This window comes from Pelodiscus sinensis, chromosome 12 (genome assembly GCF_052426305.1).
Source record: "Pelodiscus sinensis isolate ZL-2025 chromosome 12, ASM5242630v1, whole genome shotgun sequence".
NCBI classification, from domain to species: domain Eukaryota; kingdom Metazoa; phylum Chordata; order Testudines; family Trionychidae; genus Pelodiscus; species Pelodiscus sinensis.
Window position 1 is genome coordinate 25,954,236 of NC_143063.1, and position 288,358 is coordinate 26,242,593.

General features: G+C 43.8%; 6 protein-coding genes and 1 pseudogene across 14 annotated transcripts; 4 read left to right on the forward strand and 3 right to left on the reverse strand.

The window, feature by feature from the left end:
• The first annotated feature begins 11,145 nt into the window (after positions 1–11,145).
• Positions 11,146–25,571, forward strand: PLEKHF1 (pleckstrin homology and FYVE domain containing 1). 3 transcript variants are annotated; one of them, XM_075940182.2, is made up of 3 exons: positions 11,146–11,351; positions 16,833–16,959; positions 23,048–25,571. In XM_075940182.2, exon 3 carries the CDS (start codon positions 23,062–23,064, stop codon positions 23,881–23,883), a length of 822 nt encoding a protein of 273 aa, XP_075796297.1. In that variant the 5' UTR covers positions 11,146–11,351; positions 16,833–16,959; positions 23,048–23,061; the 3' UTR covers positions 23,884–25,571. The 3 variants fall into 3 exon arrangements, with proteins under 3 accessions (XP_075796297.1, XP_075796295.1, XP_075796296.1); XM_075940180.2 differs by lacking the exon at positions 16,833–16,959 and having other exon boundaries at positions 11,149–11,566; XM_075940181.2 differs by lacking the exon at positions 16,833–16,959 and having other exon boundaries at positions 11,149–11,351.
• A 23,667-nt stretch (positions 25,572–49,238) lies between these two features.
• Positions 49,239–128,513, reverse strand: C12H19orf12 (chromosome 12 C19orf12 homolog). 3 transcript variants are annotated; one of them, XM_025183694.3, is made up of 3 exons: positions 128,386–128,513; positions 59,060–59,236; positions 49,239–50,962 (listed from the first exon to the last, which is right to left on the reverse strand). In XM_025183694.3, the coding sequence occupies exons 2-3, from the start codon at positions 59,217–59,219 to the stop codon at positions 50,697–50,699; spliced, it is 426 nt and encodes a 141-aa protein (XP_025039479.1). In that variant the 5' UTR covers positions 59,220–59,236; positions 128,386–128,513; the 3' UTR covers positions 49,239–50,696. The 3 variants fall into 3 exon arrangements, with proteins under 3 accessions (XP_025039479.1, XP_006121265.1, XP_075796293.1); XM_006121203.5 differs by lacking the exon at positions 128,386–128,513 and adding an exon at positions 83,496–83,516; XM_075940178.2 differs by lacking the exon at positions 128,386–128,513 and adding an exon at positions 67,895–68,096.
• On the forward strand, positions 54,563–55,261 carry LOC149523730 (zinc finger protein with KRAB and SCAN domains 1-like). Its single transcript, XM_089781603.1, is given in 2 exon segments — positions 54,563–55,185; positions 55,188–55,261. Coding segments are annotated over 2 exon segments (672 nt in total). The 5' UTR covers positions 54,563–54,587.
• On the reverse strand, positions 92,522–165,423 carry LOC102461223 (uncharacterized protein F13E9.13, mitochondrial). 5 transcript variants are annotated; one of them, XM_089781473.1, is made up of 8 exons: positions 164,932–164,987; positions 163,180–163,262; positions 162,005–162,130; positions 156,344–156,429; positions 148,440–148,620; positions 131,594–131,744; positions 128,386–128,513; positions 92,522–120,994 (listed from the first exon to the last, which is right to left on the reverse strand). In XM_089781473.1, exons 5-8 carry the CDS (start codon positions 148,597–148,599, stop codon positions 120,804–120,806), a joined length of 630 nt encoding a protein of 209 aa, XP_089637599.1. In that variant the 5' UTR covers positions 148,600–148,620; positions 156,344–156,429; positions 162,005–162,130; positions 163,180–163,262; positions 164,932–164,987; the 3' UTR covers positions 92,522–120,803. The 5 variants fall into 5 exon arrangements, with proteins under 5 accessions (XP_089637599.1, XP_089637597.1, XP_089637601.1 ...); XM_089781471.1 differs by lacking the exons at positions 156,344–156,429; positions 162,005–162,130 and adding an exon at positions 165,268–165,423 and having other exon boundaries at positions 164,932–165,007; XM_089781475.1 differs by lacking the exon at positions 162,005–162,130.
• Positions 165,424–166,113: 690 nt separating this feature from the next.
• On the forward strand, positions 166,114–183,563 carry CCNE1 (cyclin E1). The gene is made up of 11 exons (XM_075940176.2): positions 166,114–166,127; positions 166,256–166,346; positions 166,644–166,712; positions 176,335–176,477; positions 176,560–176,695; positions 179,062–179,208; positions 179,817–179,912; positions 180,301–180,435; positions 180,543–180,654; positions 180,736–180,893; positions 182,921–183,563. Exons 1-11 carry the CDS (start codon positions 166,114–166,116, stop codon positions 183,032–183,034), a joined length of 1,215 nt encoding a protein of 404 aa, XP_075796291.2. The 3' UTR covers positions 183,035–183,563.
• A 25,515-nt stretch (positions 183,564–209,078) lies between these two features.
• On the forward strand, positions 209,079–211,454 carry LOC142820506 (endogenous retroviral envelope protein HEMO-like). The gene has a single exon (XM_075909631.2). It carries the CDS (start codon positions 209,079–209,081, stop codon positions 210,732–210,734), a length of 1,656 nt encoding a protein of 551 aa, XP_075765746.2. The 3' UTR covers positions 210,735–211,454.
• Positions 211,455–279,460: 68,006 nt separating this feature from the next.
• On the reverse strand, positions 279,461–281,447 carry LOC149523731 (zinc finger MYM-type protein 1-like; annotated as a pseudogene).
• Positions 281,448–288,358: the final 6,911 nt, after the last annotated feature.

A 288,358-nucleotide genomic window follows, 5' to 3' on the forward strand; every position in this document is an offset into this window, starting at 1 on the left:
GTGATTGACAGACACACACGGTACTGTTTTTAATCTATTTCATGAAATGCAACATTAGACATTTTGTCTAATGTTGCATTTCATGAAATAGATTAAAAAAACAGTGGCCACTGCAGTTCTTAGGACCTTATCAGCTTTGCAGCCCTGTGTTAGTTGAGACTTTTCGCTCGACCGTGTTCAGAATAGTTTTCTAAAATGCCTGTTGTTTTTTTAAATGCTCAGTTAAATGTACATTTAGCTCAAGATTTAACAGATGTTTTGTTAACATTATAGGCTAATCCTTTTCCTGAAGGCTGTTGTAATAACTTTGCCACTAGAAGATAATAAAGAGCCATTTTCTCCCCTACAGAGTTTACCTTTGGCTGACTCAGCCTGCACAGCTGCAATTTCCTTTATTTGCTTTGAAATTATTGCAGCCCACTTGGGCTGAAGATATTTCTGCTCTTGAGAAACCAGAGTTTTTGGAGAAAAAAATGAGATGGGCAGTAGATTAGATAGCTACAATTACAAACAGGTAAATGGATTTTAAAGGCTGGCATTTCAAGTTGTAGTTTTTCTGACTGGTCTCACAAGTGCTTAGCTTTCAGGGCCTGAAAAAATACAACTCTATATCCCTTTAACAAGTGACTCTTAAGATTCTTTGTAAAACTGTGGATTTATTTTTTACTTAGGCTAAGTTGAACTAAGGAAAAGAAGCCCAATTTTCAAGTGTGATTGGCTACCAGGCCAGGAATATGTACTTTCAGAGACAGTGGCCTTCCTAACATTGTACAGAAGTTGACCAAACTGTTCCACTTTTGATTGAAGATGGAGAAAACAAAGATAATCATAAGTCACAGAATGTTCAACTAACCCAAGTAGTAGATCAGCCCAACAGTATAGTGTTTAAAAAAATTAACAAAACAAAAATGATTAGGGATATGGAACAGCTTCCATGTGAGGAGAGATTAGTAAGAGCGATGAATAAGAGAGGATATGATAGTGGTCTATAAAATGATTACTGGTGTGTAGAAAGAAAATAAGGAAGTTCTATTTAATCCTTCTCATAGCACAAGAACTAGAGGTCACCACATGACATTAATAGGCAGCAGGTTTAAAACAAACAGAAGGAAGTACTTCTTCACACACAACCTGTGGATCTCTTTGCTAGAGCATGTTGTGAAGGCCAAGACTACAACAGGATTCAAAAACAGCTAGATACACTTGTATGTGTCTACATTGGAACCCTTTTCCGGAGAAGGGATGCTAATGAGACCAGTCGGAATTGCAAATGCCCCAGGGATTTAAATTTTCCCCGCAGCATTTGCATGAACATGGCTGCCGCTTTTTTCCGGCTCGGGGCTTTGCCGGAGAAAAGCGCCAGTCTAGTCAGGTATCTTTCGGAAATTAACCATTTTCCAGAAGATCCCTTATTCCTACTTAAAATCAAGAATAAGGGATCTTCCAGAAAAGGGTTTATTTTTTTTCCAAAAGATACCTGTCTAGACTGGCGCTTTTCTCCGGCAAAGCCCCGAGCCGGAAAAAAGCGGCAGCCATGTAAATACAAATGCCGCGGGGAAAATTTAAATCCCCGCGGATTTGCAATTGCGACTCGTCTCATTAGCATCCCTTTTCCGGAAAGGGATACCAATGTAGACACAGCCTGAGGGTATGTCTACACTACAGTGCTATTTCGAATTAACTTAATTCGAAATAGTTAATTAGAATTAAGCTAATTAGAAATAACTCATCTAGACACAAAGACTAAATCGAAATAGCATTTTTCTAATTCAAAATAGCGCGTCCACGTTGAGTGGACCTGAATCGAAGGTAAGGCTGGCCGGAACCAGTGCCTGCAGGGCATCCGGGTCAGACTTAGTGTGTGGGGCTGCTGCCTCAGGCTATCCGAGGTCTGTGCTTAAAGGGACCCAACCTCCCATCCCAGACAGACAGTTCTCAGGTTTCTCTGCTTGCTGGTCTACCTCGCTGAGGGACAGCAAAACATGTGTGTCTCGGCGTGCTCTGCTTGCCCTCACTCAGGACGCCCTAGCACTACAACATGGAGACAGAGCTGCCCCTGGGCACTCTGGTGTGTCTTGTGGACGTCTTGCCATCAGCCTAGCTTCACTTTCTGCAGGCTGCCATCCGGGAGGTCCATCGGGGGGCTGTCAGTATCCATGGGGCTCTGCGGGAGAGCTTGCAACCTGAGGAGCACTAACAGTCTCTGTGGTCTGCCCCACTGTGGGCTTGTGCCTCATTCCTCCTTCGTGTCCTTCCATTTACCCCTCCCTAACCCCTCTTCCTGATGTCAAATAAAATACACTTATTTTCAAAAATATAAACTGTTTTTATTTTACACAGCTGGGGAGGGTGGGGAATGAACCTCTGGGGAGACTGGGGCAAGGAGGCGGGAGAGGGCAGGAGAGAGGGAGGGAGAAGGGAGAGGGAAACCTGGGAGGAGGGAGCTGGAAGGGGGAAGCAAGGAGAAGAAGGGGGAGGGGAAACTCAGGGCTCAGAGGTGGGGGTCTCGCCGAGCCACATGTCTTCCAAGACGGTGGGTGCAGGGGCCTTGGTGTCCCCGGGGGGTGGGGAGGAGGGTGTGGAGGTTGAGGAGGGAGAGGCACGAGGGGGAGAAAGAGTGGGAGGAGGAGCGGGAGCTGGGGGAGCAGCAGGCATGGGAGCGGCACGGAGCAGCATGCTCTGCACCAAGACCTGCAGATGGTGACAGATGGCATGACCCTGGGCAATCAGCTCCCGCCAGAGCTCCCGTTCTTCCTGCACCTGCTGCTCCATGATGTGGTCTGGTCTCGCAGGGCTGCCAGGTGCTGCTCGTGGTACCCCTGCAGTGTTGCTGTGGCCCTGTGGAGCCCTCGAGTGCGGGAGCATGTCCCGGGTGGGGTGGTGCGCCCTGCACGCACAGCTGGTGCAGCTGTGGAGAAAGAAGAGATGTGGTCAGTTCTCCCTGGGGACGCAGTGGGTAAAGCCCAGCCCCCCCTCTGCAAGGTGAGGATGACTGTGCCCTGCACCGTGGGAGCCGTTGTGCTTGCCCAGAGGCCATGTTTGGAATGTCCAGCTATACCTGGGAGTGGCAGGTGCCCCAAGACCCAGGAGCAGCCCGAGGCCAGCTGCAGCAGCTGGCACCCCAAGCAGAAAGCGCGCTCGGCACCCCTGCCTGCATGTCCGTCAATGGCTGTGACGTCATCATCGGGCGCCCGGGCCAGCTGTACTCTAGGCAACTTCCTAGTTTGCCTAGCCTCATGGGCCACCCCTGCTGAGACCGCACCCATGTCCCTGTGCCGTGTATAGTGCGGCTGAAGTGGGGGGGGGGATGTCCCCTGCCTCTGTGTAGAGGGGGTATGTGAAGGGAGGGCATCCTGCTGTGTCCTGCCCCGGGATCAGGAGCGTGTCAGGTCTCTTCACACACACGTGTGCCTATCAGGCCACGGCCCCTGTGTGGCACGCAACTGGAGCCACCTGCCCAAAAGTGGTACGGCACGTGCCCGCACATGCACAGGTGGCTGCGTGATCTGTGGGAGGGGATCCTTCCCACCCAGGTAGGGGACGGTGCTGGCACTTACCTAGTATGGCCTCACTGGATGACCAGGGCCAGACCAAGCCATTCCAGTGCCCCCGGCAGACAGTTTAATTGCGCCCCGGGTTAGGGGAGGGTGCATGTGTGGCCCCGCCCCCGCACTGGTGCATGGGGGAGGGCGCATGCACGGCCGTGCCTCCGGCTGACACGTGGGAGAGGGCACGTGGAGCTGGTGGTGGCAGGACGCACGTGCCTGGCCTGGCCCAGCACGGCTACCACTGCTGGCGCGCAGCCCGGGGCCACCCGGGGTCGTCCGTGGCAGGCCAAGCCTGGCCGTGCAAGGCCCTGTGACCGTGGGGGGAAGGGCGCTGCTGGCCGGCGCTGCGGAGGTTAACGCAGCCCCCGCCCTGGGCGGCCGCTGGGAGCTGCTGCAGCTCATGATACGGGAGCTGGGCGCGCGGCGCCTGATGGCAGCTGTAAGGGGTGCTGTGCACCCCTTACAGCTGCCATCAGGCGCCCCCCATAGGTTGGCGTCCCAGGAAGCTGCCTGGCTAGCCCATGCCTTAGTCCGGCACTGCAGACGACCCTGCCGACTCCGGTGCCGGGACAGCTAGTGGTGGCCCCTCTGCTTCTCCCGGGTCAGGGCCCTCAGCTCCCAGTTCGCTGCCTCTCAGGCTGGCACGGACCACCCCACCACCCAGGATTCAGTCGAGGGCGGGGAAGTAGGGGCAGATGTCAGCTCCTGCTGAAGCACCACCCCTGGTGGCCCTGGCATATGCCTGCCACAACTCCTTGACTTTGAGGCACACCTGCTCCTGGGTACGCCTGTGTCCCTTTCAGGCCATGGTGGCTGCTATGCAGCCATAGACGGCCGTGTTCCTCTACCTAGTGCGGAGATCATGGACATTGGGGTCTCCCCCCAAACCTGAAGGAGGTCCATGATCTCCGCACTAATCCATGAGGTCCTAGCTGGCCCCTGGGTGCCGGGGGACTGGGCGGGGGATGGCTGGCTGCCATTGTCTGCCATTGTGTGGCCACTGGGTGAGGGGCTGCAGCAGCTGGGACAAGTTAACAATGGATTCAAAGTGAGCTTTCGAATTGAAAAAAGAAAGGGTTAAGCATTATAAGCTGTTACTGGTCAGCCATGACTTACATAGAGACCTAGGACTGCTTTTAATATTATTGGCAGTGCACCCATTTCTGTCTGCTGCAACCTTTTGTCATATAACAAGCCATATGTGGGGCCTGCGGCTAAGCAGGCTGGGTTGGAAGTTTCCATCCTTGCTGTACACAGCCTAGTACAGTCTTGAAGTCTGTAAATTGAAATACCAGCTGACCTTTATGCACTTGAGCTGGGAAACTATTAAGCGGGAAACAGGTTTGACCTCAGTCTGAGCTCATAAGAGTCATAAGAATTGCATTGAGCCAGTACGCGCACACCCAGTAAACAACTGTAATACAACTAGTATACAGAGTCCCGTGCCTGGTGAGTTTCACCAGGGACCTAGACCTTTCAGGGTACCCTGGATTCCCCCAGCTGGAGCCACATTGACCGCAGCCCTTGACGTGAGGATCAGGAACAGGACTTCCCGCGGTAGAAGTGTTATACCAAATAAAAGCAAGCAGGATCTTATGAGGGGGATAAGGCAAAAAGCCACATTTATTGTAAAGATAATAATAAAAAATAAAGAAAAGATAGAAGCAAACAACGTTGTTTAACTACTTATTCCTAACACTGCTTAACCCTTATACACTTTTATATATATGTATATATAACCATTCATTCATACATCCATTCATTCAAGTTCTGTGTATAGTTACCAGCCTGGAAGTTGCTTGTGACAGAATACTGGCCAGGTACTCTGTACACAAGTGATGGTAGTGGGGAGCGAAGTCCTGATCAGATGCGCATCTGAAGCTCCTGGTGGGCTGGCAGCAGAACCTTGGACTCTGATTCCACAGTTTTTTAGTCCAGTTCTTATAGGAATTTTTTCCTATGCCAGTCTATGGAAATTGCTGCATCATGCTGATGTCTCCAGGGTGGCTGCCAGGTGCTCGTCAGTGATCTCATCGGGTGGACCTCCAGTACTTGGTTTTCTCCACTTGACACCTTTTGGTTGCACTGGCCCCTGGCGCCTTCTTCAGCCCTTTGTTGCTGTATTCTCAGGCTGGCACCTCTCAGAACCATTCACTCATCATCCAAGCACTCTCTCTCTTACATACATTCCCTAATTAATGTTTCCCATACAATATTTTTGTATAATAATAACTTTACATATATCAGAGTTGTAGTTACAAAAAGTTTCTGGGTGGTATTGCTTAAAACATTCTCTGAGTGCTGAGTAAAGTTACAATGTTTTAAAGAGAACAGGCGTCAATTAAGTAACAATGCCCTTAGTCAATTACAGGGCTTGGCTCCCATAGCAGAGTTAGTGGTTTGACAATGCATTGTTACAATGTATCTCTGTGATGTCAATTTCAAGCAGCCCCTTGCACAAACTTGAGCATGCCCTGGAGCACGGGGGGGGGGGGGGGGGGCTGTTTCTGGTTACATAGGATTATATTCTTTTAAAGAGTTTTAATTTGGGGGGAAGAGGGTTTTATGTGTAAGCACACGTGTCTCTCTCACTAACAGAAGTTGGTCCGATAGAAGATATGACTTCACCTACCTCATCTCTCTAATATCCTGTGATCAACACAGCTACATCAAAGCTGCATACAAGAAATCTTGCAGTAATTTAAAAACACTGCTTTCATAAGCACTTTCAGTGCATGTATGTGAAAATATTAACAATCAAAGCTGCATTATACAAAATAACTCATGCGTCTCAACATTTTAAAAACAGTAACAGTTTCACAACCTATCTTATGTAAAGCACTTTAAAAACTTCGGTTCCATGTCAGGAATACACAATGCACTTAAGTTATCTTGCAAGAGGTCTTCGAAGTGCCCCAGTAAATTAGCTCTTAAAGCTGTTACATGCATTGCTTGAAATCTGCTCCTGGTCACGTTTAAACTAAGTGGCTGTCCCTATTGATTACAGACCAATGTACCATTGATTAATGCAATGCTTCATTATGAATCCATTCTTGAAAACCTATTTTTGTGCATTATAATGTGTTTTGTTTGCAGTCTGGACTTCTCATCAATGAGACACCCTAATATATGCGAATTGAGTAGTGACCCCCAATGCATACAGAGGCAAAAACAGAGCAAGTTTTCTATTTGTAAAATTCCTAAAACCTGCACTTCTCCAGTTTTGATTGTTTTATGGTTTATGAGGGAATCATATGGGATAGTCCTGCAGTGAAGCAAGTTGCCATGTGGTAGTGTTGCTCACAAAGGGCATGTCTACACTGCAGGACAAAGTTGAAACAAGATACACAACTTCAGCATATCTGAAGTCAAAATAGCTTAACTCAGCTTTTGGCGCTGTCTACACAGCAGGAAGCCAAAAGAAGAACGCTCTTCCTTCAACTTCCCTTACTCCTCATGAAGTCTTAAATCAACCGCTAATTCGAACCCTGGAAACTCGACAGCGGCAGCTTCAACCTTCCTCTGCTGTGTAGATGTACCCAAAGACACTGCCCAGAGATTCCACTTTTATAGTGCTCCCCAGATGCACCCTGTTCTCAGGGACAGATCTAGGAGTTCTCCTGCCCTGGAGAATCTGGCAAAGGTTGACTCCTACCATCTCAGCATCACTCAACCCTGGCTGTTAAGAACTTGCTGTATCCAAAACCACAAGCTCCATTCAGAGGAGCATGTCTGAAAACTTTCTCATGAGGAATAGAGATATGACCAGGTAACTGGTTAACTGGTACCTGGGAGCAGTCTCTTACCCATGGCCCACCATGGGAGGAGGGCTGCTCCAGCCCAGCAGGACTCAGGAGCTGCCCCAGAGTACCATCCTACATGTTGGGGGAAACAAGGAGCAGAAGCCATGCCCCACCCTTCCCCACGTGGCTGCTAGCTCCTGCTGCCACATACACCCCTGCATGGGGGGAGGGAGGAGAGGAACAGTGGCAGCCCTGGGGGAGAGGGGGAGATTGAGATCCTACTTAACTGGTTAAACTTAAAGTTTTAATGGTTAACTGATTAACTGGGATTTTACATCCCTGAAGAGTGGCTTTCTGAACAACACTGAACTCCCATCTATCCAGTGTTTTCCCCAGAAATTAAAATAGGGGATGTTCACAAATACGTTGGGGAGAGGAGAGTGAGGACCAGGGATAAGACTGTTAAGGCAAAGGTGAGCTGTATGGCACCATAGTAAAAACTGAAAAATGTTTCACAACCATTTAATTAGATTTAACTCATGATTTTATATTGGCAGAGAAATTCAAGTTGGCTACACAAGCCCACTCTGGAGCACTATGTCTACCACCTTCTTGGCTTCTTGTTGTAATTCGGCACAGCTCTTTCAATGAGTTCCTCAATGTAGTGCATTCATTTTTGGTGGCTTCTCCGGTACTACCAGACCTTCATGATATGATCGTGATTACACAGAAGGCAATTTCTTTCAGAATACAAAATTCTATTGAATGAAGAAAAAGAATGCTCAACTGTCTGTAGCTGTTGTGGCCGAGACTAAAAAGACATTAGTGCCTGCTTCTTTCATTCCAGGAAACAGAGCACAAAACCTGGGTTTGACCCAGGCCCACTGACAGGGAGGCAAAAAGGGCAATTACTCCAGGGCCCAGTGATTCAAAGGATCCTGCAGCTCTTGGCTTCTGCTGCCACCCTGGGCCCTTTAAATCACTGCCAGAGTGCTACATTGCATGACTGGACAACTGTGATGGCTTTGGGAGGGAGGGGTTTTCCGTGCTCCAGGAGGTGTGGTGGGCTGGCTGAACCTGGCCCCACCCCTTCCAGGAATGTGGAGTGACCCCCTCCGTCATCCCTAGGGACCTGTGGAGGTTGTCAGCTCCCCTGGTTTAAGTACTAGTGATGATAAAGAAGCTGAAGGCAAACCTTCATTTATTGGTCATATTATACTCCACTCTGTGTTCAAATTCTCTAGTCTGTCCTGATCACATGGCAGCCTCATTGCAGGTAGTGCCTCACTTCACTCAACTGTTCTGTTTACAAGCATTTACTTTTTCTAAGCCATGGGTTGTCAGCTGGTGTGTTCTCTATACTCTGAATATCTAGAAATTCATCCACTGGCCTACCACTATCATCAAGATAACGTACACAGTGACTTAATACTCGACACCTATTTGCTCTGGTTCTTTCATCAGCCATGTATTCACATTTTCTGAATGTGGTGAGGGAATTCTTCACTTTTACAACCGCAGAATCTTTTGCTGTTCCTCTACACACTACTAATAAATCCGTCAGACTGCCCTGCAGAATGATAGTGAGTATTTACTGGTCTCAGCCAAAACCAGTGTCCAACTTCAGGATTAACATAAGACAAGGCACTTCACATTGGCCTCTAGTTTGTAGTACGTGGTAGCTATTAAAGAGACAATATTATGTGAATAAACTGTGTCTCCAGCATTTTAACTGCCTCATTAAGGACTTCTAAAATTGTCCGTGACAATGACTAGCTTACAAGGTTTTCTGCATGTCAGTGCAGTCCAGAAGATTGGTGTTTTGTAGCCTTTTCACATCGTTTGTCAGCATTGGCTTTGCTGACCTGTTTGCCAAACTAAGCTCTTCCACTTTTATTATATAAATCCATGGTATGCTCATGGTCACCCCATCTCAAAAAAGATGTATCGGAGAGGAAAAGGTACAGAGATGGGCAACTAAAATGATTAGGGGTATGGAAAAGTTTCCATGTGAAGAAAGGGGTGAGTCAAATAGTGGCTGTGACTTTTAGTCACAGCCTATACCACCAAGAAAATCCCCTGTCTTTTCTCCTCGCTTCCCGGATCTGCCATCCAGCCTCCTCTTGCTTAGTTTAGCAAGTACAGTTCAGTTGCCAGAGTTCAAACATATTTTTTACATTCATAACTGATGTGGCAAGCCCATAGATCCTGGGGCTACGAACTGCCAAACCTAAAGGTGCCAGCGCTGAGCCCTGGCAAAGATCAAGCATTGAGGGTGAGCCCTTCAATCAGGACAAACTAAGAATAGTTTAGCTGCCCTCTGCTCAAACAATAAAGATAACGTTTAATGATCCCTACATTCAATACTAAAATTATTTGTAACACAACACCAGCCACAACTGATCATGTGGGCAGCAGAGCTCTGCCTATTGTATATGTAGGCAGAGCAAGAGTGTTCATGTAAATAAAGTCTGTTCCAGAAGCCTTCCCCTCTCCCCTAGCTCATCACTACCTGTCAGGGGGGAAATCATTCAGACCCTGCTTACAAATCATCATTTGAAATGATAAGGTTGGCCAACATTCCTGAATGAATGTGCCAACATTGTCAGAAAAAAAACATTAGGGTTGTGAGAGAGCTAGTTTTTGTTCATACTTCCCAAACCTCTTACACTCTTTTGGGTAGAATTAGTTTATCATACACTGTATATGCTTTTACAGTGTGTATTAATGTTTCAATATCAATTCAAATTTCCAACCAATAACTAAGTTTTCAACACTGCATATAACTAGACCATTTGGAGGGTTTGGGAGGAAGGGTTACAACACCATTGGGAGAGTGTAGGGCAAGTTCCCTCTAATTTTCCCCCATGTGCAGAGTAAATTTTGTTATGTGCCATCAGAGATGTGTGGATGTGCAGTAGAAACACATGCTGCCAGCTGTGGGTGATCAGATTACAAGGAATCTCTCCTGGGTGGCTGCCCAAGTGCTCATCTTACAGGGAACGCTGATGTAGGGAAATACCTGCATCTATCTGTGTCCCCGGAATGTAAGCAGGAGAAGCTAGTGGTGTGTTGGAGAAGAGATCTGGTCAGACTGTAGCAAGGGGAATAATTGAAACAAGGAGAAAGAAGAAGGATGAAATTCTTAATCTTGCCATAAAGCAAAATTCCCGTTGACTGTGGGGTCAGGATTCCATTTTTCAGGGTGAATACAAACCGGAAAAGAGATGAGACATTTATTTTTATTGAATGCAAATTTCTGCAAGCCTTTGGCACTTACGAAGTTCCAGATCTTCTCCTTCACGTACTGAACCATTTCTCACCCACTCTAAACCTCACCAATTCAGTCTGCCCCATTTCTCATGCACCCTGTGCGCTCCAGCCAGGATCTGCACTGACAACTTTCCCACAACCTGTGCATTTCTACTCGCTGGGGACCGCCGGGTGTCCCGCTTCCCTTTTCGGCGCAGCTAGGTGGCCTCCTTGCTACCCGGTCGGCTACCTTCTGTGACTCCTCCTGCCGCCCCTACCCACAGCGGCTGCCCTCCCTCACGGCCAGCCGCCGGATGTTTTCCTCAGCCCCACCCGGCTAGCCCAAGTCTCTTCTCCTCCCCCGTCCCGGCAGCGGAACCCCATCTTCGAGGGGGATCTGAACTTCTCCCCAGCTCGGGACCCTACGGCCCTTCTGCACCCCCTCATACCCTTTAAACTTTGATTCTCCCCCCTCCCCCCCATTCAGCCCTTTGGCCGTGCTCTCACTCTGGCTTTGCGATTGGTCGAGATGCTCCAGAGGGGCGTGGTTAGAGCGGAATGCTGAGTCTGAGCGTTCCAGAACCGGACGGTCCTGTTCCGGCTGCGCTCGCTCATAGGCTGAGCGCTTTCCCCTCCTCCCGTGAGCGCGTGTAGAGGGGCCGGGAGTGGGAGGTCCGGAGTGGAATGTTGCGGTGCGTTCCAGAGCAGGGCGGCGCGGACTGCGGGCAGCCGGAGCGCAGCAGCGCTGGCATCGCTGTCCTGCGCCGGGACGCGTGGAGAGGCAGGGGCCGGCTGGGGAAGGTACAAGGTAAAATTTGCGGGGGCCGGAGTGCAGGGCAGCAGCCCCAGATCGTGGGCGTTCGGACCCCAGCCTGTCTCTGCTCCCCCTGAGCCAGGGGGACGCTGAGTCACCAACAGCGCGGACTTTACCCCATCCAGCTCACTTCCTACGTTCAGTCCAGCGCTGGCAGCACCCACCGTGGCTGCATTTCTCGTGGGAGCGCGGAAAATAGATAGCGGGCGGTAAGTCTATAGAGCTGCCTTGGGTTGTACTGGGTATGGGGTCGGATCTGTTTATACAAGTACTCCTCGAGTTCCAGACACTCACCCGAGAATCTGAGCCCCTAGTACATTTTAATACATTTTCCCAAAGCCCTTGTGAGGTAAGTATACCCAACGTACAGCTAGGGAACTGAATCACAGGGAGGGTGAGCCTCATCCTGCCAATGATACTCAAATCTTGTACCACAAAAAGTTTTGCTAAAATCAGTGGGACTCCTTGCAGTTGTAAGATATTACTCACTGTAAGGGTGACAGTATGGGCCCTATGGACATGGTACAAGGTCACACAGAAAGCTTCCCAGTCCAGGGTAAGCCTTCCTTTGGGTTGTTTAGAAGTGTTTGGATTGAGCAACATGTTTGGAAAATATGAATGTTGACCACTGAACACATTAGTCATTTTAACACTGGTTAGCAAGGAAAATTTATAACAGCTAATGCTCCAGAATCCTTCAGGGTATGATTTACTCCAGCAGCCTTTGTCTCTTCTGACTATCCTTTAGCCTGTACACTCTTTGTATTTGTGTCTTCTACAACACTGAGCATGTTATTGGTGCTTTACAATACTGAATCATAATAACAGTAATAATAAGCCTTCTGTAATGTGATTGCAGTTTCTAATTTCTTTTCTTAATGTATATGATTAGCAGTCATGTACTCATCTGTAAAATGGTACAGTCATATTCACCTAATTAACATATTTATAAGGCATTTCAAGATCCCTGGCTAACCAGTGTGTACCTCTTTATGCCAAGTGTTTACTATCTTTTTTTTTTTTTTTTTTTTGCTTTTGGAAACATAGGTTTAGTCTCTCTAAAATACATGACCATGTTTCAATATAAATTTCAAATTTCATAACTTTTTGCAATTTAAGTAACAGCACCAGTGTTAATATTCATGATGTATTTTGTGGTATTCTGCCCTGTACAGACATCTTTCAGGTGCTGGGAGAACACAGTCTGTGTGGAACTCAGGAAATCAATATTATAACTGAACCAATATTGTTTGAAATGTTCTTGTGTGAAAACAGGAAACTGTTTAATTACAACATTTTAAAAAATAGCCATGTGCTTGATTTGCCTGCGCAGTTATTGGATTTACACAAATAAACTGTGTATTTGTTCATTCAAATGGACTCCAGCTTTCTATTTCTATTTCTATTCATAAACAACTGACTTCTGTCAACAATTCACATTTACTTTTTCATTTGTAGTTATGGTCTTGCATATCTCTACTCTTGCAGAAAATATACCTCTAGCAGTTTAGTGGTTTGTAATACCATGCTGGGGCATTTGTTTAATACCAAAAATGAAAGAGAAGAGTGTTAACTACTGATTACTAGCAGCACTTCCTGCACCACCTCAGTGTTACATAAAGAAGATGCCTCAACTGATAAGATGAATATAGCTTTTTTAAGGACACTGGACCATTAGATTGTCTAGTCAAACCTCCTGTGTACCACAAGCCATAACTTCACTCAGTTACTCCTGTATTAAGGCCAGTTCTTTCAGAAAGAGATCCAGGTTTGATTGAAGATTTCAAGAAATGGAGAATCCCCCCTTTCCTTTTCTGCTTTGTTCCACTGGTTAATCACCTCACTGTTAAAAAAATCTGCACCTTATTTCTTATTTAAGAAGCCTTTGTCGACAGGGGAAGCCTTTGTCAACCACTCCCTTATGCCTCTTGATGCTGGCTTAAAAGCTAGCTCCGTGCATGTACAGGCTTCCTGCCTCTCCCCCCACCACCACCATGCACACACTGCTGCCTCTGATACAGAAGCAGCGTCAGGGGGAAGGAGACCACATGTAACCATTTACACGATCACATCCCTATTCATCAGCTGCAGTTATATAAGCGAGTGACAAGATCACAGACCAATGTGGTCTGATTCCAGCTAGCGCTTGATTGAAGGGTCCCAGAGGGATACCTATCCAGGCCTCTTTTCCTGGAAGGCTATCAGTTCTGACATGGAGGTTTCTGAATGAACAGTGGATATGTGGTCATTCTCCTGGACCCCATGGGGAAATTGGAGTATTTCCTACCTGCATTCACAACTGTTACAGTACATGGGTGGGAGGGAGGTGCCACTGCTGATGTTTCTGTTTTTCCATATGAAACCCACCAGGCTGTCTGTGGTTAGCACTTAAAAGGTTGAATAAGTTATTTGTGTAGATAGGCTTGAAAAATGTGTTCAGCGTTTTTTAACCCGGGTGAAAAATATCTGTTCTGCACTGTCCCTGAGGCAGTGCTCCCCAAAGCCATGTTCACTTACAGTAGGGATGTGGACATGGGCTCATCTGTTAACCTTTGGGGTTACATGCACCTCTTTACCTGCTGCCTCTAATACAGAGGCAGTGGGGTAGGGAGGTGAGCCAGTGCTCACGGGGAGCAGGCTCCTGTGGCATGCCTGCCTTTCCCCTCTCCTGCGCTGCTGCCTCTGATACTGCCTCTGATGCAGAGGCAGCAGCGCATGGGAGGGGGACAAGCGGGAGCCAGTATACACAGAAAGATGTTTCCCTGCGAGCACCGTCTCCTCCCACCTGCTGCTTCTGATACAGAGGCAGTAGCATGTTGGGGAGCGAGAAGGAAATGAGAGCTAGTGCTGGCTGGAGAATCAGAATCAATTTTACTCTAGATGCAGAAATCCATGGGTTAGGTTCATGAGAGATGAGGGATGTGTAATGAAACTGTTTTGCCTATCTGGTCTCCATACTGGTAACACACTACAAGCTGTGGTTTGGAGGATTTTTTTTTCCTTAGGTAATTAATGGTTCTCTAGACAGGTAGTTCTTTTAGTTCTTCTCTCATTTGAAAGTGAAAAGGGTGTTTATGCTGACTGCTTGTCCCTTTGTTCTGATGCAAGAGAACTGGCTAGTCTTCTGTGCTGTGTAAAAGTCAAAATAAGCATGTTAGTTAAACCTTTTCCTACTGATGTTTACCGTAGTACTTTAAAAACGGTTACCCTATGCCTTCTGGCAGCATAGTCTTAATTAAAGAGTCTTAAATTCTTAATATTCTTAAAACTATTAGTTTGTTTAGAAGTTCAGAACTGTGTAGAATTCCCCTCCTCTCTCTCTCTTGACCATCCATGCACACTCACTAGGAAACTTTACCATACAGCGGATTAACCTCCTAGTCACAGATTATTATAAAAGTTTGGGATTCCACTGTCAGGACAAATGACTAATGAGAAGCCAGCCAACCAACCCCTCAGCATCTGGGAAAGAAAAAAAGGGGCATGGTGTGACTGTCTTGAAAGAATTGTTCTGAACCCCACTGCACTTTTTGAGTTTGCTGCTGAACATGCTATCCCTTTCTTAAATAATTTATATCCTAATAGTCTCTCAGAGCCCCGCTGAGAGATTTGAGGCTTACTGATAAGTAATGTGGAGGCAATCACATAGTGAGTCAATATCAGAGCTGGGAACAGATACCAGGAGTCAAGCTCTCCTAACAACCTGCAGCAAGGCTACCAGAAGCAGGATCAAAGATCTGTGTAAAACCTATCCAATTCTGCATTTGAGAATCCCAAAATTATCTGCAGTATTTTCTTACACCCTATATTCCCTCACACCAACCTGCCCTTGTTTCAGTCTCTCCTTTATTATTCCTATTCCACTTTTGGCTGAGTGTCATTTAGGGGTGTGAAAAATCTCTCATCCGGGACCAGTCAAGTCCTGAGGGTGCTGGACCAGAGAGGTCCAATCTGTATTACTTTTTAATTTTTTTGGATCACTGTTCTTTAAATGAAACAAAAAACAGGACTATGTAGCACTTTAAAGACTAACAAGATGGTTTATTAGGTGATGAGCTTTCGTGGGCCAGACCCACTTCCTCAGATCAAATAGTGGAAGAAAATTGTCACAATCATATATATCAAAGGATACAATTAAAAAAATGAACACATATGAAAAGGACAAATCAAATTTCAGAATAGAAGGGGGATGGAGGGGGAGGTAAATGTCTGTGAGCTAATGATATTAGCTTCCCCAATTATCACCTCTATCTTTGTAATGGGTAAGATAATTAGCGTCCTAGATGGACCTTTGATCTGACCCAGTATGGCCATTGTTATGTTCTTAAGACTCCAGATCTGGAAAATGAGCAAGCAAGGCATTTATCTGAAGGCCATGCTCTGCCCCCTGTGTGTAATCCTTCTGTTTAAACCATTCATCTATTTATTGTGTAATTTCTGCATAGGTCGGAGGGAGAAAAATGTTTGCAGGTTGTAAGGGGAAATGCAGAAGTTAAATCTTGGCATTCTCATGCACTGAGGAAAACCGCCTCAGGCTGGAGGACTCTCATCTGCTCCAGCCAGCTAAGTGGTGGCATAAAGATTCTCTCTCCACTCTCCCCAACACAAAGGGAAGATAGTTATTCCCATAATGCAACATTCACAATATTTTTATTTAAAGGGATAAGTCTCAAGAACATGACTTCAGACAGTGTAGATCTAGTTGCTCCTTTGCACCTTCAGATGTAAGGTGCAGGTAAGACCCATTCTGGGGTCGCTCCTGGGCACCACCTTGAAGTAACTAGGAAAGGTTGGCTCCAGCAACAATCTGTTAGGGCGCCATTCTCATCCTGGGGGTTTGGACCCCAAAGTGCAAAGCAGCCCCATTGCAATGGGCTCACCAGGGCTAGTGTTACGACTTGCTGGGGCCCAGAGTCCAAGCCTAAGACTGAACCCCATTCCCCAGGGCCAAAGTCCAAGGGCTTCAATCCTAGGTGGTGGGACTCAGGTTACAGCCTCCTCTTCCCCAAGGCTGAAGTCCTTGGGGTTTGACCCCCTCTTCACAAGGCAGCAGGGCTTTGGCCCCCTTGCCCTGAGGTATTGAGGCATGGGGGAGTTCACGCTTCAGTCCCTCCTCTTGTGGTTTTGTAAGTTTTCTTGTCTAGATGGGGTCATGGTGCAATGAAGTTCGAGAACTTCTGTTTTATGGGAAAGGCTGTGCCGCCGCCCTCTCTAGAGGTAAAGTAGATTGGGTATGCGGTTTCTGCCGTGTTTTCATTGGGATGGGCCTGAAGGCATTTGTATAGCATATCACACCCTGACATGATTATTGCTCTCTTTTCCCTCAATGTGTACTTCAGAGAGCAGAAGTCATGGCCTGCTATATTTTATTTTTCAGAGAAATGTTCTGACTGATAGATTTTTTCCTGTTTTACCTTTCATGAAAGAGTGAGTAAAATCTCTGCCGCTTTTGTGCTATTCTCCCTCACTTATCAGTGTATGGAAGATTGCAATTGGATTTAGACCACACTGCACATGGATGAACAGAGGTGCTTAACACACTCTGAATCCATCAACTCTGTTGTCTCAAAGCCTTGAAGAATCACTGCACATCCTGACAGAAGTGAGTCAGAGTCATTAGAACCTTCTCCTAATTCAAGGGAGATTATGGGTTTGTCCTGTTTTGGTTGCTTATAGCTTGCATTCGCCTCATTATGTCCAAGTTGGTAATGATTATATGTTGAGGTTCCATCATTTACTGGGAAGAAAGGTTGCCAAGGAGAACACAAGGGTTGCGGAAGAAATGTTGGCTTTTCCCCTGAATCCATACAGTATGACATTCAGGGCACTTTGCTGCTAAAGGCACTGTCTTTAGTAGAGATGTAAATACAAGGGTCTGATCATCTGTGGTCAGGAAGAGCCAGATTCTGCACCCAGCAATGCTCATTTTACTCAATGATCACTAATTGGTGGTTGGGAAATATGGCCACATCTTCTAAGTTCCTAAATGGGAGCTGAGCTCTCTTGAAAACTTGGACCTAAGCTTTCTGTAAACTATATGTAGCAGTCTCTTGGCCACATTCTATATTGGGGAACTTGTAATTTTAACTAGCCACCTCTTCTTTTAAAAATGAGGTAGTATCCCTGAGTGGTGTTTAAGTTACTATTCTGAATATGGTTGTGTTTCCTTATCACTATCCTGAAAGGGTGTGTTTGAGATGAAAAATGCTGTAAGAATGTAAATTGTTGTCTTGAATTTTCTGCATGTAGTAATCCATCACTGATGCTTAGAAGTCTAAACACCATGTGGGTTGTAGATCTTTTCAGACAGAAGTTTCTGAGATAACAAATTGTTATGTATTAGCTATTATAAGAAACAATAATAGAAACATGGGCCTATGCACATCCCCTATGAGCTCTGAGCTACTCCTGTCTAAAAGGAAGTGACTCAGTTTCTTGTGGATTATTATGCCTAGACACACAGTCTTGGGGACAATACCAGTAACACAGACAACATTTTAAATGTGTAAGTGGAGTGGGACTAAGCATGACATTTAATTGTCCCCACTGTTGGAACTTTAAAGAGTTACTTTTACTTCACCTGGTATTTTTAAAATAAAAATGTGTAACTGGGGAGTAGTGTTGTGGAGGTGAGAGAGAGAAATGAGTATGCTTTGCTCTAGTTCCTTTAATATGATGCAGAACATTTTCAGAATGACGTGTCTTGTAACTGGAAATACAAATAAAGGAAATACTTGGTGTGATGAATGCAAGGGTTGGGTTGCGTGGGCTGTGGTGTTTGCTGGGTTTTTTGTTTTTTGGTTTTGACAGTCCAATAAGAGGAGGGTCACAGGAGATAGCTCAGAGAATTGATAAGAAGAGCATTCAGCTTTCCACTTCTGGAATTGTGGTTTAGTTCCTGCCTGGATTTGCATAGATCAGAGCTGTAACCATCTGGGTGATGAGTGGTATCCTTGAATTCAAATGATTATCTCATTCCAATTCCTAGTGAAAAGTGTCTGTCTATGCAGCCTTAGTTGGGAGTCTCATTACAGATATCAAGACTTGAGTGGGGCGGTAGAGACCAATGCTACTACAGGCAGTCCCCGGGTTACATGGATCCGACTTACATCGGATCCCTATTTACAAACGGGGTGAGGCAACCCGGCACTAGCTGCTTCCCCCCAGCAGACCAGGGAGACGCGAAGCTGCTTTTCTCAGCAGACACCTCAGCTTGAGAATAAAGGACTGAGGGAAGTGAGGTGTGGGAGAATAAAACTGAGCTCCGGAGAAATGTTTGGCTAGAGTTTCCCCTACAATATGTACCAGTTCCGACTTACATACAAATTCAACTTAAGAACAAACCTACAGTCCCTATCTTGTACGTAACCCGGGGACTGCCTGTACTCATTTTTTCCTTGTGCAGAATAAAGTTTATGTGCACTGAGGCATGTGCAGATGTGCACCACTAGTAGAAACACATGCTACTTGCTGGTGGCATTCTATTAACTAGCTAGGCAGCATTTGAATTTCTCCTAAGTGGCCACCCAACCGCTTTTAGGGAATGCTGGTGGAGACTACTCTGACTGCTACACTAGCAGACTTTCTACCCATTATGAGTAGTGAAGGGAATGTTGCTAGAGCCAGTTTTGCTGCACAAATAAAGCTATAGTTTTTATCCGTTTGTCAAGTACCTTTCATGAGTTATATTTTAAAAAAAATTGACTTCTATGTCATGGTCTCCGCACCTTATTGTATCAATAGTAATTGTTACTCAGGGATGTGTATTTTCTGTTTTTCACATCGATGTAGTTATTCTGGTACAACTGCTAATGAGTTGAGCCCTGCAAATCCAGCATACCCACTTTATAGTGGCAGGTATTTGCTGATGTGGGTGTGGATGCAAATTTGAACCCTACATCTAGAACCCTACAAATTTGCAGATACCACCTTATATCCACAGGTATCCGCTTGTGGATGTGGATATCCATGGCTCATTTTTTTTTTTTTGTGGATTCAAATTTTGTATCTAGAATCCTACTAATTTGCAGATATCTATGAATCATTTTTGTGGATATGGATACAAATTTAGTCTCTGTGCAGGCTCTACTAATGATGATGCTGTTCTGCCAGTATAAAGGTGTCTTGGAGTAGAGCACTATAGCTAATTTCCCTTTTTAAGTAAATGTTTCTGTTCTGTATTTTTTGGGGGGGGGAAAGCTTTATGCAGTCTTCTCATATAGGGATAACTATTTCCATTCCTCTAGTATCTCTCTGGAGGATACTGATAAAAAATGTCTGATTTTGATAGCTTCCAAGGCAGCAGGTCCAGAAAATGGGTATCCAAGAGTTTTAAGAGAAATGGCCTACAGCACTCGGGAATGAAAAACTAATGTTGTGCCAGTTTTTAAAAAGGATAAAACAGGATGTCCAAGGTAATTATAGGCTTGTCAGTCTGACATGCATGCCAGGCAAGATAATGGAGCAGTTTGATATGGGATAATTAAAAAATTCTGTAAGGTGTGTTTGACTTGGCACCATACAACATTCTGGTTAAAAGCGATGCACATTAGGGAACAAAAAAGAGTAGTCAAATAGTTGACTACCCGATAAACTTAGGCTTATCGGGCATGCATGTAGACTACTTGCCTTTCCCCCCATCTCCTCTTGCTGTCTCTATATTAGGGATGTAAGCGACTAGTCAACTATCTGATAAGCAATAGTCAACTAGTTGCTCCCTCTCCTTCCCCTTTTGCTGCCTCTATCAGAAAGAGGCAGCAAGGGGTGGAAAGAGGCAGGGTACTGGGAGGAGCTGGTTTAAAAGCTGGTTTCCCCCAGCTGCAGCTCCATGGGAGGGGGCAGAGGTGCAGTGGTGGTGTTCCAACTTTGAAATGTACAAGTAATTTAAATGAATGGGGACTCATCATTGAGATGATGAGTTTCCTTGACATCCCACTGAGATAGGTTCTTGTCCATAGGCTATTTAACATTTTTATCAGCGACGTGTAAGAAGACAAACTCATAACAGATGAAGTTGAAAAAAGGCACAGAAAATGGGGAAGTGCTAAGTAATGAAAGGGGACGTTCACTGAATCAGTGACCAGGAGCTCTTGAAACACTAGGCACAGGCAATCTGCATGTTAATCATGTGAAATGTAAATATATATCTCGAGGGACAAAGAATGCAGTTTCTACTGCCAGGATAGGGAACTCTATGCTGGGAAGTGATGACTCTGAAAAAAATTTTGGGGGGGTCATAGTGCATCATGAACTGAACGTGAGCTCCCCATGTGGTGCCATGGCCAAAAGAGCTACTGCAGTCCTGGGATGCATAAACTGGAGTACCTTGAGAAGGAGCAGTGAAGTTATTTTACTGTTACCCCACTGGTGTGACCACTGCTAAATATTGTATCCAGTTCTGGTGCCCACAGCTTGAGCAGGAGGCTGATAAATGGAGAGGGTTCAGAGAAGAGCCATGAGAATGAACAGAGAATTGGAAAACATGCCATAGTAATAGACTCAAATAGCTCAATCTGCTTGGCTTAACAAAGAGAAGGTTAATAGGTGACTTGATTTACAGTCTATTAGCACCTACTTGAGCAATAAATAGTTAATAAAGGGCTCTTCAGTCTAGCGGAGAAAGATCCCACATGATCCAGTGGATGGAAGATGAAGCTATACAGATTCAGACTGGAAATAAGCTTATACATTTTTAACACTAGGGGCTCGTCTAGACTACGTGGAAGATTCGAAAGAGGATATGCAAATTCCACAGGAATTTGCATATTTTCTTCCGATCTCACTTTCAAAAGCAGAGCTTTCGAAATTGGATGTAGTCGGGACGCGGATTTCTTGGCAACCCGTCCCCTTTTTCGAAAAGCTGCGTAAACCTCATTTTTTGAAGGAAGAGCAGCTTTTTGAAAAAGGGCGGGGTTGCAGAAAAAGCCACGTTCCAACTAATTTCACTTTCGAAAGCTCCACTCAGGGAAAGTGAGATCAGAAGAAGATATCCAATTTCCTGCAGAATTTGCATATCCTCTTTCTAATCTTCCATGTAGTCTAGACAGCCTGAGAGTAATAAGCCATTGAAACAATGTACCAAGGGGCACAGTGGATTCTCTATCACTGACATTTTTAATGAAGATTAGATGTTTTTCTAACAGATCAGCTCTAGGAATTATTTTGAGGAAGTTCCATAGCAGGGGTAGGGATCCTTTCTTGGGTCAGGGCTGCTGACTCACAGAAAAATCAGTCAGGGGCCACATATAAGTAAGAAGCAAAAAAGAAAAATCAAACGGTCACTGGCATTGCTCCCAACTGAAAAAGGAAAAAAAACACTCACACACCGGAGTCTGAGGTGTGGGGGGCAGGCGAATAGGTTTTGTGTGCTCCCGCCCCAAGGTGGGATGGCACAGGCTCCCCGATGCTGGAGGGGAACCCTGAGCCTCAGGGATTGGATCCAGGGAAATCAGAGGCCACATCCAGCCCACAAGTCTTATGTTCCCCACCCCTGTTCTATAGTCTGTGTTAGATAGGAGGTAAGACTAGATAATCACAATGGTCTTGTGATGGCCAGAACTGCCTTAGAATAGAGGGCTTTGTTGATGCTAAACTGTGTGACAGCTGATAGCCAGCCAAGCTATCAGTCCTATCCTTAGGACACTTGCTATCCTTACCTTGCCTTGCAGGGAGTCCTTGGTGCCCCCACTTCCTGAACCCCTTTGCAGTGTCCTGTCCCCGTCCACACACAGAAATTACCAAGTCTGCTGTCTACTGGGGAAGTAAATGATTACTGGGTGAGGCTAACTGGTTTTGGTTAACTGGTAGGGACTGGAGCAGCTCCCCACCTGCCCTGGTCTCCCTGCTGCAGGTTACATGCTGGCTCCCCGTTCCCAGGGAGACTTTGCTGCATACTGCAGAGCTTGCAGCTGGTGTAACTGCTAGGATTTTTAGCAGTTATACAGTTACATTTTTAAACTAGTTCTTACATCCCTACTATTTGCACTGCTGCCTGCTGGCCCAGCTGATTGGAGAGAAGACCCCGTTTTTTCCCTTTGTTTTGTTAGACTTTAAAACATAAACTCGTAAGTATGTATAGCTTACTAGTGTGAACACGAACATTGCACAATATTAATGCCCAGTGTGTCACTGCCTTTCCTTTATCTTACATAATGTTCTTGATACGTAAGTGTCATAAGAGCAATGAGTTAAGCATGGTGTGTTTGTCAGGCTTGATACAAGTTGCTGTTAGTGGAAGGCAGTGAATCCTTTGCCACTGGGTTTCAAGGGGAGATCTTATGGTCACAGGTCCCTTATGACTTTGGAATTTATGAATGGGAATAAGTAGCTCTGGTATGAGCAGTTTTTTATACTGTATAACTGTGTCCAGAATAGGGAGTTTTCTGCCTTATTCAAGATGCAATATAAGAGGGGAGGGAGGCTGGGTAACTGAATTCTGCTGATTGCTGAAATGGGCAGTATCAGCCTGCTACCGAATGTATCAGACACTTCATTAGTTTTACTTTGTATTTTAAAGAGTGCTTTAAGTTTTTTATGAGTGGTACTATCTAGCAATGACTGATCAAAGTAATCACCTGGCTATTTCAAATGCTACTCGCTGCCGTTTAAATGTGCTGCTCAGTTACAACGCTGGTATTGAGGCAATTGTTTGCAGAATACAGTTTTATGACTTTTCTCTTTCCCCACTCTAGAGTGAACAGAAGAGATGGTGGACTACCTAGTTAACACTGAAATTAACAGCCAACGGATTGCTTCTGTGGAAAACTGCTTTGGGGCATCTGGACAACCCCTTGCTGTGCCAGGAAGGGTTCTTTTGGGTGAAGGAATTTTGACCAAAGAATGCCGCAAGAAGGCCAAGCCTCGGATATTTTTCCTGTTCAATGACATCCTTGTGTATGGGAGCATAGTGATAAACAAAAGGAAGTACAACTCGCAGCACATCATACCCCTCGAAGATGTGACCTTAGAGACCTTGCCGGATACCTTACAAATGAAGAACCGATGGATGATTAAAACTTCCAAGAAGTCCTTTGTGGTTTCTGCTGCCTCCCTCACAGAAAGGAAAGAGTGGCTCAGTCACCTTGAGGAGTGCATTGGGCATCTGCTGACAAAGACAGGGAGGCAGCCCTCCACGGAGCATGCTGCCCCCTGGATCCCCGACAAGGCCACTGATATCTGCATGCGCTGCACACAGACCAAGTTCTCCACGCTCACACGCAGACACCACTGCCGGAAGTGCGGCTTTGTGGTATGTGCAGACTGCTCCAGGCAGAGGTTTCTGATGCCGCGCCTGTCTCCCAAGCCGTTGAGGGTCTGTACCCTGTGCTACCGGCAGCTGATGGCAGAAAAGAAGAAGGAAGCAGAAGGTGGCCAGGAGCAGCCAGATCAGATCCATTCAGCCATGACAGGTTATGAACCATCTAGTGGGGATGACAGTGATAAATCTGATGATGACAAAGTGGAACAGTGGCCGGCAGGTGCAGAGTTTTATGCCTCAGAAGTACCTTGGTCATCGTTCCACAGCTGATCTTCTTACTCTTGGTTTAAGCTTCAGGAGCCAAATTCTGACCCATGTCTATAGCCTTCAGTATTCTTAGTGGTGAGCACAGCATGCTGGGTGGAATTTAGTCCCTTTGAGTCAGTCTGTAGTGAATAAGAGAACTTGTGTCATGTTACATTGGCAGAGCACGGCCTACATTAAGGCAGTGTGGCATAGTGGACAAAGCACTAGATTGGCAACCAGAAAACCAAGGTTGGGTACCCTGCTTAGCCGTTCACCTGCTGGGTGACTGTGGACAAGTCATGTCTCCTATCTGTGACTCAGTTTCCTTATTTATAAAATGGGGCTAATAATACTGACCTCTTTAGTTAAAAGCTTTGCAATCTACCGATCTCTATACAAGAGCTAAGTATTATTGCTATTGTCTCAAATATGCGGGGGTGGACTCTTTTGTTGAAATTAGATACCCATTGATGTGCTGTTACTGCCTGTATTGTTCCTTCTCTGTAGGAAATGGAGGATTTCAGCCTCCCCGGCTGCCATTTATGAGCACTAAATACATATAAAATGCTAGAAATAGAAATCTGAAGCAATGCAATACAATCCTGGGCTGCTGTCCTTGCACCTCAGTATGGGAAGATGCTGAAAAATAGCAAGCTGGAGATGTGGGTTAGACTTTTAGTCACTCCCTCTTGCTCCCCAAGCTGCCTAAAGTGGGGAAATGGTGCTCTCAGGAATGTGGAAGTCTCAGGAATGTGGCTCTGGAGGCAAACCTGCTGACTTCTCATGAGCATCATCAGCACTGGAGAGGCCCTCCCACCCCAGGCAGGGAACTGCCTCTGTAATGACAGAAGGTAATGGGAGAGTTAAAGCTTGAGAGGGGTGAGTCGAGTGGCTGGCTGAATTCAGCAGAATCACTTCACCTCTGTTCCACACATGTATATTTCCAGGTCTCTAAATCTGTAACTCAGCTAGATTTCTGTACCACAGCACCAGTGTTGTACCTCCCATCCCAGCCTGTGGGGCGATGTAGCATAGGGTCATAGAGCTAGGTGAAGGGGGTGGTGAAAAGATGGGTGGATGGTCAAAACTAAGGTCAGATTCTCCGACGTGCTGAACATACTGAATGCCCAGAGACTGACTCACTCATTAAGGCTCCAGGCCTTTGCTGCAAACATGTTGCATAACTTCAAGCCCTGCTGACTTCAGCATTATGCACATGTGTTTTCAGGTTCAGGGCATAAAATCATATGTTTAATTAAAATTGAACTTTGACATTAAAGTTAATCTCAAGTGAGAGGCTGTGTTTATTCAATTACACTGTCATAGTCTCATGTGTAACTAAAATCATATCCGTGAAAGCTAGACAAAAACAATTGTATTGCAGCAAATAACTGAACAACAAAAGCTACCTTTTTTGCATATTTTATATTGTGTATTTTATTCTCTGGAGCAGGTATTTAGTTAAAAGTGATTTTCAACATAAATTTTTCCTTACTATAGCCCAGCCTATTTAAGCAATTAATTGCATGCCAAAAGACCAGGTTGGGTTTTTTTTAAGACTACTTCAAAGTAATTCTTATCATGGATTTTATATACTGCCAATGTCCAACCAGTTTGTATTAATCAACCAATTGTGAATAAAGCTATGGCCAAAGAAGGGGGGGAAAAGTGATTAAAGTAAACGTGTTGTTGTTTAATAAAAAAACCCCAAACAAGCATTGAGTCATATGCATTTCTCCAAGCACAAATTCAGTAGCAACTCTTCAGTTATGTGCTGAACATCCTGGCTTTCTATTTACTACTTGAAAGTGAACATTACTGAAAAATATCCAAGTCTGCTGCTCCTTTTCTGTTTATCCCATTCTTTTTCAGGATACTTAGTTTTCCCAAGGCTCTTGTTATCTCCTGCACCAGGATATGGTAACTGAAGTGACATTTTCTGGGGGAAAGGAGGGAAAGACAGTGGAGAAAGGCTCCAAAATATCCCTTCCTGGAATGCTGAAACAACCCACTTCTTCTGCCTTTCCTTGTTTATCACCTCACAAGAGGCCAGTGAGAAGAAAAGTGGGCAGAAAATAAACTAAGAGACTAAAGAAAGAAGGGCTGATAACTTAGGGTGCGTCTACACTGCACCCTTAGCTTGAAACAAGCTATGTAATTTGAGCTATGCAAATTGCATAGCTTATTTTGAGTTAATTTCAAAATACAGCACTATTCCAAAATGCCTCTTGCTCCTTGTGGAACGAGGTTTACAGGGACATCGGAACAGAGAGCCTGTTATTTCATTTTGAAATAACAGGTGCACTGTCAAGATGCAGGAAACATGATTTCAGGATACCACCGCTGTCTAGACACCCCCCCAGTGTCTCAGTCACTAATATTTCTGTGACCCTGAACAAGATACTGGGGTTGAAAGATACTTTGCATTTGTAAGCGCTCTATGGAAAGTGAACGCTATCTGTGCTAGGAGTGCTCATCTACAGTAGGCCTTTTTTGGCATTTTCTACAGTTTTTTTTCCACTGCTGCTGCTAACACTGACTCAGCTCTATTGGTAGGCACATTGGCGTAGACAAGATACTTTCAGAGACACAGTGCATGAAGCATCAGGAGCTGTGCCTATCCTGAGTCTTCCAGGATCACCGTCCCACCAGTGCAGCTGAACAAGTGGCAGCAACAAGGAGCCTATTCGGAAAAAAGCTGAGGAGCCCTGCACCACCCTTGTATGGGTAAGTATTACAGAGAGTTGCAGCCATTGCTGGGCAGGAAATGGGCAGGAAATTTCATAAAAGTTCTGGTTTTTTTAAAATTTTCTGACCAGCTTATTGTGCGTTGGCCAAGACCACAGAATGAGTGTTCAGAGCCTGGGAATTCCTGGCTCCCAGCCTTGTCAACACACACGCTTTACAGCAGGGTTTGTGCTAGTACAATACCACCTGTATTTTTAACATCACTAGCTTTTTGTTCCATTTTGTTTTGCCTGATCCTATGTCTGCTCCATTTAGAAAGGGCTTCCTGTTTTGGAATTAAATAAATCCTACTGCTGACTTGATAATGGGATTTTAAATAGTGGAGAGTTGACACTGTGAAGCTTGTGTGTGGTCATTGCCTGACAACCAACGTAAGCAGGGCCTATCAATCACAGACACTGACTTGGAGGGAGAGAGCATCCAGTGTGGATTTGCAGGAAACATAGTTTTGTCTTGAGCACTTGCTGGGGGCTGGTATCTATCCAACTCCAGGACCAGAATTGAAAGCGATAGGAGGGGTAGAGAGCTGCAAGGGAAGGTACCAGAGCCAGGAAGTGAAGAGGGGAGTAAAGTGTGAGAGAAGTTCATGAGAGAAGTTCATGCCGGTTTCAACAGACACTGGAGCAAGCAGGGTGATGGGCCAAATAAAGTGGAAACTGAGTGACTGACTGGCACCCAACCATTGAGAGCATTAGGAGACTTTCTGGCACTGATTTAAAGAGCCTCCATACCAGTAGTGCCAAGGCATGAGAATGAACTGCTGCTGTGGTGGGTGTGGAGAGGGAACCTTTCTTTTTCTCACCCTATAACAGCATAAAAGGTGCCCTCTAAGCTTTTGAGAGCAAAGAGAAACATTCCTTTAGTTGAGCAGTGCACAGAAACAGAAGCTCTGGGACATGTGACCCACTAAATGCTTTGGAGGCTTTCCAAGCAAAATGACAGGAAAACAGAGCTAAAGTTCATGGAATGCTGAACCCCACAGCTTCAGCACGCCAAAGTCAATAGCAACATAATGAAGTGAACAAAGCCACTAGTATAGCAGCAGCCTGCTCCACAGGCAGCAGAATGAAAGGTAAGGGTGACAGATTTGAGTAAGGAGTAAAGTGAAATGAAAGGCTCTAAAGCACTATAGTAAATTAAAAATATGTGCTAGGCTTCTAGCCTCCCAATGGTATGGCCTGGACAAAACACACAGTGTGCTACAGTGAGCATATTTCTGACTGGGTGTAGTTTGCAAGCGTGTGAGGGTGCCCCAGTAAGATCAGTGCTGGAGAATGGGTATTAGAGTAGCCAAGTCAGATATGGGTTCTTTCCTGCTGCAGAGCTAATATGGCATTTGTTTTTAACACAGAGGACCAAACTATGCTGAGCCTTAATGAGATCATCCTAAAATTAATGGTTCTGCTTGTTTGACTCTTTGGTCTAAGTTTTAGTTCTTCATTATGTAAAGGAGAACAAACTTGTTAACACCAAATTTGCTCTCATTCACCATAGGATCTTTGCACAGGAACCTAAAGGGAATTCCCCTGTGACTGGGACTTGAGTGCTGAACACGTATCATAGTTCCTCAGAGCCTGGGAGTGTAGCTCTAATGAATAGCCAGCCCCTGCTCAAGATTGGCTCTGGGCTAACGTATCCTTCCCACCTCACAGTTACCAGCCAGCACCCCAGCTAGTCCACGGGTGGGGCTTTCCACAGCAAAGATACAGATGACGCTCTTGCACGGCGCTGAGTGTGGGTTTCGAATGTAGATGACAAGGGCGAGTTTTCCAAACATAATTATTATTCCCAGCCATCTGTTTAAGGAAACAGCCTGAGTCACCATTTCACATTATAGTCAGCACCACCAATAACCGAAAAGTAGCCATCCGTAGCAGTTTGGCTCAGATGGTAGAAATGCCTCAGCAGAGTGAGGTAGATGTTCCACTTATTTAGAGCATCTTTGCACCTCTCTGCAACATCAAGTAGCCATAAAGCCAGTTTAGCCGGCCTTGCAAGATCTTCCCAAGCATGTGAGGGCGTCAGGTGCCATAGGCATGCTGTATCCAGGCCTCCTCCCTGTCTCCCACTGGCAGCTAGTGCAAGCAAAAGCAGCCTTCAGAGGGCCTTTCTAGCACAGGAGAATATTTGTCCATAAGCAAGAAACCGTTCTGTCCACAGCAGATGCTTTGAATAATTTGGCAGCACCCACCCCCATGTAATACACTGGTAAAAGCAAAGTGATTCATCAAAGACAGCCACAGCAGGAGCAACAGCAAAGAGAGAGATGCTCACGAGAGCCTGATCAGAGGCTGTAGTTGTCAGGAGTTAGGATGGGTGAGGAAGGAGTTAAGCAAGGTTGCACTGGCCCAGATTATACCAAATGATTAGCAACTGAGAGGCTTCCCAAGAACTCCTCCTTTCGCACTGCTCCATGGGCCACTGAGTACGAGAGGCATGGCCAAATATGCTCTTGTGCCTACAGCTTGGTGGGGCTGTCAACTTTCCTGACCGGATGCCTCTCACAATAATAGGGTGGGGTCCAGTCAAAGTTGGCAACTCTATATGGTGCTCCTGAAGAGGTGCGTGGAAAGTCTCTCTAGTTTGCAAGCTGGGTTTTTTTTGATTGGCTGGTTCTCAGAAGCTGCCACCTCTTTTCCATGGAATTGAGAATTACAGCATGTGACCATTTAAGGCAGAAAGTGAAGGGAAATAAACAGTGGGCAGTGGGTTTTTTTCCCCCTCAAATTCAAAACAATATAAAACAAAACATTTGGCACCAGTGGTGCCAAAACTGAACCAGCACTGCAACCCTGTGCACCAAATTGTAATGTGCAGAGCAGGCAGCTAAGCTCCACAGGACAAAAGCAATTGTGGGGTTACTCTGCAATCAGGGCTTACTTTGTGCCAGGGCTGAGCCCCTGTGCTTGTAGGCTTGACAGTTCGTAGCCCCAGCCCCTCTGGGCTTGTTGCATCAGTTATAAAAATAAATAATTGCTTGAGCCCCAGCATCACTTGTTTCATAGAAGGCACTGTGTGCAAACCTCTCTTCCAAGGGCTTCCAGTTCCCAGGAAGCAGGATAAACAACAAATTCCCAGACAATTATACAAAATAAAAATGTCACAGGACTCTTAACAATAAGATGCCCAGTAGGAACTACTGGTCCAAACAGTATTAGAGCTCGTGAGAGCAGCTGCAACTCACATTAAACTCAACAGCAATTGAGTGTACCTCATCTCATCTTGCCTGGAAACAGTTAACCCTTGTGAGCAGGTTGTCCTAGCAAGGCTGCCATAGTCACAGTTGTTTGTGCACTTTTTCCACAAGTTCAAAGAGCTTCTCTTACTTTCCAAATTTTAGTTAAAGTGAATTGGGTTCCTCTTTCACAAGATTACTAAGATTTTCCATATAATACTAATTTCTGGGGGAGGGCAAAAACAGGACTGGACATCAGACTTTTGTTCTTTCAATGTTTATTACAAAATGTAGTGCTTTCGTTCAGACTCATGAATAAACTACATACTCTGCAGCATTGTAATTATTCTGCAACTGGCTTTCCCCCTTCTGCCAAAGAACATTTTGTAACACACTTGGAGAAGATCAAAAGCACACATTTTCCAAGGCAGCCAAATCCTTTTTCTATTAAGTAAATATATTTCAACTCCTGTTGTTATAGTTATTGCATCACACCACATGCTTTTATATTTTTATTCTGAAAAACAATTTCTTACACAAACAGGCTCAGAAAAAAAAGGAAAATGTTTGCTTGGGATGGGCAGGTCTCTTCTTTCCTGACAATGTAACAAGAAAAATGAACTCACATGCCTGTTATGGAAGAGTTCCATCTGTAGAACAAATGTGCCTATGTATTTTTCATATACTATGTATCTTCTATTAGAAGCTGAACCTCCTTTGGCCTTGTGACTAAAACACTGGATTGGGCCTTACATCTGGGTTCTGTTCCAAGCTTGCCACATACATTCAAAGATTAAGTTAATGAAATCAAGCTTCTTAACTCCCTGTGCTGCACCAATACACTAAGATGTTGGTGCTCATGACAGCGCTGGTGCTTCCCCTTACCTCTGTGCCACATTGGTCTGGCAGCACCTCAAGTAGCAGATGGTAACTGGCCACTATAGTATTTTCAAGTACAAAGCCGTTCATTGTACAGTATTATGTGATGCATCCATATACCACAGGTGTTAAATACTGCTCCAGAGAGCTACCAGGCACTGAGAGATGAGGGGCAACAATCCACAAACCTGGAAACTTGCACAGGGAGTGCTGTGCGCAGAGGCACCATGAGGTTGCAGCTTACACTGTTTTGGATGCAGTAGTGCCAGTGGAAGCAGCAGAGTTTGCTGCTGTAGATGCAGGCTGGCGGGGCCAAGATCAGATAACCCAGACAAACAGTCTCTAAGGCCACATCACTCCAATGGCAAGTTTATAGCTAATTCAAAACAACAGACTTCAGCAGAACATCTACTGAAGCAGTCCCTGGCAGGTAGGTGGCAAAGGAAACTTTTTATCATGCATTGCCTTGACTGCAGGCCTTTTTCTGGAATAAATTCCCATGCTGCTACTCTGTTGGCGTTGTTAAGACTGGGATTGCTTGGGAAGCCATAGCACTAGCTTTGCAATGGAGCCACACAGATGCACTGTCAATAGGACTTTGCACAAAAGCAGGCGTCTACCTGCATAGGTCAGATTGCAGGATGAAGGCCTACATGAGGCATTACAATTGGGGCGCAACCAAGGTTGTTGTGCCATCAAGGGTGGTGCCTAACTAAAGCTGCCCTGCCCACTCATCTACACTTTAAAGTCTTCTATGATGCCATTGAACTACTGTTCTTGTTCCAACCCAAAGTCTTAAAGAAACATACCATGATACCCAGTACTTTTATATTTTTTAAAACCTGAGTGATAGCCACACACTGAACATTCAGCACAAAATAGCTCCCTTCCCAGGGTATGTCTACACTACCCCGCTAGTTCGAACTAGCGGGGTAATGTATGCATACCGCACTTGCTAATGAAGCCCGGGATTTGAATTTCCCGGGCTTCATTAGCATAAGCGGGGAGCCGCCATTTTTAAATCCCCGCTGCTTCGAACCCCGTGTAGCGCGGCTACACGGGGCTCGAACTAGGTAGTTCGGACTAGGGTGCCTATTCCAAGGAGTAACGGTAGTTCGGAATAGGCACCCTAGTCCGAACTACCTAGTTCGAGCCCCGTGTAGCCGCGCTACACGGGGTTCGAAGCAGCGGGGATTTAAAAATGGCGGCTCCCCGCTTATGCTAATGAAGCCCGGGAAATTCAAATCCCGGGCTTCATTAGCAAGTGCGGTATGCATACATTACCCCGCTAGTTCGAACTAGCGGGGTAGTGTAGACATACCCCCCGATCTATTGTGAGGTCTGTATTATATTCTAGGACTTAAATAGGAGGCCAAGATTTTCCAAGGTGATCCAGGATTTTAGGTATGCAACTTGACACATTCCATGGGGTTGATTTTCAGATAATGGGTGTTTAAAACTTTCTGAAAATCAAGCCCATTTAAGATTTCTCAAATTGGGAACCTAAAATCAGGGCACCCAAAATCAGTAGTCTCATCTGAAAACCTTGACCAACATGATGTCAGGTTGTTTCTTCTTCCGGCAATATTTGAAATCACTCTGCCTCTAGTTTTTAAAGGTTGTATTTTCCTGGAGTGGGGCATTTACACCATTTTTTATTTATGCTGGAATGTGGAAAATTCATACTTTCCTAAAGGATGGTGCGAATGGCTGAGTGCATGTACCTTAAAAATAAATGAACTACCTCCCCATGAATGGTTAGTGCAAGAGCATAGTTTGGGGGAAGCAGCTATTTGGAGCCTTGTAGATATCAGTAGTTAGCTCTCATACACTGTGAAAGGATTTACAGATGCTGATTTACTCAGAGAACACATGAAGAACATGTCAATCTTACATTAATGCAAACCTCTCCTTTGATTCATGTAAGCAATGAGTAATACAGTGGAGGGTGTCTTGATGCAATGTTCATTGTATGTGGGCCTGAGACTGTCATAGGACATTTGCAGCCTTGTACTATATAATTAGTTATTTGTAAGGCCTTACCAAATTAATTCCATTTTGGTCAATTTGACAGCTGTAGGATTTTTAAAATGGTAAATTTCATAATTTCAGATATTTAAATCTGAAATTTCATAGAAATTGGAATTGTAGGGGTCCTGACCCAAAAAGAAATAGAGTGAAGGTTTCAAGGATATTCTGGAGGAGGGGTAGTGGCACTGCTACACTTACTTTAATGCTGCTATTGGTGGCAGTCTGGCCTTCAGAGATGGGGGGGCAGTGGCTGTGGGCTGAGAGTCTAGCTCTGAAAGCAGAGCTACCACCAGCTGCAGTACAGAAGTGAGGATGGCATGGCACGGCCACCTTTACTTCTGCACTCCTGCTTGCAGAGCTGGGACCTTAGTCAGCACCTGCCATGCTCAGGGTGCCCAGCACTGAGAGCAATAGCACAGAAGTAAGGGTGACATGGGTACAGCATTGCCACCCCTACTTCTGCACTGCTGCTGGCAAGATGATGCCTTCAGAGCTGGCACCCAGCAAACATTATAACCCCCACTCTTCAGTCACCCAGCTCTCAAAGCAGCACAGAAACAATGGTGGCAACGTTGTAACCCTCCTAAAATAACCTTGTGATCTCCCTGCAACTCCCTTTTGGGTCAGGACCCCCAATTTCAGATACACCGGTCTCCTCTGTGAAATCTGTATAGTACATAGTAAAAGCACACAAAAGGCCAGATTTCACAGGAGGACACCATATTTCATGGTCCATGATGTATATTGTATGGCCATGCATTTGGTCGGCCTCTAAGTATTTGGCTTCAGATGGAATGGAAACGTCATGGCAATGGACTATGCTGTTTAAAATAAGCCATAAAGGTATTGAGTGTAATTCTTGTACGCTGACATTGAAATCCAGCTGGAGGGCATTACATAAGAGTGCTCAGGTAATTGACAGGGTGAAGTCAGTTTCTCCTGTAGTTTAATTACACACTTTTACAATGGGAAACTTTCAGGGAGGAAGAGCAGTCATAAAAGCAATAGGTGGGTCCTTCCTCCATTACAGGAAAGACATTTCCCATAACATCAAATGTGTTACAATAGTCTGTCTACTAGTTTGATTGTTTTGGACGGGGCGGGGGGGGCGGAGGAGGGGGTGTTCCATTTTACATACATGCATATGTGCTGGAATATTAACAACACAGAAATGACACGAGTCACATATGCCAGTCTGACCAGAAGAGGAAGGAAAGATTGTGGATAGTGGAGTTTCAGGGAAAAGGAGGCTTGACTGGTCTGAAAGCGCATGAAGTCATGCAATCGGAACAACGTGTTCACATACCTCCCTCGAGTGCCAGTGTACATGTTGATGAGTTTGCTATTGTGTTTGAACTCTGCACCCCAGGTTGCGTAGCTTAGGCATTAGAGACGTGCTTTCAGATCCAAAGGTCACCGGTTCAACCTTCTGCATTAAGCCACTGCAGAGCCACTAAAGGGTGCTCTGTAGTTATTAGGATGGAAATGGGCAGACAGAATATGCACACAGAAGCTGGAGTGTTATAAAAACCTGGAAGACACTAGGCAAGCTGGATTTACTCTGTGCTGTTTCACATAAATACCTGAAGCTTATAAAGACATGTCAAAATTAACCAAAAGCTACAGCTGGTCCAGTTGCCCTAGTTTGGTTAACATAAAGCAACTTGTGGTGGATTAATTCATTCCTTGATTTCTATGTAAAGGCCCCGTCTGATTTTATTTCCAAAACAATATTGTAAAGCTAAAAATCATGCATAATAGAAATACGTACTTACATTTCTCACTAGCCTGCTTTGAAGATTAATAATGAATGTCAGTACACTTGGAGGAAGGAAAGCAGTACAAAAGTACCCATTATCATCATGGTTACTATCTATTAGTAGTATAACAAAGTCTACTCTTCACTCCTTACTTCAAAGGATTGCCACAGCCACTGGCAACATACACAGTTCCATACAGACTGGGCTGTGGAAATGAGAGGCCTGAATCAGAATTAGGCTCAGCAGCACCACAGGCTCTGGCAGAGTCAAACTTCAGACAGGAGAAAAAAAAGCCACAAATACGCAAAAGGCTGCTCCGCAATAGAAGGATGGTCACCACTGTTATGACACAAACATATTTACATTTCCCTCCTTCCCTGAGGGAATGGCTTTAAGCTAGCGAACAAGAAAGCAAACTCCTTTTATTGGACTAGCAGCAGGGCGGACCCAAAACATGTCATGGAAGGTCCCAATCCTCCACTACCCTGCTTAAGATTGCCAGATACTTTCACAAAAAATACCGAACATGTAGGGGAAAAAATTGGTTGAGCCAACCCCCCCCCCCCCCCCAAAAAAAACCAAAAAACCAGGGGACCAAAGTTGTTGAGCCAAAAAAAAAAAAAAAGCACAAAAAAGAAAAAGTCACTGTGCCTTTAAATTCCCAGGCTCCCCACGCCCCTGCCAGATGTGGCAGGGGAAGAATGTTCCAAGCAGCCTTCCATCCAAGAAAAACAGAAAATACCGGACATTTTACATGTCCAGTATTTTCTGGGTTTTTTTTTAAACCGGATAGAAGCTGCAATTACTGCACGGTCCAGACCAAAATCAGACACCTGGCAACCCTTACTCTGCTCATTGAGCATTCATTGACACCGATGCAAAGGGTGGTGTACAATATTACCAGATCCAGTTGAAATCATTTTGTACCCACTTTAAACTGACATGACTACACAAGGTTGCAAGTCTACGGAGCGTCAGGCTCCTGATGAACGCAAAAACATTTAACTAACAGACCACACATTGGAGTGGAAATCTAGAAAAGACTTTGAAAAGGTGATTCGTGACTAGGGCCCTACCAAATTCATTGCAGGAAAACCATGTCACATACCTGGAGATCTAGTCTTGTGTGAGCTTTTACCTTATACTAGATAGATTTCTCAAATGGGGGTCCTGCCCAAAAGGAAGTTACAGGGGAGTCACCAGATTATTTTAGGGGATTGACAATATTGCCACCCTTACTTCTGCACTGCCATCAGAGCTCGGTGGTTGGAGAGCAGCAACTGTTGGCCAGGCACCCAATTCTGAAGGCAGCCCCTTGCCAGTAGCAGTGCAGAAATAAGGGTGGCAACACCATACCATGCCATCCTTACTTCTGAACTGGGTCACCAGAGCGTGGCAGTTGCTGACTAATGGCCTGGCTCTGCAGACACCAATGCAGAAGTAAGGATGGCACTACCATGCCATTCCACCCTTATTTCTTTTCTGCTGCTGGCAACAGCTCTGCCTTCAGAGCTGGACTCCCAACCAGCAACTATTGCTCTTCCAGCTGCCCAACTCTGAAGGTAGTAAGAGCAGTGCAGAAGTAAGAGAAACAGTATTGCCGCCTGCCCCTACAATAACCTTACAACCCTAACAGCTCATTTTTGGGTCAAGGATCCCTACAATTACAACATGGTGAAATTGCATCTTTAAATATCTGACATCATGAAAGGTACTATTTTTAAAATCCTATGGCTGTGAAATTGACCAAAATGGATGGTGAATTTGGTAGCACTCTACTCATGACAGTCTGCTACCTGAATTGGTCCTGAGTGCATGTAAGAAATTGCTGGATTCTCTTAAGCTAATCTAGCAAGTGTCATTCATGCTACAAAGAGCAAAGTCTTGTCTTTTTATAATTTGGAGGAGTAGATCATATGGGGCTAACTGAAAAGGTGAGGAAGGAAGTTTAGGAGCATCTCCTACATTTTGGTTTTAGGGTAAAAGGTTTAGATGAAAGGATGAGTTGATGGATATGAGTTAAAAGTTGGGCCTAGGATAGAAGTGATTGGTTGCCCTATCCGTGCAGTAGGATCAAAAAAAGTTGCAAGCTGGATTGAGAGTAATATTATGGAATCATTTTTTTCCTTGGACTTTTCAGATGCAAATGAAAACTGAGCTGATCATACATACAAATACAAGGAGAAATTACCTACAGTGCTGCTTTTCTGAAGATATTCTTTTGACAGAATCCACATTCCTGTCTGCGAGATCCATTGGAAGAACTTCAGCTCATAAAAATGCTGACATATGAGGGAAGCAGTATCAGGGTTGTGAGCTAGGTGCCCTTATTGGCTAGCTGCAGGAAAAATCACCTTCAGTATCCTTGCTCTTCAATTCTATAAGTTGATTCAGACCAATTTGCATGATTAATTTGCCATAGCTTCTTTCAAGACATGGAACTTGTGTGAAATACAGTACAGCTGAAATAAAATATAAATCTCTTAAGGACAGTTTTATTAGATCAGTTTTGAGCCAGATTTACACTGATTATTCACTCCCATCATTTCATATCTCATACAATAGCAGGTCATGTTATGCTGTCATCAGACCATACAGAGGGGGAGTATCTAATATATGCATAATCAGAAGAACCATATTAACTTAACATAATGGTTCCACTTTTTACCTTTTGTGCACACTGACTGTGGAGGAAAAAAGATTAACCGGAACACTGAAAACGTTCAAATTCCATTATATAGATTCCTTGAGGCCTAAATATAACCGGCGGTTCCCTGCACTTCTGATACTTGCTGAGATAACGTATAATAGTTTAAGATCGGATATTGTCTCTCAGGAAACAATAAACAGCCTTTGCAAGTAGCTAGACTCATGGCCTCATCGTTTTTTTACCTCTCTTATTCATAAGAACCTATGCTAACATTTACAATAATATTCTTTCAAGATGTTGAAACATGCTTGTAGAAATGGAGGGAGACAAACCACAAAATAAGAGCAAACAAGTTCTTACAGAGAAATCTTCATTGGCAGATCTTAAAATGCCTTAAAAAAAGAGGTCAGAAACATCATACTGTTTCACAGATGGAGAAACTAAAGCAGAGCATAAACAGAAATAATGTCACTTGCTCAAAGTTACTCAAAAAACAATCAACAGAGGCAGGATAGAACTCAAGTTTCTCAAGTCCAAAGCAAGTGTCTTATCTGATAGCTGCTAGATGACACTGTCTCCCTTTATGCTGCCCAAAATGTGAAAAGAGAGATCCCTGCTGAAATGGTTTATACTGTCCATACTGTTTATTAATCATCATCATTATTGTTATGAGAAGTTCAAATACAGGGTAAATATGTTTTACATTTTGGGGACTTTTTTGTGCCTTTGTATGTGTTCATCGCTAAAGCTGCACGGTTCTGGTAAAGTCTGAGCCATCAACTTAAACTGGAATGTCAGAATTTTTGCAAACTTTGGAATGGAATGTATCTATTTTCCTATTATGCTCTTGTAGAATTCATAAATCATATTTAATGGGAGGTATTAACACAGAATTACTGCAATTATGTGATAAATGTTTGATTTCTGGCTCATAGTTTGAGAAATGCATTGGATGTCTGCGATCTCTAGAAAAGGTAAAGAAGAAACCTGTTCTAAATAAAGGCGAAAAGCTTTAGTTCATGGTAAGGCAAAGACATTAGCTTAAACACCACCCCCGCCCCCCCCCACACCACCACCACTAAGCTGAAAGTCTGCCGTTCAATTAGACTTGAGCTATACTCCAAAACTGCATTCTCCTTTATTGTCAAGTAGTGTCAGTCTCTCCAGCCAGCTAGTGTTACCAGCAGGAGTGTATCTCTGGTAGAAAAAAGCAGCATAATTACTACAGCAGCAGTCAGCAATGGAACAGCTGCACTGGTGCTAAGCAGTTAGTGTAGACACAGCTCACAGGTTACCACACTCTGTCAGGTTACTCACAGCAACAATGACACAGCGGTAAACCCCACCATGGCCACCACCCAAACTCTGCAATATCGGAACTATCCCTTTCTCCCCCACTGCTACCCTAAATCTCTCTGCCTCTAGTTTTCAAAGGTTGTATTTTCCTGGAGAGGGGAATATGCAACATTTTTCATTTATGCAAATTCTATCTACTCCATTGCTACCACTAGTGCTACTGCAACATTAGCGGCAATTGCTAGAATAGGGATACTGATACTTCTAGTGCAGACAAGGCCCCCATGAACCAGCCTTGAGAGCATGTGTGTGTTTCAAACAGTCAGTGCATCATCTGCCAAGGAGATGTCAGCTGAGAGAAATCAGAGGTTAATAGCTTGGCAGTACTTGCACTACTGCCAGTAGTGGTCCTTCTGCCAAGAGAGATGCTGGCTAGGGATGTTAAATTTTGATTAGTCAATTAATCGAATAGTCAATGCAATTTGCATCGACTATTCAATTAGCCAATAAGGGCACCTCCGCCTTTGAAGTGTAGCAACAGCCCCAGGGCTGTAGCTACACTTCAAAGGCAAAAGCACTGCAGGGAGCACAGAGCCAACAGGGCAGTCCCTCACTGGCCCCCGTGGTCCCTGCAGAATTTCAAAGCAGCAGCACCACGTGGAGCCCAGGTGAGCAGGGGACTCCCCCGTTGACCCCAGGCTTTGTGCGGCACTGCCGCTTTGAACCACCACAGGGAGCCCAGGGTCAGAGGGAGACACCCCCGTTGACCCCAGGTTCTGTGCAGCACTGCCGCTTTGAAACACCACAGGAAGCCCAGGGTCAGTCTCCATGCAGCGTTTCAAAGTGGCAGTGCTGCATGGAGCCTGGGGTCATTGGAGGAGTTCCCAGCTGATCCCAGGACACACCCAGCACTACTGCTTTAAAACGCCACATGCAGCCTGGGAAGTCTGCAGCTGGCCCCGAGCTGCACGCAGCACTTCTGCTTTGAAGCATCCCCTCCTCCTCCCTCTCCTTGCTGCCTCTTTCTGATAGAGACAGCAGTGGGAGTGGGGGTGGGAATGAGTAGTCCACTACTGTGTTGACTATTCGATAAGCAAATGCATGTGCTTATCGGATAGTCCACTACTCGACTAGTGGTTTGCATCTCTAATGCTGGCCCAATGTTTCAGAATCCTTCACTATTGAATCATAGAACACTAGAACTGGAAGGGACCTCGAGAGGTCATCGAGTCCAATCCCCTGTTCTCATGGCAGGACCAAGCACCATCTAGATCATCCCTGATAGCAGGTCTGTCTAACCTGCTCTTGAATATCTCCGGTGATGGAGATTCCACAACCTCCCTAGCCAATTTATTTCAGTGTTTAACCACCCTGACAGTTGGGAAGTTTTTCCTAATGTCCAACCTAATCCTCCCTTGCTGCAGTTTAAGCCCATTGCTTCTTGTCCTATCATCAGAGGCCAAAGAGAAAAATTCCCCCCCCCTCCTCCCTGTGATACCCTTTTAGATGCCTGAAAACTACTATCATTTCCCCTCTCAGTGTTCTCTTTTCCAAACTAAACAAGCCTTGCCTCATAGCTCATGTTTACTAGACCTTTAGTCATTTTTACTGCTCTTTTCTGGACCTTCTCCAATTTCTCCACATATTTCCAGAACGGGACACAATACTCTTAGGAGTGTATTTTCCTTAGAGATGCTATGAAAGGTAAGCAACAGAGTGCATAGGTTGCAACTACCCAGTGTTAGTGCACTGAAAAGTACACACAAGTAAAACTGCACATGTTTGTGCCAGGATAAGACCCCCCCAGAAAGTCAGATCCTCAAAGGGTTCACCAGTCTCCTAACACAGGGGTGGCCCACCTAAACCAGAGGAGCCAGAATTTACCAATGAACACTGCCAAAGAGCAACAGTTCTATGTCACCAACCCTGATCATCTCCCCACCACAACTCTCAGCACATCCCACCCACTGGTCAGTGCCTCCTTCTCCTCTTCCTCCTGCCCACTGGGATCAGCTCTCTTTCAATGGGAGACACTGGAGGGGGGAAGCACGGGTGTGACAGGCTCAGTGGAGAGGGTAGGAAGTGGCAGGATCCTAGGGAGAAAGGTCCTAGGGCAGAGCTGGGGGTTGAACAGTGAGCACCCTCTGGCTGAGTGGAAAGTTGGCATATGTAGCTCCAGCCCTGGATTTGGTACCAATGCAAAGAGCCGCATATTAACTTCTGACAAGCTGTGTGTGGCTCTGTTAGCCGCCTCTGGTCTAAAGGGTAAAGCAGTCCGAGTGCTACTAATTACAAACTGTATCAGCGGAATCTTTTTTTTTTAAAGATATAATCTAGTATTAGTAATAAAGTTATAACACTGTGCCCTTCAATAGCTTCTTCCAAACAAGGACCTCCAGGAATTCTATAGCCAGCGATTAGTGATTAATAAAAAAAAAAAAAAATCAGAATGGTCATCCTGAGTTAGATCAATATTCCATCTAAGTGCAGTAGCCTGTAGACAGAATGAATAGAACAGGGCAGTTTATTGAGTGACCCAGCCCATGTCATCCAGTCCAATATTTTTGCACGTTGAGGTTTAGGGCCACAGAGTCTGGGGATGTGGATCTGTTCTTCTTGGATAATAGCCAGAAACAGGCCTATTCCTCATGAATTTATTCAGTTCTCTCTTATGAATCCAGTTATACTTCTGTCCTTTGCATCACTGCATCATTCTGTGAAGCATGTCAGTGTCATCCTCTTTATTTTACAAATAAGGAAATTGAATGAGGAATTTAAATCACTCATCCAAGGGCACACAGCAAAATGTTGCTCCATCAGATCAACTAGCCACCTTCAGAACTGTGCCACAAAACAACGACAAAGTATTTCTCCAAACAGCTCAGCTGTTCATACAGGGGAGGAATTGGAACACAGACCATGTGGGGGAAAAAGTGAGCTAGCCATACAATGAAATATTGTCATTATGTCCCAGCATGCAGCAGAGAAATGGCACAGAACAGTGCCTCATGGTGGCAGCAAAAAAATCCTACGTGTGCAACATCTGGAGAAGACTAATGCAGAAGTTCTGCAAATGTTTTTCAGCAGAAAAGCCGTGCTGAGCTGTTTGTAGATGGTGTGAAAGGGACAGAAAGGGTCCTTTAGAAACAGAAGTGTCCAAAGCGAAATTAATCAGCCATTTGCTTCTCCTTTCTGTGGAAAAATCTAAGACTCTCATACTTACATAGTACGTGATCTGAGGAAGTGGGTCTGGCCCACAAAAGCTCATCATCTAATTAAACCATCCTATTAGTCTTTAAAGTGCTACATAGTTTTTCCTTTTGTTTTACACTTACATAGTAGCAGTGATAGATGTTGTGACTCATACCAGGCAGATAATTCCACATTACTCTGTCCTATAAGCACCCATTCTACACAGCTTGTGAAGGAACTGTGTCTGCTGGTTAGAGCACAAGAGCAGGAATTGGGATTCCTGGTTTCAAATCCCAATTCTTCCATCAACTCGCTGTGTAACATGGGGCAAGACACTTACACAGTAGTCCAAGACCTACTTTCCACCTATAAAACAGAGATAGCAATTGAAAAAGCTGCATTTTGGTCTTAGGAGTTAGATTTTGGGGGGGAGGGATACTTCTGAGGGGGCAAGACAGGTGCCATCATTAGAGGGAATGATTTGTCACCAGGTGTGTCTGTGTACATGGAGTTAACATTTCTCTGGGATGCTTTTGAAAAATAATTGGGGTCATTATAGAGAAGAGTTCCTCCAAAGCCTTTATTTGAGTAGCCCCACAAGGCTCAGCTCTCACCCTGTATTACTATTCAACATCCATATGAAGGTTATTGGGACAGATGGTGAAACAACACAGGATGAAATGCCAGCAATACACAGTTTAACTCCCAGCCCTCTGTCTCTTCCATGTTAAATACAAACAGCACCATCTCCCAAGTCTCTCAGGCCACGTCTACATTACACAGAAGATCAACGCTCCAGAGGTCGATATTCTGGCATTCGATGTAGTTAATCAAATATGGACCCCTACATCGAACACTCAGGCAGCTGTTAAAACACCAGCTGTGAAGATCTGACTTAGGCTGACTGTTGTATCTGACTTGTATAAACATAATTGGTCTATAACCCAGTTTTTAAACTTGTAAAGTAGTAAGTTGACTCATACCTGAGCCTCACTAAAACTAATAATGCAAACTGAAGAAGAAATACACATAGGCAAAACCATTAGTGACTTTCAGCATGACTGACTGGAAGAATTTGATTTTGTTGATAAACATCCAATTCACCATACACAGGCAAACCAATGACAAATATTTCCTTTGATGATCATTGAAATTTACAGATAAGCAACGTATGAAAAAATACTGCTTGAAAATGTGGAGTTTGATTTAAGGATATTTACTTTGAATATTTTGACATTAGGGATGTTAAAGATTAACTTTACTGGCTAACTGCTAAACGGGAGGCCCCCCATGCCTGCTCAGCCAGCAGCCCCCACCGCCAGCAATTGGTTAACTGGTTAAACAAATCGTTTAACTAGTGAACTGTTTTGGGCCTTTTTATAACCATATTTGACAAATGATGTTGACAAGTTGTGCTTTCGTGATTTTTGAATCTCAATGTCATTAGATAATTTCCCAGCAGCTGTGAACATTTAAATTGATAAAAACAGAAGTAGTACACAAAATCCCTGTTTTTGCATAACCAGGAAAAACTTAAATTGACAAAAATAAGTGTTTAAAAATAAATTGATATTATCTATCAAAAGTTATAAAAATTAAAATCTAACTATGCCAAGCCTACTTACAACAATGCTTCTGTGTAAATTGGCAGCAGCTTAGATCTATCCATTTATTTAGCTGACTGTTAGGCTATGTCTACACTACAGTGCTATTTCAGGATACCAGAGGTATCCTGAAATAGCTATCCTGCATCTTAGCAGCAAGCCCATTATTTCAAAATATAACAGGCTCGCTATTCCGACATCCCTGTAAAACTCATTGCACAAGGAGTAAGGGACATTTTGGAATAGCGGGTTATTTTGAAACTGACTCAAAATAAGCAACATAGTTTGCATAGTTAAAATTGTATAGCTTATTTCGAGCTATGGATGCAGAGTAGATGCACCCATACTTGGCAGGTATGCCAAGTCCAGTTGGGTATACTAGTCATTATAATGGTAAAACTGACTTTCTGAAGCTAATTATTTATTTTCCTATTACAACAAAAAACACAAAGTTTACCACTCTCTCTACATATGACCTATACCTTATTAATAACCAGGATGGGTAGGGATGCAACATCAAGCTCTGAGGGTCCCTATCTTCTATTTGTCAGAAGCTGGAAATAGACAGGGAATAAATTACCTGATGATTATCTTTTTCTATTCATTCACTCTAAATAACCTGGCATTGGCCACTGTCAGAAGACAGGATAGTGGGCTAAATAGACCATTGGTCTGATCCAATACAGCCCTTATGTTCTTTATAGTCACCAACAACCAATTTTACTGGAGACATAGTTATCGGTAGGCTAATATTTTTTGCCCTGTAAAGAGTTTTATTAATAGCAACAAAATAAGAGAGATTGCAGTTTCATGAAGAAAAGCATTAGAAAGCCTAGAGACTTGTACTGATAAGACTACATGGTTTTAAAAACTTTATTTTCCCCCCACTAGATGGCATGTCTCAATCACTAATCTACACTAGAATTCAACCTTTTAAAAAAGCAGAATATTTTCTCCCTTTCCTAGTTTCCCATGTTTGCTTTCCACTTGAAAGCCAGACAGTTTAAAAAAAAAGGGTGGGGGGATAATTTTAGCTAAAAATACACCATCTGCTTGTGAAAATCTAGCTTGATTCTGTCACATCTACAACAAACCAGGTTAATCACCAGCATTGGAGCAGATGGTTTCTTTGTATAAATATGCCCATCTCCCCATAGTGACTCTTCTTCAGCTGCTTCCTGAAACTGCTGGCACTGCTTTACCTTTGTTTCCTAGGTGACGACTGTCTCTTACACTCAAACTAGACATTATGCAGCTGGAATGGATTTCAGAAGTTGCCATCTCCTGCCCATGACTGCTTCCAATCCCTACAAAAGATGCTGCGGTGGACAGACATCTCTGTGCCAAAGAACAGCAACAGATGGAGGTTAATAAATTATCTTACAACTGCCCTTTTGCTCAGATGATGAAGTTTGCTGAGGAGTTCTTCTGAACCCAACCAAATCCCCTGACAAGATCAAGAAACAAATTAGGCACAAATGCAAAGGTGCAAGATTATAAGCTGCAGGGCTATAGGGTGAAATTAGATCTAGCAACATTCTGTGAAATTCTACTAACGTGAACTGGGACAAAGATTTTAGGGTGGCTACTTTGAAAAGGGGCTCTCTATAAATGGTCTTGAGGGCTTCATTCTCATTATCAAGTATTCTCAATATACATGTAGGAAGGTATTTTTCTCAGTGCCAACTCCAAAAACTCAGGTTGAGCAGAGATTTGAGCTGCATTCTTTGCTCCTTATTCATTGTCACCAGTAATAATATGCTCTGAATGCCCAGTTAGGTTGTTGGCACATTGACACCTGCACAGTCTTATTGCCCTCAGGTTTTATTTGTCTTGGGGCTTTGAACTACACAAAGATGATACTAAGATGGAACAGAATTCAGCTCACTTCCTGTTGACACTGCAAGAGGTTTCAATTTGTGTCACCAGCTTACCTAAGCAGATCTCACCTATGTTCACTAAAACCCAGTGTTACTGTGACTCAATTATGAGGAACACATTGGTATCACATCAGACATGGGAATCATTTCATCACCTGAGCATTCTCACATCATATCAGTTTTTATCAGACCACCCTTTTGTCACTGAGGTATGTCTACACAGCAGCATTATTTTGGAATAACTGATGTCATTCCGAAACAATAAAGAGCATATCTACATAGCAAGACATTATTTTGAAATAATATCACACTGGAGGATTTCTTACTCCCACGCCTGTAACCCTCATTTTACGAAGAGTGATGGAAGTCAAAGGAAGAATGTTCTTCCTTTGACTTCCTACTGTGTAGACAGCACCAAAAGCTGAAACACGCTATTTCGACTTAAGCTATGCAATTGACGTAGCTGAAGTTGCGTAGGTGAATTAGATTTTTACCCTGCTGTGTAGACATGCCCTCAGTGTGCTGAGAGCAGAGAGATGGAGAATAGGTTGGTATTACTGAAATGCTTCCTGAAAACAAGTAGGCTGCATCTAGACTGGCATGATTTTGCACAAATACTTTTAACGGAAACATTTTCCGTTAAAAGTATTTGCACAAGAGAGCGTCTATACTGGCATGTGCCTTTGAGCAAAAGATTTGCTTTTGCACAAAAGCATCCATGCCAGTGTAGACGCTCTCTTGCGCAGGAAAGCGCCAATGGCCATTTTAGCCATCAGGCTTTCTTGTGCAAGAAATTAACTTGGCTGTCTACACTGGCCCTCTTGCACAAGAATACTTGCACAAGAGGGCTTATCCCTGAGCGGGAGCGTTGGAGTATTTGCACAAGAACCACTGATTTTGTACAGTACAAAGTCAGTGTTCTTGCGCAAATACTCGCAGCCAGTGTAGACAGGCGGCAAGATTTTGCGCAAAAGCGGCTGCTTTTGAGCAAAATCTTGCCAGTCTAGATGCAGCCGTGATGGTTTGTCAAATTGGAAATATCAATTTGTGAGAAATGCAAAATGACCGCACTGGAACCCAGAGTGATACATTAAAGATCACCAATTCTGCCCCAAGAGTACACCTCAAATCTATGGGGGGAAACCATGGGCATTCCAGTCCACCTACTGACCATTCCAGCTGCCTGCAAGGATGCTTGTAACAGGTCCTGATCCAGGACAACAGTCAACTGAAGTCACTATCAGTGTTCCCGCTAAGATTTTCCATCCATGAGCGGAGAGAGTTTTGTGTTGTACACCAACAATGAGGTCACATGTGCTTGTTCAGATGTGTGCTACTGTGGCACCCACCAGTGGCGCTGCGCCCCAAGAGATTCTCCCAGATAGCATCCCCCTTTCATGGGGAAAAGGTGAGATGTGCCCTCCCCTCTCTTCCCCCCTGGAGAGCACTGCTCCATGGGCAGCCTGTGTACAGGACAGGCTGCTCATCACAGGGTTGGTTGAGAGTCCCCACCTGGGGCAGAGGGAAACTGCTGCCAGCGCCCAGGGAGTGAGGTGCTGGGGGTGGGGCATGTGGGGAGTGAGGGAGGACAGGGTTGGGAACAAGGGGCTCAGAGGCAAAAGCAAGGTGCACCACAGCCCAGCTCTGTACAGCCGCCACACAGCCAGTCCAGGAAGCAGTTGGGAAGCCACTTCATGGCCCTGAACACAGCACCAGCCCTAGGGAAGGGCTGGAGCTGACTGACCACTTGAACAGCCCCCCCACCACCACGCAGCTCCAGCTGCCAGAGCAGCCCAGGCCCACCCCACCACACTGCCCCCGTCATACAAACTCCTGACTGGTCCGCCCCTGCCCCCAGCAGGTCCCTGCAAGCCAGCCCTGGCCCCCCAAGTAGGTCCCAATCCCCCCGCCATGTAGCAGATCCTAGAACTCCACCAACACCACAGAATAGTGCCTGTCACTGAAGTAGGCCCCAGCCCTCCCTGCCACATGGCTTCAGCATCCCCTCACCCCACCCCCTCAAAACCCTCCCAACTACACCACCTCAACTGGCCCTGGCCCAGTGCAGCCACCTGCCACATTGCTCATCTTCCAGATGGCCGTGCAGGCATGCACCTTAGCGGGAACTGTGGTCACCATGGTTTAAATGCTGTCCTGAATCAGTGCCATCATGTGGACAGCTGCCTCCAGTAGGCAGTGAGGCCTAGTGAAAAGTGCACTGGACCGAGATTCAGGAGATCTGGGTCTGTCATTGGTCTGTTGGGTAACCTTCAACAAGTCACTTCACCCATTGAAACATGTTGAAGCAGTAGGCATTTTTGTTAGAAAAAAAGAATTGAAGCCAGGATCTCATTTTATGTGGGACACTCTACAGCAGAGGTGGGCAAGATCCAGCCAACCAAGCCACCAGATCTGGCCCATGGGCTGCCCCACAGGGACCCTCTGGCACAGAGCAGCCCCATGCTGCTTTAAACAGTTGGCTGCTCCCTGTGGTTCTCTCCTCCTCCTGGCCCTGGGAGCCGAGAGCAATAGGGGCAGCTAGCTATTTTGAGCAGCCTGGGGCTGCGGCAGGCAGGGAGCCTGCCTTGGAGTCCTGCATGGCTGCGGACCAAAAGCCTCCCAGCCAGAGCCTGCCTCTTGCACCCGTCCTCCCACCCCGCCAACTCCCTGCCCCAGACCACCATCCCCTCCTGCCCCAGGTTATCACCTAAACCCTCTGCATGCCTCTCACCCAAGTCACAACTCCCTCCCAGACCTTGCACCCCCTCCTACACCTGTCCCCTGGGCCAAAATCTCCTGCACCCATACCCCCCTCCCTGACCTTGCACCAGATCACAACCCCCTCCTTCATTCAAACTCCCTCTCAAACCCCACACCCTCTCCTGCATCCCAGATCCCATACCCCCAAGCTCCATTCTGTACCCAATCTCCATACAAGACCCCACAACCCCCTCCATGGAAAAGTGTAATGCTTGACCATTTACCAAAATCTTGGTGTGCCCCTGCTCATAAAAAATTAATGCCCACCCTTGCTCTACAATCAGATACCCAAGTACTTTAAAATTACTACTGATTTTGACTGGATTTAAATAGATGATCCTGATGTGAAAGACTCCGTGTCTCCAACCCTCAAATTATCTTCATCTGCTGTCCCTTTTAGGCAATGGCTCATTTTAAGTGTTGCGGCTTTGAAAGCAGCTACTTCAATTTACAGTTTTCTACAACTTTTCCAACTTATGCACAGTGATATTTCTAAAACAGATACCAGATTGTATGAAAACATGGAAGACTAAATGCATCCAAAAGTATTTGAATAAGCCAACTGTATTAAAAATACAGTAAACTTCCAATAATCTGGCACCTTTAGGACCCAGGGGGTGCCGGATTATCAGATATGCCGGACTATCGGAAGGGAGGGCTATGAGGGGGTCTAGGGTGGTGTGGGGGAATGCCACCCCAGACCCCTCATAGCCCCTCCCCCCCTTCCGATTGTCTGGCTCTGCCCCAGGCATCCCTGATTCAGCCGCTGCTGGTCAGTTTCAGCAGTAGCTGAATTGGGACGCCTGCGGCAGAGCAGCTGGGGTGCTGCCGGGTTGGTCCTGCAGCGCCGAGGGGCAGCGCTACAGGACCAACCAGCAGCACTCCAGCAGCTCTGCCCCCAGCTTCACCGATTCAGCCGCTGGTCAGTTTCAGCAGCAGCTGAATCGGGGAAGCCGGGGGCAGAGAAGTTCCAATGGTTCAGCTGCCCGGAGCACTTCCGGGTTCCTGATGGTGCCGGACTATCAGGAGTGCTGGACTATCAGATGCCGGACCATCAGATGCCAGACCAATGGAGTTTTACTGTACTTTGGAAATGAAATTATACTCTCCTGCCTTGGTACTATGCACCAAGACTCATCCAGCTGTAATCCACTTCTGTTCTGCTTTCCATTTTATTGGAAAGAACTACTAAAGACAGTGACACACTCAACTTAGTCCATGAACTCTGCAGGGGAGGACAATATAGGCTTAAGGTATATTACATCTGTACAAAGTAAATTAACCAAATCCAAGCAAGCACATTTGGTAAACTGTCAATCAAGAACACTTTTTCCCAGCCAGATTCCAAATTTTGGAAGCCTGACAAAAATTCTTTATTTTGATTTTACTATTAGGAAAAGAATATAATATAAAAACAATTTAATTTCTTGTACATTTTTACATATAAAAGAAGGCACCTTTGTACACTTTGTATATATGAGCTTTTTTTACAGTATTTCAATATAAATAGTGGAAAACCAGAAGATAATAAGCATAATTCCATTTAGATTTCCTCAGTTTCAACATGTATGGGAAACCATCCCAAATCATTATTCAATATAGTTTGACATAATAAAACAACATGCCTCATTTTTGCTAATGTTTCAGTTCACAATTCTGATAGACTTGATTTGTTTTAAAAACACGATATGCCATCAGGATGCAGGGGTACATTATTTTCTATCACAAGACATACATATATTGCTACTGGTGCACAGAAAAAGTTAAGATTTGGCTAAGAGAACTCATTTGTACTGAAGATTTGTTCATTACACCATTACTCTTTGAAAATATTTTAAAGAAAAGAAAGGACTAATTAACACTTACAGTTCAGATTCAACAAATTTCAGTCAGAGCAAAGCATTTCTCCTCTACAAGGCAATGCTGAGATGACAAACCCAATTCTGTGACTGGCAGGGAGACGTCAGCAGGAGACGTCAGCAGCCACCACCATTTTAGAAGCCTTTTTGGTCAAGCCTTCCCAAAAAAGATTAGCAGGAGCAACCTAGTTATACATGTTTTGTCTACCTGTAGCAATAAGGTTCAGCTAGGCATTTGCCAGACTTGTAGGTGAATAAAAAAAACTCAATTAGGATAAAATTGTAGCAGGGAACAAAGAAAAGTTTGAGAAGATATTTAACTTGTCAGCAGAAGTCCCTTTAATCTTGCAATCTTCACAGTTCAGGAGTAGAAAGTGGGTAAAATTTTCAAGTGACTTTGGAGCGTAAGTCACTCTTAAAAGTGGGACCTAAGAGCCTAAGTCACTACAGTGAATCTGAAAATTTTCCTACTCATATTTGGTGTGAGAGAAACATAGTTTCTTTAATGTTTTACCTTGATTTCAGTTTTCAATACCCAGTAACTGAAATTGCACAGCAAGTCAGTTTAAGATAATACAGTACAGCCTGCGCCCGACTTGCGAAGCAATCGGTTCCAGAGACAGCATTGCAAGTCAGGGGCGTCGTAAATTGAGATCGCATTTATGACAGGCATCGTACGCCATTGTAAATGTGGGGCCAAGGATGTATGTCGGAGGATTTCGGCCCCTTCCGCACTTACAGAAAAGGTCGTAAGTGCGGGAGGGTCACAAAATTGGGCCATCGCAAAGCAGGGGCCTCCTGTAATCTAATTCTAGATTCACAAAAAAAAAAAAAAAAATAATATATCTGCCTATGACATTTACTTAACTTTACAATTAGCTGCAATAACTAGTAATCATTATATTAAATGAAAAAAATCACAGTTGTCAAAATGAAATTTCCTTCATTGTAAAGTGGAAAAAAAACAAAGAAACCTCAAAACCCAAACACACTCTGGAAAGGTTTACTCTCCATATCGTATTTCTGCTTTTAGCTCGTGTGAGAGATAATTTATTAGTACTGCTGCCAGCTTCTGTTGGAGGGCAGCATTTCCCATTACAAGGGCAGTCAACTGTGCAGCATCAGTCCAGTCTAAGTTTCTGATAATAGCGAAGGCATCGTCATAGAGCTTCTGCTGCTCGGCAGGGGACAGTTCCAGTATAATCTGGGGGATTGGCTTAAACTGTCCAGCAGTCATCCAAGCACCAAATAAACCACCAACTGCACCCCCTAGGAAATAAAGGGAGAAGTCTTTAGTCAGTCTCCACTTTTTCTTATTAAACTTCAATCCCTACCCAGCAATAACCAGGCTTCAAAAAACAAACCTGGTGCTTCTGTCTCTATCAGAAACCAATGAAGAAAGTTGTGTGGCCAAGGCACCATTACTTTAATAGTGACACATAAAACTAGTTAAAAATATCCAGAGAGTTTCCAAGACTTTAAGTTAGCTCCCATTACAAACCAATTCTTAAAACAAATCAGCACTAATAATTTAAAGCCCTAAATTAGTGAGACGGAATCATCCTTTATGGCACTAACTAGTCTCTTTCAGAGAAAAATGAAGATCATAGACTCTGGATAAAGCCCTCTGGTCAAGGAAATCATAAGACAAAATGTACTTTGGTGGCCAATGTTAATCTTCTACTCTCTCTCATTACAAATCGATACCGTAGTACAAGTGTCTGCTACTGTTAAAGAGGAATTACTCCTCTTGTTCCTTTTTTCAAGTCCTATCACGGATGGTGCTTATATGATACCAATCAGGAAACAAAACTATCAGTTTGGGAAGTACTGATTGAGAGACAAGTCACCCTAGGGATTACTGAATCAGCAAGTACATGGATTCCAAAAATATGCTCTTACCTTGTGTATAGAACTGACTCGTCCCCTCCCAAGTACACAGTGGGTGGAGGGGAAGGAAGATTCCTATGTGGCTGTCAAAGTGGTAACTGGCCTACTCCAGGGAGAAGTTCTAATGGTACAGTACTATGAGGGGTGTTATTCCGTTTCAAAAGAGAATCAATCCCAACCTGTAAAGTAATTCTCTTTCACATAATACAACAAATGTGAAGTCCTGAAAAATGTGCATCACCAGGAACATCCTGGTCAGCTTCGACTCCTCACGTGTGCAAAGTGGAGTCGAGAACTGCACTCCGCAGCTTCCAGAGCCCTCACCCTCAGGGACTGCTCCAGGGACATCATTTATACACCCACTTCACACGACAAATATTCCTTAATTTGAAAATTGTACTGAGCTTGCAAATCTTCTGGTGATGTTTATGAAATGCTTGAACACCTACAATGGCTGCATTAATCTGCACTCCACCTTTATGAAACCACCAATACCTGATTTAGGGAGCACTACATGCAGAAATCACTGATGTGGCTCTTAGGGCGGTTTCTTACACAATCATTTGTTTTCTTCAGTTAACTTATTCACCAATACACTACCCAGAAAGGGATCCAAGCAACCGCTCTAGACACTGGAAAGCAAGATAAACTGCCTATTTCTCCTGGGACAGACTCAGCAGGGGACCACACAGCAAAAGATAATGATAACCATCCTATCCGGTCTATTGTTAAAGGAAACATGCAGTCAAGGACTCATCTACCCCATAATCAGTTCATATTTCTGCTAAAACAATGAAAAATGCTCTGTAACGAAGCCTAACCATCAGAGTGTTCAGGGCAACCATTAGATCAGTCACAGGATCTCTTACTTCTACAGCCGTGGTCACCAACATGGTGCCCGCGGGTGCCATGGCGCCCGCGGGGACATTTGTATGTGCCCGCCAAGTGCTCGGGGCTGGCCTGGCCCCGGGGCACATGGTGCATGGTGAGCGCCAGCCCCGGGAGCGCCGCGGATTGGCCGCCCGCGCTCTGGGCGCGGGGCGCTTGGAGGGGGCACTGGCCCCAGGCGTGCGGCTATGGGGGGGGCCGCCCCCGGGCATGCAAGTGTCCCCGCCCCCTGGCGGGCGAATGGCCACGCCCCCTGGCACCCGGCAACCTCAAATGTTTGGGGACCATTGTTCTACAGTATAAGAATCTAGATAAAATCAGAGTCCTGTGACTCAGTTACATTCGTATAAAGACAAGGACACACATAAGCACTCGGCCTCCCTTCCAAACAATGCACTTGATTCATTGTGTCTAGTGTCTTCCTGCCAGAGCTAGTCACTTAAAATGGGGTGTACAAGAAAAAACACCTCCTAGTTTTACGGCAGTGGCCATAGCCAGTTGGTTTCATTTGATTATTTCTATATTTATAGTTATTGAATTATCTGAACACCCGTGTTCCCTCTAAGATTTTCCAACCATGAGCAGAGTGAGTTTTGTCTTGTGTTCCAATATTGAGGTCATGTGCGCTGGTTTGGATATGTGCCACTGTGGCACCCAATTTATTAACACACACATTCCTGCCTCTCCCCACCCCCATGCAGCATGTTCCGTTCTTCTCAGTTGCCAGAGCAGACACTATCCCTCCTACTCCAGCCATGTGGCATGTCCCTTTCCTGGCCACTGGAGCAGACACACACACCCCGCCATGCAGCAGGTCCCATTCCCAGTCCCAGCTACCAGAACAGGCCTGGTCACAGGAGCAGATCTCTCCCCTCCGGAATAAAGCCCTTTTCCGGAGGATCTCTTATTCCTACTTTCAAGTAGGAATAAGAGATCCTCCGGAAAAGGGCTTTATTCCGGAGGATCGCGCCAATCTAGACACTTTTTTCCGGCTTTTCCCTAAGCCGGAAAAAAAGCGGCGGACATGTTTATTTAAATCCCCTGCGGATTTCCCTATTCTGACTTACCTGCTTTGCATGACTTTTCCGGAATTAGGGGCCAGTCTCGACGTAGCCCTCTAGGGATGGAGATTCCACCACCTCCCTAGGTAACCCATTCCAGTGCTTCACCACCATCCTAGTGAAATAGTTTTTCCTAATATCCAACCTAGACCTTTCCCACTGTAACTTGAGACCACTGCTCCTTGTTTTTGCCATCCATCACTGCTGTGAACAGCCTTTCTCCATCCTCTTTGGAACCTCCCTTTAGGAAGTTGAAGGCTGCTATCAAATCCCCCCCCCTTTTCTTCTGCAGACTAAACAAACCCAAATCCCTCAGTCTCTCCTCATAGGTTATGTGCTTCAGCCCCCTAATCATTTTGGTTGCCCTCCGCTGGACCCTCTCCAATGCGTCCACATCCTTCCTATAGTGGGGGGCCCAGAACTGGACACAATATTCCAGATGTGGCCTCACCAGAGCCAAATAAAGGGGAATAATTACTTCTCTGGATCTGCTGGCAATGCTCCTCCTAATGCACCCTAATATGCCATTAGCCTTCTTGGCTACAAGGGCACACTGTGACTCATATCCAGCTTCTCATCCACTGTAATCCCCAGGTCTTTTTCTGCTGAACTGCTACTTAGCCATTCAGTCCCCAGCCTGTAGCAATGCTTTGGATTCTTCCGTCCCAAGTGCAGAGTCCTGCACTTGTCCTTGTTGAATCTCAACAGATTTCTTTTGGCCCCATCTACTAATCTGTCCAGGTCACTCTGGACTCTATCTACCTCTCCCCCTAGCTTAGTGTCATCTGCAAACTTGCTGAGGGTGCAATCCATCCTCTTATCCAGGTCATTAATAAAGATGTTGAACAAAACTGGTCCAAAAACTGATCCCTGGGGCACTCCACTAGAAACCGACCACCAACCTGAACATCGAGTCATTGATCACTACCCGCTGGGCCTGACACTCTAGCCAGCTTTCTATCCACCTTACAGTCCATTTATCCAACCCATACTCCCTTAACTTGCTGGCAAGAATACTGAGAGACCATATTAAAAGCTTGGCCAAAGGCTCCGCCATGACATTTGCCAACTCCCTCAGTAACTTCGGATGCATTAAATCAGGGCCCGGGACGACCGAACACTTTGAGAAGCTCATGTTGACCCAATGTAAAGATGTGGGGAACGTGGTCAGGTTCCTTAGCTCCTTTGAGCAGGCCTGTGAACTACACCAGATCCCCCCAGCAGACTGGCTCCAGCAGCTCTTCCCCTTGATAGATCAGAAGGCCACAGGGGTGCTCAACCAGCTGGAGAATCTGCAGCCGGGTGACTACGAATGGGTCAAACAGGCCCTGCCGCACAAGTTCAGGCTAACCCCGGAAATATACAGGAAGAAGTTCCAGGGAGTGCAGAAGGAGCCCAGGGAGGCCTATGCGGATGTGGTTTCTTGCCTGCCGCAATACTGCTGCAAATGGCTGTTCGGGGTCGGGGCCCAGACCGCAGAGGACCTGGTTAAGCTGATGATCCTGGAACAGTTCTATGAAGTTTGCTCGCCCATCCTGAGGTTGTGGCTCAAGGACCGGAGACCAGAGGACCCCCAGGATGCCGGGAAGCTGGCGGATGAGTTCACAGACAGCCGGTCCGGGTGTGAACGGGAGTCCCAGAGAAAAAGGGAATCCGGAGAGGAAGGGAATCGTAAAGAGACCGGTTCTTGGCTGAGCAATGGAGGAAATCTCCTACGGGGCGAGCCTAAGAGACAAGGACCAGCCCCCCCATAGAGACAGCCTGATGAGTCCCACAGAAACTAACCTGCCATTGCTGTGGGCAAAGAGGCCACAAGAGTGCTCAGTGCAGCAGGCACCAGGACAGGTCCCACAACCTGAGACTTTCCAGGGTTAACTGACTGGGGCTGGGGGAAGGGCAGGCCGCCCCAGAGACAGGGGCCGGCAGGCAAACATCAGCTCCAAGTGGGGGAAAGGGCCTCTCAGGCCAACTCCCCTGTGAGATCTGACCCTCTAGAGTTGGATTTCTCTGTGTACCGGGTGGTGGCAGGGCGACCCTGCAGAGCAAGTGCCTCGTGCCCCTGGAGATGGATGGCAGGGAAGTGATGGGCTACTGGGATATGGGTGCGGAGGTGACGCTGGCCCGGCCCGAGGTAGTAGCCCCAGACTACATGGTACCCAATGCTAAGCTGACCCCAAGGGGCATAGATGGGACCTCATTTAAGGTTCCTATAGCCCAGGTGCATCTGAAATGGGGGGCTAAGGAGGGCCCCAAGGAAGTGGGGGTGCACCAGCACTTGCCCACAGAGCTGCTGATGGAAAATGGCCAGACGGATCCCACAGGGCCCTGGTCAGCATCCGTAGCCAGAGCCAGTGAGCACCTGGCAACCCTGACCCAGGGAAGGGTTCCCTGCAGGGGACTCAGGGCCCCATTCTAGCAGACACGGAGTCCAGTAGGGCTAGAGCCCCGGACCCAGGCAAGAGGGAGGGGTAGGGGGGCAGGGAACAGGTCCCTGCCCCAGCTGCAGAATTCCAGGCTGAGGTGCAGGCAAATCCCTTCTTACAGATGCTGAGGGACCAGGCTGGCCTCCGCGCAGCTCAGCCCCTGGGAAAAGGCCACCAGGAGATTCCTATGGGAGAGGTGATTCCTGTACCAGGAATGGCTCCCCTCAGAAGGTGGCGAGGTGGGGGGGTCCAGCAGCAGCTGGTGGTTCCCCAGAAATATCGCCCCAGGCTGCTGTATATGGCCCATGACATCCCATTTGCGGGGCACCGGGGTATTCGATGCACCTGGCTGAGGCTGCTTCAGGCCTTTTACTGGCCCGGGATATTTGCAGCTGTGCAGCGGTACTGCTGGGCCTGCAACTCTTGCCAGAGGGTGCGGAAAGCCCGAGACGAGGGGATAGCTGGGATAGCTGCCTTGAGGTACCAGCCCACCATAAAGGAGCCATTCCAGAAGGCAGTAATAGATATAGTGGGGCCTGCCGGCCAGGCGACCCAGATGGGGAAAAGATACATCCTGGTAGCAGTGGATTTGGCTACCAACTGCCACGAGGTCATGGCTCTGCCCTCTATCGAGGCAGACATGGTGGCAGACATGCTGCTGGCCATTTTCAACAGGGTGGGAGTCCCCCAGGAAGTCAAGGGCCAAGGATCCAACTTCATGTCAGCCCTACTCCAGTGCTTGTGGGAGAAGCACAGGGACCAGCTCACTTGGGCCCCAGCGTATGGCGCCCGGTCCAGCGGACTGGGGGGGGGGGGGGGGAGAGAGGCAAATTCCAGGGGACCCTGGAAGCAGATGTTGGAGGTCTTCATGCACTGTCACCCACAGGACTGGGACAAATACCTGCCCCACCTGCTGTCTGCACACAGGGAGGCACCACAAGGGTCTACCAGGTTCTCCCCGACTGAGCCAGGATGCAGAAGGGGGAAGGACCTCCTGGGATTGCTGAGAGAGTTATGGGAGGGGTAGACCTCCCCAAATTGAGTGTCAGGGGTGGAGGATGTCCTGACTTTTTGGGAAATGCTCACTGAGCTCACGGGTCTAGCCAGAGAGACCATGGGCAGAGACCAAAGGAAGTGGAAGCCTGGGCCTGCACCAGCCATCTCAAAGCCGTGCAGCAGTGGCAGGCCCGAACCAAGGGGAGCACCAATGTCACTGATGCCGTTTTATCTGGCAGGAGGCCCAAACTTCTGTAGGTAACAAGTGGAGTGACCCTGCTCAGTTTGCTCTCGGAGGGGGGAGAGATGTGATGAAGCGGGGGTGCTGTCTGGTCTATAACCTGGGGTTCCCCTGCGCTGTGATGTGTGATTCCCACTGACTCACCCACATGTGTATTGGCCCAGACACCTAGTCCCAGCCTCAGCAGATAACACTGGTCTTCCTCGGGGGAGAGACAAAGGAAGGGAGGCAGTGAGGGTCACCTGGCTGGGGGACAGGGTCTGGGAGCTGGGCAGTTTTTGTAGGGAAAACATGGAGAGGAGACTAAGCAGAATGCTGTGAGTTGAGGGACCTATGCACCCTTGCCCCAAGTGGTCTAGGGCTGCCAGCCCCTGACTCCTTGGGTATGTTTAGACTGCATCCCTCTGTCGGCAGAGGGATGCAGATTAGGCAGGTCAACATTGCAAATGAAGCAGGGATTTAAATAGCCCGTGCTTAAATTTGCATAAAAATGGCTGCCATTGTTGCAGACTCCGCACTTTGTCAACAAAAAGAGGCAGTTTAGAGGGGGGATTGTCGAGAAAGAAAGCCTTTTTCGACAGATCGCTTATGCCTCCTGCAAGAAGGTTTACAAGATGTGTCGAAAAAGGCTTTCTTTCTCCACAATCCCCCTCTAAACTGCCTCTTTTTGCTGACAAAGTGCTGAGTCTTCAAAAACGGCGGCCATTTTTATGCTTCATTTGGAATGTCGATTTGCCTAATCTGCATTCCTCTGATGAAAGAGGGATCCAGTCTATACATACCCCTTATGTCCACATCGCATCTATGCTGTGCTGTATCCTGAAGAAGCAATAAACCCTCTCTATTCTACTGGCTGGCAGAGTCTCATTTTGCTGCTTCGGGGGTGCACCCCGATGATGACGTGCCGCCACAACATCTCTACTCATGTCAGTATTCCCTTTGTGGTGTATGGGACTGTTTGTGAGAATAAACTTATACACATGGCTCAAGCATTTAAAGGATTGTGGCAGAAGTAACATCAGTAGTAAGCTAACTTTAATGCCACAGAAGGTGGCATTAAAAGAGATATCTGGATTTCTCTTCCTTTGGTTCTCATTGCTACTAAGTTCAGGGCTTTAATATTTTTGTTATACAAAGAAATGCTAATTGACAGGGAACACAGGGTTCTGAAAAAAACTAAATACACCCAGCGTGACAACAACCACAGCACAAAATTTTAAATAAACAAACCTTATTATCAGAAGCAAAATGCAGGACAATGTAGCACTTTAAAGACTAACAAGATGGTTTATTAGATGATGAGCTTTCGTGGGCCAGACCCACTTCCTCAGATCAAAAGTGGGTCTGGCCCACGAAAGCTCATCATCTAATAAACCATCTTGTTAGTCTTTAAAGTGCTACATTGTCCTGCATTTTGCTTCAACTACCCCAGACTAACACGGCTACATTTCTATCATTATTATCAGAAGGATATTTATATTAAGGAAGGATACTCCTTCCCCCTTCCCCCCCCCCCCCCCCCCCAATTATGGTAAGACTGGGAAGATTTCCTCTCTTTCATTTTATACCCAAATAAAACAAATTTCTATTAGGAGTAAAACTGGAGTCTCCAATCCACTTTTTTCTATCTACCAAAGATCTGTAGGAAATGATCTGATAAGTGTTCCCTCAGGGGAACTCCACACCAGCCATAAATTTAAGCTGAAACACTTGGCACAGAATATCTTTTTACTATCAGAAAGTAAGATGAAAACCCGTTTTACCTTCTATTTAAACTACACCATATCTCAATTGTTTAAATTCCTTAGTTCAACAGCTTATCTTATTATGGACATAATCATCTTTGCTCAAATGGTAGAGTGTTTACCTATGGCTATTCCAGGTGGGCCCCCCATTAAGCCCCCAACAAATGCTGTTGCACCCGCTACTAGTGCTCCTTGTCCAGAATGCTTGATAGCAGCCTTCATCTTCCTCTCCTCAGAGATACGGCACAACAGGCGCATCACGTCATTAACGTCGATTGGCATCTTGGCTTGTTAGGACCCTGAAAGAGATATATTTTAAGGTCAAGTTTATAAAAAAGGATCAGTTCCTAGAATAACATTTCTTCTTCCAGAGACCAACAGTTCCAGAGACCAACACTTTTACAAGTACCCAATGAAGCAGGGAAGTAGGTCAAAGGCGTTGCATAATTCCAAACATATTTGGTTTTGTTCAAATTTTTATCTGGTCACAGTCATAGCAAAGAAACATTTTAAATAAAAGTTCTGCCTATATGTACATTGTGTTGTCTTTAACCTTGAACAATTGCCATGTCCACTCAGTGTTGCAAACAGCTACATGTGAGAAAAGAAACACTCAGTCTTACCTCAAGATAGGACTAGCAGATTGTAATTCACAATCATCCTTAATTCTGGCATTTCCTAACTTTGCAATATTAACATATTTTTCAATGCAGATTTGTGTGTGTGTAGTATACATTTAACTTAAGTCACTTCCTTACTTTCTTGTAAAGACAGGCCCTTAGGAATAAAAATGAAAGCAAACAGTGCCAGAGAGGTGGGAGGGGTTTTTTTCAGATTAATTTTAAAGTTGGAAAGCTATTTCATAATGAATAATTAGATCTCTTTCTGTACCATTTAAAAGGGCAATGAAAAATGTTCCTAGCGTGCTAGTACATAAGAACCACCATTTGGGATTTGACCCTACTGAGCTAGGTGTCAAAAAAATAGACCACCACTAACAGAAAGTCACTGCCCCCAAGCATTTTACAATCTAGGTGGTGATTCACTGCAGCTCATCCAGGCCCACAAACAAGAAAATTCATGAAAAGGAGCTCCCAGAGCTGCAGGAGGATGCATGAGGTGAAAAGGTTAGATTGGGGGTGGATAATGTGGAACAGACCAGGGGTTGGGGAGTAGGTGAGATATGAGGCCAAAATTAATTGATGTCAGGCCAGGAAGGTACAGAAACAACATGGGTTGGAGTGTGCGCCTGATTAATCAACATGGGTGAGGGCCAAGGGCAGATGTAGGACTTAGGTTGCATTATAATTAACATTTGTAAGTTTTGGGACGAAGTCGCTGAGCCACAAGCAACACTTTATATAATTTTGGGCAAATGTAAAAACCACTGTGTTTGCTACAAGATGCCAGTGAATATGTATAATTAGGTGGATAGAGACAGTGAGACAGGAGAAATGCTTTAATATACATTTTTAAATATCCCTGTTTCTCTTACCATGTGTTCCTTATCTGTCTAAATAATAATAATAAAATGCACTATACCATTGTATATGTTGTTCAGATGCACTGTACTGTCACACACTGCTCCCAGAGCTACATATATTCTTGATTGGCTTCTCAGTGAGACACTTGCACAGAGAACTCGACTGAACTTTTATCCTGGTGCAGTGATAAACGGTAAAAATAGTTTCTACAATCTAGATAAAGAGCAACAGCTAACAGAGAATGAATATGAATAAGGCTTAATCTTGTGAAAGTTCTACTTCCTCAATTCAAAGTAACCACAATTCAGTCTGAATGAAGGCCTAACAATTAGCAATTAAACCTGGACTGATACCGAGCACCCTCAACTTCTGCCAAATTCTGTGCTTGCCTCCAGCCCATCAAGAGAAATGTACAGTAAAACTCCATTGGTCCGGCATCCAATGCTCTGGCACTCCTGATGGTCCGGTACCATCGGGAACCCGGAAGTGCTCTGTGGCAGCCGGACAATTGGAACCCCGATTCAGCCGCTGCTGAAACTGACCAGCAGCTGAATCGGGGAAGCCGGGGGCAGAGCAGCTGGGGTGCTGCCGGGTTGGTCCTGTAGCACTGACCCTCAGGGCTGCGGGACCAACCCGGCAGCACCCCAGCTGCTCTTGGGGACGCCTGGGGCAGAGCAGCTGGAGTGCTGCTGGGTTGGTCCCACAGCGTCGAGGGGCGGCGCTACCGGACCAACCCGGGAGCACCCCACCTGCTCTGCCGCAGGCGTCCCTGATTCAGCCGCTGCTGAAACGGACCAGCAGCGGCTGAATCGGGGCGCCTGGGACAGAGCCAGACTATCGGAACGGGGAGGGGCTATGAGGGATCTGGGGTGGCATCCCCTGGGTCCTAAAGGTGCCTTATTATCGGAAGTTTACTGTATATGCATACATCCTCCTGACCTCTCTGCAGCATCCAGTACTATCAGTCACTAAACAGCCTTGTCAAACTCATGACAAGCTGCAGAAGTGAAGAGAAACAGCCTTATCCTTGGGTCAAATCCAGAGACTTCATGAGGGCACCTGTTCCTCCAACTCCAGGCTAAGGATGTCAATCTTTAGTTGACTACACAATTAACCAATAAGCCTGGTTAATCTATTGACTACATGTATTCCCCACCCCCCTTTGCTGCCTCTGATAAAGGCAGCAAGGGTGGCGGGAAATGGGAGCCAGTGCCCATGGGGAGCTGACTTTTAAGCTGGCTCTCCACAAGCCCAGATCCTGCAGAGCAGCCTGCCACCTCCCTCCCCCAACATGATGCTGTCTCTGAGGGGTGGGGGCAAGGGAGACTGCCACAGAGCAGCTTCTGTCTGTGGTGGGTCCAGGCTCTGTGGGATGCCACTACTGCCCCTGTCTGCAGGGAGCTTGGTTCCCCATGGACAGAAGCTGCTGTCACCCAGCGCTGCTGCCTCTGATACAGAAGCAACAGCATGGGGTAGCAGGGGTTCCCTGGGAGTGCACTGGCTACCATTCCCAGGGACTATTGAATAATTGTTTAACTGCAAAGTTTGGATGTGGTTATACAAGTATTCAATTAGTTGATATCTAACATCCCTACTCCAAGTCCCCCACCCTGAAGCAGAGGGAACAGACAGTAAGTACAAAATATCAGGACCAAGGCGGGGGGGGAGGGGGGGGTGCGGTAATAGGCACTTCTATAAACAGAAAATCCCAAACATGAGTATAAGGGTGAAGATTGAAATAGCCCTTTTAATGAATTATATCCACCAATATGACATTATGCAACTTCATGAATTGTAACCACTTTTGGACATTAGTAGCCTGTTAAGAATTACCTTGTAAGACTCCATTATTATAACTTTTTTTTTAATATTGTAACTGAAACCCCATTTTAAACAGTTAATACATTGTGACTAGAAATAACTCCATGTTGTAACTGAAATCCAATTTTAAACTCTGTACTGCCTTGACTCTGTTTACAGTTAAGTATCTGTCTGTAATCTCATTTAGAAATGTAAATGTGGGTGCTCGTGCAAAGGAATCAGTCCCCCGAAAGCCTCTGTTGGAGAATGAGGGTCCTGAAGCAGAAACACTGTTTCCAGAAATTGTATCTGTTATCCATACCTCACAGAGAGGAAAAAAATACCGGACATTCTACTTCAGCAGTACTTGAGCATATATGAAAACCGAAACACAAATTGGGTAAACTCCAATGTCAAAATGGAAAGAGAAACAAGACAGGAAAAAACAGCAGTCACCACTTATTGCATGGTGTTTCAATGGCCAATGTGAAGTGAATTGGTGGTTTGTCTGGTTCCCAGAAGACAGATTGCCACATGATAAAATGTGTCAGAGAAGGCAAAGGTTAAATAGGCCGCCCACATGGCCCTCCAAGACACACTCGCTTTTTTTAAAAAAGGTTGTTTTTCAATTTCTTTTCCTTCAACTTTTTTCTGCAATTTCACTTAAAATGTTAAGAAAATGCTACCACATTGTAGATCTCAGTACGCTACATCAGCAGACAGAGTATGTGTGCATCTCTGTGTAAATTATCCCATGCTAGAGAATTTGAGTTTAACATCTCCACCCTCTCCCAAACAAACAATTTCAAAAAGCTGGAAGGTATCTGTGGAGTTTTAAATGTACATAAAATCTGGGTTATGAAATACAAGACAATTGCCTTAACAGTAATCTCTAGGAATAAAGAGCAATGGACAATTACAGGCCTAATAACCAGAAACACAGCTGTTCATCCCATTCAAGTCCTGCTTTTTAAATAACAGTCATTCAACAGAAGTAGTGAGCTGCTTTTGCAGGTCAGATAATACAAAAAAGCCTGCTCATTAAAGCCAAAGTAGACAGCTCACGCCCAAATGAAGTTACGCTTTTTTTGTTTAAAAAAAATCAAATAAGCTTTTTTTCTTAAACACCAAATGTGTGGTCCTGAATATTAAACTCTAATGGAGCCTCAAACCTAGGTTTTTAAGTTATACAACATTATTTGCTAAGAGGCTTCAAGCCACTTCTACAACATGATGTCCAATTCAAAGATTTCCACTAGACAGGCATAACACTGTCCTGAAACTGGCAGCTAGGACTGTCAGATAATTCTTCAAAGGACACTATTAGGTGCCATAATAATACAGTACTATGTTATAAAAATGCATTGATAAGACCCTGGAAGTTCTGAAAGGTCAGCACCTAAAATGGCTAAGGCAATCACCTCAGCCAGTAATCTCATCCAAAAACCTTTAAGAGTGAAATTTACTGTATTTCAATAGATGTAGTTATTCATGTGAAGAGATTTCAATAATTCTGACCCTATTACTTCTCTTCTGGCAATATTCTCCATGAACGCTTCAATGAAAATAGGAAGATACTAATTTTTAAAATGGCATATATGAAGATATAAGCAATGGGGTTTGAGTGCACATATGGTATATTGACCAGTCACAAGTCTTTTCCATTTCATTCACCACCTCCCTCCCCAGGCTCACCCGCTACTGCCAAGTTAGACATGAATTCTAAGTAATTGGAACCAACTCTGCCACTTTATCAATACTGTGGTAGATCACTGCATCTGATTCATAATCCCTGGTCTGTAAGCACAATGTGTGTAGACAGATTGATTCAAGCACAGGAACAAGATTCACAGAGCTGATCACGGACCAGTTTTTAAAATTTGATTATGTAACAGCCAATCAGTACCTACACAATAACTCAAACATTGGTTTAAAATAACTAAGAAAAGCCACCAAGAAAATACTAACACTTCTGCATACAGCATGTCAGTAGCAGGCTGAATTAAACCAAAGTGATTCAAACTGATAATCTTAATCATGATTTAAATCAACAAACAGGAAACCTTGATTTACATAAGTGATTTTAATCTTGCTTTGCATTTTTACTCTAGTTATTTTCCTAGAGAGAGGTTAATTCTCATTCATTGGCAAGCATTAAAACATGTTGATTTCTAAACAATACAGTTTTCACAGAAAATTTCCTTTTTGGTACTCAGGGGCACTATTTGTACATTGAAAGCAATTATATAGCCTAACATACATTTATTTAGATCTTTCATTTTTACATTTTGTTAGAAGATGGTGAAAACAAACATTTCTTATTTACTAGTACATCTTTTATTTGGTATTTGTGGCAAACTGCACTTGAAAGGAAAATGGAATTCAATTAAAGATGTTCAAATATTTTAACAAGGTAAGCCAATAGAGTCTACCACTCAATTAGCAGCCACCTTTACTCTTGTGTGACTGTAACGTGATAGTAACAGAAAGTTACTCAGACGTTTGGACAGTTTCTGTCAAATTTCTGTAGAAAGCATATATAGTGATTCAAATTGATATCTATAGTGATCTTCATATTGACTGCACTAGAGAATAAAAAAGCAGGCAAGAAAACTTAACAGATCCCTCCATTAAATCGCCTCTAATTTCTATATATCCTTTTTATGCATTTCTGTTACACACAGACATTTTAGTTTCATAATCTAGCCCCAAATGGCTGTTATTACAGACACTTCTGGGACATCTATCCTAGTAACTAAGTAGAGGACTGGCCTGTTTGTTACACAATCACCATATGATCCCAGATACTGACTGTTAGACACAGTGATTCAGCAGATCTCAAAGGTCTGCCTTGATGATTATCTGGGGACAGAAATCCACAAATTGCTGTAGCAGAAGTGCTCCTCCCAAAAAAACAAGAGTAAAAACACACCTATCTACAAAAGGAAGATCTTCCTCTCTAGAGAGCCCCTGGGTACATTCTTACTGCCCTGAATGCTACTTGTGCTCCTGATTTCTAAATAATTTACTATAGTACAGAAACCCCTTGGCAAAGAATCCCATTCTTTAGAAATAACTCTCACCTGAGACCACACAAACTCACTGCATCAAAGATTTCACACATGATGGCTACGTCTACACTGGCCCCTTCTTCGGAAGGGGCATGCTAATTTTGAACTTGTGAATAGGGAAATCCGCAGGGGATTTAAATATCCCCCGCGGGATTTAAATAAACATGGCCGCCGCTTTTTTTCCGGCTTGGGGAAAAGCCGGAAAAAAGCGTCTAGACTGGCGCGATTCTCCGGAATAAAGCCCTTTTCCGGAGGATCTCTTATTCCTACTTCTTATTCCTACTCCAGCAGACCAGGGAGACCCGAGCAAAGCCACGGAGGCGCAGAGGTCCCGCCGCCTCTGTGGCTTTGCTCCTGTCTCCCTGCTGTGCTGGGGGGGGGGGGGGGTCCCAGGAGACTCTCCTAACCAGGAGAATTGTGCACAGGGAGACAGGAGCAAAGCCGCAGAGGCAGGGGACCCCGCCACCTGTGCGGCTTTGCTCCGGGGCAAAGCCGCATAGGCAGTGGGGTCCCGCCGCCTGTGCGGCTTTGCTCGGGTCTCCCTGCTGTGCTGGAGAGACAAGTCCCCCCCAGCACACCAGGGAGACCCGGAGCAGCTTTTCTCGCCCCGGAGGACGCGGTGGCGGGACCGCTGCGCTCTGGGCGGTCCCGCCGCCCATGAGCTCCGGGGCGAGAAAAGCCCCGTTCGTAAGTGCGGATCCGACATAAGTCGGATCTGCGTAAGTCGGGGACTGCCTGTATACTGTATTTATTGTGAAAGTGTGCTTTATGGTCTTGGAGTAGAAATTAGCCACTAGTTTGAGTGATGACTCATTCAGGCATGAGAAAGAAAACATTCCCTAATCAGCAAGGTTCTAATGCCTCCCCCTCTTACAAAATACAGGACTATGTAGCACTTTAAAGACTTGTTAGTCTTTAAAGTGCTACATAGTCCTGTATTTTGTTTCAGCTACACCAGACTAACACGGCTACATTTCTCCCCCTCTTACCACATCCCCAAACAGTCCCCAAACAGTCAATGGAAAACCAGTCAAGACAATTAAAAACCATTGAAACCACTTGGAGGGAGAAAGAAAAATTATAGAAGACAGGAGACTGCCTAAAAACAAAACACTCACCCACACCAAAAAAAGCACAAACAATGAGGAGGAGTCCTGTGGAACCGTAAAGACTGATTTATTTGGGAATAAGCTTTCATGAGATGGAGCCCACTTTGTGAGATGCATCTTGTTTTTGCTGAAACAGACCCCTCAAAAAAAAGGTCACCTCTACTAGAGAATTGGTAAGACTCTCCTTGGGGCATATAAGAATAATGGTCAAGTCCTACATCCTCACCTCCACACCACACCACACCAGACCATCAATTAATACAATCCTCATGGCTTTCTAGTAGTTAGCGCAGCATCAGGGAGCCAAAACATTTAGCTCTATTCTCAATGTTATCTCTGGAGAGTTGTATGACCTAGGTAAAGCTACATCACTTATTTATGCCCCAGTTTCATCATTTGTAAGAGGGGGAATACAACCTTTTGTACAGTCCATCCCTTTCTCTGATAGAAGTGCAATAGCTTGCACATGCATAAACTGTGAAAGCATATGATCATAATGTAATTTTCATCCCCTCTGTCCACAGGTCCCTTTCTCATACTGTGCCTAAAATTCTGACTCTAGGCTCTTTAGAGTCAGGGAATACACCTCTTCCGGACAAACTTATATCAATGTGCAAACTGACCAGCCAAAATGACAGGTGTGAGTGAAAGGGTAAAGGAAAGCATCTCTAAGGGCAGCAAACACCACCCTGGAACAACCAAAGAAAACAAAACTATTATACATCCAATCCTTTTTTAAAATATTCAATCCAAGATTTTAAGCGTGTTTGTAAGGTGATCTTTGATACCTCCTGGAAGCTTGACAACATTTTAATCTAATTTCAAATAACTACATCCACAAAAACGTAGGATTTGGTTATATCGCCTGGAGAAGGACATGGCCATGCCTACTGGGGGAAAAAAACCAAAGCACGTGATACAGCTCTACTTGTTTCCAGTCCTGGGGATGTCTAGCAGGGAAACATGCTCCATCGCGTTGAGGGGAACGCTTCAACGTGAAAAGGAAAAAACCCCACTCCCCGCACCAAGGACCTTGGAGCCGTGACCGAGGCCAGACACGCCCTGTACTAACTACACCAGCCAAACCGTGACGTGGAACCGCACAGGCCGCCAGTCCCTAGCCTAGGGGCTGCTAAAGCCGATTCGGCAGGGCTGGTCCATGGAACCAAGGGCTCCCCAAGCGGCAGAGGCCCCCCCGCGGTGACGGCATTTTACAGCCGGAAAAGTGCGGTCCCCCCCGGCCTCCTCGCGATGCGCACGCCGGAGGCTCTCCGCGGCCAGCCCCAAGGCGGCCGAGCAGAGCTCTGGGGGGCACGGGAGGGGGGCGGAGCGCTCCCAGCTCTGGCCGGGGGGAGCGGCTCGCTACATACCACCGGCCAGACGTGCTGTGCTGAAGCCCGCGGGACCCCGGCCCCCGCCCGCAAGCCGCGGCCCCCAGCCCGTGGCCCCTCGTCTCCGCCGCCCGGGCTGCCCGTGCGGCGCCGCCTGCCTACCTCGGCCCGCTGCAGCGCGGGGAGCACCGGGCCAGCGCAGCACACGGGGGTGGAAGGGCCCGGGACGTTCCAATCGCCGAATGGCCACGTGCGAGCGCCGCAGCCCCTGAGAGCCGCCGGCCGGCCGGCGCGAGAGCCCAGGGGAAACACGTGGGTGGGGACGCTGATAGGTTGTGTCTCGTCCCCGCCCGAGTGCCCCGGATTGCTACGTAGGCCGGGCGGGCGAGGCTGGTTTCTCGTGTCCCTGAAGGGGCTGGGAAAGTAACGCCGCCAGGCTGGCCTGGGCCCCACCCTATAGATGCGGGGACGAGGCCCCACCGCTGCACTAGTTTCTATTATGCAGGTGGTTTACAGTTTGGTCAGGGGGTGAAATTAACGTAAATTTCTTACAGGTACTGGCCTTTCACAACCCCCCTGGGGGCTTCAGTGCATCTGTATCAGTGTCTACCAGCTCAGTTGTAACGCGTACAATTTGAGATGATAGATACTGATAGTTACACTCCCTCTCGGGAGCGTCCTCTTTTTTGAAAGTTCAAATATGGTAACCCTAGGCAAAGGCAACATTTCAGGGGCAAAGAGAAGCTGCAGCCACACTTACCCTAGTCTCAAGGCAAAGCTCGCAGCCTGTCCCCCCCCCGGCAGCTGGGAGCAAGAAGAGGTTTTAAACTTTGTCTGGATCTATATTCAACAAAAAAAAAAAAGAAAAAAAACCTCAGCGATGGAAGTAAGTGGGGCTGCTGGCCCCCCTCCCCAATGGCAGCAAAGGCTGAGGCTCTGGCCAATTCACAAGCCAACTACCCAGAAAATCTTTATAACTTAACTTGATTTACAGGTTTGAATCCTAGCACAAAGATATGAGTAAAATGCAGGACAACGTAGCACTTTAAAGACTAACAAGATGGTTTATTAGATGATGAGCTTTCGTGGGCCAGACCCACTTCCTCAGATCAAATAGTGGAAGAAAGTAGTCACAACCATATATACCAAAGGATACAATTAAAAAAATGAACAAATATGAAAAGGACAAATCACATTGCAGAATAGAAGGGGGATGGGGGGGGGGAGGAAGGAAGGTAAGTGTCTGTGAATTGCTGATATTAAAGGTAGGGAGAGTGGGATGTTTGTGAGTTAATGGTATTACAGGTGATAATTGGGGAAACTGTCTTGGTAATGGGTGAGATAGTTCAAATTCTTGTTAAGTCCTTGTTGGCAAGTGTCGAATTTTAACATGAATGACAGTTCAGAGGATTCCCTTTCAAGTGCAGATGTAAAAGGTCTTTGTAGCAGAATGCAGGTGGCTAAGTCATTTAGAGAGTGTCCTTTCTGGTTAAAGTGGCAAGAAACTGTTTTCTCTTTGTGATCTTGTCTGATATCTGTTTTGTGGGCATTAATCCTTTGGCGAAGTGTCTGAGATGTTTGTCCAATGTACATAGCAGACGGACACTTTCGGCACATGATAGCATAGATTATATTTCTGGATGCGCAGGAATATGTGTTCTTGATCTTATAACTCACTTGGTTAGGTCCAATAATGGTATCAGCAGAATGAATATGTGGACAAAGCTGGCAATGGGGTTTGTTGCAAGGGAAGGTACCAGGGTTGGTATTAGTGTGGTATGTCCTGTGGTGGTTGGTAAGAATCATCTTGAGGTTAGGTGGTTGTCTATAGGAGACTATGGGTCTGTCTCCCAGAGCCTCTTTGAGTATGGTATCCTGTTCCAATATAGGCTGTAGTTATTGATATGAGTAAATAGTGATAGAAACATTGGCTGGATGGCCCACTACATTCCACACCCTAATGACATAAACAAACAATGCATACTTAAGAACAACATGCATCCTCTCCATCAGCTTCATGTAGCGTGGACACTCTAATTGACTACTATTTCTTTTCCCTTCTCTTCCTTCTCCCGTCCCATCCCCTATATATTTAGAAACTGGACCTTTAATAACTCCGGTCATCTGAAGAAGTGGATTGTGCCTACAAAAGCCCATTATACCATCTACATGTTTTGTTAGTCTTTAAGATGCTGCAAGACTATTTGTTGTTATTTTAAGTGCTTCTAGCATGGCAGCATGCAGGAAGCCCAAGGAGCTGGGCTGGGAGTGCCCCACCCGGCCAGTTTCTAGCCAGAGTGCTGCACTGGCTTACTTTCACCTCAGAGTTTGGCTCTCACTACCCTTACCTCGTTGTCCCCTGCATGCAGACACAGAGCCCCTCCATACCAGGACCCTTGGGAGAAGGCTGTCTACCCTAGCATTACTGTATGTATCCCCCATAGTACCCACAGAGATTTGCACAGCTTGGGATCAGGCAGCACCTCCTGAGGTTGCTACCTGCTCAGTCTTCAGAGAATAAATCATCTCTGGGGAAAGCACTCCATCCCCAGCTACTGACAAATTTATTTCAGCCTGTGTGAATCAGGGCGTGGGCTTCATTGCAAATGGTGTCTGCTAGAGCAGCTTGGGGGGAGGGATGCGGGGGACGCACATGCATGTTGGTGGCATCCTTTCATCTAAGGCTACATCTATACTGCACCCTTCTTCCGCAAAAGCTTATGCAAATGAAGCGCGGAGTAGGATATTTCCACGCTTCATTTGCATAACTAATTAGCAGATGTTTTTGCACAAGAGCCGTTCTTCCTCATTTTTTTGCCTGAATCTGTCGTTTCCGGGGGCTCTGAGAGATCTACTGTGTTGACCCAAGTGCACGGGGTCTAACGCTTTAGATAAAGGGAGCACATGCATGCACACACACAGCCAAAAGTTTATAATCACCGACGGAGTAGAGGACCTGTCAGGAACCCCGATAACCCCGAAACCCTGACTGATGACACAGATGTATGGACAGAGTTGGCAACGGGTTTATTGCAGGGGTAGGTTTCTGGGTGAGTGTGAGTCTGAGATGTGATGTGTGCCTACTGGAGAGAATTTACTTCAGGTTAGGGGTTGTCTGTAGGTGAGGATTGTCCTGTCTCCAAGGCCTGTGAGAGCAAGGGATCATTTTCCAGGATTGGCTGTCAAAGCACTGAAGGAGTTTAAGCTGGGGGCTGTAGGTGATGGTGTGGTGTTCTGTTATTTTCCTTGTTGGGCCTGTCTAAAGAAAAAGATTCCTGGGTACTCATCTGGCTCTATGGATGCAAGTCAGATATCAGAAATGGTAATGCACATACATCTGTAAGGGAACATTTTAACCTGCCTGGGTACTCAATCATGGATTTAAAAGTGTCCATTTTTCTTCAAAGGAATTTCATAAACCAATTACAGAGAGAGTGTGTGCATGGAATTGACCTTCATATGCAAATGTGATACTCTTTGCCTGGGCTTGAACAAAGACATTAACTAGATGGCCCATTATAAAACCAGTCTTCCATACATTTAACACCTTGTTTACATGAAAAGCTAAGTATGGGACATGTCCAGCCCACTCAATTAGCCTCGTTAGCAGCAGCACCACAACTGACAGGCTTTTTTTCTCTCTCTTTTTCCTTCTTTTTCTGTTATAAATTCTGGGATTTTTTTCCCCCAGTCGAGCTTATCTGAAGAAGTGGGTTTTGCCAACAAAAGCTCATGATACTATATATAGATATTAGTATCATGAGCTGTTAGTCTCTACGGTGTCACAGGACTACTCGTTGTTTTTAGGTTGTAGACTAACATGGCTTTCCGTAAGTGGGGTTCCACCTACTGCTCATGGTTGATGGGCATCCGATCTTTTCTAGTATTGTAAATAGATTTGCTCTGCTGACTTAATGTACATGTAACACTGGACTGAATGTGGAACCTCTGAAGCTTACTACATGAGCCTCTATTGCATGAGCTAAAACTTACATGGCTATTAGCTAAGGCTTTTAGTATTTGGCCATGGACTTAAATTGTGACAATGTGAAGAGTTTCCAATCCGATCTTGTGTGAGGCTACACTCCGTCTTTCATGACCTCATTAATTTTTAGATGGTGTAGGTCAGTGAGGAGCAATCCTGGCTAATGAGCGGCCCTCCTTCATCTAAGTGGGCTGTAACCAAGATGGTCTCTAGGAGCAGGTTAGTTTTGCTAACTGTGCTCGCGTACCTAGAATTTGTGGGGTGTGCCCATTGAATAGTAGCAGCACTTTCACTGAGCGCAGAGGAAGCACACAGCTTTCACAATGTTGTGTTCAATCAGCACGCACCTCACTTCACGTGCCCTAGCTTTAAGTGTGTGCCACTTTTGTAACACTGGTAGAAAAAAAACTATAGGAATGAAAACCAGCAGAATCTGGCAACTCCATACCTGGGCAACAGTAAACAAAGTGTCTCCTAGGCCACACATAGAATCCCAATGGGCCACATGAAGCCCTTGGTCACATGAAGCCCTTGGTCTAAGTGCCACTAGAAGAGGCCAGAGCACCACACAAAGCTGACACAGGTTACATGCAGTTTGCACAGCACTTTAGGGCAATGCATTGTATTGGCTCTAAGCAATTTGGGACAGTGATGCGGCACTGTGGCAGGGTAGCCCCGCCCCTCCCTAGAACCCCCACGTCTCCGCGGGCACGGGGAAGCAGGGCTGGCACCTCGCCGGGGCGAAAAGCCGCACAGAGCCCCGGGCGGGGAGCAGGGACGCCCCAGAGAGGCCACAACGTGGGGGAGCACACTGGCGGGGTTGGGAGGCCGGCCGGAAATTTAAAATGGAACTCCGGGCCAGAGGAGGGGACGGATCCCCGAAGAGTGGGAGCATCACAGCCAGGACCTCACGGACCCGACTACTGGAGACCCTGGGTGAGTCTTAACCCGATGGTCCCAGGCTAGCGGCAGCTCACTGCCGGGGAAGAAGTGGCCCAGGGCGGGGGCGTGGACCCCGAGAGCGAGGGAGTTTAGGGGTTTTCAACCCCCGCCACTAGGCAGGAACGCGTGTCCTGACCTTAGGGCCCTGGGTCAGGGTCCGGAGCGAGGGTGGGCCCGGACCCCCTCCCCCAGCAAGCAGGGGGGCAACCGGGCGCATCGTGAAAATTGTAAAAGCGCATGATTTAATAAACTAAAAGGCACCCAATACGCCAAAAGGGGGTGTTACTTGGGAGTTGGGGGACGTGGATGCGGGTGGTCCCCTACAGGCACATTTTACCAGTCACATGACCCCTTACACACAAACATCACTATGGCTAGACCTAATGCATACACCTGACAGTGCAGGATGTTCCTAATTGTACACTTACTACTCCGTGCTACTTTGAAATAATAGTTGTTAGTATAAGGGTCTTCTTCAGACTATCCTTGTTTCTTACTAGGAATCTGGGATTTTTTAACTAAACTAAGGTAGCAAAACTAAAACTGACCAACACCCAAACCCTTATAAAAGACACTATGGAATACTATAATGGCCCATTGTAGTAACACTAAATGTGAGCAGTAGTGATCTACATTTTTTATGGTTAAATATAGCAATATTTTTCTATAAAACAAGATATTGAAAGCTATACTCTGTTTACACCTCTATGCAAAGAAAAGGGCACTAGCCTAATCAAATGGTACTTTTCTGTTTATAAGGTCTTGATTCTGAAAACTCTTAGTGCTTGTCTACATAGGAGGTTTAAATTGCAATAACTTTACCCAGTACATACTTAAATTACCTTCAATTAATGGTATATATGACAGTCTTTCAAATATTGACCAAATAATATGTAATCTATAATCCAGTTTGAAAGTGGATTAAGTTCATTGTGTATGAGTTAGTGTGGACTAACGTTCATGTGCCTATACCATGCATTCACACTAAGATGACACTTTGCCTACTGCTTTGTATGTCACCAAGATCAGCCCATTTACCTTTGTATCCTCCAGTCCCTGAAGCCATATAACCCAGAAGTTACCTCCTATTTTCAAATGCTGGACAGAAGCCAGGACCTGTCTATTCCCTCCTGGATTTATATCCCTCAGCATTCCAGCAGGGTATTACTAATACTGCACAACCTGTACTACCATACAATGCCATATGCAGCATCATGGAGCTGTGCAGAAAGCACTGTGCTTTTCACCATCTGGGGAGAAACAAGGGTGCAGACAGCCCTTACTGAAAATCGCCAGGATGAAACAGTGTACATGGGCATCTCTAAAATGGTGGCTGAAAGGGGTCCCAGCAAGGGACCTTTCAATGTCGCAACAAAAGTGAAAAACTCAAAAGCCTATACAAGAGAACCAGAGGCAAGAGACTGAGCTTTGGCAATGTTCACAGGAGCTGTCTCTGTCACTGTGCAGTCCAGGAGCATTGACCTTGAGTCCTGCCTGCCTCACAGTATCATCCTGAGTTTGGGCATTCTAGTGAATCTTGGCCTTTGGTTGGGAAATTGCATCGAGCATCCAGGAAAGCATCTGCTAGTGTTAGTCACACACAAGATCTTTAGCATTATTTACTGAAAAAATTACCCAAGATTGACTTCAGATGGTTTCCATGTGTTTTCTTTCCTAACCACTCCTTCCCCAATTTTAGCTGAGTGACTCAAACATACAAGCATACAACCAAGCTGTGTCCCTAGACCAAGCAGGCTCATTCAAAAGATACCTCTGCCCTCTCTTCACGCAGGTTTATTTCAGTCATCCATCTGTTGTTATGCGGTGTGATAGTCTTATTCACTACCATAAGTAATCAAGAAAACTAAGAACTAACGGGAGAGACAGCTGTGTCAGATATGGCTCCAGAATGTTTGTTAACAACAGTAAGATCTTTAAAAAGTTGTCTAATGTAAAAAACAAAGTTGTTTCCAAGGCATGGATTATTAACTGATTTTTTTTGTTTCTTTATCACGGAGTCCTATTATAATAAATACAATCTCTCTGATGCTAAAGTAAACCATCTCCCATTAGACTCCTCTGTGGGAGGTGAGAGGAATGGATGAGGAAGCCAATAAGAAAAAAAGCCTCCCATGCCTGTCTTTTCCTCCCTGTGGTTACACTTGGGACTTCTTAACCTCCCACGCTTTATAAGATCACATAAAATTACCCTTTCAGAATATTACAAGCTTACTGGTGCTCTTGATTTTTATGACTTAGATGCAAAAAGGCATTCAGTTTAACAAAATAAAACCAGAAAGAACAAAGACACAAAATGTCATGTAAATTGTTTAAAAAGAGAATAATTCCAACTGTAACTAACTCTCCAAGGGCTGCGGTGGGGTAGGGGAGATGTTTGGAGATGTTGGAGCCTGGCAACATTCAGGGGAAGGAAACTGAATGCTCACTTAAAATATTAATGAAAGACCAATATTTATCATTCATTGGGGCAGATGACTGGTGAATTCATTGACTTGCTATATTTTTTCTAAGGTAAAATACAGAAAAACAAAGATACAAATATTCAGTAATGATGAAAGTGTCCTAGTTATACTATGAGCACTACTGTAAATATATATGTACCATAAGAGAAATATTGACTACACTGAAATATTCAGTGTAGTCAATATTTCTCTTATGGTACATATATATTTACAGTAGTGCTCATAGTATAACTATATATATTTACAGTCAATGGGTGTTTTGCCATAGACATCCCTGGAGCCAAGATTTCACCCTGTATGTGTATACCAAACTGCATCTCAGGATATAAGTAAGATACTATAATTTTAGACCTAATTAGTATCCTGTACAGCAAACAGAAAAACATCAAAAAAGAGCTCTCCAATCTGGAGACTTTCATAAAAAACCAACCTTCCACACAAACTTCCACACAGCTGGACTTTACTAAAATAAGACAGGAGATGTACATTACACACTTCACTTCTCCACAGAGGAAAAAGGACTGTAAGCTGTCTAAAATCCTGCCTGCCACATGGGGCCACAACAGTGGTACCCCTAACTCACCCAGCAATATCGTCAATCTATCCATCTACACACTCAGCCCAGCAGAAGAGTCTGTTCTATCTCGGGGACTCTCTTTTTGCCCCACCACACCCATAAATATGATACAGTTCTGTGGTGATCTGGAAGCCTACTTTCGCTGTCTCCGACTCAAAGAATACTTTCAACACAACACTGAACAGTGCACTGACACACAGATACCCTCCCACCAACCGCACAAGAAGAACTCCACATGGACTCCTCCTGAGGGTTGAAATGACAGTCTGGACTTATACAAAGAATGCTTCTGCCGACGTGCACAGGCAGAAATTGAGGAAAAACAGCATCACTTGCCTCATAACCTCAGTCGTGCAGAACTCAATGCCATCCACAGCCTCAGAAACAACTCTGACATTATAATCAAAGAGGCTGACAAAGGAGGTGCTGTTGTCATCGTGAACAGGTCTGACTACCAAAAGGAGGCTGCCAGACAACTCTCCAATACCAAATTCTACAGGCTACTTTCCTCAGACGCCTCTGAGGAATACACTTTGAAACTGCACCATCTGCTCAGGACACTCCCTACACAAGCACAGAAACAAATCAACACACCCTTATAGCCCCGACCAGGGTTATTCTATCTACTACCCAAGATCCACAAACCTGGAAATTCTGGACACCCCATCATCTCGGGCATTGGCACTCTCACTGAAGGACTGTCTGGATATGTGGACTCTCTACTCAGACACTACGCCACCAGCACTCCCAGCTATCTCCGTGACACTACTGATTTCCTGAGAAAACTACAGTGCATTGGTGATCTTCCAGAAAACACCATCATAGCCACTATGGATGTAGAGGCTCTCTACATAAACATCCCACACATAGATGAAGTACAAGCTGTCAGGAACAGTGTCCCTGATGATGCCACAGCACAACTGGTGGCTGACCTCTGTGATTTTATCCTCACACACAACTATTCAGATTCGGTGACAATATATACCTCCAAACCAGTGGCACCGCTGTAGGCACCTGCATGGCCCCACAATATGCCAACATTTTTATGGCTAACCTGGAACAACGCTTCCTCAGCTCTTGTCCACTAATGCCCCTTCTCTACCAATGCTACATTGATGACATCTTCATCATCTGGACCCAGGGGAAGGAGACTCTGGAAGAATTCCACCACAATTTCAACAGCTGCCACCCCACCATTAACCTCAGCCTGGACCAGTCTACGCAAGAGATCCACCTCCTGGACATCACGGTGCAAATAAGTGACAGTCACATAAACACCACCCTATACCAGAAACCTACCGACCGCTATGCCTACCTTCATGTCTCCAGCACAGGAAACACCACAGGATCCATTGTCTACAGCCAAGCACTAAGGTACAACCGCATCTGCTTCAACCCCTCAGATAGAGACCAACACCTACAAGATCTGCACCAAGCATTCTTGAAACTATGATACCTGCACGAGGAAGTGAGGAAACAGATTAACAGAACCAGACGTGTACCCAGAAGCCTCCTACTACAAGACAAGCCCAAGAAAGAAACCAACAGAACACCATTGGCCATCACCTACAGTCTTCAGCAAAAACCTCTCCAACGCATCATCAGTGATCTACAACCCATCCTGGACAATGATCCCTCATTTCACAGGCCTTGGGAGGTAGGCCAGTCCTCGCCCACAAACAACCCGCCAACCTGAAGCAAATTCTCACCAGCAACTATACACCTCACCCAGGGCCGGACTAAGGGGTGGGCGAGCCGGTAAGCTGCCCAGGGCGCCAACCGATGGGGGGTGCCTGATGGCAGCTGTAAGGGGCGTGCGGCATCCCTTATAGCTGCCATCAAGCACCGCATGCCCAGCTCCCGCAGCGCCGGCCCCCCCCATCCCTGCGGCGCCAGCCAGCAGGGCCCTTCCCCCCATGGCTGCAGGGCCCTGCATGGCCAGGTGCAATGCACCAGCAGTGGTGGCCGGGCTGGGCTGGGCTGGGTAGCGCATGCGCCGTGCACCCCGGGGGCGGGCCCCTGGCCGCGCGCCAGCGGCCGGGCAGCGCATGCTCCCTATGGGGGCAGGCCGGTGCCCCAGAGGCGGGCCCACGCATGTGTCATGCGCCCGGGGGTGGTGCCGCGCGCCTGGGACACCAACATGGCTCGGGCCGGCCCTGACGGCACCACAGTAACTCTAACTCAGGAACCAATCCATGCAACAAACCCTAACTCTGCCCACATAGCTACACCAGCGACACCATCACAGGACCTAACCAGATCAGCCACACCATCACTGGTTCATTCACCTGCACATCTACCAATATAATATACGCCATCATGTGCCTGCAGTGCCCCTCTGCTATATACATTGGCCAAACTGGACAGTCCCTACATAAAAGAATAAATGGATACAAATCAGATATTAAGAATGGCAATATACAAAAACCTGTAGGAGAACACTTCAATCTCCCTGGACACACAATAGCAGATTTAAAGGTAGCCATCCTGCAACAAAAAAACTTCAGGAACAGACTTCAAAGAGAAACTGCTGAGCTACAGTTCATCTGCAAATTTGACACCATCAGTTTAGGATTAAACAAAGACTGTGAATGGCTAGTCAAGTACAAAAGCAGTTTCTCCTCTCTTGGGGTATGTCTACACTACCACCCTAGTTCGAACTAGGGTGGTAATGTAGGCAACCAGAGTTGCAAATGAAGCCTGGGATTTGAATTTCCTGGGCTTCATTTGCATAAAGCTGGGCGCCGCCATTTCACGAGGAGTAACGGTAGTTCGGACTAGGAAGCCTAGTCCGAACTACCTAGTCCGTGCCGCATGTAGTCACGCGGCACGGAGTCCGCACTAGCGGACATTTAAAAATGGCGACGCCCGACTTTATGCAAATGAAGCCCGGGAAATTCAAATCCCAGGTTTCATTTGCAACTCCGGTTGCCTACATTACCATCCTAGTTCGAACTAGGGTGGTAGTGTAGACATACCCTCAGGCTGTGTCTAGACTGCATCCCTTTTCCGTAAAATACGGAATAAGGGATCTTTCGGAAAAGGCTTTATTTTTCGAAAGATCTGCGTCTAGACTGGCGCCTTTTTCCAGCTAAGGTCCGAGCCGGAAAAAAGCAGCAGCCATGTTTATGCAAATAAAGCGGGGGGGATTTAAATCCCCACTTCATTTGCAATTGCGATGTCTCTAATTTGCATCCCTTTTAAGGAAAAGGGATGCAGTCTAGACACAGCCCTGGTGTTCACACCTCCACATCAGCTGCTAGAAGTGGGCCTCACCCTCCTTGACTGAATTAAACTCTGCCTTATTCTGGCCTGCATATTTATACCTGCCTCTGGATATTTCCACTACATGCATCTGACAAAGTGGGTCTTTGCCTACGAAAGCTTATGCTCCGATACATCTGTTATTCTATAAGGTGCCACAGGACTCCTTGTTGCTTTTATCATTTTAGAAATATTCTAGTGTTAGTACTAACCTATTTACTCTAATGCTATGTGACAAAAATCCCCATCAAACATTTTTGAACAGGCTGGCCAGATATCGCAGAATATATGGAACAAAAGTAAAAGAGTTATTCTTGTTAAAACAGAAAAGTATAATATAAATGAACTAAGAATTCCTTTCAAACTGGTTTTATTACACAGATGGCTCCATCTGGTGGCTACATAAACACCTTCTAACCCTGTTATGTTGTTTTATGTTGCCATTTGGAAGAAAGCTTTCAAATGGAACAAACTGGCAAATATTTTCAGTCTGTGTTGTTTCTAGCAGATTATGTGCTTTAATAAACATAGGTTTGTCTAACTGTACTTCAGAATCACATGGTCCTATTTTAACCAATAACTATTTTAACCATACCTGAGGCATATAATTCTGGTATGTAGTTCCCCAGTAATTTTCTTTGTTGGAGTCTACCATATTGTTTTCATAAATGGAGGTGATGCAATCTGTAGTACATGAAAAGATAATCTGGTGTTGTTTCCTATTGGGTTATTTTGAACAGCATTTGGCAAACATGACATGGGTCAAAAATGTACAGTGAGAAGGCTTTCTTTGGGAAGTATAATATTTGTGCAAGGATAATAATGTGTGTCCCTATACATAATGGGTGCGTCTAGACTGGCAATATTTTGCGCAAAAGCATCTGCTTTTGTGCAAAAACTTGCCGCCTATCTACACCGGCCGTAAGAATTTGCGCAAGAACACTGACGTTACAATGTATGAAATCAGTGGTTTTTGCGCAAATACTTTGATACTCCTGCTCAGGGATAAGCCCTCTTGTGCAAGTATTCTTGCGCAAGAGGGCCAGTGTAGACAGGCAAGTTAATTTCTTGCAGAAGAAAGCCCGATGGCTAAAATGGCCATCGGAGCTTTCTTGCACAAGAGAGCATCTAGACTGGCATGGATGCTTTTGCACAAAAGATGTCTTTTGCACAAAAGCATCCATGCCAGTCTAGATGCTCTTTTGTGATAATACTTTTAATGGAAAAACTTTTCCGTTAAAAGTATTTGCGCAAAATCATGCCAGTCTAGACGCAGCCAGAGTGTATAGGAATTATTTTAGATAAAAATTATTGTTAATTTATAGTTACATTTGCAGTTGTAACATATAAAAATAGTTAACCACAGCAATAATTTTAAGAAAATCTAAACACTTGCAAGGCTGTAAAGTGCTAATTAAGTTAATTTACATGCAATTTATATACAAACAGCATTGATACAAATATTCACATTCAATATCTCACTTAACAACTGACTTAGTTCTAACTCAGAAGTCTAATTTCGACATATATATCACTAATATATTGCATGTAGTCTAAAGCATAAAAATCCCAGACTACGTAAAGTATGTAATTATCATGGAATCCTAGAACTGGAAAGGACCTCAAGAGGTTATAGAGTCCAGTCCCCAACCTTATAGCAGGACCAAGTGTAATCCACACACCGAGTGTGGTTCACTGTCCCATGTAGTGGCACCGTTAATTGTAGTGGCAAGAGATAAGAACAAGGGAGCTCTAAAGCATAAACTGAGAGCCAGCTGGCTTTACAGCTCAAGCTGTAGAAGCTCCTACACTAAACTCCAGAGGTCCTAGTTTCAAATCTGTCTTGTGGTGGTTACAAGTGGGAGCTTGTCTGAGTCTCTGAAGCTCCTACAGTGCTTTCCTTAGCTAGGGGAAGCATGTAACCCACACCGAGGCTACGTCTACACTGTGCTTTTGTGCAAAAACTCGTGGAGAGTCCACACTATAAGCGTTTTTTGCGCAAGAAAAAGTACAGTAGATCGTTAGAAGACAGGGCTTTCTATGCAAGTTATTCCTCTTTCTATGAGGAATAAGCCTTTATGTGAATGGTCATCAAAGCTTTCTTGCACAAGAGCGTCCATGGCAGCGTGGACTCTCTTTCGCGCAAAAGCACATGGTATTGTGGACGTGCTCTTGCGCAAGAACTTTTTGTGCAACTTTTTGTGGAAGCCTGCAGTGCAGACATAGCCCCATTGTGGTTCACTGTCCCATGTAGTGGCATTTAAATCGCTTACAGCGAGAGATAAGAACAAGGGAGCTCTACAACCTAAGCCAGTGGTCTCCAACCTTTTTACATTCACAATCACTTTTTAAATGTCAGAGCAAGCCAGAATCTATCCCATCCCTTCCCCGAGACCCCACCACTTTCTTGAGACCCTGCCCCCTCCAAACCTTTCTGTGCCTCTCCCCCCCCCCCCCCGTTGCTAATGGAAACTCACTGTTAATTACATAATCACACCTGAGCTATTTTGCTAGTGCTGCAGTTGGGGAGAATGGTTTAATTTAAATTTTTAAACAGATTAAGCGTTTTTAATTTCTCATGTTAGTTTATCAAACTTCATTTTAAAGTAAAATAATAATTTATTTCCAACACAAAAGGTTTCAATGTTTTCTTTATTTATGGTAGAGGTGGGGAATCTTTTTTGGGTTGAGAGTAACTGACCCACAGAAAAATCAGATGGGGAGCCTCGCTCCCCTCAGCCCTATGATCCTCCCCAGCCTGATCCCCTGCATCGCCCCATGCCCCTCAGTGCAATCCCTGCCCCCTCCCTCCCTGCCCCCCGCATCCTCCTTTGCCCCTCCTCTGTCCCCAGGCACTTACGGGCAGGGCAGCAGGGCTGGGACTTGCACCCTCCCAGGAGTAGTGCTGGGGTACTAGCTTAACTAAGGTTGTTAAGTGAGATGTTGAATGTGAATATTTGCATCAATGCTATTTGTGTATAAATTGCATGTAAATTAACTTCATTAGCACTTTACTGCCTTGCAAGTGTTTAGTTTTTCTTAAAACTATTGCTGTGGGGTAAGTGGAGGGGGCAGAGTCTCTTCCCTGCCCAGCCCAGTCCTTTGCCTGCAGGCAGCAGCTCCAGAGCCGGAGCTGGGGTTGGGGCAGGCAAAGCCCGGGGCTGCCCAGGGCTGGATCCCGCACAGCTGGGCGCAGAGGGGCACTGGAGAAGGGGCTTCCCGACCCCTCACACAGCCCATGGGGAACAGGGCAGCATATCCCGGTCCCTGGCACGCCACCTCCCGGAGCAGGAGACAAGAGCCATGGACACATGCGTGTGTGCACATGTGCACCTCTTCTCTCCCCCGCAGCCAGCAAGTTAACAAAGAGGGGCAGCTGCCTGGGCCCAGCTGGAGCGGCTGGGTGGTGGCCTCTCTTTGATCCAGCTCATCTGGAGCGCGGCACAGCCTTGGCAGGTTGAACCTGTGGCCAGCTGGCCAGGCGGCTGCCCTTCTTTGATCCAGCCCAGCTGGCCACGGCAGTCAGCCTGCCAAGGTTGTGCCACATGCCAGCTGGGATGGATCAAAGAGAGGCCGCCACCCAGCTATTGACTCCTACTGGTGCCGTGATCAACCAGGTGGTGACCACTGGCCTAAGCTGAAAGCCAGCTAGCTTTATAGCTCAAGCTGCAGAGGTTCCTACCCTAAGCTCCGGAACACCCAGGTTCAAATTCACTTGGGGGTGGTTATACAAGCACCATCTAAAATATTAGTTTTACATGTCAATATCATTTTCATTACTTTGCCAAATGTAAATTTTCAGATAATATCTTTGTGGAGGAATTTCCTTGTTTTCAAAGAAGAAATACAAGAAGTCATGACAGTTTTAAATCAGGTTTACACAGGAAAACTTCATACACTGAGGGTACGTCTAGACTACAGTAGGCTTTTGTCTACAAAGCAAGCCGCTTTGTCGACATGACAGTGTAGACGCAAAGGACAGTGTAGATACAATAATGCCTTCTGTCGACAGAACTCTGTCAAAAAAAGGCGTTATTCCTCGTAGAATGAGGTTTACAGACGTTGACAAGACTGCTGAGTTCTGTCGACGTTATGTCGACAGAACTTGGTGATAGTGTAGATGCAGGTATAGTTTTGTCGACAAAAGTCCATTTTTGTCGACAAAACTTTAGTTTAGACACACCATGAGTGATAAAAGTTTCTATAGCCTCAAACTCATGGAGGAAGTTTTATGTGCCAAATACCTACAATATGCTATTTTTCCATGCTAAATACCAATTTGCATGGAAAATATTATACCAAATGTTCCCCTTCTATGCATTCTGAGGAAGAGCACTGATCTATACAGCTATTTAAGGGTTGACACCGCTGAGTTGATTGACAGAGTTACAGTGAGGAGAATAGCACACTTGAAATGCTTTAATCCAGCAACCCTGGGAAACAGAGTATTCCAGATTAGAGATTTTGCTGGGCAATGTAGGGTCTGGTCATGGGTGGTGGGTGTTTACTTACCACTCTGTTCCCAGGTACAATTTGACTTTGCGCTTCCTGCTGCTCCCAGGCACTGCCCTTGGCAGGGAAAAGCCTCAGGGAAAGTAGCTCCATGCTCCAGCTGAGATTCAGCTGTACCTTTAACTTGTAAAACCAAGGTCACAGTTAAATAATGTTATAATTCAAATGTTAATAAATACACATATAGAACTCAGGGCTCAGACGGTCACATATGCAAAACAAAGCACAACAGGAACACCTACAGAAATGCACCCACTCTCAGAATACCCACAAAACCCTGGATTTTCCTTGCGAAGGAACATTTGTATTTGTACACCAGTTAATTGCACATGCAAACTGGCAATTATGCAAGAACCCAGTTTGTGCATGCAAATGAACATTGAACAAGAAATGGCACTTCTAAAACATTGGCCCATAAGACTTATTGGTAAAGGACAAGTAAGAGAGAATTAGGAAACATAAGGTAATTTATCAGCTGTATGCTGATAGTGGACTTCAATCATAGTCTTTTATAGTAGCATGCACCGGTCTACTGAATATTGAGAGAACTACATGACTATTCTTACAGCCCTGAAATTTAAAAGAACAATCATATTGCCTATGGGGAAATGAGAGAAACACCATTTGTCAGTCTTTTTCTTGTTTTTTCATTGCTTAAGTTGAAACTGAAGTTTAGTTTTGTCTCATTCAAATCTAGACAGACGGGGTGCCTTTATAAGTATCATAGAAGCAGCAGGAATTTAGATTTGTTTACTTGGAATTCAGTGGCAATAACAACAGCAGTTCATGGCAGCCCCATTGTGAGATAAAGCCTTTCCATAATCTCAAAGTGTTCAATGCAGCGTTCCTGGCTCTTACAAATGTACTTCATTTCTGTTCCTGCTGCATTGTCTTCCCTTTTCTCATGTCAATGCATTATATTATTTATTTTCCCAGTCCCACTTGTGGTATCTTTTCCCTCTCTCTACTCAAATACTACCACGTCATATTTAACAAAAAGAAAAGATGAAGAGTCAGGGCCATGCATTAGCAATCAAGTAGTTTGCCACATATTTTGGATATCAATACTTTATGTAACTATTGTAAGGGGAAAAGGTATCATTGTCAAGGATCTCTGCCCTTCTGCAGGGAGCATGGAAGAGAAATACCACTACTGCTAAGACTGTATTCTTTATTCAGCATCAGGATCCAATAGCCACAGGCTGTTTGTAGTAGAGTGTGCTAGCCCTCCAAAGAGCGTGTTTGTAACTAGGGCTCAGGCCTTTCAGATTAAGCGGAGGGGGAGGAGGAGTTGTTTCTAAGGGGATCATGTGACCAAGGGGAGCTATGTAACTGTGGGCACTGCTGGCTGGAGAAATTCTCCCTTAGATTTCCCCCATCCCAGTATTTCCCTGGGTATTTGTGAAGGACTTGCCATGGGCAGAACTTTCAGTCGTTCTCCATAGTTTCAGGCTCTCTTTAAAAAAAGAAATAATATATCTCTAACAGTTATGGTTGTGAAAAAAACACTTCACAACCTAATAGGAGTTTAGCTGATATAGGATACCTGCCTGAATTTGAAGAAAGCCTGAAACAGTAGTTCTTAGTTGTGAATTTCTTTGATCATTTCAGTGAGTTCTAACTCAGATGCTAATGAAGCTATCTTAAATGTTATATTGTTAACTATTGTATAAATATTAACCGTTTAATTGCTTGTCAAAGCATATAAGAAAGGAGAGAAGGAAGAAGATCTTTGCCAGTGTTTCCCAAAATGTGTGTAAGATTTGGAACGATGGAAGAATAGTCAGGAGAGAGATGCCATGAGATATGCATTAATTAGGATGAGTAGGTCTTCAACAACACATAACTAGAGAGCAGGGGGTATAGTTGGCGTCAATTCCATCAAGAGTGGCTTAGCTTTCAGAAGTTTGGGGTATACTGTGTACTGGGAAAAGGCTGCCCTTTAAATGCTCTGACTATGGGTCTCTGTTGGCCAGATGATGTAACTACCCTAAATGCATTCTCTTAAGGTTGCCAGATGGTTTCAACAAAAATACTGGACACACTTGACATTACATCACAATCTACATTCCATCTTATTTAGAAAATACTGGATATTTATATTTTCTCAATTTGTTTCCTGAACAGAAAGCTCAAATACTGGACTGTCCAGTTCAAAACCGGACACCTGGCAACCCTACATTCACTGAAAGGACCAAGCCCCAATAATAAGTGAGTTAGTGACCTCATCTGCAATCTGAGTGTTCCTACTTCCTCTTCTTCAATGCAGTGCATTTCTGAAATCTCAGGGTTCTAGGAATTTGACTGTGAATTTTCACAGGTACAGTGCACACTGGAACATCAATACAGGGAAAGCCTATAAGAAAAGGTGAGTGAAGAGTAGTGTCATAACATATAAGAATCACAGCCCTTCTTAAACAGAAGGCATCTTTTAAAAAAAAGTTACAACTGAGCTTCTACATGGCTTAAATTCTAGCATTGTCTCCTTTTTTTAAATCAAGAGCAACACCTTGTCTCAAACTCGGTACAATGCAGCAACCACATTAATGAAAACAGGAACTTATAGTTAAATTCCTGATTTCCATACTCAGGTGCCTATACATGTGGCCAGATTTTCGAGAAGTTCTGAGCATCTAGAACAGTGATGGGCAATGTAGGCTAGTGAGTGGGCCGCATGAGTGGCCCTGCTTCATCTCAGTGGGCCACAAGATTATTGTCACCAAGATGGTCTCCTGAAATAGGGCAGTTTTGCTAACTGAGCTTGTGTACCTAGAATTTGCAGCATGTGTCGATTGCCAATTGAACAATAGTAGCACTTTGATTAGATGCAGAGGGAGTGCATGGCTCTCCCAGATCATGCTGTGTGCATTCATCTGCCCTTGCTTTATGTGCATGTCACTGTAGGAATACCAGTAGGAAAAAACCGATTTGAACAGAAATGAGCAAAATCTGTCAACCCTGCATGTGGGCAATGGTAAACAAAATGTCTCATTGGCCACATAGAGAACCCCACAATCTGCAGGTTGCTCACTACTGACCTAGAAGCTCCCTTTGATGCTCACTTTTGAGAGGCTAAATAATATACCTCAAATGGCCCTATCATTAGTCAAGAGACAGCATAAATTAATAAAGATTGCCTATCTCCTAGAACGGACCTTGAAAGGCCATTGAGTCCAGTTCCTTGCCTTCACAGCAGGACCAAATGCCATCCCTGAGAAATGTTTGCCCCAAATGGCCTCTGCAAGGATTGAACTCACAAGGCTGGGTTTAACAGGCCAATGCTCAAACTACTGAGCTCTCTCTCTCTCCTCATTAGGAACTACTGAGGCCTACTGCAACCACAGAAAAGTCTCAGTGGCAATTCTTTTCCCCCTCATTTGGCAGCAGATATTCATCAGACTGTTGTCTGATTGAACAGAACTAAGTGATATATTACGTTTTGTGTATGAAGTGAATCCAAAGAACATCTGTCCCTTCCAGGCTCTCTGGGCACCTTTGTAGTATTAAGCGCAGAAGCAGTTTGTCTCATGAACTTGTTGGGTGATTTTGAAGAACACTATGAGAGTGCTAAATCATCCCACTTTTGCTGCTGATGCTATAAAAGGTTCTTTTTTGATCTCCTTCACACTCAGGTGATGGAATGCCGAGATGAGCAAAATCAGTTGTAGTGGCAAAAAAGATGAACAACTGGTGCAGAAGGTCACAAAACACTATTAATTGTTTTATGTCATCCAAATCTTGAAGGATGATCCAAAAATACATACAAGAATTTTGGAATAATAGTGCACAACACATCGCCACTAGCCAGAGGATGCTGTGCAATACACATAAAGCAATTTAAACTTTAATGGGGAGTGGAATTATCTTTTCTTTAAGTGCAAGTGAGAGAGAGAGAGAGAGAGAGAGAGAGAGAGGCAGGCAGGCCCACTGTTGAGGAAATATAAAAAAGTAAGCTTATGCCTAATGTCCTAGGAAAATAGTTGAATAATGCTTCAACCTTATGCAAAGATTGCTGCTTAAGGCTACCAAAGTCAATGAGATTAGTAGGCTGACCCTGGGTTCCATGCGGCATTTCAAAACAGCTGTGCTGCGTAGAGCCCATGGTTTGGCCCCGGGCTCCATGCAGTGCTGCCACTTGGAAGCACCCTCTTTTCTTCCTCCTACTTGCTGCCTCTTTCTGATAGAGGCAGCAAGATGGGAGAAACAACTAGTCAGCTATTGTGTTGACTATCCGATAAGCATTTGCTTATCGGATAGTCAACTAGTCATTTACAACCCTAATCCCGTCTTTTATGAAAACCTATTTGGGATGTTTTATATCTGCACTGGGAAGACAGGAACTCAGTTTTCCATATCTTGTTGAAAGACTCTTAGCCTGATGTGCCAGTTTTTACACCACCAAAGGATAAAAGGGTGAGATTCTGCTGTGATCAGAATAAACAAGGTTCTTTAATTTCCGTTAAACAGTAGATGTCTCCCTTTGCCTGTATTTGATCTGTGTATAAAATGGACATTAGGCTACATGTCTACAGCCAGCAATAGTTCTCTATTTTTCCAGCTAACATTCCCATCATGCCTTGTAGAAAAATCCACAGGGGAGGAAAGATAACACTGAGCAGAAATCCTGAGAATAGAGCCCCATGAAAGCAACAAATTATAAACTCTACTGAAGAGATTTTCTTCAGAAAGATCATAGGTCTCATGCTTTAGTCATGGCCTGTTCCTTTGCCAGCAGGTTTGGAGAGAGCGATCTGTGAGAGCTAAGTGATTTCTTTCAAGTAAGCTTCTCATGATGACTACAGAAAGCTAAAGGATTACAGTGCACAAACAATGGGAGAAAAGCTGCTTCAAATAATTCATCCAGACAATAGAGTGCCGTTATGGTAGCCATGCAAAATATGGAAGAAGATTTAAATGAAACGAGTGATATTTGTACACCTCTGAGGGCTCACGTGTGACAAATTTGGCAGCACTAATGTTTATAGCGCTTGTTGCTCCACCCCTTAAACAATGAGGCTAAACCCCATATGTACAGGAGTAGGTCGTGCACAAGCATTTTTGCTAATCACGTTGCATGCAAAAGCAGCAAGACAAAGGGAACTAGTAATGCTTATACTAGCACTGGGGAAATAATTAAGCATGAATGAAATATTGTATGTGGATTTTAAATAAATGTGAAGAGCTCTTGGAAACAATTGTGTTGTTTTCAGTTGTGCTGGGTTTTTCCCCTTGTTTCACAAAATAATTTGCATTTCATTTAAATAAGGAACATACATTATTGAATACTTTCTATTTTATTTACATAAAACAAAACACTCACTCATTTCCATTATTGTTTAGATAACCTGGCATCTGCAGAGCTTTTTGAAGGCCAAGTTTTCTCCCTCCCCAAATTACGACAGGCACCATGATGAGTACGGGGCATAGATAGACAGACAGAAATCCACCATAAGCCGTGCTGTACATATGTAGGCCAACATATTTCCGCAGACATAACAAAGACATGGAACCAGTTCACCGAGTCCCGCCATACTCTGCTTTGTGCCCGTGCAATTCCTGTATTGCTTGCAGTTGGTGTTGCTTGGTCCATTACGTAAACTAGCGCAGCCTCAGGGATTGTTATGCTGGCTAGAGGGTAGTGTGGTTTGGTTGTACCCCTCTTTTCCCCAGCTACATAAGCCCGAACCAGAATTGGAGGCAAAAGGCAGTGTCATAGGCAGGATCTGCCGAGGCAGCTATTATTTGGAGAAGTGTATGGGCCCTTACTCACTGAAGTGAACCAAATGGCCCAGATCAGGGTCAGTCTGTCCAGTTTTCATTAGAGCAGGCAAGCGCACTGTGACTTTAATTCAGCGTTTCTGTGTAGAAGTAACTTTTGGAAGGTCAGACTGGAGCCTACGATTAAGACAGCAGGGCTACGTCTAGACTGGCATGATTTTCTGGAAATGCTTTTAATGGAAAAGTTTTCCGTTAAAAGCATTTTCGGAAAAGAGCATCTAGATTGACACGGACACTTTTCCGCAAAAGCACTTTTTGCAGAAAAGCATCCGTGGCCAATCTAGAGGCACTTTTGCGCAAAAAAGCTCCGATTTCCATTTTCGCGATCAGGGCTTTTTTGCACAAAACAAATCTCAGCTGTCTATACTGGCCCTTTAGTGCAAAAGTTTTGCTCAAAAGGGACTTTTGCCTGAACGGGAGCAGAATAGTATTTCCGCAAAAAGCACTGATTTCTTACAGTAGGAAGTCAGTGCTTTTGCAGAAATTCAAGCGGCCAGTGTAGACAGCTGGCAAGTTTTTCCGGAAAAGCGGCTGATTTTCTGGAAAAACTGACCAGTCTAGACACAGCCCGGAGGTATAATCAAGAAGGTCCCCCTTCCCCATTCTGAGGCTTGGCCCAGGCTATTTAAACATAAAGTTCCACGAGAACAGATAGGGAATTAGAAGCCATGCAGAGTACTGTAGGGTCTCTCAGGTTCAGAAGATTCACCTGAACAGGCCCAGAGACTTCATTTGTGGACTTTAAGTTTAGGAGTTCTGAAGCAGGGTCCTGAAGTAAGAGACTTTCAAACTTTTGTTACACATTTTCCTTTCCTGACTCCGCATGAAAAGGAGCAATACTTGCCTTTTAGAGTTACCTTCAGGGATCTCCCTTTGTGGGAGCCTATATATGTTGGACTTCTCATCCTCTCTGACAACAAATAATAGATGATCTTTGGATCCTAAACATTCTCTCATTCCTCAACATGTGTGCCCTCCTTGCTCTATTGCCCACGTGTATTACTGATTCAAATTCATCTTTTGGGAAAGGCTCTTCATCTTCTCTCATCTTGATTGTTTTTAGCTTCCCTTTGTGACCTTCTCAACCTCTTCTTCTCCATCCACAAACACTCCACCAGCTCCCCATGTGTTTAAAACCCTGCATGGATTTGTTTCAAATAATCTCACAAGCCTTGTCCGTCTACTTCCTTCCCGGTTCCCATTGCTCTTACCTACCCTCTGTCCTTTCTCACCTCCTTGCCTTTCTCCGGAACAATGCTGAGCAATAACAATTCAACAATTCTTCATAAGCAGTACATTTACACAACTTAATCCCTCCCCCCTAAATTACTCTGATCCTGCCAAAGGTGAGTTCAATAGTACTTAAAACTTAAACATGTATCATACCCCTTTGCAGGATCCGATAGCTGTCTAAATACATGTTTAAGTTCCAAAGCACCTCTGAAAACCAGGCAATCTATTGAGGTATGAAAGGAGTTACATTGCCTAACTTTCGTTTAATATTTTATCTGCAATGCACTATAAGACAATAGAAATATATTAATCATTCTGGCTTCTGCCCCATGCAGAATCTTAAGTATTGGCCTCCTTCAAAATATGATAAGTATCTCACTTTCTCCTGATCCTCTCTATCCTAAGACTGAAACAAGGATCATCTTCCTCTTGTCACACAGCACTTGTGTGCTTTTCTCTGTTATCAGAATATGCCCAACATTTCAGATTTCACTTCAGAAAAGAAGGTGAAATCATTAACCAGATGCTCTATTTACAGAAGAGTACACTGGAGTTCTATAGTTTTCTAAATATAATCTTTTATTTTGCCATCCTAGAAAAAGAAGAATTCAAACATCTTTCCACAGTCATAGCTGAAGGAATCCCCTTATGTGACATAAGTCTTTCAGTGGGGTTGTATGCGTTGTTTCATCACAGATCAAGCTGAAATGATTGGGTCTACTTTATCATTCCTAGATATCACTAGGGTGTGCTATAGATCATGAAATTTCAGTTGCTGATCAGTTGTTGAAATTTCACTTGTTGATCACAGGCACTCTAGCTGCTATACTAAATATTTTAAATTAATTTCAAACATGAAAGCATGCACACCAAGCCAAGTACACATTTAAAACACCATTTAAAGCACTATAGAGAGGTAATAAAATAAAACTTGTTTAACAATTTAAAACTTTTTGCCACATGTGCTTGGAGAAACACAACCGTGTGTGGCTATAAAGTATTAGTGAAAGCTAGACAGATAATCAATAAATGTAAAATGCCTAAAAATAAAAAAAACCCTAAAAGCAGTGATCTAAATAGTGACTGAAAGATTGCAAAGGAATATGTCTAAGTCAGAAGCATAAACAATACGGGCTTTATTGTAGAAAACTTACTTTGGTTTGCATTCATATGGAGATTGACATCAAATAGGATTATTTATCTGAGAAAATGCTTGTACATTCATGCTCTAAACAGTAATCTATACAAGTGGTTCCCAATCTGTGGTCCACAATGATACTGTAGGGAGTCAGCGGAAAGTTGGGAGCTGAGAAGCTCCGTGCCGGCAGCCAGCAAGTCCTGCAGCTCAGGAAGCAGCGTGGGCTGACAGATGTGCAGGCTGCAGACACAGATATATTTTTTGGGGTGCCCGTAACATTTTAATGGATTGAAAATGGGTCCATATGCTCGAAAAGGTTGGGAGCCACTGATCTATACTATTATATAAGGAGAGGTGTCCGTCATGCTGTCTGTCACAGAGAACATTTTAGAAGACTTGAGAAGTTTCTAGAGACAGGCAGGCCCCCAGCTCCACCTACAGCCCTGCCCCTCTACTGAGGCCCTGCCCCCACCACGGGGAGGGGAGGAGGAGGAACAGTGCGCTAAGCATGCGTGTGCCCTCCCCACCCTGGGGAGGGGAAGAGCGCATGTGCACATGCCCCAGCATGCCTGGAGCAGCAGAGGAGGAAGAGGACGCACAGCACCCAACCCCTCCCCCTTGCCCCAGGAGCATCAGGGAGGGAGGAGGCCACAGGTGCCCCCCCCCCCGCACCACCACACGGGGAGGGGAAGAGTGCTCGCATGTGTGCTCCAGTATCCCCAGAGCAGCAGGGAGGAAAAAGACGCATGGCCCCAACCCCACCCCCCCACTCCTGGGAGCAGCAGGGAGGGAAGAGGCTGTACATCCCTCTAGGGAACAGCAGAGAGGGAGGAGGTCCCACGGTGTGAGCTGGTCCCAAGCCACCCTGGCCCCCGGAGCAGCAGGTAGGGAGGAGGCCACATGGCTCCAGCCTCCCCAGCTCCAGTGTAGTGGGATGGGAGGCGGCCATGTGGCCCGAGCTGGCCCAAGCCTCCCTGCCTCCAGGAACAGTGAGGAGGGAGGAGGCCAGGTGTATGTCTACCGGCACAATGTGATGGATAATGCTAGTTATAAATAGCACATTTATATATATGTTATAAAAACATAATTAATAAGTAGATCTGGATGACAGAGCTGCTCTTACTTCCATTGAAATTAATGGGAAAACTAATGACTGAAGTGGCAGTAGAATCAGGTCCATCATGGGGGACTAAGTAGCTGAAGGTCAGTGATGCGATAGGGGACCCACTAACACTCAGATCCTGATTCAGCAAGCACAAGCATAAGTGCTTTGCTGAATTGAGGCCCCAGGTATAAATTCAAATCCAGGCTACAGTATGCTGATAGCAAAAGACGGGCATTGCGGTCTGATGGATGGGAGGTGGGATGGGTGTAGTGGCCTATGTCAGATGAGTTTAGTGGCCTCAGTCCAGTTCCCAGTGCACAATTATTATTTATATTGTTGTAACACTCAACGTCCTAGTCGTCATGGAAAAGCGACCTGTTGTGCTAGGTGCTGTAGAAATACAAGGCAAATCGAAGGTCCCTGCCTCAATATGCACATAAGAAACCCCATTTCCCTCTTTAGCATCCTTGCAAGTAAATTCAAGAGAGGGCCAAACACTGAACATACATCGAGTCTAAATTAGTTTCTCCCTGTTGTGTTCCTCCCCCAAGTCACAATTGAAAGACAATTGGTGGAGTTGCGGGGGGAGGCTTGTGCTGTCACTCTTGGAGTTGGTTCTGTTACAAAAAGCTGTTAGTCTCAGTTCAGCAGCTCTCAAGAGTGTTAGCTTTAGCCCAAATGTAAAAAAAAACATCCAGATCTCCCTGAAAGAGTGCATTTCCCAAGTTTGTGGGAATGGCTAGATTGGTGACATTTCCCCTCCCCCCACCAATCCTGTAAAAATGATGTTTGCTGTGACAGTTCAGTGTAAGAGCGTGATTCAGTGTGTGATCCATCAGAGGGAATTCAGCTGAAACAAGATTTAGGGACAGATCATCAGCTGACAAACTAGCATAGCTCTGTTGACTTCAATGAAACTACACTCATTTACACCACTGAGCATCTGTGTATTAAAGTTTTGGCAGGATGCTTTTTACCCCATGAGCTTTCCCCCTGCTGGCCACATTAAGCATTAATTATTCTTCCCTATCTATTATGGTTAAACCATATGGTGACAACTACTGCTAGTCAGTGGTGGAACAAAAAGGGAGAGTTGGCAACCTCTAGTCTACTTAGACTGGAAAGAGATAACAACAACAAAAGATCCATTTGAACTGAGATCTGAAAAAGAATGATCTTGGTGGATAAGGGCTGTGTCCCATGTGATATGTTCCCTCTCACTGCTTAGTAGCCCTTGCCAGGATGTAGTGAAGACCAAACTGCCAGAGGATGTAGTGAAGACCAGGTCTTTAATGGCATTCAAAAAAGAACTAGATAAATACATGGAGGTAAGGTTCATCAACACTTATTAGCCAAAATGGGTAGGAATGGTGTCCCTAGCCTCTGTTTATCAGAGGCTAGAAATGGGTGACAGGAGGGTGAATGACTGTACAGGGTATAAGGCAAAAGATTCCATTTACTTTTATGGTAACTGCTGAATTAAGCTGTGGTTGTTGGGCAGCCTCTACTTCTGTTATTATCTGATGGCTCCTCTGTTTCTGTCCTCTAGCTACGCTCTGTATCATTTTGTATAAATTATACCTCTTCAAACCCCTTCCTTTTCCTCAGTTGCCTCCTCTTTTCAGGGAGGAGATGACTGATGATTACCTGTTCTGTTCCCTCCCTCTGGGCATCCGTCATTGGCTACTGTTGGAAGACAGAACGCTGAGTTAGATGAATCTTTGGTCTGACCCAGTATGGCCGTTCTTATGTTCTTATCTCTAATTATTATATGCATCTTCCCGTCCCATACCCAGGATGTTTTTGCCTTGGATCATAAAACAATATGTCTTTTTCAACTTCATGAAAGACAGTGCCAAGCTGGCAGAAGAAGGTAACATTTTGAAATGGGCATTGTAAAATTCCAGACTTTTTTCTTTATGAAAGCACTTTCTTTAACGTTTAAGATCTGCAGCTCACCATGAAAAAACAAAACAAACAAACAAACAAACAAACAAAAGAATAACAACAATGTTCCAGCATCTTTCCACTATATACCTGAAGAAAAAGAGGTACCTGGAATTTCACCTGTACATCTGGTAGCATGGACAATATAAGGCTCTATCCACAGATAATTTATTTACATTAATTTATTTATTTGTTTGGCTGGTCCAGATCTCCATGACACTGCTAATTGCAAAATTGAAGTCTTGCAAATCCTTGTACATTATATACGTGTGGAGTTCCGCTAAAGTCAATGGGAGTTCTTGCATGCATGCATCCAGCATGTTTATAACATTTGCAGGGTCACTGTTTACATAGTCACCACTGAATATACACTGAGAAGAACTCCCACTGGGAAAGGGCTTGTGGGTGAATTAGGCTGCAAGTAGGCTTCTATTTCTTGCTGATTTTTGTTGCCCTAGTTCTGTTAATTTTTACAATTTGATTTTTAAGATGTTTCCTTTTAAACTCTCTGACTGGGAACTAAAAATAATTCTATAAAGCCTAAAAATAAACAAGGAACTGCTAAAAAATTCAGCATTTCACTTCTAGACTTCCACCAGCTGGGCCTGTCTGCTTTTGATTTGATACAATTTATAAAAATGAACAAGTTTACATGAGGAAGATGAACAGATTCCTTTGTATATTCATTTTGCCAAAATATTGCACTTATGACAGGAAGACATTTATTTTTGTTCATTTCTTTCTCTATATTCCTTTAACACTGTCAAGGGGTAACATTAATATTTCTTCTGGAAAGGTACATGCAAACACATACTCTTTTGCAGTCATATTCCCTTCAGGATTTGCTCATCATATTTATTAAGCTACTTAATTCTCAAGGATCTATCGTAGATACAGTGAAGACCCCCTGAACACCAGTTAAGAATAAACCTGTAATGAGAACAAATTACGCACATATACCAATTTCTACAAGTCCTACATGGAGTGTGACCTTTTTACATAAATATCTGCTGCATAAATAAATCAGATCTATTAATAAGAACCCTCCCCCCACTTCAAACAATGAACGTATAACAGTTATCAGACCAGTTAAAAGAATCAACCTATTAAATAAATAAATTTGCTCTACACCAATTTATGTCACTGCTGTACTTAAGGCAAAACCTTTTAAAGGAATAGATTTACTGTGCATACATATCTCCACTGGGTAGGTGTAATTATGCAAAGGGAAAGGCATTACTTTTTTTAAAGTGGATGAATGGATGATACTTTTGATTTACTGCAAGAAACAGAAAAATGGTAATGGCATGAAATAAGCATTTGCAAAACTGTTTTGGCAGACAGAAAATGTTTGATTTACCTAGGGCATCCATCAGATTCTGTATTTTAGATCAAAGTAGATAAATGGCAAAGCAAATGGATATTTGGAAAAAAATCTACTGCTTTTCTGTCAAATCGGCAAGGAAGTTAAATGTTTGGAGGTGAAAAAAAGGCTCTCACATGTACAGGAGAAAGTCATAATTCATCGCTAATTTAACAAATGTGGAAGTTGCATATTTACCTGGAAAGGTGAGAATTTCATGAAAGGAAAGACAATACAAGGCCACATTTGTCATTGACAGTCTGATCCTGAGAAGAGATTTTAATGAGGATTGAAGCGCTCAGCATTTCCACTGCTTAAACCCACAAAAGGAAAATATATTTTACCTCCTCCCTTTGGCTTCAGGTTGGTTCACAATCATTTTCTTTCCTGTTACCTTCAGTTCTGGCTTGAACTTGTATGAGCCTATGAAAGATGTTCCCATTCCGGGGAGAGGAGTCCCTTCCCTGAAAGGAAAATCTGTGCTTCCCTTACTAGTAGTATTTGTTTTTAATTAGACGAAGGGACAAATTCACCATTTGTCTGAGGGGGTCACCTTGCCTTTATTTTCTCAACTGTACAAAATAAAGGTCTCTCAAGATTTTATATATATATATGAATACAAGAGTGGCCATGCTGAGTCTGATCAATGGTCTGTCTAGCCGATTATCTTGTTTTTCAACAGGGGCCAATGACAGGTGCTTCAAAGGGAATGTTTTTGTAGCCTCAATTCTCTCTGAGCATTTCACAATCACAGTACTGGTCAGCTGGTCAGCAGAAAATTCTGACTGCTGTGCTCTTATTGTTCAGGCATGCATGGCATTTCTATCCAGAGAGAGTCTATGGCACAGTTTGATTCATTTAAGATTTTTACTATACTTGACTTTATGCTTTTAACACAGAATGCTACTCCCTCAACAGCACAGTCTCCTCAATCATTCCTATATATTTTGTATCCCAGTACTAAGATGCAAGAACTAACAGTGTGTGGGGGGGATAATATAGCAGCTCTACTCTAAAAAGTGTGCCAGCACCACTGCCCTGGTATTACAATGTCCCATTGATTATCAATCTACTAAGTTTCTGTGATTCCTATAAATGTTCTCATTCAATATCTGGAACTCACATTCACCCACCTTAGTATTTAGACTTCTAGCATTTGTATAGGAGCACTTAGAAAGTTTATCAATATTTAATCTGCCTTCATGTGACACAATTGAATGTAACTCTTTTTTGTTTGTTTGACTGTTTCTTTTTAGCTCCTATCTGTACGTTATCAACTTCTATCTTATCCTACCCTTCTTAGGATATAGAGTATTCCCTTTAGCAAATCTTCAGGGATGTCTCCGTCTGAACCCTGTGCTCCTCAGCACCCGGGGGCTTTCCCCCAGAAAGGTTCACCTGTTATGGGGAAAACTGATACATAGGAGGTGGGTGCAGCCCTGCAAGACTGTTCCACCTTGTTCCTGAAGCAAAGCTGAACTCCTGCGCTGGGGCTCACTGGCAAATAGATTCTTCGATGCTTCTGTGAGGAGGCCAGATGGCAGAACCAAGAACTAGCTGCTCTCAGTGGCAGAATTCCCCAAGGAGCACCACAGTGCACAGACGAGCATGCCTGCTGTTACACCACTTATGCAGGCAACCGCTACCCACGCCTTCATCAGAGAAAGGAGTAGGGCCTGGGATCAGGGACCCACTATTTTTCCAGCACTCTTTGAAATGTCTTGCATCCTCAGAGAGCAGTGGGGGGAAAATCTCTTGTGCTCTCCCTAATCCCCTTTATACATCCTTGGAGCAGCCAGGTCCAATTTATTTTGCAAGGATGTATAAATGCCTAGCCGCACTTAAACACTAAGAATAATACGGCAGTGCTTGCCAAGCCCTAGGATGCGCACAATGCACATTGAGAGTAAACCCCCCCCAGCAACCCTGGTTCATGTCAGTGGAGTTACACTCAGGATAGCACTGGCCCTGTGCTCCCCTCCCTCCCCACAATGCAGTTCTTCATTTATGCTCTAAGGAGCACGTGGTGTTTTGGTGATGATTTGAACAAGACTCCTGTCTACAAATGTTTGGTGGATCTTTCTACATCACTCTAGCAGAGGATGCCTTGTCTTCCAAAGTGTTATTTCACAGTTCATGCCACAGAGTTTGAAAAGCCATGTGTATCCTGATGCTTTATTACTATGATGCACAGATAGTACAAGGGAAATATATTGAGGGAGTAGGAAAGATCCTCCACTGCCATCTGGCCCCTTTGCACTGTTTTTAGGTAAAAAGGGTCTGAAAAGTAGCTGGATCGCACTAGCTAGAGAGAGGACATACAAGGCATATCAGGGACAAGAAGGCACATGCCGCAGTTCTCCTCTGTGACCACAGTCCTCTGTTGCTGGACAATCTCTAAGGGTATGTCTACACTAGCCCCCTAGTTCAAACCAGGGAGGCTAATGTAGGCATTCGAAGTTGCAAATGAAGCCAGGGATTTAAATATCCCGGGCTTTATTTGCATGTTCCCATCCGGTCGCCATTTTTAAATTCCACTAGTCCAAAGTAACTGCCCGCCGCTACATGCGGCAGTGAAATGGCAATTCAAACTAAGTCTTTAGTTCGGATTAACTGTTACACCTCATTCCAGGAGGAGTAAGTGTGATGTTCCAACCAGTATGCGGTAGAGCAGCCTTATATGCCGGGGTCAGACCTGGCACAGAATTAGTTCCAGAATCAAGGAGCCACATCTAATTCCTTTGAACCACTTTGCCTCCTTTTGGCTGTGCACCATATCTTCTGAAATCTGAAAAATTTGTGATCAAGCCTCGTTTGCAGGAAGAATTATAATAGGTACCAATGTAACTCTGATCCTAAGTATAAAATGAATGCGGAAACAATAATCTGGGTAGTAATGCTATATTGAATTTCTCCTCCTATTATAAACCCACACTGTATGTATAAATTAAAACCAGTCCCTGGAGGTGTCCAGTTTCTGTGATAAAATTTAGTGAGGGGGGCAAAAGTTATTGGGCAGAGATTGATACGCTCGCTTGTTGTACTTGATTGGCAACAATGTGTACATTTTCTCCTGAACTATAAGAAGCACCTTTGTGATTTGGGAGCATGAAGAAATTCTGTACATGGCAGATTTATACAGCAGGAATACACTAATGTCCTTTGACCCGCTTAAGAATAAATACAACCTACCAAATTGTCATTTTTATGGATATTTACAGCGGAAACACTTTGTAAACCTAAGAACTAATATTCCCCAAAGGAAATCTGTACTCTCGAATCTTGATAAATTATTGAAAATACAAGCTACTACTAACCCTCCAATCTCTCTCTTCTATATTTCCTGGGTTTAGTTACATAGGAATGGTTATAGTGATTGGACTGTTGGTCTATTTAATCAGGTATCCTGTCCCAGCCATAGCTAGTGTTTGACACTTCAGACGAGGGTGAATACTATAGTGCAAACAGCTACTAGATCAATGCTGTACAGAAAATAATTCTCTCCTGAACTCTGCAGGTGACCAGCATCTGTCTTAAATTTCTCACATCATTGTCCTAATTCACATATTGCTACTGTAGAAATGTCACTAATAGAATTCTCAAGGCCTGTTTTGGAATTCTGCTGCAGCATTTGTACTAGTGAATTACACAAGCAGACTACGGTATCTACAAGAGTTTGTATTTATGAGTTCTTAACTTAATGCCCTTTACAGATCAAATGGCCCAAGGTTTCTCCACTTGACTACTACATCTCAGTTCCACTCTGTCCCACCTACCAGCATGCCATATATCACACTGAAGCAAAACTCAAATTTAATCCTTAGCTCTCTGTCAAATAGTTGTCTATGCAGATAGTGTTTGCCTCCTTGTCTACCTGGAATTTCCTTACACAAGGTATACATATGTTCCTCCTACAAGCTGAAAGGGTGGCCATATACCTACACTATGTGGTATGCTGCTAGAAGCTACCAAAAAAGGTTACCATACCTATCTCAAATCTCACAGGGATGCAGTTGGAATGAATTAATTGTAGTTCGTGATGCACTAGATTAATGATGCTAAATATTATGCCCCTCAATTCCGTACAAATCTGTTGTTATCTCACTATTCACTGTAAGCAAATGGGGCAGAGGATGCATACACTAATTTTAAATGTTCCACTATTGTTATTATGAGACTGTAAACAATGGGCCAAATAGGGTAGCCTCCATTTACACAAGATCTGAATCTGACGAACTGAGTATGCTAAAGAAGGAGATTTGGTGCCTCTCTGACATTTCCTCACTCTAACACTTGGCACATGTCCCTGATTTTGTTTTTGCAAGGTTGGATTCTGGTTTCAAAAACAATGAAATCCTTTCATCAGAACCCATCATTTAGAGCATGAACACATAATAATCTAGCATCCCAATCAAGTGAATGGAATCTCTGTCCCATTCATTTCAATGAGAGTTTTGTCCTTGGGGGGGAAAAAACCCCTATGAAATGCAATGGTTTACTGCCCATATGCTTGATTTGTGGAGCTATGAATTTTTTCCATGGAATTTGTGGGGGAAGAAAAGGAAAGGTTAAGTGGAGAAGGATGGAGAGTCATCTCAGAATAAGCAGCAAAGTTGATGTCTTGAACACAAAACCAAGTTGGAATAAAACTAGTAAGTTTTTAATCAAATCAAAACCATTTCTGTCATAGAACTCTACCCACCTAGACAGCTGCCACAAAGAGAGCCTCACACTCCCCACAGCTTTACTAGCACTTCTGCAACTTCAAATTGTAGCAAATAAACTGAGCCTGGGTTGCCCAAAGTAAAATGTTATCAAATTTATATTACAGAATATGTGTTTTCAATTAGCTGCATGCTTAAAAGAGGAAAAGTTTTTGTCTTTTAGGCTATTTCCGGAGGTATCCTGGAAAAACTCTACTGCATCCAGGGGAATGCGTCTGCTCTTACGCTTTTTTTTTCCTGGAAGAGCAGATGCGCTCTTTCGGAAGCCCTGTCTTTCTCATTCCATGAGGAAGAAGGGCTCTTCCGAAAAAGGTTTGTCTGAAATTTGGCCCAGTGTAGATGGAAAAGACTCTTCTGAAAAAAACTATTGGAAAAAGGTACACACATTGTGGGGCGCAATTTGTGTACCTTTTTCCGAGGAAACATTGTCGTCTAGACATAGCTTAACTCTAACATTTTGCTGAAGACCCTCTGCTCTCTTCTCTGTTTTCTGTATCTAAGGGCTTGTCTACACGAGTAAGTTACACACTGAGTTACTAACTTTCTTGCTCTGGAGTGTAAGCAAGTTACAGTGCTGTAAAGTGTAAATAAGTTCCCAGTGCTGGGAGCCGTGCTCTCAGGGCAGTTAGCTACTCCCTGGTGGAGGAGGTTTACCTAGAGCACTAAGAGAACCCAGCGCTCTTGCTGTGAGCACGCTGCTGCGTTAAAGCACTGCCGTGGCAGCACTTTAAACTTGAATGTATAGATAAAACCGGATGCAGATTGTATATAGGATGAAAGCACCAGCAACTGATCATTCAGTGTAAGTAAAGCAAAGGGGAGGAAGGGAATCAACTATAATGAGGGTTGGGCTATTTCAGTGACTCAAAGGCATCCATGTAAAGTAGCATATAGAGAAAAAGAGAAACCTTGTCAGCTGAAAAATAATTTGAGATAAGTATTTAATAGCCCTGTCTGGGCTAGAATAAGTGAGTGTCTTAAAGTTGTTGAGAGAAGAAGTCAGGAATATGAATGGAGTGAAGTGAAAATGTTTTCAAGTATGTATTGACTAGGCATAGATTTATCAATAGAGGATTCTGAACTATTTATTCATCGTGTTGGAGGGACATGATGTAGGTGGCTAGATTCAATAAGTGTCTCTTTTTTAAATAACTTTTTTGGTAAATTAATTCCCCCCCAGAGTAAACATGTCAAAGGGTCAAATCAAAGCTCTCATTGGGAGAGACACAAAGGCTCAGATTGGAAAAGACACAGGAAAATTCCGTAAGGTTAAATGTGCAGAATTTCATGTGAGATACTAGGTAGATCCAAGATAGACATAATGAGAGGAGATCCCTTTCCCCCATACACATCTGCAGAGACTAGAGCTGTCTGCAGTAACAAGTGTTTGTAGACATAGCTCCAGTGGGTCTACTTCCCCCAGGTACAATGGCTCCAGTAGATGCAAGGTAGCTTTGGGGTATGTTTCCCTGCAGAGATTCAGTAACACACATGGAGGAGATCTGGAGAAACAACACTTCAAACCAGATTTTTGCACTAGGCTGTACAGGGGACAATGCTTTGTATCATGGGTAGTCCTCTGCTCTATTCCCCAACCCCAGAGGAGAAGAATCAATGTCATACAGACATGAAAGACCTAGCCACAAGAGGACATCCCAGTCCAATGATTTGTCCTTTTCAAATGACTGGCAATAGTTTAAGAAATATATGTGCACCATCATCTGGAGTGCAAGGAAACAATTCAGATGAGAGCCAGCTCAGGTGCAAGAACATATGAGCTACTGTAGTGGGTCAGACCATAGTGCATTTTGACTGAAAACTTGTCCTCAATGGTGGGAGTATACAATACAGGGAAATTATGGAGTGATACTCCTACCACGTCCAGCTTCTGGTAGTCAGAGGAATAATATCACCCCAAGCCTGGAGATGCATCCCTGACCATCTTGGCTACTGGTCAGGGATGCATCTGGGTCACTTCCCCAAGCCCTCAGCAGCCATCACTGCTCTCCATTGTGAAAAATGACCATTTGTTTCCTATCTTTTAACCAGTTAGTGATCCCTGAGAGGATCTTTCCTCTTATCCCTTGACTATTTATTTGGCTTAAGAGTGTTTGGTGATGGATTTGTCAAGGCCTTCTGAAAGTCTAAGTATACCGCATCAATTGGATCATCCTTGTTCATAGGGTTGTTGACAATCTCAAAGAACTCTAATAGATTGGCGAGGCATGGTTTGCATTTATAAAAGCCATGTTGACTCTTCTCCATGTTTATCTGTGTGTTTGAGAAGTTTATTCTTTACTACAGTTTCAGTCAGTTTGCCTGGTACTAAAGTTTGGTTCATTGACCAATAATTGCCAGCATTTCCACTAGACCCTTTTATTCAAATCAACGTTATATTATCTACCATCCAGTTATCTGGTGCAAGAGGCAGATTTCAGAGATAGGTTACATACAATAGTTACTCGTTTGGCAATTTCATATTTAATTTCCTGCATAACTCCTGGGTATCCTGGGTAAATACCATCTGGTCCTGGTGATTTAGTACTGTTTTGTTTATCTGTTTGTTCTAAAACCTCTGCTCTTAACACGTCATCTTTGTTATCTAGTGGACCCTGTTTGTCAGGCTTACTGCTCCTGATGTACTTTAAAAGAATGCTAGTGTTTGTGTCTTTAGCAAGTTGCTTCTCAAATTCTTTCTTGGATTCCTTATTATATATTTACATTCTACTCTATTTTCCCCATTAGGTATGCATTTCCAAATTTAAAGGATGCCTTTATGGCCTCCATTACTCATCATTAGTAACATTCTTTTGGTATTCTGTCTTTTCTTTTTACTATTTGGAATATACATTTAGTGTGAATCTCAATTATGGTGTTAAAAGAAGTCTCCAGGCAGCTTGCAGGAATTTCAGCTATATGGCTGATCTTTTAAATTTCTCTCTAACTACTGCCCTCATTCTTGTGTGGTTCCCTTTTTAAAAATTAAATGTTTCTATAGTTGGTTTTCCCTACAAAGATGTTAAATTTAATTACATTATGGTCATTATTACCAAGCAGTTAAGCTATAGCTAACTCTTAAACTATATCCTGTACTCCACTTATAACTAACTCTAGGATTGCCTCTCCCTTTGTGGGTCCTAGAAGAAGCTGTGCCAAGAAGCAGTGTATTCTGGTGTCTAGAAATTTTATCTCAGCATTGTGACTTAAGTGATATTTACCTAGTCAATAGGATATGGTTGAAATCATCCATGGTTGTTGTGTTTTGTGGCTTTGTAGCCTCTCTAATTTCACAATCATTGTTATCATCCTTGGTCAGGTGGTAAATAATAATACATTTCTACTGCTTCACTCTTTTTATGTAAGCATGGGATTTCTATCTAGAGAGAGTCTATGGAATGGGGTTTGTTGCAAGCTTTGTCCACATATTCACTCTGCTGATACCATTATTGGACCTAACCAAGTGAGTTATAAGATCAAGAACACATCAAGATCAAGAACACATATTCCTGCGCATCCAGAAATATAAGTTATGCTATCATGTGCCGAAAGTGTCCATCTGCTCTGTACATTGGACAAACGTCTCAGACACTTTGCCAAAGGATCAATGCCCACAAAACAGATATTAGACAGGATCACAAAGAAAAAGCAGTTTCTTGCCATTTCAACCAGAAAGGACATTGTCTCAACGACTTGATTACCTGCATTCTGCTTCATAGGCCTTTTAAGACTGCACTTGAAAGAGAATCCTCTGAACTGTTATTCATACTTAAATTCGACACTTTACGCCTGAGTCTGAATAAAGAATCTAATTACCTTACCCATTACAAAGATAGCTTCCCCAATTATCACCTCTAATATCATTAGCTCACAGACATTTACCTTCCTCCCCACCCCCCTTCTGTTCTGAAATTTGATTTGTCCTTTTCATATGTGTTCACTTTTTTTTTAATTGTATTCTTTGGTATATATGGTTGTGACAATTTTCTTCCACTATTTGATCTGAGGAAGTGGGTCTGGCCCACAAAAGCTCATCATCTAATAAACCATCTTGTCAGTCTTTAAAGTGCTACATAGTTCCTGTTTTTTGTTCCTAAAATAGATTTCCATGGATCCTATAATCAGGAAATTTGCCACAGAATTACTCCCTTTTTGCCACAGAATGTCACATCTCAGATTTCATTAAAAATAATTTTGAAAGTGTGAGCCACATGCAAATGGATGCTGTCTCACCTCCCTACATCTGCAAACATCCTGAAACAATAGCACTGAGAGGTGTGAACATCCCCCCTTATCTAAGTCAGAAAATTCAGGGAATTTAGCATTTTGTTGCAGCCAGGTGCTCAGTATTTTATTTTTGGTTACCCTCCCTATGCCTCTGACTCTCCAGCTTTCTCACAAAGGGAAGTTGACTGGATTACTGTGCATGCTCATGGAGTTTCATGGAGCTTGGCAGAGCAAGGTTGGGAAAGCAGAGTTGGTCTCCACTTTTTAGTGAGAAAGACAGAAGTTTGGGTTGGTGAGCTAGGCAGCCTAGAGAACAATGAAGGAACTGAGGGCCAGAATGTTACTCCAGGGCCCTTGAAAAGCCTAACAAAAACCCTTATAATACTTACAATATCACATCAACTCCCTGAACCCTATTTACATTAGGTGGGCCCAATTTTCCCTGATAGCCACCCAAATTAGAGGTGACATTGAACTATTGTGCATGGGCCCTTAGCTGCACAAATAGGTGTGCATCTATCATATGCTCACAAGCAAGTGTGTGTGTGTGTGTGTGTGTAAGTAAAATCCAGGTGACCACAAGGCTGTGTATAGTAGAAGCTATATTTTCGCATGCTCTGCTTGTCTGAAGTTTCTTCATACATTTTGGCTCATTATTTGTGTCCATTCCATGGTCAAAAGAAAGTGTAGTAACTATGCAAGAACAAATCCAACAAGTAAGAGGCCACTGACATTTTAAAAGGGCAAATCGAAAACAATCAACACTCAACACGATGCTCCAGTGTTGGCTGAGGTAGTACTTTCAGGTACTATAATGAAGCTAACAAGTACTGTAATGTTTTAATGAAAATTAACACAAGATAATCTCTTCACATATTTAAGTGATGCACTTCATATTAATTAATACATATTTAACACAAGTCTTCTTGAACAGCTGTTATTCACTTCTTGAGTTTCTACACATAACACTGGCTGCTTTGTTTTGCTATAAAGTTATTCATTCTCTGAAGTACTGTACTTTGAGAACTTGTATAAAACTGAGCATTCTTCCCAAAAGACACAGCCTTCCTGATAACTTAATATTTTTACATTAAATATTCAAGCATTTTCTAAACAAAAAGGTCAAATTATATTTTCAGCATCTTTGTGCAACAGAAAAGCAGATGCACAATGCTGCTAGCGAGACCAATAATTTCAGCAGCAAAAATGATAAAGAGCTGACCATCAATCACCCTTTCGGGCTTTAAAATCAGATCTTTGTCATGAGTCCCTAAATCCTGCAGTTATGGTTTTTATATAATAACTTAGGGCCAAATTATGGCCTTAGTTAGTCCTTTTTAAAAGAATCATACATGGAGATGCTCAGTGTGAGGCATTCAGTGCATATTCTGAGTACTACGCAAAGTCACTCTAAGGTTTCTCTCTTATAAGGCTACAGTGTACTTGATTTTATTATATTTTAGACCTTATATTGCTGACACATGCAACTTCCTTGCTTCCTATGAATAGCTATTGCAGAAACAGGACATGTTGTACTTCTCACTTAGTTCACAGCAATGGTATTAAACACATTGAGCCTGATTCTCTTCTCACTTAACACCAGTTTTATCTTGTAACTCCACTGATGTCACTAGAGTTACTCCTGACTGACACTGGTATAAGTGAATAGAAAATCAGGCAAAGTAATTTTATTTTCTTTTGTTTCTAGTAACACTACAGTAACACATTAGATTTTCACCGGCACAGTAATTAATGTGACTTTTAGCAACTGTAATCAGTGTCTTTAAAAACTATCATTACTGAACAGTCATTATCAAAGTCTTTGTTGCACTTTCTGATTGACTGCTTTAAAATGTTTCCAACGCTAGATTGATTATAGCTGATGCTCTTTGTTGACCTGCTAGTCATTCTAGTTGCATCATTTTTAACAATAAATTTCAAAGTTGTTGGTTGATAATTCTATTACAAAATGTGTGACACTATAAGAACAACTTCCTCTATGATGCAATCAGGTATGGAAATATATGCAAGTTGTGCATTGGTAGAAACCTTCCCTGAAACACCCAGGTGGGAAAAATCATCACTGATTTTAAAACATGGAAATCAGCATTTTAAACACACTGCTTCTTAATTTTATATAGCATGTGCCTCTGTAAAAGGACAAGTACTACATAATATGCATTTCATAATTTAGGATTAAAGATTTAATCCTGCCAAACAAACATATCAATATGTTATAATATGCAGAACATAAATGGATGAAAAAATAATTTAATATAGGGAGGACTGCATGCTTCACAATACTTCTGCACACAGCCTTTGCTTGCACAGTCTGCTTGTGGATTGGGGATGTATGAAAGGCAAGAGTATCATCTTTATCTAGCAGTACTTACAGATGCTCTGTAGTTCTAGAGGGAAAAGATTATCACAACCCAACAAATTGCAAGGGAAGGAGTGCAAATTACTGCAGACACAGAAATTTTGCAATGCATCACTTAGAAAGATTTGAAACTCCCCCAGTGTGTTAGCCTTGGTCTACACTAGGGAGTTATTTCAAAACAACCCCCCTTATAAGAAATTAATAAGCAATGCATTCATACTAACAAGCCCGTTATTTCGAAATAAGGGGCTGGTTATTTCAAAATCTGTACTCTGCTTTCCTTGTGGAATAACGCTAATTTTGAAATTGTTATTTTAAAATAGCGCTCGTGTGGATAATTTGGTGATGCTAATTCGAAATAATTGGCCTCCGGAGGCCTCTCTCAGCTGCACTTCTGATCGCTCTGGACACACCCCTGCATCTCCACTTCTGTGGAGCTTAAAACTCCAGGCAGCAGACGGGCTTGTGCTACCTGGCCAGCTTTGCAAGATAGCAGCATCTTATGAAGTCATGACAGACCCCAAAACTCCTCTGAGCTGCCCACAACTTTTAGCACTCCTGCTGCTCCCAGTCAGGGATGCAGGAGAGCTCCAGCCTGGACTGGTGTGGAGATCCTAGATCTCATCGAAGTCTGGGGGGAGAAGACCAACCTCCAGGATCTCTGCACCAGAAATCGAAATGCGAATGTCTATGCTTGGCTCACTGTCAGCCTGGCTGACAGAGGCTACCGGACCCTGGACTAAATCTGGATGAATGCCAAGGAGTTCTGGCAGGCCTATGAAAAGGCCAGGAAGCAGAGTGGACACTCCAGGGCGGCTCTGCACACCTGCTGTTACTTCAAGCAGCTGGATGCCATCCTGGGAGGGGAGCTGGTCACCCGCCTCCCCTATTGTCTTGGAGTCTGACCAGGACATGCTCTGTGTCAACCTCCACGAGGGCGGGGTTGCACACAATGACAAGGAGGAGGAGAAGGAGGCCACCCTGGTGATCATGCCTGCCAGCCAGTAGCTGCTCCTCACCCTGGATCCAGTCCGTCCGTCCCCAGGATATTTCCCAGGCATTGGACAAACCTGGGGAAGGCACTTCAGATGACTTCTATACAGACGTGGGGGCAGGCATCAGGCTGCGAGGGTCTACTCAGCCTGGGGGTCGCATAACAGCCTGTGCATGTGGGTGCCCATGGAGTGCCAGTCCAGAGCACTCAGCCCCATGACATGGTCACACAGGAACCCCTCGGTCCTTCTCACAGGGTTCCTGGAGAGGCCTGCCTTATTCCAGCCTCTGTGGTGGGACACCTTCCCATGACAAGCCACCACTAAGGAGTCTGGGGTCATGAAAACACAGCGCAAAACCGCTCATGCCTTCACACAGGCAGCATCTGCTTCCGATCAAGTGCGATGATGTGCAGGAGACTGATCCCCTGCATGGGAACCTGCTGGGGCGAGGAAGAGGAGGGGAACTCAGTAGCACTCTCTCAAGTGGCATCTGCCACTCAAACAACCTTCCCCCACAACATACCCCCCTGCCAGTGGGAGGGATGCCACGAGTGCCTGGGGTTCCTGGCCAGCACCTTCCCATGCGTGCTTGTTGTGATGCTGCCCTGGGACGTCTGTACCCCTGCAGGAACATGCCCACTGTCTAGGCCACACATGGCCTTGCTCCAAGCACATCGCCATCATCTGAACTGAGACCTTCGGTGTTGGCTCAGAGATTAGGGCTAAGCTTCATACACAGTGTCTCCTGGGATGACTGCCCTTGTCACTTTTCTTCACAGCTGGGCCAGCTGCGAGAGGGATGCTCCCCCACCTCCCATGTCATTTACCTGACTCCATGGGATCTGTTGGTGGAAAAGAACCTGCAAGGACCTCATGAGGGAGTAAATGGCCTGCCTGCAGTCCCTGGTCTGGGGGTTTGAGGAGGAGCTCCCGGAGTGGGTTGCTGACTGGGGGCAGAGGAAGGACATGCGGGACCAGCTGGCATGCCAGCACGAGGCCACATGCTCCGCCCTCACCTCAGTGATGGAGCACATGGACTTGTGCATGGAGCAGGCCACCAGAACCTTCCTTCTCCCACATTGCTTCCCCAGAACACGTGGTGGTAGGACCTCTCAGGCAGCCGAAGCCTCCTGATCACCCAGAGGCAAGCACCACTCCCAGCCCCATCCCGCTTCCTCCATTCCAGTTTCTTTCCTCAGTCCTTCTGTTGTATATCTCCCCCAATAAACACGCCTGTTTTTACAACAAAGGCGGCTTTAGTATTTGTTCTGCAGGGGAGAGAGGGAGATGAGAAGGGGGGGATAAGGGAGAAAAGCACACAGCAAGAATGCAGGGGCCCCTTGTGGAGAGGCACAGGGGAGAGTCTCATAGCTGGCCTTGGATGAAACTCTCCCTCAAGGCCTCCCTGATGAACACTGTCCCTTGATGTGCTCTCCGGATGGCACTGGTGTCCAGCTGCTCAAACGCCCTGGCCCACTGTTCAGCCTCAGCTTCCCACCCTGGCAGAAAATCTCCCTCTTGCTCTTACACAGGTTGGGAAGCACACAGCAAGCTGCCACCACAAAGGGGTATCATAGAATACTAGGACTGGAAGGGACCTCGAGAGGTCATCGAGTCCAGTCCCCTGCCCTCACGGCAGGACCCAGTACTGTCTAGACCATCCCCGATAGACATTTATCTAACCTACTCTTAAATATCTCTAGAGATGGAGATTCCACAAACTCCCTGGGCAATTTATTCCAGTGTTTAACCACCCTGACAGTTAAGAACTTTTTCCTAATGTCCAACCTGAACCTCCCTTGCTGCAGTTTAAGCCCATTGCTTCTTGTTCTATCCTCAGAGGCCAAGAAGAACAAGTTTTCTCCCTCCTCCTTGTGATACTCTTTTAGACACCTGAAAACCGCTATCATGTCCCCTGTCAATCTTCTCTTTTCCAAACTAAACAAGCCCAATTCTTTCAGCCTTCCTTCATAGCTCACGTTCTCTAGACCTTTAATCATTCTTGGTGCTCTTCTCTGGACCCTCTCCAATTTCTCCACATCTTTCTTGAAATGTGGCATCCAGAACTGGACACAATACTCCAACTGAGGCCTAATCAGTGCAGAGTACAGCGGAAGAATGACTTCTTATGTCTTGCTCACAACACACCTGTTAAAGCATCTTAGGATCATGTTTGCTTTTTTTGCAACAGTATCACACTGTTGCCTCATATTTAGCTTGTGGTCCACTATAACCCCTAGATCCGTTTCTGCCGTACTCCCTCCTAGACAGTTGCTTCCCATTCTATATGTCGAATGTTCTGTCTAGACCTCAGCAAGTACGAGGAGACTCCTGAACCTCCCTTGTAAATGGCAGAATGCACACTCTACCACCATGTGGCACCTGCTTAGCTTGGCATTGAAGTTCTCCTTGGTAGGGTCCAGGCTGCCCGTGTTGGGCTTCATGAGCCAGGGGAAGCAAGGGGTAGACTGTCGCCCAGTATAGGCTGCATCACCCACTTCCCCAACTATGATGGCGCAGCTGGAAAAAAGTGCTGGTGTGCATCTTTCAGAACAGACAGGTGTTTCAAAAGATCTGGACATTATGTGCCTTCCTCGACCAGCGAACACTGATGCAGGTGAAGTGTCCCCTGTGATACATGAAGGCCTGCAACAGCATGGAGAAGTACCCGTTCCTGTTTATGAAGTCTAAGACATGGTGGTTGGGGGCCAGGATAGGGATGTGCATGCCATCTATGTATCCCCCCCCCCACACACACAGTTGGGGAAGCCCATGGCGGCAAAGCTATCAATGATGCTGTCCATGTTGCTCAGAGTGATAACTGTCTATAGAAGCACCTGGTTGATGGCCTTGGCTACCTGCAGGAGCATGGCTGACTGTGCATTTTCCCATGCTGAACTGGTTCCCAATGGAGTGGTAGCTGTCTGGCATGGTGAGCTTCCACAGGGTAATGGTGATGCGCTTCTGCATGAGGATGGCAGGTCTCATCTGGACGTCCTGACACCTGAGAGCAAGGGTAAGCCACTCAAAGAGCTCGAGGAAGGTGGCCTTCCGCATGCGGAATTCTGCAGCCACTGCTAGTCATCCCATTGCTGCAGGACGATGTGGTCCCTCCAGTCCGAACTGGTCTCAGCGTTGCATGGAGTCCGGGTACTGACATGTGCAGCAGCAGGAGCATCAGGAGGCCCAGGAGCCTAGCACTGCTTTGCAGCAGCTCTGGCTCCATATTATGAGTGTTGTGGCATCCGCAAGGTCAACTAGAGCACAATGCATCCCTTTTGTGTCCCATGATGGGAGAGGCAGTGGAGAAGCGGTGTGTGAGACATCGCCATAGAGAGGAGCCCCTGAAAGCATTCATCACAGCTTGCCTGAACAAGCAGCCACAGAAAGTCTCTGCCCTCCTGGTGCCCTGCCCCCATAGTGCTTCCAGGGGCTGTAAGTCCGAGGCAGGCTCCATTTAGTGTGGACGAACTATTTCAAAATAATTCTGACTAATTTAGATGCTCACCCATAGAGGGAACCGGTTATTTTGATTTTGTTAAATCTAGAGAAATGTCAAATTTGGTTATTTTGAAATAATTTCCTAGGGTAGATATGCCCTTAGCATGTGTTTGGATACATCCAGCTGTAAGCAATGCCATAGACAAATGGCACTTTCTACAGGTCACAGCAAGTCACAGGATTCAATAGCCTTTGGTGGAAACATGGGACAGACCAGTAAGTCCAGGAGGAAGGATCATGGGTGAAGGTTTAGGTAGAGTTGTATACTATATTTTTTGGAATTACCTTTATTTTTACAAAACAAAGTGATGTTTTGGCTCTACAATGAGTGTGCCACTTTTGTCTGGAGCTAGGTGGGGACTCTACCAACTTACAATGGGTTTACATTTATCTTTTGTTATATCCAACATAATTTACATTAGCATCAATGGAAGCTACACACAGATGTCAGTGGAAAGAGGGAAAGACCCCCAATGCACAGTCTTCACTCACAGTACCAAAGAATGAAAATACACACATCTTATACATTCATGACATTTCAGATGCTGGGTTTTATCCACTTTAGAGCCAAATTATCAAAAATTAAAGAATAATCAAAATATAGTCAGAACTGTAAATAAAAATGGTAATTTGACCTCTTCATGAACTTAGTACATTTTCAACTCAACCTAATGAATCTGCAAAATACATGTAGATCATTATAAACATCGTATCATGTGGTTTCTTTTCTTTCATTTATGGTGTTCATATAAAAATACCTATCTGAAATGTACCCATGCAGACTATGTCTGGGTCCACATCATTCTTACCAAAACATCACATTTTTTTTTCACATTATGAACTCAAAGAACTAAAAAGATTTTTCAAACATTTTACTACTTCTATCATTATCTGATTTTACATAAGTGCACAATGACATCTAGACCTTTTTTTGACTAAGGAAAATAAACTTGATGTGTAATAATTTATTAGCTTTAAGAGATGTCCAAATGTATCTCATATTGATTTCTAAGATGAAGAATTCTTCATGAAAAATGAAAATCTATGTTTATCCTTTAGCACTACAAGAAAGGGTTCCATCATAATTACCTTTGTGTGTATTAGGAAGGATCTTGGAAGTCTGCAACATCACGAATACTAATCTTGAGAGGTGAAGAGCTGTATTAACTAGTCTGAAAACAGCATTACATCTCCATTTCAAATATTTTTTAGTAAAATATTTTATCAAATTTTCAAAAAATTCAATGAACTCTATTTAAATATATTTTACTATTTATACTTACTTTTCATTTAAGTACGGTAAGTGAATCCATTTCTCAATTTAAAAAAATGGCTGTGGTATAGCATTTTTAAGCGAGCTTAATGCTATAATGCAGTGTTTCCCAAATGTATTCGGCTACAGAACCCTTTTAAACTCAAAATAATTTTGTGGAATCCCTAATAACATAGAGCTGAAAAAGCAGACCACAAATAGGTCAAGGTAATAATAAACAAATGCTAAACAAGCTCATGAGATCAACATTTAGTTTAATTGCACATATTTAAAAACAAAAATCACAATCTTAATTATTTTTTAAATCATAAAATGTTATTGTAATGGAATTTTCTTGAGGAACCCTTATTTTCACTTCGCGGAACCCCAGGGTTCCGCAGAACACCATTTGGGAAACACTGCTCTAATGGAAGTAGATAGTACCACTTACAACTGGCTGAAGCCTCAGGAAGTACTAATGGCTTCAGACAGATGAGCTCCTGGAGAAGGTAGTGGGACTTCCAATGGAGGAAATGCCATCAAAAAGGGATGATTTACTAAAATCATGATTTATGCAATGGTTGCCACAAAACAGAGGGAACGCAATAGAAAACCACCCCCCTGCATTTTCTCCCATGAGACCAATCATGACAGAACAAAGGCAAGATGATCCATGTGTGACACTGGACGGTGAGACAATTCCCACGTCAAAAGGCTTATAAAATTATTCAGGGAAGGAGGTTCCAGTCATTAAGAGTACCAGTTGCAGTTGGGATGTTGTGGACCAAATCATTTGGGACGTGCTTAATGCCTGCATCAAGGAAAAGAATGACCTGAATGTTTATAAAAGAATTCTCAGAGTAGGATTGTGAGGGGTATGTATGAAGGGAACCTTTGCCACTATGATCAAAGATGTAAGAGAGATATGTGGAATCTGAGCTGTGATAGAATGGCAGAAGTCATTTCATAACAGTGGATGCGTATGTGGCGCACACTCAGGTTCCAAGAAAGTGAGAGAAAAAGGGTTAGAACTTTATTTTATCCAAGGAGACATCAAAGTGTGTACTTGGCTATAATCCAATCAGCGATAGAATCATTACAATCTGCCTTCAAGCAAAGGCAGTTAAAATGTTGATCATACAGGTTTATGCCTCTATGACAGCAGATGATGATGGCACAATTTATGGCATTATATATGAATGATTTGAAGAGCAACTCATTAAAACAAAGTGAAGACATCACCCTAATATGTGAAGACTTGAACACGGAAGTTGGAGCTAGGGGCTACCGTACAAAAATACAAGGAAACAATTGTCTGGGTTTACAAAATGAGAGGAATATGTTTAGTTGAAGTCTGCTACAGTAATCATCTGTTTCCACCCAATATCCTATAAGTTTACATATAACTTATATGTAAACCAAGGGAAGGTGACCAAAGCCCACTGGTAAGTGAACAACATGGGGACCTGGGAAATGGGTTGGAAATGGGAGGGAGCATGAGCTATAATAGAGATAAAGGAGAGAGAAGGCACAACTGGGAGGCAAAATTAAGTCAGTAGGGCTGTGTCTAGACTACAGGGTTTTGTCGACAAAAGTGGACTTTTGTTGACAAAACTATACCTGCACCTACACTACCGTCAAGTTCTGTCGACGGCGGTAAACCTCATTCTATGAAGAATAACGCCTTTTGTCGACAGAGTCCCGTCAACAGAAGGCATTATTGCATCTACACTGTCCATTGCGTCTACACTCATGTCTACAAAGCGGCTTGCTTTGTCGACAGAACTGGATGTAGTCTAGACGCTCTTTGTCGACAAACTTTGTCGACAGTATCTGTCGACAAAGCCTCTGTCGACAAAAGCCTGTAGTCTAGACGTACCCTATCTTACATGCCTGTGTACAAATGCAAGAAGTATGGAAAATAAGCAGGAAGAAGTTGGAGTGCTAATAAACAAACACAACTATGACATAGTTGGTATCACAGAGATCTGGTTGGATAATACACACAACTGGAATGTTGGTATAGAAGGGTACACCTTGCTCAGGAAGGACAGGCAGGGGGAAAAAAAGAGAGGAAATTAAAAATTTATACACTTAGACTGAGGTTGAGATGGACATAGGAGAGAGACTTGTTGAGAAAACCTGCATTAGGTTAAAAGGGGTAAAAACAAGGGTGATGTCAAGTCAAGGATCTACTACAGACCACCTAACCAGACAGAAGAGGTGGATGAGACTTTCTAAAAATCAAAATCATCCAAAGCACAGGATTTGGTGGTGTTGGGGACTTCAACTATCTAGACATATATTGGGAAACTAACACAATGGGGCAGAGATTATCCAATAAATTCTTGGACTGCCTTGAAGATATTATTTTATTTCACAAGGCTGAGAAAGCTACTTGGGGGAAAGCTGTTCTAAATGCGATTTTAACAAATAGTGAGGATCTGGTTGAAAATTTGAAAGTGGAAAGCAACTTGGGTGAAAGTGATCATGAAATAACAGAGTTTATGATTCTAAGGAATGGTAGAAAGGAGAATAGCAAAACAGAAACAATGGATATCAGTAAGGCAGATTTTAGTAAACTCAGATCTGGTAGGTAAGGTCCCATGGCAAGGAAGACTAAGAAGAAAAACAACTGAAGAGAGTTGGCAGTTTTTCAGAGGGACATCATTAAGGGCCCAAAAGCAAACTATTCCACTGCATAGGAAAGATAGAAAGTATGGCAAGAGACCGCCTTGACTTAACCAGATCTTACATGATCTAAAAATAAAAAAGAAATCTTATAAAAATGGAAATTTGGTCAAATTACAAAGGATGAATATAGGCAAACAACATAGGTATGCAGGGGCAAGATTAGAAAGGCAAAGACACAAAACAAGCTCAATCTAGCTAGAGACAAAAAGGGTAACAAGGAAACATTCTACACATATATTAGAAGCAAGAGGTAGACAAAGGACAGGGTAGGCCTATTGTTCAGTAAAGAGGGAGAAAAAAGTAACAGGTAATCTGGAAATGGCGAAAAAGCTTAATGACTTCGTTTTTGGTTTTCATCAAGAAGATGGATGGTGACAGGATGCCTATTATAATGAATGGCCATGAAAATGGGATAGGTTTAGAAGTTAAAATAAAAAAGAACAAGTTAAAAGTTATTTAGAAAAGTTAGATGCCTTCAAGTCACCAGGACCTGGTGAAATGCATCCAGGACCACTCAAGGAGCTGATAGAGGAGGCATCTGAGCCTTTAGCTATCATGTTTGATAAGTCATGAAAATCAGGAGAGATTCCAAGACTGGAAAAGGGCAAATATAGTGCCCATTTATAAATAGGGAAATAACAACAACCCAGAAAACTACAAATCAGCCAGTTTAACTTCTGTGCCAGGAAAGATAATGGAGCAATAATTAAGGAATTAATCTGCAAACATATGGAAGATAAGGTGATAAGTAACAGCCAGCATAGATTTGTAAAGAACAAATCATATCAAACCAATCCAATAGCTTTCTTTGATAAGAAAACAAGTTTTATGGATAAGGGAGAAGCAGTGGACGTGGTATACCTTGACTTTAGTAAAGCATTTGATATGGTCTTGCACGACATTCTTATCAATGAAGTAGGAAAATACAACCTAGATAGGGGTACTGTAAGGTGGTGCATAACTGGCTGGATAACGAGTCTCAGAGAATTGTTATTAATGGTTCAGAGTCATGCTGGAAGAGAACAACAAGCAGGGTTCCATAGGGGTCTGCTTTGGGACTGGTTCTGTTCAATATCTTCATCAACTATTTAGATTGTGTCATAGAGAGTACGTTTATTAAGTTTTCAGATGATACCAAGCTGGGAGGGGTTGCAAGTGCTTCGGAGGATAGGGTCATAATTCAAAATGATCTGGACAAACTGGAGAAATGGTCTGAGGTAAATAGGATGAAGTTTAATAAGAAAAGATGCAAAGTACTCCACTTAGCAAGGAACAACCAGTTTCACACATACAGAATGGGAAGTGACTATCTAAGAAGGAGTACTGCAGAAAAGGATGTAGGGGTCATAGTGGATGACAAGCTGAACATGAGCTAGTGAGAAACTGTTGAAAAAAAACAAACATGATTCTGGGATGCATTAACAGGTGTTCTGAGCACCACATTTCAAGAAAGATGTGCAGAAAATGGAGAAGATCCAGAGAAGAGTAACAAAAATGATTAAAGGTCCAGAAGACATGAGTTATGCTGGAAGGCTAAAAGAATTGGGCTTGTTTAGTTTAGAAAAGAGAAGCCTGAGAGGGGACATCATAGCAGTTTTCAAGTATCGAAAAGGGTATTACAAGGAGGAGGGAGAAAAATTGTTCTCCTTGGCCTCTTATGATAGGACAAGAAGCAATGGGCTTAAATTGCAGTAAGGGACGGTTAGGTTGGACATTAGGAAAAACTTCCTAACTGTCAGGGTGAATAACGTAGCAGGAGTCGAATTTTCTTAAGCGAGTGTGGAGCTGTCTCTACAATGGGAGGCAGGTGGGAGAAACGCTCCTGTCAACTTCCCTTTCTCAAAAACGACAGTGAGGAGTACTGGTACCAACAAGGGTGCCTTCAGTGTTTGATTTAGTGGGTCTTTACTAGACCCACTAAATTGAATCCTGGAAGATCGATTGCCGGAGTGTTGATCCTCCAGTAAGTGGAGACATGGCCTGCAACTGGCTTAGAGACTGTAGAATGCAGGAAAGAATATAAGGAACTAAGCAGACAGAGTGAAAGACAGACCCTAGGAAACAAGAGAAAATACACTAGAGCAAAATGTGAGGAACCCGAGAATTAAAGAACCCGAGAATTAAAAGAGTATCAAAACAAAAGGCATGGCATATTCATGGAGGTCAAACATTTTAGTAAGAAGTTTTCCACACAACAAAGGATCTTCATGACAGAGTTCTTACTGAAGGTGGTGATTTCAAACACAGAGAGATTTCTGTGCCAACCTCTATGCTTCATCAGGGCCACTTTCAATACAGGATGAAAAAAAAGAGTACAGAGCCAGAGCCATCAAGCCTGTTAAAGGAAGTGGTGCATGCTTTTATGAAAATGAAGCCTGGAAAAGCACCAGGTGTAGATAATGTGCCAGCAGAATTGCTAAAAGCGATTGGCGATGGGGGGTATTGATCTCATATGGAAAATCTGTAACAGTGCATGAATGACTAGAAATTGACTGGATGATTTGACAAAGGGAATTTTTCTGCTCTTACCAAAGAAAAGAAATATATCAGAGAGCAGTAACTATCGTACCATCTCCCTGATATAGCATGCAAGTAAAGTGTTCTTCTTTATAATTCAGGACTGCACAAAGCAAATGATAAACAAAACTACCACCACCACCAGTTGATTTAAGAGAGAGATGAGGAATATCCAGAAATCCAGGAATTAGGCATTTCTCTGGCTACTCCAAAGCATTTGATATCATCCTTCATGAGCATCTCTGGAGAATACTGGCAGACATGGGAATCCCAAAGCATCTAATTCATCACAATTCTCCACCATCAACAGACTATGGTGTGAAAAGCAGTGGTTTTCCATTGCCACATAGGAGAAAACAGAGCAGTCTATCCCCCAGTTTTTTTTTTTTAACAGGTTCGCAGAATTATTCTGAAATTGGACCTAAAGGTTTTGATAAAGTGGAAAGAACTAGGATTTATACTTGTGGACACCATTTCCTGACCTCAGATATACTTTCTGTTGAAACCATCAATGGAATTCTACAAATGCTAGAATCGGTTCAAGACAGTTAGGGTATGTCTACACTACATGGCTCCATCGACGAAGCCATGTAGATCAGCTTTGTAGACATAGCAAAATGAAGCAGTGATTTAAATAATTGCCGCTTCATTTACATCAAAATGGCTGCCGCGGTGTGCCGATCAGCTGTTTGGTGGCACAGCGCGGTAGTCTGGACACTCCGCAGTCAACATCAAAAGCCTTTGTTCACCACCCCAGTAAACCTCATCCCACGAGCCATGTAGTGTAGACATACCCTCAATGAGAAATATGGACTATTCCTGAAAGGGTTGAAAATGCAAATATGCTGACACTATATGTTGACAATATATGTTGACAATAACATTAGGATGTCAGTGGACATCAAGATTAATGGTCAAGTAAATTAATTTAATTATCTGGGATCCTACATATCCAACCAAGTAGGCTATTCTAAAGAAATCAGAAGAAGACAAGAGATTGCTTATTCAGCCATGGTCTCCCTTATAAACGTGTGGGAAAACTGTGCTCTCTTGAAACATGCACAGGGTCATCTGGTGAAAAGTTCATTTTTTTTTCCCACAGCAACTTATGGTGAATCTCAGAGAACTAATGTGTATTACAAGAAGAAAACCGAAGCCTTTAAAACTCAGTCCTGGCATAGATTCATGTATCTCCTGGATCGAGAACAAAACAAATGCTTATGTTTGAGAAAAGAGTTCTGCTCTCAGAAATTATGTTGTTTGGTCACATCAGCCATGGAGATGGAAATAACCTCGAGAAAGTTGTAGATAGGGTGGTACACATAACTGGGAGGTGCAGTTGCTGAGTGTCCTAAATTAGTGATGGATGTAACTAGTATTCAGAAATGAATAAATTAACTTTAAAGTATATTTATCATATTTTTTGAAGAAGAGTTTGAATAGAAGGAACTTTTATTGTACTTTTTATTAGATGAAACTGCTTTATAAACCCTCATTCATTATACCTTACAACACCTCTGTAAAGTAGGTATTACTATCCCCATTTTAAAGATGGAGAAACTGAGGCACATAGCAGGTAACTGACCTGCCCAATTTACAATATCAGTGGCTGTAATCTTGGGGCTAGAGCCCACCACCCTTAGCTCGCCAGGCAAATGTCCTATCCCCAGCACCACGCAGGAACCCACACATCTACCCTATCTTCAGGAAGTCCCTTATACGCTGGGTTGGCAGTACGGTGGCTCCAAGGGTGGAGCTATTATATTCCACATGTAAAACAAAACTCAGCTAATATTGTGATCAACATTCGTGTACTACAGCCTCTTAAGCTGCACAAATTCTTTATTGTAAAAAACCGTGAAAACTTCTGACACACAATTTTGTATTAGTACCCGGAATAGAAAGCTGAAAAAATGTGCCTTCTACAAATAAAACTGAGAACAATGGTTTTGTTTAAAATTACACCAGATTTATTGGCTAGCCACGGAGATTATTTTTTAAAAATGTAATATTGTATACACCAATCCCAATGCAACGGCCATGAATACTTATGGAGGTTACTTGTGCATGGTATATCACAGTAGATGTGTATTAGGGATGTCAACATGTCGTCGACTATAGGACTTTAAAGCTGGTTTGCCCAGCACCAGCTCCAGGGTAGCAGGCAGCTGGTCTACTCAGGGAGCTGGTTTTTAAACTGGCTCCCTGCACAGACAGGCTCCTGCCTGGCAGCAGCACAGAGTGACAAGGGGCTCCCCAGGAGTGGGGTCAGAGCACACTAGCTGCTGGTTGCATCCCCACTATCAAATAGTGGTATAACTGATAAGAATTCATGAGGTTACACAGACTATTCAATTACTCGATAGCTAACATCCCTAATGTGTATGATAACTCTACAGAAGTTGTGTTGTGGCCAGATTTTATTCTACACAAACACAATACTATATGTTAATAAATTCATTTTCTCAATTTACCCATATGATCCATAAATGTCTTTACTCGGTCAGGATCAACACTATTTGCCCAGTAACCATCTTTCTTGAAATATGAACCAATTATTAAAGCATTTGCATCCAAGAAGTTCCTTGCATTCTCCAGTGTCACTCCAGATCCAATCAGCACTGGAATCTTCACAGCATGTTCAACTTCTAGAATGAAGAAAGCCATGTTTGTAAATCCAACTTTAGGGCTAAGCCTGTTCTAGAATCTTTCTCCTTTCTTCCATCCTTAAAATTATAGACACACAAAATTAACCAGCCATGACTTAACCAATTTCTAACCAATACTTTGCTAACAATGACATTGACCATCTGAAACACATGGTCTTGGTTTCCCTGGTAAAGAATTACATGGCTTGTCTGTAGAAGAATTACATGGCTTGTCTGTAGTAATCTTGGAATGACTTAACAAAAGAAAAGCAGTTGCATGTAAGCTTTTCAGTTTGTCTTTCTCACCAACAGACAATAAATAAGAGGTGTTACCTCTCTCATCTTGACTCTCTAATATCTTGAGACCAACCTGGTTACAACAACACTGCATACTAACAAAATTGCATTTGTTTTGTATAGTGTTATTCAAGCAAAAGAAAGAGAGCTGGGATCGCAGGAGACCACCATTGGCCATGCATCCCAAGGCAATTTCAGTGCTGAGGAAGAGGCAAAGCCTGGAAGTGAAACAACTAACAGGCACTCGTGTGACCTCTACTCCACATGGGGCGATGACTATTTGGCAGTGAACCCACTGGCCTCACTTGCACTCTTTTACTAGCCCTTTCTTCTCCTGCCCACACAAACCAAGCTGACCAAAGATGCTCAAGAAGCCTCTCTGCTGAATTGAGCTTTGAGGAGCTCCCCTTGCAAAACAGAAGTATAAGGATTCTTCAGGATCTTGTATTCCCTTGTTACTAATATCACAGCAGCACCTCCTATCCAAGTGCGGTCAGCCTCGTTTTGCTAGATGCTGTACAAACACATAGGAAGAGGCAATCATTACTTATATTACAGTGGCACTTAGAATGGAACCCGGGTCACGTTCCAACCCAGTTTCTTGAGGGACAGAATCTATTTCTATGGGAATTACTTAAACATCAACATAAGGATTCTTAACTGTGTTATCAATTTCTCTCTCATCCCAAATGTAAAAGAAAACAAGTCTTTTCAAAAGGTAAATAAAGTGTAACATCAAAAAGAATAAGATCTTATTTCCATTTATTATGGGATTTTGCGGGGAGGGGCATGATTTTTAAAATGGCAGAACTATTCAATAGTGCTGTGCTCATTACAATTCTTTAGTTATCAGTTTAAATCACAATAATAGTACTGGAGCAGTGTGTATTTCTACCAGGTCTCTTTGCTGAATTTATGCTATGCTGAGGACTAAAAAGAGATTCAGGGAAGAGAAAGCAAAACAATCTTATTCCCCATGAAAGGAAAAAAGGAAAAGTTTCTCTATTTCTTGTAATTTAGGGGAAGGGAAATAGAGAAACCAACAATAGTCACGAGGACTATTTGGCCAACCCCATCTACTTTATTTGCAGGTCAAAGGCAATGCTAGTAAAGACGTTTTTCTTTTAAAAGTGCAGTGGGACATAAAGCAGCATATTATTTTATCTAGAAGTAACATGTCACTTAAAAAGTTATGCCTTCACAAGGCTGCAAATGGTGAAATTTACTCTTGGGCAGAAGACAAGGCTTATGGAACCCTGAAAATCCTATTCAGCCCATGTGCAGTCCTTGTACTCAAGGATGAATTTCCCTCAGATTTATTCAGTTGACTTTGTTCACTGGGGCTACGCCTATAATATTGCACTCTCTCATGCAAGAACACATGCAAATGAGGCGTGGCAATGAATATCGTCATGCCTCATTTGCATACTTAATGAGCCACCATTTTTGCACAGGGGCTTTTACACAAGAAGGCGCAGTCTACACTGCTCTTTCTTGTGCAAAAACCCCCTCTTGCACAAGAGCCTTTCTGGAAAAAAAATCTCAGAAAAAAAATCCATCTCAGAAAACAATAACGAAGACCCTATTCTAACAGGTGCTGAACTTGTCTATCAGTATTAACTTCAAAACTGGTTCTCAAAAAAGTGACTAAGTACCTTGCAGGATTGGATGCTCTATTTGCTTCATCAAAGGAAATGGTGTAGGAAATAGTTACTCCACAAGGAGTAACAGTAGTTTGAATTAGGATCTTTAATTCAAACTACCTACCCTGTGCCGCGTGTAGCCGCGGGCACGGAGTTCGGACTAAGGAAGATTTAAAAATGGCGGCACCCAGGAACATGAAAATGAAGCCCAGGACATTTAAATCCCAGGCTTCATTTGCAACTCCGCTTGCCCTCATTACCCTACCTAGCTCAAACTAACGAGCTAGTGTAGACAGACCCTTATAGACTAACTCAGTGGTCCTCAACGCGGTGCCCGCTGGGGCATTTATGTGCGCCTGCCTAGTGACCAGGGCTGTCCTGAGCCATTCTTGTGCCCCGGGGCCCAGGCACCCGGCGCATGCGCGGCCCCCCACCCCGGGCACATGGCACATGTGTGGTGCTGCCCCTTGGCGTGCAGTACATGCACGGTCCCCGCCCCGAGCGCGTGGCGCATGTGTGGCCCCACCCCCAGGCGCCCAGTAGCCCCAAAAGGTTGGGGACCACCGGACTAACAGATTTATTGGAGCATAAGCTTTCGTGGGCAAAGACCCTCTTAGTCAGATGCATACTTATACTCCAATAAATCTGTTAGTTTATAAGGTGCCACAGGACTTCTTGTTATTCAAGAAAACAATGTTTATTTAAAAGTTTCATATGAAGCGTAACGTCTTAATAATGTTATAAGAAAGGCTAATTATTTACTGCCAGTCTGCTTCTAAGCACCGCATGCTCCTTGCAGGACGGGGGCAGAGTGGGAGGAGACTTCGTGTGCTCTGCCCATCCCCAGGCCAATCAGGGCTTGGAGGCAGGGGGAGTGCGTGAAGTCTCTTCCTGCCCTACAAGGGGCTCAGCACTTAAAGTCAACTCCCAGCTGCTGCTCAGCCGGCAGTTGACTCTAAGCACTTCCTTGCAGGGCAGGGGGCAGGGAGCAAGAGACTTCACATGCTCCCGCTCCCCAGGCCCTGATTGAGCTAGGTGCAGCAGCGGGGAGCACGCTAAGTCTCCTCCCACAGTCAGGGGCATGGGTACCTAGAGGAAACTGCAAGCTGTTCAAAACAGCTGGTGGTTCTCTCAGGGGAGGTGGAGAGGGACAAAGACTTTGCACACTCCTCCACCCCCAGACCAATCAGGGTCTGTGGGTGGAGAAGCACAGAAGTGTCCTGGCCTTACCCCTTCTGCCTGAGGCCCTGCTCCTTCTGGGGTGGACTGGGACCACTTCAAAAATTTCTGAAGTGGCCCCCGGTCAAAAATTATTGCCCACTCCTGGTCTAAAAAAAGCATCTCTTTTCACATAATGTAAACATAGAACAAGCCCATCCTATAGCGTAAGACAATTTTAAGCAAAGCCCTGCCCTAAATTAGACACATCAGGTAAATCAGGCTATAATCCTTTGCATGCCTATTTTATATTCTGACAGGAGTCTTGTTTATCATTAGCTTCCCATTTTATTACTGAACAAAATAAAAAATCAGAATTTTATTTATACAATGGTCTACCTATTAAGAGAATCATATCAGCTTTACAGATTTAAGATTACATTCTTTTCACAGATATGTATTGCAATACTCAACTGCTCTCCCAAGAAGATTCGGCCACAAGTCTGCATTTGTTTTTATGAAAAGTGCATTAGACTATTGCAGGCACTATATACAGGCAATCCCCGGGTTACATGGATCCAACTTACATCGGATCCCTACATACAAACGGGGCTTTTCTCGCCGTGGAGGACACGGGCAGTGGGACCGCCCAGACACGCCGTGGTCCTGCCGCCCACGTCCTCCACAGCGAGAAAAGCTGCTCCGCGTCTCCCTGGTCTGCTGGGGGGCCCAGGAGACCAGGGAGACGTGGAGCAAAGCCGCGGAGGACGCGGGCAACAGGACTGCGGCGCGTCTCGGCGGTTCTGCCGCCCGCGTCTCCCTGGTTTGCTGGGGGGAGAGGGGGGCACAGCTAGTCGCCCCCCCCCCCCCCCCAGCAGACCAGGCTTTTCGCGCCGACGCCTGGGGTAGAGCAGCTGGGGCGCTGCTGGGTTGGTCCCGCAGCGCTGCTCCTCAGCGCTACTGGACCAACCCGGCAGCACCCCAGCTGCTCTGCCCCAGGCGTCCTGGTCAGTTTCAGCAGCGGCTGTATCAGGACACCTGGGGCAGAGCAGCTGGGGTGCTGCCGGGTTGGTCCCACAGCGCCGAGGAGCGGCACTGCGGGACCAACCCGGCAACGCCCCAGCTGCTCTACCCCAGGCGTCCCCAAGTCAGCCGCTGCAGAAACTGACCAGCGGCTGACTACAGGAAGCCCGGGGCAGAGCAGCTCTGCCTCAGGCTTCCTGTAGTCAGCCGCTGGTCAGTTTAAACAGCGGCTGAATCTGGACTCCAGTTCCGACTTACATACAAATTTAACTTAAGAACAAACCTACAGTCCCTATCTTGTACGTAACCCGGGGACTGCCTGTAATTATATTATGTCAGTAAGTAAACTGATCATGCAGAAAGAGTAGAATATCTAACTCAGTGGTGGGCAACATGAGGATTGCACGCGGTTCATCATGGTAAGCTACTAGCAGGCTGCCAGAGAAGTTGTTTACCTTTTACCTACAGATATGGTTGCTGAGCTTCCATTGGCCGCAATGTACTATTTCCACCAATGGGAGCTGGAGGTGGCCAGACCTGTGAGCACCAAGTAAACAGCCTGTCTGGCAGCCTGTCCGCATCTTATCTTGACAAACTGCATGTGACACATGGGCTGCAGGTTGCCCACTACTGATCCAAGCTGATGTATGGGCCTGAGAGAAGTCTAAGAAGCAAAACCAAAGACAATGAAAACTGAAACATGCTACACCAAAGGCTTCCTTAAATTACATCAGGGTGCTTGGATCCTTTGTTATCTGTGTGTGAAGTGGACCTTCCACACATAGATCTGTCCCTTTCTGTATGGACAGTGGAGCCAGGCACAATGTACCAGGATAGGGAACATTCATCAACCCTACTGCCCTAATTTGGCACTACATTACAAAGAGTCACTAACATTATTTTAAACAGATACTTTCACACAGTAAGATGTAATGTTGATGCATATCAAATGGTTTACTTTTTGGTGTTGCTTAAGACGACTCTCACTTTGCCCAAATTCTAACTTAAAAAAATAGGCAACAGCATTACGGGAATCAGTGGAGTATGATGATCGTTGCATAGAATTAAACATTATTCATTATATCTGTTAATTGACTCTAAACTCAAAACCTTGTTTATAACTCTTAAGCCAACTCTTCTCAAGCTAATGTACTTTTTCAGATAGGGAGAAGAGAGGTTAATTTTGTGATTAGGTATTCTATGTGATGAGATCTCAAAGTTTACACTATTATACTCTGCTTCAGTAACTAACTAGGGGGCATTATGCTCTTTCTTTTGAAAATATATCTGCATTCATGACAGATGAAATAGTGTTTAGCAGTAAAGCATAATGAAAGCTTGCGAATTACGATATGCACAAGTTGCATGAAATAAAGGCCAAAAACTCAGAGCTTTAAAATAAGGCAACAGTGCAAAATTAAACAATGCATCAAGAGCTTGCTCAAATACTTTTCATTATGCTTAGTGCTTTCAAAAGTCCTCTTTTTAATCTATGGAATAGGTACAACATGGGTATCAGCAATGTGTCTCTACCACAACCGAAGTGAACCACTTATGTGTAGAAGGATGAATGGGTCTCCATGACCCTTCTGTGAACAATGGCAACAAAGGTGAAAATTATTGCTAACTATCCTGCTAGTTTTTGTGAGAAAGGCACTTGTCTAGTGGTTACTGGACTGAAACCAATAACTCATTTTCCCACTGTCCATCAAATGCAATTGTTAGTCTTTAGATAGTAAAAACTTTTTAGTAACTTCCAACCTGGGCTGGATATAGACTCACAATCTAAAGATGAAAGCACTTATCCTCCAAAAGCAAACCTTGAGCTATTTAGAGTAGGACCAGTGTAAAAAAATTACCCACCATAGAAGTTTTTATACTACAATTAGTATAATCTAATTCTAATCTATATTGTAGACCAAAGATAAACACATTCTCAAATGGCAGTATATGCTGCTAAGAAATTAAGTGCAACATAAATTGCTCAGTATTCTAATGCCTGCTTCTCAATGGCCTGGCAGTGTCAGAGTGCAATAGGACTCTCAGTCCCTTACTTCCTAGAGCAATGCTGCTTAGGTACTCTGTAGAACCAAAGTAGGTGGGTATACATAGAGGCCAATATTCACTAACTCCGTAAGTTGTGCCTGCTAGCTGCTGAGTAGATGGACTGGTAGCTGCCTCAAGAGGCTTCTGCTTGCTTTCACTCATAAACAGAGGAAAAGCAGCATATTTGTAGTCATCTATAAAAGATTTACAAAGATTAATATGTGAGAGATTCCCCAGGATATCATGTGAAAGGGCCTTTGGTCACAGCTGATCACGGCAAAATATTAGAGTTCAGAGGCTTGAATTAAGCTATCTATACAAACTAAAACCAAACAAAATTCCAGCCCCTATACAGAGTTACCTTGCTTGACAGAAACATTTCTTTCCTCTCTCATATTCAATTCAAAACATCCACAACTAAGGCACTAGCATTTCTGTATTGTTGCATAACAAAGCTGGAAAAGGAGTGGGCAAAATCTCAACTCCTTTTTCAGTTTTGCTTTCAAAAGGCAGCCGATCAGATCAAAGCTTAAGTTGGCATAAACTATTTTAAATTATACATTTTATAACATGATGAAAGGTATCCAATTTTGTCTCCACTTGAAGTCGTCTTTGTAACACTGTACTTTTAACACAAGACTTCTGAAATTCAAAACCTACTCACACCAACATTCATCTTTGTGTATTATAGGTCTGATTCATTTAGGGAGATTACCAATATTACTGTGATCAAACTGTCATTTCCTACTCAAGAGTACTGATTTTTCAAGAGGTCCCTCTCCAATTAACAATTCAAAACTATCAATACTCTTAAATGAAGAACTGCCATACTATCACAAAATCTCAGCATGTAGGCTGCATCACTCAAAGCAAATCCAGGATACTGGGTTTGTTATATTCATGACACAAAAGTGAAAGCAACACAAATGAATGTACTTTGTATCATCAATCTGATGTCTCTGTTCTTTGGACCCAGAAAGAGAATAAATCTGGTCCCCTCGTTTGGGACCAGTCAGGTCCTGAAGGTGACAGACCAGGGAAATCCAACCTGTATTGTATATCCAAACGCAAACCCAAATCACTATGGTTTGTGCTAGACCAAATCAAACTCTATAGTTAAAGAAAGTTTCTGTTTTTACAACAGAGAATGTATGGATTTCTCTCTATATTAATCCAGAAGATGATTCACTGGTTGTTGCTCGACCTTCATGTGACAGCTCTCACCTTTCAATTCTTTAGGATCAGCCTGCATTCCAGTAGCTGTGCCAGTCAATACAACACCATCAGCGAGGAAGAGCTCAGCAGCCTTAGCAGTCTCTGATACACTGACATCTGCTGTCAGAGCATGAGCGCTGTAAACAGCAGAAACAGAACCAGTGTTACTTTCAGCATACATACTTGCTATCTACCCTGTTCACCATTTAAAAAACTTTTCTTACAACTCATGATTGTACTTCAGTTCCTTCCATGTTGTCAGAACAACTGAAGATTGGCTTTTTGAGTGTTATCAGTATTGAGGGTAACTGCCCTTTTTTTACAGCAGATATTAAAAACACAATGTGAGTTTGGCACTACCCACTGGTCTCCTTTTCTGGGTCTCTGTCTACACCAGGGTGAGCAATAACATGGCAGCAGTTCGCCAAGGTTATCTCCTGGAGGGTGGCCGCCACTGTATTTACCTACAAGGCTGCAGGTACCAGCAAGCACAGCTCCTGTTGGTTGCGGATCACCGTTCCCAGCCAATAGGAGCATCAGGAAGTGGTGAGGACTGGAACTCCACTTCCTGCAACTCCCCTTGGTAGGGAATGGCGATCCGCAGCCAACAGGAGCTGTGACTGTTAGCACCTGCAGCAGTGCAGGTAAATATAGTGGCGAGGGCCTGCCAGGAGTTAACCCTGGCAGACCAATCCAGCTTGTAGACTGGTATTTGACCCCTAGTCTATTCAGTGATTGTGCAAGACTGTCACCTTGCAGTACTGACTGAGGTGGCAGCTTTTGTACTGAGTGCCCTGTTTTCATAGATGATGAACTCTCCTGAGTTCAAGTGGAGTTGTAGGTGCTCGGCTCATCTGTAAATCAGGTCTTATTCTTCCAGAAATTGGACTAAGCATCACTTCATTTCATAAAGGCCAACAAAAAGTACTAACTTTCAAGCATTAGCAAGAACTATATCCTTGATATTTGTCTTTGGAAAAAAAATGAGCACAGCTATCATCTTCAAATGGTAGTTGCTTTATGCATCCAAAGATCGGCCATTCAAATTTTAAGCAGTAACTACAAGTGCTATCAGACCATTTGTTGTTTTTTACCAGAAAGATGGTATATGTTAGCCTCTTTTTCTGAGATTTATGTCTATAGAAATTTCAGCTTTATACAGCTTCACAAATCTGAGAAAGTTTTAACCTTTGAAACATCAACGTTTACATGTATATTTTCCCCTTAACTATTATATCTCCTGATTCTATAGTAGAAAAGATAAGAAAGATAACATTACACAGTAATCTAATATGCTACTATGGTAGTGCACTGCATTAACCACAAAATACCAGTAGTCCTGGGACTATTTTGTTTCTTTTTAGGCCAACCAGGTCTGGGAATGGAATAGAAGGAACTTGCTTCATACATATTGAGAGGCAGTGCCTCTTTTGGCATACTCACTCTGCCATAAACTCGGTCAGCAGTATAACTGATCTAAAAAAATAATACCAAACTACTTTTCACTACTAGATGGAAGGTCATAGTGATGTCAGTGCCTTGATGAGGTTGTGCATGTGTAAAAATATGGAGGGAAAAAACAGAATGCACGGAAATAAAAATCCCTAAAGCTAATAACAAAAGATAACCTGGGAAACAGTTTGTCAAGTTAGAGAATTGGATACTTCTAATTCTTAATGCTAGGCATTTTGTTGTTATTAGGGAAAACACCACAGCCCTGTAACCCTTGCCCTTTACTTCAATAATCCTGCGAATATCTGTTTCCCATAAACTGGTTACATGACATTCTCCTTTCCAATGTTAACTAAACAAACAACAAACACCACATTGCATCAGCCTATGAACAATTCCGTGTACACTCTAAATACCAGTGTTTCGTATGACAAAGATGAGAATACGTGCTTGAAGTACCAAATTCTGGGACTTTTCAGGAGAAGAAGAAATATTATTGAATGGATGTTCAGAATATGCAGAAGTGAAGTTAGAAGGAAAATGCTCTGAAGAAAGTGCTTCAAACTTATGTTGACAATGTTGCATTGTTTCATTTATTATAAGAAAATTCTTTAAAAAAAAATCAGACATTTGTTAGGTCTAAAACCTAGCTATTTCTGTGACTTTTCCTGCATCCTACAAACAAATCTTTCTTGAATTCAAGCTGCTTATGTGCAAATACAAGATTTTTTGGTTCTCTTTTTCTGAACTAAAGTTCAAAGAAACATCTAAAGAACTGAAATAACTGTTACAATTGCAATCAAATGTCAGTTGGAATTCAGAGCTGTCATAAAATGCTGCTGTCTGATAATTATAAAACATACTCCATATCCTCATACAGCATTGATTTAAAATTGAAGAAACCAATATTAGAGGGAGGGAAGAGATAAGAGCTTTTTAATGTGGTAAAATCTCATTGTTTGGATGGGTCTCATTCAGTAGCCAGTAGGGATGTAAAATCCCGGAGAATCAGTTAACCAGTTGAATGTTAGGTCTGCCTACTGTTTAACCAGTTAACTGACTAAAGTGGGATCCCAGGTTGAGGACTACTGTAGCCTAGCTGCCTCCAACCCCCCACGCTGGGGTTGGCTCTGCTGGTCCCAGCTCCTAGATAGGAGCTAGGGCTACCACCAGATTCCGGCTGCTAGCCCCTGCCGGAGAAGCTTCTGCCTGTGGGGTACCCAGGCTCTCCGTGGACAGAGGCTGCTCTGTGGGAGCAGACCCTGTCTGTGGCAGGTCTCCTGAGTTGCTGGAGTAGTCCCCTGCCTGCAATAGGTAGGGCACTTCTTCAGTCCTACCCCCCATTACTGGTTAACCAGAACTGGTAAGCATTGCTAATTTAGGATGATGCTTATCAGTTAAGCAGGTAATCAGTTAAACTTTCAAGTCCCTAGTAGCCACCCACGTAACTTGAAACAAAATATTTTAGATGCTTAACATCATGAAACTTGATTTATTTGTAAACATAACAAGAAGCTGAAGCTAAATGATACGCATCACCTTATGTCAGGCACAAGACATTTACAAATTCTTTAAGTTAAACAACTGCAAATTCCAGAGATGTAAAAAGGTGTAGTTTACAGGTGCAAGGTTAATAGTTTTTCAAGACCTTGCACGAGCAGTAAAGTTCTCCCAATATTCACTTTCTGAGCAATTATAAAATGTACGTAAAATGAACATCAGATCTTTTTATATTAACACATATATAAATAGCACTCATATTTACCTGTGTTTCTTTTTAATATCAGCAAAAATTTGAATATGCTGTGCTCCGATTTGTTTTCGGTATCTTAGCAGGTCACCTGCACAGGCATTTATAATCCCTTCATCAGCAACATGGGAAAAAACAAACCCTTCAACTCTGATAAAATCAAGACCTAGAAAAAAAAAATTGAAATCTGAAGATGAAATTGAATCATAAACAGAGGAATTACGTATCTCCTCAATGTCATCGTTTTAGTCTACAGTATTCCAAAGCTTCTCAAACACTGGCACAAAAAAGCAAGTCTCTTCTGATAAACAGTTTTTAAAGCATAGTTAAAACTTAAATTAATGGTTTTTAGCACAACCCACCACAGTGGCCACTGGGTGCAGGACATATATCAAGTACAAAATAAACTGAATTTCCACAAACAGGCTGCTCATCCCTGACACGGTTTGTGCCTCCCATGCCCACTACAGGTTGAACCTCTATAGTCTGGCATTCTCTGGTCTGGCATAATTTCAGTTAGCTGGGTGACCACTTATTATGGATGTGGCCAAGTTTCCCTCAATCCCATAAGGTTTGTTTACAACCACCTGTCCCAGCTCTCAGTGTTCTGTGATGTTGCTTAGCTCTAATTTACCCTAAATGTCTTCTAAGAGCTCAATAAGAAGTAGAAGTAATGCCGCTAGACAATATTGACTTCCCATGGTTCAGCAAATTCTCTGATTTGGCATTGGTCAGGTCCTGAGAGTGTTGGATGAGAGAGGTTCAACCTGTACAAAGAAAAATCCCTAAATTGGATGGTGAGATATCTCCTAATTGCAGCTAAGAACCAATCTTTGAATGTCTATGTACAGATTTCAAATTTTAAAATCAATTTCTAAAACTTTCTGCAGTTTTTATTTAATTGGTCAAATTTAGAGACCTCGCCCTATAATCCTTACATAGGTTGAATACCTATTAAAATCAGAAGGGAGTTTTGCTTGACTGAGGAATCAGGCCCAATTAAAAATTATTTTCAGTTGTGAATTTAAAACATTCATAAGTAATCCAGTAAAATGGCAATTCTCAAACTTTTGCAGACTGTGAAACACTATTTAAGACAAGAGTGCACCAAACTCATATCTACTGTGCATCAACTATAGCATTTGATTCTATGAAGAAGCAACAATTGATAATGAAGGAATACAATGAATCTATATAGGGCCTTGTCTACATTTTGAGATAAGGTCAAATTTATTAACATTGATTTTTTTAGCACTCACTTTTGTACAGTTGAAGGTGCATGTCCCCACTGTGCACAACAATTTGATGTAGTTCAAAGCAGTGCATCCTCAGTAGGTGGCTACCGTTGACTTTGAGAGTGATGCACTGTGGGTAGCTATCCCACAGTTCCTGCACCCCTTTGCACTCAGGGTTATGTTCCCAGATTTCGCTGGGACCAAAATTATGCAGCGGGTGGTTCTGGCTACATATCATCAGCATCCCATAATACCACACATCTCCTCCCTCCTCACCTGCTTGATAGCAGTCTTTTTGCATGCTTTTTTCCCCGGTTATCCATGCAGATGCCATAGTAGTGTAAGTGTGGAACCCGTTCAGCATCAAAGCATTACTGTAATCATGTTAACCATGGTTATGCTGGTGAATACCCAGAGCATATCCATTGTCTGCCAGAATGAGGAAGAATCTGAGGAGGCCATGAATATACTCTTCTGCAAAGCACTTGAATAGAACTACTGGTAAATGCCTCCAGAATTTGATTCTCTGGACACGGTGAAAAGCCAGTTCTGGTGCTGTGAGAAAAGCACAAGCTGGTAGGGCCACGTAGTTATGCAGTTTGCAGAAGTGTCTACAAAACTTTCGCATGTTTAAGGTCACTTTCATAAAAGTTTGCAAATTGCTTTCTCCTGCCCTGAAGTGCAAAAATACCAGAATGAGACCTGCCCTGACAGTGGAGAAGCAGGTGGCAATGGCCCCGGGGAAGCTTGCAATGCCAGACAGCTACCAGTCAGTTGGGAATCAATTCAGAATGGGGAAATTTATAGTAGGGTCTGTTGCGATCCAAGTAGCCAATGAAATCAATACCATTCAGCTACAGAAGATGGTGAATCTAGGAAACGTGGAGAACATAGTGGAAAACATTGCGGTGATGGAGTTCCCTAAGGGGCGATAAACAGAATGCACATCCCTTTCTCAGCAACCAACCACCTTGCCACAGAAAAATCACAAGGGCTATTTCTCAATAGTGCTGCGGGCAATAGTAGATCACAAAGGCCATTTCACTGACATCAGCGTAGGATGGTCAGGAAAGGTGCATGATGCACGCATCTTTAGAGACTCCTGCTTCTTCCAAAAGCTGCAAGCTGGAGCTTTCTTCCCAGACTGGAAAATTACAATGGTTGGCATTGAAATGCCAGTCTATTCTTTGCTCCCATGGCTCATGAAGACGCACATGAGCAGCCTGGACCGTAGTAAGAAGCAGTTAAACTACAGTCTGAGCAAGTGCAGAATGTTGGTAAAATGTGTGTTTTAGGCATTTAAAGCAGGGGTGAGGAACCTAAGGCCTGGATATAGCCCTTGGGTTGCCTGGATCGGTCTCCCGAGGCTTAGGGCCTCCCCCAGCATTGAAGAGCTTGTGCTGGCACTCCAGCCCCTCCTCCATAGCCCCCGGTTGACTTTTCTGTGGGTCAGTGGTCCTCGACCCAGAAGAGGTTCCCCACCCCTGATTTAAAGGAAAGGTTTTGCTAGGTTAGACCTACTACTGACTAGGTTAGACCTTAGCAAACACAACATTCCCATTGTTGTGGCAGCCTGCTGTACACTCCACAATATTTGTGAGAGCGAGAGAGAAAGCTACAGTAAAACTCCAATTGTCTGGCATCCAGTGGTCCGGCACTCCGGATAGTTCAGCACCAACTGGAACCCGAAAGCGCTCCAGCCAGCCGGACAATTGGAGCTGCTCTGGGCTGCTTCCCCAAGTCCACTGCTGCCGCTGCTGAAACTGACCAGCTGCGGACCTGGGGAAGCGGTGCGGAGCAGAGCAGCTGAGGAGCTGCTGGGTTGGTCCCACAGCACCACCCCTCATCCCCTGCTGGGCGCCCGGCAGCACCCCCGCTGCTCTGCCCCAGAGCTTCTCCAAGTCCACCGCTGGTCAGTTTCAGCAGCGGCGGACTTGGGGAAGCTCTGGGGCGGAGCAGCTGGAGTGCTGCTGGGTTGGTCCCGCAGCGCCGCATCTCACCTGAGCGGCATTGCGGGACCAACCCGGCAGCACCCCAGCTGTTCTGCCCATAGGCTTCCCCAAGTCCACCACTGCTGAAACTGACCAGCGGTGGACTTGGGGAAGGGTGGGCAGAGCAGCTGGGGTGCTGCCTGGTTGGTCCCACAGCGCGGCGTTGCGGGACCAACTAGGCAGCACCCCAACTGCTCTGCCCCAGGGCTTCCCCAAGTTCGCCGCTGGTCAGTTTCAGGGGCGGCGGACTTGGGGAAGCCATGGGGCAGAATAGCTGGGGTGCTGCCAGGTTGGCCCACAGTGCCGCCCCTCACCAGCACCCGGTTTCCCTTTTTTATTTAGCGAACACAGCAGGGAAAGAAAGAGAGTTCCGGGTGGGAGTGTGAGGGGAGATGAGCACAGCTGTAAGGAGGACAGCCTTTTGTTTTGGGACACATCCCTGGAGGTTGGGTGAGAGGCTGAACTTGACGCCTCCTCCCTCCAGACCCCGAAACATTCTAGGGTGCCTAGGAGAGGAGGCTATGGAACTCAGTGAGGTGGGAATGTGTCCACAATGGCTGGAGTGACCTGTGCAGGTAGCTGTCCTGGAAGGCCGCCATGCAGTTCATCACATCCGCCATGACCATCAAGACTCTCTCTTGGTTCTTCATTTCCAGCTCCCTGGAATCTCTCTCTTCTTCATACTCTGCTTGCATCTCCAGCAGCAGCGTATTCCTCCATTCACTTAATTGCTCCCTGTCTAAGCTGACAGATTGCATTTGCTCCTTGAACAGGTCATCCCTAGTATGTTTTTGCCTGCAGATTTGTGCTAGCCAGATGGTGGAGCTGGGGAGCATGCAACATGCTTGCTTCTGTACCTGCTGTAATGAAAAGCATCAAGCAGACTTTACAGGAGATAAACTGTTGAGCGTCAAACCTAATCTCTTAACATAAAAGGAAAGGCTGTCTAAAGACAAGAGGAATGTCAGTTATGTTTTTAAGAGCCTACTATGCAGCAGATACACCACACAGTTCTTAGGGGAGCGGCTGGATTAGCTTTGGTGGCAGGCATGGTAAGGGACAGGCTGGGATTTGAGTCTGTTGGGCAGATGTGATCCAGGCATGACAGCAAGGAAGCCATATGGCACTGTTGCGTGTCCCAGAGTATCCTTTCTCCTCCATGCCCTTTGCAATCTTGGCATAAATATCTGCATTTCTTTTGCTGGTTCGTAGTTCCGTGAGAATAGATTCCTCTTCCCACATAGTAATGAGGTCCAGGGTCTCCTGTGCACTTCAAGCTGGAGCTTGTCTGTGACCCTGAGAACTCACAACCAGATATGCTGCCTGCTCTGAGGTCTGCTTACTATGCTGGCCACACAGGAAATTAAATTCAAATTTTCCTGGAGCTTTTCCTGTTCACCTGAGAGCAGTAGAGTTGAAAGTCCTGGTGAGAGCAGTCAGAGGGGCACTGTGGGATACCTCCTGGAAGCTAAGAAAATTGACTTTTACAGTGCTACATCTGAGGACCATAAAGTCGACAATGGCAGGTTGAATTTAGCATTACTCCTTGTGAAAAGTTAAAGTTGATAGAAAGGGCTTAGCGGTGTGAACTCATTGTTTAGAAATTTGACCTAATGTGGCTAAGTTCAACTTAAATTCTCAGTGTAGACCAGGGATAAGGCAGTGGTCACCAACCGGTCAATCATGATCAACTGCTTGATCCCGGAGACTGATTCTCCCAGTCGATCATGATCCCTGGCAATGCAGGGGGCTGCCAGTAAGGTAAGCTCTCTGCCTGCCCCAGCTCCATACTGCTCCCAGAAGAGGCCAGCATGCCCCATAGCCCATGTGCGGGGTGGGATGGGGAAGAGGGATCCCTCCTGCCTGCAAGCACCCTCCTCACCTCAGCTCCCATTGGCTAGGAATAGAGAACTGTGGCCAACAGAAGTTGCAGGGGTGGTCCCTGCAGAGGGGCAGCATATATACTCATGTGATTCTCCAGAGGCCACAGGGGCATGTTGGCTCCCTCCAGTAGCAGCATGGGGCCCAGGCTGCCAAAGGTAAGTGCCAACGCCTTCAATGGCAGGTTCTGAACGGCAGTGCAGCATTAAAATCAGGAGTAGCATAAATACTCTTACAAGCTGCAGCCTCTCAGAGCTAGCCCCCCCATACAATCTCCTGTATGCCAAGCCCCTGCCCAAGTCTTGAGTCCCTTCTCAGTGCCAGCCCACTATATCCCTTCCTGCACCACAAACCACTGCCCCTCCCAGAGCTAGCGCCCCATACTCCTTCCCAGACCACAACACACTGCCCCAGCCCAGAGCCCTCTTCTGCACCCAAACTCCCTCCCTGAGCTTGCATTGCTCACTCCCTCCTGTACCTCAACCCGGGCTCAAACCAGAAACATAGAAGCAGCTCAGGAAAAGACAGCTACTACCACTACTACTGTGTAGAGCAGGGGTTCCCAACATTTTTCGGTCCCCGTACACCCTTGGCTTTTAGTAAACCTTCCCATATCCGCTATTCAATATGAAAGGAAATAAATTCTCAACTCTAGAATCCACAACCTTTTTCCACTAGCATTACTACTTTTGGAACATTTCATTTAGTATAATCTAGTTATTTACCAAATATTCCCTGTGCCCCCTTGACAAGCTTCTCGTACTCCCTGGGGGTACGCATACCCCAGGTTGGGAACCCCTGGTGTAGAGGGTGGACTGGGTTCCCTTGCTAGTCAATGCAGGAGTGGCACTGTGAGGCAGTGAAACAGAAACCTGGCTGAGACTGCTGGAGAGAATTTTGATTCATCCACCTGAAGAAACCATGACAGTTACCTGGAGAGTCCTTAGAGCTGTGGCTCCTGAGAGCAAGAGAGGAGCTGTAGAGGAGAAACTAATTGGATATACCACTATAAGCGGTCTTGACCTGACCAAATTAATCCCTAGCATTGCCAGGAAGTGGAGCCATCCAATGGTGAGTAGAGCATCCGGTCACATTCCCATTTTACAGATAGGGAACTGAGACACAAAATAACTAAATGACAGCTAAATGACATGACTTTGTTTGGTCTTCTGAAAACTGTCAGGATCCATCACACATCACTTGTGGTAAGGAGTTCTACAGAAGGGATCTGACACGAGAATGTTGTCCCGAGCCCCTCGAAGATTCACCCTGGGTTCTATTGACGGCATCATCCTTGTGGAGTAAACGGTCATAGAATCATAGAATACTAGGACTGGAAGGGACCTCGAGAGGTCATCGAGTCCAGTCCCCTGCCCTCATGGCAGGACCAAGGACTGTCTAAGACCATCCCTGATAGACATTTATCTAACCTACTCTTAAATATCTCCAGAGATGGGGATTCCACAACCACCCTGGGCAATTTATTCCAGAGTTTAACTACCCTGACAGTTAGGAACTTTTTCCTAATGTCCAACCTAAACCTCCCTTGCTGCAATTTAAGCCCACTGCTTCTTGTTCTATCCTCAGAGACCAAGATGAACAAGTTTTCTCCCTCCTCCTTATGACACCCTTTTAGATACCTGAAAACGGCTATCATGTCCCCTCTCAGTCTTCTCTTTTCTAAACTAAACAAACCCAATTCTTTAGCCTTCCCTCACAGGTCATGTTCTCTAGACCTTTAAACATTCTTGTTGCTCTTCTCTGGACCCTCTTCAATTTCTCCACATCTTTCTTGAAATGTGGTGCCCAGAACTGGACACAATACTCCAACTGAGCCTAACCAGCGCAGAGTAGAGTGGAAGAATGACTTCTCGTGTCTTGCTCACAACACACCTGTTAATGCATCCCAGGATCATGTTTGCTTTTTTTTTTGCAACAGCATCACACTGCTGACTCATATTCAGCTTGTGGTCCACTATAACCCCTAGATCCGTTTCTGTCGTACTCCTTCCTAGACAGTCGCTTCCCATTCTGTATGTGTAAAACTGATTGTTCCTTCCTAAGTGGAGCACTTTACATTTGTCTTTATTAAACTTCATCCTGTTTACCGCAGACCATTTCACCAATTTGTCCAGATCATTTTGAATTATGACCCTATCCTCCAGAGCAGTCGCAACCCGTCCCAGCTTGGTATCATCTGCAAACTTAATAAGCATATTTTCTATGCCAATATCTAAATCGTTGATGAAGATATTGAACAGAGCCGGTCCCAAAACAGATCCCTGTGGAACCCCACTTGTTATACCTTTCCAGCAGGATTGTGAACCATTAATAACTACTCTCTGCGTACGGTTATCCAGCCAGTTATGCACTCACCTCATAGTAGCCCCATCTAAGTTGTATTTGCCTTGTTTATTGATAAGAATATCATGCGAGACCATATCAAACACCTTACTAAAGTCTAGGTATACCACATCCACCGCTTCTCCCTTATCCACAAGACTCGTTATCCTATCAAAGAAAGCTAACCGATTGGTTTGATATGTTTTATTATTTACAAATCCATGCTGACTGTTCCTGATCACCTTGCCACCTTCCAAGTGTTTACAGATGATTTCCTTAATTACTTGCTCCATTATCTTCCCTGGCACTGAAGTTAAACTAACTGGTCTCATGGCGAGTTGTGATGGGAAAGACTGCCTCAAAGACAGTGAGGCCCTATCCTCTTAGGCTACATCTAGACTGCAGGCTTCTTTCAGAAGAAGCTTTTTTCGGAAGAGATCTTCTGAAAAAACTTCTTCTGAAAGAGAGAATCCACACTGCAAAAGTGCATCGAAAAAGCGATCTACTTTTTTGAAAGAGAGCATCCAGTCTGAATGGACACTATCTTCCATGTAAGCTGTGATTGCTATGGATGGAATGGCCACCAAGGCACCTGTGCTTTTTCTTCTTTCCCCTTCTTCTGAAAGAACTCCCTCTTCCCCGTCCACACATGCCTTTTCGCAAAAGAGCTCTTTCACAAAAAGGCTTCTTCCTCGTAGAATGAGGATTACCAATGCTGGAAAAAACCCTCTGTTCTTTCAATTTTCTTATGGAAGAACTCAATTGCAGTGTCGATGTTCCTCTACAGAGTTTTGTCGGAAAAATGGCACAAAACGCTGCAGTGTAGACATACCTTTAAAGACCATATAGATAAGGACTAGGCTTTGGAATTGCCTCTGAAAATGGCTGGGTAACTGTCAATGATTAGTCTGTTTGATAAACTACCAGTCGTGTTATGTACATTGATATTAATGTGAATTTCACCCCCAAGTCAAACAAGTTGCAGTTGTATATCTCTGCAGTGATGACTGCATACCCATGGATATAAAGCAGATATCTGCAAATTTGCAGGGCTCTACAGATGGGAATGGGCAGTTTCCTGATTAGATGAAGATGAAATAAGAAAATTCCTTTTGAAATCTGCATTTCTTAAGCAGCGAAGACTCCAAAATAACACAGACTATGTATTGCCTTGATGATCAGTGGCAAATGCTCTTAGCAGAGGATAATGTCAATATTCCAGTAACTTCTGAAACTGCTTCCTTCATGCTTTCAGCATTAATTCAATCTTCCCTGGATTAATCGTGACTCAGCTATTTTTATCCACATATTTATTCATTTCTAAGCACTGGCATCTTGGAATGATGATGACTCAGTTTGTTTCAAAGTTTAGTGTTGTCAGTATACAGACTAAGCATCTTTCACAAAGGCTAAAACTTTGATTAATATTAGGGCAGAGAAGTATATTTCACCAGCACAGTAAAAAGAGATAAGAGCTATGTTGTCAGATTTCTAAATATACTTTTGATCATCCCTCTAGCTAACAGTAAAACCCCAGCTTCCTCTCTGATGTGACTAGTGTTTTGTTTTTTTAAATGAAGGTGTTTGATGTTATTTGGCAAATTTGCAAAGAAAATCCTAATTATGAACTATGCTCTGAGGAACAGGACAACAGCAACGCCAGTTTATGGAATCTAGCAGATATATGTACAGGTACATGTAATGGTTTAACTTCAACTGTCCATAGAGAAAATGCTAGCGGCATACGAAAGAGCTGATCCAGACGTGAACATGTACTGAACATTCTTGAGCACTTACAAAAAGATATCCAGTGATTTTTGCTGATCAGAAAGAGGCAGTACATGTATATTTGTGGAACAAATGTTTCTTAGAGCTGATTATATGTATTATTTTATGTAAGCCTCAAACAGATGTATTTAATTTAATTAAATTAGGATCTACAAATAGGAAAATATTTAAGGACACATGGTACACCTGTTAATAATGAATCGAGTACTAACTCTAGCAAACAAACTCAGACACAGAAATTCTTTGCTTTTCCACAATGAGCATTTTAATTTAATAAAAACCGAACAGACTGAAGATGACATGATGTTCTGATGAAGATATTAAAATCAACTCATAAGGCTATGTTCTAAAAATGTGAAAATGCACTGGGTATAACAGTATCCTTGTAGGGGAGCCTGGACGGCCCTCCCTTGACCAGAACAATGTCTGCAGTGCTAGGTCTCGTTCCAGCCTTGTCCAAAGTATGGATCTTTAACACATCACCCTAGGTCTGACTCAAGCTTGGGCACATGTATGTACGCAAGCAGGCCAGGCCAGAAAGGGTGGGGGAAAGTCAGGAGTACTTGCTCAATTATGCAGAACTTGGAAGGACAGCGAGACCAGGCCAAAATGAGCAGAAACAACCTGGTACTAGTATTATCCCATTTTTTGATAAGAGAAAAATTCCAGAGACAGCCAGAAAAACTATTAATGAAACGCTTTTGCAATATTTTGGCATTGCAAAATGCATCCTAGATATTGGCATAATAGGTATTTTACACAAAATATAGTTGATTGATAGATATTACTAGAACGACCAAATCTCGCTTTGCTATAAATATAGGGGTAGAAGATCTAATCAGTGGGAGGGATTGAGTAAGGTGTCCCCACTACCTTACTCTTTGCAACAAGAAGGTGAACCAGTTCCTGCTGCCTGATGCATTGAGGACGCCTCTGCGTGAGGGGAAAGAAAGAGGCCACGACCTCCTGTCTGACAACTGTAAGGGTAACAGCATTGGAACTGTGTATGTGTGTGTGATTTATAGGAATAAGTATATGTATATTCATATTCTTGTAACTGAGTAGCTTGTGTATTGTCCTAGGTAAAGGTGTTGTTATACTGTCTGTGCTAACTATCCCATGTACTGAAACAGATGTGTAACTGTGCACTGCTTTCCTTTACCTTTCTGTGCACAATAAAGTTAACAAGAGTTCAGGTGAGGTGTTTTACTGGCTCCTCTCCGAACCACACGACAATCCTCCAAACAAGAAAATGGAGAACTACACAATAGTATATTATCTCCATGCACTGCAGTTCATGTTGCTTGTTTACAGGTATTACTTTATTTTTAAAAATTCTATGTTAAAACAAAGTGAAGAAGTGAAGCAATCAAAGGTCAGGAAATGCCAGAATTAAGGCTACACAGACAACCTTAATTCAGCCCCCTTATACATATAGGCTGTGTCTAGACTGGCCAGTTTTTCCGGAAAATCAGCCGCTTTTCCGGAAAAACTTGCCAGCTGTCTACACTGGCGCTTGAATTTCCGCAAAAGCACTGACTTCCTACTGTAAGAAATCAGTGCTTCTTGCGGAAATACTATTCTGCTCCCATTCAGGCAAAAGTCCCTTTTGTGCAAAGCTTTTGTGCAAAACAGCCAGTATAGACAGCTCAGATTTGTTTTCCGCAAAAAAGCCACGATTGCGAAAATGGCGATTGGGCCTTTTTTGCGGAAAAGCGTCCGTGTCAATCTAGACGCTTTGTTCCGAAAATGCTTTTAACTGAAAACTTTTCCGTTAAAAGCATTTCCGGAAAATCATGCCAATCTAGACGCAGCCATATGGATTATGTTAGATGTTAATTACATGATCAAAAAAAAATTTTTTTTAAATCAGGAAAATGATTTTACATAATATTTCCTAATAAAAAAAATCTCAATTAGATATTCCATCACTGGATTCATACGGACTGACCCTCAACTTGGCTCAACAGCAGAGTTTGGACCTTAAAGATCCACAGGACACACCTCAGGACTTGAGTTAATAGAACAACTGACAGCAAACTGAATGTCTGGATCAGGCACTGGAGAAGGATGAAACATGCATGTTGCCAGTGGATTTCACAGCTATTTCCTGAGATCAGAAGAATGTAGAGATTCAGGGCTCTGAAGTTCAATTCTGAACTCTGGAGGAAGGTATTACTGATTACAGATCCTTCTATCCCATCAGCCTCTGCTTGTATCTTCTCACCATTCTGCTCTTACCCAACTCCTCTCTATCCCCTTCTGCTCTCCCCAGCTCCCCTTCACTACTTGCCAGCTACTGTTCCTGCTCCTCTGCTTCTCCTCTTCTGTTAACTCCTGCAAGCCACAGCCACTTATTGTCCTCCTTCTTACTTCCTGGGCATCTGCAGGGAGGCACTGAGAGCACAGGAAAGACAGTTTATTTTCTTTCATTCAGTTTTAGTGCTCATTACCAGAACAGACCGGAGCAGCAAATATGGGAAAAATCCTATTCTTGCCCCTCGCCCTGAGGCCCAAGCTTACTCACTCTCTGGGGATAGCACTCGTGCACTCTGGTCACATGCTCTTGTGATGGGTTGGTGCATGCTCATTACTGGCAGACTCTTTGGAGAACTTAGTTTTACTGCCAACAACTCTACTGAGCATGTACAAACTGCCATTTTTTAATTAGGGCAGTTTTTCACAAGAGTAGTGAAAAGCGCATTCTTGACACAATAGCAGCCCCTCTGAACAAAGTAGTCCTTGCTCAAAAGCACGGCTGTTAAACATCCAAAGAGACACTCTTAAAATGAATATGTTGATATGGCAAACTTTTATTTTTGTAATCTCATTCTTAGAAATAGCTCAATCATTTTTCTGAAACTTTCCAAACCAGGTCAGCCTAAAACAATTACCCAGCATAGAACATTTCTGCCTGAAGAGCTAAAGTTTGGGAAATTTTAAGCAACTGAGAACAAGATCTTGTTACAAGAATCTTAATTATAGGTAGCAACTTCATATGAAAGTACAGACCACTTTCTCTTTTTGCTACACCTTTTTCCAGAGACCTTTTAGAACAGATCTCCAGACTTGTTTTTCTCACTCATGTTATTTTCTGCATAATCAGCAGATTGCATTTGCTTGAGGCTGCTTGAGAATTATGCATGTTGTCATGTACCTTGATCTCTCTCTTTTACAGAGCTGTAGACGTACTAAAAATATAGGTCTGTAAAGAAATCAAGTTCTACCAATATGGTGTATTTGATGATAGGCTTTTTTTTCCTTGAGTCCATAGTCTTTTCTGTGAACATTACTCTGACATTTTTTTTTTAAAGGAGATGGGGACCTTCCTTTAACTTTCTTACATGAAGCACCACATGACTGCCATTGTCAGATTTATCTGATCATTCCTTGGAATTAAAATATTAGGGAAACTGAGAATTTTCTCTCTCCTTCATTCCTCACCTAAATACAAAATGTTTGAATGAGTGATCAAGTATTGATGCAACTTCTGATTTCTTCCATTTCCTTTAAAAAATATTTTGTTTACTGTAATGCCATTGTATGCACCCAAAAGCCAACAGCTATTTTCCAGAACAATTCTGTTTAAAGATATTATTACTGAAGGAGAGCACGCAGACACATTCCCAAAAAAGGGACTGAAATAGTGCAATAATAGCAGGTGACGTTGCTACTCCTAACCCTGCTTTATCAAGTAACTTAAAGTAACACATCTTTAAGTATTTTGTAACATCTAAAATGTGCAGTGCTTTGTTTATTAATAGTCACCTCTATTGACTATTAAAACTGCAGCATTAAGTCCCTACTGCATCACTCCAGAAATACTTACCCAAGATGCGATATCTACAAAGCAGGATTCACTTTAATGAAGAGTTGTTGAAAGAGGCTCGATTACAGTGATTCTTTTTCTTCTTGCTTTCCTGTTCATTGAGCTTGAGACAATCATTTTCACAGTAGCTGAATGAAATGCACTAAACATAGGTCCTTTAGCGCTCCAGTCCCCCAATTACAGAGCAAGTAGTGCAGATCAGCAGCAGAGATGTGCAAAACTCTTAACAAGTATCTTCAGGAATTCTCTCCCTCATTAATAACCAAGAAGTCACAGAAATACATTGCTGTCTCAATATATTCTCCTTTTGGTACTACAGGCAGTCCCCGGGTTACGTACAAGATAGGGACTGTAGGTTTGTTCTTAAGTTGAATCTGTATGTAAGTTGGAACTGGCGTCCAGATTCAGCCACTGCTGAAACTGACCAGCGGCTGACTACAGGAAGCCCGAGGCAGAGTTGCTCTGCCCCTGGCTTCCTGGAATCAGCCGCTGATCAGTTTCAACAGGCTGAATCTGGATGCCAGTTCCGACTTGTTCTTAAATTGAATCTGTATGTAAGTCGGAACTGGCATCCAGATTCAGCCTGTTGAAACTGATCAGCGGCTGATTCCAGGAAGCCCAGGGCAGAGCAACTCTGCCTCGGGCTTCCTGTAGTCAGCCGCTGGTCAGTTTCAGCAGCGGCTGACTTGGGGACGCCTGGGGCAGAGCAGCTGGGGTGCTGCTGGGTTGCTCCAGTAGTGCCGCTCCTGAAACTGACCAGCAGCGGCTGAATCAGGACGCCTGGGGCAGAACAGCTGGGGTGCTGCCGGGTTGGTCCAGGAGCGGCCAGAGTGGCGCTGCGGAACCAACCGGCAGCGCCCCAGCTGCTCTACCACAGGCGTCCGGAGAAAAGCCTGGTCTGCTGGGGGGGGGAGGGGGCGGGCGCACTAGCTGGGCCCCCCCCCTCCAGCCCCCAGCTGCTCCCCCCCCCCCCCCCAGAGACCAGGGAGACGCGGAGCAAAGCCATGGAGCACGCGGGCAGTGGGACAGCCCAGACGCGCCGCGGCTGTCCCGCTGCCGGCGTCCTCCGCGGCTTTGCTCCGCGTCTCCCTGGTCTGCTGGGGGGGGCTATCCCCCCAGCAGACCAGGGAGACGTAGAGGAGCTTTTCTCGCCCCGGAGGACGCAGGCGGCGGGACCGCGGCACATCTGGGCGTCCTGCCGCTCCCGTCCTCCGGGGCGAGAAAAGCCCTGTTCATAACTGCGGATCCGACGTAAGTCGGATCCATGTAACTCGGGGACTGCCTGTACAGCATGCCCTTAAATTAATCCTAGTTAACTAAAGCATTTGATCTAGGACTTTTGAAATAGAATAAACCGATGTTTTAGCAAGCACATCAAGTATCCCTACATAGAAACTGTACCTAAAATGAAAAAAACCCCAACAACTCAATTTTGTTGGTTAATTTTTATGGCAGCGATAGCTTTTCCGATAGGCTTCAGGGCAACAATGAAAATGGATTAAGCTTTTTAGTTTACCAAGCAGATTCACAGCAAAAATGCAGTTTCACTTTTTCAAATGTTGAAAAGAAATTCAACAGAAGTTCTAAACACTTCTATTAACAAAAACACCCTTTAAAAAAGGCTTATGATTTTGAGGCACAAATTCAAGCAAATTACAGTTGTCACTTTAATAGACAAGTAGGGATGTGAAAGGTTAACTGGTTAGCATCAACCTTAATGGGTGATGCTTACTGGCTTTGGTTAACAGGTGGGGGTTTGAGCAGCTCCCCACCTGCAAAGGGCAGGGGGCTGCTCCAGACCAATGAGGCCTGCCTTGGACATAGGCTGTGGAGCCCAGTGGCAAGCCCGGCGCATCCGCAGGCAGGGCCTGCTCTGGGCAGACTAGAACAGTCAGGTTGGAACATCCTTCCCTCTGCCCCTCACCTTAATCTAGGGATGGGCAATAATTTTAGATCGGGGGGGACACTTCCGTAATATCTGAAGTGGCCCCAGGCCACTCCAGAAGGGGGGGAAGGAGGCTCTGGCAGAAGGGGAAGAGCCTCTGGCAGAAGAGGCAAAGCCTCCAGCAGAAGGGGCAGGATTAGAACACTTCCTGCTCCCCCTCCCACAGACCCTGATGGCCTGGGGGTAAGGGAGCATGTGATGTCTTCGCCCCTGGCCTCACCACGCCTAGAGAGAACGGCCAACTGTTCTGAACAGCTAATAGTTCCTTTTAGGCACCTACCTCTTTGCAGGGCAAAAGACTTCGCAAGCTCCCCCCGCCCTCAGGCCAATCAGGGACCTGGGGGCAGGGGAGTGGCAGGGCATCTACACGTGGGCTGGATCTACCCGCTTGGCGGGCTGGATTTGGCCCAAGGAAGCCCCTTTGCCCACCCCTGCCTTAATTGGTTAACCGGTTAAACATCACGTTTAACTGGTTAACCAAATAAATGAGATTTTACATCCTGTTAGACAAGTCTTCATTTTTCTGAATTTTTTAAAAACAGAAGTTAAAATAAACAAACATCTTTTAATTTTGTGGTTCTTACAAAAGAAAGGTTTTTTTAAAAAGTACCAAGTTTTTAGAATGGTACATGCAAAATGTGTGAATATACTGCTATACTTGGAATCTGGTAAACGTACATGCAAACAACCAGAGGAGTTTAAATGATCATTTATATGCAAGTCCTCTGATTTTAAGTATATCAAAGAAAGTATGCATGCATAGTTTTTCATGCAGACATTCCAAAGATATAGAATGGTACATGCTATCCAGATACCTCTAGTCTACAGCAATACACATTAACTGAACTTAAAGAAAATCAGAGCAGCTCATTCACCAACAAAATTATTCTGATATGATGAAGTTGTTGTCAATTGTATTAAAATTAAAACAATGAAACTGAGATCAACTCCATTCAAAACACCCGGGGAAAAGAAAAACGTTCTCTCAACAAAAAGGTTAAAATAACCAGGGGAAAACATTAAAAACAAAAGCTGGTAAAAACAACATTTAATTGGTATTATAAGATGTTGTCCATTCACCACGACTCTGTAACTAAAAAAGACTCCTGTGGTTCAAAGGAGACTGAGAATGTATCTGCAACAGTGTGGATTGTAAAGCATAGAAGAAAAGGGCAATATAGAAATACATTAAGATTAAAAAAAAATCATGGAAAATCTACTTGCAAGCTAGAAAAGAGCACACCAATATCACCTGTGATTTGTTTGTCACTACATAAGGTAATAATAGAAAAGGCAAGTTTTCAGTGTTAATCCAGCCACAAGCTTGAACCAAGAAACAAATGTGTGCAACATGAATTGTTCTACCCAAACTTTCAGCAGGGAGTAGGAGACAGTGCAGTCTTTGCTAGCCTTGCCATTTCTCATACAATCTATGTAGCAAGGAAAGTTGAATTTATACTGAACTTTTATAAACACAATTTAAATTGCTTAATATTTTGGTTGAGTATATCTTCTTAATTACTGCATCAAAACATTCATTTCATTCATTTATGAAAATGAAATGACAATTAGTTCCATAGATAACAAGAGTATCCCAAGATATAAGTGATCAGATCTTTAACCACTGTGGATTAAATTAATCTTTATTTGCCTCTCATTAGAGAAATGCATAGGGATCAACTCTTAATATGAAGTCAGACTCTTTTGTTCAAACACACTTCCTCCCTTTTCAGGAGAGCATTTGTGCCCTTCCGGTCTCCTCCTTGAGGGTGTCTATAATAGCACTCAAGTTTCAGAGAGGAAAGATCACATGAAATACAAGTACCAAATTATGAGTCATTTCTAATACCTGCAGCAAGAGCAACAGCTACAGCCTGTTGATTTGCAGAACACAGAATCTGGATACCCAATGGGAGATGTGGGCAGGTCTGTTTCACTGCAGCACTAATGACTGCCATGGCTGCAGTTATTTCTGGCCCAACAGAAACGGTGTAAGGAAGATCATGCATATTTTCCACTATCAAACCATCCTGTGGAGAGTATTACAGAGAAATCTGATTAAACTGAGATGAGCCATTTAAAAATATAGTTATTATATTAGACAAAGATTTATATTAAAAAGAAACACTATATTTAAAGGTTTTTTCTTCAAAGGGATTATCTACAGTAAACTGTTGATGCAAATACCAATTTGCAAAAATGCGTTAATCAACATCATGATATCTGTAATCACAAAGTGAAATAAATGTGATTTCAATTACACATTTTGTCAATTAGATTTCTTTTGAATCTGTGCTACAATGTGTACTATAGAGTAACACGTTAAATCATAAGTCTCATTCAAAATATAAACTGCAGAGTCAAAGCTCAATTATTCAGATGGAACAGGGCATATTGAATACATTTGGACAATTGCTAGATAATCAAGGAAATTTTCAATTCAATTAATATCAAGAGATTAAACTTATTTTGGATGAATGAAAGGTTTTTGTGAGATTTTTAATTTGTTTTACTATATCAGTGAAAATGTTTCCAGCTGACTAAAATCTGAGGGAGAAGAGGAGTTAAATATGTATCTATAGTATTTTTAAAATGCGTATAATTTTGGTATTAAGCTGTAACACTGCTTATATTTAGGATTCAAGATTGCTTAGCAGAAGATGTTGCCATTTATTTTCTTGTAGAAACACATACTTGTAAACAATGGAGTAGCTCTAAAGCTATTCTGATGATTCAACCTGTATTATTCATTAAACATCTTTGTACATTATATGGGATATTGGTTGGGAATCATCAATATTTCGTATACATTAGAAAATTTTCAATAGCTGAAAAATCACATATAATTATGATCAGGACTGATAAGTTTAAAAATATAACCTTGAAAGATCAATTCAAATCTAATGTTTTGCATTTACATAAGGATTCTGAAAAAGAATTTGGAACTTCCTAACCCATCTTCTCTTAATATGAAAAGTACAGAGAGGAATAATTTGGGGAAAAAAACCCCCTGTAACTTCTGTTTTCTTTATCACTCCATAATTAGAAGAAAGTGAGATTGCTTCCAAGAAGTCTTGCCATACCAGGAGTATCCTAACTTAACTAATGTGTCTGGAAGGCACCAGAAACAGTATTTCAACAAAAAATGTTTACCATACGGACCATAACAGGTGAAATAATAATAAATGATGGTGGAGCTAAATGTAAAACCAGGAAGAAAAACAAGTACCGTATATAAACATTACATTTGCATATTTTTTTTTCATTTAACAGTATCTCTAATGCAGAATCTATTTCTGTAAAGAAACGAATCATGAAAGTGCAGCCAGCATGTTACCGCTGAGTTAAAAACTAAACATCCAACATCACAAACAGACACTTAAAATGAAGGAATGAGAAAACAAATTTGAGCATTTAAACAGTCTCTTTAAATAGAGTGATAAGACCTCATATATGCACCATACTGAAGTGAATATGGTGGAGAATAACATATAGTAATAGGATACCACTGACATCCCCAAGTGACTGACAGTTAAGTACTAAGATATATAGGGGTATGTCTACACTACCCCGCTAGTTCGAACTAGCGGGGTAATGTATGCATACCGCACTTGCTAATGAAGCCCGGGATTTGAATTTCCCGGGCTTCATTAGCATAAGCGGGGAGCCGCCATTTTTAAATCCCCGCTGCTTCGAACCCCGTGTAGCGCGGCTACACGGGGCTCGAACTAGGTAGTTCGGACTAGGGTCCTATTCCGAACTACCGGTACTCCTCGTGAAACGAGGTGTACCGGTAGTTCGGAATAGGCACCCTAGTCCGAACTACCTAGTTCGAGCCCCGTGTAGCCGCGCTACACGGGGTTCGAAGCAGCGGGGATTTAAAAATGGCGGCTCCCCGCTTATGCTAATGAAGCCCGGGAAATTCAAATCCCGGGCTTCATTAGCAAGTGCGGTATGCATACATTACCCCGCTAGTTCGAACTAGCGGGGTAGTGTAGACATACCCAAAGAGACATACCTCCTTAAAGGCAACAGGTCACACTTTTTAAAAAATGGTCAGCATTGGACCTAGTCCAGAAGCTCAAACAAATTAATGGAGCCATTCATTTTCTGATGTTCCTTCACTGGTAGGACTTAGCTTTGCAAGTCTAAGATTCTCACAGCCACCGAATCTTCCATGAGAGGCAGTACAGGTATTGATAAATAAAACCTCAAACCTGTTTTTAATTATGTCCAATGAAATTGCACAACCTAACTGCTTAACACCTTCACTTCTCATTCTGTGCTCAGACTTTGGGATAAAGATGATTAACTACCCTTCAATTACCATATGAGGCTTACAGAATTAAACAATTAAAAACATTTCCTAAAAATATTTAGGATGCAGCAAAATGATTGGCAGAGCCATACAGTTCCATTTGGAAGAGGATTACAGATATTTCACAATTTGGTTTTGTTCTGATTTGGTTTTATTCAAATTTCAAAACTTGGAGTTTCAACTCTGAGGCAGTCTTCTCAGCAGGTTGCCTCAAAGCTGCTGACCCTAAAAGCTCTGGGACACTGGCTGAGTCTACCGTGCTGAGCCAGAGGCCTCTGAAGTTGGGAGCCCAATGACAAGCTGTGGAAAGGCCAAAAAGCCTGAGGTTATGTCTACACTGCAGGCTTCATGCCCCCCTTAATGGTGCATGCACCCTGCTGAAGCCACATGGAAGCAGCAGCACAGCCAGCAGTTCCACCAGACAGCTCTGCGTATTGCAGCTCTACAGACATGTCTGCCCCTGAGCCACCCCAAGAGCCTGCACCCCCATCCCAGGAGCCACCCCAGGGCTCTCAGCAGGCCCAGAGGGACACAAAGCGACACACCCCATGCTGGTCTGGGGCAGAGGTGGAGACCCTCCTGGACCTGTGTGGGCAGGAGGACGCCTTTCAAGACCCCCGGTCCCAGCGTCAGAACGCTGACATCTTTGGTTGTACGGCCCAGGTGCTGGCTGAGCAGGGCCACCTGGCCCAGACCCTGGAACAGGCTGGGTCAAAGTTAAGGAGCTGTTCCTGACGTATGTCAGGGCCAGTGAGGGGGGGGGGGGGGGGCGCGCAGGAGCCGACACCTGCCCCCACTATGAATGTTTGTATTCCTTCTGGGGGACATGGCAGTCGAAGGCACCTCGCCACTGGTGGACACTGGACTGCACACCCTAGTGGTCAGACTGCCTGACCTGGAGGAGGAGGGTGACGTAACCACCGCATCCGTGGAGGAGGGAGAGGACCGCATGACCACTATCACCCTGAGCCTAGAACTAGTGCCCAGCAGCCAGGACGTCTCTCGGGCCCTGTTGGAGACCGATGAGGGATCCTCCGGCGAGTATTATGGTTGTCACTCGCACGGGTGGGTGCCACACAGTCAGGCTGCACGAGCTGCACGTGCTGCGTACTGCTAGCACAGCGTACAGCAGGAGCTGCCCGAGAGACAATCTCCCCTCTTTGGGCACTCGCTGTTGCAATGCGCTTTCAGCAGTGTGGACGCGCTCTTGCACAAGAAATTTTTGTGCAAGAACTCTTATGCAAACAATTCGTGCGCAAGAAGCTTGCAGTGTAGACATAGCCTGAGTGTTTAAGAGCTGGGGCTCCCAGTGCTTGCAGGCTCTCAGTTGCTAAAAAAGTGTAAGTCCGCCCACCCCATCAAAGGCAAGCTGCCAAGAAGCCGGGTGGATAAGCTAGTAGGAAATCAGGAATATTTCCACTGAAATTCAAAGTCTCTGCAAAAGCTTTTTCAATTTGACAAACTGGCATTCTCTGACTGATAATATTGCATGCAGAACTTCGGACCAGCTCTATTGGTCAGTTTATTTATGAATCTATCTTAAAAATCTAACCATGGCAGAAATGACTTGTCCATGAAACAGATTTTCTTGGACTGAAAATGCTACTGGCACTCTTTGCTTAGCACAATGTATATGCTGCTGATTTCTTTGATGGCTGCTCGGTCTGATGCACAAGTGACAGTCCCATCTACAGGTAGGGCACACCTATGCACTAGCAATGCTCTGAATCAGAGCAGCAGATTCTTTCCTCCTCTGACACCAATCTCAAAGCTTGATGGTCAGTCAGTCTCACAATGCCTCACTCCGTGTACAAGCTGACTGTCAGAGTGACATTTCATAGCTGTTTCTAAGAGGAAGCAGACTGTATGCAGATCCACAACTTCAGAGGGAAGTCATAGAGGGCTATATCTAGATCTCAAATTTATGCTGTCCACAGTGTGCTTCCCGATGCTGGGCAGTAACTGAATGCCTCAAATGGCCATTTTTTATTTCATGGTTTGTAAAGATATAGCACACAGGTGATTCAGAGAATACAAATATTTTATACTGATAACAGTAGAAATGGAAAAATTATCACTACAATCATTTATGAAATGTTTTGAAACTCTTCATTAAAAACAGTAAGTCATGTATTCATTAAAACCTAAAAATGAATGCCTCTCCAATTGTCATTTTGATGAGCCTGGCCATATGTCTATACTATTTATGGAAAATTACCAAAATCAGTAAGACTTTTCATTTTATTATTGTAACAGTTTCTGTCATAAGATACTAAAACATTTAAGTTCCAATCAAAAACATGCATGCTGTTCTACACAAAAATTGAGCCCTTTCCTCTTAAGCCACCTCTACCCACTCATGCAGGTTGTCCTTCCCAAAACCAGGACTCTGGTCATGCAAAATCCATAGTCTAATAGAACCATGGATGTTCCTGGACCAGAAAGCCCTGGGGCCAGAAGCCCAGTGGCAGGAGAGTGGGCAGCTGGGAGTCCTGCAGGGCCACAAGCTCCATGGCATGGGGGCTAGTGTCCGCAGAACCAAGGCCAGTGTCCAGCAGCCCAGTTGGGCCTGGAGCCGGTGGCAGCAAGGCTGGGGCTGGCATGCAGCAGCTCAGCTGGGGCCAAGGTCAAGGTCAGGGCCAGGGTCCCTAGCCTAAGCTGTGGAAGTGAAGCCAGCATCTGGGTAGGACCGTAGTCTGGACCAGGAGTCAGTGGGGGTGAGAGCTGATGTCTGGCAGGCTTGCCATTGCTGGCATCCAGGGATACAGTCAGTTTCCAGGGCCAGTAGCAGCGGGGCTGAGGCCAGCGGTAGGGAGGCCATCTGGAACTGGAGGTAGGGGGGCTGGCATCCAGCAGCCCAGCCAGGGCCGGAGCCAGCGGCAGGGAAGCAGGGCCCGAGGGTGCCAGAGCAGGGAGGTCCAACCTGTACTTCAGTGTATCTGTTCCTCTGCCAGAGTGTCCCTAAACATTGGTCAGGCTCTGGGTATTAGATTAATAACACGTTATTATGTGGGTAGCATCAGATAGGACTGGTTTTTTGCACATTATGTTTTGTTTAATTAAAAAAAGAGAACATATGTTCTGCAATACAGTGACTCGAATTACAGATACATTAACTCAAAGCTTTCTCTCTTATTTTTGTATCAAAACTATAACACTTACACAGATTTCTGTGTGTTTTTTACTGAATTTATATACATATAAAACAGATTTCATTATCATCAGACAGCTAATTAAAATGGTGGAGAGAAAACAGTTATGCTGAATTAAAGTTCTTGGAACTTAAACTTATAATGCAGAAATCTACGACAACAGTTACTGCATTACATATTCCAAAAGAGAATTTATTTGGAAAGGAACAGATAAAACTCTTGTAATTATTTCTCTGGCATTTCTTTTTAGTTCAATATTAAGATTATTTATGTCTTATTTATTCAGACATTAGCTTTCCTTCTCAAATAAATTATTTCCTGTAATCCCTTTCATTCTGTGTGATTTGTATGTGTGTCTAAAGAGTGTTATGTGTGCAAAATATTATAACAAAAAGCTCTACTGCTGCTAAAATTAGCTCAAGTACTCTTAGCTATGGAGGGGAATTTACCATTTCCCTTAATTCTGATACAGTTACACAAACAACAGTCTAGAAAGAAACTAACTTTCAAACTAGGAATCATCATTTTAAATCTTCTTCCCAGCACTCAGGTGTGTTCTGGATAAATCAATGCCTCTATCTCCATCTCAACTGCTTCCTTATCAACAAGAAATCAATTGGTACATTCTCCTACAAGATCTACTTTCTGTTTCTAGAAATAATTTACCACAAACACAGGTAGCTCTCCTTCACAGGTTCTACTTGAACAAAAAGATTTTTTCCTTATATAGGATAAGTAAGCAGTCTTTTGTGTTCTACTTTGTTATTATATCAAACTAGCCAATTAGCCTGTCATAAGATGGGATTTTCAGGTCTCTCCTCCACGTCGGTCTTCTCTCCTGAGCCTCCGGTCTCTCGCTCCGTCTCTCTCTCTCTCTCTCCTCCTTTTACTGCCTTCCCCCCTCCACTCAACTCTCCTCCGTCTCCTGCCTCTCTCTCTCTCTCTCTTCTCCTCCCCATCCTGCCTCTCACTCGGGGGACCACGGAGCCCAAACAGTTGTTTGGGCTCCGCACTCCCCATGCTGCATGAGGAATGTAGAGCCTAAACGGTCGCATGTGCCACTTGCTCCCCCCACGGCAGCCCGGCTGAGCGGCGCAGAAGTCAGCAGAGCGCCACTGCGGGAGGCGAAGGGGGGTGGGGCAGTGACGTTCACAGCCAGGGGGAGGAGCCTGGAGCCGCTGTCATGCCGCACGTCACCGCCCCGCCCCCCTTTGCCTCCCGCCGTGGTGCTCAGCTGACTTCTACGACGCTCAGCCAGGCCGCCATGGGGAAGCAAGTGGACCAGGCCCCGCCCCCAGCCATGTACGTCACTGTCCTGTCCCCTTTCCTCTTCCGCTGTGGCGCTCGGCTGACTCCTGTGCCGCTCAGCCGGGCTGCCGCAGGGGAGCAAGGGGCCGTTTGGGCCCCGCACTCCCCATGCAGCACGGGCTGCCCAGAGGGAACAGCCAGTATTTCAGGCAACAGCGCCGCTCAGAGAGAACAGCCAGCATTTCAGCGTTACAGGCATATTAGTATTTTTGAGTAATAATTCATTTAAACTATAATACATACACTTATTTCCCATACTTCTCAGAGACAGTACAAAAGTTTGGGATGTCAGGGTAGTGGAGGATCTGAGGAAGAAGGAAATAACTGTCAGAAGGAGGCTGGGAGTGAACCTGGAGGGTTGTTAAGTGTAGTGGGAGAAGAAGAAATCAGGGTGGTTTTTATGTAGTTGAGATTGTTCGGGAATTGAGGAATTTCCCCCATACAGACACTGGCTCACTCTTAGCTTCTCTCATTCAGTCAAGCAGATCTCCCCCTATCTCCTGTATCCTTGAACCTCCTCTTTTGGTCTCCCCATTCAATCACTCCTCTTCTCTCCATCCCCATGTCCTTGCACCTCCACTAGCAATCAGCCCCTGGCTTAGTGGTGTCATCCAAATAGCTCATGTGCCCCCATTCCAGGCTATCCCCCCCCCAGGTCTTTTGAACCCCAGTCTGTCTGACTTCCTAGTGCCTTGTTCTGTCCATTCTCTCCTTCCCTCACATCCCATGCCTCCTCACCTGGCCCTGCAGGCAGGGCACTATAAAGAAGGCAATCAATGCTCCGTCCTAACTGGCTGCTCCGGCCAGTCACCTGCCCTTTCTTTTGGTGTCAAAGTAGCCCCTGGTGGGCAAAAAGTGTAACTGCAGCACCCTTCTGACAGACTGTTTTCTGCTGGGCGGGGGAAATCTGCACGGGACACAAATTCTGCATGTGCACAGTGGTGCAAAATTCTTCCAGGAGTAAATGATACTTACAAAGACTTTTCTCCAAGCTGAAGTACAAGCTCCACTAAGACACTAACCGCCATTCCTTGCCATATCCATACAGATGCTTGTAACAACTGTTAAAAATATGGGTAGGTGCTCATTTTTCACTGCCAAAAAAACTAATAAAAATTAGGTATATAGCTGTAAAACTTTGCAAGTACAAAGGAGGCAGGGAGAATCCCACATTGTTTACTAGGAGCCAATGACACAAAACCTGTTTGGGAAACTACATAAGTAAAAAGCATGATAACAACAGTGTCAATGCTTCTTAAGCAATGTCACCGTGCTAGTTGAATATTATGAGGTATTTTTAAATCTCCTGTAGTTCATTATAGTATTTAAATTGTCTCAACTAAGTGATGAAAGTAACTATTAATTAAAATGAATGATGCAAAGGAAGAAAACTTGAAGCATTGCTGTTTTGAAGCAGACAGCTTTCTATGAGGTTGAGTTAACAGAAGTCCAGTAATTTATACAGTGAACCCTGTATTTTTGCTATAAAAATTTTCTTAAAATGAAAGCAGTACATTGGAAAAATTGAAGAGACCTTAAAATCTCAGATTTGTCACTTATAATATCTCATCTAGGGAACCTGGTTATTTGGCAAAGCAAGTACATAGGATTTGATGGGGGTTTTTTTTTAGCACAGATGGCCTCCTAGCTGAACACTCACTTGTCTTCATTATTGTGCTCCAACGTTATAAATCTTTCATATTTATTATGTTTAAAAACTGCTAATGGACCAGGCAAGTCACCTTCCGAAGATCCTGGGCTTCCTTTAATCAATTATATGTATATACAGTGCTTTGAAAATTTAAAACTCTCTATAGCTTTTTCTGAAAAGCAATGTTAACAAATTCTCAGCTTTAAAGTCCCAATAGCCTTGCCTACAGTAGGAATGCTGATAGTCCTAGTGGGAAATGCTGGCTAAAAAGGTCTACAGCAGATAGAGATCATATGTGATAATAGTAACTTCCTGTGTTTCCTAGTGAGTGATAAAAAATCCAACTGCTGTGTAAGAGCCTCTTCCAAAAGAGGAAGAGCCAGTTCAGTGGTAAAGATTGACAGCTGATCTTGTCAATTTCCTACCATGGTAATAGACACATTAAGAATACCTAGGATAGATGGTGCTGCTTCAAGTTCAAAAGCGGTTATGTCCAATTCACTTAGTCACAGAAATGTTACAATATTGTGAAGGTTCTTAGCATAGATGAAATAATTATATGGAGTTAGAGGAAGACCTTTTATGAAGACCCATAACTATTGTTCAGGATTTCAATTCTCTCTCATAGATACTAAGTTCTTAACTGATTTGGGAACACTCTTGCCTATGTAAGAAACGGTAGTTGCCAAACAGCAGTTGGGCAGATTTCAGCAACATTCCCAGTACCTGAGCCATTGACAAATACCCATCATCTGGTGGGAGAGGAGAACCATTAAGAGAAGTGAAGAGGCAGTTTAACCATTCACCCCAAGTAGGTCCTGGGAAAGAAAGACAATAGATTCCTTGCCTCAGCAGAGGTAGCTAAGTTTGGAGGAACTGAGAACTCATTCAGTATCCTGAAACCAGGAATCCTGAAGTATCAGGAGAGAGAGTATACCATTTGAAGTGCTAGAGGTTCTCTGCACAACTTTAGAATAATCTCCTTATTCATATTTACAACTATTTCTCACTCTCATTATCAAAACAATAGGGCTACGTCTACACTGGCCCCTTTTCCGTAAGGGGCATGTAAATTTCACCTATCGTCGTAGGGAAATCCGCGGGGGATTTAAATATCCCCCGCGGCATTTAAATAAAAATGTCCGCCGCTTTTTTCCGGCTTTTAAAAAAGCCGGAAAAGAGCGTCTAGACTGGCCCCGATCCTCCGGAAAAAGCGCCCTTTTCCGGAGGCTCTTATTCTTACTTTGAAGTAAGAATAAGAGCCTCCGGAAAAGGGCGCTTTTTCCGGAGGATCGGGGCCAGTCTAGACGCTCTTTTCCGGCTTTTTTAAAAGCCGGAAAAAAGCGGCGGACATTTTTATTTAAATGCCGCGGGGGATATTTAAATCCCCCGCGGATTTCCCTACGACGATAGGTGAAATTTACATGCCCCTTACGGAAAAGGGGCCAGTGTAGACGTAGCCTAGGTGTGTGGTTTTCACTGCTTTTCCGGGTTCTCACATGTTTAGTGTTGCAAACATAATAAAATAACATGTTTCTACTGTAAAGACTAATTGAAAATGTTCAACTTTGGAACAAAAGACAAGTGCAGTAACAGATACATCAAACCTGTGAATGCTATGTGGAATGTTTGTGCTATTATTTCTACTCTGAGTATCAGATTTAATATGCAGTGAAATTACTGCATTAACCTTTCTTCTATCTACAGAGCCAGGTTTAAAGCTTGCAAGTGAAGAGTTTAGCAATTTTGATACTGCAAAATATGGCAGCCCTGCCAGACCAAAGTTTGTTACATTAATTGAAGAAAGGGAACTGAAAATCTAGCAGAGAAAGGCAAAAACTAAATTAACCCCCATAATATTAATAGTAGTGACTTTTCTAAAATTGCTGTGTGTTCTAAGGTGTTCTAAAACAGATGCCAATGAAGGGAGTTACAGTTAAGCGCATTCATTTTTTCATCTAATTTTCTTAAATGTATTTTGATGCTGTTTCAGTTTTGTCCTTAAAAGCTTCAATGTATAACACTTTATATAAAGGAAACAAAATTCCCACTGCTAAATGTTAATTGATGCCCTAAAAGCATAGTCAAATAATGGAATGTGTGACAGTGGTTTTAAGAGAACTACAGGTTACTTTTGTACCCAATCCTTGCATTAAAATGTTAATCTCTAGCTTCCCTATCCTGGGTATTCTACACAAAGCTCTACTACTAGTCCCCTTCCTCTCTACTCACCAGATCAGTTGCCTTGATTCTGTCACAGTTCCTGTCAGATAGTAAGTAACTGCTCAGAATGGTCTGTGCTGTAGAATGGCAGATCTCAACTAGGGGTCCACAGGCAAGTTTCATTACTGTTGTTAGATACACTGGGGCCCAGGGCACAGACTAAGTAGCCATCCAGCACTCAAGCTGAGGCCTATGCATCCCCAGATTTACACTGAGTAAATAGAACAATAATAATAATAATTCAGTTTTTATTTTTGTGCCTCTTTTCTACATTTCTTTTTTATATTATAAATATATTTAACTGTGTAGCTATCAATTTAATACATTATTTGTTGTGGTGTAACATGTTGGCCAAAGGCTCAGAAAGAAAAAGTTAAGAACCCTTGCTGCAGAAGTCAAAACAACATAGATCCTGCCCTAACTGCCTTATAGTCTGAGGCATCAGTCCAGAAAACACCTCTGCATGGATAAACTCTGTAAAGCCAATGGCCCTTTCTGTGGGCACAGAGGTCTGCCTGCATGGAGCAGTTCATATGGTCTGGGCCTACATTTTTAAACATCTCAAATTCTACTGTGGTCTCTGCCTTCAAGGCCATACATAATGTTGTGCCAGCTTACAAAGGACGTCTCCTACTCCTCAAGTTTTAATACTTCCTTTTATCTCATTCTTTCACTTTCATGCACCCTTGCTCTCCTCCCACACATGATTCCTTCTAGTTTACCCATCCAATCAACTTGGCCCACTTTTCTTTACATTAAATATTATGTTATGTCTCATTTCTAGCATGCTGTAACTTGGGATAAGCTCTTAGCTTCAATCTTACTTTGACTGTAAAGTACCACATATATATAAAAATATTAATTATAAAAATAAACATTCAAAATGCTCTGCAGAAAACAATTCACAGCTATGTATCCATTTAAGCTCTGCTTAAAACCCAACCACTGAGATCCTTCATCATTGTCATGCCAGAAATTTATATTTTCACTGCAGTCAAAGAAAAAAGTACAGCAACACATGCTATAGAGTGCAATGAAATGTTTAAAACATACCCTGACCTTTTAAAAGGACACGTACCCTGTTAAAAATCTGCTGAACTATGGAAATTACTACAACACCTTAGGTCAATAGAAATTCAGTCACTAGTACCTGCATTTGTTGCCTTTGGCTGAGACTGGCCTTTCAGATCTTCTCTTTTAGATATGCAAAGTAGAAGAGCACTTACTGCCAGGGGTATATCATGGAAGGGCTACACTTTGTACAAATGGACACAGGTGCTTTTTGTACCCCGCATAATATATACTACAAAGGAGCCAGCACAACTAAAACAGGTTAAATCTCCTTGGAGAGGCAGTGGAAGTGCTTGATCTTCTGCCTGGGCACACACTATTCTCCAGCATGTCCACAAAACAGAGCACTTTAATTATATTAAAGTACAGTAAAACTCCAATAGTCTGGCATCCAATAGTCCGGCACTCCTGATAGTCCAGCATCAAAATGGCAAGAGTCTAGTGAGTGAGCTTCGGCAAAAAATGAGTCACAAGGTAACAGCGGCAGCAGCTGAACTGAGCAAAAAGGGTCAAAAAGGCTTAAAAAACTAAAACATTACAGTATACTGTATACAGTATGTACAATAAAAAGGGTTAAGAACACTTTATATACTTGCTATGTTTGCTAACCCCCCTCTCTCTGGCAGCCTTTGCAGCACTAGAGCTATGCTCGCCAACATCCTTCTCTCTGGAGGTCATGGTCTGTCCGGGGGGAGAGTGCAAGAGCGTGGTGGGGGCAGGATGACTGGCCAGGGGGGACAAGAGCAGGCGGGAGGGCAAGGGGGTAGGTGCCTGGCCAGGGGAAACGGTGCAAGAGCAGGGGAGGGTGCAGGAGCAGGCTGAGGGTAGATGTCTGGCCAGGAGGGAAGGGCCAGGAGTGAGCTGGGGGTGTGGAATTTCAGTGGAAACAATGGTGAGCGAAGAGACTGGGGGTGCGGGGTCTTCGGCAGGGCAGTGAGCGAGGGGACTGGAGGTGCGGGGTCTCAGCAGAGTGGTGACTGAGGGGAGTCAGGAGGTGTGGGGTCTCAGCAGGGTGATGAGTGAGCAGGGCACAATGGGAGTCCACGCTAATACTCCATCCTCACCTTCCCCCTAGCAGAGACCCCACACCTCATGCTCCTCACTCACCACCCTGCAGAGCGGAGGGAAAAGGCTCCTTGAAGCACCAGCTTCCTGTGGGGGCAAAGGTGAGAAAGCTCCAAGGCTCCTCACATGCTGCTGTTTCCCTTCTCTGTCTCCTAGCAGAGGCAACAGCAGGGATGCACTTCAAGGAGGTTTTTCCTGCTGCTCAGCAGGGTGGTGAGTGAGGGGAGTGAGGACACGGGGGTCTTGGCTTTGGAGGGGGGTGAGGCTCGAGCACCAGCACGGGCTCCCTACTGTGGGGAGAATAGGAGGGGGCTGAGCTGGAGCGTGGTGGACTGGGTGGAGGGATAGGAGTGAGGAAGTCACCAGCAGGGTGAGCGGGACGCACTGCGTCCCACTGCTGCAGACCATGCTGTCCTTGGGGGTCCCTCTACTTTGGCTTTGCCTGTGAGGAAGGTGAGCGGCGCACAAAGAGCCCTTTGTGGTGCGGCCGGTGCCCAACGCCCAGGGCTTTTCCATGCTGCGCCCGCTGACAGCGTCGGCTATGGCTGGGCAGGCTTTCCCCAGCTCTCTGCAGCATTCCAAGCTCCCCCAGCGGCAGGGTGCCATGCACTCCAGCCAACACTCACTGTAATGGGCTATCCTGAACTGAGCCAGGGGTGGCATTGCAGCGTCACTGGGGGAAATCTCTCTCACTCTTGCTTGCCTCTCCCCCCAACCTATTGATGCTGACGTGATGATGTCATTCTGTCATCCTGCAGGAAGTTTTTTTAATATATATATATATAGAGAGAGAGAGAGAGAGAGAGAAATGTCGGGCAAACAAATATAGTACTTTGTCAGACTGGATGAGCAATTTTACCAAAGACCAGAGTGTACTAGATTTTTTTCAATAACCAACTTTTCTTCATCATATTAATTACTATTTGTATTATTATAGTGCCTAAGATATTTATGGACCAGGAATTCATGTAGCTGAGCAGTGCCCTGTGGTGTAGAAGGCCTGTGAAAGTACTTTATAGTCCCTTGAGCCATGTGCCAGAACAAAGATTGTCTTGCCATAAATTGGTAAGCGAACAGAAGTGCCTATTTCTGCTATCCTGCTGGCACTGTAAAAACAGAAAATAAGAGATGACAATGTAACTTCTTTAACTGGTCTGATTCTTCTCGGACAGCGGTGTGGAACCTTTTTTAGGTCGGAGAGGCCGCAGACCCACAGAAAAACAGGCAGAGCCACAAATGAGAAGGGGGAAAAAAAACCACCTCACTGATGTGGCCCCAGACTGAGAAGGAGAAACACATTCGCCTCATTCTCTTCACACACCAGACTAGTAGATGGTGAGAGGGCTGAGGGGAGGGAGGAGGGAAAGGGGAGGCAAATCTCGGGGGAGGGAGGAGGGAAGGGGGAGGCAAATCTCGGAAGGCAATCCAGGCAAGACAGGGTCTGCATCTGATCCCCAGGCCTTAGGTTCCCCGCCCCTGTTTTAGGAATTGACTGTAAATATGCTTAAGCGATCAGCCTGAGCTGCAAAGTGCTGGTCCAGAGTCTTCCAAAGCTCAGGAATAACAAGATCCATGATTTTGGTTTAAACTATTATAGAAATTGAGGCCATTTTCAAAACAGGGATATAGGATTGAATTTCAAGCATTTTCTAACAATCTGCACATCAGTCTGGATACAGGTTTGATGTGAACTCTAATATAAATGTGATCTTCGAAATATTAACTCCACAGAACCAAGATTTGTTATACAGCAATATTTTTATACAAAAATTGGAATAGAAGAATGAACAATGAAACTTACAACTCCAGCATCCTTATAAATCTCAGCCTCATAACAGGCTTTATCAGTGATCTGGGTCAGTGGCAAACTGCTCTGTGGTGTCCCTGCAAAGAACAATGTTTTTATATGCCATGATAGAAGTAGAAATCAAAACAAAGCTAGAATTAAATTTAGATTACTGCAAGCACTGATAGAAGTGCCAAAGTAGGCACAAAATGGCAAAGTAAATAATGTGAGTAGTAGTCTGCTCCATCATGTCTCGTATTTCAATGGTATTTTGTCTCTAGTAGAATGTGAATGACATGCTTTGACCACTGAGTTCCTAAAAATGATTTAAAAGCATTCACACTTCAAGATATATCAAACGTAACCTTACGCTGAACTGGACCAACACCTAACTTGTCATTCTCACCTATAGCTCTGATTACACCTCATTCTATATTGGTGACAATGCACTGTATTTCAATCTGTGGCAGTGTCTCAGGCAACTAGCCTGCATAGGTGATGGGAAATTAATACAGAGAAGACCAAAGTCACACAAATGGATGCTTGGTAGGCCTCCAATGATTCGTGAAGGCTGGAGGTTAAGTCTAGCATGCCAATTTTCTCAAAGCCACACAAAACAGGAATGATGCACAGGAGAAAATGTAAGGACTACATTAGTGCTAAAAGGAAGTTTCCCAGTACACAGGACTGTAGCCAAGACACAAAGATACAACTATAGTTGTAAACTGTTGCAAAATAATGCACGGACGAGTAACAGACAAAAAGCAGCGAAGGCTACTGTTTTTCTGTCTGTTCTCCCCAAAATTAAGATGAAACACTTGAAAGTTTTTGGTCTCCTTGATATACTGATGCGTAACTTCAGGCTTTATTTTCAGAAATGCTATAAATGCAACTGTAACAGAAAACATGTTCGTCAGTACATGCATCTAACGAAGTGGGTCTTTGCCCACGAAAGCTTATGCTTCAACACTTCTGTTAGTCCATAAGGTGCCACAGGACTCCTTGCTGCTATAACAGAAAAGGCATTCAATACCTTTGAAGTTCAGGTGGGAGGTGTCACAAATTGAGCAACCAAATTTAGAAGTTAGTCTAAAAAGATTGAACCCAGTGCTCACTTTTAATCTGAGACAGCCATAAGATCACTCTGGACAGATCACAGTGAAAAATTTGCCTGACACTGACTAGTCACACTACCCAGACAGTAATTTTACCCAGACAGTAATTTTACGGATGCTCCATTGTGAAGGACAAATATTGCACTGAAAAACATGCATGCTCATCTCAGCTACCAGCCTTCCAAATAGGTCACTGTATCCTGACAAAAATCCCTGATCTTTTGGCTTCCACAAATTCTCTATTTCCCTCCCCCCTCCCCCCCCCGCTGCAGGGCAGCATGGAGATTTCATAAAAAGTCACCTACTCTAACGTTCTGGATACAACAAATCCAGCCAGCAAACTTGTGCAACTTAAGTAAAGTCCAGGGAGCACACTCCTACGCAAAGGCTGTATCTGTTACACATCACAGCACCTGCTATGTTGCAGAGAGCATTTCTACTTTGCTAGATTACAGTCACATGGAGGCAGCAGGAGGCAGCATGGCGAACAGGGTGAAAGACTGTCAATATACTAGCTCCACCCCCACTTCTATTCTGCGCCTTTCTAGACCTTGAGAAATAGCAGCATGGGTCAGGGAGGTTTTTCCTTAAATCAAACTCACTGGAGACATGATCTTCCCAGCTACAGTCAATATAAAAACTCTTCTTTTACCTGGTAATGCCCCCACATGCACCATCCCAATGACAACGGATTTGAGTCTCCCGAAGAGCTTCAGAAACTCCATAGTCTATGGAAAAACAGACCGGGGGTGGGGATTCAGTCAGCGCCGGGAGGCTCATTATTGAGAGGGGCAGTCCAGGGAGACATGGGAAGGGAAGAGGAGCGATTTAAGGATCCGGCGCTTCCCAAGGCGGAAAGCCTGGTTACACCGACCCAAGGCGGGTGCAGCCCACACGGGCAGGCGCTAGGAAGCTCAGCCCCACTCAGCTTCCCCCCGGGCTCTCCCCCTCCCAACGCAGGCAGCGTCCTCAGCCCGCTCCCCGTTACCTGGGCCGGGCCTCTCGGAGCAGCCCCGCCGTGCGACCCCCTCGGCCTGGCCCGGCCTGGGCGCCTTGTTTACATGCCGGGGCAGCCACGCTGCTTCCTCCCGCTTCCGCCTCGGGCCGCCAGCTCCTCCCCTGCGCCCGCTGGCCCCGCCCGAGCCGGCTGCCCGCCTGGCCGGGTCGCCGCGCGGCCGGGTCCCCGCGCCTCGCCCCATGCCCCCGGCCCGGCCCCCTGCGCCTCGCCGCCTCCCCGCGCAGACCCCGCCCCGGCCGGGTCCCCGCGGCGCCCCGCGCGGGGCCACGTGTGCGGGCCGGGCAGGGAGGCGGCCCCGCGCCCTCTCGTTTAAATGTCCCGCTCGGCCGGGGCCGCTCTCTGCGCAGGGACAGGAGCGGCCGCGCTGTGAGGCAGGAGGCGCCCAGCGGAGCCCGCCCGCGCCCTTGCTCCCCGCCCGCCCGGCCCCGCCTGCAGCGCCGGGCAGCTCCCGCGCAGGGCTCGTGCGGCCCGGCAGCCTCTCCCCGGGGTAAGGCGGCCGCGGTGGGGAGGGAATCGGGTGCCTGTGCCCGGGGCCCCCCTTCGGCCCCAGTGGGGGGGGATGGGATGGATGGACCCGATGCCCCCCAATGCACCCACATCCGCCCCCGAGGGGCTCCCCTCAGGTGCCCCCGCCCGGCGATGAGGACCCCCCCATCCTTGCCGCCCGCGCGTCCGGCGCTCTTTGTGGGGGCTGGGGCGCTGCAGCTGTTGCCGCTCTCGCCTTTGTGAGGCGGTGACCTGCCCCCACCCCCTAACCCTCTGCCTTTCCCTTCTCCTAGGGTTGGAACCAGCCTCTCCCAGTCCCATCCAGGCACCATGCGCAGGGAAAGGTGAGTTTCCTAGCTCCCTGCAGGGCGTGTGGGGGTGGAAAGTGAAGTAGGCCGAGGTCTCCATTAGGCAGATCCCAGAGGAGACTTCCTCGAGGGGTTTATGTCCCTGTATCTCTGTTTCTTGGCAGTGACTACGTGGAGGAGAAGGCTCCCCCCAAGGGTGAGGGTGCTGCCGACCTTGCCATGCGAGCCCGAAAGAGAAAAGCTGATGTGGCGACTGTAAGTACAAAATGGCTCACTTTGATCCTCTACGTGCTGCTCTGTCATTCCGTGTCCATCTGGACTCTCTGGCTGCTGAAATATTTGGACCGTGGCCTCTTGTGCCCTGGCTGGATTGTGAATGGCCATGTGGCATTCTGACTGCTGTAACTGGCTAAAGTTTTGTGCTCTGTCATGCAACCTATATCTGCCTGGGATAACAACTGGGTTTACATTGGTGTGACTCAGAGTAGAGTTTGGCCTGGAGTCTGTATTCTTGTTAGCACATGGCTCTTTTTTCTTTTTTCCCCATTGTAGTTCCTACAGGATCCTGATGAAGAAATTGTTAAAATGGAAATGAACAAGAGAAAGCAATATGAAAACCAGGTAACTGACTTGGCTAGGGATTTATAGTTACTGATCTTTGTAATTTATGGCGTTTTCTTGGAACTTGTGGCATTTCACCAGCTCTGTGCATACCTCACTTCTAGCATACTGAATGGTATTAGAGGAGGGGAGACTTTTGGCCAGGGAAACTAAGAGAAACCCCTCAATTTACAAGATGACATGGGATCCTTAATGCTGTCGTAAAACAAATAAGATCTGCTTGAATTCTTGTGGTAGTATGACCAAATATCCTGTGTTTTCATGGCCTTTATGGTCTAAGGCCTTAATTTTTCATGGATAGATGACGTCACAGAACATCATTTTCTTCATTAGAGAGCTAAAGCCTAGAACCTATCCATTTCAGTATAATTGACAGTTTGTATTTTTGCAACTGTCTCTACTTTAAACATATATATAAAAAGAGGACATCTGTATGCTTCATCTAGACCATCAATTAATTATTTGTTACTGTGACATTGATTGTTGTCTGAGTGCCAAAAATCAAAACTAGGATTTGGAAATTTACAGTGGATGTAAGTTTTAGTGGCATTACTGGGCCCACAGGTAAGTCATAGTAGTCCCTATAAAGGCACTAGATTTCAGAGAGACCACACTGAATGGCATAGGAGGGCTGGACATGGGGAGAAGAAACATTGTTCTTAGCAGGCAGTGCCAGCTTTCTCTATTTCCCTGTGACAATATTAAGATAACTTAGTTTTGATTTTGAAATAGCGATTGTTCTAAACTTCATTTGTTTGTTCCATTCTCCCATTCTTCCTTTGTTGCACAAATCTGGGTGTACGATCAGTTACTTCCCCACACTTTCATACACAATATGAGATATGTACTGAGTTTGTGAGGATGCGCTCCCTGTATATCTTCAAACGTATGTGCAGATAAAATGTGGTTGAGGCATGAAAAATAAAATATACATATAGGCTCTTCCTTGTTGAGACTTGAGCTAAATAATGCACATATCGAATGATATTTAAGTTATTGTAGTCTTGCATGGGGACTATAGTACCCTGTTTATGCATAAGTAACCCTATTACTGAATAGGGATGTAAGCGAGTAGTTGAGTATTCGACTACCCAATAAGGCTAAGCTTCTCGGATAGTTGAGTCAAGTACTCAGCTAATTGCTTTTCCCCCACCTTGCTCCCTCTATCAGAGGCAGAAAGGGCAGGGGGACAGTAGCCAGTGCTGGGGGAGAGCCAGCTTAAAAGCTGGTTCCCCAGCACTGTTTCTGCGGTGCCACCTGTCAGAGGCAGCAGCGTGGGAGGTTGGAGGTAGCCGAGCCTGCTGCAAAAAGGCGGGTAGGGGAGGCCGCTCCCCACTAGGATCCCCCACAGGTGTGCTGCTGGACCTGGTGCAAGCTGGGACCAAGCAAACGCAGCTCAGTCCTGCTAGTCTGGGACCACTGCAACTCAGCATTTTAAATGTAGTAAGAGCTGGGCAGCTCTTACTACATTTAAATTGCTGAGCTGCAGCGGTCCCAGCTCTGTCCAGGCTTTTGCTGGTCTGGGACCTACCTCTGCTGCGGCTCTGCAGTTTAAATGTAGGAGATGCTGGGCTGCCTGCATGCCCAGCACCTTCTTCTTGTAAAATGCAGAGCCACAGCAGGGGTAGCTCCTGGACTGGCGTGAGCTGGGACAGCGCACCTTTTCTTAGGAATTAACTGTGTAGTCGATACAAATTAGTCAATTACCTGCCTCTTGACATCCTTATTACTGAATAAATCTAATCCAGGAGTGGGCAATAAGCGGCTTTTAGGCCTAACATGGTTCGCCAGGGTTAGTCTCTGGCAGGCTGCCAAACTCTTTGTTTACGTAAGCATCCATAGGTAAACAGTTCACTGTTCCCAGCCAATGGGATCAGTGAGCAGCCATACCTGCGGATGCTCAGGTAAGCAAAGTGTCTGGCAGCCCATCAGGGGCTAACCCTGGTGACCTGTGAACATTCTGCGAGCCGCATATTGGCCACCCCTGATTTAACCAAAAGTGGCAACTGCAAATTTGAAGACTAATGTACTACATAACAGATGGACATCATTATTTGGCATGGTCTCTGCTTGTTGCAACTTTATATACTAGTTATCGCTCAACATATTAAGCAGGGCTCAAATGGTGAGCATTTAATGAGGGAATCTCTCCTTTCCGTCTGTCTTCCTTTTATGCAGTATATTAAAGTAATTTCTCACTTCTGACAAGGAGACCAGTCTGTCCTTCACTGCAGTTCATTTTCTTTGCCCTTCCTAAGAAGCATCCCTGAATTTGAAGCTTTTGGTTTTTAAAAAAATATTACATAGTAGCTACAAACTAAGAAATACGTAGGTTCATGTTATCAGAGATTATCCCCTCCAAAATGGCAGTAGGCAGAAAGCTGACCTGTTTAGCATAAAACATTCTTACTGTAACCTTTTCTTTTGTCGAAGTACAGTCCTGTCTTAACATAAAAATTAGATTTATTTTAATAGATGCTATGGCGATTACTCTAAGGACAAATGGTATATTGAAATACAGTTAAAGCACCAGTCCCTGAAGTGTAAATTAAAACTAAACTTTCTATAACCCACTTGGCACTGATGAAAATAAGGCCTTGTAACTCTAATTCACAAATGAAAGGTACCTGAGTATCAATCTGTACATTAAGAAGATACTATGGATACGTTGTTATAACAGATTAGTTTCATGGATTTGTCAAATGATAACATTTGGCTGCTCAGCAGCAGCTCTTCTGTCTGTGGTGTGACACAAGCTATTCTCTGATATAAATTGCCACAAGTCACTGATGAGACTGTGTGCAGTACCAACAGCAGTAGAGCAAGTTTATATGATTTCTAGTGAGCAAGCAAGATGGTGCATAACAATAGCATAGCAAACTTTAATGTGCCAGTAGCTGTAAGTCCTGTACAGTATACACCACATGGCTTTTTGTATTGTATACTAGCTGAAGCTCCATTTTACTCCATGTATAAAGTAGCACTGTCACATCCCACTTACAGCATGTTAATGCCCAATTCGTTAGCTTGTTTCTGTTGAACATAAGGCCTGAGCTTTTAATTAGGATGCAGTTATCCTTTATGTGGTTTGGAAGGGAGGGGGGCAGGTTATATGAGATTGGTGAAAACAGAATAATGCAGGCATTCTGGTTTTGAAGTAAAGTAACAGGCACTGTTAGCAGTTCTCAGTCTGTTTGTTCATACCTAACATGGCTGCTGATAAACTAGCAGAGGTGGACAAAATATGGCCTGCAGGTCCACTTTCATCTGGTCCACCATTATTCTCTGGGTCACTAAAAGTCCTGTGGACCAGCAGGGCACTAAGGCAGGCTGGCTGCCTACTGTGGCCCCAAGCTGCTCCTGGAAGTGGTCTATGTCTGCATACCCCAGGAGTGGCAGGGGAGGAAGAGGCAACTCCATGTACTGCCCTTGATCCCAGTACTGTCCTCACAGTGCGGGCAGCACGTGGAATCCGGTTGCTCCCACCTCTTCCCACAAAGGGCATGCAGAGAGATCCCTGCAGCAGTTAGTTGCTTTTGGGGCATGGCATGCACACAGCCTGCCTGAGCCTTGGTGTGCTGCCAGCTGGGAGCCACCTGTGGCAAGTACCTCCTGGCCAGAGCTTGCACTTTGCATCTATGTCCTAGGCCTGAATCCCTTCTTGCACCAAACTCCTGACATCCACTAGGACTCTCTGGTCCAGGAACATCTGTGATCCTACTGGACGACATATGTTGCTGGAACAGAGAGTTCCAGGTTAGAAAGGTATGACCTGTGTATCAATGGAGGGAGAGCAGGGTCTAGGGGAGAGTTTAGGAGCTCTGGAGTAGGGTAGGGTTTGGGGTCCAGGAAGGAGTGTGGGATTTAAGAGGCAGTTTGGATGCAGGAGGAGCTCCAGGTTGGTGCAGTGCAGTGTTGGGGTGTAGGAGAGGGTGAGGGATGTGAAGTGCTGAAGCTCTGGCCAGGAGATACTTGCCACAGGTGGCTCCCAGCTGTCAGGGCAGCGCAGCACAGCAAGGCTCAGGCAGTCTGTGTGCATGCCATGCCCCAAAAGAAGCTAGCTGCTGCATGCCCTTTGTGGGGACAGTGCTGGGATCAGGGGCAGTACATGAAGTTGCCTCTTCCTCCCCTGCCACCCTGGGGTATGCTGAATTACACCTATCTCATAGAACTGGAAGGGACCTTGAGAGGTCATGGAGTCCAGTCCCCTGCCCTCGTGGCAGGACCAAGTACCATCCCTGACAAATTCACCCCAGATCCCTAAATGGTCCCCTCAAGGGATGAACTCACAACTTTGGGATTAGCAGGCCAATGCTCAAACAACTGAGCTATCTCTCCTGCTTCCAGGAGTGGCCTGGTGCCACAGTAAGCAGACAGCCTGCCTTAGTGCAGACTCCCTCCCAGACTTCACACACCTCATCCTCTCCTACACCTCAACACTGCACCAACCTGGAGCTCCCTCTTGCATTCCAAACTCTCTCTCAAATCCCACACTCCTTCCTGGACCCCATTCCCTACCCCACTCCAGAGCTCCTAAACTCTCTCCTAGACCCTGCCCTCCCTCCATTGATACACAGGTTATACTTCTCTAACCTGGAACTCTCCATTCCAGCAACATATGTGATCCAGTAGAATCACAGATGTTCCTGGACTAGAGAGTCCTGGTGGAGGGCAGGTGTTAGGACACCAGCCAGCATTCGGGAGCCCTGCCCTGGCAGTCCAATTGAGCCAGTGGCTGGTGGCCTGGGAACCGACATCCGGATTATGGGACAGTGGCGGGGGCGGAGGGGCAGAACAGAAATTACTTCTTCATGTCTGGCGAAATCCTTGTTGGAACTGGTCAGGTCCCAAAGGTGCCAGACCAGAGGAGTCCAACCTGTGGTAGAAATGTGCATCCTATGATGACTTACCAAAATTTGTGGATTGCCCCCTATCCCCACCCTATTAAAAATTACTGTCCATTTCTATTTTTCTTGCTTTTTTGAAACTTGCTAGTAGAATGGCCTTGTGTATCTTTCCTGTACTATAATGCTTGGTGCTAGTCTAGACCAGTGTTTCTCAAAGTGATCCGCAAAACCACTTTGAGACAGCTGCTAACTGGCTGTTGTGCTGTGTTTGTTTACCGGCTCCGTGTCCAGAGAGCCTCGTGGTTCCCATTGGTGCTGGTTCATTGTTTGAAGCCAAGGGGAGATACAGGAAATGGTGGCCCGGCCCACAGCTCTTCCCGCAGCTGCAAATGGCAAACCAGAGCCAATTGGAGCCACGAGGCTCTGTGGCCGCAGGTCCGGTAAATAAACACGCTGGAGGGGCCAGTTAGCAGGTTTTTCAAAGTGGTTTTGCATTATCACTTTGAGAAGCACTGGTCTAGAATAACTGGAATTACATTACATGTCATTTTCCTTAGGCAAATTGCAGGAGAACAGCATTATTTCTAACATTTGGTTTTAGACCAAGGGTGGGCAAAAGGGCCCCTGTGGACTGGATCCTGCCCCTGGAGGCCCTGCTGCTCCCCTGCCCCCAGGCCAATCAGGGCTTGAGGGCAGGGATAGTGCGTGGAGTCTCCTCCCGCTTTGCCCTCACTCTGCAAGGAGTGCATGGCGCTTAGACGCACTGTGTGTTCCTGGCAGGGTGGGAGGAGACTTCTTGCGCTCCCCCATCCCTAGGCCAATCCGGGCCTGTGCGTGGGGAAGCACGGAAGTGTCCTTGCCCCGCTCCTTCCGGGGTGGTCTGGGGTCACTTCAAAAATTTCTGAAGTGGCCCCCGCTCAAATTATTGCCCTTCCCATAGTTAGGGCACTAGTTGCCAGCAGATGCTGGGACTTAGGGATGGACTCATTTTATATCCCTTTCTCTTCTCCCAGTCTCGCCTTCATGACTGGTAACTTCAGCATCCATGCTGACAATCCAGCCAACCTTCTTATGTCTTCTTTGCCTCAGTAATTCTGAATCAATCCCTATATATAGGAGTGGTGTAGACTTTCTTTAGAGCTGTGGGTTGCTGCTTGTTCACTTATGGATAGATTTCTTCATCTGCCTTTCCTTTTTGTCCTGTGGCAGCCAAGCTGTCTTGAATTTTCCAACTCCTTCCTATTGATATAGGTAGGATACAGATAAAATACTGGCTTGTTTGTTCTTAAACACACAGCAGTCATTTCAGTTTTTGAGGTTCCTTGCCAAAGAACTCCGTGGGCCTCACATATAAAATCACTGTTCTTCCACACTAGATTCTTTTGCTTTTCCTTTTTTGCTGAATCCTGGTCTTGGCTTACATCCCACTTCAGCTCCTGCTGCAGCATTGCAGAGTGCCTTTGGAGGAGCCCAGGAACCATAGGATTTCCTCTGCTATGCTGCCAAGATTTTCAGTGGCAACTGCCATCTTGGATTCAAGGGATGTCCCTGCAGAGGAGCTGATTTCAGCTCCAGGATTTGAGGACTAGTTTTATGTAAACCTAAACTAAACTTGGCAAAAAATGAATGTATTTTCATCTAAGCCGTTGCCATTAGTGAAATAAATGGTAAATAGACAATCCTCTCAGTTGATACGCTTCCTCTTCTGAAATTGGTGCTGTCACAAAATCTCTAGCAGTCTCCATCTCCCTTGCCAAAACCCTTGTTTAAAGAAATAATGATCCTTCACTTAAATGACTATAACCTTCCTCCTACCTAGTGTGCTAGATGAGTGAGGGTGTGTCTACACAGGATAGTTACTTGAAAATAACGGACATTATTTCAAAATAACATTGTGAGTGTGTACACAGCAATTCCATTATTTCAAAATAATAGATGGCTTATTCTGATTTCTGTAAGCCTCGTTTCACGAGGAATAACATCTATTCTGAAATAGCTATTTCAAAATAGCTGTAGTGTGGACACCTCGCTACTATTTCAAAATAGCTCCTCCCCAGGACCATTGAAACTAATTATTCCCCAGTGCCTCCTGGGGCTCTAAATCGAGGCAGCATGTCCACATTGGGGAAGCCTGCCTCGGACTAATTTTGAGGCTTCCCTGTAGTGTAAGATTGCTATTTCGAATAGCACATTTCAGAGTGTTTCTTCCGGAATAGTTTATTTCAAAATAAGTGTGCAGTGCAGACATGCCCTGAAAGAGAAGCAAGACGGCTATCTAAAAAGATCTCTCTAAAGATAATCTACCTTGATTGTTACTCTGACCACACCTAGCCCCTCACCTATTATTTCACTCTTAAATGTAATTTTGCTTTTAAACCCAAGCATGTTCTCTCATTCCAATCCTATTTGAGGTTTACTTCTTTTATTGTAAGACATCCAAGCCCTGTAAGTTACTGCACTGATGAATTGCATTACTTTGTGTTCTTCCCATTTGCCTTTATTTTGTCTATATCTTGTCTGTTTAGATTGTGAACTCTTTGGGGCAGGGACATCCCTGAGGAGCCAAGCATGTATGCCATTATGCAGAAAGAATATAATTCTCCTTCCTTACAACTTGTATTCAACACAATCTAATTAATTGTTCTCAAAGGACTGTTGACCAGGCCTGCAATGTAATTGAAGGACAAGTTGTGACTAAAATGTAATTTTGATCCTTCAAGTTAACTTAAGAACTGATGCAACACTTCAAATTTGAAATTCTTAGGGAATCTGCTGTCATATTACTCTGAATGATGCATCTTCTTCTCCTCTCCACTTGAATAGTAACACAAGGGGCATTATGGTCTTAGATACAACTGTATACATCAAGAGTACTCCACATGTGGTCCGTGGGCTACATGCAGCCCACAGCTGGTTTGTTTGCAGCCTGCAGCGCAGTTTGGGGTTCAACACGTGGCTCACGGGTGGAAGCCAAAACAAAAAAGTTGTTAACATAATGGTTTTCTGTTGATAAGTGTTTTAGTAGTTACATTCCTGGACTATCATTGCTCATTAAAAGTGCTGTTATATGGGTGGAAATCGGGTAAATATTGCATTTATTAATATCAGCAGAACTGACTTAAGTGGGGCCTATGTGTTGTGTAATCTTGCCTTAATCTTTGTATTTCTGCCCGTCAGTGTGAAAAGCTATTTGCATGTCTATGCAATCACACTTAAGTTGCGGCCCTCGGCATGTGCCATGAGTATCATAGAGGCCCCCGGGGGCCTCTAAAGTTGAGTACCCCTGGTATGAATGGCTATGACAGATTTGCATGCACAATTCTGAGATTGCTTTTTAAAGAATAAAACTGCCTAGATTGTGTTTCAGGCGGTGGCTCAAGTCGTACAAAGCAAATTTTCACTATGAGTATGAAATGTGGTTCAGTATTCTTGAATCTAATGCTTGGAAAGTTTTGTCAGTTGTGACAAAGCCAGACTAAAACTCTAGGTTTGGAAACTGATTCATAAATTTATTTTTAACCTGTAAAATAAGTGTTTTCTATTCAGAGCAGTTTGGGGTCTTGCTGAAGTTTTGACCCTGCCACTGGTACAAATGACATCCCTTTTCAGTAAGATGATTGCCTCCAGTGCTAGGCTCAAATGCCAAGTTTTAATTAAAATAAAAATAAATGTGCTTACGCATGGTGATAGGATTTGTTTCTTACTTATGAACTTCCAAAACACTGGGCTAAGCAACATGGGCTCTGTCTTTAGGAACTGGAGTGGTAACTTTACACCGATATCTTTTTTTAAATCTGTTTGCCAAGATAAGCCTTCTTTAAAGGAAAGTAGCAGTAGTTCTGTGTCCTGTTCCAAATACACAAACAAGTTCCAAATACACCAACAAGAAGTTAGAGTGGGGAAAATGCTAGGTATTTAACATTTTTCAAATTTGTTAGTATCTGTTCTATATATGAACAGTCTAGCTATTATGAGTTTGTTCATTCTTTTTTGAGACTGAACATCTTATGGCAAACAAAATATATGCAGTCATTTTTCATATATCTGAAGTGATAGCTAAGTGTTTGCTTTCTGCTTAACTATCTTCACAAGAGGAGCAGTCAATAATCTGACTCTTAAAAGACAAAACAAAATCAGCATTCCTCTGCTGTGGTTATTATCAAGGACGTTTTGTGCAAAAGCTGGATCTTTGTCTAAGAATCCCATTTGCTTATTCTTCACCTGAGTTCTTATCCTTGATAGTTGTTTTAACATAAATGCAAAATGCCTCATGTGGCACGTGACCAGAATTCATCCCCAAGTTTGATCTGCTGTTGTTGGATCAGGAGTGCCAGGCCCAGGCCGGGGAAGCTGACTGGGATTCTGACACTGAAGGATCAGAGAGATTAGCACTTTTTTGGGGGCGGGGCGCGGGAGAGGAGTGAGGGGGAATAAGCAGATGTGATTCCCAGATAAAAATCCTGCTTTCATTCAAAATCTCCTTCCACCCAGAACATAGCAACAGAACTCTCTCTATATAGAATGCTTTTCTCTCTGGGACATCTGTCACCCTTCAGTCCAAAACCATGAATAGTAAATGACTTGTTTAAGAACAGCAATTGAAAGTCTGTCTTAATGTGAAAATATACCTTTAAACTTGTTTTCAATTTTAGCTACCTAATAGGAGTGACCACCTCTCTGATGTTATGCGTCTTGTCTGTAGTCTTTGTGCATTAATAGCCCTAGAAACTATAAAACCAGTTATAGTGCAACATTTTTTTTCTTTCCTTTAATAGCCATCTTGGAATAAGGATGTCCAGAAAAGTCCCCATATGCTGATTCCCACACCAGATAAAGATGAGCCAGTTAATATTGGCTTCTCTCATTTTGTACACCTAAGACTTAGTCCATCTAGAGCTTCACCGCTACCAATTCTGGGGTAATTGTATTTCATTCCCCTTTTCTTTGTCTGTCCCATTCATCACTTAACAGTTGATACTTAACATATTTTTTTTTCTTAGCTGGGCGAATAGAGAGGATGTATGGAAAAACATGCTAAACAAAGAACAGACATATGTGAGGGATAAAGAATATATGAAAAAGCACCCTCTCTTGCAACCTAAAATGCGAACAATTCTTCTAGACTGGCTAATGGAGGTGAGTTTTGCTGCTCTTGCTAATGCTTAATTAAGCATTCTGTAGGTAAGTATAGAGATGTCCTGAATAACATGGATTTTTCTAAATACCTAATATGATCTGCATTTTCATGAACTTTATTTAATGCATAAAGCACGAGAATACTAGTGGAACTTATTCTACTTAGTGTGACATCTAAGAAATTTTACCGGAGTGTTGGCACCAAATAAATAGAACTTAATGGTTTTAGTTTCAAGTGTGCAAGCTGATAAACTATTCTTATATTAGATTTTAAATTCACTGAATATAAGTTTGGTAATGCCTACTTCTGCCTGGAACTTAACTTAGTGTTTCATGTATTGCAGCATTTTGTAGTTTAGACTAAAGCAGAACAAACAAAATTCTGGTGGAGGGGAAGAAATGGTATGTATAGAGAAGTTGGGAACTCCATAGCTCCTAATGTTTCATAATTTTGATAACTGATTTCAGAAAGGTAGCCATATTCATCTGTTTTAGGGATATAAAGGACTAGTTGACTATCCGATAAACATTTGCTTATCGGATAATTGACAAGATAGTCGACTAGTCACCCCCCTTCCCTCCCCCCGCTGCTTCTATCTGATAGAGGCAGCAAGGATGGGGGAGAAGAGGGGGGAACTTAAAAGCAGCAGCGCTGCACGGCGCCCTGGGTCAGCTGCTCTGTGTGGCGCTGCTGTTTTGAATGCTGTGGGGAGCCTAGCATCAGGCTCCTTGCGGCATTTCAAAGTGGCAGCACCACGTGGAGTCCAGGATCAGCTGGGGGGGCTCCGTGCGGTGTTGCCGCTTTGAAATGCTGCGTGGAGCCCAGGATCAGCTAACCATGGGCTCCATGCAGCATGCCATCTTTGAAATGTACAAGAGTCCACAGCGGGGGGCTCTTGTGCATTTCAAAGAAGAAGTGCAGCATGGAGCCTGGGGCCAGTGCAAATCACCCACTGACCCCAGGCTTCATGCGGTGGGGCTCTTGTGCATTTCAAAGTGGAAGCACCCATTTGGAGCCCAGAGTCAGCAGGATTTCCTGCTGGCCTGAGCTACATGTGGTGGTCCAACTTTGAAATGCGCAATAGCCCCTTCTGGGGTTCTTGCACATTTCAAAGGTAGAACGTGAAAGTACTTCTCTACTAGTCGAGTAGTCAGTGGAAATTCCATCAACTACTTGAGTAGCAAATTAATTGCTACTTAAGATCCCTAGTCTGTTTAATAAAAAACAGGATTCCTTGTTATAATTCTAATTAGTTTCTGCATACACTACATGATATATAACTGTTTCTAATATTTTGTTAGTCTATAAAGTGCTACCAGACCATTTGTTGTTTGTTTCTAGTTGTTTGTTTCTAATATGATTATCTTAAAATTGAAAATATGCTATTTTTAAATATTCTTGTACCACAGTACCATCTTGTTGGCCACCTATTGGCTTAGAAATCTGACAAGTTCTGTCTCAATTACAACCAGTTTGAGATTTCCCCCCCTCCCCTGTTTTGAAGTGTGGGGAGGCTACATGTTTGAGAAAATGAAGGCCTGATACTCTGGTCTTGTGACATGCATGCTTTCCTAAATTATTTTGTTGTTGTTGTTTTTGGAAAATCAAAGGCAGCCACTTAAAAATTCCTTTTATGAAAAGAACCCCAATATGAAACCATTGAACTCCCAGGCTTGGTCTATACTATTCAGTTAAGGCAACATAAGCCATGTTATGTCGCCCTAATTATGTCAGTGTACACGCTACAGCGTTGTCCCACCAATGTAAGTGCCATATTATACCAACATAGTTCCACTTCCATGAGAGTGCTTATGTTGGTGTAGTGCCTATTTCAGTGTAGTCAGGGCAACCCAGTGTCTGACAAGAAAGCTGAGCAGCTCTCCTTTCGCATTTGGGCTGCTGGCCAGAGGCTCCCTGCTTATGGAGCTGAGAAACCTGGATAGCTGTGTGGGGAGAAGCTGAACTCACTGCACTCCCATGCTGCCCCTCTTTGATTTGTGAAAGTGTTCCTGGTGAGTTCACCTTTCGGAAGGAGGGCAGTGTGAACATCAGCCACCACAGTAATTACTGAGATTGAAGGATCACAGATGTTCCCTAGAAGATCATCAGTGCAGTGGTGGAAAGTTGACCTACCATTGGTCCACTTAAGGTTGTAGTGTGAACGTGCCCCCACTTTTCTTATCCTATATTTGATTTCTTCTCTCTTTATACTAAAAGCTTCTGTATGAAATATATCCCTAGATTTGCCATATTAAATGTTATACACTTCTTGAAACAAAACCCCCATTTTAGATGCTTGAGTTGGCTGGATTCAAGGACTTGAACGTACTCTATACTTATATCAGTAACTGCTTATTTCTTGCAGGTTTGTGAGGTCTACAAGCTTCACAGAGAGACCTTTTACTTGGCACAAGATTTCTTTGATCGGTTTATGGCAACACAACAAAACATTGTAAAAACACTATTGCAGCTCATTGGCATTTCATCTTTATTCATAGCTGCAAAGCTTGAGGTTTGTGGGAAGAAAGAAAATTCAACTCTTGCTACAATTCTTTTTTTGGCCCATATTATTATAATTTTAGTTTTACACTACAGTTTGGACCTCCCTGGTCCGGCACTCTTAGGATCTGAATGGTTCTGAATGAGGGAATTTGCCAGATCGGGGTACATCACCTGTCATCGGCCTCCCAGGACACTGCTCCTCCTTCTGGCTGGCTCTTAAAAAGCCTACTGGTTCCAGCCTACTGCTGTCAGTCTGCTGGGGCTCTCCCAAATGGAACTCCCTAGCTGCTATAGTCCTGCTTCTGTCCCACCTGGCTGGGGCTTCCCAAGCAGCCTTGCTGCTGCTGTGCCCAGCTGGAGCTCCCTGGAGATGGGGCTGCCCAGCTGCCCTGCTGCTGCCATGCCCAGTAGGGACTCCTGAGGGATGGGGCTCCCTGCTGCTGGACTGCCGATTGGCTTGCATTCACTGGCATCGGGGCTTTCTTGATCACAAATGTTGCTGGACCAGAGAGTCCCAGATTTAGGAGGTTCAGCCTGTATTTGAAATATTCAGGGGGATTTTACATGTGAAATAACTACATTCTACTTAAATTATACTTTTGATCTTTTATCTTTCAGGAAATCTATCCACCAAAGTTGCACCAGTTTGCTTATGTTACAGATGGAGCTTGTGCAGAAGATGAAATCCTTAGCATGGAAGTGATTATTATGAAGGTAGTTACAACACTATATCACTTTACATTACTGTAAGGACCAAAATGTGGTGTGATCAGACTACAGTAAAGAGCTACAATTAGTGTTGTAATATTCTGATAGAGAATTATTTTCCTTTAGTTAAAGCTAGTGACCTGTAAGATGTAGTAATTGCATACTTTTAAAATGTTACACATAAGGTGGTTTGATTAGGTTTTTTTACATTTGATTAGGTTTTTTTACATTTTCAATTTCACCGAAACAGAACACTGTTTTCTTTACACTGCTACCGTAAATGAGAATACAGTTTCCCATCAGCAGTAAGTAGTGATGTAAAGCGTACGCTGCATATTCTAATATTCACATCTTTGTTAACATTTTCATCAACTTTATATATATTTCTTTCTAGGAGCTTAATTGGAACTTAAATCCACTGACTGTTGTATCATGGCTGAATATTTACATGCAAGTTGCATATCTAAATGAGCTTTATGAAGTGCTGCTTCCACAATATCCCCAGCAAATCTTTGTACAGATAGCAGAGGTAAGGTTGATTTAATCCCCAAGCACTATAAATACATCTCATGCTAAGACTTGTTACATGTGACAATCTCATATTACAAATTAGTAGCCTGTCTTCTCCCTGTGTAGCTTCTGGATCTCTGTGTGCTCGATATTGGCTGCTTGGAATATACATATGGAGTACTTGCCGCATCTGCTTTGTACCACTTCTCGTCATCTGAAGTGATGCAGAAAGTTTCGGGTAATTAACACTTTCTAGTTGCAAATGTTTGCTTGACAAGTAGGTTAACCTAAGACTCACATAAGTATCTTTACCTTCCAGGTTACGAATGGCATGATGTAGAAGAGTGTGTAAAATGGATGGTTCCATTTGCTATTGCTATAAGGGAAGCAGGAAGCTCCAAACTCAAACACTTCAGAGGCATAGCTCCTGAAGATTTGCACAATATACAGACACACATAAACAGCTTGGATTTGCTGGTATGTATTTTTTTATCTTTATGTAATCTCTATAGGCAAAACTATATTGTAGAGTATAGGAATTACAAGGCTTTTTTTTTTAAATTTGTGACCCAATAAGAGTAAAGTCATAAACTAAATGACTTTAAGAAGTGATTTAAGAAGTACAGGTTGAACCTCTCTGGTTTGACAATATCTGCAGTCCAATATCTGTGGCTCGGATATTCACTTATTGTGGGTGTAGCCAAGTTTCCCACAGTCCCATAAAGTTTGTTTGCAGCCACTAGCCCTGGCTCTCAATGTTCAGTACTGTTATTTAGCGCTAAGTTATCTCTAAATGTCTTCTAAGAGCCTAGTAAGCAGTAGAAGTATTGGTAATGCTGCTAGATAATGCAGACCTCCCATAGTTCAGTAGTCAAATGTGGCATCAGTCAGGTCCTAAGGGTGTCGAACTAGAGAAGTTAAACCTGTGTACGTTGTGTCAGAAACAGATTACCATCTTACAGACTCGCTTTCCCCTAGCTTGGGATGGTTCAGATACTTGATATTGGGCTTATTTTTTTTTCATAAAAATTATAGAACATGCAGCTTTCTCGTGATGTTTGGAAAGCTATACTGTTCTAACTTTTAGGAAAGAAAAAAGTCCTCAACTTGTATGGCAGCTTTTTGAATTATTTTAAAGCTTTTTTTCCTCTGCCTGTAACTACATACTCTGGTGGTTTGTTTTTGTTTTTTGTTTTTGTTTTTTCCAGACCATATAAATCTTTCGCCTTTTACTGTAGACCCCGTAGAATCAATATCTTCTGAGTCCAAGATTTGCTAGCAATTGACTAGTTGAATGAGTCAAATAATAATATTTTAAGGGTCAGAATGTATTTGCTTGATACAATTACAGTTCCCTGTATCATAAACTGGAGCTAGTGAATAAAAATTTAATTCTTTTTAATCAAAATCATTTTAATGTAATGGATTTTATAAAAAATGACTAAAACTTAGTAGCAACTGGAATTCTGCATTTGTATACACTTTAAGGTCTACAGATAATACTGATACTATGAATAAAATTCAAAATGATGCTGACTTTGATCTATCATGATTTATAGTATTTGACGAGGGATATAATACATGCATCTTATTACAGTAAAGTTGTTGGTAGGTTTGTATAGGAACTAGGGATGTTAGTGTAACTGACTAACCATTTAACTGATAAGCTGATGCTTATCAGTTAATGGTGTGGATTAAATTCAGCCAGCTCCTGGGGAGGGGGCTTCAGGGCTGTCCACTTCACTCTCAAGGAGGTAGCTTCTCTGTGGCAGTGAAGCCACATTTCTGAGAGCAGAGCCAGCAGCTCCTGTTGGCCCAGCTCCTGCGGTAGGAGGCTTCCCTCCCTCAGAGCTGGACCAGCAGGGATTGGCAACCTGGCTCTTGGGAAAGTGGCTTCTCTGGCTGGGAAATCTCCCTGGAAGTAGAGCCAGCGTCCCCTGTGGCAGGAACCCACCTGCCTGGGAGCCAAGCTGGTAGAGACTGGTGGCCCCATTCCCGTGGAGGCTTCTCTGCAGACTCTGCAATATAAAGCTATTTAAACTTTATACTGTAGGGTCTGCAGCATGTAACCACTGAGATTGTCAGCGGTTACACGGTTACCTATTTAACTGACTTTTAGCATCCTCATGGGAACCTGCCAAACTTCACTCTGGGCTCATGTTGGTGTTACTTTTAAGACAAAGCTGAAATTGGAAAATTATCTAAATTGAAGAATTAGCACTGCTGCATTACTCTTACTTACTCTATCAGCCGGTTGTTCAGTCTTTCTTGGCTTTGAAGCAACTTCAGTGGTATAGTGTAAGAATTCTAAAATGTGATAATAGACTGGTGAAAACATGAGTGGGGTTTCAATGGGGTAAATGATAGCTTTGGAAACATAATGAGGCATTACTTGAATGATATTTAAATGCTCAAGTCTTTTGCATCGTGTATTAATATGAATGGCAGAAATGTCAAATTTAGTTTCATAACACACTAACTTAAATATTATTTTACTTGTTTAGGACAAAGCTCAAGCAAAACATACCATGTTGGCTGAGCAAAATAGGACTTCTCCTTTACCCAGTGGTGTCCTGACACCACCTCAGAGTAGTAAGAAACAGTCCACTGGGCTGTAGCTACTATGACTGCAAACTGTCTACATCAGAAAGAATTCAGCTGAAGTGCCTGTTTTTGCTGGTTCTGAATCCTGCTCCATTATGGAAATGCTGCCAGTGAAGTTTATAAGCTTTTATGGATTCTAAAAAAGAAACTTGCAATCTTTTGTGACAGAAGAATCTTCTATATGTATTTTTATTAACTATTGATATTTTAAATAAATGGATCAAGCACACCAGCCACTTAAAAGAACGCTGAAGAGTGCTCCAAATGCTGCTAAGGAAGGTAATACTTGATGTGACCAACTATTCAGAAAAAAGGCTTGAAGTTAAAAACTGCAACTGTGTCTTTGGATAACCCTGGGTCATTTCACCTTGTGGGGGCAAATGGGCTTGAGAATGCTGTGGAAGTCTTCATTTTAGAGCCTCTTTTCAAGTTGTTTGCTACAACTTGTTGAGTTTTTAAAAACCCTTTACATGAATGCTGCTATGTCTCTGTATATCAATTTTTAAATAAAAATGCTGTCCAAGACAGCTGGTTTTATGTGTATTTGATGTATTTTCTTTGTGGTAAATGTAGCTGTTTCAGAGCAGAAAACATGGGGCTGTGGGGATTGTTAAAGTAAGGATATCTTCTGCTACCACCAACTGCTTCCCTGAGAACTAAGAGTACGTCTACACTGCATGCTTATTTCAAAATAAGCTATTCTGGGATAATTATTCCAAAATATCTTATTTCGAAATAGCATATCTACATTGCAGGGAAGCCTCAAAATTAGTCCGGGGCAGGCTTTCCTTAATGTAGACATGCTATCTTAATTTAGAGCCCCAGGAGGCATTGGGGAAGAATAACTTAGAATGGCTCTGGTGAGGGACTATTTTAAAATAGCAGCAGTGGTGCATCGACACACGCCTTATTTCAAAATAGCCGTAGGTGTTATTTCTCATAGAATGAGATTTACAGATTTCAGAATAAACTGTCTGTTATTTTGACATTATTTTGAAATAACGGAATGGCTGTGCAGACATTATTTCAAAATAATACTAATTATCTCTAAATAAAGGTGCAGTGTAGATGCACCTTTAGTCTCTTCTAGGATACAGAAATACAAGCATCTAGATTCTAGAGAATGAAGCTGATAATGCAATTGATAACAGGAAATAGTGGGGTGGTTCCCCTCTCCCCCCCCCCCCCAAGTATGTTGACTGACTGCTTCTGGAAGCTGGTATTCTACTTCCATGTATTGCAGAGAGGAGATGTAAAACAGTTCATGGCATTTGTTTTTCTAAATGTCAGCAATTTCTGTTGCAAATTCAGTGCTGAACATTCTGGAAGGTTTTCAACATTACTCATGCTAGCTTCTCATAAGCTAAACAGGAACACATGAAACAGGAATGGAATATGAGTTGTTTGGTGTTTTCATTAAATTCTGGGCATTCAAACTAAAGCTTGCTGCTCACTAGTATTTGGAAGTAATTCAGTGGGGGGAGGGGTAGAAATGACAATCTAAAGGCCTGGTACAGCCTCTCTCCGAGTTCCGAACAAGTTATGGACCAAACACTTGGCCGTAACTTGATCCATTTGTATCTCGGACCCCACTGAGTTACAAACAGCACGGTTGCGTGTAAGTGCGGGTCACGTTTGTAACTCGGGGACCGCCTTTACGACTGCTCCATGGGAGCTTTGGTTGTAAGTGCGAACGGTCGTAACTCGACCGTTTGCAACTCGGGGAGCAGCTGTACATTGACAAAGCATAGACTAGATCAAGTGTTTAAATAATGCTACCAGTACTTAAAGAATTCATTTTATCTTAGTGATGTTATTCAGTCTATTGAAAGATCCTCTTCTGAAAGATTGTACATTGGACAAAGGCGTGTCTGGACAGCGGCGCTATTTTGGGATATTTTCAGTATCCTGAAATAGCATTTTCTGCATCTTGGCAGCGCACCCATTATTTCAAAATAGCTTTCGAAATAATGGGGGTGCTATTCCGATGTCCCTGTAAACCTCGTTTCACAAGGATTAAAGGACATTTCAGAATAACACTCTATTTTGAAACTCTAAATAAGCTATGCAATTTGCGTAGCTCAAATTGTGTAGCTTATTTCGAGCTAAGGGTGCAGTGTAGACGCATCCTGAAAGAATAAGTATAATGCAAGTTGAACAAGTTGGCAGCTACCACATGAAGTTCTCACTTCTCGTAGCAGATATGACTGAGGGTGAGGCATGGACCCTATTGAAAGAAATGTTAGAAATGCTCATGAGTGGTGAAAATGCATATAGCTTAGTACTACACTTAAATATCCTCACACACATTTGCTCAGGTTTTAAATGATTTCAGAATTGTTTCATTAAAGAGTAGTCTAGACATACCTTGTAACTGATGAAAAATCATTCCTGTCATTATTTCTAGTGCTTTCTCTAAAAGCTTCAGTATTAAATAATGAGCACCATATACAAACTCCCAATTGACTGTATTTAATGGAAAGTTTCACTTTTAATGTAGGACTTTAATAGTCTGCCCCCTACAGTTGTGAAATATTGAAGTCCGCAAACATGGTGAATGTGACAAGCACTAATTTTCAGTTAACAAAAACATCTTTCTGGTTTGACATTCTAATGTTTGAGAATAAATAAAAGGGTTCCATACCCTTGTGGATAGATTCCTTGGTAGAAGGAAGCTAGTTGTACCTCACAGAACTTAATTTCAATGAGCAGCCGTTTTTAGCCAAAATTCACTGGCTAAATTCATTTACATACTAATCATAGTTTATGTTCTAAGGAGGCCTGTTAAGTGACTTCAAAAAATTACAGGAAGGCCACAACTTACGAATGGGTATTGTGCCAAAAGTTCATTTGTAAGTCAGTTGTTTGGAACTGGAATGCATTTTTCCATAGAAACAAAGTTATAAAGGGTAGTTAGGGTCTCAGGCTAGCCCACATAACCAATTTAACCGATACTGTATATTTGCAATGGAAAATAATACAAATATTTTTTTTATTTAACTTGAATGCTGGTGCTTGAGGAAAAACAGGTTTAATTAGAGGAGGATGGGGAGGTAGATGGAGATTCTGAAAGAGACTTTTGGGCATTCTCTGGCTGCCCCTCTGACTTCTGGCTTTCATGGCCTGCTCCAACCCCTGGCTCCTGCCATTGCCTCCCCTGCTCTCCAGGAGGCAGCAAGCAGGGGGCAGCTGTGCAGCCAGCAGCTGAAGAGAAATGGCAGTTTCCCCTTCAAAGTATCACTTCTCTCCAGCCGCTGGCTGTCCAATCGCCCGCCCTGCTGCTGCTGCTGCTGCTCCTGCTCCTCCCAAGTGTTCTGGCCAGCACTTGCATGGCTTGCCACCACCTGTGCTGCCTCTCTGTCCCCTCAGTCTACAGGTGAGCTTTTGTTTATATGTGCAGATATTCATAAGTTGGATGTTTGTAACTCAGAGTGCCTATAATCCCATGGTTAGAAATAATAGAATACTATTTAAACATTTTGGATGTTTTCAGATATATTGATTTCAATGATGACAACAGACTACAAAGTGCTGTGCTCACTTTATTTTTTGCAGTGCAAATATCTGTAAAACAATTTTCAATTCACCTAATACAAATACTGTAGTGCAATTGTTTCTTCATGAAAGATGAACTTGCAAAAGTTTTATTTTGAATGCATTTTTATACATAAGACTACAATGTAAAACTTTAGGACTGAGTGGATTTGTAGACCCTATTTCTTGTTCAGTTGCTCAAACAAGTTTGTTTACATTTACGAGAGAGTGCTGCCTGCTTCTTGTTTAGTGTCACGTGAAAGCAAGACCAGATATTTGCATTGCATCGTTGTAGCCAGCATCACAATATATTTGTTTGCCAAATGCGCTAAAGTTTCATACGTCCTTTCGTGATTCAACCACCATTCTCTACCACATGCATGCATGCTGATGATGGATTCTGCTCAATAATGATCCGAAGCAGTGCAGGACCAATGCACGTTCATTTTTGTCATCTGAGTCAGATCCAACCCTCTGCTGGTGGTGGCTTTTTGTTTTTTGGGGTTTTTTGGTTTTTGGTTTTTGGTTTTTTTGGTGGTTTGGAGTCTAGTTTCTGCATCAGCACGTTGCTCTTTTAAAACTTCTGAAAGTATGCTCCACACCTGTCCTTCTCAGGCTTTGTAAAGTACATAAGATTCTTCAACCTTGGATTGAATGCTGTAGTTACCTTAAGAAATCTGATATTGGAACCTTCTTTGTGTTTTGTCAAATCTGCAGTGAAAGTGTTCTAAAATCAAACCACATGTGCTGGCACATAGTCATCATCCAAGACTACCATAACAAAAATATATGGCAGAATGTGGGTGAAACCATGGAATAGGAGTCATACAATAATCTGCCAAGGGGTTTAGTCACAAATTTTTAATTAACGCATTATTTTTTAACAAGTATCATGAGCATGGAAGCATATACTTAGGAATTATGTTGAAGCTTGAAGAGACCTATGAATGTTTAGCATATGTCCCCTTTGTAATGCTGGCTACAAAAGTGCCATGGAAATGCCTTTTCTCACTTTTAGGTGATCTTGTAACTAAGAAGTGAGCAGCATTATCTCTTGTAAATGTAAACAAACTTGTTTCTCTTTGCGATTGGCTGAACAAGAAGTAGGGCTGAGTGGACTTATAGGCTCTAAAGGTTTACCTTGTTTTATTTTGTGTGTGCAGTTATGTAACAAAATCTACATTTGTAAGTTGCATGTTCATGATAGAGATTGCTTTACAATACTTTAGGAGGTGAATTGAAAAATACTGTTTCTATCATTTTTACAGTGCAAATGTTTCTAATAAAAATATAAAGTAAACACTGTACATTGTGTTCTGCATTGTAATTAAAATAAATATATTTGATTATATTAAAAAACATCCAAAATACTTAAAAAATTTCAACAGGTATTCTTTTATTTAACAGTGCAATTAAAAACTGTGATTAGTCACTTAACTTTGAGTTAATAACAAGAGTTAACTGTGATTCATTGCAGCCCCTAATCTCAGTTGTAAGTGATGGTAATTTTAAATGCCTTATTTTTGAGGAAAGGGGACTTAACTAGGGGGGCTTGGGAAGGGTTAGGGTTACCATTATGCCGTAGGCCACAGTAATACAAAACTGTTAACAACATGGCTGTGTCTAGACTGGCAAGAAACTTGTCAGCTGTCTACACTGGCCGCTTGAGTTTCCGCAAGAACACTGACTTCCTACTGTCTGAAATCAGTGCTTCTTGCGGAAATACTATGCTGCTCCAGTTTGGGCAAAAGTCCCTTTTGCACAAAGCTTTTGTGCAAAAGGGCCAGTGTAGACAGCTCAGATTTGTTTTGCACAAAAAAGCCCTGATCGCGAAAATGGCAATCGGGGGTGTTTTTTTTTTTTGCAAAAGCGCGTCTAGATTGGCATGGACGCTTTTCCGCAAATCTAGACACTCTTTCCGCAAATACTTTTAATGGAAAACATTTCTGTTAAAAGCATTTGTGGAAAATTATGCCAGTCTAGACACAGCCCATGAATTTAGACGAAGCAGAGTTGGAAATTTTTGGAATGTGTTATGATTTCATTTGACGCTCACATGGATTATATATAGGTGATGGGAGTCGGTGGACTGAGTGATGCTATGTTGTCTTGGAATGGAAAGCTCTTCCAATAAGTTAAAATAATGGATTTCTAGAAAACGATTACTTGAACAGAAAATGGAAGCATCTTTTTTTCCTTCAGATTTCAGAATGCCACATTGTCTGAGGAGGGAGGTGTAAGATGGATGGCATGTGAGTGATGGATCATTTTACTTGAGTTTTGTAAATTTGTTGAATTTTTGCACCATATAAAATACTCATAAAACATACTTTTTAACCTTAACTCTTGTAGGTTCTTGTATAGTGTAATTTTGACTAACGATTCCATCATTAACAAACAGTCTGAATTAAATATTTGCTTCACTTTGCACATAATTGTTCCTTTCAAATTTTTAAATTAAACATCTGCTTGTGACCGCATCTGTACCATTTTTAAATGTCACCTTTTAGTCTTTTAAGATATCCATTTCATTCCCAGAGCTGTGTCAATCACAAAACAGTGTACTTTACCCTTCAAATCAGGCTGTATGGCGGGGGGGGGGGGGGGGGGTAGGGGTGGGGGAAGAGGCACCAGAATAAAGAAAAAAGTATTGTGAGTTGTAATTACAAACCTCAGTTCTGTGAGCCTTGAAGCCACAGACCAACATCTTTGAAAAAACTTATCCAAGCAAGCTTGAAACAAGGGAAGGGAAAGTGCTTCCAGTTCCAGAGTGCCCAGATAGTGTACTTGCTTAACAGAGTTATTTCTGTGCTTTCAGTAACATGCTCTGCCACAGAATTCAGAAGCTTTCCCTAGAGTGTTGAAAGGCATTGGTATCCTGCATAAGTATATATTGAAAGCCTTTTTCATCACGTCATTCTGACTTCTGTTTGATATGTAGTCATAGCTATTTGCATTTCATGCCTGTATAAAAGAATTTTATGCTTTATATGCTGGTCCTAATAGTAAAGTGGACTTATGCTCTGGAAATACAAGTAGGGAATTACTTTAAATGTCTAGTATCTTAATGTCTCTAGCCTTAGTAACATCTGCAGTAAGAGAATTCAATAACTTTGCTATTTAATGGAGTTTAAAAACAAGTATGAGTGAACTTCACTTGGCTGTGTCCATCAGGATACACTAGGGTACATGTCATTTATTATCTGAGTGAACTTTTAAAATGAGAAGACTTAGCATCTGAAAATATTGTCAGGGTCAGAGTAATGCATGTCAAAAAAGAGTGGCACACATGCTTGTGGAGGGAAATCTGTCCGGGGGTTTCCACTGCCCTGCTTAAGGGAAAGAAATGTGTGAAGGGCTGGCTTATGGCCTGACTTGTGCTTCGTGCAATTTCAATGAAGTTACTGTGATTGCCTGGGGCTTTGGGGCAATAGAATGTGACTATCATTTCTTTCTCCAGTGGACACAGCTTATGTGGACCTATTTTTCATCTTTCTGTAGAAATTTCAGTTCACAAATATCTGCTCACTGAGTTAAAAAACCCACTGCTGCTTAGGTAGAAGGGGTATGGAAGTCCTCTGCTCTGAGGCTCGAAACTAGCATCTGATACCTTCCACTATTTGAATTGTGCAGATAAAGAGTAAGTCTGTAATGTTGGGCTGGGTGAGAGGGGTATGAATCTTAAAATCAGACCCTGTACAGATTGTACCTCCCTAAACTGGGAGACTCTGGCAGCATCCATGATCCGGGACCACAGATGGTCCCAGGCCAAAAAGCCTGGGTGACTGGGAGTCAGGCACCAGAAGGGCTAGCAGCTGGTACTCGTGCCTGATGGGGTCATGCAGCAGTCCAGCAGGGGATCTGGGTCTGTGGCTGTGTGGCAGTTGAGAGGAGCCAGTGGCAGGATAACCAGCTAGGGCCAGAAGAGGAGCTGGCGGTGGGATTGGGGACTGGTGGCAGAGGACCTCTCCTGCTCTGGCAAATCCCCTTGTTCAGGACTTGTCAGGTCCCAAGGGTGCCGGACCAAGGCTGTCCTGTCCAACTTTTATTTAGCTCTCATATTTTCCAAAAGATATAAAAGTATAAACTTTGACTACCTGATCACATTTGTTGCTTTGTCATTGTTACAGAACTACTTGTTATACATTCTATAATGTAAGTCAGTTACACTTTTTTCCTCTCTGGCCTGCAACGTTTGCAATGAAAATGCACTAAGGGAATGTTGAAATGCTTAAAAATAACTTTCACTTCAATTTGAAAAAAAAATCTTCATGGGAGTATTTCAAGAGATCTGAACTTTTATAAAAAGCCTTAAAAAAACCCTCACTATTGGGCCAAAAATGAGTTCTCATGAGCTATAAAAGTAAAATGGTAGGGTTATTTGTACAAATTGAGATTTAAAAGACAAGGGTGACACAAACTACACCCACCTCTTGGTAAAGAAGTGAATTATGCTTGCTGCCTTGAATGTGTTTAACGTAAGTTTCACCTCTTAATTAACAATATCAAATGTTTTATTCATCCCCGAAAAGGAAAGTATTTCAGGAAATTGTCACAGAAATCAGGCTTCAACCACTACAAACAAAGGCCATGTACACATTGCTCAATATCACAGGTATTTCTCTGTTGTAGAAGCTAATTCTTTTATTTGCTGTGTAAATAGAAGAAAAACTTAGACATTCCATGACTTGTCTCCCCTCCTTCCTCCTGCTCCTCTGCCGCCCCCCCACCTCCCCACTTCAGGCCAAAATTAGTTTCTTGCACAATGTTCATTAGCTGCCCTTGGCCGTGCAAGAAAACAAAAGTTACAGAAAAATCAGCCTGTTGAAAGCGGAACAATATCCTGGAAAGGTGGTTACTGCTGTATGCTGTTTTAATAACCCTCATACTCATGTTGTTTTTCACTTGCATGTTTTACAAAAATTTAGAACAGTGGTGTGCACCCTACAGCTCCAGGTCTGTACGTGGTCCAACAGGGTTCTATGTGTAGCCCACAAGATACTTTCTTTACTGATATGGCAATACCTATGTGCAGGGTTGCCAGATTCTGCTTGTTTCCATAAATGTAACCTTTTTTCCTACCAGTATTATTAAAATGACATGCACTAAAGCAAGGACATGTGAAATGACGTGCACGTTGATTGTACACAGCATTGATTGTGAGGTTGTGTCCACAGTGGCGCTATTTTGGGATAAATACATTCGAAATAACGGGCTTCTTATTCTGGCTTCCCGTGAACCTTATTGCATGAGGATTAGGAAGGACACCAGTATAACAATTTATTTCAAAATTTAGCGTGGTGTAAATAGCGCTAAATTTCAAAATAAGCTATTTCAAAAGCTCTGCAATTTGAATAGCTCAAATTCCATAGCTTATTTCAAGGTACGTGCTACTGTGTAGACGCACCCTGAGAGTTGTGCACGCCATCTGCATCCAGTCAAAGTGCTGATACGGTTCAGTCAGCAAACCCCACAAATTCTAGGCATGTAAGCACAGTAAAACTATCCTATCTAGGCCCATGGTTCCCAGCCTTTTTTATACCGAGGACCAGCATACCCATTCACAAATTTCTGGCGGACTGATAACATTTTATTTGCATATTTGTTATGCAAATAATGAATATGCAAATAAAATGTTACCAGTCCACCAAAAGCGTTGACCCTCAGAGCCCCCTAGTGCCAGCTGTAACCCCCTAGAGCCTCCCCCCCAACCTTTCCACTGACCCAGGACTCCCCTGCACCCAACCACCCTCAGTGCCAATCCCCCATCTCAAATGCCTCAGTGCCAGCCCCCTGCCTTTAAAGCCCCCCCACCACCGGACCCCCACCAGTGCCAGTCTCCTGTTTCCAGAGCCCCACTGCACCCAGCCCTCTCCAGGATCTCCCCTAGTGCCAGCTCTCAATCCCCAATATTAGCTCCATCCCTAGAGCCCCTCCAGTGGCAGCTCCTCGGCCCAGGGCCCCCCAGTGTCAGCCCACCACCTCAGAGTCTCCCCTTTCCCCCCTCCCCCAGCACTGGAGCGATGGGTTAAATAGGTAATAGTTTTTATATGACATTAACCTTCTACGTGTTTATCAGTAGTCTAATATTTTTGAGCTTCCAGTAAGTTTGAATGGCCTCAAAAGAATGTCCAAGTAAGGATGTTAAAAATTGTGTAATAGGGTAACTCTGTAACCATTGAAAATCTCAGCAGTTCCATGGACTGTGGGCTCTGCAGTATAAAGCTTAGCTTAAATGGCTCTGACAGCAGGGTAGGGGAGGGTGGGAGGTTGCACTCTCCAGGTGATGCAGAGATCTGGCTGCTCCCAGCACCACCCTTTCCAGGAGTGAGGTGCTTGCCCCTTGCTCAGGGGCCCAGCAAGTCTGTTGGCCCAATGGTAAGTGAGTGATTCTAACATTCAGAAAGCAGGTTGGAGGCAGTAGTTGTCAGAGGACTTGTATGAAAGAAGGGAGTATGGAAGTGGTATGAATATATAAACTTGATGGCAAAACTCAGCCCTGGTCTACACGAGGGAGTTATTTCAAAATAACTCACCTGATTTCAAAATAACAAGCAGAGCATCCACCCTACCAAGCCTGTTATTTTGAAATAAGAGGCTGGTTATTTCAAAATAATAACTTCTGCTTTCCACAAAGAATAATGCTTATTTTAAAACAGTTATTTTGAAATAGCAGCAGTGTGGATGCTCCACTGCTATTTTGAAATAACTACTCCTCAGAGTCATTCGAAGTTATTACTCCCAATGCTTCCTGGGTCTCTAAATAAAGGTAGCACATCTACATTAAGGGAGCCTGCCTGGAACTAATTTCAAGGCTTTCCTGTGGTGTGGACATGCTATTCTGAAATAGTTATTTCAGGAGTTATTTCAAAATAAGTGTAGTTTAGACATGACCTCAGTGACTTAACTGGGCGCATAAAGCCCAAGAGAAAAGAGTGTTAAAAAGCAAGGATTCTCCAGACCTCTCTGGGAGAATTTTGGCTGGAGTGGGCATGGAGAGATTCTACCAGCAAAAACAATGGAACAGTGAAATCATTAACATCAATTAAATACATTCTGTGTAGATTACTGGCATGTTCTTATTACATTTCTAAAAGAAATATAATTAATAAAACTCACCCACCTGCAACAAAAAGCTAGCCTTTTGTGTGCCCTTTGCTTTTTTATTGACTACACTATCTATCTCGTCTCGCAGACTTGCATTCCTTTCAACTGCTGTGGACAACATTAACATTTGAATTAACATAAAATCACTTTCTGAAATCTGTTAATACTTACAATGTTGCTGTACTTTGCCTGATCATTGCAATTTTTCTGTCAGTTTGAGCTCAGTGAGTTTTTTCCAATGTTCCAAACATAGACCTATTATACTGCAAAAAATCACATATTGGTTTAATGATTTCCCATTGGTATCTTTGTTGCTATGAACCAAAGCATTAAATAGGAGCTAGCATGTTAATGCCATATTGTTCTACATAATAAAATTGAATATTCCCAGATGAATATGCTTAAAAGGGATTTTATGAATAAAATGCCCACCCACCAGCATATTAGTAATCACTTAAAATCATTTTTTGACGTTTAATGTTGGCATCTAGCATTTCCTTTAATTTTTCATTGCCTCTACAAGATGAATGATGACATTTGTCCTGAGAGAGGCTGAGTGGCCAAACATCATTTTTGCTTATAATGAAAGAAAAAGCAAATCCAATGTCTGAAAAGCATATAGTCTATTTATTTGTTATGAAGAAAATATACCAAGAAGGGTCCAAAACTCCGTTTAAGTAATTAATGTATTTGAATGTTAATAGATTAAACATTAATCCACTATTATGGTTAAATTTCAGCAAATTGACTATTTATTTTCTCAATACATTTTGTAAGCTCTCCCTGCAGTAGCTAAAGCTGAATTTAAGTCCAACTGGGTTTTTTTCAGAATTGCCCAAATTTTCACACACACCAAAGATAATCATGTATTATTTTATTTTGATACACTTTTCTTTGCAGAGGTTGTTCATACTAAAAGCAGCTGACCAGGAGTGTTGATTGGCTCAGAGGGCTAGTCAAATAGCTTAAAAATGTTTTCTGCCTATAGCTTGTTATTTCAGACTTAGGTATGATGAATAATGACAGAAAGTCTTTACCATTTGATAGTGCTTTGGTAGTTTATACACAATAAGTTGGACAGCACAGTTCAGTTTCTTGTGAAGTGGCCACATTGCAATTGGCTGTCTTTTTGGAGGTGTGAGCAGGAAAGAGTAAATTGGAAGGTGTTCCTCCACCTTAAAAGAGGATCCCCAGGGGTCTCACTAATCAGCTTAGCCTCATTTGCATATTACTCGCACAAGAAACCGCGAGTGTAGACATAACCTTAGAGTTGAAAAGAGTTGAAACTTCTTCTATGGGAAAAATTATGATGAAATGGATGAAATCTTGATCCTGTGGAAATTAATGGGAGTTTTGCCATTGACTTCAGTAGGACAAGAATTTCACCCTATGTCCCCTTCTCTCATCCTACCTTTTCTAGTGTGAATGACATGTGACTGTTATCACAGAAAAACAGTGTATCCATGCTGCTCATCAGCACATCTTTTATCCACAAATGTCATTGTTTTTTCCTGCCCGGATCCCCCCCATGCCATGGAAAAATAATTCCAATCTTTCAATCTAACATTTCCTATTATTCGCTCTTTAGTTACCAACATATCCCAGGAGAAGGACAGGAAATCTGTTCTGATTCTAGCTTTGCACAAAGTTAACAGGCACGTTACATTAATTCAAATAATAATGTCAGCTTCATATAAAGAAGCATGAGAAATATGTGCACCCATGGATAACGAAGCAGCACATACTCACCCGCAAATCCAAATGTGCAATTAGGGTTTCATCCTGTGGGGTGCAGAGTACTCTGATTCTGATCTAGTGAAGCACTTAAGCTTGCACTTAAGTTTAAGCCTATAAGCAGCCCCATTGACTTCAGTGTGGGATCATCCCCTTAAGCTGAAATTAGAGCATGTCAGTTGTGAATTCCAACAGTTCATTCATAGCTGCAGCTGTCTGTGTGGTCTCTTTGGCTACTGAAGTTATTTCAAAATAAAACGTGCATCTACACAGCAAGCCATTATTTCGAAATAATGTCAAGATGGAGGACTTCTTATTCCAACTCCTGTACCCCTTGTTTCACAAGGAGTAAGGGAAGTGGAAGGGAGAGTGTTCTTCCTTCCACTTCCTACTGCGTAGACAGCGCCAAAACTGAATTAAGCTATTTCGACATCAGCTACGCCATTGACATAGCTGAAGTTGCGTATCTTAATTCAGCTTTTGCCCTGCTGTGTAGACGTGCTGATAGAGCACAGCTGAAGCTGACTTTACCTCAGAAATTGCATTTAATAAATCTGATGGATGAGGGATTTATTTTAAAATTCCTCTCAGTCTTTTTAAATGAAAAAACAAAGGACATTGAAAAGAATTGTAATTGCAAGTGACCCGCCAGCAGGCAGGCTTCAAAGGGAAATGCGGACAGGCTGGAGGCTTCCAATGGTGACTAGCAAAAGTTTCCAATGTGCTCACATGTGGGGGCTGCTTTAAATTGTGATTTATATTGAAAGAGCTTAATTGTGGGATATTGTTTTGCATGATTTAAAAGGAATCTTTTACTCAGTCCTAGTGGAAGGTTGTCAGAGCAGGGGCCAGCAGAGGTCTTTAGTGGAATGGAATGGCAGTCACTGCAGCAAAGATCCTGGCAGCGGACAACAGCCGTAGTTTTGTACGGGGACAGGCATCATAAATAAAGAAGAGGATGGTCTGGGCTTGAAGGGATTGGTTTGGAAAGCTCTGTATTACAAATTAGAAGCCCAGAATGCTCTGCTGAAGGGAAGAAGAGTTCTGGGCCTTTGCTTGAGGCTTGCTCTGGTGAATTATAATGTTACAATATAAAGTAATGAAGTGTTTTCTGTTATAGGTTGCACCTCTTACAACTGGGACTCTCTGGGCTGGTAACATCGGATCACTGATGTTCCAGTATCAGAGAATTCTGACACGCTGCAAGGGGGTGTGAGGGAGCCTAGTGTGATGCAGAGAGTGGCCAGGAGCCCGGCATGCATCCCAGTTGGGTTGTGGATGTGAGGGGGAGCCCAATGCATGGCCCAGCTGCGCTGTCTGAGGGGGGCAGGAGCCAGTAAGCTTCTGTGCTGCCACCTGGGAGGGGGCCGGGAGGCAGGAAGCCTGGTGCATGGCTCAGGTGGGTTGCTGGAGGGCACAGGAAGCCCAGCGCACAGTCCAGCAGGGCTGCCTGAGGAAGCTGGGAAGCCTTGTGGGGTAGGGGCAGGGCTGGCAGCAGGAGGGCCAGAAATGACCTCCCCTGGTCTGACACACTCCCTTATCTGGGACTAGTCAGGTTCTGAGAGTGCCAGACCAGGGAGATTCAACCTGTAGTTAGATCACTGTAGGGTTGCCAGTTGTCCTTTGTTTTCAGAATGCCTCCATGTGTCTGCAAAATAGTTTCTTGAGGTATTAGCTTTATTCTGTATTGGGCCAAGGTAATGAATAAGGTCTTGTCTTGCAGGAGTGGAAAATTATTCTATGCCTTTAAACCATGAAGCAAACAATGTGAGTATACTTGAGAGATATGAGCCCACTTTTCCATATTCCACATGCCCCGCTCCCCCACAGGTGACTCTTCTGGACCCCTCACCCACATGCACAGTGTGTTGAACCATATGTCTCCCCATCAAACTCACACTCATGGTCATCCCACATGCCTTCTGTGCCCATACAAATTAGCTGTGGGCCAACCCCATGTGTCCTTCTCTCTCAGACATGCACAGAGACGGACCAACCAATATATCTTTCCTTCTTCTGATCATTTTGGGACAGCCTAATTGCCCCCTTCTGCTCCAGAGGGGTGGGGTGGAGTGGGATAGGCTTTGTCTGTGTTACAGCTTCCACTCCAGTTTGCATTGATGGAGCTGTACTGAGGGAGAATTTTGCACCCAATTTTCATCCCTGTTGATGCACCTTGTGTAACTATAAACTTGTGTAATTATAAACTATAAACTACTTATTAAAGCTATTGATTCAGATCAGTTAAGGTACTGCATTCCAAGTAGGAACTGAAAAATGAGACACTAAACTTCTGGAGACTATATGTGTAAAACAGTAGGTTACTCTAAAGCAGTTAATTTATCATCTTTGTATATCCTTAAAAATGTATTAATAATCCTTGGTATGTAGCTGTGAATCAGTATGTTTGTATTTGAAGTCCCTTACTTCTCAGCTCTTTCTAACTGGGACTGATTAGAACCAGACATTTCAAATGGCTGCCCTTGGAGAGTAGTTTGTTATACGTTGAAAAGAGGCAATGCTCCGAACTGATGAATTCCCCAGGATGACTAATCATTGCATAAGAATGCCTTTGCTTTTATCAAGACACTCTTCTAATATTGATGTGGTGCGAGTTGATCATTTTGTTCTTACAAATGATGATAGTCTGTTTCAGCATCTAAGACTATTTTCTTCTAGTGATTGCAAGAATGGTTTTGTGCTTAACGTACTGGACTTGGTACCCTTTGGATGGCAGTTCAATTTCTAGCTCTTCTACCAACTTCCCATTAGATCATAGATAAGTAACTTAATTTCCTTCTGCGTCAGAACCCCTGTAAAGTGTGGATTATAATGACTGTTTTTCACTCAACCTTTGTATTGTCTTTTTAGGGGCTTACTTTTAGGTACCTTTGTTTCAGAATAGTTCGGTCTCTTTTAGGCGCCAAAGGTCTTGTTTACATTAGAGAAACTTCCAGCCATATAGTTATACTGAAGTAGGTACAACCATGTGAATTTTACTATTGTAATCAGGGCTTTTATAAAGATGCCAGCTTTGCAAAAATGCTGAAAATTCTATTGGGAACAATGGGAGCTGCTAAATGCTGAACATGTCTGAAACTCTGGCCTTTTGGTAGCAAACCATTCTGGGCAGAGGCTCTCTTACTGTGTGTCATGTACAGTACCTAACACAAATGGGCCCTGATCTTTCTTGAGTCCTTGCGTGCCAGTGTAGTACAAATTAATAATATGCCTTGTAGGCTTTCCTCTCCACTGCAATAAGCCTTCACATCCCTGGTGGATCCATATGCTATACTCTTGTCCTTCTGCACTCCTCATTCCTTTCCTGTCACAAATCTCCAGCTGCCCCAGGTGATCGGTATTAAACTAACGGCACGACTAAATGTACAGCACTGCATTGGTACACCTGCATGTCTGGTGAAGCTTTCCCATCAGCTCTTCTATTAGCATAATAAAACCACCTTTGTGAGAGCAGCAGAAATAGGTTGGTGAGCGAAGCTCTCCCACTGATGTAATGCTGTCTACACCAACACTTATGTCAGTATTATTTACATTGCTCAGTGGTTTATTCCCGCCCCTGAACAATATAAATTCTGTGGACAGAAACTATAGTGTAGACATAGCTAAGAGACAGTGAAAGGCTGTTCCACCTAGCTGTTGTGGGGAGGTCAAGTGAGGGAATGTATTTTACTTACAAAGCTGACATAATTGTTTAAAGCAAACAGACAGCTAAATATTTTTGCTTACTTACAAAGCCTGATATCTTATAAGAACATGTTGTGACTCAGCAAAGCCATTTCCACAGCATTGTTGCTAGTCTGCATGTTTGGCATAACTGATGAAGACAGTCTCTTTTGCTGTAGATAGGATGCATATTCATACTCTGAAAGTGTTTTTGGTGAGCGCTGACCGTGTGTACAGCCTGACCTTTTATTTATTTTATTTTTTGGTGGGTTTTTTTGGAACCTCCTAATCTCTCCATATGCATACAGCCAGCATTTCCAACTGCACTTTAACATACCTCTGGTCTTTTTTATTGGTATTTTCTAATGACATAGAAATTGTAATTGTGTCAATGTCTGTACAATGATTGCCTGACTGATGCCAGTTACATAATCTGTCACTCTGGGAAAAGAATCAATAACTAAATAAGATGATGGAGTGAATGATCTGTTCAGAATGAAAGGAATATCCATTTACTGACTATTGCCGATTTCTGTATAATCTGAGAGAAGTTCACATATGGTGCTTTGTATTCTGTCTAGCTGTGAGCCTCACACAACTTTCATACCACAACCCATTTCAGAACGCTTCTACAAGGAGTATTAGTAAAATAAGATGTGCGACCCAACTTCATTTATTTCATTATTGATTCTCTATTATATCTTAATCAGGCCCTTATATTGTACCCATCAGAGCACTTGCTAGATATCAGGCCTAAAGAATATTTCTCTTCCCTTCAATCATTGCAAAAGACTATAGAGTCAGATGACCAAATAATTTAAGCATGCAATTGTGTGCTTATTTTTCAAATACAATTTTTGCCGTTGTACATGCAACTCAGGTAATTTTTCATACAAATAACCAGACTGGACACTTGAGTATTGTTGGAGTTTTCAAAAGCAATTGAAAGTCAATAGGAGTTGGCTATATAATTCACTCACATACTTTTGAAAATCTCACCTGTTTTGGAATATGCACACATCTTCTGAATGATAAAGAGCTGTTTACCAGGTAAATAATTACCTTTCCATTTAGCTTCTATCTCTCTGGTCACCTGTACTCATGTAAATTGTTTGTCTCTCTGTGTGTCTTGGTATGCATCAGCTACTCCATTTCCAACGGGCCTTAAAAGATGAATGGCTTTATCTACGAGATTCCAATAATAATCCATTTATTAATGAAACACACTGTTCATAATCACTTTGTCATAGAGGTAGCATTTTCTGAGAGAACAGTTGAACGTTGACTGGTACTCCTGAGTTCTATTCTGAATTATGCCCTGACTCTGGTTAGCTTTTTAAAACTTTTTAATTCTTAGTGACTCAGATTACCTTAGAGTAATGTAGATTAATGTTACCATTTTTAAAACGAGTCACACAAATTTAAAGAGACTTTTCAAAAGCTAACCAGAGAGTCAGGGTTCTAGCTCACAACAGAACTCCTTTTCTCTACAAACATAGATATAGCGCTTTTGTGCGTTATTTAGTGAATATCTGTAAAGTGCTGTGAGGTCCTTGGCTCAAATACAATATGTAAAGAACTAGAAGATTTACTCAACATTGCTCAGGTACTTCAGGGCTGGGGATGTGCGGGCGGTTCAGGAGTCAGGGTTTGAAAGTGTGGAGGGCTCAGAGCAGGGGGCAAAGGTAGGAAAGTGCAGGAACCAGTGAAAGATGTGCTGGTTGGGTGGCATCTCCCCAGAGTTGGCCACGGCAAGGGGCTGTGCAGGCCAGGGGGTGGATTCCTGGGGCTGGCCACAGCAGGGCCCTTGCTGCCTGGGTGGTGGGTAGGAAGCTTACATCTGCCCTTGCCTCCTGTTTCCCCAGTGAGGTTAGAGTGGTCCTGGTCCCCGTCTCTGGCCACTTGCTGCACCCCTGTGGTCATTACACAGTATAACTGTCCCTACCAGCAGCCCTTCCCTTTCTGTACTATAAAAAAAAAATTGCATTCCAGGCATATCCTATTGTCTTGGCACAGCCAAACCTGGACCTTGGGTTAAATTATGATAAGAGGAAGCTACATACCAAATTTGGTGGTCCTACTTCTTATCATTCAGGAGGATTTCTTGAACAAATGGTAGAAAAACAGACAAACAGATTCGCTTGCTCGTTCACAAACTCTCTCAATTATAAAGTAGATTACTGTGTTAATAGCATGCTTAAGTACTCTGTGACATCATTACATCGAATTATAATAGCTAATAAGAGACCTATATAGCATATGTCTATGGTGAAAAGGAGTGAAGTGTTTTTCAGTCTGTTCCAGTCACAGGTGCATAGAACGTTGCAGTGGTTTGCTATGTTTAAAGTGCAATTCTTAACACACTTTAAAGTGTTGTAAGCTTTGAAAGTTGTCTGCCAGGATCTGCTTCAATTTCAAATGATTTCAGTTCAGTCAAAAATGTGAAATATGCCAATCAAGTAGTAGCATGCGCACAAAAATACAGTTCAGAAATCATGTTATCCTTATCTATTGGTAATTATAAATTAACATGAAGATCATCAGTGAGCACCTTGCAAATGAGTCAGAGATAAGCTACATCTATACTGCAAGGCTCTTCCCCAGGAGGAAATGCAAATGGAGCACTCATTTGCATATGTTACGTACACATTTGTATTTCCTCTTTGGATCCCTTTTGCGCAAGAGGTTGTTATGCAAAAAAGAGCTGTGTAGACAGCTCCTTTTTGCGCAAACCCCCCCTTTTGCACAAGAGCCGTTCTTCCTCATTGCAGTATAGACATAGCCACAGAGTGACCATATTTCCCCATGCCAAATATGGGACACCCAGTAAAATTGCTTGAATTTAAGAGAGTTCAACATCAATCAATGACTCAGACAATGTGTATGCAGTACAAACATTCAAAATATCATGAAGTGGACTGTGCACCTGTTATTGTATACTTATAACTAATAATAGGTAAAATAATTAAAAATATATACTGGCAATTAAGTGGTTACTGCTCTTCAGAAGTGCCTGGCTTGTCCTCTTCTTGCTGTTCTCCACAGCATGTTGCTTCTTGGACTATATTTGTCATGTGAAAAGACACGTTCACCAGGGTCTATGGTGCCTGGCAAACACAAAATGAACTCAACTGCCTTTGCCAGCTCTGATTAATCTACTGCCTTATTATCCGTCTCTTGAAAAACATCTCACCACCTTTCAGAAATGGGTGTTTCCTGACTGTTCAAGTCAGACATGTGACAGGATATTATTGGTTTTGCATTTGTCCATTCAATTGTTATCTATCAAACTTACAGTTGGAATTCTTGTGTGGCAAAGGCAAGATTGCTTTGTGTATTATTCCACACTGGTATGCTTCTCAACAGGGCCCACTCAAGCTTTTGTGTGCATTCAAAGGCTGGTTTCCAGCATTCCAACTACTTCAGAGATGTTGAATACAAATTCTCAACAGAATTGTAAAATTCCTGTTCCTTAATTTCCTTACACTCAACCAAAGACTGCAGCATGGTTTTTATGTATGATGGGACAAATCTTTCTCTGAGTCTCATTCATTTTGAAGGGTATGAATATGAAGAGCAACTTCTGTCAAAAATGATGAGTCATTTTTCTTGATCGCCTCTACTATCTTCGGAAAGGTGGCTGTTTGCTTTATAGCAAAAGCAAGCAACAGTTTTTTCCAAGGGTCTCTGAAGACTTTCTTGAACAGGTTGCGCATGTGTCTAGAGATAAAAAATATGCCTTATGCCCATCAAAATTCTGTCTAGCACTGGTCCAAGAAAAAGGAATTGTGTGCTGCCTTGCTCTAGCAATTTAATATTCTCAAGGTTGACAAATCTGTAGAAGTCTTTCAGTTCTTCAACACGAACAGTGTAAACATGAAAATATTTATAAACTTTCACAGCAAAGGACTCCAAAACAACTGGAAGACAGTCAGGTGCTGTTTGCAGGCAGTTATGAATGATGTGAGCTCCTGTAGCCAGACAAAACCCCATCTTGTTTTTCCACGAGCCCCCATCTTGTTTTCCCCCCCCCAGAGAGCAAGAGAAAGGCAGTCAGCCTTTGATGCCCTGGGAACGCAGGTGTGGTGCCTGTCCCTTATTCTACCATAAACAGAAACCAGACAGTAAATGGGCTAGCTGACGACTGGGAGGCCTCCCGTCGCCGTGATGGCTAGTATCAGTAATTGACACGCCTGCACTGTCTCGGGAGAGGAATCTTCGCCCATCACATACCAGAGGTGCCCATTGTCTGCATCTTCCCAGGTGTGAATTATGCTTTGCACCCTTCGTGGGAAACTTGGCATTCAAAGCCATTTTTCCTGATTGGCCACTTAAGACCAGGAAGAAGCCCATGTGACCCAAGGGGTATAAAGAGGGTTGAGTTGCCCACCCAATTTGAGCTCCAATCACCTACACCTGCTGGCAGGTATTGATTGTCTCCCGAGGTCCGTGGGACGCCCAACCTCGCCCTACTTCTTCCCGAGGGATTGAGAGAAAGACGCTGGCCACGCCAAGTCTGGAACGCAGGGGTGAGAATTGTACCTGCAATGTGTTTTTCTTTATGTGTACACTCTAATTGTCTCTCTGTTGTAAGTTAGTTACTTTATTATAGTTTTCTTAAAGTCAAACTGCTCCATTTCTATTGTAAATCACCTTTGGTAAGGTGATTTTGCTATAAACTTTGGGAACAAGTGGGGTGCCCTCATTCACTTATAAAATATATATATCTATATACACTGAACCAAGTTTCTTTATTTCTTTTCTCTTTCTTTCTCCTATAAATAAGCCAGTGCGTGTCAAGCTTCTGACTTGAACCCGTGCTGCTGTACCCGAACCGAACACAAACAAAAGAATTTCAGCCGGTCATAAAGGGACAGATATAGGGAGAGCTTGGGCGTTTGAATTTGTGTCACACCCAGGTGGCAAAATTCAGTTGGGGCGCTTCTCAGTCTCCCCGAGGCTGCCCGCTGCGAAGGAATTATGAAATTCTAGCAGCTGAAATCTGAAGCGTAATAAGCTCTTCCTGTACACACTGGGGCGTCTGTTAGCCTGTTTGGCTACCCTCTGCGACGGGACCTCGGTCCTAGCAGTAAAGTCACGGACGTTAAACTACTTTTCAGGGTGCCCTCCAGCCTCCTAGGCTGCCCGCTGCAACGAGACTCTGTCTCAGCAGTTGAAGACTTGGGTATAACACACACGCACACACTGCCCTGACCGTCTGCTGACAGAATTGGCGTAGTCGGCAGGATTTGTGATATCGGTTCAAAATACAGCAGCATGAAGCCTGTCACTGATTTTAGCAAGGTAGAAAAGAGTTTCGCCCAGGAAGGTTGGGCTGACCCTAAATGGGATAAAGAAATGTTAGAAGAGGAGTGGGGAAACCCTGAGGAACTGTGGTTGCAGTTCTGTAACTGGAGAACTGCTTGTAAAATGAAAAGGGGAAAGGGGAAAGGAGCATGCATTTGGCTATTTAAAAGTGCCCTGCAAACAGCATGTAAAAGCCATTTAAAATTGGAAATAGAGCTTGAAAGGGTACAAAAGGAGAGGGATGAGCTAGAGCGGCGCTGCCAGAACCTAGACACCCGGGCGCGCTTGCTGAGCAATGATGTGCACCAATTAGAACAACGTCTTGCTCCAATAATAAAAAAGGGAGGGAGCAGAAAGGAGAGCGAGATTAGAGAGCAAGCCCCGAAAAATTAATCAAGCCAAAGTAGAGGCTGCTCTCTGGGTAGATCCGGAGGATTGGGATGGAGACATCTGGGACTCCTCCGATGATGAGTGTCCCACCTCCCCTGAGTTAGGGAATCCCCCTGTCCACATGAGACCCATCATCACATACCAAAAGGACCTAACTGAGAAAGATGAGAGTGAGGTTGATGAAGATAACCCCTCCACTAGCAAAAGGACAGAATCCCGACCCACCCGAATTACTACTCGCAGTTATGAGCCTGCAGAGTTGAGAAAGATCCAGGACGAATTTGCCAAGAGACCTGGGGAAGGGGTGATAGAGTGGCTAGCTAGGATATGGGACACAGGAGCTGGCCATACCCAACTGTCCTCCCGGGAGTGTGGCAGGGTAAATCTGGGTGCAGGAGTATTCCTTAGCCCCAGGAATCAGGAGGGTCCAAAGTCTATCTGGACCTTTGCCTGTAGATGGGCTCGGGGAATTCACCACGCTGACAGAGGTGAACCCACTAGCATCCCATGGATTAATGGGGATGAACTTAGAGGAGCCCTACAAACTGTTGCTATAATAGCTATGCTCCGTCAAGGGGGTCCCCAAAATGGGAGGCAGGAAGAGAGCCCATGGGAACAACAGGTAGTGACAGGAGATTTAAGACCAGTGCTAAAAGGGGCTCCCGGATCCTATAAGGCTATAGCACTAGCCACAAGAAATCATGCTCAGGACCACCGCATGACCTATCAAGACTTATTTGATTTTATGCTGCGGGATCTCCGAGAATTTGGGGAAACTGAGGCACCGCAGGTTAAAGTTAAGGTGCGGAATTTAAAAGGAGATTATAGAAGCAAGCAGGAAGGCTTTAGGCCTAGACGCGAAGTAACACCACAGGAGAGGGAATTTAGGACTAAATTGTGGAAACGGTGCTTGGATCTAGGGTTCACCCGAGATCTATTACATGGGCTGGCAACCGATAAGCTAAAGCTTCTGGCTGCCTCAAAGGGAGTTGAGCAGGAGAAAGCAGCAGTAACTCCTAGTGCTCCCCACATCAGCTCTGACCCTCCTCATGCACAGCTAAGGCAGCAACTACATGAGCTGCTGCCGCTTGTTGAAATTGACCAGGGAAACTAACAAGCGGGGGTCCAATCTCTCTCTGTATAAGTAAACTTGAGCAGGCAGAGAGAGAAAATCCTAACAACGACCCCCGGATTTTAGTAACAGTTAATGATAAGACTGCTGTCTCTTTCCTGGTAGACACTGGAGCCCAATTATCCATGATTAAAAGAGAAAACTTTCTTGGACCTCCACCTTCTGGCCGAAAGCAGGTTTTGGTTACAGGAGTAAACGGCACTATTGTGTCTTACCCGCTGGTCAAAGTAAAACTGGATATCCCTTTAAACCCCTACCAGCAGCCCAGGAAACATGAGTTAATACTTGGGAATGCCAATATACTGGGCATGGACATCCTAAAGGGCAAGGAAGGAATCATTGGTGGGGAAAGGTGGGCATTCGGAGCTGGCTGCAAACCCAGCACAACAATCCTGGAGGAGGGGAAAGTTCCTCTTTATAGTGTCAGGTTACTAGCCCAAGCTCCTGCTCTCCCACCATCAGCTGTGACTCATGTAAAACAATACAATGTCCCAGCTGAAGCTGTAGTGCCTGTCACTGAGCTAATTAAAGATCTGGAAACAAGGGGAGTCTTAATTCGCACTCACTCCCCTTACAACTCCCCGGTATGGCCAGTAAAGAAACCTAATGGTAAATGGAGGCTCACAATTGATTACAGAAAATTAAACAGTAACACAGGACCGCTAACAGCAGCAGTCCCCAACATAGCAAGCATTGTAAATACCATACAAACTTGGAACAAGCAATGGCTAGCTGTGCTAGATATAAAGGACATGTTTTTCATGGTCCCTTTACAGCCTGCAGACCAGAACAGATTTGCTTTTACATGGAAGGGTGTCCAATACACTTTCACACGTATGCCCCAAGGGTTCAAACATTCCCCCACTATTTGCCATGGGGCACTGTCAAAGGTCCTAGATGGTTTAACCATGCCACCTAGTATCCAAATGCTGCAATATATAGATGATATCCTAATAGGAGGGGACACTACTGAAGAAGTGCAGCAAGCTGTGGACTTAGTAAAGACTGCCTTAGAAAATCTTGGGTTAGCTTTACCCCCAGATAAGTGCCAGGGTCCCTCTCATGAGGTGAAGTTCCTGGGTGCTGTCTGGATGGGAGGGCGGAGGTCTGTGCCTGATGACACTGTACAGGAACTGAGCCAGGCACCTTCACCTGGGGACAAGTCCCAACTAAGGCAAACTCTGGGAGTTTTAGGGTTTTGGCGAAAACATGTGCCCGGTTTTGCTGTAATTGCCCGACCACTGTATAATCTGCTAAAGAAAAGTTCTGTTTGGGAATGGACCCCTGTACATGAGGAAGCGCTGCGGCAGCTAATAAACGAAATACACACATACCAAGCTCTGGGTCCAATCCATCCCGATGCTCCATTCCACGTGTATCTCACCATAGGAGCTACGGGAATGTCTTATGCCCTATGGCAAGAGAGTGAAACTGCACCCCGCCGCCCCATACAATTCGGCTCAAAGTCATGGCAGGGATCGCAAGCCAATTACACTCCCTATGAGAAAGTGCTCCTGGCAGCCTATACTGCTCTAAGGGAGACTGAGGAGCTAACACAAAATCGCGCTATAACCATACACACTCCCCTTCCAATTATTAAGCCCATATTGGAAGGAAAGGAGCTGCCGCCAGGAGTAGCACAGAAAATGACCACCCAGAAATGGGCACTGTACATACACTACAGAGTGGGTGGTGCAGACTCCGCACAGAACCCCACTATGATTAAGGAGTCTCTGTGGAGGGTAGGAATGCCCAGTGAATATCACCTGCCCCCACAGCCCTCTCCCATTCAAAACGCCGCTGCATTTGACCCATCTCACCCTGAGGGAGTGTGGTTCACAGACGGTAGTGCTAAATTGATTAAAGGGAGATGGAAAGGAAAGGCTGCAGCTGTTCCAGCAGACAATTCCACCACACCCTTAACCACCGATGTGGACGGATCAGCTCAGCTTGCAGAACTAGCAGCAATCAAGCTGGCTTGTGAAGCAGGTGCTAGTACTATCTATACGGACTCCTATGCTGTATGGGCAGGAGCCACCCAGTGGATAACTAACTGGAAAAATAACCACTGGGAAATAGGAGGGAAATCCGTATGGGGATTAGAGTACTGGAAGTGGATATACCACCATGCCACCCAGCAACCCCTAAGTATTGGACATGTGTCAGCACACCAAAAGAATAACACCCCAACTGCACAATTGAATAACCTAGCTGATGAAGCAGCACAGATCTCTGTTACCCAGGTGGACTGGGAACGCCTATACATCTGGCTGCATGAAAATCTGGGACACACGGGGAGTGAGGAGCTGGTGAGGCAGGCACATATCAGGGGGTGGCCCATCACCCACCAACAGGCTAGGGATTTAGTGCAAGCCTGCACTACATGTGCTGAGACCAGGAGGCATATCACGGAAGGACAACGGTTTGCCAAACTAAGGGATGGGAAAACGCTATGGGGGACCTGGCAGATCGATTATGTGGGTCCATTGTCCACCACCAGGCAAGGGTGGAAATACATTCTCACAGGAGTGGAAGTCATCTCAGGTATAGGGTTCGCTTACCCTACTCGTTTAGCAACAGGACTATCCACAATTATGGGACTGAATCGCCTAATTGCACTTGTCCCAACACCTCAGGAAATTCAATCTGACAATGGCTCACATTTTAAAAACAAGCCTGTCCAGGAGTGGGCTCTCCAGAATGGAGTCCAATGGACCTTTCACCTCCCATACCGACCTCAGTCCAATGGCATAATTGAGAGATGGAATGGACTGCTAAAATACCACCTTAAGCCTACAGAGGGAACCTGGGGAGGCAGACTGGATGCCGTGGTTCAACGGCTAAACAATCGGCAAACCCCTACGGGTAGCCCAATTAGCAAAGGATTTTTCCCAACAAGGAAAGCCTCTCTGACTCCAGGGACACCACTAACGGACTCCAAATATGCCCCTGGGGATACTGTTGTGGTCAAACACCCCAGCCTGGGCACACATACCTGTGTACTTCAGTCTTATAAAAACAAGGGCGTTTGGATTATTGCAAACCCCAACAAACTGCCACTAACCATTTCTGAGGCTTGGATTGTATCCAAGACCGGCTGACTTTTTGTTTTGTTGCAGGGAAGGAGTTAACAAGAGAACAATACCTCATTACCCAACTCAAGACGCAGCATGACTCCGGATCGAGCTTTGCTGTTTCTCCTAATCACTGCGATCTCCGCTGTACCAGAGCACCCTCTCAGGAATGCTATCCAGACTATTGCCTCTGCAGCCGATGCTACAAACTGCTGGATATGTACCCTGCTAGGTTCCCCCACAGGACTGGGAGTTGAATTTGTCCCTTTAAACTTAAATGACTGGTGGAACAAGAGCAACGTTTTCAAGTGGGGACCAGCCTGGTTTGATGACAGCAGCTCCAGCGACTACAAACTTTTAAATGACTCTGGGAAGGGAACTTGGGGGTGGCATGGACAATGGCAACCTACACTATGGGGTCAACCTCTGGAGTATATAACAGGAACCTCTAGGGAAGTATACCCCATCTGCTTTGAGAACAAAAATGGTACAGGACCTCACCTCGGGTGGTTAGGGGATCAGCAGTGCACCCACATAGTAAGTTTTAATAAGAAATTAAAGGTCTGGGATGTCTATCCCAGTGCAACCCACCAAAAACCCTTAAGGTGCGGGGGATATAATATCTCCCACAGTGGCACACCACTATCTAGCAATGTCACCATTATTCCCCTAAACTTCAGCCAATACCTGGAGGGAAAAGCCTGGTACAATCAGTCATTATTCATAATTCCTAACACCGGTCAAATATACAACCCCACACTGGTAACCAGTAATACCCTACTCCCAAACCAGTGCGCTAGGACAGAGCTTTTTGCAGCGGACCAGGTCCTACAGGATTTGCTGCTTGCCTTACATTGCACAGCTGCTAATGATAGTTACTGTGCTACCCACCATACCCCAAAGAAAGGACCCACTGGAACAGGGTGGTATAAGGGACCCTACTCCCCCATTCTGAAGGAGGAGCCAGGACTCTTTTTCATTTGCGGGCAGAAAGCCTACAAGTATCTGCCACTGAATTGGATGGGGCGCTGCTCAATGGGGCACGCTGCCCCTGGGGGACTCACTGTACACCCTCACATTATGGCTCCTGGTATTACTAATCTTGGGAGCTTCTTACACCGGTCACCACGAAGGTTTTCCACTAATCCCCTTATAATACGTCCCACAGGCTTCCACCAGTTCGTCCGTGCGCTCCTGCCCTGGCTTGGAGTAGCTGAGCTAGAGAAGGCAATAGTAAATGTATCTGGGCAAATAGAACAGGCACTCAACCACACTGCAGATGCTCTGGGCTTGCTTAACGAGCAAATTCAATCAGTAGCCCGTTTTGCCCTGCAGAACAGAATAGCCTTGGATGCAGTTTTGGCCCAACAGGGGGGAGTATGTGCGGTAATCAACCAATCTTGCTGCTTCTATGTAAATAAATCAGGACAAATTGAACAAGATGTACTCGCTATAAAGGGCGCTGTTAAGGTACTACATGCTGTAACTGAGGATGGAAAAGCCTCATGGCTAGATTGGCTAGCCCAACACCTAGGATTTTCGTTAACTCCATTCCTTCACTCTATTGTAAATACTATATTAACCGTTTTACTTGTTGTAATTGCTTGCTGCATGCTTCTATGTATTGTTAAGCGTTTGGTGTACACTGCTACCTCCTCTGTACAGGTCCGATATATGGCGTTGGGAAGCGATCCTAATCAATCCCTTGATCCAAAATTATCTGATCAGACCCTGCCGATAGGGCGATTTTAGCTTCCTCCAAGAAGGGCAAAAGGTGCTGGCATCACCGCCATCTTGCGTTCTGAGACATAGTGAGGCGTGTCAAGGGGGTGGAATGTAGCCAGACAAAACCCCATCTTGTTTTTCCACGAGCCCCATCTTGTTTTCCCCCCCCCAGAGAGCAAGAGAAAGGCAGTCAGCCTTTGATGCCCTGGGAACGCAGGTGTGGTGCCTGTCCCTTATTCTACCATAAACAGAAACCAGACAGTAAATGGGCTAGCTGACGACTGGGAGGCCTCCCGTCGCCGTGATGGCTAGTATCAGTAATTGACACGCCTGCACTGTCTCGGGAGAGGAATCTTCGCCCATCACATACCAGAGGTGCCCATTGTCTGCATCTTCCCAGGTGTGAATTATGCTTTGCACCCTTCGTGGGAAACTTGGCATTCAAAGCCATTTTTCCTGATTGGCCACTTAAGACCAGGAAGAAGCCCATGTGACCCAAGGGGTATAAAGAGGGTTGAGTTGCCCACCCAATTTGAGCTCCAATCACCTACACCTGCTGGCAGGTATTGATTGTCTCCCGAGGTCCGTGGGACGCCCAACCTCGCCCTACTTCTTCCCGAGGGATTGAGAGAAAGACGCTGGCCACGCCAAGTCTGGAACGCAGGGGTGAGAATTGTACCTGCAATGTGTTTTTCTTTATGTGTACACTCTAATTGTCTCTCTGTTGTAAGTTAGTTACTTTATTATAGTTTTCTTAAAGTCAAACTGCTCCATTTCTATTGTAAATCACCTTTGGTAAGGTGATTTTGCTATAAACTTTGGGAACAAGTGGGGTGCCCTCATTCACTTATAAAATATATATATCTATATACACTGAACCAAGTTTCTTTATTTCTTTTCTCTTTCTTTCTCCTATAAATAAGCCAGTGCGTGTCAAGCTTCTGACTTGAACCCGTGCTGCTGTACCCGAACCGAACACAAACAAAAGAATTTCAGCCGGTCATAAAGGGACAGATATAGGGAGAGCTTGGGCGTTTGAATTTGTGTCACACCCAGGTGGCAAAATTCAGTTGGGGCGCTTCTCAGTCTCCCCGAGGCTGCCCGCTGCGAAGGAATTATGAAATTCTAGCAGCTGAAATCTGAAGCGTAATAAGCTCTTCCTGTACACACTGGGGCGTCTGTTAGCCTGTTTGGCTACCCTCTGCGACGGGACCTCGGTCCTAGCAGTAAAGTCACGGACGTTAAACTACTTTTCAGGGTGCCCTCCAGCCTCCTAGGCTGCCCGCTGCAACGAGACTCTGTCTCAGCAGTTGAAGACTTGGGTATAACACACACGCACACACTGCCCTGACCGTCTGCTGACAGCTCCACAACCAAAACCAAAGATCTCTTCCCCTAGTTTGACTTGCAGTTTTTGCCATACATCATTTTTCCCAGAGGGTTTAGCACTAACACAACCTCTATTGGCATTGTCTATAGAAAGCCTAACAAACTTTCCACTAAAGCAGGGGTGTGCAATAATTTTGCCCACTTTTTAAAGTGACCCTGGGCCGGAAGGGGTGGGGCCTAATCCGGAAGGGGCAGGGCCATAATGCTTCTGGGCATAATTGGTCTGGGAGGTGGAGGAGCCCCTTTGCCTCCCCTTCCCACTAGGCTCCCATACCCCTGACAGGGCGAGAAGAGGCTTCACACATTCCCCTATCCCCAGGCCCAGATTGGCCTAGGGGCAGGGGAGCTGCGTGAAGCTTCCTTCGCCCTGCCCCCACCCTTCTCAAGCATACAGCACTTTGAAGTGCCGTGCGCTCCTCACAGGGCCGGGGGGAGGGCGGAGGAAACTTCACATGCTCCTTCTGCCCCCAGGCTAATCAGGGCTTGGGGGCAGGGGAGTGCATGACTTCTCCTCCCACCCTGCAAGCAGCGCGTGGTGCTTCAAAGCTCTGCGTGCTGCTCACAGTGCGGGAGGAAGCGTCAGGCGCTTCCCCGCCCCCAGGCCCTGTGGAGGCCCTTTTGCTCACCCCTGCATTAAAGCTATGTCTAGACCAGTGTTTCCCAATTTTATTTGGCAATGGAACACTTTTAGACTCAAATTTCAAGGAAGCCCTAATAACAGTCCTCGGAATATCTGCATTTCATATTACTTGGCTGTGATTTTTCATAATTAACTTGAACTGCCTCGGTATCTTCCTTGCTGGTTTCAGTAACAACACGGGTGTTTGAAGTACTCACTTTTTTCTTTAAAGTTCCTTCTTTTAGCCAATGATCCATGGGGAATTTTGGTATCAGTAATGTAATTCTATATGTAGGTGCTGTTAACTTGTATTATTAAAGTCACGCACTTGAGCCATGCTCCCTCACAGTGAGTTTGTGGATTTCCAGTGTTATAAAACACGTGATTGCACTACTGGTTGACAGCACCACCACCACCTCCGCTGCCACTCTGCATTCCAAAGGGACCTAGCAGCAGCCAACAGCAGCTAGGTCCCTTTAGAAATGCAGAGTGGCAGCGGGGGGGCAGGGGAGGATTCTTGGGCTGAGCTAGAGAAGCAGGACCAGCAGCTGCTGCTGCTACAAGGTCCCTTTGGAAATGCAGAGTGGCAGTGGGGAGGTGTCTGAAAGCTGGCAGGGAGGAACCAAAGAATGAGCCAGCGTCTTTGCGCCGGGCAAAGGGCAGAGACGCTTTCAGCCCTACTGAGCATGCTCATTGCCTCTGAGGTGAATAAATGATTAAAAAAAAAACATGTTTAAGCAAATAAAAAAGCCCCCGTGTCACAGACACCCTTTGACTGGTGCCTCATTCCCATTGGTAAGATTGTTTTTATCCCTCCTGCCCTGCCTGTTCTGGGGATTTGCACTCTGTGTTGCAGTTTACCTGGTGTCCCCCTCCCCACCAGACCGGAGTTTGCCCCAGAACTGATCCTAACCCTGCATGCTGCCTCTTCACCCCCGCGCCAAGTCATTGTTAACCCACCTCCTCTGTTTAGACACTTTTCTTCCTTTTTAAATGCTTTTAATATATAGTAAGCAAAAACTTCTAGCTAGTGTGGGCAGGGTGACGGGCACTGGCTTCAATAGAGCTGCTGAGCATGCTCAGTGCATCTGCGCATACTCAGTGCCCTGAAAATTACCAGAAGTAACACAATACCATAAGTAGGAGCTTTTAACACTACATCGGCTCCTCTCTGTCCCTTTAAGATGGGGGAGGGAGAGTGGGAGTTCTCGAGTTCTCGTGCAGCCCTTACTTTCACTTCGTGGCACCCCAGGGTTCCACAGAGCACAATTTGAGAAACACTGGTCTAGACTACAGGATTTTTCCTAGAAAAACTCCACCACGTCCAGGGAACACGTCTGTTCTGCTTTTTTTGTGGAAGAGCAGACGTGCTCTTTCGGAAGCCCTGCCTTCCTCCTCCCACGAAGAAGAAGGGCTCTTCTGAAAGAGGGTTTTTTTCCCTAAAATTTAGCCCAGTATAGACGGGCCAAATTTCAGAAAAGCCTCTTCTGAAAAAACTATCGTAAAAAGGGACGGAAATTGTGGAACACAATTTGCATCCCTTTTTCCGATAAACCCCCATAGTGTAGACATAGCCAAAGAGAATGTTTCTCAAGCAGTTGATTTAGAAATTTGCACTGCATATCAGAAGTTTCAGGTAGCTCAGGGAGCAGGGAAGAGCTGGCTAGGGGCTGTATGTGGCTGGGGGAAACTGTCTGAAGGTTCAGAAAAGGGGTATCTAGAGGCTATATCCCAGGTGGGTTTTGGGGTCCCCCTGTTCCCTGGGGTCTTTTCCAGCCCAGGAGCTGGATCCCTCACCAATGCAGCTCTTACTGATTTTGCGGGCAAAGGGGGCCGTGAGGTAAAAGGTAGCTGTAACCCCCTGCACCAGCAGCAGCAACAGAGGAGGGAGCACCACTGCTGTATGTTCCATGGCACCAGCCAGGCAGCAGCTGCCCTGTGGCTCAGATTCCTGCCTCTGACCTGGCAGGGGGCAGGGAGACAAAGAGCTGAGGTGCTCTCCCGAGGACTGCACTGCACTTGCTAGAGCACTCTGCAATGATGGTCACGGGCTCTGGAGTCTTCTCTTTCCCATGGGGAGCACTGAGCATGTGGGACTCAGCTCTGCCCCTCCTAGCTTGAGCCTCACCACTCACAGCTAGGAGGGTTGGAGAAGGCAGGGAGTGGGGAGGGGGACACTACAGATCAGGGCTTCAGCCTGAGGAGTGTTGGGAAGTTGGGAGGAATGAGGGGTCACCACAGATCAGAGCTGACCAGCAGGGGGAGTGCCGGAGCAGAAAATATGGGACAATTTGCCCCCATTTTTTAAAGGCAGGACACCTGCAAGAAGGCTTAAATAAGATACTGTCCCGTTAAAACAGGACTGATGGTCACCTTTGTCAGAGAAGAAAGGCAGAAAGATTATTTGAATGGAAAGGAAACTGTGAATGCATATGCAGTGTTCAAATCATAACTTTGTAACAATGAGGGAGAAGGATAACATTAAATTTCACTGTCAAACTGTCTCAGCCAGCATGTAAATCATGGGCAATATAATGGTGTGGATTTGTTCCCGTGCCAAAATGTCATATTATATTACAGTGAGGTTTTTCTACTGCAAAACAGGCCTCTTTCCGTCCTCTCCACCCTGAAAGCGCCTGGCCAATTACACTCCTTGTGTGTTGCATGTCTTCAACAACACAGCAGGGACAGTGGCTTACTGTGAGTGTCACTAAAGATTTAAAATTCTGCTCTTCTGCTTCCACCAACACGAACTGAATCAATGGTGAAAGCAAAGCCCGCAAGGCACGAGACAGTGGGAGGTGGGAAGCCAGCATCGACAGCCTCCCAAGCAGGAAGTACTATTTCAATACGTTAATGTTCTTAAAAAAAAAGATTTGTAACCAATTAATTAACTTGCAAATTTTGCACAGATGATCCAAGTGTGTCACATTAAACAGTAATCAGCCCTTCCCAGTGTGTGTGTGCACCCTGAGATAAAGACAAAGGTATTAAAAAACACTAATGGGAGTTGCATGCTCACAGCCAGCGTGGAATAGGCCTCTTTCTCCGAACATGTACTCTAGCCTGGTTTCTGTTGCAAACTGTTATAGTTCAAGCAGAAACTGCAGGGCAAATCAGTTACGTTCTTGCCAGTTAAGCATTATGGTACATTGACTTTTTGCCTAAATGTTATTTTTGCCTTGTCAGTTATTTAAAACAAGCGTGCTTGAAATAATTTTATCCTGTGCTGAGTCTCCTTTAATAGGGACATTGATGAAAGCAGCCAGTGTATGTGATGCACAATAAAAAGTGGAGGCTGTTCTAGTTCAGATTCAGTTAAAATGGATAGGACACTAATAAGAAATGAAACGGAGGCTAGACCACCCATTTTCATCAACTCACATGGGTAACTCTGGGGTGCAGAGGGAGAGGTCAGTGCTTTTCAGGGGCAGAATGATTGACTTTTCTTTATATAAAGGAGCTGAAATATTAAATGTGCATGACACAAGGTTAGTGCATAAGAATAGAAAACCTCTCTGTCTGTGACTCTGGTACAGGACCTTGAAGACAGGAATTCTCCTCTGAGCTCTCCACAGAAAAGTAGGGCATAGACAGAAGCACGACACATTACTCACACAGACTCCCTTTGACTTGGAGAGACCAAGGGTAAGAGGGTAGCTCATAGGGCCTATTTTCTCCTTCACTCCCCTAAAACCTAGCTGCCAAAAGGCCCTGTGAAAAGTTACGGGGGGTGGGGTACTGTGACCGATATTGATGTGCAGGGCATGGATAGAGGTGGGGTGGGGGTTTGTGCTACTCAGCACCCCTATTCCAAAAATTGTTCCCATGCCTCTTAAAAAGGATGCATTTGTACTAATGCAGGATTACCTTTTTCACCCAACGAATGGATATGATCTATCCAAGTGATGAAGTGGGTTTTACCCACAAAAGCTTATATTCATATAAATGTTAGTCTTTAAGGCTATGTCTAGACTGCAAGCCTCTTTCGAAAGAGGCTCTTTCGAAAGATACTTTTGAAAGAGCCTCTTTCGAAAGAGAGCGTCTAGACTGCACGTTGAACTTTCGAAAAAGCGGCTTGCTTTTTCGAAAGAAAGCATCCAGTGAGTCTGGATGCTCTCTTTCGAAGAAGCCCTATTTACATTGAAGAACGCCTTCTTTTGAAAGAGGAACTTTCGAAAGAAGGCGTTCTTCCTCGTGAAATGAGGTTTACCGCCATCGAAAGAAAAGCCACGTTCTTTCAATTTAATTTCGAAAGAACGCAGCTTGAGTCTGGACGCAGGGGAAGTTTTTTCGGAAAAAGGCTACTTTTCCCGAAAAAAACCCTGAGTCTGGACACAGCCTAAGGTACCACAGGACTCCTCAATGTTTTTGCAGTTATGAAAAACTATTTTTTTCTCAGAAATGTTTTGGCAACTTTGGATTAATTCTGATGTGGAATTAACTGAAATTCAAAAAAAAAAAACCCACCCCAAATTTCTCATGAACCAAAAATCACACGTTGTGTATAGTTCTACTCTCCATGAATTTGCCAATGAGTCATCAGGGAGTGAAATATCTCTTGGATAAGGCTCAGGGATGACTGGATACAGGACACGCAGAAGGACTTTGACCACAGATCAGAGTATCACATAGAAGTGCAGAGAGAAATGCTGGAGCAGGAGAGGAAGATGGAGGTAAGAATGAGATGGAGTACACTGAAAAAATGACAGGGTGATGAGCGAGCAGGACCAACCACTGAAGGAGCTGATCGAGATGCTGCTTAGCCTGATAGACACAAGGCAGCTGACCCCAGTACCTGCTGACTGCCCTCGTACAGCGACCTCTAATAGATGCTGTTCCACATTACTACATTCTGGAGCCATAGGATAATTGTGGGTGGGAAATGAGCCAGTCCATGCACTCGTGGAATGGAAGTATGTAAATGTGCATGGATAGATGTTTCCCATTCGTACCATTCCCATGCAATGGTGGAGGAAGGAGAACAAGTACAGTGGTGATGTGCAGTTCCATTACCAGTGATGTTGCACTAATTTACTTTATTATTGGTTTACTTTGCCCTCTCTGCTCCTTTTAACATTTGCACACTCTGTGCAGTGACAGCTGGGCTGTCTGTTTTGTTCTTATGTGGGCAGTTGGTTACACGATCCATTAGCATGTGAGTGCTTGGAAAACAATCAAGAGGCAGGAAGTTTAAACAAAAGCTTTTAATACAGTCTCATAATAGCACTAGATAAATTGAGATGTGTAGTATGAGTGAATGACACTATTCCACAGCACTATATTTCCATTCTTATCCCCCTGCAAAGCAAGGATGGGAGCATGCAAATCATCCTTTTCTTCCCTCAGCCTCCTGGACCCAGGTCCAGTGATCAAAGGTGCTTTTCTGGGTTACTTGTAGTGGGCCTATGAGTAAGCACAGGCCTTGACACTTTCCTGGTTCAAGTTCGCTCCCTTATACTCAGATAGACTGTGCAGTTCAGTAGCTCTCAATCGTTCCACACTATTATAACTCTTTCAAGAATCAGACTTGTCTTGTGTACTCCCAAGTTTCACCTTACATAAAAACCTACAAAATCAGATCTAACAGTACATGTGGCACAGCTCGCTACTACTGAAAAATTGTTTACATTCTCATTTTTACCATATAATTAATCAATTGGAATATAAAGATTGCACTTACATTTCACTGTATAGTATATAGAGCTGAATAAACAAATCTTTATCTATGAGATGTTAATTTATACTGACTTCACTTGTGCTTTCTATGTAGCCTGTGCTAAAACTAGGCAAATATCTAGGGCTATGTCTAGAGAGTGGGGCTATTTTGGGATACTGAAAGTATCCCAAAATAGCAATTCTGCAGCATTAAATGCACCCATTATTTCAAAATGTATTTTGAAATAACGGGTATGCTATTCTGGCATCCTTGTAACCCTCGTTCCATGAGGGTTAAGGGACTTGTTGGAATAGTGCTATATTTTGAAATTTGGCACTATAGACAGCACCAAATTTCAAAGAAAGCTATTTCAAAATAATCTTGGAATAAGCTACACAATTTGTGTAGCACAAATTGCATAGTTTATTTTGAGGAAAGGGTGCTGTGTAGATACACCCTAGATGAGCTACTGTACCCTGGGAAGACCTCTACATATATCGCTGATTGAGAACCACAGGTGTAGATCACCATAGCAGGTACCAACCAGTAACCCAAATGGCATTGTACACACTTGCCTTCAAACAATTTGTAGGTGGTGCCTTCTTGCCTTCAGTCAGCCAAATACACACTCTACCACCATGCTGCATTACTCAGTGTGTAATTAAACCTTCTGCCAAGTTCTCAGAAATCAGGGAGAAGCTCTATGGGCCAGTGCAGTAGAGGATGGGTTGAGTCCCCAGTGGGAAAAGACACCTCTTGATACCCATTTTATTGGGAGTGAAGAAAGAACCTTCTTGTCCAAAAAAGTTAAAAGCCTGATTCTCTAACCACCTTAGTGTCATACACTGCTGGTGCATCTGACATTAGTGATCTCACCATTCTGTGCTTATAGCCCCAGATCTAGAACTATTCAGCACAGGGGATTCTGCAGCTATTAAAAATCTGCATTAGCTGTATCCTCTCCATCATGTCTGCATGCATCCTGCATGATTTTCTAACCCAGGTCTGCTTCCTCCTTCTCAGGGTGATGAGCCACTGCCCAAATACCATCTGCCATTTTTTCTATCACCTGTATCTATTTCCTGTTGTTGAAATCAGAGTTGCAAACAGCAAAAGCTGCAACAGGTCATCATCCAGAGCTGAATTTACATCTTACTACCAGCTGGAATGGGTTTTCTTGATTAAAAAATGAGGGTAAACTTTGGCACTTTTCATAAATTCTGATGATTTGATAAAACATTTCTTGTTTTCTCAAGTTTACACATTCCAAGCTTTCACTGTTGCTATGGGCCAGGTTGGAGCAGAGATGAAAATAAATCTGTGTTTTTTATTTCTCCGTGAAATGTATTTCTGCTTATTTCCCCCACATGTACATATATATGCATACATAGAGAAGCTTACTAAAATACTTATATTCTCTGAATGATCTCTGTGTGAAGGAATACATGTGTGAAGGAATACATATGTACTGTGTTTTCAGCTTCTGTTCTTGAAAGACCATATGTTCTGGACTGTGCATGCTTATAATAATAGCACGATGAAGTGATGCTTAAGCAACAGATAGGTGCAGATTTTCTCCACCAATTTCTCAAGGTTATTAACTCCTTTAAATTACACTTGTAAAGAAATAGGTACTCTCAGTATTAGGCAACTGAACTGCCTGTTGAGAATAATGAATTATAAGTACAAAAGAAAATAGGTAAGGATGGGTTAAAAACTGTGTTCCTGCCTCTGACAGTTTACTTTGATGAATGCACTCATTCACTCATATTCACCATTTGGATCCTGCATAATCAGAGATAACAGGCTGATGGTTTGCATGAATAACTAAGTTTGTCATGTTTAATTTTCTTTAAAAGAAGAAACAGCAGTTGTTTCACCCTCATCCTTCCAATACATATTTATAAATTTTCAAAAAAAATAATTTTAACAGTGAGCAACAAGCACAAAAAACTATCACAAAAAAGGACTGGGATAGCATAATCCAGGGGAGCGGACCAGATTGTTAGCAGTTCAAGCAGTCAGACCCACTCATCCCACTTTAAGATGTGCAGATAATGTGGGAACTAGTTGTCTGAATTATTAGTTTGTGCGGCACTGATATTTGCTTTGTATTCTTTAGACTGACTCTTCTGACAACTTGACACTGCAAAACAAGATGCATTAAAATTGAAAAATAAATCTGCACTTGGCAGCTAACTAGTAATTCAGAAAGCGAATGTGCTGTTTGACGTTTGATGGTTTGTCTTCTTTAGATGACTTTAAAGTGCCTAGCCCAATGGCTCCAGGCAGTGTTACAGTTTCTTGAAATGTAAAAGGATGCAACTGGTGGTTACACAGACTAAGATGGCAGAGGATTGCTCTAGCTCAGCAGAAATTCACCAGCAGGACTGATTAAACCTTTGCCAGAGTATTGATATGGCAACTTGTAAGAACCTCAGGCAGATGGTATGGATGAAATACAAAGGTAAAATGATGGGTTTTACCAGATAGCTCTGATCTAGAATCCAACTTTCTTGACCCAGACATAGGGCAGTTGCTGGAAATCCCGAAGCCACAAATAAAAATATTTTAGAATTCTATTCTCCTTACTGGCCAAATGATTCCTGTGCAGAAAACAGTAAATTATATTAAACTTTATATGGAGAAGCGCTTGTATGGAAATAATGTCAGGAGCAGAGTACTAGATTGGGAGCATTGACAGCAGAGGATCTGTAGCCCAGACTTTGATCAGTAAAAGTCAAACTGAGATTGCCAGGATCCAGGAGTAACTGGCAGGGGTTGAATGAAGAAAATTGAATCTGAATTTTGTGAGTCTTACAGGAGGAGAGGGAAGAGGAGATGCCAATTCCTTTATAAATAGCTCCATGAAGGAGAGCTTTGCAATAGAAAACTTGAATCTGATTTTTATACAAATTTATGTACATCACAATGTGCCAATCCCAGAAGGAGACACAACAATATTTAAATGAACTAAAATGGCCAATTCTAGGAAAGATGCAATGAGATTAGAGGAGTCCATATGTTGGGGAGAGAGGGGAAAGGACGATAAACAGCAAAGTCTGGGAGAAACCCAGGGATGGCTCTAGAGCAGTGTTTCTGAAAGTGTACCATGGAAACACCTTCAGAAACACTTTAACTAGCCGCCCTGGTTTGTTTATGTACCGGTGTTGCAGCCACGGAGTCTGGCGGCTCCCATTAGCTTCGTTTAGTCCTTTGCAGTCAAGGGTAGCTGCGGGAAGTGGTGGCCCAGCCCACGCCACTTCCAGTGGCTCTTCTTGGCTGCGAAGGATGAAACGGAGCCAATAAGAGCCACGAGGCTCTGTGACCGCAGTGCTGGTACTTAAACAAACCAGGGCAGCCAGTTAAAGTGTTTCTGAAAGTGTTTCCACGGTACACTTTCAGAAACACTGCTCTAGAGAGTCAAATTCATCATAATTTTGAGACAAGAATTTATTCCCTTATTGAGTCTTTGGTGACATTTCAAAAAAGAATAGTATCCTGGAAAGCATGCATCAAGCTACTATTAATTGCACTGATTCCACAGAGTGTGAACCCAGAGATAATTGTGGATCCTACAAATCAATGTCCTTTTAAAATGTAGAAATTAACACTATGCTAACTGCTGGCAGCAAGAAGGAGACTGTATTCAAACAGTTGATACACAGAGACCAGACAGGCTCATTGCTGGCAGACAGCAAAATGGATTTGGTCCTAAACTTAGAACACAGGTAAGCGCATAAGGCCTAACTTCAGGATCGGATTTCTTGGAATGTGGCTCCTCCCTTTCTGCTCCAGTGCAAAAGACCTTCAGAAGGCCTATGCAAAGGACCCAACTTAGCCCTAAAGCCTTAAAAAAATGCTGAAGGTGATGGGGGGCAAAGGTGACTTTAAAACGCCTCTGTGTTTTCCCCTTCCCCAGTTGCTGGGAGCAGGCCCTATCAGAGGGGGTCCAGGGAAGCCATTTGGTCCGGGCCTCAAGAGATAAAGGGGCTTCAGATTTTGACATTTTTCTCCCAAGTAATCTCCATTTATTATACACCTTGCAGTTATAACAGAGACAACAGAAGAAGCTCTATATGCCTACAAAAATTGATTTAAATCATTGTGGGACCTTGGGCCTTTGCAGATTTTTTGGTCACGTTCTGTGATTAGTGATTCTACATTATGAAACGTTGTTTACAGTCTTTGCGTAGTTTAGAGATTTTGAAAGTCGTAATTAATTCGCTTACTGTAAAGTGATTTTGCTTCACCTGAGGGTGAGTTTAACCATTAAATTAGATGTTTATCTCTGCGTAGGAGATTTTCGTATTCCTGTTTTTTCTTGTGTGTCTTCATATACAATAACCATATCAGGCTCTACTGTAAGCTACCTCTTCGTCCAGTTTTAGATTAACCTTTAAAGGCTTTTTTGTGATAATAAACTTTTAATTCTAGTTTAATAAACTTTATTTCTAATCTGGCAGTTGCCCTGTGTTCACATTCATAATAATGCACCAGTTATTAGAGGAATTTAATAAGGGGAACATATTAGCAGATGAAATTTCAAGACTTTGAAATAAGGCTGTAAGAGCCGTAGTAAATAATACCCTCAAACCATTATTATATAATATTCATTGAAATGCATATGCAATTAAAATTTTGTATAATCAATAGCCTTTAGCAAATTAATTTATTGTGTGTTACTGTGTTTTAAAAGAACCCCTTTAAAGACAACAGAGTGAAGCAGCAGTTAAGAGTTTAAAGTCAATAACACCATTTCTTGTAGAAAAGATGCCTCGGGCATTAGATACTGACCATACAGACAGTGACACTTCCAGTTCTGATGATGAAAACTTTGTACCCAAATGTGACATTTCAATGCCACTGCCTCAAAATGAGGAGGTCATTAATCAAGACACAGAAATGCCAGCTCTAAGGTTAGATGCAGAATCATTTTAGAGACTGTGCGGGTACAAAATGAGGACCTCAGAGATGCTGCACAGCAAGAGCAAGAACTTCTGACTAGCGCAGGACACAATCTAACAACAGTGGCATCTGAACCTGATATTGGACTGCTTGATAAGAACAATATTGCTCAGATGCAGTCATTTCTCAAAGTCAGTTTTTTTCAGATTCCAGGTAATCTACAAAAAGATTATGAAAATCATGCTTTTACCATTTGTCTGCCTACAAAAACTCTTCCAAATGGAGAGATCTACACAAGAGACTGGCTCTGCTAGAGCATGGAAAGGCAGGCTCTATACCATGTACCCTGTTCTATTTTTAACTGTAATACTTCAAATACATCAGTAATGTCTGATCCATCTGGTTGGAGCTTTAGTAGAGGTTGAAGGAAGTTGCAAGATCGAATATCTGCACATGAAACTTCAATATCACATAAAGATAACTACGTTATATGGAAATGAGTAAGTAGAGCAGCACTAGCTGACAATTCAATTGAAAACTTACTCCTCAGTGAAATAAACACAGAAACTAATAATTGGAAAAATCTCCTTGTATTTGTCTACCAGAATGCAAAACGAGTTTATTGAGCTGTGTGGGACATTTGTGCAAACAACAATTCTTGAAGAGATACAACATGAAAAATACATTTCAATTATTATTGATGCAGCTCCAGACTGTTTTCATAAAGAATAGATGACCTTGATTGTTCACTATGTTAAAATTGCAGGATGTTCAAATGTTTCAATGGAAGAATGATTCATTTTGTTTGATAATTTCATGAAAAAGTGGATAAGAAATTGCCGCTTGTGTATTAGAAATTCTGAAAGGCTTCAAACTAAATTTTTAAGTCTGTGTTGGCCAAGGCTATGACAATGGATCAAATATGGCTGGGAAGCACAACAGAGGGCAAGCAGTCCTTTTTGGATTCCTTTGGGAGTTCAGGGAACTAAGTGATGAAGTTCTATATTCAGTGGCTGAATAGTTTCAAAAAAGATACAAGAGTGAAATTTCAAGAGATCTCGGTGATGAGATCGTCTTCCTGAAATGTAAATATTCCACCAACTTTTAATCAGACTGCAAGCCAAAAGAACTGCTTCATGAAATATTCAATCTTGGCCTGTCGACTGTATTTCCTAATATCACAATTGCATTACATGTTTTTGTCAGTCTCCCTGCATCAGTGGCTTCAGGTGAATGCACATTCAACATATTAAAACAAGTAAAGAACTGACATCATTCTACAATGGGACAAGAGTGTTTGACTGGGCTCGCAGTGCTTAACATTAACAGTGATATTGCACGTAAATTAGATTGTTCTTCAATTATAAACGAGTTTGCACACAACAAAGCCAGAAAAGCATTCCTAAAATGAGGTTTTTTGCTTGCTGTGGAAACTCACAATTAAAATTACATTTTTAATATACACACTATTGATATAATATTTTAATTGTTAATCAATAAATGTCTTCAATGTTCATTTTCATATATTCTTTTGGTTTTAGTATGATCCTATGGATGCAAAGTTAGATACGTTGGGGACTTGGAGCTGGGGTTGGGCTGGGGTCTCTAAACTCAAGGTGGCCTGGAACTTTGTTATTTTCTGAGGCTATGTCTACACTGCAGCGCTATTTTGGGATACGAGAGGTATCCCGAAATCACTATTCTGCATCTTTTGAGCACACCCATTATTTCAAAATATAATGGGCTCACTATCTAGCGTCCCTGTAAACCTCATTCCACGCAAAGTAAGGGACGTTTCGTAATAGTGATTTATTTCAAAATAAGTGCTGTGTAGACAATGCCAAATTTCAAAATAAACTATTTCGACCTATGGTGCAGTGTAGACGCACCCTGCGAGGACCTGTCTGGGAGTAAGCTTGATGTGTAGTGTTTTAAATTACACTAGTTTATAGTGGGGCCCCCCCACAGTCCATTTTGTTGATTTGGGATTGGTAGAGCAGTGTGCCGGGGCTACACATTTGGCCCAATACATTCTTTATGCTGGGCTCAGAAGGTGGGCAGACCCTGGTATGGAGCCAGGATTCCCCCATGCCAGATGAGTCATTCATGACATTATTGACACACAAGCAGGGTTGATGAAATTGCAGTGGGGAAGGAAACATAATTTATAACATGCTATTGTTGCTCAATATGCAGATTTAGTGACAAAAATGATAAATGTTACCACAAATATCTCTGGAAAATATGAAATCCTCACCACAGGTGGTTGTCTTGGGAATAGACAATAATGAAATAGGAAATGCAAGACCACACAAGCTGTAAAATATAATTTCTATCAGGAAAACATCATAAGAGTTTGAAAGCCTGAGTCTGTCTCTTTTTGGTATGCCTTGATTCAGCAAGATGTTTGAGCACCGGCTTAAGTACAAGAGCAGTCCTGTTGACTTCTCTGGGAGTATTCCTATGCTTAAAGCTAGGCCAGTGCTTCAGTGGTTTGATAAAACTGTAGTGAATGGTTATGGAGAATATGGGAGGTGGTGGAAATATGAAGCCAGATTCTCATTTATGCAATAGCCATTTTGCATAGCTTTGGCAGTAGGTATAAAAGTAGGTAAATTCTAAACCATGTAACTGGTGTAAAATTCCCTGAAGCCAACCTAAAAATAAGCAGGAAGTTGTATTTGTGTGTGCTGGGAGGGAGAGCACAGGCAGCAACACAACTTCACATCTTTGTTCTCTGCTCACAAGCTTCCATCTTGTATTGCAGGTGAAGGGCAGGAGTCCGCCAATCATGGCTCTTTTAATTATAGGCCAGCAGGTGGCACTGAAGAGCTTTTAACAAAGACCCCTTTCCTTGTGAATCTTGCAAATGGGTTCCATTGTGCATCTGGTGTCCAGCAGGTCCCTGCTGAAGGCTGGGTTAGCAAGGAGTGCCACAAATGCTTATGTAGAGTAACATTTATGTTACTATTTTTAATAATGCGGGGAGATGGAGGAGAAATTTGCTGTGGTCTAAATCACTTTAAAAAGCAACGCATCTCATTAGTTTATTCTCAGTACAGCCTCTGCTGTCAGGACTAGAGAGCCTTCTCTCAGCTAGAGACATTAACATTTCAGTTAATAGGGCTATCTGTGTGGCTGCATAGTGTGAATCCAGCCTCAGTTACTTATTAATGAGGAACCAAAAGTGCCTATACTTAAAAGATCTCACTTAGCTGGGGGGAGCCTTCTAGGGCCAATTTGAGTTCTATTAAACGGCTAATGGCTATTGAGACATAATGTCCACCAAGCAGATATCACATCATATTTAGTATTTAATGTTTAAATATTTAATTAATTAAACACTGCCAAATATTTAATTAAACACCATCAAAGTCATCCTGACACTTCTGCTATGCATAATGCAAAGGAAATCAGGGACTCTTTTTTTTTTATCAAGTAGCATAAATTTAGCATTACATAGAAATAATGGGTCTTTTCAGCCAAAACACTTAAAACCATTCAATAAGGTAGGATAATTTTAAAAATTTCTTTTTTGTAAAGTGAGCTGGGCCAAATGGTTTGCTACTAAATCAGGCTCACAAAGAGCAAAGTGAGTAGACAAAGCTGCAGTGCTGTATTCCGCATGGAAACAAGAATTCTGTGCTTGTATGTTGACTTTTAATTATTTAAAAGTAAATGACTGCTACTTAGCATGGCATACCTGCCAACAGTTTACACTAGTTTTACTTAAATATTTACTCTGCTATTCAATAAAAAATGAGTCTACTGAAGCAAAAAATGAGAAGCTATCACATCAATGGTCCTTGCACTACCTGTGGCATGCAGAGTTCTCAATGGGTAGAAGAATTATTTGCAAAAATTCTAAACTTTCCTGTTTCTAAATTACCCAGAATAACTTTCAGATTTGGATGCTTAATGTTAGGCACCTACATCAGAGTCACCAAAATTCTTAATTTCGGCTCCACGATTTACCTGAATTTAGCACTTAATTACGAGACTATACCAAACATTAGACCCCAGTTTTGAAAAGTGAGTTCCCAAGAGGTAAATACATCCTTGAGGCTGAACTTCTATTTTGAACACTTTTACTACTAATTAGTCCCAGCCAGCGGTGAAAGCAACTTAAATATCTTACAGGTACTATTTTATTGCAACCCGGTTCGCTGCTAGCTCTTTAAATAGTTCTCTGCTTTTTAAAGACCTACTTTTGTCATAGGTCAGCCAGTTTTTGCCAAAGCTGTGCATAGGAGTGCAAACCTTACTTTCACCTGTAGTCCCAGCTTCTGTTCTATGGACACTAAGGGTATGTCTAGACTACATCCCTCTGTCGCCAGAGAGATGTAAATTAGACATACCAAAATTGCTAATGAAGCGGGAATTTAAACATCCCGCGTCATTAGAATAAAAATGGCCACTGCTTTTTGCTGACTCGGCACTTTGCCGGCAAAAAGCATCAGTCTAGATGGGGATCGGTCAACAAGGAAAGCCTTTTCCAACTGATCGCTTATGTCTCATGCAACGAGGTTTACAGGATCGGTCGGAAAAGGCTTCCCTTGTTGACCGATCCCTTTCTAGACTGCTGCTTTTTGCCAGCAAAGTGCCACGTCGGCAAAAAGTGGTGGCCATTTTTATTCTAATGAAGCGCGGGATATTTAAATCCCCGCTTCATTAGCAATTTCGGTATGTCTAATTTACATCCCTCTGGATGTAGTGTAGACATACCCTAAACTGTGGATTGCAATGCAAGAACTGATGATTGTTTCACCCAGCAAAAAGTGAGTTTCATTTTCATCAACTTCCCCTCCTAAGATAAGCAATGTTTTATTTTAAGTACATTTGCATTTTATTATCAAGCAGTTAGTGCTCTTAGCTCTGCTTGCGGATAAACTAGAGCATATACAAGCAAAGACAAATGCCCTGCAGGAAACAGCTTAGCTAGTAGCCTCAAGATTAGTCAAGAGAAGACCAAGTTGATGCGCATTAACAACAGACAGAAAGGTGAAATTATAATTGAAGGAAAAGCCATGCAAGAGGTTGATCAGTTTGTATTCTTGGGGAGTGTTATCAGCAAGAATGGGGGAATTGAAGAAGACATAAGTGTGAGAATATGAAAGGTGTAACAAGCCTTTGCCATAGTACAACAAGTCTGGGGTACAAGAGCCATTTCAATAAGAACCAAACTATGCATTTTCACTTCCAATGTAAAATCAGTGCTACTGTATGGCTCGGAGGCATGACACGTTGTCCAGAGCAATACTAAGAGAATTCAGACGTTTGTCAATAAATGCCTTAGACACATTCTCCAGCTAAAGTGGTACGATAGAGTGCCAGATGAAACCTTGTGGACCAAAACAAATCAGAAACCAATGGAGGTCCAGATTAAGAAGAGAAAATGGTGATGGGCAGGCTACATCCTGCGTAAGGACTGTGAGGAATGTATCATGAGCAGGGCTCACCGAACCACGGTGAGCCCTGCTCGCCAGCTGCGCTGTCCGGCCAGCTGCGCATGCGCAGATCGTTCTGCGCATGCGCAGATCGCCCGAACCTGGCTCTTCCGGGTTGCAATCTACTCGCCACAGGAGAGTAGATTGCATTATTTGTCGAGCCCTGATCATGAGACAAGTGTTAGAATGGAATCCAAAGGGAAAGAGGAAAAGGGGACGTCCCAAACAAACACGGTGATGAAGCTTCCTGGACGAAGCAAAAGCAACTGGCTTAACGTGGGATCAAATCAAGACTATTGCTAAGGATTGCAAGAGATGGAGAATGACTTGGAAGCCCCATGCTCCATTAGGAGCCCAAAGGACAAATAGATACATAGTTAGTTGGATAGTTGGGTTTAGTCATTGTTTTGAATTTGCTTATGGTTCCATCATTCAGCCAAACAATGAACTAGCTGATAACACTACTCTAAATATGTGTAGTCATTGGGCCTGGTTCTCCATTGTGTTGCAAATGTAAAATGTTACCCGAAGTGGGTATAAAATTCTATCATTGCACCCCCTTTGCCCAGGTGTAAATAATTAGAAAACATCCAAAATACCCATAATTTCTAATGAACAAAAAGCTGATTTTTTTATGTACATCATTTGTCCTTCCTAACATTTACATTAGCCTTATTTATGTATCAGGTTATAGCTTCACTAATAAAGTTAATATATCAGCTGCATAGTTATCTTGCCCTTTGCCCCTCAGTGCATGTACAATAAGCAGTAGCCCTATATGTTTTTTGCTACTCAATAAAAAATGAAAGTTAAACAGATCGGTTTTCTTTCTGATAGCTGTTCTCTGACAATCTCTCTAGCAAAAAGCACAGCTTGCTTTGCACAGATCTAGCTGGAAGTTAATTAGTAGCATAGTCATGTCCAAAGGCCCAAGTCAGGTTCACATGCTACAAGTAATGGTACACTACCTGCAGACACATAAGGTGACACCGTCCTTTATAGATGTGTTAAAATGATCCTCTTTTCTTTTTTATTTCTTCTTCCCATATTTTGCTGTAAAAATGAAGAGGATTTGTACATTACAAAGGAAGCACAGGAAGAGGTTATTAAACTTGCCACATTCACCTTATTCTTGTTGACTGTCCTTGCTGACTTTTCCAGGGAACAGTTTTCCAGTGCTTTTCTACTGACAATCCTAAAGATTGTTCCCTCAGCTGCAGAGATGATGAGGAACTCACTGCTCTTGTAAGCAGAAGAAAAAGAGACAGCCAAGAGTGGGGATTTAGATGTTTATATGAATGGCACCTCAGTTCTTACTGAACTGGGTTCTTTAATCTTCAGCCCCTTAGAACTGTGCCCTGGCTGGGAGGGTTGAGCAAGTAAAAGGCCACATGGTGATGTCTAAAAAGCTTTCATCATCAAAACGAGTCTTTGCTTGCTGTTCAATATCTTCATCAACGATTTAGATATTGGTGTAGAGTTTGCTTATTAAGTTTGCCGATGATACGAAGCTGGGAGGGGTTGCAACTGTTTTGGAGGATAGGGTCATAATTCAAAATGTTCTGGACAAATTGGAGAAATGGTCTGAGGTAAAAAGGATGAAGTTTAATAAGGACAAAGGCAAAGTACTCCACTTAGGAAAAAACAATCAGTTTCACACATACGGAATGGGAAGTGACTGTCTAGGAAGGAATACAGCAGAAAGGGATCTAGGGGTTATAGTGGACCACAAGCTAAATATGAGTCAATAGCGTGACACTGTTTCAAAAAAAGCAAACATGATTCTAGGATGCATTAACAGATGTGTTATGAGCAAGACACGAGAAATCATTCTTCCACTCTACTCTGCGCTGATTAGGCCTCAGCTGGAGTATTGTGTCCAGTTCTGGGCACCACATTTCAAGAAGGATGTGGAGAAATTGGAGAAGATCCATAGAAGAGCAACAAGAATGATTAATGGTCTAGAGAACATGAGCTACGAAGGAAGACTGAAAGAATTGGGCTTGTTTAGTTTGGAAAAGAGAAGATTGAGAGGGGACATGATAGTGGTTTTCAGGTATCTAAAAGGGTGTCACAAGGAGAAGGGAGAAAAATTGTTCTTCCTGACCTCTGAGGATAGAACAAGAAGCAATGGGCTTAAAATGCAGCAAGGGAGGAATAAGTTGCCTACAGAGGTTGTGGAAACTCCATCTCTGGAGATATTTAAGAGAAGGTTAGATAGACATCTATCAGAGATGGTCTGGACAGTGCTTGGTCCAGCTGTGAGGGCAGGGGACTGGACTCGATGACCTCTCAAGGTCCCTTCCAGTTCTAGTGTTCTATGATTCTATGATATGGGATGAGTAAGAAGCTGTAATATTTTCCACTATCTTGAGTTTTCAGAATTGTTCCATGAAATCAACTGGCAGAGCACTTGCACGGGTAATCAGGGGATTTGGTTCTAGTTGCATCATTGAGTTCTTCCTGTGCTCATTTATTATTCAGTATGTCTTGACTGCTTAACTGTATGTATGTAGGTAGGCAGGTATATAGGGGTGTAAGTATGTATGAGATGTATAACACCCTCTATTAGTGGATAAGCTCTCTGGAAAAAAATCACAGTGTGGACAGAGCTTCTGTGTTAATATTTTCAACCTTAAGATGGAAAAAAAACCCTTAACCCTCTCAGATATATTTATCTTAGGTTAAAGTATTATGGTATCATATTTGAAAGCAGATTAAATATTATACCTAATGGTTTCATTTAACCACTGGCCGATTTGCCTAATGCTTCATGTAATCTCGTGTCTTGCTGCCAGCATAATAGACTGGCCAAAGTCATGGCCCTTGGTTTAGGCCAGTCTATAGCAAAATATAGAACAGTCCAGCCTGATTCATCTTTTGATTATGAAATTATGGAGGGCCCAAGTCTCATTCAATATTTTAAAAGTGAGTTTCTAAAGTTAGGCCCTTGAAACCATATTTAGACACCTTAATATGTAACTTAATTTTCCTAAGCCTGGGGAAGGAAGAAACTTCTCCCCAAACCTAATGTACAAACAAATTTAAATGGAAAAAAAATCTTTTGTGCCATGATGCTCTAGGAATATCACTTGCTTACAAGTGATTTATTGTGTTTCCTCTGTGTTTGGATGGGCACTTATGCAATTTTGTAAAAACATTTTTTTTAAAGTTTCATCTTGTACTATGGTGACATTTCGAGTATGTCAAGTCTCCTGCCTTTATATGCAGGAATCACAACAAGCTGTGCTTAATATGGCAAGACTGTTAAGAGCTTGACTAAGGTGAAGAAAGGAATGTTAGCCGTTCATAGAATCATAGAATCATAGAGCTAGAAGAGACCTTAGAAGGTCATCAAGTCCAGCCCCCTGCCGAAGGCGGGACCAATCCCAATTAAATCAACCCAGCCAGGGCTTTGTCAAGCCAGGACTTAAACACCTCTAGGGATGGAGACTCCACTACTTCCCTAGGTAACCCATTCCAGTGCTTCACCACCCTCCTAGTGAAATAGTTTTTGTAATATCCAACCTGGACCTCTCCCACTGCAACTTGAGACCATTGTTCCTTGTTCTGCCATCCATCACTACTGTGAACAGCCTTTCTCCAGCCTCTTTGGAACCTGCCTTCAGGAAGTTGAAGGCTGCTATCAAATCCCCCTTCAATCTTCTCTTCTGCAGACTAAATAGCCTGAACTCCCTCAGCCTCTCCTCGTAGGTCATATGCTCCAGCCCCTAGTCATTTTGGTTGCCCTCCGCTGGACCCTCGCCAATGCATCCCCATCCTTCCTGTAATTGGGGGCCCAGAACTTGACACAATACTCCAGATGTGGCCTCACCAGAGCCGAGTAAAGAGGAATAATCACATCTCTGGATCAACTGGCAATGCTCCTCTTAATGCAACTTGGTATGCCATTAGCCATCTTGGCTACAAGGGCACACTGTTGACTCATGTTCAGCTTCTCATCCACTGTAACCCCCAGGTCATTTTCTCTAGAACTGTTACTTAGCCAGTTGGTCCCCAGCCTGTAACAATGCTTGGGATTCTTCCGTCCCAAGTGCAGGACTCTACACTTGTCCTTGTTGAACCTCATCAGATTTCTTGTGGCCCAATCCTCCAATTTGTCTAAGTCACTTTGGACTCTATCACTTCCCTCCAGCGTGTCTACCTCTCCCCCTAGCTTAGTGCCATCTGCAAACTTGCTGAGGGTGCAATCCATCCCCTAATCCAGGTAATTAATAAAGATGTTGAACAAAACCGGTCCCGGAACCGAACCTTGGGGCACTCCACTAGAAACCGACTGTTGTAATGATTCTGTTTTCTCCTGATCTCTCTCCTATCAGGTCTAAACCAAGAGAGTTAGGTTGAACTAAGTAAGCTACCTTCTAGAGATTCTTTCATTGCATTGCATCCTCTGGAGAGAGGATAAAGAAAGTATCCTATTTCAATATACAATTCCACTGAGGGAGATTCATTACACAGGCAACCTGTGGACTTTTACCTTCAGTGTGAATATATAAAGTAAGATTTTTATGAAGTGAACAGTATTCCCCCAAGGTCCTACCATCCCTCAGAGATGGATCTGAGTCACAAATCTGAGACCCAGTTTTGGATCAATACTGAAACTCTCCTATAGTTAGGAGGTACTGAACTTTGGTTTAGACCAGTCACTAGCACCAATACAGTGAAGAAGAAGAGAACTTTATCTGTGGGTAACTTAGTTATTATTTTACATGCAATGAATTAGCAAACACTTCTACAGATGCAGTGGCATTCACAGAGTGTTGCTTTATTGTTACTCTTAATTTTTTTTTTTAAGATTTGTATGTTGTATCAGTCCAGATTGCCTGGTTTCTAAACCTACATTATGGAAATAGGGCACATGTATGGATATGTTGGGTGGGATGACAATTATCAGGAGCAGAGTGTTTGGGAAGTTGGGCATAAAAAGCTCTGATTAATTGACCAAAATTTATAACCAGCCCATGAATTTATTTAGATTTGTTCTTTGTTCATTATAAGAAGTGAATGAAAGAATGTTGCAAACATGTTGAGTTTTCCTGTACTTGTTTCAGAATAAATCTACTTTCACCTTACAGTTTTAATTGTTATAATTAAAGGCCAAACAGTTGTACTTCCATTTATTTAAAATTCATGTATGTATTGAATCACCTAGCTAGGATATTTCAAAGATTCTACTGCCATCTTGTGGACACGTATATACTTATGCAAATATAACATTCACAAAGACCTATCCATGTTCTGAATATTCTTACAGGACGTCCCCTCTATAAGTCGCCTTAGTATATATCCGTTCCGCAATAAAGTAATTGACGCTTGTAGGAACTGATGAGTTATAAGTCCTCCCATTCCCCACTCTTAAGTCTCACAAAAAAAGTCCCAAATTTCTTCAAATGGAAGTCAGCCATGGGGAAAAAAAATTCTCTGCTTTGTTTCACTATAAGTCCAAGTTTTTTGGAATGTATCTTGGACTTATAGGTAGTACGACCTGTATTAGGTACTGTATATATGACACCATATATAATGATTGTGCTTTTCAGACAAATAAAAATGACAGGTTTCTACCCTAATGATTTTACAATCTAAAGGACAAAACTTTGAGAGCCAACTGCAAGGTAGTTGACTCCTTTTGGCTTGGGATTGTTTTGACATGAGCACAGGCAAACCTTAGTCTCTTCAGCTGGATTTCATTTTGGGTTTTGCGGTCTGCTACAACCTGAAACTCAAAGTGAAACATGTGGTGAACCCACAAGAACTGAATAAAATGATGATCAGCCAAATAAAATGACCCATTATTACACAGCTTTAGCCTTAATTTCACTTGCAGATGGGGACCTACATAGGAAATTGCTAATTTGAATAACGTCATCTATTATTATTATATAACTATTATTATAAACCATTTGTGTCAAAATTTGTAGATTAGGATTAATTTAAAAATTCCGTTTTTAATATTAAAATGTATACCTTAAAGAAATAAACTTATTTTTTTCGGTGTAGGAATTCTGGTACAAAATTGCATTCCTGAGCAACAATTGTTTACATAGAGTGAATTTTTGTTGCGTTCTTAATTGTCAGTATTTATGTGGAAATTGCCATTTTCCCCTTCATATTTTCAAATTTTATGTATTGTGATGCATGGTATCATATGTGATTTTATCAGGCATGCTACTTTGATTACTACACAGAACATAATGCAGTGTGACCTGCAAAATTAGTCATAACACGATACATCAGCCTGGAAGAGACAAAAGATTTCACAGAACTGAGTACTATCTGATATCTGGCTATGAATGTTTCTGGGCAACCTGTGGTTTGATGGCTATGTTCAAACTCAAAAGTATCAAATGTTTTCCAAAATAGTGCAACATAATTACAGCCGTACTGGGTCAGACCAAAGGTCCATCTAGCTCAGTATCCTGTCTACTGACAGTGGCCAATACCAGATACCCCAGAGGGAGGGATCACAACAGGTAATCCTCACGTGATCCCTCCCCCGTCATCCAAGAAACAGAGGCTAGGGATACCATTTGTTGCATAAAAAAGCCTCCGCCTGAGCTTACTAGATTTATATACATGGATTTTCTGAAGCTACACCAAACTCTAAGGTCTAAGGTTTTAAACTGTAACTCATTGTGATCTTTGTCAAACTTTGTAAACTGTGTAACTCTCAAATTTACTGTAAACTGCAACTTTGTAATCTCTGTAACTCTCAGCCACCTTGCTTTTAACTTTTCCTAAGCTGCATTCTCCCCTGGGTGAATAGAGAGAGAGTGTGAGTGTGAGAGTGTGTTTGAAGAAGACTGGAACAATGGAGCACATTTCAATGAGTCATTAGAGTATGGGCATGCTCCCTGCTGGATAAAGGGAAATCTGGGCATGCTCCCTGATGACGAGGTGAATGAGTCACAGGAGCCATTCAGACACTATATAAAGAGAAGGAGCACATCTGAGACTCTCTTTTTCCTTCTCCTGATCCTGAGAAGCTCCCCTCCAGTGTCTCTCCTCCTGACCAATTTCCCCAGCCATGATGAGCAGACAGACCCTCCAGGATTCACATGCCTTGGCTCCTTCTGCAACCCATATGTCTGTGTAAGGATATGTCTAGACTACATAGCTCTGTCGCCAGAGTCATGTAGATTAGTTTACTAGACATACCCAAATGAAGCGGCGATTTAAATAATCACTGCTTCATTTAAATTAAAATGGCTGCCGTGCTGAGCCGATCAGCTGTTTGTCGGCTCAGTGCGCTAGTCTGGATGCTCTGCGGTCGACATCAAAGGCATTTGTCGATCGCCCAGTTATGCCTCGTGGGATGAGGTTTACCGGGGCGGTCGACAAATGCCTTTGATGTCGACTGTGGAGCGTCCAGACTAGCGCGCTGAGACGCCGAACAGCTGATCAGCTCAGTGCGGCAGCCATTTTAATTTAAATGAAGCAGCGATTATTTAAATTGCCGCTTCATTTGGGTATGTCTAGTAAACTAATCTACATGGCTTTGGCGACAGAGCCATGTAGTCTAGACATAGCCTAAGTGTGTGAGTGCCTGAGGGCAGGAATGAAGGGGTGTGAATGAGTGAATGAATGGAGGGATGTGTGCTTGCTTGCGTGCACACGTGTGTGTGTGTGTGTGTGAGAGAGAGAGTTCTATCTTCTTTAGTTTAAACCTTTGGTGGCTGCTTTCTCCTCTTTAGTTTTACCTAGTAGAAATAAACCCATACTAGTGTAACCCTGGGTGGTCTCCAGTGAGAATATTTTTGGAGTAACATCATTCATACCCATCCTGGCTAACAACTATTGATGGACCTAACCTCCATGAATTTATCTAGCTCTTTTTTGAACCCTGTTAAAGTTCTAGCCTTCACCACATCCTCTGGCAAGGAGTTCCACAGGTTGACTGTGCGCCGAGTGAAGAAAAACATCCTTTTGTTTGTTTAAACCTGCTGCTTATTATTTCATTTGGTGACCCCTAGTTATTTTATTCTGGGAATAAGTAAATAACTTTTTCTTATTCACTTTTTCCATACCAGTCATGATTTTATAGACCTCTATCATAATCCCCCATTAGTCTCCTCTTTTCTAAGCTGAAAAGTCCAAGTCTTTTTAATCTCTCTTCATATGGGACCCTTTCCAAATCCCTAATAACTTTTATTGCTCTTTTCTGAACCTTTTCCAATGCCAATATATCTTTTTTGAGATAAGGTGACCACATCTGTATACCATATTCAAGATGTGGGAGTACAGAGTCCCATTCATATAATTTATTCCAGTATCATTAATGTGTAAACATAATAGAACAAATACAGTGGCTTCATTGGAATTACAATGGTAATCAGTTTGACCTAGTGATATTATTTTTTTCTATTTTGCTTCTGAGTTAGTATATTACACCAATATCTGGGAGACAATTGTTCTACATTCTAAAAATGAGATCTAGAATAAAGGTGATGCTCTAGGTTTTGTTTTGATTTGTTGGTTTTATCAGCAGGAGAACTGTGGTCATATGCTCTTCATCATGTGTTTCTACCAAAGTGTAACACTAGCCTTGCATCAGAGGGCAACATTAAGGCTGTGTCTACATTGGCAAGATTTTGCACAAAAGCGACTGCTTTTGTGCAAAATCTTGCCACTTGTCTACACTGGCTGTGAGTACTTGTGCAAGAACTCTGACATTCTAATGTAGGAAATCAGTGTTTTTTGCGCAAATACTCTGATGCTCCCGCTCAGGGATAAGCCCTCTTGCGCAACTGTTCTTTCGCAAGAGGCTGGTGTAGAAAGGCAACGTTAATTTCTTGCGCAAGAAAGCCCGATGGCTAAAATGGCCATCAGAGCTTTCTTGCGCAAGAGAGCATCTACATTGGCATGGATGCTTTTGCGCAAAAGCACATCTCTTGCGCAAAGGTACATGCCAGTGTAGATGCTCTCTTGTGCCAATACTTTAACGCAAAAACTCTTGCGTTAAAAGTATTTGCGCAAAATCATGCCAGTGTAGACGTAGCCTCAACGTTTTCTGTTAATGACTCTCTGAAGACTACAGGTATGCTGGGATTGGGAGAAGATAAACCACCTATAGGAGTTGAGAATCAGTGAAGCCTGTGACTTTGAGAATATTTTAAAGTTATGGGCCCACTCCCGCTCCCATGAAATTCAGTTGGCCATGTTCATCTTTCAGCATCTAAGATACGACTACAGTACACCCTTGTGTCTAGACATCAGGGAATCTGGAGTGGATTTAGGGGGTGGAGATGAGTGCCCACTTGGCTTATCTTCCGCCTATTCCATTCTGTTCAGATTCCTACACCATGCCCCTCATCAGTACCAGTTCTGGGGCAGGAGAGCCGGTGGTCACCATGGGGTGCCAATATCCAGAAGGTGTCATACCGCTGTGTGCTGCTAAGCTACTTATTGGTTTTGTTTTGCATTGTGTGGCCTCTCTTGGGGGGAGAGAGAGAGAGTGTGTGTGTATGTGTGTGTGTGTGTGTGTGTGTGTAGGGATATTAAAATGTTTTATACCCTGGCTGCTCTCCACAAAATTTGAGCACTTCCAGGTGACATCACATGTCATATGCAGATTCTTTTCCATTCCTCTCCTCCTGCAGTACCTCAGTCCTTTTGTCGGGGAGCAGCTGCACTCTTGTGGCTTATGCTGTTCCTTCCCCTAACTCTCCTGGCCCCCTTTCGCTATGCTAGTCACCAAAACTCTTATGTCCCACCCCTCCGTGGCTCTAGCACAGGCTGAAGGGGACCAGTGGAAGGACTGCTGCAGTCTTTGCCTGCCCTGTTGCTGGGGGGAGGGAGGCACTCTGTGAACACAGAAGGCAGATCAGAGATGCCTTCTGGGCCAGGTCCCCAACTCTATTTCTCTCCAGCTGCCTGAAGAAGAGAGACATATTGAGGTAGGGAAGAGGGGTTTGAAAGAGTTAGATAGGGACATGGGGGATTCATAAGGGATAACTAAAGGCTCTCAGGCTACGTCTACACTACAGGGTTTGCTAGTTTTGTGCAAAAACCCACGGACCGTCCACACCTCAAGCACATTTTTTGTGCAAGAAAATTTACAGTAGAACGGCAGAACAGAGGGCTTTTTGCGGTGTAGGTATACCGCCTTCTACGGGGAATAACTCCTTTTTGCGCAAGAGTTCTTGTGCAAAAAGGCATGTGTGGATGCTCAACAGGGGGTTTCTTGTGCAAAGAGAGGCTATCAGAAAAAGCACAGGTGCTCTGATGGCCATTCTATGGATGCGTTTTTGCACAATAAGTTTTTGTGGAAGATCTCTTCTGCAAAAAGCTTCTTGCACAAAAAGCATGTAGTATAGACGTAGCCCTAGAGGCTATGTCTAGATTATAGGCATCTTGCTCAAGAAGCTTTTTTTGGAAGAGATCGTCCAAAAAAACTTATTGCAAAAGAGAGTGTCCACATTGCAAAAGTGCATTGAAAAAGCGATGCACTTTTTTGGAAGATAGTGTCCAGACTGCCTGGACAGTATCTTGCATGTAAGCAGTGATTGCTATGGACAGAATGACCACCAGTGCACCTGTGCTTTTTCCTTTTCCCTCTTCTTCTGAAAATACTCTCTCTTCCCAGTCCACACATGCCTTTTTGTGAAAGAGCTGTTTTGCAAAATGGCTTCTTCCTCGTAGAATGAGGATTACCAATTGCGGAAAAAGCTGTCTGTTTTTTCGATTTACTTGCGAAAGAACCCAATTGCAGTGTGGACATAATTCAAGTTTTGTCGGGAAAATGGCCGTTTTTCTGACAAAACTCTGTAGTCTAGACATACCCATGGAAACCCAGGAAGAGGGGATTGGGCTACAAGGATCCAAGGGGGAGTCTAAGAAATCTGCAGCAGGGAATGGGGTTGGGGAGGCTGAGGGACCCAGAACATGGCTGTTCAAGATCCAGGGGCTGAGATACTCAGGTGGGAATCATGAGGCCCATGAAAGATACCGAAACCTGGGCACCCCTGAGAGTCCAGAAAAGGGGCTGCAGTTAGAGTGTGTCAAAAGCCATAGAAGAGGTGGAATAGTCATGAGCTCCATTAAGTGGTAGGTGGATGGCTTTGTGGGAAGGGCGCTAGTGTGTGTACAAGGTTCTGTGTGGTGAGTGTACCACGGTGGAAGTGAGATGACTGTGGCAGCAGTATTGGGTCCTGGGTGGCCACATGCAGTTGAGAGGGCACATCACCTACCACAAAATTGAAACACTTCACTTTGTTAGATGTGACAGGTCTCTCTGCTTACATTTCTTAAGGGAGAAACAATAGTGGCTGCTGCAGACATTTGACTTAGTTTCAATAACCATGATAATAACAACACGTATTCACATTAGCATGGCTATACTATTATTATAAACTAATTGTGTCATAATTAGTAGATTAGGATTAATTTAAAAATTCCATTTTTTAAACAGAAAATAGAGGTTTAAAATTTAAACCTTAAATAAATAAACTATTTTTTTCCAGTATAGGAAAAATGTGCTTTTTCATCTTCAAATGAACTCTCTGAGTACTAACCAGCTACTTCTCTCACCACTCCTGTGGCTGTTATTCTCCTCAGATCACAAAGGGAGAAAGTGAGGCAGTGATCTTATTATTGTCATTATTATTATTAAGCATCACAAGGGACCCATAACTTTGGCCTCTGTGTGCTAAGCTCTGCTAAATGACTTACCTAGGGCCACGTGAACAGTCAGTCATGGAGCCAGGACTAGGGTGGCCGGACACTGTGAAAAATTGGGACAGAAGAGGGTAATAGACACCTATATAAGTAAAAGCCCCGAATATCAGGACTGTCCCTATAAAATCAGGACATCTGGTCACCCTAACTGTGTCTAAATGCCACTAGTCATGTACTCACACCACTAGGCCATGCTGTCACCAGAGGACCTAAGAAGATGTTATCTCCAGGGCTGTCCCTACCTGTTCTGGTGCCCCATACAGCCTGAGCATCTAACCCTCCCATGTGCGTGGGGGTGGGGAGGGCGGAAGCTGCTCTGTAGTGAGGGGCAGATACTCCATAGAATGGAGGAGAGTGCGCTCAAGGGCTGTGGGTCAACAGGAAAGAAGGTGTGGAGGGCAGGCCCAGAGCTGGGGGGAGGGGGAGAGCAGGGTAGGGAGGCTAACTTGGCAATGGGGGAGCAGGCATGCAGTGCTGAGCAGTGCAAGCAACAAGCAGCAGTTTCCCCTTCTATGGGGAAAAAGGGAAACTGTTGATGAGTGGTGGCCAGGGGATGGGGCTGTCCACCAGAGCTGGCACCAATACACAACATGCAGCATGCCTGGGACACCACGAAATTTGGTGCCCCAAATTTCCTGACACTCTAATTAGCTACATAGTTTGCGTATCAGTAGGGATGGCCCTGCTTATCTCTCAACCTGTTTAAGGTAACTCCTGTTTCTCATAGCAGAAATGATTGTCAGTTGATCCTTCATTATTGCAGTAGTGACACTCTGCTTTTGAACTGCTGTAAATGAGGCCAATCAACATTACTTTCGTTTCATTATTTCAAGAGCTTACTCATAAATTTCCTCTTATCCTGCTTCCCCTTTGGTCTGGAATTAGCCTCAGTACTTGCTGCATGCTACAATATCTCCTCAATCTCAGCTGTCTGATCTTGGCTAGGTTTAGTTATCAATTGGAAAATGCATCCAGCTTGGCATGGCATAAATAAATCTACCCCTTGGTCTGTCTTTCTCTACGTTGCACATGCATGATTTTGTGCGTGAAGTATTGAACAGGCATTAGCACTTAACCGGCCTCAGTGCTGCACAGAAGAGACTGAACTGGGAATGACCATATAAAATAATTAATAACAATCTCTTACTTAGCTGGGAGAGTTTTACTACTTGGTTGATGACAATGGGGGAGGATGGATGTCACTGCATATTAAGGAGTGTTTACCCCCTTTAATGCTGAGGGCACATGATCCATTGTGTGGCAGAAATGGGAGGGTTTTGAGAGCTCCTTGCAGAGATCAGTAAGTGAATGTTTTCTCAGAGAAATAAGAGAATTGTTAATATTCTCTCCACACTGATAATTTTTGTTCATGCTAAGCACAGTCGGGCTGAGGAAAAGAGCATTTGACTCGATTAGTTTCAGTTTTGAGGAAGAACTGGGGATAGAACTTGAGGTTTGGATTTGATGGTGCTGAAATTTTTGCAAGCTCTTGCCTTGAGGTTTTGGCCACTGGACTGAAAGACCTATTCAGTGCTGGGTTGGATCTAGGGATCCATTTCCAAATGACCCAGAAATTCAAAGGGACTCAAGATGAAAACTCAGTTTTGGTCCGTCTCTGACATTCAGGCTTGCGAGTATCTGCTCACTGACTTACAACACCTGCTAAAATGTAAGCAAATGCTATTGTACATACATTCACCTTTTAGTATAATCTCTTAAGAACCAGACTGCTCAGTAATATCTTCTGCCTTTCATTGTTCCCCAATGCGAATAAGTAAAGTTAAAACTGAAGTCCCATTCAGTATTACAGAGAGCAGGATTTGGCCTGGTCTGTTTGCATTATCACTTTGCATTAAATGTTAGTAGTCAGGAATTGGGACTTCTGTCCTCTGTTCCTGGTGTTTCTCATCCAACTCTCTCTATAGGTTTCAGATAATTAAAACAGTAAAGGATTATGACAATACGGCAGCCCCACAATGAGGCATGTGCACTGCTTGTGAGCCCTGTTTACAGAAAATTAGATCACATTTTCTCTATTATGTCTAAAGGTTTACTGTGCTATAGAGGTTCTAATTTTAAAGGTGTTGGAAAATTCTTGGATTAGCAAAATTAGCTTTATTCTCCAAATTATGGGGAGTGGGCTTCCACTTCTTTCTCCAATTCTTCAATTGTCTTGTTGGTGTGATGGTATAAGGATCTGATTCAGGCTAGGTCTACAGTACAGACCTATATCAATATAACTACATAACTCAGGAATGTAAAAAATTCACCCCCTAAGCAATGGGAAGGCTTCTCCCAGCAACATAGCTACTGGCTCTCGGGGAGGTGGATGAACTATGCCAATGGGAAAAGCTCACTTCTCAGCATAGAGCATCTTCATTTAAGCACTAGAACAGTGCAGTTGCACCAATGCAACACTGTAAGGCTGTGTCTAGACTGCAGGATTTTATTGAAAAAAGTAGCCTTTTTTCGAAAAAATGTCACCTGCGTCTAGACTACAGCTGCGTTCTTTCGAAATTAAATCGAAAGAACGCAGCTTTTCTTTTGACGGCGGTACTCCTCATTTCACGAGGAATAACACCTTTTTTCAAAAGTGCTCTTTCAAAAAAAGGCTCTATGTACTGCAACATGTGCATTTTCAAAAGAAAGCATCCAGACTGCCTGGGTGCTCTCTTTCGAAAAAGCAGCTTGCATTTTCAAAAGTACTGATTGTAGTCTAGATGCTCTTTTTCGAAAGAAGCTTTTTCAAAAGTATCTTTCGAAAAAGCCTCTTTCAAAAGAGGCTTGCAGTCTAGACGTAGCCTAAGAGTAGGCCTGCCCTAGGAGTATTAGTCTATATTTGTGGACCTCATCTATGGCTACAAGCATTGCCTCATTCTATCTCATTGAAAGCTTCTGATGCAAGGGAACACTCTCTCGCACTTTAGTGTCAGTGTCCAGCAGTGTCAGTTTGGTCATATTACCAAGCGCTACTTTAAAAAGTGAAGTAAAATATGTTACTTTTTGGACACACACAATATTACAAGATTCAGAACACAGTGCAAATGAACAGAACCAGGCTCTGCACACTACAACAACACACATTACTGTGGATCAGTGTTAATATACTCCTTCAAGGCATCCCCCAGCTGAGTAGCCCCTCCCGTTGGCCCCTCTCATAATCTTGTGTTCATAACACACAGCTCAGTACTGAACAGTGGTGTAGGATCCATGCTTTCTGACAGAGATGGCTGTGTGCCAGGTTACTAGGGCAGGTGAAAAGTGGCTGGCATTCAAGTAGGATGCCCATGAGAAACTTGCATCATGTGACACTGTACCTCCTCTGTGAGGCTTTGCAAACCCTTCCCAAAGTACCATGTGACCAGTTGCACAGAAGGATAGCTCCACAGTGCAGTGCTCTCTGTGTTGATGCAAGAGCTGCTATTGTGGGTGAACTCCACTGACACAAGGAGCATAGTGTGAAGGACACACTGACACAAGGAGCATAGTGTGAATGCACAACAGTGGTTTAATGACAACGATGGTTGTATGTCAGCGTAACGTGTAAACAAGGCATATCTGTACAATTAATTGACATGAAGTGGTCCCCTAGTCTTGAGTAAGGATTTCAACATAATTCTACCTTATTTTAGTGGTTTTAAGGTTCCCCAGGGCATGAATCCAGCCCACAAGGTAACCAACATTCCCCACACTGTCACCCAGCAGCAGGTGTAACCTGGCTGCTCACTGTGACCTACATGCTGAAAAAGTTGCATGCCATAGAGTGTTCTTCCTCAAGAGATGTGACAGAGAATAGTCTTAGCAATTCTTTATTGTCTACTTCATCCTATATAAGCTCATGATACATACCAGTAATTGTCCAGGAAACAATGCGAGGCCTTGGGTAACTACTGTGATTCTCCTTCTTCTCATTTCTTGATATTGACCTTGCCTCTGACTTTGATTTTGACTCTTGATTGACCCATGGAACCCCACCACCTTATTCCTGATTCTGACTCTAGCTTGAACTTCTTGCTAATGCTTTGTGCATGATACTGGCTTTGACATTTGGCTTCAGTTCATGGCTCACAAGCTCCTACTCTAGTCATGTGTAACTTCATGCAGGATCCTCTGTCTCCAGAATAACTTTGAACTATGTATGATACCTGGAGATTCAGAAATCATACCAGGGAAAATAATTTGTTCTTCATTCTATGCTGGGGGGCTGGATAACATGGTCAGGGTGCTGCATGACACCAAGGGGCCTAGTCACTGACTTGACTAATTGGTCAGGCCTTCAACTTTGTTAACAGCAGGCCCCAAGGGGAACACATGTTATGGGGAGCATGTTGATTTCAGAACTCCACTGAACTATGATACCCTCTGATGTCATGGACCTTCAATGTGGATTCTACCACTTGGTTTCCCCCACATTATACCTGGAAGTCATGAAGGTAAGGCCTTCCTTTAATCTTGGATGATAACACTCAAAGTTTGAGATATGATAAAAGCAAAAAGATACAGACATGCAAAGGTTATTAGTAGGAATGGGTTTGGGGAAAATTATACTCACTGCTTTAACCTGATTGAAATGCATTGAGCCAGATAGGAGGACAAAGCAAAATATTTTTAGAATAGCATAATTTTTAACTGAAGGAACTAGCTCGAATTAATTTCTAAGATACACCTCAGTGATGGAAAGAACAAAAAAAGATCAGGTATTGAGGTGGAGCAGTAGTGTAGCGTTTCAGGGTTTGCTCCTGACATAGGGCATATGGGACTTACTTTTTTTGGGGGGGAAAGTTATTGGTGAATACGCAAAATTACTTCCTAGATCTGTGAGTACTTTTCCAGCTTCTCTAGGTAATTCACCCCTGAGGTGAATGCTTGGGTCAAAGTTAAATACAGCTGCTTTGGGATTTTGTGAGTATGAAAACAGACTAATTTGGTGCATAAGTCATTTTGAATGCACTAATTCCCTGCTTTACATGAAGAAATGGTCTATAAATGGCACAAAAGACTTCAGTAAACTGAACCTATGGCATGCAGTTCAGATACACTGAACTCTGGAGTTTTCTTAAGAGCATGTTATAAGGAAACTCTTGTTACTTCAGTTATTAAAGCCCAGCAAATCTGTGCCAATTTATGACTTGGTTGACACAAACTTTATTAGTTGTTTCAGGCCTATAGGTCTCTGTTTTTCTCCCATTAATATTATACTTTTATTTTTTTTTATTTTTCCAAAGTACTTCAAGTCCATAAGTTTGAATATCAGATGCCTTAAAACCAAAATACTGTATGTGAAGTAGCTGCTTATGAAAACCATGGCTAGAGCTACAGGTATAGGACAGACAATTGTTATGAAGGCTCTCATGTAGTTCCAACAATATACAGTATATCCATTGGGACTGTGTCAGTAGAGTCCTGGCCCACGTGAACTGAGACTTCCAATCACAGAGGACAATGTGGTATTTTCATGAAATAGACCAATATCTCTGGAAGGGAACAAATTTGGACCCAGAAAAGGGATAAGTTTGGACCTCATATGATGTGTGTATGCTCTTGTTCACATCAGGGTAGGAAAGTTACCTATTCACACACACACTTGTAAAATGCATTGATTCCACCATCTTGATATTCTCCTACTTCTTAGCTTGATGCTCTTCTTAAACTCCCTTAATGTTATCGGTTATGTATTTCATTTAATCCTGCTCAAGTTTGTTTGCTTATCTACCATAACTCTCAAAATAGAAAATTTTGTTGTGTAGATAAAATCTTAAACATGATACAGCAAAGAATAGATTTTCAGAGTGATAAGCATTCATGTGCCCAGTTTCTAGACATAATTAGTTATAGTCATGTTTATTACCATTTACATGTGAAATGGTTCTAATGTGCACATGCAGTCATAGCGATTGTGTGAGCAAATTAGACTCATAATTCACACAATCTGTGCATGAAATCTTACATTTCATACTAGCACACTAATGTGAATGTACATATCACTTTAGCTATTTCATGAAACCTTCATTTTTTTCTGTCTGGCATAACCAGAAGTATGTATGAGTCACAGCGTTCTCACTGCTGCCATATTGGGTCTGAAAGAGCTGTTTTTTAATGAGCTGTTCTTTATGAAAGAATTTAATAAGAGCTGTTAAGATGTCAATGAAAGAATCTATCTGTGGAAGATTTATTTTTAGTCTTCTATTTTTTATAAATGGTGTTGTCTTCAAGGAGTTGTTACAATGTCAATACATGTGTCTCCTACACTTATCAGTGTAATTCAAAGGTGGGCAATAAAACATCAGCAGTTTGCCAGGGTTAGCCCCTGCCACCACTATACTTACCTGTGCCTCTTCAGGTCCAGCGATTGCAGCTCCCATTGGCCAAAGATCACCATTCCCAGCCAATGGAAGCTGAGGGAAGAGGCATGGACCAGGACACGGAGCAGGAATGGTGATCCCCACCAATGGGAGCTGCAATTGCCTATACTTGTGTGGGCATAGGTAAATACAGCAGCAGCAGCCTGCCAGCAGCTAACGCTGGTGGACCAGATCCAGCCTGTGGACCAGTATCTGCCTACCGCTGATATAAATGTGGTTCTAATATAGCTAGGAAAAATTGTTTTAAGAGTTCTATTTTTACATTGTAACTGAAAACCAGAACCAATTACAAAATAGCCAAATAGCCTGCCTTTCAGTGCATTGGAACCATGACCAAAGGACATGGCCAACTTTGTATTTGGGTGAAGGATTGAGCCCTAACGATGAAGCCTAAAATTCAGAAAAACAAGAGAATTCAGAACTGACACTACAGCTCCATCCTTAATTCACCCCACTATGCTTATGCTTTTATAAGATATAAGATCATCCACTGTTCTGAAACTACTAGGCTACTGAGGCACAGCAAGATGGGATAGGAGAATTAGACTTGATTTTGTTAAACTCTTAAGGCTAAATTCTGGTCTTGCTTCCAAAACCTAGTGTGACGGGCCCGGCAGGGTCCGCACTAGGAGCAGGGGAGGCCCCCCCGCTCCGGCAGAAAGCGGCGGCCAGGGACGGCCAGAAGCCGCTCGGCGCGGCGCCGCCGGCTCCGCAGCGGCTAAAGGCGGGGGCAGGCGCGCGCCAGAGGGGACGGGGGAAACCCCGGGGGCCCGGGAGGCGTCCGGCGCGGGTGCCCCGGGCGGAAGCCGCGGGCACGCTCCGGCCGGAGCCGCGTGGGGATCCGCTGGAGGGGGCGGGGCTGACGCCCCTGACGTCACCCGGCTGCGCCCATAACAGGGGCACCGGGACGCCCAAGGAGGGGGAAGCGAGCGGGCAGCCACCCTGGCTTCCCGGCACCCCAAGCACCCGGCCTTCCGGGCGACCAAGGGAGACGACCCCGGCAATTGGAGGCTCGCCCTGGGACGAACCCGGCGTCTACGACGGGGTAAGTGACTTGACTCTGCACCGGCCCAGGGGGCCGGCGCAGCGGGGGTGGAAGGAGTCCGAGGCGGGGCCGTTCTGGCGCCCGTGGGCAGGAGAGTTTCGGGCGGCTGCCCCGCCTGCCGTGAGGGGAGCGCTTTAAAGCACCCATCTCACTTAGGGCCTCGGGCTGGGACCCAGTGGTGAGGGTGGGCCCGGGTCCCCCACTCCCCCACACCCCGACCTCAGCGTAAGCCCAAAAGGCGGCGACGGTCGAACACAGCACCCCCCCTTCCCCCGCAGAGAGGGGCAACAAGGCGAGGGGGCAAAGAGTAAAGGGACGGCTCAAGAACCCCGGTCGGGCCCCCGGCCGGGGGCCGCCCGGGAAAAGACAGGTCCGGGTCCGCTGAGCCCCCTCGACCCCGCAAGGGGCGAGGGGTGATCGCACCCGGGGCCAGACTCGCCTGTGGACCCCGGAGTGCGGGGCAACTGGGCATTTGGAAGGCGGTGGGTACGCGGAGCCCCACCCCACCCCGCTGGCTCAGCCCGGGGGATTTCGGGGGTGTGGGGCTCGCACCCTTAAAACCCGCCACACCTAGATAAGTGGAATTTCTTTGGGATTCAGCGATCAATGGCAACCCATGCATGCCTCATAATCAGAGGCCAGCAGATCCTCATAGCTCCTGCTCCTGTTGATTGCCTGGTATTTCACCCCCCAGTTCTCCCTCCATGATGTTGCGTGTTTCATCTTCAGCCTCCTACTCTTTCGTCTCATAACAGAACCACAGTAGTTCCACTGCTTTTTCTGAGTCTTGAATTCCCACATAGGACATGTGGGTGGGTGTAGGAAATGTGCTCCATAGAAGCATAGACTTCCCTCATCAACTTTGGTTTACTGGGGAGAAGAATGTGTCTGAAGCCTCTTCCTCACCTATACAAGCAGCAAGGCAAGATCTCTTCCTAATGCTGGAAGGGGAGGCATGTGTGTTCTAATATAGTGTCTGCTGGGTAGACACTATTTCCAGATGAGTTCTTGAACTCACTACAGTCTCCCAGATTCATAATCCATATAAGGCCAGAAGGGACCATCATTATGATCATCTAGTCTGACCTCCTGCACACTTCAGGTTACAATGTGTAGCTCTGTTTCTCAGACACATCCCACTTATTTAGTAGTATAATTCTGAATACTGTATGTTGGATAAAGGCTTTATTGGAGCCAGATGCTACTGATGACTTGAGGTTTGGCTTTTGTTCACTTAGAAAAGATCTAGCTATTGAAGCAGTGAGACTGGGACTGACTATCTCAGAGCCAGATGGTTCCGTTCCAAATGTTTAAAATCTATACAGCTTTAATCTATACATTTTATTGTCACTATGAAAATGATAGGTTAAGTTTTGCAGTCCTCACAGATAGTTACCCTTTGAGTAGATATCATCAAAGATTAAAAAGTAATTATTTCTTGGCTTTTTCTATATTTTCCCCCTTTTTTTGGTATAAATTCTTATAGTGGGAAAAATGTTCTAAGCTCTGGGTTATAGAACATTAGAATAAAGCTTCTATGAATTTGATTTGAAATTATATTTTTCTAGTGTACAGCTACTCTTTAAAAACAATGAGTAGTGCAGGGGCACCTTAGCCATGGTCTACACAAAGGAGTTATTTTAACCCCCCTTATTTTGAAATAATAAGTGGAGCATCCACACTACCCATTATTTTGAAATAATAACTCCTGCTTTCTACAAGAAATAACACTTACTTTGAAATAGTTATTTTGAAATAGCGGTAGTGTGGATGCACCACTGCTGCTATTGCAAAATAACTACTCCCCAGGGCTTCCTGGGGCTGTAAGTTGAGGAAGCGCATCCACATTAAGGGAGCCTGCCTCAGTCTAATTTTGAGGCTTCCCTATAGTGTGGACAAGCTATTTTGGGGGTTATTATTACAAAATATGTTATTTTGAAATAATATGTTATCATATACATAGTAGCCCGCTGTCTGTGCCTCTGTAACGCTGATGCTGACGTACACGACTACGCCTCCTGGCCATGTACATCAGCGCCCCACCCGCCTTCACCTCCCTCCCTGGCGGTTCGGCCGAGCGCTGCGCGTGGGGAGCACAAACCCCAAAGGGCCGCTTGCTGCCCCGGGCCCCACTGAGCGGCGCTCCCGCCGAGGGCCAGCTGAGCAGCGCCGGTGCTGCACTGCTCAGCTGGGTCCCAGCAGGGAAGCAAGTGGCGGCACGTGTGGGGAGCATGGATCCCAAAGAGCCGCTTGCTGCCGCTTGCTCCCCCGCCGGGAGCGCCGTTCAGCTGGGAGCAGCGCAGCGCACCATGGAGGGGGAGGACAGGAAAGGGGGGCGGGGCGAAGCACCATGAAGGGAGGCGAAGGGGACAGGGCTGGCCGGAAGGGAGGGTGGGAAGCAGAGCTGGGGGGGGGGGGGGGGGAAATCGGGGGCTGTGGGGCTGGACGGGAGGAGGGGGGAGGGAAACAGACCTGGCGAGGGGGCGGGTGCAGCCATGGGCCGCTTGCCACCCCTTGCTCCCCCACCGGGGCCTAGCTGAGCATTGCTCAGGTGGGCCCGGTAGGACAGGAAGGGGGGTGGGGCGGTGATGTACATGGCGAGGGGGCGGGGCCATGTACATCACTGCCCCCTTTCCACGGGGTGGGGAGGTGGCAGTGACGTAGACAGCCAGGGGGTGGGTCCGTGTATCTCACCGCCCCCCTCCCCTTTCGCTGTGGCACTCAGCTGAATGCTGCACCCCTCAGCTGAGTGCTGCGCCCCTCAGCCGAGTGCTGCACCCCTCAGCCGAGTGCTGCGCCCCTCAGCCGAGTGCTGCGCCCCTCAGCCGGGCTGCCGGGGGAGCCAGCAGCACAAGGGGCTGTTTGGGCTCTCCCGGGATGGAAGGGGAAGGGAGGGCGGTGATGTACATGTCCCCGGCCCCAGCCGTGTACATCACCGCCCCGTCCTCCTCCCTCGCGGCAGCCCGGCTGAGCAGGCAGCACTCAGCCAAGCGCCACGGCAGAGGGGAAGGGGAAGGGGAAGGGGGGCAGGGAGAGACAGAGAGGAGAGAGAGGCAGGAGGAGGAGAAGAAGAGAAAGGGAGAGTGAGAGGCAGGAGGGGGAGAAGAGAAAGAAAGAGACGGAGGGAGAGGAAGGAAGTGGAGGAGAGCTGAGAGAGACAGGGGGGAGGCAGCAGGAAGAGAGAAAGACAGAGAGAGCGAGCTCAGGAGAGAAGACCTGACAATCCTGTTTTATGACGGGCTAATTGGCTAGTTTTGAAATAATTTCCTAGTGTAGACATGCCCCTAGAGACTAACAAAAATATGGGTACGTCTATACTACAGAGCTATTTTGGGATATCAGAAGTATCCCAAAATAGCTATTCTGCATTTATTGAAGCATCCCATTATTTTGAAATAGATTTTGAAATAACAGTCGGCTTATTCTGGCATCCCAATAACCCTCATTCCACGAGGGTAAAGGGGAAATTCAGCGTAACGTGTTATTTCGAAATTTGGCACCGTGTAGACAGTGCCAAATTACAAAAAAAGCTATTTTGAAATAGCATCGAAGTAAGCTACGCAATTTACATAGCGCAAATTACATAGTTTATTTCGAGCTAAGGCTGCTCTCTAGATGCACCTATATTGAGCTTTCATGGGTAAAACCCACTTCATCAGAGCTATAACTTCTTTTGTTATCTGGTCTATTTATGGCAGTTTCTGTTATTTATATTTGGCCCAATGCTGACATCATTCTCACAATAATAAGTATATGTTTGATACTGACATGTTTGTATGTTTTGGAGCCTTATTTTTGGTGATATTAATTCTTCTAATCACAGCAGAAAAGTGGCTATTTACTTTGTTTCTTTTTATTTTTGTATTTTTGTTTTTAAGACCTAAAAGCAGCAATATTTTCCTCACCTTTTAAAATGTACTAGTTGCCATTAGAGTTTTCAGCTTGCCAGTTTGTTATCTGTGGAATAATGCTGCAATGTAAAGGTATTCCAGACATGTCCTGTGGCAGAAAAACCCAAAGCAGAGTTAAAGATACTCAGGAAAATCACATCTGCTCAGAATTTCTATGATTTTAAGTAGCTTGAGGGAGATGTGAGGTGCTTGCTGAGGCATGGATAAGGGGCACAACCCTAGCTCTGCTGACATTCTGAGTTCCAAAGGTCTAAGGTAAGAGCAGAGGGGATAAGAAGGTTGTCCAAAATTCCAACCCTCTTCTTGTCACCTGGACTTCTGGCTTTCTCTGAAGTTGTGTTGCCAACTAAATAGTTACGTGTAAGATAAAATCATAACACACATTCTAGAGCCTAGACTTAAGTCACAAGATGCTCTCATATATAAAATATTCCTCACCTTTGTCACACTGTCAGGCTTGTCTGTGATCTTCCATTTATGAAGAAAGTCATGCTGTCAGCTTGCCTCCTGAGTAAAAGAACCCGGGTGTTCTGAACCCCCAACATATCCCCCAGTAATCTATTATTTATTGACAAACAGGATCTCCTTCATTTTATTTCCTGATGTAAGTTTCTTTACTTGAAGATTTCACAATCTCTCAATTAGCATATGGCTTAGTACATAAACAGGTATCTTTTGGGAAGTATATAGTGCCTAGTATATATAGGAGAGAGAGCATGTTCCATATTGAAAGCAGCATGTCTGACTCATGTTCAGTGTTCCCTGTAAGCTGTGCGCTTATGTGACCACTCAGGAGAGATTCAAATGCTGCCCAGCTGATTAGCAAGGTGCTCACAACTAGGTTTCTTGTTTCTCATGCCTCAGTGCACATAAAAATATTCCATACATGGATGAAAAAATCTGCACATGGATGGAAGAGATTAGAGGGCACATTGGACATGTTACCTCCCTGTTATATGCCATAAGAACATAATTTTTCAGTATAGACACATAAGTCCTTAATATTATCTATGATTATGATGACCAGTGATCTAGTGGCTTTCACAGAGACCTTGCTTGCCACCCTTTAGTGAATTAGCATGCAGATAGCTGAAATAAGGGATCCTTGTAAAACTCTTAAGTATTCCTTGTGTCCTCTGCCAGTTGGCATCAAGATATCTCTGGGTCACAATATCAGCTTTAGCAAGAGGTTTGATATTTTCATTGGATAAAATAACTAATGTCTCAGACTAAGTGCTACCAAAACAATAACAATGATTAGAGATGAAGCAACATTATATAGGGTATTAACCATTTTGGAGTTGTCTCAATTATCTGTCATGTAATGTTTCGCTGTCAGCTTTTCTTTCCATGCCTATACTGTAACTGATTTTGTCATGACATTAGCTTCAGATACACCATGTTGGAAGGAAAGGTCCATTTCTAATAAAGCAAAACTTAATCTGATGATCAGTCAAAAGTCCTCCATTCCAACTGTTTTAATATACAGTATAGGCAATACTCATGTCTGAGGGCAGAATTAATATCAGTCCTGGAATAATTCTGAAATTTTACTATGGCTTCAAATGCAACAATTGTAAAATTTCCCCAGAAATTACAAGTTTTTGAAAATGAAGTTTTGGTAAAAATGTTAGTTTTCGACACAAACGTTTGGTCCTCAAAAATCATAAATCTAACCTTTTGAGCAAAAAAACCTATATTTTTAACTAAAAACAAAACATTTCCCAGTAAAATTGTGTTTTCAATGAAAAAAACACAAAATTTCAAACAAAATGAAATGTTCTGCAAAGACTTTGCATTTTATTATTGTTAAAAAGCTATTTTTATTGAGGAAATATTCTGATAAAAATATCAATAATTCACAGTAATATAAATAGAACGTTCCTGCTTGAGGTGAGAGATTGGCATGCTTTTGTATAGTTTGTCAGAGAATGAATATTTTATATTAATAGGCTCCCTTAAAAATCTTGAGACGGTAACAATCACCTTGTCTGCTACTACATAGAAACCAACTAAACAAAGCAAGTTTGTAGTTCTTAGTCATACCACGGTACCATGCTATGACATACTAATTTAGTTATGTATTAATGTTGGAGAGAAAGCATGGTGCATTATTGTCCATGAGCAATTAGTTTCTATCTTAGAGATACTACTAGGTAGGTGTTAGTCATTAGTGTCTGATGGTTAGAAGTCTGAGTACTCTCACTGCCAGTTGAAGCCAATAGTATTTTTTGATGGATCCATTATTCAGGGTAACCCCTAGCTTGCTCTCTAATATAATCGTTGAGCATGTAACTATAATTGTATATTTCTACTGCATACTTGGATGTTTTATGTTTAATTACTAGCTGTTTTTTATTTTTAACCAATGAATAATTAAATAATGCTTATATTTCTCTTTGCAGTTCCCCAATCAACTAACCATAGGATGGTCTATAAAGCTAAAAGGAATAATTGATATCAGGAAAGCATGGTATTTCAGGATTCCCTGTGTCTCTGCATGTCCAGCTTCTGCAGCTTCTCTGTCATATTTATATGTATACCTAGATCTCTTGCAAGTGGTAGTCTTATGCAGCAATCAAGATGTGTCATGTGCAGCACTTTTCACATACAAATATAGTCTATTTCTCTCTTTCCTCTGCTCTTACCCACAGATTATTATAAAATATGGGAGACTAGGACAGAAATAAAATTGCATGGGGCAAAGTGTGCTCTTGGTGATATGCCCATTGCCCCGTTGAAATCGACCACAAATGGAATTTGGATCGATATATTTATAGCTTTTGTGACCAGAGGCTGATGTTAGAATTAGGTAAGTGGTAGGTTTTGTACAAACACATGAAGAATTTACTGTCCTACAGCTTAATTTTCAGAAATACCAAGGGCATGTCTAGACTACATCCCTCTTTCGAAAGAGTGATGTAAATTAGATCAAAATTGCAAATGAAGCCGGGATCTGAATTTCCCACGCTTCATTTGCATAATGGTGGTTGTGCGTTCTTTCAAAAAAGGGCTTTTCAAAACTAAAATGGCTGTGTGGGCTCAGCACTTCTGAAAAATCAGGCCCTAAGAATAATGACATTAAAAAAGGGAGGAGAGAGGAGTACACTAAATGGATGTCTTTACAGACCTTTATATATTTGCAGTTTTTAAATGGATTACTATAAATAGGTTAAGTGCCAGCTATCCCTATCTGCCTGTGATTCACCAACTGATTTCTGGCAGACATCCTGGGAACAGCAGGTCTTTCTGAGGAAAAATTTGAATGCACAGGGGGGTAGCAGCCTTCTGGATCAGTTCAGGGAGGGTGATCCATGCATAAGGGACAACCCAGAAGAAAGTGTGGAGAGATTTGTGTAGGAAACTGACACAGAGAGAAAATGGGTAAGTTTACATTGCAGTTAAAAACCAGCAGTTGGCCCATGCCAGCTGCTTCAGGCTCACAGGACTGGAGCTAAGCAGTTGTTTAATTGCAGTGTAGATGTTCAGGCTAGGTCTGGAGCTCAGGGTTTTGGCCCCTGCAAGGTGGGAGGTGCCTGCTACTTAGGCCCAAATGTTGACACTGCAATTAAACAGCCTCTTAGCCTGAGCCCCTCAAACCTGAGTCAGCTGGCAGGGCCCAGCCTCACGTGTCTATTGCAGAGTAGACACGTGGAATGACAGCTCTTAGAAATGTGGACACAGCCTGGATATGCATTTAAGGATAAAGAGCCCACCTTACAGGCTTGAGCACCAAGGGGAATGGTGATGATGTCTACAATGACAGAGGGTGGGGAAAGTGGAGAGGAGGAACCATTATAAGCATATCACTGTTGGCAGACTATACAGATTGCAATAGGAATAGATCATTGTGCAGGTGGGATTGTTTTTTAAAATATGTAAATGAACATGTACAAAACAGACAAAGTAGCTCAGAGATATTGTCTGGAAAAAGGAAACAGAAGTTGTCTAAATAGCTCTAGAACATCATGGGCTATGGCAATAGAAACATCTACCATATCATCCCACTAATGAGCTTCATATGTCCACTGACTAGACCATACCTAGGGGCAAGAGAATAGGTCACTTTCCATGCTCATTCAATATTTGGCACACTCTGAAAATGCCATAAGAGCACTATATATGAGGGCATTTTCTATCCACTAGATACCATGATAAAACCACCAATAGGTTGTCAAATAACCCTGAAGATTGAATGATGGTTAAGGTATCTTTAAAGAGGACACCTTCATTAAGTTTCACAATTCTTAAACTGCCTGCATTTATCTACCATATGTTTGAGAGAGTTTGTCTGTCTGTGAGGGTACAGCTAGACTGCAGGCGGGGGAGGAGGGGTTCGGAATACCGGAGAACAGCAGAGCAAATTTGATGCTCAAGACTCATTCTTGAGTTCTAGTCCAGGTTTTGAGTGCCATGTCCTCTTGTAGTTACTGATAATTCTGCTCATCTGATTTTTTTTCTGCCTTTGACTCCTCCAATCTGTCTTTGTCCCACTTTCCTCCCTAATCCGCCCTTGGCTCCTCATACTAGAGTCCTTTCCACCCCTCATTGGCTCTATGCTCTAGTCCCCACCCCTTTGCTTGACTTCCCAATCACTTACCTGGAACATGCCCTCTTTTTGTATCCCAGTCCCAGTTCCAATCCTCCTATATGAGTCTTATCCCTATACCCCACCATCACAGTCTCCCCCTTCACCAGCCCCAAGGCTTAGTTCTGCAACCCTCTACATGATAGTTAGGCTCTTTCCTATTCCTCCTTGCTGCCCAGGCACCAGAAGTGGGAAGCATTTTGAGCACAGGACAGGCAGTCTACCTGCTGTCAGCTCTGGTACCTGTTACCACAATGGACAGTAGCTGCCAGGAGGAGCAATTGCAGGGAATGTCCTTCTCAAACTCCTTGGCTATGTCTAGACTGGCCAGTTTTTCTGGAAAATCAGCTGCTTTTCCAGAAAAACTTGCCAGCTGTCTACTCTGGCTGCTTGAATTTCCGCAAAAGCACTGACTTCCTACTGTAAGAAATCAGTGCTTTTTGCAGAAATACTATGCTGCTCCCGTTCGGGCAAAAGTCCCTTTTGGGCAAAATTTTGCGCAAAAGGGCCAGTGTAGACAGCTCAGATTTGTTTTGCGCAAAAAAGCCCCGATCGCAAAAACGGTGATCAGGGCTTTTTTGCGCAAAAGCATGTCTAGATTGACACGGACACTTTTCTGCAAAAAGTGCTTTTGCGGAAAAGCGTCTGTGCCAATCTAGATGCTCTATTCCGAAAATGCTTAACGGAAAACTTTTCCGTTAAAAGCATTTGTGGAAAATCATGCCAGTCTAAACATAGCCCGTGGGTTCAGTACAAATAGAATACTTGAAGAATATCAACATGTAACAAGTCTCTACTACTGGACTTGTATACACTAAGATTTTCAGAAGCTTGTATCTTGGCCAAATTTGGGCAGATTTTTCATTGGGACCACAAAAGACATGTCCTTAACACCAGGCGCCTTATCCCTTTGCCAAATTTCAAGTTCCTGCTCCAAAGCATGTGGCTTCTAGAGCTTCTCAACAAAATGTTTTTTAAAATTAAAAAATTAACATGAGCAAAACAAGAAGCTGAACTATTTTTACTAAACTAAAAAAAAAGTCAACCTGAGCCACATCCACCACGGAAAATTTTAGACTAAATGGTTAAAATTGGCAAAGTTATAAGCAACTGAAAATAGGGTCTCTTAGGCTGTGTCTAGACTACATGCCTCTGTCAGCAGAGGCATGTAGATTAGACAGATAGGCAAAGGCAAATGAAGCCGCGATTTAAATGATCGCGGCTTCATTTACATTTACATGGCTGCCGCGCTGAGCCGACAAACAGCTGATCAGCTGTTTGTCGGCTCGCGCGCTAGTCTGGACGTTCCCCCTGTCGACATCAAAGCCCTCTGTCGGCAGCCCCGTTATTCCTCATGGGATGAGGTTTACCGGGGCTGCCGACAAAGGGCTTTGATGTCGACAGGGGGAACGTCCAGACTAGCGCACGAGCCGACAAACAGCTGATCAGCTGTTTGTCGGCTCAGCGCGGCAGCCATGTAAATGTAAATGAAGCCGCGATCATTTAAATCGCGGCTTCATTTGCCTTTGCTGAACAAACAAATCTACATGCCTCTGCCGACACAGGCATGTAGTTTAGACGTACCCTTAATGGAAATTGCCTGGCAGTCTTAACTATAGGTATTGCACCCTATGTAACCTATAAAATACGGATTGAGAGAGAGAAATCTTTCAAATAGAATACTAGAATGCTTTGGACCTTGGCTAAATCCTGAGCTATCAGACTGGGGTTTTCAAATACCATACATGGCTGGTGTACTCGGTAAACAAAGGATTAGCCATGATGGCAAATCCTTTCCTGTCCTCTGTTTTGTTTAATCTATGGCAGCAGTTCTCAAATTTTTAGGGCTCCGGAGCCCTTTACATGTGTAAAAATTTATGCAGAGCCCCAGCAGTCCACTGATTGTATGTGTTGTACCTATCAATGTTTCCAGTTTGTCATCCTCGCGGAGCCCCTGGAGATGTCTTGCGGCGCCCCAGCACAGTTTGAGAAACAGTGATCTATGGAAATAGTGTCTTCCTATGTACCTCAGGAGTTCCCTGCAGGCCATACATAGACTCATTTCTAGCTTTTTTCTAATAAGGTGTGTTCTGGTTCACACAGAGTTGTTTTCTCTGTAGAGAGGTGTGAAATGGAATGAACTAAGGGTTAGAGGCCTTTTCAAAGAAGTCAATATACTGAAGGCGGGGGAGGGCGAGAGGCTTTGTGAAATGCATGCAGAAAATAAAAATCCTCAGCTCTCCCATGTGAAGTTAGACAACTGGCAGCCATATGTGTAAGCAAACAAAGTTTTACTGCTTCTTTCTAAAAGAGATCATTCTAAAAGCTTTATTTTCTTGCCAGTTGGTTAAGAAGTGAATAAGGAACAATAGATTCAAGCTGAAATAATTTGCATTTATGATGAACACAAGGAACATCTACCTTGCATTTTCCTAAAAAAAGAAAAATTAAACCCCATTTTTAATTAACTGATAAACTATTAATCAAATTTTTGCAATGTTAGGTGACACATTATTCATTTAGATAGAATGACTGTGAACTTAAACTAATCAAATCTGATTTGCCCACATATGCTTGATTGAAATACATTTTAACTAGCATATACAAAGAAAAAATCTTGGATTTCTTACCTAATCTTCAGAGTATACTGCTGAGTTAATAAGGGCAGCTTTTTTTTTAAATGAGACCACCATTTCTTAATCTGCATATCAAAATCAAGAGCAACTTAATTGCAAAACACATATTCCTGAAATCTAATCATTATACTGCTTTAGGGTATTTTATTGAAGCATGTTAAATTATGGACAGAATATTAATGATGAAGCTAATCAAACCCAATTAGTCACTTCTAACAATAGTCACATAAATATACAAGTCAGGTACTAAAATACTGTAGGTATGGTTTTTAAAATTTTAATATAAAATTTATGGGGTATTTATGAATTATATACTTGTTATTTTTAATCTAAAAATCTAAGACAAGTCATTTCAAAGAAAATGAGCTATGCTAGAAGACAAAGGAACTTGTCCCATAGTATTAGAATTGGCATTCCTGATATCTGAACATATAAACAGTGCACAGATTTTATGGTGATGGGCACATAATTAATAGAATAGAAAGGTAGATAAGCCCTGGTTTTCAAATATGGGAATGCAAAAATGAACATAGTATTGCATGTCTAATTGTGCACGTGATTATCAATACTGTATGCAAAAACTGAGTATTTCACATATAAAAATTTAGATTGGCCCTGATCCTATAAAGACTTAAGCATGTGGTTAACTTTAAGCTGAAACTTCTTGAAATCAAAACAGGTTCAATTATGTATTGATATTGAGTGGTTTTCCACTGACTAAATAGGCTACTATAGACTCCTACTTTGATAATTCTGGGATGGCAGAAGCGTATTTATTTTAAATGTAGCTGCTCTATTTTAAAAAAAAGCCAACCCAACACTAAAGGGGTCACAGATACTAATGCTGAGACCTTTGTTTGCTTTGCAAGATTAATGAAATTGCAGCCACAATTTAGTTGTTCTATAATTTAGTTTATATACATAACGACAGAGTATTTATAACCTCTATACGTACTTTCAGATCTAAGAATATTTTCAGTGATTATCTAATTCAGCTGTTCTCAAACTGTGGGTCAGGATTACAAAATGGGTTGCAGCAGCCCTGTTTTAATGGGGTCATCAGGGCTGACTTACTTGTTGGGGCCTGTTGTGGAATCGCAAGTTCTATTGCCTGAGAACTTCAGCCCTGCCTGGGGATGAAGCCCTTGGGCTTCAGCTTTGGCCCTGCTGCATGGAGCAGTGGGGCTTTGACTTTGGTCCCTCTAAAGTGAGGCTCAGATGTACTCAAACTGCTCTAATGCACAATTTGTTTTCCATACATCGTAAGTGTGATTTTAACACTAAAAAACCTGTGCAGGCTTTGGAATTCCAGGGACAGCAAAAATGGTTTGGTGTGTCAAAGAACCCACAGCATTTTTCTAAGAAAAGTGAGTTCATTCTTTCAGTCAAGCCATTGATGCACAGACCTGTGTAAGGGGGAAGTGAAACTTCCCTTCTCCAGGTGGGGGAGTTACAGGTGGAATGCTTTCTGGCACAACGAGTGAGAGCACCCTCTGCTAAACCCTTCTAATGAGTGCAGCTTGTGTACCAGGCCACCACAATGAGTAGGTGCAAAGGGGAAGCAAGCCACGGCACTACCTCTTCCTCCTTCCCTTTTGAGGTAATTTGTATGTGTGTGTTATGCATGTTCCCTTAATGGCCCTCTCTAGAGGCACCTGTCTAGTCACTACTGCCTCCAACCTAACTATGCTGGTTCTTTAGCTCAAACAGGAGAGGCTTATGTTTTCAGGCCCAGAGATCTTAGAGTCAGTTCCCACAGAAGACATGTCAGAAATGTTACTGCAGCTGGTGGCCAGTTCAGGGCTGTGGACTGCTAACACTTGGGACAAGCTTCCCTAGCCAGAGCAAATGTGTGTCCATGCTGCCTCAGTGAGGCTAGCTGCTAGAAGGAGATAGATAGACCACAGCTTGGAGTCTGCTTCTGTCTATAATCAAAGGGACCTGCTCTGCTAGCTCAAGTGAAAGACTAATTTTTTTTTAAATCCAAAGATTCCCAGGTTCAGTCCCCACAAATTAAAGATGTGAAGAATTGAGTAACTGACTAATTGTGTAGTTGATTCAGAGGCAGCTGATACAGAGGCAGCAAGAGAGGAGGAAGTGAGTAGTCAAATAGTGACTCTACCGCAGATAACTCATTCAAGGGCATCGTCCATGCACTCTTGGGGGCAGTAGGAGGAAGCAGTATCTGTGATCCCATGAGCATAAGGACTGTGACAAGCTCTAATTTGCAATCTGCAAGTGGCAAGGGACTTTCCAAATGTTCTTTTCAGCCCTACATAAGGACAAGGCATAATCTTGCTCTTGGAAATGAAAATACCTTTGAAAGAAGAATCCCCCTGTCAAAAACTAGCACTAATTTCAATGTACCTGAAGCATAATAAGAGTATAAATTCAGCATTAGATTTTGTATTTCAGGTTATTATGCACCTACAATCAGCTGAGGAAACAAGTGATCACATTGAGACATCTACTTGATCTGCAGGTGCAAAACATAATCAGGTAATTAATAATAAATTATATTAGTTGTGCCCACAAAAAGAGACTGGGGAGGTTTAGTGGTCTTTTAAAGCTGGTCTATGCTTCTTTTTCATATAGCATCCAGCTCATTCCAAGAGGAACTTAATGCATCTGACTGCATTTTACAATTCATAATAAGAGTATGGAGCAAATTAAATTCATAGCTTCATTCAGATTTATTATATACCTAATTTTTTTGAAAATCTGATCATCACTAACAGTGAACAAATCAGAACCTACATACACAGTAACCCTTTGAGAAAAAAACACATTTAATCCAAATTTGTTATAGGGTTGTAATGGAAATAACATGGGACATAATCAGCTAGTACAAGTTTATTAGCAGAGACTAGGTCAGAGTCTGCTGTAAGTTTGTTGAAAATGAAGAGCTCCTGTACTATTCTACACAATCCACGCAGTGCTGATGTGGGTGTCACTGGTTAAATTCTATGGAGCAGGTTCAATTACAATGGCAAGCATACATATACTGGATTTGAAGTGATCACAGGATTTCAGCAGAATATCAACAATTAAACATATGACTAAAATCTGTATTGAAATAATATGGAGGTAGCAATGTAAATACGGTTACTTAGATCAAGATCATGCACCATGGGAAGTCAATGGGGCTCTGTGTGGGCTAAAGGGCTTGAAGTTCAATGCAGGATCAGAGCCTTAGTTAAAACATACACCATTATGCTCCTTTTCTAGATTTAACATCTTCCGTCTTGGTAGGCAGAGGGGTTCTAATATCTCTTTGGAGACTGTGGTTTTGGATGGACTATGGAGTCTGACTCATCCATGTACTTGAACATGATCTGTCAAGCACTACCAATATTTAACTATTGGAATAATCTTCCTGCATTTTCTGACAGAATACATGATACCTAGATACAGTAAGATTCAATGTAAGTTGATTAAAGTAGATATTGTAAGCAGAAATTTAACAACTTAAATTTAATAAGTTTAGAGGATTAGTGCTGTAAATACCCTATGCTGTGCTGAGTTGCCATAGCAGGTTGGAGAAGAGTCAGTGCTTCTGTAAAAGACTGCTGCATATCCTCCTTCACTCCAGGATTCATTTCACTGCTAGCTTATCCAGAGAAAAGAATCAGACCCTGACTTCCCAAAAGTCCGCACTTTGCTGTTTCAGATCTGAATAGTAATACAAAGAGCCACTGCCCTACCATTTTCAAACACCTTTCTTCTCTTTATTGAGAAGCATTAATTCTTTCCGGAGAGAAAGAGGGTCTGTGAGAGTTCTGAGCACTACAATCTACGTTGCGTCCATTGGTTTTTTGGAAAAGAGGGCTGTCCACAGAGTTTTCTGCCCATAGAGAGTTTTCTGTTTTCTGCATGGAAGGAGAGTGTCACCTTTGTGGCAACCTTGGGCAACATTTCCATATGTTGGTTTGGGATGGATGCCCTTCTATTTGGGTTCTGCTTGGAGAAAGTGTTACAGATTTCTGGGATGGGGAAGACAGGAAGAAGCTATACTTTGTAGCACTATCCCTTGCTGTACTTATCAATTTTAGCATGGCTAACTGAGCTTCCTAGAAACTAAGCAGAGGGAAAGCATTGGAGAGAGAGTACAGATCACTGGCAAAACAGGGGTCCTTGCATGCTGAGTAGTCATTTACCCCTGGCCAATGTGCATGGAGAATTCTGACTGTTTGCACTCATGTTGCAAAGGTATAAATGACAGCTGGGTCCAAAGAAAGGACATTCATGTCTATTCTTTCTGGGGCACACAGGTTGGCATAGAGAGACTCACCATGAAATATTGGCTCCACTGAAGTCAACAGCAAAACTCCCATTGGCTTCTGTGTGGCCAGAATTTCATTGGGGCTCTTCAGTGTGGTCTGTGGGGCACTGCCTTTAGGATTCTGGTCCTGGTATTATTATTGCCACAAAAAGAAAAATTCTAAATTTAAAACTTTGAATTGAGGTAAAATGTAACATTTAACCACAAAGTCCACCAGTCTGTATTAAGTGTGAGAACTTATTACTGCAACTCTAAGCCTTTGCCACCCGGTTACTGTTGCCATTTATTTGCCCCCCAAGCATCATGTCTTATCCAAAATTAGATGCAAGCTCTTTTGGGCAGAGATCATTTTTCTGTTTTGTGCAGTAAAGTACAAGCTTGGGGATTGTGATAAACTAACAGTTACAGTCCTGTGGAAACAAACATTCATGTTTTTGACTATGTTTCAGAACACGAATACAAATTTTCAGGTATGCATGTCTGGAGGTGCGTTTGCTATATACACACATTGTTCCCTTTTTAAGACATCTGCCACTGTAGAATTCAGTTCAGGTTCTAGCCCCAGAAACTTACCATTATTGTGCCATGAGCAGCAAGTGTGATATCTGTGGGTTTTAAAATGAAGGATACCCTTCACGCCTTATAATTTCTTGTGTGTGCTCCTATGACTTAAATGGTTAGATATTTAATACCAAAGCTATTCAAACCTTCACTCTGTCATATCTATCAGTCTCCTAAACTCAAGATGTTCTTACCAAAAATTATAATCAAATAAAAAAGTAGCATTGGCTTTTCATCCCCAAAGCAGAAAATAAACCAACCACAGTAATGTCATTCCTATATTATATTAATCAATAGCCCCTTAACCACAAACAGTGGTTCCTTACTGTCTCTTTTGAATTGGTTTATATATGGGCTTGTCCTGATGGTCAGTACTTCAGACTATTTTGGATCAAAGTTTAGGTCCCTCGTTAATAATCTGCAGGCAGGTTTTTATGCCATGGGGACTCCAGTACAAGCACCTCCACTGATAGCAGCTGTGGAATTAGGAATTTGACCTGCATACTACTGTAAAAATGAAAGTGGTTTACTTAACTATGTCATCAAGCAGAACCATTTTTGCACTCTAAGCCAGTACATATGTCTGTGTTTACACTTTAATGATCTATTCCAGCAATGGGCAATCTAGGCTAGTGAATGGGCTACATGAGTGACACTCCTTCATCTCATTGGGTTAGAATTAAATGCACTTGCATACCTAGATTGTGCAGGGTGTGATGAGTGAACCAAAGCAGCATTTTGAGTGGATGCAGAGGGAGCACACGGCTGTCATAGCCAGTGCTGTGTGCAAGCAGCAATGCCCCCTTAACTTCACATGTTCTTGTTTTACGTGTGGATCACTTTAGTAATATCAGTAGCAATCAAACTACATGGACAGAAAAACCAGTGGACTCTGGCAACCCTATGTATGGACAATGGTAAACAAAATGTCTTGTGGATCACACATAGAACCCATGGGCCAGAGGTGGCCCACCATTGATCTATTTTTTAAACTGATTCATTCCTTAATGCAATTGATAAGAATGATTATAATGTCTCCAAAACTAATAGTCTACTAAATCAGTAATGCTTAACATATTAAAAACATGTTAAAATACCTTCTTATACCCTCTGCATAGAAATCGTATAAGCAGACCTGGTTTGTTTAATACAAATCTATTTTATATGTTTGCCCATGGGATTAAAAAAAACATATTTGGAGCCTCTTGGGTCAGATGGAAGTCTAGCTAAATGCCTTGAGTCATTTCAGTTCTCTTTGCTGAGTTATACATGTTTTATAACATTCCATGAAAAATATTTGCTTTTTATAAAATTCATTTTTTGTTTAAATAGTAACAAGATTTAACACAAATCCACCACAGCCACAAAAAATAAAGTTATGATATTCTGTTTTGTGAATTTGATTTTTCTTTCTAAAAAGTTTAGGTGAATTTAATATTAGTGGGAAATTGCAGTACTGGAGAGTCAGCTAAATCCTCAAGAGATGCTCTTCTTAACTAGAGCCAAATTTTGAACTGTCCTTGCCCATATGCAAAATATACAAATTTCATGGTGCCCGAGGCAGCCACATGCTGTGTATGGACTCCAGTCCCCCCTGCCTCCCTCCCCTGCCTCATTCCCTGGCCACCCTAACCCACGGATCAGCACCCACCCCATCCTGCTGATTCAACTCCCTTCCCCTCCTCCCCCCGCCCCGGCTCAGTGCCCAACCCCTGTTCACCAAGCAGCGACAAGCAGCCCTTGCAAAATGAAGGACTCACAGACGGAGCAAGGGGCAGCCATTCAGTGGATGACTGGAGAGAAGCGCTGTCCCCTTGCAAGTGCTACTTTTCTCTGGCCAGCTGAGTAGCCACCTGCTGCTACTCTGGAATCCCCTGGCCTGCACTTCCTTCCTGGCCATGCTCCAGGTTGCCAACTCTCCCAGACTGGACATCACTGCAGTAAGTGGCATCTGGTTTGGGAGAGTTAGTGACCCCTTTCGTACACAACTTCAGTCTCCACCCACTGCCACTCCCCTGGGGGGGTATCAGTGCTGGGCTGTATAGGGAATCTGCACTGGTAGGAATGGCCCAGCTTGCAATCTTTACTTGCATGAGAGATCCTTAATCCTTCCATTAACATCAATCAATAGGACACTCCACATAAACCAGATGACTTGTTTGAGCAAGGATTTCAGGACTGAGCCCTAACACTGTCTTTAGGGACAGAGTTTTTGGCTTCTCTCAATTTGTTTCACAGCCTTACCACAGTTTTTTCCTTTTAGTAAAAACGAATGTAACACTCCATAGTGTTTAAAATTTGACTGAGAGGAATTAAACAAAACTGGTAAGGAGTTGGTAAATAGACAATGCCTTGGACAAGAGCTGTTTAGAGCAGAATAGATGGCAAGATAGGGTAGCAGGTTTAAAACTAATAAAAGAAAGTTCTTCTTCACACAGCGTGTAGTCAACCTGTGGAACTCCTTGCCAGAGGAGGCTGTGAAGGCTAGGACTATAATAGAGTTTAAAGAGAAGCTAGATAATTTCATGGAGGTTAGGTCCATAAAAGGCTATTAGCCAGGGGATAAAATGGTGTCTTTGGCCTCTATTTGTCAGAGGCTGGAGAGGGATGGCAGGAGACAAATCGCTTGATCATTGTCTTTGGTCCACCCTCTCTGGGGCATCTGGGGCTGGCCACTGTCGGTAGACAGGATACTGGGCTAGATGGACCTTTGGTCTGACCCAGTACGGCTGTTCTTATGTTCTAAGAAACAAAGAAAGTTGAATAAACGAAAATAAATGGTAGGTAGTAGGGAAATGTGAAAAATTTTAGCAGGAAAAAAATGCAGTTTTCAGATTAATGTATTAAAGTGAAACAATAAAGGTATATACAAAAGATTCACGTAAGTGTTGGAAGACATGGAAAAACTGTAAGTAAAAGGCTAGGAAGAGTTTTTGAATTTAATATTAAATTGCTAAAAGCCCACCAATCTTGGGGCATTGAACACTAAGGGTGTGTCTACACTGCTATTGCGTTCTTTTGACAAAAAGTCAAAAGAACAGAGGGGTTTTCCAATGGCAGTAACCCTCTTTCTACGAGGTAGAAGCCTTTTTCCAAAAAAGCTTTTCTGGAAAAAGGTGTGTGTGGATGCAGAAGAGGGAGTTCTTTCAAAAGAAGAGGCCTCCAGGAAAAACCACAGGTGCCCTGGTGACCACGCTGTCCAGACTAATCAGAGCTCTATAGTTCCTGTCTCCTGCCAGCTCTTAAAGCTGCAGGCACCCTGGACACGCCTAGTGGCAGGAAGCTGTCCCAGAGAGCAGCATTTGACTGCTTGGCTCTCCCTGCCACCCAGATTTGGACCCATGGTCCATCCACACTCCCCTGGAGGCCTCCATGGCCCTCACAGGGAACACCACCAGAGGTCCCAGGACCCAGCCAAGAGCAGCAAACAGTGTGTGCAGTCTTGGTCCGGGGCAGAGATCCTGTCCCTCCTTGACCTATGGGATGAAGAGGAGACGCTGCAGGATCTCCGCTCCTGGCAACAAAACACCAATATCTATTGCTGGATGGTCGAGGCTCTGGCTGCGAGGCCACAACCCCCAGACCTTGGACCAAGTCAGGAGCAAGGTCAAGGAGCTCAGGGCCAGGGAGTGCAGCTCTTGCTCTGGGGCAGGACCCCACTACTGCCCCTACTGCCAGGAGTGTCACCAAATCCTGGGGGTGGTGAAGCCCTTTCCCCACCATGGTGGTGGACTTGGGGCTAGAGATGCCCATCGTCACCCACCCAGAGCTCTCTGCCAAAGAGGAGGAGGAGGAGCAGCTGCAGGAGGAGGAGGACAAGGCCAGCACGGTCACACCCACTTCCACCAACAGCGCTTCCAGACACAGATCTGTGTGTCGGCCCCATGGAAGGCCAGGCTGCTCCAGGCCTCTCTCACTCATGGGATTCCAGTGTGGCCAGACACTTCCCTTGCCTGCTTGTCTGTGGGATGGCTGGGGTCAGGGGCGGCCCTAGACTAGGTGCCAGCAACTGGTGCCCTAAGCGAACCATGCAATCGGTGCCCCCCCCAAACACTAAGGGCAGATATAGGCTGAGGTTTTTGGTAAACTGGGAAACATTTTGCCCCTATTTTCCATTTAATGTTTTTTAAGCATATTTATTTCAACGGGCATAATTATTCAGTTTGTCCGTCGGTTCAACCAATGTTTCTCAGATCAGATTAAAATAGAGACACAAAATTTTCAGAATAGATTTGTACACGACAGCTAGATGATATTTCAGTACGGTTTCAAATAAAAATGCATTACAGATGTTAATTATAATTTTTATTATTACAAATCCAAAATAGTCTGTTATGCTATCCTGCTTTAACTGCCATTACCACCACATCGCTGGGGAGAGGGGGGCTGGGGATGAAGTTCTGTGGCTGGAGAGAGGGGAGTGGGAAGAGGGAACAGGGGGCCAGTGTGGGGAGAGAGTCCCCTGCACCCGCCTCCTCCCAGGATTTCCCCTCCCCCCCCGAGGGAAGCCGGCGCGCGCCTCTCCCAGGGCCAACCCCTCCTCCCGCAGTCGGTGGGGAAGTCGGTGCATGTATCTCCCAGGGTTGACCCCCTCCTCCCGCGCACCACCTCCTCTGGGGCTGACTCACGCCTCTTGTGGCGCAGGGAAGCCGCCGCGCTCCTCTTCCAGGGCCAACGCCAGGCATTAAGGGAAGGGGAAATGGCAGGGAATTTGGCTCCCCATTTAACTTGGCGCCCTAGGCGGCTGCTGAGTTTGCCTATAGGCAAGGGCTGCCCCTGGCTAGGGCAAAGCAGGAAGCATGGTCTCCTGGGTACTTCAGGGCCCTTGTGAGGTAGGGCCCACTGTGCAGGCTACACATGGACTTGTTCCCGGGATCTCCCTGCCCTCTGGCCCAAGGGCTGTTGGTCGCTGCTCACAGAGGAGGACACGTCCTCAGGGACAGTGACTGCATGGATGACTGAGCACCTCTCCCTCTTTGTTCTCCACAGTCAGACCAGCCATTGCTGAAGGACGATCCACGCCATCGGAGGCACCCGGAGGACCACAAGTGGAAGAGGGTCCATGAGGATCTCATGAGGGAGCACGTGGCCATCCTGCACGACATGCAGCAAACCCTTGCCCAGAAGGTCTGGGATGATGCCAAGTGGCAGAACTGCATGTGGGACCATGTGACGGGGTGGAGCAACCCCGTCACTCGCTAACGCCGACTGGGACAGCCGAGAGGGAGATAACAAGCGCGGCCAGCCCGCGCGAGGGAGGGACGCGTCATCACGCGGTGCCTGGGCGCACCGGTGATGACGTCACGGGCGCGACGCCGGGGAACCCGGAGGAGAGGGGGAGCATAAAGGGAGTGGCAGCGATCGGGGAAGGGCGGTCGGAGCCAGGGGAATCAGGAGGTCAGGAGGGAGAGGAGGCGACCGAGAGGCCCGAGCAAGGGGGAAGCGGAGGAGGCAGGCAGCCCGCAGGAGTCAGCGGGTGACCGGCGCGGCCAAGGGCCGGCGGAGTGGAGAAGGACCCAGGGCGGGCAGTGGAACCCGGGAGCAGGTGTGTTTGGGGTACTAGCCCCCCCTGCTACCACCGAGAGGCACACTCTCGGTGTTAGGGCCCTGGGTCGGGGTCCGGAGTGAGGGTGGGCCTGGACCCCCCACTCCGCCCGGGAGATTCGGAACTGAGCAGTGTATTGAGCGGAATCGAGTTACAAGCAGGTGAGGTGGCGGATCTCGCCGCCACCTCATCACAGACCAGCTTGTGTGGCAGGGCGAAAACATGTATGCCACCATCCGGGAAATGATGGCACACCCGGCTCCTGTCCCTGCTCCTGTGCCCCGTGCTCCACCCCCCCTCTATGCCTATTCCCCCTCTGCTTACCCCCCCAATATGACCTACCCCCTGGCATACCTGCTTCTGCTTCAGCCACCCCCCCACCCACCCCTGTTGTCCCAGGCCCCACCCACCGCTCAGGTCGCCAAGGTCTCCAGATCTGAGGTGGCACTTCCAGCCGCACCACATGCCTGAGCCCCCCATCTCCTTCTCCAGTTACTTTTCTGAGAAAAAAATACAAAGGTTTTGTTTTTCAACCCAAAACTGATGTGTTTATTGAGAGTACAGAGAAGGGGGGAAGGGAGGATTCCCTAGTGAGGAGGCTGGGAAAGCATAGGGGGGCAAGGCACAGGCCCCTAGTGGGGAGGCTCTAGAGAGAGTTACTGGGGTCCTTGAGAGAAACTCTCCCTCAGGGGCTCCCGGATGTGCACCCCCACCTAATGGGCCTGGTGGATTGCAGCTGTCCACGGCTGCTCAAAGGCCTTTCTTTCCTGGCTGGCTTCTGCCCCCCCACCCGGTAGGAAGGCCTCCCCCTTCCTCTCCATGATGTTATGGAGAACACAGCAGGCCGATACCACCTCAGGGATGTTGTGCTGCCCCACATCGAGCTGGGTCAGGAGGCATTCAGGCCTGGCTGAGGTGTGCATTGAATTGTTCCCTGCTGGTGTCCGGGTGGCCAAAGTAGGGCTTCATGAGCCATGGCATTAGGTGGTAGGCCATGTCCCAGAGGTGGGATGAAATCTCCAGTGAACTCTGGGATAGGGCATCAGCCTCTGGAACGCAGGGTAGTGGGGTTGATCCCCCTGCCCACTCAGGCAGCATCTGGGCAGCTAATGCCTGCTGCCCCAGGGATGGAGCTGGCTCCTGCATTAGGAAGGCAGGATAAAGGACACCCTGAAGGCAGGGTAGTGGGGTGGATTCTGGAGGGACTTAGGGCATTCACCTAGGGAGCACAGGGTGCTGGGTTCCAGATCTACCCCCCCCCCCAGCAGCCCAAGCCCTGCCCCTCCTCTGCCCACCATGAGAGCAACCAGATAGCCAACAGAGGACAAGGGATCCTCTGAAGGTAGGAGGGTAGGCCAAGTCACACTGGGGGAAGAATGTGCCAGCCTCCAGCCTCTGGCAGAGGCTGGATTTTCAGAAAATGCGGATATTGTGCACCCTGCCCGACCACCCGATGAAAATGTCTGTGAACTGTCCACAGTGGTCAACCAGGGCCTGCAGCACCATGGAGAAATAGCCCTTTTGATTGATGTACTGGGCGTCTTGATGATGCAGTGCATGGATTGGGATGTGGGTTTCATCAATGGCTTCCCCATAGTTGGGGAACCCCAGGGTGGCAAATCCTGTGACGATTGAGTCCAGGTCTCCTAGACAGATGACCCTGTAAGCCAGGACAGAGTTGATGGCCCTCACAACCTACAGAAAGAGACGAAGAAATACAGAAAACAGAGAATAAGAGGAAGTGTTTGAGCCCTTGGAAGGTGCCCACCCTCCTCTCCTCTCCTCTCCTCTCCTCTTCTCAACCACCCCAGGAGCCACCACCCATGAGGCCACTCCCCCATCAGAACTGTGTAAGGGCAGGATGGCACAACCTCCCAGGGACAGGGCTTCCCCCACGCCCCCAGCCTATCCCCACACCCCCACCATCCCTGTCTCTAGGATCCCCCTTTCCAGGACTGAAGCCCGACTGTGCCTTGCCTCCATGAGGAGGGCCCCATCGGTGGACTTTCCCATGCTGAACTGGTTGCCCACCAACCAATAGCTGTCTGGGGTGGCAAGCTTCCAAACAGTGATTGTGACCCGCTTCTCTGATGAGCTCAGAGTCAAGCTGGGGCAGGACCATCAAGACGGTCTGCACAAAGTGCGGCAGAAGCTGCAGCATGTTAGTGTGGTGCCATTGCATGCCCAGAGGCAGCTCTGGCTCCATGGCAAGGAGTGTGCTGTGGCGTCCAAAAGCTGGGCCACCAGAGCACGCACTGCTAAAGCTTTTCTGTCCCTCGGAGAGGTAGGCAAGCAAGCAGCAGTAGCTGAGAAACATCTGTCCAAAGGGGTCCTTTTGAGCATGCAACTCAGATAGGCAACAGCACTGGGAAGGAACTGCTGACCTAATGCACTGCCTGAACTGGTTCTGGGTGGCCTTCTATTTGAGATAGTGTCCAATCAATGTGGATGCTATCTTTCAGAAAAGCAGATCTTTTATTGTTGAGCTTTTGCTGTGTAGATGCTCTCTTCTGAAATAAGTTTTTCTGAGCATCTCTTCCAGTAAAGCTTCTTCAGAAAGAAGCATGCAGTCTAGACGTAGCCTCGGGAAAAAAGTTACAGAAACTCAGCTAAGAGATTAGACTACATGTTAAGGCTATGGTAGATTAAGGTCATTCAGAGGACTGGCTCATCATAACGTATGAAGAAAATGATACTACTTAAACAAAACATGTCACTTTTATAATTTTGAAACACGAGTATGTAAAATACAAATTAGTGAGCACGCCTCCTTAATGGTCATTAAGCAAAGGAGCATTTAAAATGAAAAACAAAGGGAAGAGATTTGAACAAGCCTGACAAACAAAATAAAGCAAAAAATATCAGAAAGCATAACATACACTTGATCAATAATTAGCTGAAACTTTTACCAAGTAAAAAGTAAAAAATTCTACTCTCAGCTCAGGTCTAATTTATACTTATGGGAAGATTGATACTCCAGAGATCAATCTTCTGGGGTTTGATTTAGGGGATCTAGAAAGGACCCATTAAATCAAACTCTGATGGCATTCCCATCAACCCCCACACTCCATGGTCATGTGAGGAGTAAGGCCATGTCTATACTTACTGCACCAGAGATCGATCTTCTGGCTTTTGATTTAGCAGGTCTAGTAGGGACCTGCTAAATCAAATGCTGAGAGTGCCTCTGGTTGACACCAGTACTCTTTGATTCACAAGGAGTAAGGGAAGTGAACAGAAATGTTTGCTCCTGTCGACCTCCTGCTGTGGAGATGGTGTCAAGCTTGACTTAAGATATGACCTTTCAGGTATAGTATAGACCTGGCCTAAGAGAAGTCAATGGGAGAATTGATCCATTGTCCTCCCACTGTGGGGATACCAGATAAATTAGATTTAAGGTAGATCGACTCCAGCGACGTAATTCTCGTGACTGGAGTTGTCTACCTGAAATTGAATTTAATGCATAGTGTAGACCTGGCCTCAGGGCACATCTGGCTATAAGTCTATCATCAGCAAGATGAAAAATTCAACTGCACTGAAGAACAGCTACAAAATATAATACCCTAACTACATGATCCCGAACTCCCAAAGTGCCTCAACTAGGCTTGTAAAATTCAAAATGCAGTTTTTCACATAAGTTTTACATACACCAGTACTTTGATTTGTATATGGAAACTGCCTTTGTGTTTAGATTAAATTACGTGGTTAAATATCTATTTAGGCAGCAAGATTGCAAGCACTTTGTGTGTGCTAATGTTAAAATGTTCCTTTGCAAAATTGCAAGAGAAGTTTTAGAGGACTCTTAAAAAATCTAGCATCATGTGTCTGTCTAATTTCACCATTAACACTATCACAGGCACTCTTGTAATAACCACAGCAAATGAATACTGTAGCAGTGTGGGCCAAATTCACTCTGCCCTGATGTAACTTTCTTGACTTTAATGGAAACATACTAGAGTGATGACTTTGGCACCATTCAAATACAGTACTTACACTCCTGAATGAAACTCACTCTATATGGCCTGGTCATACTAAAAAGCAGTACAAACATAGTATTATCCCTAGTAAAAGTCTTGGGGTCTGATTCCCTCTCACTCACACAGGTATAAATCATCACTGAAGTCAATGAAGTTATAGCAGTAGGGTGACCAGATGTCTCATTTTTATAGGGACAGTCCCATATTTAAGCCTTCTTCTGGGTATCCTGATTTTTCCTTAACAATGGACAAATTGTCCTGCGTTTTGTGTTGCCTCTCCCCTCATCAGTATTGGTGGGTCTTGCCACTTGCCCACTAGTGTTGACTAGGGGTGATCTATGGGTAATGATGGGGATGGGTGTGAAAGGTTGGTGGCAGGGAAAAGCTGCAGCATGCAGGGTCGGCCACTCCCCCTGCTGGTCCATCAGCACAGTCCCCATTGTGTGCTATCTCTCAGCCAGTAGGCCCCACACCCTATCCTATTTCCACTGACTGATGAATGTAGGCAGTAGCCAGTAACATTTTGCCTCTACTGTCCACCCATCAGTCCTTTACATATTCTCCCTCTTGCCAGCTTCTCTCTGATTTGCCCCTTCACCTTCCCTAGCTCTGTTACTCCTCCATATTCCCCCCTCATCCTGGTCAGAGCTCTCAACTCACTGACAGTCTGGCTGGCAGGCTCCTTCCCCCACTCCCTCTGAGTGGGCTGGCACCCCAGAATCCCAAGACCATTCAGTCCAGGGCACTGATAAGGAGACCAGCCCTGCATTTGCCAAAGCGCCACTGAGCGCTGGCACAGGAGAGCCTCTCCACCTCTCAGCTAAGCTCTGGAGTGGTTGTGTGTGTGCGTGTTGGTGGTGGTGGGGGGGGGGGGGAGGGTTAAGAAGCAATTTCCAGCCTGTTCATGCCCCAATGTTGTAAGCTCCACCATAGCCCTCCTCCCACCCTGGGCATCATCCCCCTAGGTCCTGCCCCAAGCCAGTGCAGGGCTGCTCCATCCCTGAAGCACCCTCCCCTACTGAGCCACCTCTCTGGTGTTAGATGCCTTTGGCAGGAAGGGACAAGGTGCTACCAGCCATAGGGGAGCGAGGGGAGGAGAGAAGAGCCCTGCAAAGACACAGATCAGGTCATCCCTCCCCAACCCCTCATGGTTGCAAGCAGCTTCCATCACTTCCCTCCTGTTCAGGGACGAAAGGCTGCTGGCCACATTCTGGTGAGGGCCCTGTCAGAAACCAGGGCAGTGTGTAACCCTGCATACCCCCACCCCATGTGTTGCTTTGGGAAGACACAGCATCAGGTTACCTGGAGAGGGGAGTTCATTCCAGGGCCTGGTGAGGCATGGAGGCAAAGAGTGCCAGGCAGGGAGGGCTGGGTCAGGTTGGTCCGGGTGTGAGAGAGGTGTATGGGAGAGTGTGTGTAAATCCTACAGCATTAAATCCCCATGTAAATCCTAGAACATTAAAGGTAAAAAAAAGTAAATAAAAGACTCTAATGATGCAGTATTTCTTTTTAACAGGGGCCTAGTCAACTTGATGTTATTTTGAATGTTTGTTCTGATAGTTTTGATTGATTGACGTAGAGCTAACTTGAATACAAGTAATTACACCAGGTGTCCCATATTTAACAAAGGGAAATACGGTCACCATATATATCAACATTAAAGTTGGAAGAAGTGAAACGTGATTCAGGCCCTTAAGATATTCAGCTATCCGGGCTATCTTTGCTAATCTACTGACATGATCAGAAAGTGCTCCTTCTTTACAGAGAAAAGATAAGGAAAAAAGCAAAGTTAAACTAATCTTTTTTGAATCAGGCTTTCCTCTTGGGTGTGACTACATGAAAAAAATCTGGAATTTCCAGGTAATACAAACCAAAGGTGGCAGAAGAACCTACAAAGCATACGAATAAAGCATCCACATTTCATGTACTAAGGCAACCAGGATAGCATACATAGTGTAAGACCTAAGATATAAGCAACTTTGTTTTGTGAGGTCCTTAGAGTATTATTGCATACAGGTGCCATGAAATATATGTTATGGATTTGTATACTATTTTTATTATTTATTATCCAATAAATTATTATTCAATAAATATTTATTATTATTATTTATTCTAATAGTATTAAAATATAATACACATCCACAGTGGGCTGGCTTCACTTTCAGATAGTCCTCTATAGATGCTTGTCGGAAAAGAATATAGAAATCTTAGAGATGCCGTTCTCTAAAAAAGCATGAACTCTATCGAGTTCTTTTTAAATAGTAGGTGAAAAAATGAGTGGATTATGTCTCTATTTTCTTTCATAGCCTGAGCGGGAGCCTGATTCTTAGTCACATTCAAGCTACACCATTCTGGTGGTGCACATGGGCTACAAATTACACTTACATCCACTTTGGGGCCCTTTTACATTGCCAGAGCTGTGAAAAAGGAGCCATAGTATAAGTGAGAATCAGGCCCATTGTTTCCCCCGCCTTAGAGAAACAAATAAAAAATGATTTACCTTAGCAATAGTTCATACTGAATCCAAGGATTGATCATTGTGATGGTGCTTAGATATCATGGTAGTATAAACATGGCACAGATAAATATGGTAACACTGAGCAAATATCTTGTCACCCACTATAACTGAGCACTTAATAGTAATTATAGTGTTTAAATTGGAGAAGTATCAGCATTTTGGTGTTGCCTCTAGTGACAGGAAAATGAGACAGAAGGAGCACAAAGGGCATTAAAGGACAGCACTGAACATGCCAATGACAGCAGTTTGTGCTGATTCTTCAGTTCCCTTTTCTTCTTCTGTATGATGACCACTTGATCATTTATGGCCTAGAGAACTCCTGATCAATGGACTGTTTGCAGAATAGTTCTACTGTTCTACCTGTCATCCCACAAACATGGTAAAAATATTGACAGCTGCAATAAGAAAAGGTTGAAGGAGATACAAAGCTAGGCTCCAAGCCTGAAAATACTCAAGCATGGGAAAATAGTCCCAGTGGAACGAGAGGTAATCTCAGAGGGCTACATGTGTTAGGGTATGTCTAGACTGCGAGGCTCTATCGGAAAAAGATACACAAAATGCTCTCTGCATTTTGCATATCTTTTTCCAATACTTTTGTCGGAAGAGGCTTTTCTGAAATTTGGCCCATCTAGACTGGGCCAAATTTTGGAACAAACCCTCTTTTGAGAGCTCCCTTTTTCCTCGTGGAACAAGGAATGCAGGGGCTTCTAACAGAGCGCATTTGCTCTTCTGCGAAAAAAAAGTGGAAGAGCAAACACATTCCCTGGCCATGGCAGTTTTTTCAGGATACCAGAGGTATCCCGAAACCCCCCCCTCCCCACAGTCTAGCCGTACCCTTAATCTGTAACTAAAAATGAGTAGTCCTGTGGCACCTTAGAGACAAACAAAAATATATGTATAGAGAGAGGAACCACCTGATCAGCATCCTTTACAACAAACAGAAGAAAATCAAGAAGGAGCTCTCAACACCGGAGAGACATTCTACAAAGGAATTTCTCAAGCTGTGATGGATAGGAGGAATGCTGGCCAGCACTCAGTGACTAAAGGGTTAAACTCAGGTAGCTAAGGATGTTGGCAGGGAGCCAGAAGAACCAATGGGAGAAAGTGCTGAAACTTAAATTGTAAATATATATACCTGCTGCCTGCTTTTTTTTTGGGAGTTCTAAGTTAGGAGCTGGAGGAAGCAAGATGAAGTAATCAAATGGATTTACCATGACTATACGAAATATTGGGCATGGAAATTAATTTGGCCTTGAACTACGGATCAGTATGGATCGTGAGTTAATAGAGAAATGTATGTTTAGTCGCGATCAGGATATTTTTCTTTATTTTGCTGTTTGGTTAAACTTCTCTGTGTGAAATCTATGTGCCTCCCATCCCCCATTCAATATACCTAAGGGCTGTGTCTAGACTGGCAAGTATTTCTGGAAAATAAGCCGCTTTTCCGGAAAAACTTGCCAGCTGTCTACACTGGCTGCTTGAATTTCCGGAAAAGCACTGATGATCTCATGTAAGATCGTCAGTGATTTTCCGGAAATACTATGCTGCTCCCATTTGGGTAAAAGTCTTTTTCCAAAAGACTTTTGCGCAAAAGGGCCAGTGTAGACAGAACAGTACTGTTTTCCGAAAAAAAGCCCCAATCGCGAAAATGGCGATCGGGGCTTTTTTGCAGAAAAGTGCGTCTAGATTGGCAATGGACGCTTTTCCGCAAAAAGTGCTTTTCCGGAAAAGCGTCCAGCCAATCTAGATGCGTTTTTCCGAAAATACTTTTAACGGAAAACTTTTCCGTTAAAAACATTTCCGGAAAATCATGCCAGTGTACACGTAGCCAAGCTGTGCCAGAGAGACTATTTTTCTGTGTTTTAATCTGCTCTTTTCTCAGTTGCTCTGTTACACCTATGAACCAAGTATGCTTTATCAAGTATATCTTTTGTTTTGTTTGTTAATAAAATCAACTTTTTTAAGGTGATGATTTGATTCTTGTGCCCTAGAAGGTTACAGGTCTTTTAGAGAATGACAGAGGCCCAGGCAACTTTGAATTTAGAGGCCCCAGCCCAGCCCAGCCTCAGGCTCCCAATGTATCTAATTTCTCATTCACAGTCCTGCTGGGGGTGTCCAGCCCTGCTGGGGGGCGGGGTTCCATGGGGTCCTAGTCCAGGGTGCTTTCTCCTTCCTGCCAGTGACCCAGACACCCAAGGGTCAATGCAGCTTTGGGGCAGAGAGACCCATCATGCATTTTTCTCTCCCCTCAGCCACCCCCACCCAGCCCCAGAGCCCTAGCCTGGGCAGGTCTCACCCTCTAGCGCTGTAGTTCTCAGACTTTTTGGTCCTTGGATCACGCGGCTCAATGCAAACCTTTCCGTGGACCACCAGTTGCATATGGAAACTCACCGTTAATTACATAATTACACCCCAGCAATTTTGCTAGTGCTGCAACTGGGGAGAATGGTATAATTTAAATTATTAAACAGATAAAGCATTTTAACTTTCTCATGTTAGTTTATCAAACTTCATTTTAAATAAAGTAAAATAATAATTTATGTCCAACACAAAAGGGTTCAATGTTTTCTTTATTTATAGCAGGCTTGGGGAACTATCAGTTGGGGACCACACAAGTAAGAAGCAAAAAAACTACTCCAAAAACCCCCAGCCCTCTGAGCCTGACCCCATCACACCCCAGTCCCCAATTCCCTCATTACCTCCTCATCCTGGCCCCCATTTCCTCCGCCCTGGCCCCCACCCTCCCACAGGGGAGGGTCCCTGCTCTGTGCACGATCCCTGTGCCACCCACTGGAAGTGGGCAGGGAGCCAGGGCGGCTCTCGAGAGGTGGACTCCCCTGCCACACTGCTTCCTTCTAACCCAGCCCCTCTACTGACTCATTGCCCCCCCCACCCCTTGACACCTCAGACTCCCCTACCCATCTTGCGTGATTGTGGCTTCTTGGAGTTGGTCCTGGCCAAACCCAGGGGGCAGGGTAGCCTGTTCCCACCCACCCCCACCTGCAGGTTCCCACATGCCAGTAGGGCTGGAGTGGGTGGAGCAGCAGCAGCGCATGTACGGGGATGGAACCTCAATACTGCGGCTCTGCGTGAGGTCCCTGTGCTGCCCAGTGTGCTGCCCAGTGGAAGTAGGTGGAGAGCAGGGCAGCTCTCAGGAGTAGCAGGGATGGACTCCTCCTCCCCATTACTTCCTTCTGCCCCAGATGCCCCGCATGCCAGTGGGGCCAGGGCGGGTGGAACAGCAGCAGTGCGCATGCAGGAGTGGGGCCTCAATCCCGTAGCGGGGGGCTGTCCAAGCTGTGCACAGGATCTCTGTGCCACCCAGTGGAGGTGGGTGAGAAGCCAGGGTGGCTCTCAGAGACACCAGGGGCAGACACAAGTCAGGGCTTTCTTCACCTCCCCTCCCCTCATGAGCTTGGAAGCTGGAGTTAATGCTCCAAGCCTTGCGGCTGCATAGGCTATAGGGAGGAGGCTAAGCTCCTGACACGGACTGTGTGTGCCACTTATGGTACTAATGCCATAGATTGCTGACCCCTGGTATAGACCTTAATTACTTAGTTTTCCGAACTCCCAAAGGAATCCAAAAAGGGTACAGATTAGTTGCAGTGACTCAAATCAATGTGTTAGACCAGATTTGATAGAGTCAATAATAACAAAAGAAGAGACTTGATAGTGCATTTCTGCATCAGATTGAGATGCTAGGCTGCAATTGGTGGAAAACTCAGATAAAATGTCAATACCCTGTGCTGCTGATTTGGACTCAGAAAGGGTGCTGTCATAGTGATCATGAATCTTTTGAATAGCTTTAAGAAGTCATTCAGTGTTATATCTCTTGACATCAAATATAGCATTGAGTGCTTCAGTTATAAGAATAGTTTTGTGGATCATTTTTAGCAGCTTCATCCACATGGGCATTAAAATGCATTCAAATTTGGATGTATACTTCTGAATTGACTTAAGCTCAGTGTGAGCCTGTGCTGTGAGAGTAAGAGATTCAAGCTCACTTAAAGCCTTTCTCACAGAGTCCAAATGTTGTGCAACTGGTTTAATGTCATCAATTTGAGCTGGTCACCTCATTTTTTGCAATGCCATGAAGGGAAACAGGCAGATGCTGCTTCATAATTTCCCACTTTCGAGGACTGCTACTGAAGAGGTTGTACAATTCCTGGATTGTTCCAAAGTATGTGATTGCTTCCTTGCATGATTCAGTACAATCAACACCAAGATTTAGTGTGGGGTTGCCACAACTAGAGAAAATATAATTTGGATATTGCTCAAGAAGGACTGCTTGTACTCCATTGTACTTCCCAGCCATATTGGATTCATTGTCATAGGCTTGGTCAATGCAGACTTGAACATTTAATTTGAAGCCTTCCAGAATTTCTAATACATGAGCAGTGATTTCTTTTCCAGTTTTTTTCATGAAATTACTGAACAAAATGAATTGTTCTTCAATTGAAACCTTTGACCTTCCTGCAATTTTGACATACAAAACAACCAAGGTTATCTGTTCTTTATGAGAACAGTCTGGAGTTGAATCAATAATAATTGCAAAGTACTTTGCATGTTGAATCTCTTCAAGAATTGTTGTTTGCTCAAATGTCCCACACAACTCAATAAACTCTTTGGCTACGTCTACACTGGCCCCTTTTCCGGAAGGGGCATGTAAATTTCAGCAGTCGTCGTAGGGAAATCCGTGGGGGATTTAAATATCCCCCGCGGCATTTAAATAAAAATGTCCGCCGCTTTTTTCCGGCTTTTAAAAAAGCCGGAAAAGAGCATCTAGACTGGCCCCGATCCTCTGGAAAAAGTGCCCTTTTCCGGAGGCTCTTATTCCTACTTCAAAGGAAGCAGGAGCTGGAACTGGGGGGAGCTGGCTTAAAAGCTGATTCAAAGTAGGAATAAGAGCCTCCGGAAAAGGGCACTTTTTCCGGAGGATCGGGGCCAGTCTAGACGCTCTTTTCCGGCTTTTTTAAAAGCCGGAAAAAAGCGGCAGACATTTTTATTTAAATGCCGCGGGGGATATTTAAATCCCCCGCGGATTTCCCTACGACGACTGCTGAAATTTACATGCCCCTTCCGGAAAAGGGGCCAGTGTAGGCGTAGCCTTTTTGTATTCTGGTAGATAGATAATGGTCTTACATGCATTTTCTGCTCTCTGTGATTCATGAACACACTTAAGATGGCCTGATAAAAGTGGGTCATACTTGTTAAGAAGCTCAAGTATACCAAGAAAGTTTCCATTTTTAGGGTCACCGATACATTGACTGGAATCAAACAAAGCCAATCCCTGATCAGAAACAAAAAGAATGACATTCAGCATGTGCTCATGGACTTTTATCCTGTTATCAGTTTCTGTGTTTATTTCACACAGGAGTAAGTTTTCATATGAACTGTCAGCTAGTGCTGCTCTATTAGCTCATTTCCATGTAACATAGTCATCTTTATGTGATAGTGAAGTATCATTTGCAGGTATTTGGTCTTTCAACTTCCTCTAAACTCTGCAAATGTTCCAACGGGATGGATCAGACAGTACTGATGCATTTGAAGTGTTACTGTTAAAAATGAAACAGGGTACACAGTACAGAGCCTGCTTTTCCATGTTCCAGCAGTCTCTTGAGTAGATCTCTCCATTTGGAAGAATTTTTGTCAGCAGGCAAGTGGAAAAAGCATGATTTTCATCATTTGGTCTGTTATTTACTACAGCCCTTATAATCTTACTTTAAAGTCTTAAAATTTAATCTACTAACATGTTCCCATTATTAAATTCCTCTAATAACTGGTGCATTATTATGAATATGAATACGGGGTGATGACCAGATTAGATATAGAGTTTATTAAACAACTAGAATTAAAAGTTTATCATCACAAAAAGCCTTTAAAGGTTAATCTAAAACTGGACAAACAGATAGCTTACAGCTGAGCCCTATATGGTTATTGTATATGAAGACACTTAAGAAAAAAAAGGAATATGAAAATCTCCTATTCAGAGATAAACATCTAATTTAAAGGTTAAACTCACCCTCAGATTAAGCAAAATCACTTTACAGGAACAGAATTAATTACAACTTTCAAAACCTCTAAACTATGCAAAGTCTGTAAACAGTGTTTCATAATGTAGAATCACTAATCACAGAAGCTACTCCAGTTTCCAGTCATGCAGATGAAAACTCGGATGCGCAGCTTCTGGGACTGGGTACAAGCTGGAAATCAGCTGATTCCCAGCTTGCACCCGGTCCCTGCTACCCCATGCCTCCCCTGCACCCCACGGAGATGGTTCTGGGGGGAATCAGCTTTTAAGCCAGCTCCCCCCAGTTCCAGCTCCTGCTTCCCACCTATCTGTCTCTGATAGAGGTAGCAAGCAGGGGGGAAGTGACTAGTTGACTAGTCATCTACATTCCTATTCCAGATCAATCAGGCTATGTCTACTCTACAGCACTATTTCGGGATACTGGAGGAATTCTGAAATAGCTATTCCTTGTCTTTTGAGCACACCCATTCTTTCAAAATATAAAGGGCTCACTATTCAGACATCCCTATAAACCTCATTCTAAAAGGAATAAGGAACATTTCAGAATAGCGGTTTATTTCAAAATAAGTGCTGTGTAGACAGTATCAAATTTCAAAATAAGCTATTTCAAAATGACATCAAAATAAGATGCACAATTGGTATAGCTCAAATTGCATATTTTATTTTGACCTATGGTGCAATGTAGATGCACCCTCAGTTAGCCTCATTAGCACTGGCACTCCAATTGAGTTTTCCCCTTTCCTTTCTTTTTCTGGTATAAATTGTGAGGGTCCCCCCCTTTTCTCTCCACTTTACTCATAGAATCATAGAATCATAGAATACTAGGACTGGAGGGGACCTTGAGAGGTCATCGAGTCCAGTCCCCTGCCCTCATGACAGGACCAAATACTGTCTAGACCATCCCTGATAGACATTTATCTAACCTACTCTTAAATATCTCCACAGATGGAGATTCCACAACCTCCCTGGGCAATTTATTCCATGTTTGACTACCCTGACAGTTAGGAACTTTTTCCTAATGTCCAACCTAAACCTGCCTTGCTGCAGTTTAAGCCCATTGCCTCTTGTTCTATCCATGTGAGGAAGTCGGTTATATATATATCCATCTAGCCCTGTGACCAATACCAGATGCCCCAGAGGGAGTGAACAAAACAGGTAATCATCATGTCATCATTTCCAGCTTCTGACAAACAAAGGCTAGGGACACCATTCCTACCTATCCTGGCTAATAGCCATTGATGGACCTAACCACCATGAATTTATATGTTCTTTTTTGAAGACTGTTAAATTCCTGGTCTTCACAACATCCTCTAGCAAGGAGTTCCACAGCTTGATTTTTCCACAGGTTGATTGAGCGCTACATGAAGAAAAACTTCCTTTTTATTGTTTTAAACTTGCTACCAATTAATTTAATTTAGTGACCCTTAGTTCTTATGTTATGGGAACAAGTAAATAACGTTTCCTTATTCACTTTCTCCATACCTGTCATGATTTTATAGACCTCTATCATATCTCCCCTTAGTCTCCTCTTTTTAATCTCTCTTCATATGGGACCTACACCAAACCCCTAATCATTTTTGTTGCCCTTTGATGAACCTTTTCCAATGCCAACATATTTTTTTGAGATGTGGTGACCACATATGTATACAGTATTCAAGATGAGGGAGTACCATGGTTTTATATAGACGCAACAAAATATTCTCTGTCTTATTCTCTATCCCTTTTAAAATGATTCCTAACATTCTGTTTGCTTTTATGACTGCTGCTGCACATTGAGTGGATGTTTTCAGAGAACTATCCACAAGCACTCCAAGATCTCTCTTGAGAAGTTATAGCTAATTAGTCCCCATCATATTGTATGTATAGTTGGGATTATTTTTTCCAATGTGAATTACGTTACATTTAGTAACATTAAATTTTGTTTGCCATTTTGTTGCCCAATCACTTAGTTTGGTGAGATCCTTTTGAAGCTTTTTTGACAGCCTGCTTTGGTCTTAACGATCTTGAGCAGCTTAGTATCATCTGCAAATTTTACCTACTTCACTGTTTACCCCTTTCTCCAGATCATTTATAAATAGGTTGAATAAGATTAGTCCCAGTACAGACCCTTTAGGGACACTAGTTGTTACCTCTCTCCATTCTGAAAACTGATAATTTATTTCTACTCTTTGTTTCCTGTCTTTTAACCAGTTATCAATCAATGAGAGGACCTGCCCTCTTATCCCATTACAACTTACTTTACTTAAGAGCCACAGGACTACTCGTTGTTTTTAGAATAAAGAAAGCACATACCTGGAAAATGCACTATATGGCCATTCCCAAGGTAGGTCAATTTTTTAGAATTAACAAACTTGATGGTAGCTCTTTAAGACTGATCTCACATCCCAGTTGTGCCCCTGAGGATTTTCAGAATGGCAGAAAGGAGAGATAATAATAACCTTTTTCAAAATGAAACTGAGAGAATGGGGAGAAATCCCAAATCTGTTAGCAAAGCTAAGGCAGAGTTATTTTTACAAAGTTTACCCGTTGTTCACTAACCTTTCTACCATGCAACAGCAACTAGGAAGATTGTTTTTTATGTAGTAAAACCATCAAGAGAAGCTCCTTAAGGGGTCAAAAAGAGACCTTATTAAAAGAGCTAACACCAGAATACGATTAAGATGCTGGGTTAGAGTAAGTCTGATGAGACAACTGTAACCCTTCAGGTGCTGGTTCTTCATTCTATTTGAAATCAATACAAAGTTAGGATCTACATACTGCAGTCAGCTATGTTACCCTGGGACGCAGTAAAAATTAATTTAGTGTTCTAATTAGGCACGCCCTGACTTTTGGAGATGTTAACTGTCCCAAGTCCAAGAAGAAGGGAATGCCCGAAGCCGTATCTATCACTGGTAGTTGGTTTTGAAATAAAACAGTCAGAGTCGAGATATGGGGCCAAACCATATATTGAATAATTTGAAATGATAACATGTAAAATATCAACCTTGAGTATAAGTCCCACCCTAACCCCGAAGAGAAAGAAGACAGTATATCCCCAATACAAAAGGGGTATACATTACATTCACTGAATTGAATAGACAGGTCTCAGTGCTCACAACCTCAAACGTGTTGGCTAATATAAAGCCTCAGCAGAGGAACGGTGAGGTGATCCCATGACAGTATCCCAAGGCTCTTCAACTCTGGTCTGTCAGGATCCTCCGGCCTGGCAGGTGTAGTGGTCTGGACACTGTGTCGAACAACCTTCCGCTCTCCACTAGTAATCTGATATAGCGGTGGAAAAGCTATACCCTTAGTACTTAACACTGCACTAGGCTATAACCACTAACATGGTACTTCTCCACATGTAACTACCCCACAAAGGCAGAACAACTACTATCTACACCCATGATGGACACACTATTCAATCACTCTCAATCACTCACAAACTAACAGGATAACATACAACATGCATACCAGGAACCGTCTCACAGAACACAAGGAACGAACATGGATCTGGAACCGGGAAGGAGAAGGAACCCGAACTAGATCACGACTGAGGTATATAAAGACTTTAATGTTCTGAAAGATCCCTGTCTAGACTGGTGCTTTTTGCTGGCAAAGCCCCAAGCCGGAAAAAAGCAGCAGCCATGTTCATGCAAATGAAGCGGGGAATATTTAAATCCCCGCTTCATTTTCAATTGTGCTGTGTCTAATCTGCATCCCTTTTCCGCAAAAGGGGAGCAGTCTAGACACAGCCTCCATGAAGAGAGGCATATAGAAATCTCTTGCTTAATTTGATAGCCATTGTGAGCATGTAAGATGTTGTGTTTGAGATCTTGCAGCAGCATGTTCAGACATCTTCATTTCAATTTGTTGTGGCACAATGACTGGATTAGCAGCACAGAGCAATTGGTTTAGCAGATGATGAGTATTGCAACTTGTTATATTCTGACTACATTACTGGCTTGAGCATCAGCAGCATTCAGACTTCAGTCTACCCATAAATGGACGAGCTACATTGAGTAAAAGCGCCACTTCACTCGAGCTAGACATTTTTACGTGTGGATAGGAGTTGGGGTAGAAGCAAAACATGAGCTTGAGCTAACAATGCAGTAAAAGGAATCCTAAGGAGACTTGACCCATCTCATCAGTAACAGAGATTCTGCAATTAGAGTGTTTATATTATACCCCAAACAGTCCCACTGATGATAGTGATTTTGTATAGCTTATAAATCCACACAGTGTTTAGCCCTGAGACATGTTTCTTGTTCCTCTTTGGCAAATGATGTATACCATCTGTTTGTCACTATTAAAACATTTTTCCTTGGCATATAAAATGCAAAAGGCAAAAGGGTCCAGCAAACCATCCCACATTTTAGTTAATACAACAGAATCTATGTAGTTACTACTCTGATAAATGACATGCCCTTTTAATTGGCCCAGTTGCCAAAACCATTCAATGCAATACATTTTGAGAACTCTAAACAATGGATTAATGGCACACCTACTAGTATAAAGTCTGCATAATTGGCACACATGGAGCTGTTTGCATGCTTTTTCACTGTATTTAACAGATGTAAAATGGTGTTTGGTGACATACACTTCCCATTCTGTGGCTCCTCTGCTTACTTCATGCTGCTTTTGTTCTCTATTATGACTGAAGAAAGATTAGAATGTAAAATTTAAAAAACGTTTTAATGCTCTGGTTTGCCTGAAGGTCAAGTTGTGAAATAAAAAGGGATCTTTCTAAGGAATTTAAAAATTGTTCATACCCATTTTTGTGTGTGTTGTGTATCAGTGAGCCTCTGATGAGAATGTTGATTACTTAATTGGAATATTTCTAATAATGTTCAAGAGAGGTACTAAGCAGATTAAAAGGAAGCTACTTAATATGAGCATTTAGAAAGGCTACAAGATTTACATAAAGTATTTAAAACTAGAAAGGACGGATCCTTTAGCTAGTGAGCTGCTTTCTGAAGCATCATGGTCATTCAAAGTTCTCCAAGCAATCTCCCCACATCTATAGCTGCCAAAATACATGTAGGTCCCCATCTAAATTTCAAGTGGCCTTAATGTTGTGAGCTCAGCCCTTTTAGAAGTCTAATAATCTGATTACATTTGGAATACTGCAGGCCATGTTGGCTAAAAATTGAGGTTTTCCTCCTGAATAATTGTTTAAAATTCTATATAGCTAGTACCTGTACAGGTTGAACCTCTCTAAACCTGGACTATCTGGTCTGGCAACATCCAGGTTTCCAGGCCAGAGGCCCTGTGGCAGGGAATCCTATTAGGGCTGGAAGCCTGGCTAGGCTCGCGGCAGGAGGGGCCAGCAGCTGGGAGCCCTGCTGGAGCCTGAAGCATGGCTGCACTAGTTGTAGTGGTGGTGGTGGTGGCGGTGGTGTGTGTGTGTGTGGGGGGGGGGGGGGGCTGCCAGCTTGCAGCCCTGCTGGGGCCGGGAGCCTGGCGGGTCTGAAACCAGGGGGACCAGCAGTCCTGCTGCTGCCAGGAGCCAGTCGGGCCGGTAGCAGGAGTGGGGGCAGCTAGGGGCTGGCAGCTGGGCTGTGCAGGGGCGGGGACGAGGGCGGGGGGGGGGGAAGAGGGGAGCAGAATTGACGTCTCTTGGTTTGGCAAACTCCCTCATTTGGGACCTGTCAGGTCCCGCAGGTGTCAGAACAGGGAGGTTCAGCCTATATAGGAAAAGATTGATCCATATTCTTGCGAATACGTTGTTTTGAAATTGTATATTCTTTGGGCAGGAACTGTGTCTTCATCTGTGTTTGGAATGTTCCTAGAACATTGGTTGTTAACCTTTTCTACATCTCAGTTTAGGATACATCCTTCCATCTAGCCATAAAAAGTCTTAGGTTAAGAACCTAGGCCTAGCACATGCTGGGTTTCAGCAATCTAAATAAAACAATAAAAACCTCATTGTAAACACACTAAAAATGAAAACCAAACCGACCAACCAAATACAGTAATGGGTAACCCTGTTAGCCTGTGTTTGCCAAAATAATGAGTCCTCTGGCACCTTAAAGACTAACAAAGTTATTTGGATATAAGCTTTTGTGGGTAAAAACCACTTTGTCAGCTCATACTGCTGATGAAGTGGGTTTTACTCATAAAAGCTTATGCCCAAATAAATCTGTTAGTCTGAAAGGTGCCACAGGACTCCTCATTTTTATAGTAATGGAATACATTCCTAAAAATTGTTGCTTAATGGGCTGTACAAAGTTAGTTGAACTCATTGTGATGTTCTTGTGGTGCCTCCAAACTTCCTTGCTGTCTGACATTAGCTGAGAGGAACCAAAGGAGAGGAAAAAAGAAACTTAAGGCAAGGAAAAGGGGAGGATATGGAAGTAGTTGGCTGTGGTTCAGAATTAGAAGTTGGTCAAGAAGCTAGAGCAAATTGACACTCACTACAAAAAAGAAATGGCAAAGGGGGAGTCAGGCACTGACTCTAACTGGGGAAAGATTATGATGAAAGCTCTTTGTCGTCTGTTTGT

Coding starts and splice junctions, on each gene's coding strand:
- PLEKHF1 (XM_075940182.2), top strand. CDS start 23,062: ATGGTGGACTACCTAGTTAACACTGAAATTAACAGCCAACGGATTGCT.
- C12H19orf12 (XM_025183694.3), bottom strand. CDS start 59,219: ATGCCAATCGACGTTAATGACGTGATGCGCCTGTTGTGCCGTATCTCT. Junction 50,963..59,059: donor CCCACCTGGAATAGCCATAG/GTAAACACTCTA, acceptor TTTATTTCCTAG/GGGGTGCAGTTGGTGGTTTA.
- LOC102461223 (XM_089781471.1), bottom strand. CDS start 165,004: ATGGAGTTTCTGAAGCTCTTCGGGAGACTCAAATCCGTTGTCATTGGG. Junction 131,745..148,439: donor AGCTGTTGCTCTTGCTGCAG/GTATTAGAAATG, acceptor TTTTTTTTCTAG/GTCTTGATTTTATCAGAGTT. Junction 120,995..128,385: donor TGATCCTAAAGAATTGAAAG/GTGAGAGCTGTC, acceptor TCTTCATTCTAG/AAGTTGAACATGCTGTGAAG.
- CCNE1 (XM_075940176.2), top strand. Junction 166,347..166,643: donor GAAAAGCTGATGTGGCGACT/GTAAGTACAAAA, acceptor TCCCCATTGTAG/TTCCTACAGGATCCTGATGA. Junction 166,713..176,334: donor GAAAGCAATATGAAAACCAG/GTAACTGACTTG, acceptor TTCCTTTAATAG/CCATCTTGGAATAAGGATGT.
- LOC142820506 (XM_075909631.2), top strand. CDS start 209,079: ATGACTCCGGATCGAGCTTTGCTGTTTCTCCTAATCACTGCGATCTCC.